General features: G+C 42.0%; 10 protein-coding genes and 2 non-coding genes across 15 annotated transcripts; 4 read left to right on the top strand and 8 right to left on the bottom strand.

Annotated features, from left to right (window-relative positions):
- Positions 1 to 3,992: 3,992 nt before the first annotated feature.
- LOC124116125 (angiotensin-converting enzyme-like) lies at positions 3,993 to 44,407 on the top strand. Its single transcript, XM_048381607.1, has 26 exons — positions 3,993 to 4,219; positions 6,650 to 6,808; positions 8,086 to 8,173; positions 9,285 to 9,428; positions 9,632 to 9,823; positions 10,861 to 10,958; positions 11,925 to 12,097; positions 13,871 to 13,995; positions 15,009 to 15,107; positions 15,973 to 16,117; positions 18,403 to 18,501; positions 21,336 to 21,458; positions 21,952 to 22,228; positions 26,732 to 26,980; positions 31,356 to 31,517; positions 31,928 to 32,015; positions 32,368 to 32,511; positions 32,987 to 33,178; positions 33,501 to 33,598; positions 33,764 to 33,936; positions 34,368 to 34,492; positions 37,319 to 37,417; positions 38,550 to 38,694; positions 39,882 to 39,980; positions 40,617 to 40,739; positions 43,659 to 44,407. The coding sequence occupies exons 1-26, from the start codon at positions 4,031 to 4,033 to the stop codon at positions 43,921 to 43,923; spliced, it is 3,873 nt and encodes a 1,290-aa protein (XP_048237564.1). The 5' UTR covers positions 3,993 to 4,030; the 3' UTR covers positions 43,924 to 44,407.
- A 10,794-nt stretch (positions 44,408 to 55,201) lies between these two features.
- On the bottom strand, positions 55,202 to 107,039 carry LOC124116126 (angiotensin-converting enzyme-like). Its single transcript, XM_048381606.1, has 26 exons — positions 106,818 to 107,039; positions 85,444 to 85,605; positions 84,272 to 84,359; positions 80,934 to 81,077; positions 79,738 to 79,929; positions 79,474 to 79,571; positions 79,047 to 79,219; positions 78,285 to 78,409; positions 77,000 to 77,098; positions 76,694 to 76,838; positions 75,818 to 75,916; positions 75,001 to 75,123; positions 74,521 to 74,773; positions 70,449 to 70,712; positions 65,107 to 65,268; positions 64,591 to 64,678; positions 63,941 to 64,084; positions 63,262 to 63,453; positions 62,843 to 62,937; positions 62,444 to 62,616; positions 61,825 to 61,949; positions 60,995 to 61,093; positions 58,008 to 58,152; positions 56,785 to 56,883; positions 56,355 to 56,477; positions 55,202 to 55,980 (listed from the first exon to the last, which is right to left on the bottom strand). Exons 1-26 carry the CDS (start codon positions 107,022 to 107,024, stop codon positions 55,716 to 55,718), a joined length of 3,882 nt encoding a protein of 1,293 aa, XP_048237563.1. The 5' UTR covers positions 107,025 to 107,039; the 3' UTR covers positions 55,202 to 55,715.
- A 13,732-nt stretch (positions 107,040 to 120,771) lies between these two features.
- On the bottom strand, positions 120,772 to 127,334 carry LOC124116105 (methylsterol monooxygenase 1-like). Its single transcript, XM_046477332.2, has 8 exons — positions 127,058 to 127,334; positions 126,516 to 126,593; positions 125,849 to 125,920; positions 125,553 to 125,629; positions 124,849 to 124,975; positions 124,658 to 124,706; positions 123,266 to 123,424; positions 120,772 to 122,735 (listed from the first exon to the last, which is right to left on the bottom strand). Exons 1-8 carry the CDS (start codon positions 127,202 to 127,204, stop codon positions 122,593 to 122,595), a joined length of 852 nt encoding a protein of 283 aa, XP_046333288.1. The 5' UTR covers positions 127,205 to 127,334; the 3' UTR covers positions 120,772 to 122,592.
- A 6,414-nt stretch (positions 127,335 to 133,748) lies between these two features.
- On the bottom strand, positions 133,749 to 139,194 carry LOC124116106 (translin-like). Its single transcript, XM_046477334.2, has 6 exons — positions 139,048 to 139,194; positions 138,047 to 138,140; positions 137,134 to 137,230; positions 136,010 to 136,125; positions 135,243 to 135,322; positions 133,749 to 134,355 (listed from the first exon to the last, which is right to left on the bottom strand). Exons 1-6 carry the CDS (start codon positions 139,120 to 139,122, stop codon positions 134,116 to 134,118), a joined length of 702 nt encoding a protein of 233 aa, XP_046333290.1. The 5' UTR covers positions 139,123 to 139,194; the 3' UTR covers positions 133,749 to 134,115.
- A 181-nt stretch (positions 139,195 to 139,375) lies between these two features.
- Positions 139,376 to 152,241, top strand: LOC124116108 (RING finger protein 32-like). Its single transcript, XM_046477337.2, has 9 exons — positions 139,376 to 139,461; positions 141,278 to 141,440; positions 142,020 to 142,103; positions 144,541 to 144,683; positions 145,571 to 145,603; positions 146,046 to 146,170; positions 147,672 to 147,780; positions 149,353 to 149,517; positions 149,855 to 152,241. Exons 1-9 carry the CDS (start codon positions 139,417 to 139,419, stop codon positions 150,272 to 150,274), a joined length of 1,287 nt encoding a protein of 428 aa, XP_046333293.2. The 5' UTR covers positions 139,376 to 139,416; the 3' UTR covers positions 150,275 to 152,241.
- LOC124116136 lies at positions 148,376 to 148,491 on the top strand. The gene has a single exon (XR_006858073.1). It is a non-coding gene; the product is annotated as a U5 spliceosomal RNA (small nuclear RNA).
- Positions 152,242 to 154,282: 2,041 nt separating the features above from the next.
- LOC124116110 lies at positions 154,283 to 169,990 on the bottom strand. Its single transcript, XM_046477338.2, has 6 exons — positions 169,835 to 169,990; positions 167,455 to 167,520; positions 166,847 to 167,070; positions 159,203 to 159,650; positions 157,975 to 158,065; positions 154,283 to 156,498 (listed from the first exon to the last, which is right to left on the bottom strand). Exons 1-6 carry the CDS (start codon positions 169,933 to 169,935, stop codon positions 156,394 to 156,396), a joined length of 1,035 nt encoding a protein of 344 aa, XP_046333294.2. The 5' UTR covers positions 169,936 to 169,990; the 3' UTR covers positions 154,283 to 156,393.
- LOC124116131 lies at positions 158,641 to 158,756 on the bottom strand. Its single transcript, XR_006858068.2, has one exon. It is a non-coding gene; the product is annotated as a U5 spliceosomal RNA (small nuclear RNA).
- A 1,221-nt stretch (positions 169,991 to 171,211) lies between the features above and the next one.
- LOC124116111 (separin-like) lies at positions 171,212 to 209,407 on the top strand. The gene is made up of 24 exons (XM_046477339.2): positions 171,212 to 171,379; positions 173,326 to 173,577; positions 174,186 to 175,140; positions 175,445 to 175,561; positions 180,823 to 180,965; positions 181,496 to 181,683; positions 182,210 to 182,317; positions 184,552 to 184,683; positions 184,970 to 185,099; positions 186,145 to 186,417; positions 192,626 to 192,859; positions 197,882 to 198,140; positions 198,604 to 198,760; positions 199,323 to 200,308; positions 201,366 to 201,594; positions 202,594 to 202,739; positions 203,062 to 203,186; positions 203,976 to 204,092; positions 204,287 to 204,451; positions 205,441 to 205,626; positions 206,267 to 206,487; positions 207,174 to 207,257; positions 207,862 to 208,026; positions 208,222 to 209,407. The coding sequence occupies exons 1-24, from the start codon at positions 171,311 to 171,313 to the stop codon at positions 208,424 to 208,426; spliced, it is 5,646 nt and encodes a 1,881-aa protein (XP_046333295.2). The 5' UTR covers positions 171,212 to 171,310; the 3' UTR covers positions 208,427 to 209,407.
- A 4,114-nt stretch (positions 209,408 to 213,521) lies between these two features.
- LOC124113104 (ataxin-7-like protein 3) lies at positions 213,522 to 225,074 on the bottom strand. The gene is made up of 12 exons (XM_048382025.1): positions 224,937 to 225,074; positions 223,233 to 223,348; positions 222,626 to 222,642; positions 221,985 to 222,153; positions 221,405 to 221,499; positions 221,063 to 221,143; positions 220,540 to 220,608; positions 220,344 to 220,369; positions 219,407 to 219,450; positions 218,475 to 218,543; positions 217,881 to 218,017; positions 213,522 to 216,961 (listed from the first exon to the last, which is right to left on the bottom strand). Exons 1-12 carry the CDS (start codon positions 224,982 to 224,984, stop codon positions 216,825 to 216,827), a joined length of 1,008 nt encoding a protein of 335 aa, XP_048237982.1. The 5' UTR covers positions 224,985 to 225,074; the 3' UTR covers positions 213,522 to 216,824.
- Positions 225,075 to 230,461: 5,387 nt separating this feature from the next.
- LOC124113181 (arylsulfatase B-like) lies at positions 230,462 to 254,810 on the bottom strand. 4 transcript variants are annotated; one of them, XM_046473456.2, is made up of 9 exons: positions 239,811 to 240,055; positions 239,548 to 239,674; positions 239,012 to 239,168; positions 237,111 to 237,223; positions 236,292 to 236,405; positions 235,400 to 235,522; positions 235,010 to 235,139; positions 233,633 to 233,786; positions 230,462 to 231,981 (listed from the first exon to the last, which is right to left on the bottom strand). In XM_046473456.2, exons 2-9 carry the CDS (start codon positions 239,638 to 239,640, stop codon positions 231,312 to 231,314), a joined length of 1,554 nt encoding a protein of 517 aa, XP_046329412.2. In that variant the 5' UTR covers positions 239,641 to 239,674; positions 239,811 to 240,055; the 3' UTR covers positions 230,462 to 231,311. The 4 variants fall into 4 exon arrangements, with proteins under 4 accessions (XP_046329412.2, XP_046329402.2, XP_048238382.1 ...); XM_046473446.2 differs by having other exon boundaries at positions 239,915 to 240,055; XM_048382425.1 differs by lacking the exons at positions 239,548 to 239,674; positions 239,811 to 240,055 and adding an exon at positions 253,830 to 254,071.
- Positions 254,811 to 254,944: 134 nt separating this feature from the next.
- On the bottom strand, positions 254,945 to 262,200 carry LOC124113136 (arylsulfatase B-like). Its single transcript, XM_048382424.1, has 8 exons — positions 261,987 to 262,200; positions 261,056 to 261,212; positions 260,108 to 260,220; positions 258,902 to 259,021; positions 258,313 to 258,435; positions 257,473 to 257,602; positions 256,589 to 256,742; positions 254,945 to 255,691 (listed from the first exon to the last, which is right to left on the bottom strand). The coding sequence occupies exons 1-8, from the start codon at positions 262,089 to 262,091 to the stop codon at positions 254,968 to 254,970; spliced, it is 1,626 nt and encodes a 541-aa protein (XP_048238381.1). The 5' UTR covers positions 262,092 to 262,200; the 3' UTR covers positions 254,945 to 254,967.
- Positions 262,201 to 263,523: the final 1,323 nt, after the last annotated feature.

The following is a 263,523-nucleotide window of genomic DNA, read 5'->3' as shown; positions in this document are numbered from 1 at the left end:
AAGCATAATCAGGTCGATTCGCTTATTCGAACCCACGATCATAGGTTTCTGGTACGCCTAAGGGACGCAACTCAGCACAGCGAAATGCTGCAAGTGAAGGAAACTCAAGTGCCTGTCATGATGTTAGATGCGTACCTGGCACAGGGCTGGTAATAAATCCAATTTATAATTTATAGATATTGAACACAAAACAGCATATATCACAACCCGACACACGAGATTGATTCCATACACCGTGAACCGAGATGAGTCAAGCTATACAAGACATTTGTACTTTACAGTGCTGTTATATTATGCCCTATACGAATGATGCTTTAGTATGCCCCCTGTTCCATTCTTCGATAGCGGTATGTCAGTATGTTTTTCATTTCTTTGAGTTCCGGGAAGATTCCGGGTTAGAATTGGTCTTCAGCAACGAACGCTTGTCGCAAGAGGCGACTAACGAGATCGGGTTGTCTTGCTCGCTGACTTGGTTGATGCATGTCATTGTATCCCAGTTGAGTAGATCAATGCTCATGATATCAATCACTGGATTGTCTGGTCCAGCCTCGTTATTTACAGACCGCCGTCACATAGCTGGAATATTGCTGAGTGCGGCGTTAAACAACAAACACAATTTGGACAATATTTTGAAATTCTACTAACGTTATCTGTCACGCTGTGTTAGAGGTAAGTGAGTGAGTATGGTTTTTACGCCACTTTTTGAGCACAAATGCTACCCATGTAGGTGATCGAACCGGGCCTTCAGCGCAACGAGCGAACGCACTTACCATTACGCCAAGGCACCTTAAAATTAGGAATGCAAATTATTGTCAATCCCCTTTGCAATTCTCAATTACAATTATTTAGATTTCTTTCTGTAGCAGCACCTAGTTGTCGGGGTGGTAACGGCACACAACAAATGGCTACAGGGTGTGAGCTGGTGGCTGTTTATTCTCTCAGAAGAGAAATGTGAAAGGTGAAAAACGCCCTAAAACCATGTATAAATAATATGACATACTGCACAAAAGACATAGATTGGTTGGTTGGTTGTTTCACGCCGCATTCAGCAATATTCAAGCTATATGACGGCGGTCTGTAAGTAAACGAGTCTGGACCAGACAATCCACTTGTTGATATCATGAGCATCGAGTCACGCAATTGGGATCGATGACATGCATCAACCAAGGCAGCGAGCCTGACCACCCGATCCCGTTAGTCGCCTCTTACGACAAGCATAGTCACCTTTTACGGCAAGCATGGGTTGTTGGAGACCTATTCAAAAGACATAGAACATTGACATTGTTATACATCATGGCCATAAATCTAATGGACATTCAATTACATGAACTTAAAATAGCGAGAAACCTATGTTACATGTGTAGTAAGTAACCTGTTCAAAACTATATTGACAATGATACAGTAACATTTATGCTTATGATGCCACAATCAATTTAAACTAAATATAAACCCTGTATACTGTCATAACATTAGGCAGGTACAATACTACGTGATGATTACAAAGATATATGACGTCAGCATATATACATTCATAAATAACACATAAACAACAGGGGCGGTCGGGTAGCCTAGTGGTTAAAGCGTTCACTCGTCACGCCGAAGACCCGGGTTCGATTCCCGACATGGGTACAATGTGTGAAGCCGTGATATTGCTGGAATATTGCTAAAAGCGGCGTAAAACCATACTCACTCACTCACTCATAAACAACACACACCAGATTGGTGAAACCCGTGCTGGGTTACCAAGTCTTCTAAGTTAGTGCCAGTTACATCTGCATTGACAAAGTATAAACTCATGCAGATACTATTTACACTATAACTTTCCACAACACATAAGTAAAATAGGTATTTAAAACAAGGATTTATCAATAATTTAAATAATGCACTTTAACACATATGCATACATTTAACATAATTATCGCAATAACCTTAATGTGATATAAAATTACTATGAGTTTATTTAGGGTTTAGTTTTACTTACTTAATGTTAAAGTTAAGATGATAATAGCCTAGGCTATTAACTATTTATCAATTAAAGAAACTGCTTTATAATATTTTATCAAATTAAATAAACATAACCAGAATACACTGAACTGTGAATTCAAAACACAACCTGAATAATAAACCTAGCACGTCTTATTGAAGAATTAGAAATACACAAATACATATAAAACATCACCAAGAAATATACTACAACTAACCTTCAAATCCATAAAATTAACACACATCCATTTTATCCATGAATATTATTCCAAACACAAGATCCATCCAAGAATATACACGAAAATGACTCTGATGCATATACTTCAAATGCAATCTGGCAACTGTCCCAGATCACAAGCGAACAAACGTATACCCGTGGTCAGCTGTGACTGACCCAGAGAACAATAGAGCAGTCTGAGCGCAGGGTGGGATATTAAGTGCTGTGAGTGAAAAGCATCAAGTGGCTTGGTTAATAATGGCTGGAAAAATAATGGACTGAATGAAACAGATAAGCTATGTTATTAATGTTTAAGCTGAAATACACTTATATGGCAAAAGTAAGACATAGTAAATAAACTGTGTACTTAATCCATATCTGAGTGAGTGAGTGAGTATGGTTTTACGCCGCTTTTAGCAATATTTCAGCAATATCACGGCGGGGGACACCAGAAATGGGCTTCACACATTGTACCCATGTCGGGAATCGAACCCGGGTCTTCGGCGTGACGAGCGAACGCTTTAACCACTAGGCTACCCGGCCGCCCCAATCCATATCTGAAATAGATGTGTATAAAACTAGGGCTAAAATAGAAATCAAAACTAACTTGTATGTACAAAGTATCACTGCCACATTTCAACAATTACTGACATTTCTATGAGTGAGTGAGTGAGTGAGTGAGACAGTGAGTGAGAGAGTGAGTGAGTGAGGTTTTACGCCGCTTTTAGCAATATTCCAGCAATATCACGGCGGGGGACACCAGAAATGGGCTTCACACATTGTACCCATGTCGGAAATCGAACCCGGGTCTTCGGCGTGACGAGCGAACGCTTTAACCACTTGGCTATCCGACCGCCCCACATGTCTATGAAATGAATAACACAATGTGTGTTTGTTTGTTAGTTGTTTAACGCCGCACTCAGCAACGCTCCAGCTATATAACGGCTGTATGTAAATATTCGAGTCTGGACCAGACAATCCAGTGATTGATATCATGAGCATCAATCCACGCATTTGGGATACGATGACATGCATCAATGAAGTCAACGATTCTGAGAAAATGTAGAAACATATTGGGTTTCCTGATGTCTATTATTGGAACGTCACATAAAATGTCAGGATTTCATGAACAGGTGATGACGTCATCTTTAATTATTTGCAACAATGCGTTCACATAACGTCAGGTTGCTATGGGCCTCTTTGCAGACAAAGAAAACAATGGAACAATTGTTATAATACTCAGTGGGAATTACTGAAAATAATTTCACATATATCTGAGCCTTTATAGATAATATATAGGGAATATTTGATTGTCTCGTGAAATATCATGTTTCTCTCATCGAGTTCGCTATGAAGAGTTGCGTCCCTTGGGCACGCCAGAAACCTATGATCGTGGGTTCGAATCCCGATTATGTTTCTAGGTTTGTCAGCACTATACCCGTGCTCGTGGGTTTCACCAAAGTGGTAAACCTCTAAAACCTGCATCACTTCGGGCTTTCCTTCCACATCAAGCTGACACGGCGTGATATAACTCGAATACTGTTTAAAGCGGCGTTAAACCCAACTCACTCACTCACGCATTATACGCAGCTATGTACCCTGGCAACAGCTGATCTACGCCAAAAAACCGCTTTCTTTCAAGGGTTTATTTATTTCCACGTGAACGTATATAATGTACCGGATGTATGCCCCTATAACTTACTACTGTCATACATTATATCAAGGATTGAGTAGGAACAGATTAACAGATTTATGAGAGTATTGTTCGAATGAGGATATGACACCTAGGTTGGTGAGGGGTGCGTCCATTTCAGAGAGTCATCTCACACCATGAGGTTGTGTATGTTTGTCGTGGTCTGCCTCCACGCCATGGCGCGGGGACAGAATATCACCGATGTAGCTCAGGCAGAAGCATTTCTTGAGGATTACAACATCAAAGTGTCAGAATCTCTGAATGCTAGGGTCAAAGCGTCTTGGACATATAATACCAACTTGACAGACGAAAACGCGGACAAAATGGTAAGAATTGCTTTGTTCGAATGACACAGCTAATATAAAGTAGGGCATCTCGGAGATATGACGACCGAGGTTGCAATATATAAGTGAATTCTTGTCATAAGACGTCATTTTAAAAAAAAGTGGGTATTGTATTATTCTCCAGATATATATAACTTCATTGGAGTGAAAAAAACGTCCTTGAATAGTTATATTTGATTTTTTTAATAAATATTTCCTTGAAAGACTTATATATTATGTGCTTCTAGGTTCATAACTTTTATTTCTATTTCACACCATTTAAAAAAAATGATGTTACAGATATAACGAAAGCTGTCCGTCCATGTACATTGTAAATGCGCGTCATGTGCATCTAAATATGAAATAGTGGTACAATTATGCCTGCTACATTATGAACGTGGAGATTGTGATCATATCCGTGTCCACAGAGAAGATTTCAACCCTAGGAATTCACCGGTGGCCCATACAGTGTATATCCAGTAATTTATACAGTAATAAATGTGCGTGTCAAAAACTTGTAAGGTATCCATTTATATCAAGATTAGCGCTACCTGACACAAACGACGACGCATTATAAGGGAGCCCAGATCCTCCCTCGAACCGTGATGCGTGTAATTATTACTGACGTCATCAACATGTTGTGTCTGCTTGTTTGATTGACGGGAACCTCTGACAAACACGTGGTTTCTTGAACACACTGCGGAGAACCTGGTGGTAGGAGCATATATTTAATTGCAATCTTGGTGGCAGTACCAAATATTCAGTTATGCTTGAGGCTGGTACGCGGGATTCGAGGGGATATTAAAGGGAATTCAGGACTCAGCAGTGTGCTACACAGGACGCAATTAAAATCGTATTTGGTAAGCAGAATCAACATTTAAAAAATAATGGGGTACGTAAAAACACCTTTAATATATTTTAGCTTTTTTAATTAACTTACTTCAAATCGCACACTTTTATGCGGTCATGAGATTTGTGTTAAGTAGTATTTGGGAGTCAGGGGTGGGGGTGACTCCGAGTAAAAAAACAGATGGTATTCAGGGGAGGGGGATTGACACCCCATGATCAGCTAATAGTAGATGAACTGATGAATGAAGAAAATGTTGTTGGTGGATTTATTATTAAGAATTGACTTTCACTTGTGTGTTTATCAAAGTTTGTACCTTTATAGAGTGAGGGCCAAACTGTATCACCTTATATCACTATTTTATAACTAATATATATAAGATGTACACACAATTCAGTACGTATGACTTCATTTCTACGCTGAAAACCATACATATTCATAGATTGATGTAGACTGTCACTGTCAGTCTTGGTACGGATCGAGTCGACAGTTTGGGAGTTCACTTCTTCGCTTTCTTCACTAGGACGGGTCGTAGCGAGGACGTTTGTAAACGGCCATTCCATTACACAATCTGACTTTTCTCAGCGTATGCTAAAATGCAGAGTTCAAGGTTCTCAATAAGCATAAACAACGCCTCTGCATTTATTGCTGCTGGGGACATCGGAGGGGGGTAGTAGGGAAGTAGTCAGTCAGTGTTTACCTCATTTCAAGAAAACAGTCTCGTGAAAGGACTATGAAAGTCAAATTGTGTCGTTAAGATTGGTTGGTTGGTTTGTTGTTTAACGCCGCACTCAGCAATATTCCAGCTATATGACGGCGGTCTGTAAATAATCGAGTCTGGACCAGACAATCCAGTGATTGATATCCCGATCATCGATCCACGCAATTGAGATGTATCAACCAAGTCAGCGAGCCTGACCACCCGATCCCGTTAGTCGCCTCTTACGAGAAGCCTAGTCGCCTTTTACGGCAAGCATGGGTTCCTGAAGACTTCTTCTACCCCGGATCTTCACGGGTCGTGTCGTAATGAACGCCAGTTTCGCGGTCTTGTGTCCGGCTCCCTCGACCAATGGAAAAGCCGCATATCGTGTAAACGTCACATAAAACAAGATATTTAGATGTTTAAATAGTAGATGTAACGATAGCTCCACAAAATAGTTGATGATAGGTTTGTTATCATAATATTATAGCCAAAGAAATCACATTTGACAGACTTATTACTATGAGTGATGCAGTGAATGAAATAATGACCGAAGCCACAATTGTTTATGAATTTAACGAGTGTTGTGAGAAACGAAATGGCAGCCACAGTTTGTTGTTTGTTTGTTGTTTAACGTCGCACTTAGCAATATTCCAGCTATATGACGGCGGTCTGTAAATAATCGAGTCTGGACCAGACAATCCAGTGATTAATATCATGAGCATCGATCCACGATTGTGATCGATGACACAGAACTAAAGACACACAAAGAGGATGTGAATGAACATACACGTTTTGTCCACATGGGACTGAATATGACACAATAAAGAACTGATTGACTGACTAACTCGTTTATTTGCAAAACTGATAATTAGATCGTGTTCAGATAGAGGAAAATCTCCGACATGCAGCGTTCGCGAAGGAAGCTGCAAAGAACGCCTCGCTATATGCCTGGCAGGATTTCGAAGACCCGATGAGAAGGGAATTCTTCAAGATCACAGACATTGGCACAGCGGCAATGGCGGACCAAACCAAACTTGAGAGGGTAGGTACAGCTATGAGACAAGTAACCGAAACGCCCATGTGATGCAAACACTGGTTTCTAGTTTACCGCCGCACTCAGACAAATTTCAACTATATATGATGGCTGTCTGTAGGTTGGTTGGTTGCTTTGTTGTTTAATGCCGCACTCAGCAATATTCCAGTTATATGACGGCGGTCTGTAAATAATCGAGTCTGGACCAGACAATCCAGTGATTAATATCATGAGCATCGATCGACGAAATTGGGATCGATGACATGCATCAACCAAGTCAGCGAGCCTGACCACCCGATCCCGTTAGTCGCCTTTTTCGACAAGCAGAGTCACCTTTTACGGCAAGCATGGGTTGCTGAAGACCTATTCTCCCCCGGAATCTTCACGGCGGTCTGTAAATAATCGAGTCTGCACCAGACAATCCAGTGATGGACATTATGGGCATTGAGTTACGCATTTGGGATGCGATGACATACACCAGCACAGTCCCGTACTGATCTACTCAAGTAACACTTTTCATCGTGAATTTTTATACAGGAACAAATATGTGGGCATTAGTTTAGAGTGAGTGGGTATAGTTGTACGCCGCTTTTAGCAATATTCCAGTAATATCACGGCGGAGGACACCAGAAATGGGCTTCACACATTGTACCAGGTGGGAATCGAACCCGGATCTTCGGCATTAGTTTAGCGCTGAGCGATGGATTATCGTGAAATGTAAGACATTTACTCGCAGAATAGCTGGCAATGCTTGTGTCACCGGTACCTCAGATGGACTTGGTGCCAAAGTTTGCATTATGGCCATTAACAATATATATTTATTGATAAACAACGATAACTCTCGATAAACAGCCCGCATGCACCAAACATGTATATAATGGGAAGGTGTTAATGATAACACGACTCTCATTGGTTCGACTGATCTGAAGCATACAACGGTATTAAAATGGGACAGTCTTTAAACCGGGGCCGGTCGGGCAGCCTAGTGGTTAAAGCATTCGCTCATCACGCCGAAGACCCGCGTTCGATTCCCGACATGGGTACAATGTGTGAAGCCCATTTCGGGTGTCCACCGCCGTGATATTGCTGGAATATTGCTAAAAGCGGCGTAAAACCATACTCACCCACTTACTCACTTTTAAACCGGGTTTGAACGCACAAGTACATAACGAAATAAAACCTTTCAGCTATGACCTGGACAAAGCACACACAATACTTACCTTGCAATATCACGACTTTGTTATTTTCGGGGTTATAAATTATGTGTTGTGTGTTTTTCCCATCAGCTGAACACCGTGTTATCGGAGCTGCAGAAGTTGTACAGCACGGGGAAGGGCTGTGTGACCTCGGACAGATGTCTGCCGCTCGATCCAGGTAGCGTTCGTCATTATCCCCCGGACCAGTGAAGATCCGGTTTGGAATAGGTCTTCAGCAACCTATGCTTGCCATAAAAGGCGACTATGCCTGTCGTAAGAGGGTGGTCTGGTTCGCTGACTTGGTTGCTGCATGTCATATTATCCCAATTGCGTGGATCGATGCTCATGATGTCAATCACTGCATTGTCTGGTCCAGACTCGATTATTTGCAGACCGCCGTCATATAGCTTGAATGTTGCTGAGTGTGGCGTTACACAACAAACAAACAAATAACAAACAAACATTATCTCCCGCGCTATTATTATAAATTGTTACACCTCTATTCAGAATCTTGCAATTCCATTGGTTAATCTGTATCACGTGACGAAACAATACATTACGATGTCGACCCCGAAATCATGTGACTGACTCAAATTTTGACTCGTCACGTGATCAGTATTGACCGGTCACTTGATGAATATTGACTCGTCTGCTAGAAAACAAGATGGCGTCTGGTGCGAACATTTCACGGTTCGCAACTAAGTTACTGTGAGGAAACAGAGGACGGTTTAAAGACTTCATAAACTTTAAAGTGAATTTCGGTATACTGACCTCGCCAAGAGTTATTATTTGTATAACGCTATACAGGATTGACATGGAAGAGATCAGGTCAGTGAGCCTATATCCAATATATCAGGTTATATAATTAAAACAAGTCAACCTAACATCATTAATCTTATACCATTATTATGTTGGTCCATGCCGAAGACCTGGGTTCGATTACCGACATGGGTACAATGTGTGAAGCCCAATTCTGGTGACCCCCGCCGTGATATTGCTGGAGTATTTCTAAAAGCGGCGTAAAACCATACTCACTCACTATAATCTTGGGCGGTCGGGCAGTCAAGTTATGTAGGCGTCCCCAGTCACGGCGAAGATCAGAGGTCGATTTCGTATATGGATACATAATGCTGTGCCAACTATTGGTCGCCCCGCCATGCTGTTGCTGCACATAGGTACTAGATAAATACACAGTAACGTCCTTATCTACGCCTGCTACAAGGTAGCCACACATGAGAGACATTACAGTATGGAAGGGATGTTTATTGTGACCGTCTCTTTGATTCCAGACCTGACTAACATCCTCGCCAATTCCCGCGATATAAAGGAGCTAGAGGGGGCGTGGAAGGGTTGGAGGGATGCCACTGGCAAGAAAATGAGGACGCTCTTCACTGAGTATGTCAACCTGCACAACGAAGCTATACAAGAAAGTGGTAAGTAATTGGGTAGATCGACGCTCAGGCTATCAATCACTGGATTGTCTAGTCCAGACGCGATTTTTCTACAGACCGTTATCAATTAGCTAAAATATTGCGGTGTGCGGCGTTAAACAACAAACAAATAACTATAATATATAAAATATGAAATATATTTATTATTAAGAACTTGTACTACGAAGCACCTTTTCTCTCTTAAGGTTACAGCGACACGGGAGAGTACTGGCGCTCTATGTATGAGTCGCAGGATTTCCGTACTGATGTTGCGGCGCTGTTTGAGCAGTTGCAGCCGCTGTACCAACAGATGCACGCGTACACACGCACTAAACTCATCGAGAAGTACGGCAAGGACAACTTCCCATCCACCGGCCACATCCCCGCACATCTTCTCGGTGAGGCTCTAACTCGTTTTCTTTAACAGACATGACTTCACCAGCAAATGATATATTCACCATTAGAAATTATAATAGCTAAATATGTCAAACTCGTAAGCCTGTTTCTGTGGCCGATACATCTTACACCAGCATCTTGTCTCCATGGTCATCCATATCATAAAACCCAAAGGTCCAGTGTCTCAACCCAGCCGCTGTCTGATAAACACCACGTGGCCAGATGTACTGATCCAGTAATTGTATAATTCGCACTCTTCTACGCGGGCAGGTGTATCCAGTCACTGTATTATCCGCACTTTTCTATGTGGGCAGGTGTACTGATCCAGTCGTTGTATAATCTATGCTCTTCTACGTGGGCAGGTGTACTGATCCAGTCGTTGTATAATCTACACTCTTCTACGTGGCCAGATGTACTAATCCAGTAATTGTATAATTCGCACTCTTCTATGTGGCCAGGTTTACTGATCCAGTCGTTGTATAATCTATGCTCTTCTACGCGGGCAGGTGTATCCAGTATTGTATAATCTACACTCTTCTACGTGGGCATGTGTATTCAGTCACTGTATAATCTACACTCTTCTACGCGGGCAGGTGAATCCAGTATTGTATAATCTACACTCTTATACGTGGGCAGGTGTATCCAGTATTTTATAATCTACACTCTTATACGTGGGCAGGTGTATCCAGTATTTTATAATCTACACTCTTCTACATGGGCAGGTGTACTGATCCAGTGATTGTATAATCTACACTCTTCTACGTGGGCATGTGTATTCAGTCACTGTATAATCTACACTCTTCTACGCGGGCAGGTGAATCCAGTATTGTATAATCTACACTCTTATACGTGGGCAGGTGTATCCAGTATTTTATAATCTACACTCTTATACGTGGGCAGGTGTATCCAGTATTTTATAATCTACACTCTTCTACATGGGCAGGTGTACTGATCCAGTGATTGTATTATCCACACTCTTCTACGTGGTCATGTGTCCTCCTGAAGTTACTGAACAATTATGAAAGTATTTCCTTCCCAGGTAATATGTGGGCTCAGCAATGGAACAACTTGTACTCCGATTTGGTGCCAATAAAAGGCAAACCAAGTGTTGACATCACCGAGGAACTGAAAAGACAGGTAAGACCGCTACGATATTAAAGAGAAGGAACTGGCATGGACTATGTATTGAAATAGAAACGTATTAACGGTTGTTTAGAGTTCTATAGCGAGATGGTAACAAGAAGTTATGACGCCTTAACTAACAGTAATTACACCATATTTTGCCATATTTCTTGAAATAGAACCATAGAGAAAGGTTGTTATTTAACTCAGTGAGATGATAACGCGAGGTTATTACGCCTGTTCTAACAGTAACTACACCAAACTGAACATCTGCTAAGGTGTAGTCAATCGTTGTATAAGCTATATGCCGCACTCAGCATACAGCTAAATACTGCGTTCTGTAAATAATCCAGTCTGGACCAGACAATCATGTGATTGAAATCATGCGCTCCGATCTATGCAATTCGGATACGATGACTACATCAAGCAAGTCAACAAGCGTGACCACCCCATCATGTCTTGCCTCTGTAGGCAAAATGACTGTAAGCAAAGTGCACTGTAGGCGATAGTAGACTCCACCCTTACAAACATGGCTTGCTGAAAAAAATTATATAATTGCCCGGATCTACACGGGGCTATTCACATTTAAGCCTCTAGCCTTAAGTTTTCCAAAATCTTACACATGTATGAGCTGACGATTTGTGGCTTATACGTAGTTTCCATGTTTTCTTAGGTGAACAGTTGACTTGCCTTTGCATGTGTTTGTGACGGGTGCCCCCGGTGGGGCAGGATACGCTCACCTTTTCGCGAACACCTGGTATCATTATTATTTGATAGTGATTCATAAACACATGCTTGTGATATAGTCGGAATTGCACAATCGACTCTGCTTTATGCAGAGATTTCTATTGGATATGGAAAGGCTTTTGTCACCTTTTTCAGATATAATGAAGTTTTACTCATATTTAGTTCTCATTCTGACACTGTCAGGCTTAAGTTTATATCTAAGGTACCATTTCTTTTCAAACATTATTTTTTCAGAACTTCACGGCTGTGAAAATGTTCGAAGTCTCCGATGCATTCTTCACCTCAATGGGAATGAAAGAGATGCCACAGTCGTTCTGGGAGAACTCCATGCTTGAGAAACCCACTGACGGGAGGGACGTGGTCTGCCACGCCTCGGCCTGGGACTTCTACGACACAGAAGACTTCAGGTACGTTTAAGTAGCGTACCTGTTTCACGAACATCTGAGGTCTTCAATGTAAATTGACTTGGCATTGATTCGTGACCTGTACTTGTCCGGACTAAGCTAGCCGAGACTGACATGAGTGCCATGTCACAGTTTAACATGGATACCTCAAGCACCACCTTGTTGTGACGATGCCAAGGAATCGAACCATCCACCTTCCGCCCTCCTGGCAGCCGCTCGTCCTCTACATCACGGAGGAAGTTCATACAGATTTGAATCTAGGACGTTTTTTAATTAATTTGTGCAATTTAAGAAACATTTTTTATGAAAATTGCGAAAAACCTCTTCATCACCGATTTTCAGCGGTCAATTAAATCATTTTTACCGCTATTTTGCCTTTTATGCCGAATAGAATCTGAGATGGGTTATACATCACGAGATGGGTTATACATCACGAGATGGGTTATACAACACGAGATGGGTTATACATCACGAGATGGGTTATACATCACGAGATGGGTTATACATCACGAGATGGGTTATACATCACGAGATGGGTTATGCATCAAGAGATGGGTTATGCATCACGAGATGGGTTATGCATCACGAGATGGGTTATGCATCACGAGATGGGTTCTACATCACGAGATGGGTTCTACATCACGAGATGGGTTATACATCACGAGATGGGTTATACATCACGAGATGGGTTATACATCACGAGATGGGTTATACATCATGCAATTCCTGCTCAAAGGTTGTTTGATCAAAGTTACAACATTCAAGGGACCCGTGAAGATCCGGGGTAGAATAAGTCTTCAGCAACCCATGCTTGCCGTAAAAGGCGACTATGCTTGTCGTAAGAGGCGACTAACGGGATCGGGTGGTCAGGCTCGCCAACTTGGTTGATACATGTCATCGATCCCAATTGCGTGGATCGATGCTCATGATATCAATCACTGGATTGTCTGGTTCAGACTCGATTATTTACAGACCGCCGTCATAAAGCTGGAATATTGCCGAGTGCGGCGTTAAAAAACAAACGCAACATTCAAGGCCTCACTTAAGCTTTCGGGGGTACGGGTGGCCCAGTCGTCTGAGGCGCCGCGATTCCCTGTGCTGAGTTGCGTCCCGTGGACACGCCAGAAACCTTTGATTTTGGGTTCGAATCCCGGTTCGCCCCGATTATGTTTCTAGGTTTGTCAGCACCATACCCTTGCTCGTTGGTTTCACCGAAGTGATAAACGTCTGAGACCTGCATCACTTCGGCCTTTCCTCCCACATTAAGCTGACAAGCCGCGATATAACCGGAATACTGTTAAAAGCGGCGTTAAACACAACTCACTCACTCACTCACTAAAGCTTTCAAACGTTTTATGGTAGACATGTGGAGGACATTCCAATTTTGGCGCATCAGTGTCAAAGATTATGTCCGATGCAATTCCCTACTTGTGCCATATGTTCCTGTGGTTTTTAAGTGAAAAATTGACTTGCCTTTGCATGTGTTTGTGACGGGTGCCACCAGTGGGGCATCCTGCGTCACCTTTTCTCGAACACCTGGTATCATCACTATGTGATAATGATTCATAAACACATGCTTTTGATAAAGTCGGAATCGTACAATGGACTCTGTTCTTGGCAGAGATTTCTTATTAATATGGAAATGGTTTTGTCACTCTTTTTTACGTCGAGTACAATCTCCAGTACAAGCACCTGTCTGTCCGCTAAAGAATGGGAGCTATGAATCACTAGTGAAGTCAAACATCATGTTACCACAGCTCCTTTCATCACTTTCAGAATAAAACAATGTACGGAGCCCACTCATAGCCAGATGGTTACTGTGCATCATGAGATGGGTCACGTGGAGTACTATCTCCAGTACAAGCACCAGCCTGTCCTCTTCAGAAGGGGCGCTAACCCCGGTAAGTCATCTATCCAATATCACAACTCCTTTCATCACTTTAAGAATCAAGCAGTGCACGGAACCGACTCATAACCAGATGGTCACCGTGCATCATGCGATGGGCCATGTGGAGTACTTCCTGCAATACAGTGATCAGCCAGTGCTTTTCCGCGGTGGAGCTAACCCGGGTATGTGACCTTGAAACAACGGCAGGATAGGAATAGAAAATAGTTTAACTAAAATAAAAATAGAATAGTGAGACCGCCTCATCTGTTTCATATTTAGATCTATGCATAAAGATTCAGAGTGACAAAACACTCTCCATAAGACTGTATAACAAGAGGGATGACATCAACTTTCCAATAGTCAACTTTCCCTTCATGTCGAGCAGTATTCCAGCAGCTCCAGCCTTTGGTGTTTACACTTCACAACTTTTGAGATACAATCGAGCATGCTCTTTCTACCAAGATGTCAAAGAGCGTCATACGACTCTTACTCAGAGGTTGTTTGATCAACTTTACAACATTCAAGGCTTTACAATTCAGCATTAAAGATTTCAAAAAGATTTATGGTAGACACGTGGAGGGCATTTCCAAGTTTGACGCATCAGTGACAAAAAGTGATGTCCGATGCAATTCCGTATTTCAGCTTGTACCGTATGTTACCGTGCTTTTCCAGATGAACAATTGACTTGCCTTTGCATGTGTTTGTGACGGGAGACATCGGTGGGGCAGGCTACACACACCTTTTCGCGAACACCTGCTATAATTAATATTTGATAGTATTTCATAAACACATGTTCATGATAAAGTCGGAACCGTACAATCGAGATTTATATTGGTTTTGTCAATTTAATTATCTAGGAAAGGGTGTGTGACCTGTCGTCATGTGTGTGTAGTGTAAGAGAAAGCCCCAGTTTTATGCTTACCAACATTCTACACACAGTGGGTGGAGACTTCCAACATGTGATTTGATTTAACACCAAAATATTTTTGCAATTGTTTCAAGTTAAATTTATTATGATTGGAACAGGTTTCCATGAAGGAATAGCCGATGTGGCATCTCTGTCCTTCCAGACACCTAAACACCTCCACGCCATTGGCTTTCTCCCCACCTTGGAAGAGGATGATGGTAAGGAAGATGGAAGTGTATTGATTATTGTGTTTGTTTGTTGTTTAACGCCGCACTCAGCAATCGAGTCTGGACCATACATTCCACTGATTGACATCATGTGCATCGATCCACGCATTTGGGATACGATACCATGCATCAACCAAGCCAGCAAACCTGACCACCCGATCTTGTTAGTCGCCTCTTAAGACAAGCTTAGTCGACATTAACGGCAAGCATGGGTTGCGGAAGACTTATTCTACCCCGGATCTCCACGGGTCTGTATTGATTAACGCCGCACTCAGCATCCCATAGTAAAGCTTTTAAAAAGTTTCATTTGACGCATCAGTGACAATAATGTCTGATTGAATTCCTTTATCGACTTGTGTCATATGTTCCTGGGTGCCGTTGTACGTAACGGCTCAGCGCTACGACTATCGTAAGTCTCTGTTTAGATATGGGAGTTACGATCACCTTAGCACTAAAATCGCTTTGTACAACGGCACCCAGGAACATATGTCCCTTTTCATGAGGTGAACAACGGACCTGCCTTTGCATGCGTTTGTGATGGGCGCTACCGGTGGGTCAGGATACGCTCTCCTTATCGCGATAGTGATTCATATACACATGCTTAGGCTATAGTTGGAAAACATAAACTCGAAGTATGGAATGGATTTTGTCGCTTTTAATTAAATAATATTGAATACATTAATACGGTCACATTATCAATCTAACAGTAACATAGCCTTTAGGTTAAAGAGTTCTCTCGTCACGCCGAAAGTGCATGTACAGATCGTGAAACTCATTTCTTATTGTTATGCGTCAAATGCGGCATACCCACCCACCCACTATGAAGCTATCAGCCGCTATGTGGTCCTGTTCGCAGAAACTGACATCAACTTCCTGTTCAACATGGCGCTGCAGAAGATCGCCTTCCTTCCGTTCGGCTACCTGATTGACCAGTGGAGATGGGATGTCTTCAGTGGCGCCACGAAACCAGAAGAATACAACGCCAAATGGTGGGATTTAAGGTGTGTTTCTATGAGCGCCGTAGAAAGGAAGTAACCCTTGTTTGTTTACCTGGGACAACACCGCATAGGATCCCGTTTTACACTTTGAAGCACTGCATGAAAACGTTGGTAAATGCTTTAACTGTTTGTTTGTTTGTTGTTTAATGTCGCACTCAGCAATATTCCAGCTATATGACGGCGGTCTGTAAATAATCGAGTCTTGACCAGACAATCCTGTCTTTGATATCATGCGCATCGATCCTCGCAGTTGGGATTTGATGACATGCATCAACCAAGTCAGCGACCCTGACAACCCGATCCCATTAGTCGCCTCTTACGAACGGGATTGGGTGTTGATGCTCATGATGTCAATCACTGGATTGTCTGACCCAGACTGACTTGACCTAACACCTGAAGACATGTCCATTTTTCTTTTGTATGGGATTCCAAAGTTGGATTGAAATCCATACAAAGAGATATTAATGCTGTGTACAGCAAATGTATCGTCTAGTCCTTGTCTAAAAGATTAACCATCATCCTTAATAAAATCAAGGAAGGACTTTATTTATTTTCACAAGCTCTTTCTACGAACATTTCAAAAAGCGTCTGTCGCTGTCCTAAGAATATAGGTTTGTCGGGTAGCATAGTGGTTAACGCGTTCGCTCGTCACGTCGAAAGCCCGGGTTTTATTCCCCACATTATGTGTGAAGCTTTCTTGTGTCCTATAATAGTGCAGGAATATTGTTAAAGGCGCCGTAAAACCGAACCCACTAACGAAACATAGTAGTTTTACTTACTTTTGTTTAACGCCGCTCTCAGCAATAGTCAAGTTATAACAGGCTGTAAATAGACAGACAATCACGTAATTGAAAACAGTAACAACGGCCGAGGTAGAAAATCCGACCCCTTCCAGTTTACTGTTTACTGTTGACACTAATCGTACATTTGGTGTACTTTAAGATCCTTGGCCTAACAAGGGTATTAACAACGATAATCTTTAATATGACTGCAATAGCAACCCTGCGTCATCTGATCATCATGAAGAATGAGTGAGTTAAGATTTTACATCGCATCGGCAGTATTGCAGCCATATCGCGTTGAGAACGATTAACAATTATTAAACACATGTCGGCAAAGGACAGTAAAACGGTAGGGACAATATCCCATTGTGAGTATAAAACACAAATCAGATCACATATGAAACCTTATTATTCATTATACACACTTATATCAATTTTATTTTTGTCTGTTGTTTTACGCCGCTCTCAGCAATATTCCAGCTATATGACGGCGGTCTGTAAATTAATCGAGTCTTGACCAGACAATCCAGTGATTGACATCATGAGCATCGATCCACGCAATTGGGATCGATGACATGTATCAACCAATTCAGCGAGCCTGACCACCCGATCCCGTTAGTCGCCTTTTACGACAAGCATAGTCGCCTTTTACGGCAAGTATGGGTTGCTGAAGACCTATTCTACCCCGGAATCTTCACGGGTCGCTTGCGTGAGTGAGTGAGTTGGATATAACTAATTAGGAACAGGGTAAAGACCACCTTATAGGGGATAATAGGGCCCTACAGTACCTCTGCTTCCTACATGATTCCCCAGAAGGATTTATGCCATCACTTCTGGTAACATTAGTAGCATGGATCACAAGCCATGAATGGAAATCAATGCATTAAAGCAGTAGTCTATATTATATACGTTGATCAAGAATAGACTGCGGCATGAGAACGCTGATTTTACACTGCTTCAGCCACCACCAACTCTCCGCCCAGTAGTACCACAATATGATAAATATCTCACGTATTTGGAAACACATCAATTATGCAAAATATATCCATGAATACTATTTCTCTCATAAAGCCAAGACGTAAAATATCACTGACCTCATTAAAAAGGTTCTTTGTTTTTTTTACGATTATAACTATCCCAGAATCGGAGGAACCGCATCTTTCAATAAATACCAAGTACGGCATCGTTGTAAACTGACCAATTCAAATCAAGTATGACAACCCAAGTAGGTGTAACCTATATAGCTGGCTTAATTGCATGTAATATATTTATACCTCCTTGCGTGTCCCACTTCTTGTTCATAAGATCTCGGATATCTATTTAATCCCAAGGCTAGTCACTGTGGTCAGCTGTGCACTCCAAACGCAGCAGACCAGACCGTGTTTGTGACGGGTGCCACCGGTTGGACTGGATACGCAAACCTCTGGTATCATCCCTACTTATTGGTGATTCATAAATATACAGTCTTAATCTTATCTCGAATTATTTGTTGTCTCATCTACGTAGATGCAGTCTGCAGGGAGTTTCACCACCCGTGAAGAGAACTGAAGAAGACTTTGACCCAGGAGCAAAGTACCACATACCAGGCAACGTGGCATATATTCGGTATAATTCAGTTAATCACAATGTGCACTGCCAGTGGTTGGTTGGTTTGCTGTTTAACGCCGCACTCAGCAATCTTCCAGCTATATGAAGCGGTCTGTAAATAGTCGTGTCCAGTGATTGATATGAGTATCAATCCAGCATTTGGGATCGATGACAAGCATCAACCAAGTCAGCGAGCCTGACCACCCGATCCCGTTAGTCGCCTCTTACGACAAGCATAGTCGCCTTTTACGGCAAGCATGGGTTGCCGAAGACCTATTCTACCTACTGCTAGTGATGAACACGTATCTTTGTACTGCCAGTGATGGACACGTATCTTTGTACTGCCAGTGATGGACACGTATCTTTGTACTGCCAGTGATGGACACGTATCTGTGTACTGCCAGTGATGGACACGTATCTTTGTACTGCCAGTGATGGACACGTATCTTTGTACTGCCAGTGATGGACACGTATCTCAGTGATGGACACGTATCTTTGTACTGCCAGTGATGGACACGTATCTTTGTACTGCCATTGATGGACACGTATCTTTGTACTGCCAGTGATGGACACGTATCTTTGTACTGCCAGTGATGGACACGTATCTTTGTACTGCCAGTGACTGACACGTATCTCAGTGATGGACACGTATCTTTGTACTGTCAGTGATGGACACATATCTTTGTACTGCCAGTGATGGACACGTATCTTTGTACTGCCATTGATGGACACGTATCTTTGTACTGCAAGTGATGGACACGTATCTTTGTACTGCCAGTGATGGACACGTATCTTTGTACTGCCAGTGATGGACACGTATCTTTGAACTGCCAGTGATGGACACGTATCTTTGTACTGCCAGTGATGGACACGTATCTTTGTACTGCCAGTGATGGACACGTATCTCAGTGATGGACACGTATCTTTGTACTGCCAGTGATGGACACGTATCTTTGTACTGCCAGTGATGGACACGTATCTCAGTGATGGACACATATCTTTGTACTGCCAGTGATGGACACGTATCTTTGTACTGCCAGTGATGGACATGTATCTTTGTACTGCCAGTGATGGACACGTATCTTTGTACTGCCAGTGATGGACACGTATCTTTGTACTGCCAGTGATGGACACGTATCTCAGTGATGGACACGTATCTTTGTACTGCCAGTGATGGACACGTATCTTTGTACTGCCAGTGATGGACACGTATCTCAGTGATGGACACGTATCTTTGTACTGCCAGTGATGGACATGTATCTTTGTACTGCCAGTGATGGACACGTATCTCAGTGATGGACACGTATCTTTGTACTGCCAGTGATGGACACGTATCTTTGTACTGCCAGTGATGGACAGGTATCTTTGTACTGCCAGTGATGGACACGTATCTCAGTGATGGACACGTATCTTTGTACTGCCAGTGATGGACACGTATCTTTGTACTGCCAGTGATGGACACGTATCTTTGTACTGCCAGTGATGGACACGTATCTTTGTACTGCCAGTGATGGACACGTATATTTGTACTGCCAGTGATCGACAAGTATCTTTGTACTGCCAGTGATCAACACGTATCTTTGTACTGCCAGTGATCAACACGTATCTTTGTGCTGCCAGTGATGGACACGTATCTTTGTACTGCCAGTGATCAACACGTATCTTTGTACTGCCAGTGATGGACACGTATCTTTGTACTGCCAGTGATGGACACGTATCTTTGTACTGCCAGTGATGGACACGTATCTTCGTACTGCCAGTGATGGACACGTATCTTTGTACTGCCAGTGATCGACAAGTATCTTTGTACTGCCAGTGATCAACACGTATCTTTGTACTGCCAGTGATGGACACGTATCTTTGTACAGCCAGTGATGGACACGTATCTTCGTACTGCCAGTGATGGACACGTATCTTTGTACTGCCAGTGATCGACAAGTATCTTTGTACTGCCAGTGATCAATACGTATCTTTGTACTGCCAGTGATGGACACATATCTTTGTACTGCCAGTGATGGACACGTATCTTTGTACTGCCAGTGATGGACACGTATCTTCGTACTGCCAGTGATGGACACGTATCTTTGTACTGCCAGTGATGGACACGTATCTTTGTACTGCCAGTGATGGACACGTATCTTTGTACTGCCAGTGATGGACACGTATCTTTGTACTGCCAGTGATGGACACGTATCTTTGTACTGCCAGTGATCGACACGTATCTTTGTACTGCCAGTGATCAACACGTATCTTTGTACTGCCAGTGATGGACACGTATCTTTGTACAGCCAGTGATGGACACGTATCTTCGTACTGCCAGTGATGGACACGTATCTTTGTACTGCCAGTGATGGACACGTATCTTTGTACTGCCAGTGATGGACACGTATCTTTGTACTGCCAGTGATGGACACGTATCTTTGTACTGCCAGTGATGGACACGTATCTTTGTACTGCCAGTGATGGACACGTATCTTTGTACTGCCAGTGATCAACACGTATCTTAAAGGAGAACTAGACTCAGGAGAACTGGAAATCCTAACAAGATTAAATCGAGGTCCTCGCATTACGTATCTGTTATGAAGTAGATCAAGCAAGTAGGTATTACCCTATTATTACACAAATACAATGTCCACGTGTCCCACATGGCCGCAACTACAACGTCTAGACCTAGATTCAAAATAGAGAGAACCCGCAGAGCACAACTCATGTCAAATGCTAAAAACCTTGATTTGAATGCCAATGTTTTTCTAATTTCACATCGTATTTTGTAAACATCCAATTATGTTAATAATGTTTTCTCTTTGTTATTCTTCATACAATTGTTTTCAGCGTAGTTTTACTTGTTACAGATACTTTGTGAGTTTCGTCATCCAGTTCCAGTTTCACAAGGTCTTGTGTGAGGAAGCCGGGCATACGGGGCCTCTACACAAGTGTGACATCTACAACTCTACAGAAGCCGGAGACTTATTCAGGTGGGAGACTGTACCTTTTGTTTGTTTGTTGTTTAACGCCGTACTCGGCAATATTCCCGTTTAGCATCATCGATACACGGGGAACACGTTATTGAACCAGATGATGAACCAGACCAGGTAGCTATTATGGAGATGGGGGGAACATTCGCAAAGGTAACGTTCCACGCATCTATATAATGAGTTACAACAAATAATATTATAAATTATTTTATGAGTGGTACAAAATCGTCAACAAAACCTCCTGAGTTGGATGCTGGTTGTTCAACGCTGCACTTGCACTGCTACCTTTCCGCTATATGACGGCGGGCTCTGTGTAACAAACCAAACCTTGATCAGACAAACCAGTGATTGATATTATGATAACGATCCACGTCGTCAATTAGCTTGAATGAGTCAGTTAAAATTTAACGTCGCATCGGCATTATTTCAACCATATAGCGACGAGACCAATGAGTGCGACGTTTAACAATAAACAAACGTATTGTCTTCACAGTGGCATGTTGGGGCTGGGATCCTCCAAGCCATGGCCAGAGGCTATGCAGAACATCACAGGCCAGAACAAGATGGACGCCCAGCCTCTGATTGATTACTTCCAGCCTCTCCTTGATTGGCTCAAAATCCAGAATGCCGGAGTCAACGTGGAATGGAGTGTCACTTGTCCGGAGTTTGTTGACGCTAAGGCATCTGCCACTTCAATTCATTTATCTGGATTCGTGTGCTTGTTTCTCTTGGTTGTAGCTGGGTGGCTGAACCGTCGAGGTGAATGGTTTTGAGTATGATGCAGTTGTGGACGTCCACATAATCCCTTTCTGTACCTTTGTTTGTAAATCTTGAGAGGAAACAGATACTGTCTCAGTACAACTGTATGACGGATTTACTAATAAACATATAAACTCTCTGTATGCCAAACATAAAGCGATGACATGATTGTGCAGAACATTACATCAAAGTATTCGATCAAACGGCAGCTGCAAATCAATCAATAAAATAACTTTCCAACTAGATTTTGTTTTTTCTCTCTTAAAGGCGACTAGAATGACTTTTTGCTTGTTGAGAAAACCTGAAACACGGAAATGAGAAAATATATACTTTCCTTTTTGCACACTAGCAAACATAACATTATAACAAATTGTTTGTTGTTTAACGACGCACTCCAGCTGTCGACTCAATAGCTTTTACATCATCTGCTCTTTGATGACTTTTGGAGAACACTAGCGCCTATATTTCAGATGTTTAACGCCGCGCGCATTGCTTGCTTGCTTGCTTGCTTGCTTGCTTGGTTTGTTGTTTAACGCCGCACTCAGCAATATTCCAACTATATGACGGCGGTCTTTAAATAATCGAGTCTGGACCAGACAATCCAGTGATTTATATCATGAGCATCAATCCGCGCAATTGGGATTGAGGCCATGCATCAACCAAGTCAGCGAGCCTGACCACCCGATCCCGTTAGTCTCCTTTTACGACAAGCATAGTCACCTTTTACGGCAAGCATTGGTTGCTGAAGATATGCATCAACCAAGTCAGCGAGCCTGACCACCCGATCCCGTTAGTCGCCTTTTACGACAAGCATAGTCACCTTTTACGGCAGGCATGGGTTGCTGAAGACCTATTCTATAGCTAGAATATTCCTGAGTGCGGCGACAACAAACAAACAACCATCCAGGCTTGCCGTAAGAGGCGACTAACGGGATCGGGCGGTCCGCCTCGGTGACTTGGTTGGTGCATGTCATCGTATCCCAATTGCGTAGATCGATGATCATGATGACGATCACAAGGAAAAATGTTTTCTATAACACTGAGCGCCAGCGCAGCATACCCAGGAAACCAGGCTGCTGTTTGACCTGCTCAGAAGATAACATGATGCCATCGCTATCATTAGATTTCGTTGATAAGAAGTATCACAACATGCATGTAGATCTCGGGGCATTTTTCTATCTGGCTTCTTAAAGCATTGGCTTTCTACATGGAGTCATCAATTCTTCGCTGTTGGTATTTGAAGCGTCCCCTAAATCTAAAGTTTTCCGCACAGATCTCGTTTGTTAAGTAAACAGTTTGATTGATTGTTTAACACCGTCACCAATATTCCAGCTGTATGATGGCGGTCTGTAAATAATCGCGTCTGAACCAGACAATCCAGTGTTTGATATCATGAGCATCGATCTACGCAATTGGAATACCCGATGTCGTTAGTCGCCTCTCACGACAAGCTGTAATATTGCTGAGTGCGGCGTCAAAGAACAACCTCACGTCAAGCATAGTTGTATACAGAATTATATATGTTCAAATTGTCTCTCTGAGTTATCTTATTAAATTCATGAGGGTTATGGTACCATTTTGGTTTCCAGTCCTTCACCCTTAAAGGAGCATTCAGAATAAAATGTTGACTTTGAACATGCCTTGTTTGTGTTTGTTTGTTTGTTGTTTAACGCCGCACTCAGCAATAACCCGATCCCGTTAGTCGCGTCTTACGACAAGCATAGTCGTCATTCATATGTACATAAGATACAATGCCCAAAGAGTCAGATTGTCACAGTAGCTTCGACATTTGTTGTTTGTTTGTTTGTTTGTTGTTTAATGCCGCACTCAGCAATATGTACTCGTTGTAATGTCTACTGAATCGCAAAGGAAACGTCACGTCATGAAAATAATTCAAGAAATTTGCTTTCCATGAAAATCAAACTTCATTTGCGTTTGCTTGTGCTATTTCTGATAAACGACACCCTAAAACGTGGATCAAACATTCTTGTATCGATATCAGCGCCATGCAAGACTTTCGAAGAATCAGAGAAACCACTCTTTGGGATGACTGTATGCCGTTGGTGACCCGGTGTCGTTGCTGTAATCTGTAGATGGTTCACACGGGGACATTAAAAGCATTGGCAACCATTCGTGCAGTCTGGCCAGCATGCAGCATGATTCTCTTGCGGTTCAGTGTAAGTGTACATTGTTGATGTATTTTTCATTCTCTAGGATAATCAGGTTTTGTGTTAGTTGAGGAATAAATGGAGGCCCTGATGTAATAAATGTTAAAAGCAGCCTAACCAGGAGATTCGAACAATACCAGGTCAATAAAAACATAGTTGACTTATAGATGTCAACTTCTTATATTTTTCCAAAGCAATGTTTCGGTACGCGCCGTATTGAAAAGATTTTGCTCGAAAATTGCCTAGAAAGAATAAAAAAGTTTGTTTCTTTTCGATCAAGCTTAGATGGTTTGTAGAACGTTAACAATGATCTCTAGATGATCATATATCTTTAAGTTCTATGTCATGTCCAGTTTTAAGAGGCTTTACGACTGAGGCCAGAATTGTCATTTTTGCATACTTTTCAAGCCTCCTCAATGAACAGAGGTCGCCATCTGTAGTGTTTGTTCTCGACCCACAGGGCTATAGCAGCAGCAAGGACAGGGGCTCTCACTGGGTCAAGTGCACTTTCAAGTCGTAACAATTCGCGAGAAATGTGAATACTTGTACTGCAATGGCGTTGCCAGTTCTATTTGCTTAAATGTTCATGTATGAAGGAATTTTTTAATTAATAATCTGTAAACGTAATGTATGCATTGTCAGATTCACAGGAGAAGCCCGTTTGGGAATCAGGGACCTGTCATGTTGCTATTCAGGGAGGGAGGGTCAGTGGTTCTCAATAGAATTTGCCGTCCCAATTAGTTGTGTACATACTCAGGTGTGACTTATTCATGCATTACAGTTCTATGGGGAGATATAGAGTATTTAGAATATGTAGTTTCTCACACTGAATAACTGCGCAGTTACGCCCACACGTCCACTAGTTTGTCACGTGGGCATGGCGGAATGACAACGGGAGGGATCAACGAGTTCTAATGATACGAATAGCGTGTGTGTGTGTGTGTGTGTGCGTGTGACGTGTTGTAAGGCGTAACTAATAACAGGATCGGGAGATACGAGACTCAGTGACTTGGTTGATGCATGTTCTCGTATCCAAATTGAGTAGATTGGTGTTCATGATGTCATTCACTTTACCGCCGTCATATAGCTAGAATATTCCTGAGTGCGGCGTTAAACAACAAGCAAACAAGCAAACAGGTGACAACTGTGACTATTCTAAGGTAGTTTCAGATATTGGAGTGACTTCCATTAAGATTAAAGCAGTCTTCCAAGGCGTTTACATAGCAAAGTAAGAAAGTGAGCCCTTGATATCACTTATACGAGTCAGTGGATTTAAATAACTGTTTTAAAGTTTGATGACATATGTTGAGTTCCTCAAATGTTGGGAATCAACTTCGGGTTTGTTGCGTAATGTGATTGAAAGATTGTTACGAGTCGCGTAAAAACCATACTCATTGACCAACTCTTTGGAATAGCGCAAAAATGTCTCCCCCAAACCATTGTACGATTCCGACTATATCATGAACGTGTGTTTATGAATCACTATCAAATGGCGATAATACAAGGTGTTCGCAACCCCTGAAGATCCGGGGTAGTATAGGTCTTCAGCAATCCATGCTTGCTGTAAAAGGCGAATATGCTCGTGGTCAGACTCGCTGGCTAGGTTGATGCATGTCATCTTATCCCAATTGCATGTATCAATGCCCAACGTCCATTATTTACAGACCGCCGTCGTATACCTGGAATATTGCTGAGTGCGGCGTTAAACAACAAACAAACAAAAACAAAAAAAATGTCATAGCACGGCGTGAGGCGTTGTTGCCATCAACCAGAGATCTCCCACAGCCAGAAACGATCATCTGCAGGACACGTAAAATCAAACTGACTCACTGGCTCTAATGAAATCAGAAGAGACCTTATGTCAGGTATATATTCAAACATATGCTTGGTTTGGTTGGTTGGTTTATTGTTTAAAGCCGGACACAGCAATATTCCAGATATATGACAGTGGTCTGTTAATAATCGAGTCTGGACCAGACAATCCAGTTATTGATATCATGAGCATCGATCCACGCTATTGGGATCGATGACATGCGTCAACCAAGTCAGCCAGCCTGACCACCCGATCCCGTTAGTCGCCTCTTACTGCAAGCATAGTCGCCTTTTACAGCAAGCATGGGTTGCTGTAGACCTATTCTACCCAGGATCTCACGGGCCGAAACATATGCTCTTCAGAGACCTTCAAGCGACACACAATACTAGGACCAAACATGATTGATAGAAGCAGCTAGGTGTGTGCGCACTGGCGTCACCTGCACGTGAACTACTTTCTGACCTCTGAAGAGCTTATGTTTGGAGGTCAGAAAGTAGTTCGTGTGCAGGTGACGCCAGTGCGCGCACACCCAGCTGCTTCTATCAATACCCGCTCAGTCTACCTGCGACCGTACACTCGGAGACATGCGTACACACCTCTGTCTTGCGCTATTTAGCGCCGTCACGGTGTTGTTGACCAGTGGTCAACTGATCACTGACCTGGATCAGGCAAGGCAGTTCTTGGACGAGCAGGATGCCGAGAGTGCCCGCGTGTATTACAAGTCATCGGTCACGGCATGGGACTATTACACGAACATCACAGACGAGAACTTAGATGCATTGGTAAGACCCGAATATATCTTGTGATCACATATATGTGAACTCAATTACATGTATCTATGATTATGATGTTGAAAAATATGACTTTTCGAAAAAATATTCTATAATTCAAAATTTCCAATTAAAATTATTTCATGATTTTGTTGCTTAAAAGTTTTGTCTTCTTATTTGAAGTCCCGATTGGATGAATAAAGAAATTCATAAGTGGAGCTTGAATGAGAGAGCGATTGTTTTACGACGCTTTCAGCAATTCGACCAGAATTACCACAAAGAACAACGGGAATGACCGTCATACATTGTGGCTATGTGGGGAATCGAGCCTTCACTCTTTCGTCTTACCCCAATGTTCTCAAGACGGCAAGTGACAAGCAGTCTTTTGTATGCACAAATCGAAGATCGATCAGTATTTAATTCGTTAAGCTACATATCATCCTAATTATTGTCAAATTTCAGTTTTCAAGGATATGGTACAAAACTTTTACTTTGGACTCTTGTTCGGGCACAGATTTGTTTTGAAATATCACTTTTATTTAGGAGATAACTTTTTATTTATCACCCCAAACTTGCTTCCACAGACGATATCGTTTGGGTGAGATCAAGCGATAGCACCGCCATGATGTTGTTGGAATATGTCTGAAAGAGGCGTAAAGTCATACTCACTCACTCACTCACTCTACTCACTCGCTGGCCGTGTCCCATATTTCAATTCTACCTAAGTCACAAAGAGGCTATGTGGGTACCTCTTATCCGAGTCATCACTGTTACATTTGAAAGAGAAAGGAAATTTGAATACCGGTCTTTACACGAGACTTTGTCAGAGGATATATTGATATTTACATGATGCTGACAGTGTCGGATACCGTGAATAGATCTGAACATGACGGTATTCATGTCGCACCGTCTGAGAGGATCTTTTCGTAAATACAGGGAACTTTGTGCCATTGAATGTATTGTTAATAGACTGTATGCGTGCGTGGGGTCATACTGGTCTCCACGGCCTTTTACTGCGAGGATTTGTCAACATTGTAGACTGCTCTAAAGCATACCTTACACGCCCGTTGTTAAGTGGACCATAACACATATTGCTGCTGCATAGGTCTCATGACTCGGATTTTTACCGTCCTTTACTTTTGAGAAACACTATTAGGGATACAAACGTCAAAACGAAAGCAATACCATGAACGTATTAACTATTCTATTAAATGTCTTATTCATGTTTGTTGTTTAACGCCGTACTCAGCAATATCCCAGCTATATGACGGCGGTATGTAAATAATCGAGTCTGGACCAGACAATACAGTGATTGACATGAGCATCGATCCACGCAATGGTTGGTTGGTTGGTTTGTTGTTTAACGCCGCACTCAGCAATATTCCAGCTATATGACGGCGGTATGTAAATAATCGAGTCTGGACCAGACAATACAGTGATTGACATGAGCATTCGATCCACGCAATGGTTGGTTGGTTGTTTTTTTGTTTAACGCCGTACTCAGCAATATTCCAGCTATATGACGGCGGTATGTAAATAATCGAGTCTGGACCATACAATACAGTGATTGACATGAGCATCGATCCACGCAATGGTTGGTTGGTTGTTTAACGCCGCACTCAGCAATATTCCAGCTATATGACGGCGGTATGAAAATAATCGAGTCTGGACCAGAAAATACAGTGATTGACATGAGCATCGATCCACGCAATTGTTGGTTGGTTGGTTTGTTGTTTAACGCAGCACTCAGCAATATTACAGCTATATGACGGCGGTCTGTAAATAATCGAGTCTGGATCAGACAATCCAGTTATTAATATCATTAGCATCGATCCACGCTATTGGGAACGATGACATGCATCAACCAAGTCAGCGAGCCTGACCACCCGATCCCGTTAGTCGCCTTTTACGACAAGCATAGTCGCCTCTTACGGCAAGCATGGGTTGCTGAAGACCTATTCTGGCCTGAAATCTTCACGGGTCTCCACGCAATGGGGATCGATGACAGGCATCAACCAAGTTAGCGTGCCTGACCACCCGATCACGTTAGTTGCCTTTTACGACAAGCATAGTCGCCTTTTACGGCAAGCATGGGTTGCTGAAGACCTATTCTACCCCGGACCTTCACGAGTCTGGGCACTGAGTTTGATATCAGATTACAATGGACATATTCGCTATCAATAATACTCACGCATGTCTAATATATTTCAAACGTCTTGAACTCTAGAGACATGTTGTATGGCAGACAAACATTCCCAATATCGTTTCATCACATTGGAATATATATAAATAATCCTGTAATTTGCATCCTTTTTAAACCCTATGGAAACAGTTGAACCATGGCCTTTTTATTTGCCATGAATGTCAAACCTGTGTAAAACGGATCGCATAAAATTCATTCTTTAGGAATACTTGGAAATAATTCAATTTATTAGCATACATTCCTAACATTTGGCATAGGTGATGTCCCCAATGGGCATAGAATCCAACAATTCCAAACCTTATCCCAAACATGAGGGCACACATGGAAATGTACTATTTCGTGCAGTGTCATATCCCAGACGTGTTCAGATTGTCGGAAAGTCTGGGCTCATTGCTTGCCAATGCAAAGGCATTTTGTGGTTCTTGTGCTCCTGGAGGCGAGCGTCGACGAATCGTGCACAGCGAACACGGGCGTTGTCCTAAAAGACAAAACGTCGACTCACACGCCTTGAAAATAAGACAACAAAGGTAAAAGGGTGTCAGTATATTGTCCCGACAGCACTGTCCAGTGACCCTTCCTTTCACAATATGTAATGGGGTTCGGTCAGTCATTGCGATGCCACCCTACACCATAGCCGAACCACCGCCAACTCTGTCATGAGGTCTTAGGTTGACATTGGCTTGACGTTCATTTCGACGTCCCCAGACACGACCACGCCTATCAAGGCAGTACAAAGTGAATCGGAACTATTCTTAAAAGATGGCAAGTGACCAGGGACGATTACACCAAGTTTCGATGTTGTGTACAACACTGAGGCCTGTTGGCAATATGACGACTTCTAGGGCGGCACAACACGTCGACATCGAGCATGGAGATGAGTGAGTGAGTGAGTGTACTAGAGTATCACAGATGTATAGTATGGAACCATAAAAAGATATCACGATAAATAACAATGCATTATAAAAAAGGGGCTAGGGATCGCCAGCAACTAAAGGTAGGCCACTATACTAGGAACCGTGGGGACTGACAATGGAGATGAGCTGCATTTCTAATTGCGTGACCCGTATCTCGTACTCTAGTAGCCTGATATGAGTTTGCAGCATTTTGATTCGCCGTTTGAGCTCGATTTCGTAGAGCCTGGTTTTGGATCAGTCGATCCTGTACTTGTCGTTGACCTGGGACGACCTGAACGGGCTGATCGTCAACATTTTGGGTTTATTGGTACCTGTTCCATAGTGTGGTAATCACAGACTGTGAAACGTTGAACGTATTGCCCACTGCAGGTCGACTGCTGCAAGATAACAAGACGATCAACGAGGTCGATAAGCCAATGAAGGCACAGTCAGCACCGGGTGTCTTCATGTTCAACCTGTAGTGTATTGTCATTGTGATTAGTGCTTTAGTAAATATTACGTCATGACTGACCGCATGTACTGCCGCCATGATATATGAATAATCCCATGTCTTCGTGGTTAATAGGTACGGGGTCGGTCGGGTAGCCTAGTGGTTAAAGCGTTCGCTCGTCACGCCGAAGACCCGGTTCGATTCGCGACATGGGTACAATGCGTGAAGCCCATTTGTGGTGTCCCCCGCCGTGATATTGCTGGAATATTGCTAAAAGTGGCGTAAAACCTCACTCACTCTCTAATAGATACGGAGATAATCCAAATATGACAACTAGGAAGACACCACACAACCAGGAATAATGCACAAATATAGACTATAAAAACTGTCGACAAAGGGGTCATGGATTACAGCCATAGCAATTTCTGATACTTTTTGGTGCGTGCAGTGCCAAAAACAGATGCTATATGGCAATGATATTGGTAACTCGTATAATTGTTTACGTTTCAATGGGAAACGGTAACTATTATTAAAATACAGATCTGTATGTGATTATTTTATGCACATACCGACTTGAAAGCAGAACAGACACAAGGGGTCTATCATATTCACTGAGTCGTAAACACCAACAGAAGTTAATAAACCCTAAAGGGATGAGACTGTTTATTCTAGCGTTCCTCATCCGTGAGCACCTTGTACGAAACGCGCTATTAACACGTTCAAGGGTAAGATACTTTTGAGTGGTAGTGTACTCCCCATGCATCACACACAATACGGAATAACACACACATGCACGCTTGTATAATGTATTGATGTACGTTATGTGTTCTATGCGTACAGGTCGAGTCCGATCTGATGGTGGCAGAGTTCACAAAGGAAAGTGGGAGGAACGCTTCCATGTTTGACTGGAAGAACTTTCAGGATGAAACCATGCGGAGACGATTTTCAATATTGGCCGACATCGGCACAGCTGCTATGCCTGACAAGACGAAGCTGAAACGGGTAAGAATCATCATATATCAGCCAGTGTGGTGTGGTGTGGTGTGGTGTGGGCTATGATGGGTAGGGATGGGGTGGGGTGGGATTGTGGATGGTCGTGTAAAGATATTACAACACTATAACTAAATCATTTTTCAACATTAATAACGTTAGAATACGCACTTGCGTGTTGCTTGTGTATCACACAATAAGCCCTCTTTTTTATAAGGTCTTAAAAGCTCTTAAAAGCTCTTAATACCTACTCCTGGAAATTTCAAGCAAGTACATTGTCAGTTAGGACATTCACAAATGCCAACTTATTGGTAAGTACCAGAGAAAACGTTCTTGAACTTCCATTTCTCTAAAAAGAAACAAATATTCCTCACATTGACGAATGATCAAACAGGCATTCCATGCTTCGAGATTGTTTTCAGCTGAACAACGTGCTGTATGAGATGGAGGAGATCTACAACACGGGCAAGGTGTGCGTGAAGGACGATGAGTGCCTCGACTTTGAACCGGGTATTTTATTCCATATATTCTTGTTATAACGATAGCGATAACAGATGCTCCGTTTGATAGGTAACTGTCATCATTTAACAGATTTATCATACAAATGAACCAAACCAATAAATAAACAAATTTGTTTTGATACTGGATACTCAATACATCGTGTGTACAACGAATAGATTGTCGTCTGGTTTTGTATAATAAACTTTACTTGTTTGCAGTTTTAATATTTGTATTATTCAAATAAACAAAACCGACAAAAACTCACAAACACATGCAAGTCATTTCACCTTAACAGATATGGGGACATATGGAACAAGTCAAAATCTAGAATTGCATCATTTTTGTTGCCCTTTGTTCGCAGGCTTGAGGCGTATTATGTCGTCATCCCGTAACTACGAGGAGTTAACCAAGGTTTGGAAAGGATGGCGAGACCAGACAGGGAAGAAGATGAAGAACCTTTTTGCCGAATTCGTTTCCCTCAGCAACGAGGCCATCAGAGCAAATGGTGAGATCTACCTGGCATACATGTATGGGCATACAGTAAGTGGATTGTTCCTGGGTGGTTTGAAGAAACTGCAATAAATATAATCCGTAAACACCATAACATGTTTTAGGCACAAGTGATGCCATCATTTGCATTTCCCAATGATGTTTTAAAACTCTTGGAATATAGTGAATGAGGTAGTTAGTGTTGAAAGCCGCTTTGAACAATATTTCCTAACTGTCAAAACGTGTAAACTTTTGGGTCCTAACAATCTAGGTCCTGAACCGCCCTTGCTTGATTGCAACGCGGTAAATATATTCCACCTTGAAAGAGGGAATTTCAAAGCAACAGAAGATGTAGAGGGACGTAGCTCTCCGCATCGAGATGTGGCGTCTTTGACAACAGGGTCCCCGTATACCTGTAGTGACCAGTTATGCTTACCACAATCATAACGGAGGACCGTCAGTCAAGCCATATGTCCTCATGATCTATTCAGGCTATGCAGACACTGGTGCCTGGTGGAGATCGTCGTATGAGACCGAGACCTTCAGGCAGGACATGGAACAGTTGTTCCTGCAGCTGGAGCCGCTCTACATACAGCTGCATGCCTACACCAGGAGGAAGCTGATGGAGGTGTATGGAGAGAGCGTCTTTCCCTCGGGGGGACATATTCCAGCGCACTTGCTTGGTAGGTATTTTGGCTCAACAGGTATGCACGTCATTAATGAAGAGGGAAAGTGTACCAATTGTCAGGGAGAGATATTACCGGTAATAACAGACCATGCTGAGAGACTAGCTGCCGCGGATGACTGGGAGTCCAAAAGGAAGGGTTGAGAATTACTTTTAGAATAATGTGATCATTTTCGCTTTGGAGAAGAAAGTATTATGTTGTATTTTTACTTCATTCTCATGGTGTTGATACATCTTCAATCTCAAACAGATTTGATAAACTTTCAGAAAAAGGTTAATGTGGAAAATGATATGTTTATCCCGATGATGCACTGTTTCAGGCAACATGTGGGCGCAGAGTTGGGGCAATCTACTCAACATTCTCCAGCCTTACAAAGACAAGCAGAGCGTGGATGTCACCCCTCAGATGAAGGCACAGGTTGGTTTCAAAAGTGCCGCAAAGTGTTTGATGAAATAGCGATAGGTAGAGCTGGAATATGTGTTGGATGAAATGTAAACGTGTGTGTGGTGTGGTGTGGTGTGGTGTGGTGTGTCGTGTAAAAAGTAATTTCACCAGAGAGTATTTGCTTAAATCCCTTTGCAGGGCTACACTCCACGCAGGATGTTCGAGACATCCGAGGAGTTCTTCACGTCGCTTGGTTTGGAGCCAATGTCACAACTATTCTGGAAGAATTCAATGATAGAGAAACCCAAAGATGGCCGTTCGGTCGACTGCCAAGCATCTGCCTGGGACTTCAGCAATGGCAGTGATTTCCGGTGGGTACGCCTGAACACTGACGGTTGTTCCGGGCTCAAGCGTGTAGTGAGCCCAAGAACGGTGTTGTGGATTATCAGTGTCAGATTACCTGTATGTTACCTGTATCTTACCTGTATGTTACCTGTATGTGAAACTGGTATTCTGTTGTATTGAATCGTAAGTGGTAAGGTAAGGTAAGATAGTTTTTTTATTTCCCGATTTGGAAATTTGGTTTACAGTTAAGAAAGAGACATGAAACTTAAATACAATAAATACAGGTTAACATGAACGAGTATACAACGACGATAACACTACGTATGAACATGGCATAACTGATCAATAAAAAGTTAAAGCTACCATGAATAAAAGTGTATTACGTCTTTGAAGTAAATGCCTGATTTAGCGAAAACAAGATTGCATGCCAGACATCTTTACCTACCATTTGCTCCAGAATACAGCAGTGTACGGACATCACCATGCAGGACCTGATCACCATTCACCATGAGATGGGGCACATCCAGTACTACCAGCAGTACATGCACCAGCCTGTCGTCTTCAGAGAAGGAGCTAACCCCGGTATGTTGGATTTGGTTTTGTTTGTTTGTTGTTTAACGCACTCAGTAATATTCCAGCTATAAGACGGTGGTCTGTATAATCGAGTCTGGACCAGACAATCCAGTGATTGATATCATGAGCATCGATCCACGCAAATGGGATCGATGATATGCATCAACCATGTCAGCGAGCCTGACCACCCGATCCGGCTAGTCGCCTCGTACCACAAACATAGTCGCTTTTTACGGCAATCATGGGTGCTGAAGACCCTTTCTCCCCCGGAATCTTCATTGGTCCGGTATGTTGGAAGGATCCTAAGGGCGACTAGGCTCAGGACAAACTTGCATTCGTTTGAAGCACCCAGAGGGCGACTAGGCTCAGGACAAACTTGCATTCGTTTGAAGCATCCAGAGGGCGACTAGGCTCAGGACAAACTTGCATTCGTTGGAAGCATCCAGAGGGCGACTAGGCTCAGGACAAACTTGCATTCGTTGGAAGCATCCAGAGGGCGACTAGGCTCAGGACAAACTTGCATTCGTTTGAAGCATCCAGAGGGCGACTAGGCTCAGGACAAACTTGCATTCGTTGGAAGCATCCAGAGGGCGACTAGGCTCAGGACAAACTTGCATTCGTTGGAAGCATCCAGAGGGCGACTAGGCTCAGGACAAACTTGCATTCGTTTGAAGCATCCAAAAGGGCGACTAGGCTCAGGACAAACTTGCATTCGTTTGAAGCATCCAGAGGGCGACTAGGCTCAGGACAAACTTGCATTCGTTTGAAGCATCCAGAGGGCGACTAGGCTCAGGACAAACTTGCATTCGTTTGAAGCATCCAGAGGGCGACTAGGCTCAGGACAAACTTGCATTCGTTTGAAGCATCCAGAGGGCGACTAGGCTCAGGACAAACTTGCATTCGTTTGAAGCATCCAGAGGGCGACTAGGCTCAGGACAAACTTGCATTCGTTTGAAGCATCCAAAAGGGCGACTAGGCTCAGGACAAACTTGCATTCGTTTGAAGCATCCAGAGGGCGACTAGGCTCAGGACAAACTTGCATTCGTTTGAAGCACCCAGAGGGCGACTAGGCTCAGGACAAACTTGCATTCGTTTGAAGCACCCAGAGGGCGACTAGGCTCAGGACAAACTTGCATTCGTTTGAAGCATCCAGAGGGCGACTAGGCTCAGGACAAACTTGCATTCGTTTGAAGCACCCAGAGGGCGACTAGGCTCAGGACAAACTTGCATTCGTTTGAAGCATCCAGAGGGCGACTAGGCTCAGGACAAACTTGCATTCGTTTGAAGCATCCAGAGGGCGACTAGGCTCAGGACAAACTTGCATTCGTTTGAAGCATCCAGAGGGCGACTAGGCTCAGGACAAACTTGCATTCGTTTGAAGCATCCAAAAGGGCGACTAGGCTCAGGACAAACTTGCATTCGTTTGAAGCATCCAGAGGGCGACTAGGCTCAGGACAAACTTGCATTCGTTTGAAGCACCCAGAGGGCGACTAGGCTCAGGACATACTTGCATTCGTTTGAAGCATCCAGAGGGCGACTAGGCTCAGGACAAACTTGCATTCGTTTGAAGCATCCAGAGGGCGACTAGGCTCAGGACAAACTTGCATTCGTTTGAAGCACCCAGAGGGCGACTAGGCTCAGGACAAACTTGCATTCGTTTGAAGCATCCAAAAGGGCGACTAGGCTCAGGACAAACTTGCATTCGTTTGAAGCATCCAGAGGGCGACTAGGCTCAGGACAAACTTGCATTCGTTTGAAGCACCCAGAGGGCGACTAGGCTCAGGACATACTTGCATTCGTTTGAAGCATCCAGAGGGCGACTAGGCTCAGGACAAACTTGCATTCGTTTGAAGCATCCAGAGGGCGACTAGGCTCAGGACAAACTTGCATTCGTTTGAAGCACCCAGAGGGCGACTAGGCTCAGGACAAACTTGCATTCGTTTGAAGCATCCAGAGGGCGACTAGGCTCAGGACAAACTTGCATTCGTTTGAAGCATCCAGAGGGCGACTAGGCTCAGGACAACTTGCATTAACAGCATATTCATTGACGTTATTCATACACCACGTTGTTTGTCCACTAAACAGAAACTTCCTGGCTTTAATCAATGTAACGGTTGATGCTTGTTACACAGAAACACTGTTTTATTACACTAAGTACAACATCTAGACCTAGACTGTGGAATTTAGTACCCCTGTAATAATGTACTTTCTTAATTAAGGAATCTTGGCCCTGTTCCACAAAGCGATCGTAGTGCTTGGAAAGTCGTAAGTCTATGTTAAAATAAGGGAGTTACGGTCTCCTTAGCACTCCGATATCTCTATGGAACGGACCCCAGAACAGACGTAGATAAGTGAGTAACTGAGTTGGGTTGGTCTACGCTGTTATATAACGGAACGTCGGTATGTGGGAGGACTGCCCAAGATGATGAGAGTTTTAGATGTCTCCTACTTTAGTGAAACCCACAAACACGGGTATGGTACATATTCGAGTCAAAACTCGAATTCGAACCCACGATCAGCGGATAAGAGAAGAGGCCCTGTCCGAATGATATGGTGAATAGTTGAACTCAAATAGATGGATGAGTTTTCCGTCAGAGCAAGCTCTATACAAGCTGATTTTGGAATATATAATTTTACATGCACAATTACCAGTGACTAAAGCTGAACGGTCGAATTTATATTTTTGTTGACAAGGCATTGGCAATAGTTTGTAGACGTTGGTCCAAAAATGTTTTTAAAAATGTATATGATACTTTTATCCATTTCTGTGTGTACATTTATTAAATTATGGAAAAGGCTGGTGCCAGAACCTTGAAGAAAGACGTACTGTTGTAGGCTTCCACGAGGCTATAGGAGACGTGCTAGCTCTGTCTGTGTCCACGCCCAAACACCTCCAGAAGCTTGGTCTCCTGACAGAAGTAGAGGAAGATGCAGGTACGTACTTCGCACTGAGTGATAAAATGAGTGTAGGTTGATCTGGCTTTAGCAAAACAGCCTGTGAACAAACCAGATAAACATGTGTTCAGAGAATCCATTGTGATTCTATCACCATTAGGCTTTATCGACGAGCAGGTCCTGGAGGTACCAGGAACTTTTTCAGTCCCAGAATCCCAAGGGGAAGGCAGACAACTTGATTTCAATAGGGATATATTTTCTTTTCTTTCGGCAGAAAAGTGTGTATTTTTTGCACCAAGACCCCCAAATACATTTGAACCGACAATACAATATATTGTCTAGAAGGTAATTTAGTGTTGTCATGTTTGTACAATTTAGTCGAACACTTGTCATACAACACTCCCAGTGGATGTCTCATAGATTTCTTGAAATATTTAACTTGTTTAATATGACAGCTACAAGTAGCTCATATATTTACAGAAATTTCACATACGGAGGTAAGTAAAGGAGTAAGTATATTCCCCGAAAGGTTATGTTCCTCACAATGAAGAAGTTGACATCCATAAATTCTCTTCCTTATGTGTATCACTTCTAAATGTCATTCAAAGACTAGAATTGTCACATGATTTCCAACAATTCTGAAATAATACATCTAGATTTTATGTGCAGATATTTCCTAGCCCCATACATAGTTTAAAGTATCAATAATATTTGACTAAATTGTACAAATACTGCAACACTAAATTAATTAACAGACTACTGTTTGCAACTCATTAGCCTAGTCACACATGGTTTATTTCAGCATTTAATTTTTCAACCACCCATGTCTCTAGGTGTAGTCGTGAGTGGTAGAGCGTCTGCCCGAGAGCTGAAGGTCGGGGGTTCGAACCCCGGCTGCGTCATATCAAAAGACGTTAAAAGGTGGTATTTGATCTGACTCGCGGCATTAAGGATCGGGTTGGAGTCAGTGTACTGTGTCTGAGTGGGGTATTCATGTTAAACTGAACCAGCACTAAACAATCGGCATTAGTCCGGACTAGCACACACACACACACACACACACACACACACACACACACACACGACGTGCAAGCCACGTCGCTATATAAGTGCAATAATATTGAACGCGCAACGTTAAACCCCATTTCACCTCACCCAACTACCGTTGCAGAGAGCGACATCAACTACATGTTGAGCATAGCCCTTGAACAGATCGCCTTCCTGCCGTTCGGCTATCTGATGGATCAGTGGCGATGGAGTGTGTTCAGTGGGGAGACGCCACAGCGACTGTACAATACCAAGTGGTGGGCCCTCAGGTAAGTCAGTACAAGAGATGTAGGTGAGAGACGCCACAGTTCTTCTACAAAACTAGTTGTGGTCCCTCGGGAAGACCAGACCTGAGATGCAGACTTTTAAATAACAAGTTAGCCTGATGTTGAATGTTATATGTTCACTGTCTAAGATTTAATTATTATACATTTGATGAAGAAGTCTTGCAGTCAATATACAACAAATCATGTTTATAAATTACCTATTACCTATTTTTCTCGGATAATTAGCTCACCTTACAGGAAGTAAGGGCGATTAAGTCATGGCCTGTGTTCTTCTGGCGCCTGGCGTCCCTTGTAAACATGTTCTCAGAAACCAGTAGACTAATGAAGCTGAAACTTCACATACCTCTTCCCACCCATAATAACACCCCAGTTTGTCCAAGCGGTTCGAATCCGATTTCAATATGGCCGCCAAGGCAGCCATATTGAAGAAAGCTATTTGTTCTAAATTTTATTTGGTATATGTGTGGGTAGTAGGGAAACTCAACACACAAGTTGATATTTTATATTTTGATCTTGATTTGACCATTGTACTTAAATTTAATGCTCTTAAAATCCCTCAAAATGCATTTTCTTTCACTGTAAACGTCTTCTTCTCAGAAACCACTTGACCTTTGAAACAGAAGTTTCGCATGCTTATTCCCACTATTCATGACACCTGAAAGAAAAAGGTTCAAGTCATGTTTTCAATATGGAAACAACGACAGCTGGATTGACATAAGGTTATCTATGGCTCCGCTGTTTAAGTTCAAAATGTTATTTAATGCTATTAAATTCGTTCACATTGCACTTTTCACTCTGCAATCTTCTCGTCTGGAGTTGCCGGACTTGGGAAGCTGATGTTTGACATCATATTTTGTTCAAATGATAAGGAGGTAAGTGTGCTTATTTGAAACTGGTGGAACTACTGTCTGGCATTGGAACGTAATACTCTCCTGAGAAAGTATGTGAACTGGTTTGTATTGCAACAATGTTATGCAACAATGATATATTCTGGCATTGTCAGAAATATTGTGAAGATTTGGTGACTTGTTCCAAACACTTGTCTCACTTATGCAGTGCCTTGGCACTATTTTTCCTTGTTTCTATTTGAGCAAATCTGTGCATGTATTGCACGTCCAGTGTCCTTCTTAATTATATATATTCTACAGACAGCGTGATACACCTTTCAGATGCCGATATCAAGGTATTTCTCCACCAGTAGAAAGGTCCGAGGACGATTTTGACCCTGGTGCCAAGTACCACATCCCCGCTAATGTACCATACATCAGGTACTTACATTCAAGATGTTCTTTCTGCCTGACATATACCATGGAAAACAAGTTAAAGAACATCCACAATTAATAGGGTGTGTTTTGCAATACACACCAGAAAGAAAAAATCGGTTGTTCTTCAACTTCTGTTAAGTACCATATATCAATGTAGCCTCGGATCAAGGCACTCATTCTGCCTGATATACTTAAGTGCCTCCGATACCAACACACATATTCCAGGATCCATCACGAGTTCGACCCGTGAAGATCCGGGGTAGAATAGGTCTTCAGCAACCCATGCTTGCCATAAAAGGCGACTAAGCTTGTCGTGAGAGGCGAGTAGCGGGATCGGGTGGTCAGGCTTGCTGACTTGATTGATGTTTGTCATCTATCCCAATTGCGTGGATCGATGCTCATGTCAATCACTGGATTGTCTGGTCCAGACTCGATTATAAGCAGACCGCCGTCAAATAGCTGGAATATTGCTGAGTGCGCCGTTAAACAAACAAACATCACGAGTTCAAACGGACAAAATGTCTCCTGACCTAGTCTGTCTGGCATGGAACGTCTTTGTCATAGAGGGATATACGTCTTCATACACAATAGTTCCTCATAATGTCGACCCAGGTACAGATGCCAGTCTTCATGCTTCAGATACTTCGTGAGTTTCGTACTCCAGTTCCAGTTCCACCAGGCGCTGTGCCAGGCAGCCAATCAGACCGGGCCGCTGCACAAGTGCGACATCTACCAGTCAAAGGAAGCTGGCAATCTCCTTAGGTATGATCGTTGAGTCGCCTCTTAACAGTCAAGCATAAGTTGCCAAGCCGTGCGGCTACGTTGACACGCCTTCAATCACGCCTTCCTAAAACATCAATGTAGACTTACATATTCTGTAGTTCCTGTGATGTCGTACACCCATATTTTGTAGTATTTAACTGTGCAATTATTAGGGCTGGGACGATTCACCGATACATCGATGTATCACAATACATTACAGTTCGATACGACTATCGATTCGTGGGTCTATGTATCGATACAAAACGATACACAGCTGATATACTACGAGTAACAAAACGTATTTGCCGCTGTTTACATCGTCCGTTTTGTTCCAACGCAGTCAGTAAAGAAAATCAAGCGATGATACAAGGACAAATATGATTGGTTGATTTTCGTAGTACGACCAATCAAATGACAGCCTTCAAACATGGCGACTGGCTTTCCGGCCAAGAAGCATCGAGTCCCCAGACACCGTAGGCCGGTTTACCGGCGAAGTCGTAGTCACGTCAAAATAGTATATATTTTTATGGACCTACCTGTAATATCATTCATTTATTAAATCTATCACATTTCATAATGTCTGAAATACATATTCCAATTCAATTTATCATTTTTTATCGATAAATTAAAAAAATATTCACTAATATTCCCGCGATGTTTTTGAAATACGGGTCCACATCGAACATGTCAAAGAGCAAAATAAAGACGTTTTAAACAAATCTTTAAATATATTATACAAAGTAATAAATGATATCAACAAAAATATATTACATCTAAGTTATTATTTCCATCTTTTCGTGCTATCGCGTGTAATGTAAGTCAAATGACATCTCGGCTTTCGTCGCCTTGAATTCTCGGCTCGGACACAATGTTTGATGATAAAATATATGCATGAAAAATCTTTGTCACAGCTCGTAACCTAGCACGATACGTTCACGAAGTTCCATATTTTTCATATATATCGTGATTTCCTGCTTAAAACGTTCAGAATAGCACGATTTAACAAAACATCTTTCGCGAACTTCTGAAATCAAACACGAGCTTGGTATCACAGCTGTAATTTGATTGGCTGCCTTAAGGTCACGTGCTCAAAATTGTCAAATCACGAAACTTGTAGCAGATTTCGGCAAGAAAGCGTCATTAGAAACCAATTTTAATCCAACGAAATCGCTTGTTATAACTACGGAAAAAAAACAGTCGATGTTACGAGAATGTAGATGAAGGAATAAGCTTTCCAGCGATGTGTCATATGCCATTCTTCGAAGAACGTTTTATTCATACGAAGCCTCGAAAAGGGGGGTATTTCTTCATGTTACTGAGCGGACAGCCGCTGTTATCGGGAAATGGGTGATGACAGAAACTATTCATAATTCTTTTTTTTAAATGATTTTCCAATAACGTAAACAATAAAAAAAACAGAAATAGGTAAGTGGATTTTATGAATTCTTATATTTGCCGAAAATCGTCAAGTTTTCCATTCCTTGTTCCTTAATCTGGATGTTAACAACGTGTTAGCTTACATTTTTTATTTACAACCAACTTAATTAAGTTGTAAATGCATTATTTTAAATAATGTGAAAAACATAACTTTCATATTTATAAACCATAGGATAAGACCTTTCAAATGGTGTATAACATGTAGTGGCAAATATATTTTACAAGCAGATATTTTCTTTTATAAATGTTGGCTTCATCTAACACACAAGAGTCTCTGGGAACTCCGTGTCCCAGCAGTAAACACTTCTGGTTGACTGTTGTTGAAAGAGTTAATGTTCAGACATCAGTTAAACATGTCTGACTTTGTGATTTACTAATTAGTGTGATGTTGATTATTCAAGTTCAGAGTTTCAGGCAATTTACCTTTCATTGATCATTGTGAGAAAATCACAAACCAGTGGTTGTTTTTACCAAATAGTTCTGCTGTTCAGATGACGTTTAGAGTGCATTTTTATTGCAGGAAATCCAGGTATTTAGTCAGGCTCCTAAACTCAGGTGTTTTGAGTCTTGCTATTGAGTGACATGTGCTGTGTTTGACACATGTTCTGAAGGAAAATTTGAGTTATTTGATGAGAACTATTTTACATTAAACTTTCATCATCTTCCACCAGCTTGTGACATTATTTTTTGTATCGTATCGTACGTATCGTATCGTGACCTCACTATCGTCCCAGCCCTAGTAATTATGCAGTCGTCAGACTGCAATAGTGACACATTTGTTTAAGGCGCCGCAGCGTCTGACATGCTTTGCAAAATCTGCGTACCTTAGGCGTGCCAGACCCCTATGCTCGTTGGTTCGAAACCCAGATTCGCTCTTGGTTTCTCGGCATCATTCGCGTGTTTGTGGTTATCACTCAAGTGGTGAATGTCCTGATTCACTTCGGGCTTTCCTCGAAGGGTGTTAAAAACACGTCACAGAGACGGCCTGTTGAGGTGTTTGCCCTTGTCATCCATCGGTAGGTGTCGGATTGCATGCGGGGCGGTCGGGTAGCCTAGTGGTTAAAGCGTTTGCTCGTCACGCCGAAGACCCCGGTTCGATTCCCGACATGGGTACAATGTGTGAAGCCCAATAGCCTTCCTCGCGTGTGTGTGCGTGTGTGTGGCGGTGTGTCGGTGTGTGTGTGTGTCGGTGTGTGTGTGTGTGTGTGTGTGTGTGTGTGTGTGTGTGTGTGTGTGTGTGTGTGTGTGTTCCCGAGGAGTCTGGATAACAAAATCCATAAATTCATATAATAAGCAACTATCCACGTCGTCAGGCTGCCTTAACACGTCATCAGCCAAGTCACCTCGCCTGATCACCCGATCCGTTAAGTAGCCTCCTACGTCCAGACAGGTTACCCCGCCGTCGGACAGACATAGGAGTGCTTGACGCCGCACGCAGGAATATACAAAAATATTAATAAGATTTATCACCTTTATTTTTAGTCGAGTTTTAGAGCTTGGTCAATCGCGACCGTGGCCGGAAGCCATGGAGATACTTACTGGACAAAGGAAGATGGACGCCAGACCGCTCATAGAGTACTTCCAGCCGCTCATTGATTGGCTGAAGGATCAGAATAAAGGTTACAAGACAGGTTGGGACCACAAGTGCCCGGATTCCATCCCGAAAACTGCCTCTGCAACCACAACCAGAGTCACATACGGTCTTCTGTTAGTTACCATAGTGACTGCTGTCCTGAGTTACATGTGAAACTTATAAGCATGTCCCGTTTATTCTTTCGAGTTTCTTTGAGATCAACCTGCCGTAGTTTTATTGCTGACTCAACAAAAAGAATATATTCTCTGAATCTAAGTCGACCCCCACTTTATTTCGAAAACAATCTATTGAGAGAACCACTGGGTAATCTAGTATAACTGAAGAAAAAATTGAAAGTGATGTAAAACTCAAACAATGTTCCCTGTGAGTTATATTTGATATTATAGAAGCGCACGCATTTGTATAATATAGCAATTTTGTAAAGTGAAACAATTGTGTTATTATTCTTGACGTTGAACAAAGGCTATGATATATTCCTACACAACCCTATACACACACAGCTAATGTGTCTACCCATACGCAGTTGTATATCTACAAGGTAAAACAAATAATCACATTCACAGTTATTTCAATATTTGGCAAATATAAAGACACACAACACAGGGCCCCATAACCTGAAAATAAAATTTCTATTTTGTAAGTTGGTTGGTTTGTTGTTCTACGCCGCACTCAGCAACATTCCAGCTATATGACGGTGGTCTGTAAATAATCGAGTCTGGACCGTACAATCCAGTGATTGATATCATGAACATCGGGACGCAATTGGGATCGATGACATGCTTCAACCAAGTCATCGAACCTGGCCACCCGATCCCGTTTGACGCGTCTTACGACAAGCATAGTCGCCTTTTACGGCAAGTATGGGTTGCTGAATACCCATTCTACGTCACGGGTATTAGGGCCTAATGCTATGCCTATCATGTTAATGATTGCACAGTTAATGAAGTAGTTTAAATGCTCACTGGTTCGTCCTGTTGTAGCGGCCCGGTCCTGAACTTCTGATAAATCTTGACTGTCTGAAGTATATCCCTCTTGAGGTTAATGGTTTATTTTGCATTGATCAGTTTCAGGGCAATGTTATTATTGCCTAAAACTATAATGATACTTATATATATCAGACAGCCTAAAAATCTCAAACAAATCCTTTGTCCAACAAAATACAAATACCGTCAGTGTAACAAAATGTCGCACACCTCGATGTGGAACTTGCCCAATAATACTTGAAGACTGCAAATTTAAATTTAGCTTAGATAAACTATTTACTGTTAAAAACAACATCGACATCAACATCTTTTAACATATGCAGAATGTGGTGAGCATTAAATTGGAGAAACCGTTACGCAACTCAGAGACCGCATGACTATACACAGACAGAAAATTCGAGATCCAAAGCAAGCACATTGATGAAAGCGGGGATGGCCATTTTGCTGTCTTTCAGTTTAATAAATTGTTTAACAATAATAAACATTTACAAATGGAAAAAGAACAGATGTTCATTAGGCTTTTGAAACCTAAACTTAATTCAAACGAATTATTGTCATTATCCCAGTGTAGTTCTACGTTTATTTGTGCTCTCAATTACACCACAATGTATACTCTGCACACACAAAAAGAAACGCAAAAGTATTAAAATCGTATATATTTGACAAAGTGTTGCCGACATTAATGCAAAAATAATACAAAAAAATGAATTGATCATTTCTGCATGGAGTCGGATTGATTAGGTTGGAAAAAATGAGTGAGTGAGTATGGTTTTACGCCGCCTTTAGCAATATTCCAGCCATATCACGGCGGGGGACACAACAAATGGGCTTCACACAATGTACCCATGTCGGGAATCGAACCCCGGTCTTGGGTGTGACGAGCGAACGCTTTAACCACTTGGCTACCGAAGTTGGTGAGAAGTGGAAAAAAAACCCCGCAAAAACACAGCCACGTGAGTGCCGAAACACATATGCAGTGCAACGTCACTTGTTGGGCGATCACAATCTCACAGCAAGTGAACAGCGAAAACATATCACGACTGACAGAAGCCCAACGCAACAACGCCATCGGGCGACTGCAAGTAGGAGAATCATCTTCAGCTGTAGCCAGGTCTTTCCACGTATCACCAAGCACCATAACAGGACCGTGGAACCGTTATCAGGCGCGTGACCTTCCAGATCCGGTCGACCACGTACCACTACTATAGCACAGGACAGATTCATACGGCTACGTCAGATTCTTCGGCCACAATATCCTTCCCACTATGCAACAAGCGAACGTCATTTTCCAACAAGACAACGCCCGACCTCACACGGCAAGACTGACAACAGCCTTTTTCGGGAATCACAACATCCAGGTCAATAGTGTAGGATGGTACCGGTGCCCCTAAGCCAGCAGGAGTTATCTGCCACTACCGGAAGTGAGTTCAGCCAAGATGGCGGCCGTCCCTCTCATCAATCCCTCTCATCCAAAACATTCTTAAAAACAACATAGGCCCAAGAAACCAAGCACTGGCCCGCAAAAACCCACTACTAACCCCCATATTTACAATTTAACAATGTACCTAAATGATTTGTTGGTTGGTCCGTTGGTTGGTTGTTTAACGCCGCACTCAGCAATATTCCAGCGATATGACGGCGGTCTGTAAATAATCGAGTTTGGACCAGACAATCCAGTGATTAATATCAGGAGCATATCTACCTAAATGAACACAAACTAAATAATTTAAGACAAAACACCAAACCTTCCAACATTTACACACCAAAACTCCAAACCCCTGAAATAGACACCACACTTGCCTCCACGCTAAACAAACAAACGGATCCAAACATCGCTAAAAACAATTCATTAGCATACATCTACGAGAAATGGCCAGATTGGTGCCCGATTTACACAGACGTATCCTCTGATCCGCCCTCAAAGCACACCGGCTTTGTCGTCCATATCTTTCAACCTCTAAAACAAACAAAATCTTACCGACTCCCCAATAATCAATCAATCTTTACGGCCGAACTCATGGGCATGGCCACAGCCCTTCAAAACCCACAAATAAATACCGACCAAGACATCCTCATCCTCACAGACTCACTCAGTGGACTCCAGGTCCTAAAAACCAAAAACACAGCCCCAAACTAATTAATCAAATACTAAAAAGCTCTAATGAACTAACTGCAGCAGGCAAACAGATAGAATTCGTTTGGATACTCGCACATGTAGGAATTTATGGTAATGAACATGCCGACCAAGCAGCTAAACTTTCACTAAAACTCCCAGAAATAAGCATAAATCAGACAATATCCAAATCAGAAATTAAAAGCGTAACAAAACAAAAAATCTCCAAAAAATGGCAAACAAAATACAAAAAATTAAACTGTCAGCTCAAAAAAATACTCACAAAACCCCTAACTAATGCCCCAAAAAATCGACAGGGCCATAACTAAATTACAAACAGGTCACACCAAACTAAACAGCAACCTTCAAACACTAAAAATACACGCAACAGGCACATGTCCACACTGCACTCAAAAAGAAACCGCAGAACATGCACTCATCCACTACCCACACAAGACACACAGAACAACACTCAAAAACACACTAAACTTAAACTCCGAGTTAACTCTAGAAAAAATCTTAAACCCACTAAATAACACATCCAACTTTAAAGCCCTAGGCAAATACCTAATTAAAACAGATCTTATCAACCGAATATAACCCCCAAATAATCAAAACTCACCCAACACTCACACCTCCCTCTCTCCTTTTAAATATCCAAATTAAAAACTCCTATATAAGCAACCTCCAAACCCCCCTCCTGGGTTGCACAAATCCCTTCCTTCATATTTTTTGACAAATACATTAAATGGCTTGGCGGGCCCGCGTGCGACATACGCTTGCAGTCGGAAAGCGCACGTAAAATCCCCAACCTCAGTCAGTCAGTCGGAATTGTTCAGTTTCACCTGTGAAATATTATCGAATCGATAATGGCAGAGACGAATAGCTGTACAGATTCTTGTGAGGGGGCCAGAATTCTGGTGACTGATAGTATTGACTCTTGTCTGCCCAGATCTGAAAGTACGGATTCTTGTGATTGTAGGCCACCGCACAGTAAGCCACTTAGCAGCTAAAATGTCCATTAAACTCCTAGAAATAAGTCTAAATCTGCCAATCTCAAAATCAGAAGTTAAAAGTATAACCAACGAAAACTTCACCAAAAATGGCAAATTAAATACCAAAACTCAAACTGCCAGCTCAAAAAAATACTTTAAAAAAACCTAACTAAACCTTAGAGCCCCCACCCCACCAAAAAAACACAGTGTCATAACTAAATTACAAACAGGATACACCAAACTAAACAGTCACCTTAAAATACTAAAACTATACGCTACAGGCATTCAACAAGAAACCCCGGTCCTTTTCAGGGCCACCCAACTCTCCCGAAAGAACACTTTGGTCATTGCCACACACAAACAAATCTACCCCAAAAGAACCCCACACCCACACCCACCCTACCCCGACGCCATCTTGGATGCGCACGCCCTCCCGGAACCGAAAGTACCGCCATCTTAGAGACACACGCCTTCCCGGAACCGGAAGTGCCACCTTCTTGGAGGCACACGCCTCCCCGGAACCGGAACTCACTTCCGGTAGAGGAAGATAACACCTGCTGGCTTAGGGGCACCGGTACCGTCCTGCACTACTCAGGTCATCCCGGTCTCCAGATTTAATCGTACATTTATGGGATGCACTGGATCAACGACTGCGAGCACGTCAGCAACAACCACGACCTCCAACAGTTGGCACAGGCACTGCAGGCAGAGTGGGTGAACATTCCACAGGCAACAATTTTAGATCAAGACCCTTCGGCTTTGTTTACCTTTCGGCTGAGTTGTTTAAACCTCTGGTGCTTTATTTCTTGATCTGCATACACCAGTCATCAACACTTTATTGGTGAAATGGCGAAAATTGAAGTGTTAATTCCAATATGCCAACATATATTCTTGGGCACCCTGAGCAGTTATTACAGAAGAGGTTCCTTGGTGAGCTGGAAAAATATATACCATATTTCTGGATGCGGCTCACTGCATTGAAGGGTGGGGTGAGAGTTTCCGCACTGATTATCAGCATCGGCACTTGGTAAGGGATATTCTTCCGAAAGCAAAAATTGTTGCTTAGACAGCAACGGCTACAAAAACAACACTAATACACATTGAAAAACATCTCAGGTTTTGTGCTAACTGTATCATGTGATCACTCAAACATGTTGACAAGCATAGTCGCCTTTTACGGCAAGCATGGATTGCTGAAGACCTACTTAATTAAACACAAGGAGCCAGTTGGCGACTGACATGAAAATACCAGTCGCAAAATACAAAACTAGATCGCCATGGCGACCGATTTAGTCGCAAATTTGAGGCCTGCGGTTCTTCCTTTAGGATCACACAAGGCTCCTATCCACTCTGCAGCATAATTCTAAGGTAAGGTATATCGGACGTTTACGTCAGACAGAAAGTAAGGACGTGTTTTCCAGGCCCTGTCAATAAATGTGAAACCCGTGAAGATCCGGTGTAGAATAGGTAGACGGCGGTCTGTAAATAATCGAGTCAGGACCAGAAAATCCAGTGATTGACATCATGAGCATCGCTCCGTGCATTTGGGTTGGTTGGTTGGTTTGTTGTTTAACGCCGCACTCAGCAATATTCCAGCTATATGACGGCGGTCTGTAAATAATCGAGTCTGAACCAGACAATCCAGTGATTGATATCATGAGCATCGATCCGCGCAATTGGGATCGATGACATGTATCAACCGAGTCAGCGAGCCTGACCACCCGATCCCGTTAGTCGCCTTTTACGGCAAGCATGGGTTGCATTTGGGATACGATGACATGCATCAACCAAATCAGCGAGCCTGACCACCCGATCCCGTTAGTCGCCTCTTACGACAAGCATAGTCGCCTTTTACGACAAGCATGGGTTGCTGAAGACCTATTCTCCCCGGATCTTCACGGGTCCATCACGATACTAAATACTAAGAAATGTTTGATCGACGATGGTCATGTCTACATGTGACACATTCAATACATTTGTGGTCAAAGTGAACAACAGTTTCGGTAAATGTAACAGTAACGATACATGAATACGAAATTGACGACAAGATTCTTTCAGTTCAATCCGAAAATTAAAGGCATGTGTTTAGTTTTGGTCAATTTGCATTCAACAGTTAGATCTATACCACCAGAGACCATACAATAGATGTTATTGTCTCTGATACCACACAATAATCAGGTTACATTTATAAAAGTTAAATTATTACAAAGATATTTAAACAAGAGTTTAGGAATGGGCCTAATTTGAAGCACCAGAAGTTGCACCAATATTTCTCAGCTTGACTACAATATATGATTATGGTTTTTTCCACACCAATCCTTAATCTGCTGCTACGTTTAATATCCGTTTCTTCAAGTCTGAGTATCTATTATCTCTCCAAACAATCCGTCTGTTTTGCTCAGTCCAGAGGTACATGTGTATTGGTGGCACTGCTTTCGAATCGACGAATTTCTGCAACATGGTGGCCGCACCATTTCCTAACTGCGATTGCCTGTGTTGTGTCAGGCATGGTTGACAAAAGCGGTGTGAACAGGCATGGTTGACAAAAGCGGTGTGAACAGACATATTCGCCTTCATCTGGTTCCACAATGAAATCTCCTGTGGCACTGATTCACTAATCCCAAGAATCGGCACTGTAATGTTATGTGGGTTAACTTGAATCACAGGTAACTCTTGTATCTATAGAAAATAGATTCACTGACTGCATGGGATCAATTAAGAATGAACTTTCTCTTTGTGTGAGTTCATTGGAGTATAATTAAATTTTCCTTGTGTTCATTGAAATTCCTGCATTCTGATTACCTGAATTGGTCACGTGTTTTTGTATTCATTTCCCAATGAATGTAATCCTAATATCACATGCGAGGGAATTCCCATTCTGCTCACGTGTATCGCAATGCACTGGACATTAAGCGAAATTCATGCATATTCCTTGTCCATACAACCCCTGAGACCGAAGGCCGAGAAGGAATGAAACAGCAAATGTGCAGACTCGCTCACCTGTTTTTGTCCCGCTCTCGGCGCCACAACTTTCATTTCTTCAGGTTTCATTCCTAACTAGCATTTTTCCAACTGGGTCTTCCCGTTCTCAGATGTTCTCTAATGTTCGATTCTGGCGGTAACTGACTATGTCATTTGAAACAGCTGCCTTCTTCCGGACATATTTGTTCCGGCTCGTTACAGTCTGACTTGCAGTTCTTCTCACCTCTTTCCTTGATTAACAGGTGCTATGAACTTTGTTATAACCCTACTCTCCGTTGATTGGCTACTGACTGTGTGGGCGTGTCAAGTTATGTGCATAAATTAAACAATCACCTGATTCATGTCACGCCACAGTATGTATACCTACACCGAGAATGTTTATCAATGTCGTCATTTTTGTCTGCTTTTATATAAACAACTGTTTTTGGTTAAACTATTATATGTTTTCGTTGTCGAATTTAATTATAAGCGGATTCATACAGTTTGCACATCGGTTTTTCGATTCATACCTCAATGAACCGAAAAAAATACACAGTCAATCTTTAAATGAACCTTCTTAGAGTGAGGGCCAAACTGTATGAACATCAGAGCTTGCGACGACGTTCAAACAATGTTTAGCCCTCACTCTATGAAGGTTCATACTCCAATGAACTCGCACAAAGTGAAAGTCAGTTCCTATAATTTTTTTATCACAATTTCTTACCTCAAAGGATGTAGGCCAAGTTCTAAAAACAATTTTATTTAATACGTGTGATTTTATGTTTACATTGACAGCCATACAACAACCAGCTATATCCGGAGAAAATGGTTCCTCAAAAAGAGAGGTGACATGAGCGTATGGATGCACAACTTGCTCTTCAGAAACATCTTACGCAGCACATATGTTCAAATTATATCCTCATTCGATGAGAAAAATCTGTAGAGAACCATCTCAGTAAGTCAGTCACAATGACAGCGCGTCCTAATACATTTACATGAAGTACAAGACGTCAAAATGGCCGACACGATAAACGTGACGGGAGAGATTTCCGAAGTTGTTAATGACCCTGTGGCGGTTACATGTGTTAGTCATCATTGATCAACTGGCCGATCATTGAAAGCTCAATAAAGATTCGTCAAACAGACACTAAGGTAAATTCATAGATTGCTGGAGACGGTCAGTGTCAGCCTAGACACGGATCGAGTCGATATTACGATAGTTTAGATGTGCATTTCTTCGTTTGTTCATTAGGATATTCGTGAACAATCATGCAGTCACGCTCTGTGACATTTCTCAATGTATACTGAAACGCTGAGACTAGGTTCTAAATGATCAGATAGAACGCTTATATGTTTTCGTGCTAGGGAATTCCCAGGGGTTTCCCCAGGTATGTCGAAGTAGTCCGTCAGTGTTGACGTCATTTCAAGAACACGGTCTCGTGAAAAACGTATGAACGTCAAATTGTGTCGTTCATACACCTATGAACACGCGGCATTTAGTACAGGGAGATAACTCTACATGGCATACAGATCTCAATATAGTGAAGCACTCATACAATCTGGCAGACTTGCCAAAAATCACCACAGGCACTGAATTTGTCAAAGTTTCTGTTGCACTTGCAAGGGCAGTCGCCTTCTTGTGGATTCGAGTCACCATTGTCATAATCGAAATTACCAAAAGCTCCCTGGTCATCTCGAACAACTCGCCGTTTATATTAGGCGTCACATGAAAATGTTTTGTTGATCATATTGAAGACAAGCGAACTTGACAGATGCTCTCATGAGGCGTGGTTGCTAGGAGATCGCGTGGTCAGAAAGGGGGGAAACAAAAGGTTTGAGAAAGTAATCCGCAGTGCAACCCAAAAGTACCATGTACAGGATGTGTTTTTTAAATAATAATATTCACGGAAACATTTCTTTTCTAAAAATGCAAATTGATTTATTAATTCACCCAAAGGTCGTTACCCTGATCACCTGGGTTGTTATCTGGAGGGACTCTTGTGATAACGCCGTGAATCAGGCTGTGTGTATTTCATTGTTGAAGACTGACCAGGAAGAATGTCGAGGCTTTGACATTATGACAGATGACCCGTGAAAGATTCCGGGGTAGAATAGGTCTTTAGCAACCCATACTTGCCGTAAAAGGTAACTTTGCTTGTCGTAAAAGGCGACTAACGGGATCGGGTGGTCAGGCTCGCTGACTTGGTTGATGCATGTCATCAATCCCAATTGCGTGGATCGATGCTCATAATGTCAATCACTGGATTGTCTGGTCTCGATTATTTACAGACCGCCGTCATATAGCTGTAATATTGCTGAGTGCGGCGTTAAACAACAAACTAACCAACCAAGAATATGTCTGTTCACTGCTTTTGTCAACCATGCGTGACACAACACAGGCAATCGCAGTTAGGAAATCGCGCGGCTACCATGTTGCAGAAGTTCGTCGATTCGAAAGCAGTGCTACCAATACTTCTGGACTGAGCTAAATAATTGTTTGGAGAGACCGTAGATACTCGGACTTGAAGAAACGGACATTAAACGTAGCAGCAGATGAAGGATTGGTGTGGACAAACGGGAAGTGATGCCAGATTGTGTTTTAATACTTGTGCGCGAAGTGTATCCATATCCACCAAACAAATATACACGGGACAAGTGCGGAGCTAATGATCAAACTCAGTTTTGTGGGTGAAGTTTATGTGAAAGGAAAGGAAATCCATAATTAAAATTGTCTTGGAATATGTGTATTGGAGTTTTCGTTTATCGTAAGCACAATTTTATCTAGATGGACCTAATGTAGATCAAAACATTTTATTAGTTTATTTCGTTACTTATTCATCAGTTGCTTATGTGCATTGTTATGTTGAAACGCGTGACATATTCATATATTGTAGTCAGGCTAAGAAACATTGGCTCAATTTCTGCTGTTAGATATCTGGATAGTCTCTTTCAGGAAATATTCTCAACGTCCATCCAAAAGAGAATAAGCGAGTGAAGTTATCACTGCTGTCAGTATTATACCAGCTATACCACCTTTCAAATAGGGACCGAACAATTCATACATGTGGATGTTGGGGGGGGGGGGGGGGGGGGGGGGGGGGGGGGGGTAGGGGTCGGGGGTCCTGGTATTTTGTCTTGAGATTAAATACCCCGTATGTTATCAGCTACAGCGGCATAACCAGATATGTTTTTAATTTAATCCTTTATAAGAAACATGCAGCAATGTAAGTTGTGACAGACAATTTCTTTTTGCAACAGTCTGAAGCATACTTATTTTTTTTCGAATATCAAATGGTCGGTCCCTTAAGACATGCAGCGCAGGTCTCTCATGGAGCTAATGACCATTCATCTTTCGTTCACAAACTTGTGTATGGGTGCGCACGGGTGAATCCATATACAAATTGGGAACGGAAAACAAGAGGTAGGGGGGCACGGGTGGCCCAGTCGTCTACGGCACCGCGATTCGCTGTGCAGAGTTGCGTCCCTTGGGCACGCCAGACACCTATGATTGTGGGTTCGAATCCTGGGGGTCCTGGTATTTTGTCTTGAGATTAAATACCCCGTATGTTATCAGCTACAGCGGCATAACCAGATATGTTTTTAATTTAATCCTTTATAAGAAACATGCAGCAATGTAAGTTGTGACAGACAATTTCTTTTTGCAACAGTCTGAAGCATACTTATTTTTTTTCGAATATCAAATGGTCGGTCCCTTAAGACATGCAGCGCAGGTCTCTCATGGAGCTAATGACCATTCATCTTTCGTTCACAAACTTGTGTATGGGTGCGCACGGGTGAATCCATATACAAATTGGGAACGGAAAACAAGAGGTAGGGGGGCACGGGTGGCCCAGTCGTCTACGGCACCGCGATTCGCTGTGCAGAGTTGCGTCCCTTGGGCACGCCAGACACCTATGATTGTGGGTTCGAATCCTGGTTCGCCCCGATTATGTGTCTAGGTTTGTTAGCACCCTACCTGTGCTCGTGGGTTTCACCTCAGTGGTAAACGTCTGAGACCTGCATCACTTCGGGCTTTCCTCCCACATTAAACTGACAGGCCGCGATAGAACTGGAATACTGTTAAAAGAAGCGTTAAATCCAACTCACTTGATCACTCACTGTTAACAGGACCAACCAGGGAGTATTTATACTACCTTACAAGCCGTGCAATCATTAATATCTTAGGCATGTTATAAGGGTTCGCCCGTACACAATAGAACGGAATATTTTGGTTATGTGTTCCTGTGTTATGTGTAATGTGTATTTGCCAAATATTGAAATAATTGCGAATATGGTTACTTGTCATGTCTATTCTTAATGTTGGGTCAGCATTAAAACTACAGCAGGTTGTTCGCAAAGAAACTCAAAGGCATCAGAAGAATATTTATAGTCATTTAATAGAATTATAACTTGACAGACATATGGACAGGTTTTAGACCACACCAGTGAACATCTAATTCCTGACAGAAGATACTTTATCAAAAAGTATTATATAGTACGACAGGACTTGAGAGAGTTGAGGCAGTAATTGCTTTCCATTGTGAAGCAACTAAAACATCAAGCATAAACGAACAGTTTTTAGATATAAAAATGGACCTATGACGTGACAGAGATGTATCCAGATTGCATATCCGTCAATGCTGATTCTTGTAAATACTCTAACCTGTGTGCGATTTTCAAACCACACTCGTGAGGATCTTATTCCCCCCAAAAATATGATGACGGGTCCGCCTTCATGCAAGAAGATAGATATATAAATAGAGTTATAAATCAAAGGCTTTCTAATATGACAGGACTTGGAATAAGTTGACGCAGTCATTGCTTCCCAATGTGAAACAACCAACACTCTACTTCTGCGGTAGCAGAACCATCTATATGATAATAGCCAGAGCTTCACATATAACTCAGGACAGCAGTGACTATGGTAACCAACAGAAGACCGTATGTGACTCTGATTGAGGTTGCAGAGGTAGGAATCGGGATGGAACCCGGGCACATGTGGTCCCAACCTGTCCTGTAACCTTTATTCTGATCTTTCAGCCAATCAGTGAGCGGCTGGAAGTACTCCATGAGCGGTCTGGCGTCCATCTTGTTTTGTCCAGTAAGTATCTGCATAGCTTCCGGCCACGGTCGAGATTTACCAAGCTCCAGGACACGACTGAAAATAAAGGTGATAACCTTAATAATATAAACGATTGGGGATCCGTTGTGATTTCGGGTTAGAATTGGTTCCATGCAACTTATGCTGGTCGTAAGAGGCTACTAATCGATCAGATGGCCAGTTTGGGTGTCAAGGTAGCCGCACGGCGTGGCAACATATGCTTGCTAAGAGGCTATGTATCGATGAGATTGCCAGTTTGGGCGACTTGATTGAAGGCGTGTCAAGGTAGCCGCACGGCGTGGCAACTCATGCTTGTTCAGAGGCTATGAATCGATCAGATGGCCAGTTTGGGCGACTTGATTGAAGGCGTGTCAACGTAGCCGCACGGCTTGGCAACTTATGCTTGTTAAGAGGCGACTCAACGATCATACCTAAGGAGTTTGCCAGCTTCCTTTGACTGGTAGATGTCGCACTTGTGTAGAGGCCCGGTCTGATTGGCTGCCTGGCACAGCGACTTGTGGAACTGGAACTGGATGACGAAACTCACGAAGTATCTGGAACATGAAGACTGGTATATGTACCTGGATCGACACTAATAGGAGGAACTATAACATGAATATACTGGAGCATAATACTTATGTGTATATTATTGTGCCCCGATTGGCATATACCCCTTTGGAAATGATGGTATATTATTTTACGGTGCTTATTTTGTACTTGAATGCCTTGAATCCCTGTATTAAAGCTGGGAAAAGAATATGTCATTGACACAGACTCGTGATGGATCCCAGAGTATGTGACTAGGAAGCAGAGGCTACATTGATGTATGTCACACAGAAAGAACATCTTGAATGTAAGTACCTGATGTATGGTACATTAGCGGGGATGTGGTACTTTGCGCCGGGGTCAAAATCGTTCTCGGACCTTTCTACTGGTGGAGAAATACCTTGGTATCGGCATCTGAAAGGTGTATGAAGCTACCTCTGAATAAACATACTTAAAAAAAAACATTGTACGTGCAACACATGTACAGATTTGCTCAGGTATAACTAGGAAATATAGTATGAAAAGGTTAGTATCAGCATTGCTTTTCTAATATTTTCAGCGTGAGTATAAATAAAGTTTATAAATAACAGGTAACTTAATCTTCACAATGTTTCTAAATCAGCTAGAATATATTTTCATAATATAAAATTGTTGGTTAAAAAGGAGTTGATTTTAATTTATTCAAAATTACAAGTCCTGAAACCTTATGAGGAGATTATTTCTTTGTGATGTCATACGATATTTCATAGAAGTTTTAAATATGCACGCCCAATGAGTTTAAGAAAATATTATGACAAAATTGAGCTTCTTCAGTCTGGCAATTTCGGGCGAGAAAGGTACACAGTAATTACATAGACTGAATGTTTGTTGTTTAACACCGCACTCAGCAATATTCCAGCTATAGGATGGCGGTGTGATTGACATCTTGCGCATCGATCCACGCAATTGGGATACGATGACATGCATCAACCAATCAGCGGCCCGACCACCCGATCCCGTCAGTCGCCTCTTACGACAAGCATAGTCGCCTTTTACGGGAAGCATGGGTTGCCAAATACCTATTCTACCCCGGATCTTTACGAGTCCACAGCGACTTACAATTACAGAGTCAAAATGCAATTTCATAGAATTTGAAAGCATTTCATGTTAGGATTTTGTGGTGAAATAGGTACTAATAGCTTTTTCAGTTCTGCTGCCGTGGTGGCCAGATTGAAAATGGGACACAAGCATGCGAAAATTCAGTTTTAGTGGTCAAGTGGTTTCTGGGGAAATGCCATTTATAGTGAAAGAAAATGCATTTTAAGAAAAGGAGAGTGAGTGAGTTTGGTTTAACGCCGCTTTTAACAGTATTCCAGTTATATCGCGGCGTGTCAGCTTAATGTAGGAGGAAAGCCCGAAGTGATGCAGGTCTCAGACGTTTACCACTTCGTTGAAACCCACGAGCACGGGTAGAAAGAACTTAAGAGCATTGTCACAGTACAATGGTCAAATCAAAGTCAACGTATACACTAATCCTCTAATCTCTAATCCTGACTTACCTGAGGGCCCACCACTTGGTGTTGTAGAGGCTTTGTGGCGTCTCCCCACTGAACACACTCCATCGCCACTGATCCATCAGGTAGCCGAACGGGAGGAAGGCGATCTTGTCTAGTGCCATGCTCAACATGTAGTTGATGTCGCTTTCTACAAAGGTGGTTGAAAAAATAGTTTATAGAATCAATAGTGGCAAGATTATGACCGACAGGACGAAAGTCTAGTAGTGTTTTTAAAACTTGGTCAACTAGTATTCATACTACACCCTTCAATACCCGTGAAGATCCGGAGTAGAGCAGGTCTTTAGCAACCCATGTTTGCTATACAAGGCGACTATGCTTGTCGTAAAATGCGACTAGAGGGATTGGGTCGTCAGGCTCGCTGACTTGGTTGATGCATGTCAGCGAATCCCTATTGCGTAGATCGATGTTCATGATGTCAATCGCTGGAATGTCTTTGCCAGACTCGATTAATTACAGACTGTCGTCATACCGCTGGAATATTGCTGAGTGCGACGTTAAACAACAAACAAACAAAACACCCCTTGAACTATGCATGTGGTGAGAAATACCTGTAGTCTGCAACCTCGGGGTATCGCGGTACTTGTTATGTACGCAAAACGGAACAAAATGCACTCACTAACCTTTATGATTACGTGTTCTCTATATCAGATGTCATTTATTTTATCAAACAATGCATATTTTACTGATAAAAGTTCATTATTTACATTAGTAGCTCCGAGTAAAAGCCGGGCCTCGCGCTGGGTTTGACAAGGGAGAGAACTCCATCGTACCCCGTTCCAGAGAAAAGTTGTCTATGGAGATCCGAATTGGACAAAAACAGGACACCAACCACTAATATAAGTATGATGATGCCAGACTTCAGTGATTTGTCCAGACAAGTGCAAAGACAACACAAGTAAAATTCTGAATGTGTTATCAGTAATAGGTATTCAGTGCATATTTACCGTGAAAGTAAGAAAAAAATATTTTTTAAAATCAACAACAAAATATCAGAAATGATAGATTTTTGTTTAAAAAATTGGATGACAATAATTTGTCACAAAAGTGGGGAAATGTTAAAAGTTAACAATAAGTATATAAAAAGCACTTCTAGTATGCCAAAAGTATGTATTTATCATTTGGCTACTAGTGAAGAACGGATTCCTAAGTATGGCATTATGGCCCTTATGATCTCCTAATATAAATTCTGGCCACAGAGCGGGAACAACTGTGCGGACTACGTAACTTCTGTTACCTCATTGGTCGCCATGAATATGCAGATGATCTAGTGCAGGTCGTTAGAGAAAGTTTTCTTGGGAAACTGAGGGTAATATCGTTGTCCACTGATAGATGAGGGGTCAGGCAATATTAAAAAGATGCCAAAAGTAAGTATCAACGCGTTAATATATCCTTACGTAAAGCAGACGGAGCCACCTTCCAAGGAAATTGAAATTGTTTACGGAACGAGCACTTCCTGGTTACCGATTTGCATTAATAGACAGCCGCAAAGAGGCGTGTCCCGCGTGAACTACCGGAAACCACAAATGCCGCGATACCATGAATGCCGCGGTACCACGAGGTCCGAGAATACATTTAATTTCAGTCTTCTGTATATAAAAGCTTCCTTTGTTTTGAATCGCTATTCCGCTAACACCGTCTATTGATTTAAAGAGCGACCTGTAACAGCAACCTAGGTCAGAGCAAGTATCGCACCTTGTCACCTGACACCCGGCTGTGTGATATGTGCTTGTCTTGTTAACACACCAGGGCCCTGTTCCACAAAGCGATCGTAGCGCTAAGATGATCGTAACTCCCATACTTATGGGCCCATAAGCTTATGACAGTCGTAGCGCTATGATCGCTTTGTGGACCGGGCCCTGCATACATACAAAAGAAATTCACAGCCTTTCAAATGACGCAAATACATATTGTGAGTATAATGTATGAATACTTTAAGTCACAAGTAAATGGGGTGTCCCATTTTTCTCAAATACAATTACTCTGAAGAGAACCACACATGTCCCAAAACGTTACGACTCTACCGTTGTTGGGATTATCAATGCTAAACGCCCTTGTACCACAAACCAACCAACAGGTTCAATACTTGTTTCTCTGGTTTGTTCACAGGGTGTGTTGGTAAGGCCGTGAAATACTCCGGCGTAAATCAACACACACTCACATCAACATAACACTCAGTGCGAAGCGCCTACCTGCATCTTCCTCTACCTCACATCAACATAACACTCGCTGCAAAGCGCCTACCTGCATCTTCCTCTACCTCACGTCAACATAACACTCGATGCAAAGTACCTTCCTGCATCTTCCTCTACCTCACATCAACATAACACTCGATGCAAAGTACCTTCCTGCATCTTCCTCTACCTCACATCAACATAACACTCGCTGCAAAGCGCCTACCTGCATCTTCCTCTACCTCACATCAACATAACACTCGCTGAAAAGCGCCTACCTGCATCTTCCTCTACCTCACATCAACATAACACTCGCTGAAAAGCGCCTTCCTGCATCTTCCTCTACCTCACATCAACATAACACTCGCTGCAAAGCGCCTACCTGCATCTTCCTCTACCTCACATCAACATAACACTCGCTGCAAAGAACCTACCTGCATCTTCCTCTACCTCACATCAACATAACACTCGCTGCAAAGCGCCTTCCTGCATCTTCCTCTACCTCACATCAACATAACACTCGCTGCAAAGCGCCTACCTGCATCTTCCTCTACCTCACATCAACATAACACTCGCTGCAAAGAACCTACCTGCATCTTCCTCTACCTCACATCAACATAACACTCGCTGCAAAGCGCCTACCTGCATCTTCCTCTACCTCACATCAACATAACACTCGCTGCAAAGCGCCTACCTGCATCTTCCTCTACCTCACATCAACATAACACTCGCTGCAAAGAACCTACCTGCATCTTCCTCTACCTCACATCAACATAACACTCGCTGCAAAGAACCTACCTGCATCTTCCTCCACATTTGTCAGCAGACCGAGCTTCTGTAGATGTTTAGGGGTGGCCACAGACAGAGCTAGCACGTCTCCCACAGCCTCGTGGAAGCCTACAACAGTAGCTCACCCTTCAAGGTTCTGGCACAAGCCTTGACCACAAATGGATAAATGTACAAACACATATGGAAAAAAATATACATTTTGTTCAAACTTTTGGTCCAACGTTAACAAACTATTCCTAATGCTTTGTCAACAAAAATACATATTCGATTTTGCAGCTTGAGTCAGTAAAAGTTATGCGTGTAAATATATGTATACCCAAATCAGCCTTGTACACCTTGCTCTGATGGAAAAACTGATCCATCTATTCGAATTTTACCTACATCTACTTCGGGGCAGAGTTTTTTCCCTCCTTCGTGTAAGGATCCGTTATCGTGTGTTCGAAAAGCAGTTTCGAATCAACCATTCCTGTGTTTGAGGTTTCACTGAAGTAGTAAGAACTAAAACTTCGATATCTTGGGCATCTCCCACATGCCGACGTTCCGGGATATAATCACATTGTAAAACCAACCCAACAGACAGTTACTCACTCATCTACGTCTGTTCTAGATTGAAAAAGTACCTCATTAAAGGGGTACTAAGCTCCACAGCCTAGGTCTAGATGGTGTACTTAGTGTAATTAGCCAATGTTTCTGTGTAATAAGCATTAATTGTTCCATCGATTAAAAAAACAGGCAAGTTTCAGTTAGTGGACAAAGCGATGTATGAACGACATGGATACAACCTGCTAGGGATGCACGTTGGCAAGAGCCTAGTGCCCCTCAGGGAGTGTCCAACATACCGGGGTTAGCTCCGCTTCTGAAGACGACAGGCTGGTGCATGTACTGCTGGTAGTACTGGATGTGCCCCATCTCATGGTGGACGGTGATCAGGTCCTCCATGGTCACGTCCGTACACTGTTTTATCCTGGAACAAATAGAAGGAAAAGATATCTGGTATTTCAATCTCGTTTCTCTTTAATAAGGCCACTATTTTCGGAAGTCATACACTTGTATCCATAAGTTGCTTCTCAATTTTGTATGAGCTTATTAGTCCTAAGTCATACAATTGTTTTCAGGTGAACAATTGCCTTGCCTTTGAATGTGTTTGTGTCGGGTGCCGCCAGTGGGGCAGGTATCATCACTATTTGATAGTGATTCACAAACACATGCTCATGATATATTTGGCAGAGAATTCTTATGAATGTGGAATTTGGTTTATTAGGCTTATATTTTAATCTTCTTCCTGTCAAATAAGGCCAGTATTTTAAAGAAGTCCTACATTTTTATTCATAAGTAGCTTTTCATTTTTTTATTGCTCAGTTATGCCTATTTAATTACTAGTGCTATCGTCGTTGAATACTTATTCATGAATCTGAAACTGATAATCCACTGCATACTTGTGCCTAAACTTGTACCCACCGGAAATCACTGCCATTGCTGAAGTCCCAGGCAGACGCGTGGCAGACGACCGAACGGCCATCTTTTGGTTTCTCTATCATTGAATTCTTCCAGAATAGTTGTGACATTGGCTCCATACCAAGCGACGTGAAGAACTCCTCGGATGTCTCGAACATCCTGCGTGGAGTGTAGCCCTGCAAACGGATTTAAACAAATACTCTCTGGTGAAATTACTTTTTACACGACACACACACCGCACCGCACCGCACCGCACCGCACCGCACCGCACCGCACCGCATCGCACAACACCACACCACACCACACCACACTTGGTACACAATTTATCTGACCAATATCATCGCCTTTCATCTCAGGGCATCGCAATTTCATCAAACACTTTGTGTCACTTTTGTAACCAACCTTAGCCTTCATCTGAGGGGTGACATCCACACTCTGCTTGTTGTAAGGCTGGAGAATGCTGAGTATATTGCCCCAAGTCTGCGCCCACATGTTGCCTGAAACAGTGCATCATTGGGATAAATATTTCATTTTCTTCATTAACCTTTTTCTGAAATTTTATCAAACCTGTTTGAGATGGATGAGTATCAACAACATGAGATTGAAATAAAAAAATACTTTCTTCTCTCAAGCAAAATTGATCACATATGTCCAAATTGATATGTTTATGTTGGGTTTTCATTGGGTTTTCAAGGGATAATCATCCATAGCAGCTGGTCTATCAATATGAGCTGTTAGTATCGGAATTATCTCTCCCTGACAATAGGTACACTTTTCCTCTTCATAAATGATGTGCACACTTGATGAGCCAAAATACCTACCAAGCAGGTGCGCTGGAATATGTCCCCCCGAGGGAAAGACGCTCTCTCCATACACCTCCATCAGCTTCCTCCTGGTGTAGGTGTGCAGCTGTATGTACAGCGGCTCCAGCTGCAAGAACAGCTGTTCCAAGTCCCCCCTGAAGGTCTCGGTCTCATACCATGATCTCCACCAGGCACCTGTGTCTGCATAGCCTGAATAGATCATGAAGACATGGCTTGACTGACGGTCCTCCGTTATGATTGTGGGTAAGCGTGAAACGTCACTATACGGATATGTAGCAGGCATACGGGGACCCTGTTGTCAAAGACGCCACATCTCGATATTTGAGAGCTACGTTCCTTGGACAATCCGAATTATTTTCTTTGGAACCCTTCAAGTGGGTCTTCATCCTTTGTTACTTTGAACATCCTTCTTTCAAGGTTGTACATATCGACCCTATTGCAATCAAAGAAGGACGGTATATGAACTTAATTGATAGGACCCAAATGCATACACTTTTCGACAGTACGGGGAATATAAACGGCGTTCAACACTTTCTTCCTCACACACTTCAAAGCTTATTATTTTGCCAAAACCATGTCATAGATTTTACGGATTTTGTTTATTCAAATTTATTCAATCCAATTAAGAACAATCCACTTACTGTATGCCCATATATGTATGCTAGGCGGAACTCACCATTTGCTCTGATGGCCTCGTTGCTGAGGGAAACAAATTCGGCAAAAAGGTTCTTCATCTTCTTCCCTGTCTGGTCTCGCCATCCTTTCCAAACCTTGGTTAACTCCTCGTAGTTACGGGATGACGACATCAGACGCGTCAAGCCTGCGAACAAAGGGTGACAATAAATGATATCCTATGGAATTCCCAAGTTGATTTGTATCATATGTCCCCATGTTATTGTAGGCGAACAGTTGACTTGCTTTCGCATGTGTTTGTGACGGGTGCCCTGTGGGGCATAATACGCCCACCTTTATGCGAACATCTGCAATCATCACTATTTAATGGTGAATCATAAGCAGATGCTTATCACATAGTCGGAATGGTGCAATGGACTCTGATTTTGGTACATCTGTCTATGGTTATGGTAATGTTTTGTCGCTTTTATTTATTGAAATAATCCAAATATTCAAACTGCAACTGAAATGTACGTTTCATATTGACGAAACCAGATGACCATCTCATCGTTGTACACGAGGTGGCTTGATTCCAGTATCAAAACTAATTCGTTGATTTATTGTTTTGAATCATTGTATGAAATCTGTTAAATGTTGAGAGTTAACTAGCATCCGATATGGCTATGACTGGAATACACGGAATTAACAGCTTACCCGGTTCAAGGTCGAGACATTCATCGTCCTTCATGCACACCTTGCCTTTGCTGTAGATCTCCTCCATCTCAGACAGAACATTCTTCAGCTGAAAACAACATAGAGGTATAGAATACCTGTATGCCAGCATCTGCCTGTCATTGAGAGGAATATATTTTTCTTCTAAAGGAATGGAAGTCCGAGAACGTTTTCTTTGATACTTTAACCAATAAGTTTGCATCTGTAAAATCTTAAATGATCGCTATATCCTTGCCAATCCGAGGAAGAGGTGTTCAAGCTTCCTTTCTTTTAAAATGGGGGCACATTGTGAGATCACAAAGACGTATACAAGTACGTTTTCTATGGGTGTTTGTTGAAAAAATGATTTCGTTACAGCTTTTGTAATATCTTTACTTTTAGAATACACATCCATCCCCAATCCCACCACACACCCGACCACACACCCCACCACACACCTGACCACACACCTGACCACACAACACCAAACTGCTCTGGCTGATATACGATGATTCTTACCCGTTTCAGTTTCGTCTTGTCAGGCATAGCAGCCGTGCCGATGTCGGCCAATATTGAAAATCGTCTCCGCATGGTTTCATTCTGAAAGTTCTTCCAGTCAAACATGGAAGCGTTCCTCCCACTGTCCTTTGTGAACTCTGCCACCATCAGATCGGAAGCGACCTGTACGGATAGAACACAACGTGCATCAATACATCATACAAGAGTGCGTGGTACATGCGGCGGCATAGAGAATGACGTTATTCCATATTGTTTGATGATGAGGGGAGCACTAACACTCAAAAGTATGCTAGCCCACAACGCGTTTCGTGAGAGCTTCTCGCGGGTGAGGAAAGCGAGGTGCTGTGTCAGTAGGAACGTGTTGTGTAAGGTAATGTCGACGTCAACGCTAGAGAATAGCAAGTCGATCGTCCGACGAAACGGATTCATAGAGGTGAACATTATGTGAATGGATCACGAAAAAATCAGTGATGACACCAGGTGTTCGTGTAAAGGGTAAGCAGGACCTCTATCGGTAGCAGCCGCCACTCATATAATTTTGGTAAATATATGTTTGTTGCCTGTGTGTTAAGGAGGTAAGGTGAAATTGGGTTTAACGTCGCGTCCAAGATTATTGCACTTATATAGCGCGCGTGCGTGCGTGCGTGCGTGCGTGCGTGTGTGTGTGTGTGTTTGTGTCGCTGATTGTACTAGTCTGGACTGATGCCGATTTATAGTGCTAGCTCACTAAGAAACCATGCCGCAGTTTAACATGAATACCCAACTCGGACACAGTATACTGACTCCCAGCCGTCCAGTCCTTGCTTTTGCCCGTCAATGCCGAGCTCCAGACAGGATAACAACAAATACCATCTCTTAACGCCTTTTGGAATGAAGCGGGAGGAAGCTCTACCACTAGACCACAGAAGCGGTCGCCTGTTACGGAACGCGTGGTGAAGCTACGTGGTGTAGTTATATGTGTTCTTAGAACGGTGCTGGGCGTTTTTCTCTATTGAATCAACTAGAAACTACAATACCTAACAAATGTATTTGTAAAATGCGATGTTTTTGTTTGTAGGATAAATGAGGCGTTTACAATATTACTGAGGATGTCGATGTTCATAGAGTTACTTTTATAACACGTTGAAAATACTCTACTATTCATGGTGCCCCTACTGTGATATAGATAGAATTATACTAAGGGCAGCGTCCACCATACTCAGCCACTCGCTACAAGTTATTGTCTTTAAAAGCCACATTGAAACAAATCTACTTTTCTCCCCATGCTTGTCGTAAGAGGCGACTAACGGGATCGGGTGGTCAGGCTCGCTGACTTGGTTAATGCATGTCATCGATCCCAATTGCACGGATCGATGCTAATGATATCAATCACTGGACTGTCTGGTTCCATATAGCTGGAATATTGCTAGGTGCGGCGTTAAACAAACAAACAAACAAAACAAATTCTCCCCACATATGGTTTCATCTCTGGATTCCAACTGTGTATGTATAATGATTAAGTTTTGTCAAATATTTTCGCATTGTCAATGAACTCCAGATTTGGTTTCACTTTATTCCAAGATTTTTTATTCTAAAAGATGAGAATAATTTAACATGCTGACATTGATACAAAATGTTATAGAGAAAATTAATTTTAACAATAACCCCTAAGTCTCGTTGGTTGGGAATGCGTGTGGTATGTACAAATCAACTGTCAAAAAAACATACCAAACGTCAGCGTTATCGTTGTCACACTTTCACCTCAGAAAGTGTTTACGGTTCAATGAATATGACAGACCCATTCGACTTTTCCTGCTGCTTGTATCAAGTCGGTATTGGCATAAAATAATAACTACACATCGGTATAAGCATAATAATTATCATCACGTTTCAACCAGAAACGTGATGTGTGAACAATGATACGCGTTATTAAATACTATATTAATGTAATAGCTATCTCTTGTGGCATTTGCACACACCGATCAGAAATTGCTATCACCGTTTTTCATAACCCTTATGTAGGTTAAGACCCGTGAAGATTCCGGGGTAGTATAGGTCTTCAGCAACCCGTGCTTGCCGTAAAAGGTGACTTTGCTTGTCGTAAAAGGCGACTGACGGGATTGGGTGGTCAGTATTCCTGTTATATCACGGCGTGTCAGCTTAATGTGGGAGGAAAGCCCGAAGTGATGCAGGTATGAGACGTTTACCACCTCGGTGAAACCCACGAGCACGGGTATGGTGCTGACAAACCTAGAAACATAATCGGGGCGAACCGGGATTCGAACCCACAATCAAAGGTTTCTGGCGTGCCCAAGGGACGCAACTCTGCACAGCGAATCGCGGCGCCTTAGACGACTGGGCCACCCGTGCCCCCCATATTATGAAAGATATACGCATTACGGTCAACGTCTATAATCAGGCAATATGTATATTGACTGAAAATGTCAGGCAATATGCATGCTGACCGATTCACTCAGGCAATGTACATATTGACTGTTATTTTCAGTCATAAACATATTACCTGATTAAAGACGTTGACTGTTACATATACACGTATAAGCCATGTGTATAAAACCTGGATACAGTTAAGGTATTTTAATGTATATATACGTGTCTGTTAGGCTTCATAATTTATGGAACCCGTGAAGATCCGGTCTTCAGCAACCCATGCTTGCCGTAAAAGGCGACTGTGCTTGTCGTAAGAGGCGACTAACGGGATTGGTCAGGCTCGCTGACTTGGTTGATGCATGTCATCGATCCCAATTGCGTGGATCGATGTTCATGATATCAATCACTGGGTTGTCTGGTCCAGAATCGATTATTTACAGACCGCCGTCATACAGCTGGAGTGCGGCGTAAAACAACAAACCAACCAACCAATCATAATTTATGGTCTGATGTGACCATCGAATAACCATTTCTTATTTGTTTCGTCCTTAGCCACCATCAGAAATGGGTCATTTTCTGTCATGACCAAACGAAATAGTCGCCAAGTCGCTCCTTATTCATGTAGAACTGCATTCATTGTATACACTTACAATGACAACAGGTGTTATGAAACGAGTAAATGTCTCACACACGACGCGCTTTCACTCACTGACAATTAAACAAACTGACAACTTGAGAATATATTACCATGATGTCATTGTACGATGCAGCCTGTATTCAGCACGTTTCTGTCGAGCCAAGGCGTCTTGTAATACACGTACAAGACATTGAATGGAATAGGAAATATTTTCATGTTTCACTTGACATGGGTCCCACCTGTTATTGCTTTCGTTTTGACGTTTGTATCCAGAATAGTGTTTCTCCAAAATCAAGGACGGTAAAATCAGAATATGAACAAAGGTAAGCTGAGTCACGTGCAAGTATCATTGTTCCAATGTTGACAAGACCCGTGAAGATCCGGGGTAGAATAGGTCTTGAGCAACCCATGCTTGCTGTAAAAGGCGACTATGCTTGTCGTAAGAGGCGACTAACGGGATTGGGTGGTCAGGCTCGCTGACTTGGTTGATACATGTCATCGTATCCAAATTGCGTGGATCGATGCTCATGATATCAATGACTGGATTGTCTGGTCCAGGCTCGATTATTTACAGACCGTCGTCATATATCTGGAATATTGCTGAGTGCGGCGTTGAACAACAAACAAACAAACTGTGTTGCCAAACATGATGAGTTATTTAGTCGCTTTAAAATTTAAGCTTAACGGATGTCCGTTGAAATTGTACCCGTTGGAGGTCCGAATTCGAAAAGGTTCCCTGCAAATTGCGCTGGTCGTGAGGGATAAGGGAGGGGGGGGGGTGTGATGTGTGGCCATGGCACGGACGTACCTGAGCACACACCCGATTCACTTAACAACGGGCTTGTAAACTATGCGTACGAGCAGTTTCCAATGTTGACCAGATCCTAAAGCCGTGGAGAACCAGTGTCACCGCACGCACACATACGTCCTAATGCCAATATATTCAATGAACATAGTGTCATGTAAACACGAAAATATCCACTTTCAGACGGTGTGAGCTGAATACCGGCATGTCCACTTCTTAACAGTATCCGATGTCAGTGTAAATATGTAAATATGAACATATTCTCTGACAACGTTTCGTGTAAAGTCGGGTATATCATAGCGGAGGGTATGTCGTGTAAACAACTGTCATCTCAAACATCATAACATGCCATGCAACACAAGAAGAAGGTGGCGATAGGCATGAATGTTTAGTTGCATTTACTGAGTGAAATTATTTTATAATGTATATTTACATTGAGACTACAAAACATGAATTATAATTCTCGATCGAAGATGTTTTTAAAATATATTGGGATAATCGGGTTTTTTTATTTATTAACGAGCTACCGTTTAGGATGTTACTGATTCTCGAACATACGAAATATGGGACACGGCCAGTGATTGAGGTCGTAGAGTGAGTGAGTGAGTATGACTTTACGCCTCTTTCAGACATAATTCAACAACATCATGGCGGTGCTATCGCTTTATCTCACCCAAACGATATCTTCTAGTTTGAGGTGATAATTAAATTTTTCTCCTAAATAAAAGTGACATTTCAAAACAAAACTGTGCTCAAAGCAGAGTCCAAAGTAAAAGTTATTATACAATATTATTGAAAACTGAAATTTGACAATAATAAGGATGACATGTAGTTTATCGAATCGATCTGTGGATACAATAGACTACTTGTCACTTGCCGTCTTGAGAATATTGGGGTAAGACGAAAGAGTGAATGTCAGGTTCGATTGCCCACATAGCCACAATGTATGACGGTCAGTCCTAGTGTTCTTGTTGTAATTTAGGTCGAATTGCTGAAAGTTAAAACAATAGTCGCTCTCTTAAGTAAGCTCTGCTTATGAGACCCGTGAAGATTCGGGGTAGAATAGGTCTTCAGCAATCCATGCTTGCCGTAAAAGGTGACTGTGCTTGTCGTAAGAGGCGACTAACGGGATCGGATGGTCAGGCTCGCTGACTTGGTTGATGCATGTCATCCATCCCAATTTCGTGGATCGATGTTGGTGATGTCAATTGTCTGGTCCAGACTCGATTATTTAGACAGCCGTTATATAGCTGGTATATTGGTGAGTGCGGCGTTAAACAACCAACCAACCAACCAACCAAATCTACTTATGAATTTAATCTTTATTCTTCAAATCGGGTGTTAAAATAACAAGACGTAACATTTTCACCGTAACGTGTTTACAGAGCATTAAATACAAGGAAGAATTTGAAATGGAAATTTTGAATAAAAAATATTTTTTCTTCAATATCATAAATATTAAAAACGTTCAGTGAACAATACATTAATACACCCTGAGTTTATATGTGATCAAAAGATATATTCGGGTCTTACCATGGCATTTCTGTTCTCGTCTGTGATGTTCGTGTAATACTCCCATGTCTTGACCGATGACTTGTAATACACGCGGGCACTCTCGGCATCCTGCTCGTTCAAGAACTGCCTTGCCTGATCCAGGTCAGTGATCAGTTGACCACTGGTCAAAAACACCGTGACGGCGCTAAACAGCGCGAGACAGAGGTGTGTACGCATGTCTCCGAGTGTGCCGTCGCAGGTAGACTGAGCGGGGATTGATAGAAGCAGGTAGGTGTGTGTACACTGGCGTCACCTGTAGGTAAACAAGCTCCAAACGACACACAATACCAGGACCAAACATGAACTACTTTCCTCTAAGTAGTATACGTTTGGAAGTATTCCTGACATAGGGTCTCTTCTGATTTCAGTCTAACCGGTGAGTCAATGTGGTTTTACGTGGTCTGTAGATAATCGTTTCTGCTATGGGAGATCACTGGTTGATGATTGATCAACACCTCACACCGTCGGCTGTAACAGTTTGTTGATCTATACTACTATATGTACTACCGACAGAAGACGAGGCATCTGATGAAATGATGGTGAAGGTGTAATGGATATTTATGGTTGTAAACTTAATTCAGGGCGTGTAGATCACTATCTGGTGTGTCCACAATGTTGGGCGAAACATGCACATCCAGATGGATACTGTTGAGTAACTTGCGTAGGGTGGCCCTTGATATTGGCCGCCATTCCGCCTAAAGAGCTGCCCTAAGCTAGGCCACGTTGGGGTGGTTATTGTTTCTCTGGCGTACACCTCCGCCCGAGAACATCCCACTGATGCTGTATTGGAGACGTGTCAAGGGAACACAGCGGGCAGTCCAATGTCCGTATGCCTACCGCCCGAGATCATCCCACAGATGCTCTATTGGAGACGTGTCAAGGGAACACAGCGGGCAGTCCAATGTCCGTATGCCTTCCGCCCGAGATCATCCCACTGATGCTGTATTGGAGACGTGTCAAGGGAACACAGCGGGCAGCCCAGTGTCCGCATGCCTACCGCCCGAGATCATCCCACAGATGCTCTATTGGAGACGTGTCAAGGGAACACAGCGGGCAGTCCAATGTCCGTACGCCTTCCGCCCGAGATCATCCCACAGTTGCTTTATTGGAGACGTGTCAATGGAACTTTGCGGGCAGTCCAATGTCCGTACGCCTTCCGCCGGGAGACCATCCAACAGATGCTCTATTGGAGACGTGTCAATGGAACTTTGCGGGCAGTCCAGTGTCCGTACGCCTTCCGCCCGAGACCATCCCACAGATGCTCTATTGGAGACGTGACAATGGAACTAAGCGGGCAGTCCAATGTCCGTACGCCTTCCGCCCGAGAACACCCCACAGATGCTCTATTGGAGACGTGTCAATGGAGCTTAGAGGGCAGTCCAATGTCCGTACGCCCTCCGCCCGAGAACATCCCACAGATGCTCTATTGCAGACGTGTCAATGAAGCTTAGAGGGCAGTCCAATGTCCGTATGCGTTCTCGTCGGAGATAATCGGCGACGACCTGGCATTGTCATCTTGCATTTCAAAATTTCAGCGAATGGAACGACAGGACGCAAACTTTTGTCAACATATCGCTGGACAGTCAAATGTCCATTCACAATAACCAAATCAGTTCTGTCATGTGTAAAACCGACCCACACCATGACACAACCGCCCCCATAACGATCATGGTCAATTGTTGCCCTGGCATACCGCTCGCCGCTACGTCGCCAACAATGTTTTCTGTCATCGGTGAATCGGAGGTAAAACCTTGATTCTTCTGTAAACATGGTGTAACGTCACTGGCGCACAGCCTGTCCCTGGTGATGATTAGCCCACCCCAATCTTTGCCGCCTATGGCAAGCTGTTAGGGCCACACCCTTCACAGGATGCCTTGCTTTCAGGCGAGCAGATTTTAATCTATTGCGTAGTGCAATTATGGTAACGGGATGATCTTGTCTAGGTGTCGATTGTCTAGGCCTGCCACCCCAAGGTCTCATCGCAACCTCACCCGTACTTGTCCCTTGTCGATAAAGTACACTTTTTGATTTGCCAAACACTTGGGATGTTTACATCCCCTCCTCTATCATACCCACTATTCGCCATTATATTTGTTTTTCTGGTACCGCCTCGGAGGCATTGTGTGTGTGCTTAGTACAATTGCACTAGCGATTGTGAGTTCCCTCATAAGCGCGAAGTTTGACTCCTGTGTGCACTTGCATCACGTGCTGTCCGTGCATAATGTGATTAGATGTTCAGATGCAACGTCACGGTAGTTTAAATGCACACCTCAACCATAGCTACATTCCAACCATTCATTCCCTTATTTTTTGTCGGTAGTATGTATACTTTTAAGCTGTAATGCATGCATCGACCACAAGCCTGATGCACAACTTACTAGGACTGTTGAGAACAATGACCTGTCCGTAATTCCCAAACATACTTCTTCCTATGAAACTGACAATGCATAAATGTTTGGAATTCGAACATTAAGCCACACGGCATTGATAACCGTATATACATCCTAACGTCTAGAATCTGTATCAGATAAAGTCTCCACAGTCTCTCGAATTGTTACGACTTGTGGGTGTGACCCAGTTAGAGCACACACACACACCCCACACAACCCCCATTCCCCCACACCCCCAACCCTTGCTGCAGCTTTATACATCTGTTTCCAGAGCAAACACTAGAAGTGGTGACCTATGTTCAACGAGCACGCTTGAAAAGTATTTAAAATTACTATTATGTTCTCAGTCTTAAAGTACGACGTTAACATTAGACATTAAATACAAGGTAAAAATATATCATCTGCTTCAGACCATTGCTCACGCTCTGGAAATACATTTTAGCTTGACACAAAAGAAACAAAGTGTATCTTGATATTTGCTTTAATTTGTTTTATACAAAAATACAAACGTACTACTGTACAGGAATAACATGGATGGACTACTATCCTGCATCCACACAACTGCATCAGCTCGAGAAAAGCCCATCTACATCACGAAGTCAGACACAACGCTACTTCTGCATATCCCAAAGAGGTGTAACGTGTTAATTAAGCGTGGAAATGAAACAGCTAAACATCGTTGTACATAATATTACATCATGGCGGATGCCATGTATAAAGACATCATTATGTTATCATTAAATTCACAGAAGAATGTAACATGTACTGGTAGCATGCAGCCGGACAATATGACGACCCAGCAACTATACACAGATCACATATACAACCACAGCATTGTTTTTAACCCGGGAAAACAAACTTTTGTGCGCATTTTAGAACGAGAGTAAAGTACCACACTGTTGGATGAGTTTATACGTAATTCTTTCATTACAATAACCAAAGACAAGACAGTGTACCGTGTGTCGAGCATGAAACCATATCACTCAAACTTCACATTCAGAAACTGAACAGAGTTGGAATAATGTTATTTAATCATGCTGGACGACTCTAACTGCGTAAAATGTTATTCCATGGCCGAAAATAGGACTGCTGTGAGTGTGGACTGTGTTGAATGGCTATTGAATAAAAGTTTCAAAGCAGTAGTGTATTTATTTTATGCGTTTGTGCACGAAAAGAAACTGAGCCCAAACAAAGTAGACGTGACACAATTCAGATGTCGACATATTTACATCTGCCCATCTGTATTGGGGCAACACGTGACCTTGAACAATATCTTTAAGTGTCACTTTAGAAGTTGTTGTAACAGTGAAGACAGAGGTCACTTACTTTATTTCGACTTCTTCTTTTTTTCAATGTGACGTTTCGAATAGGGAATACGAATAAAGAATTGTCAATACGATATGTGCCGAAACATTATTGAAGGAACAAAAAAGCTGAAATCTATTCAACTTTGGTTTCGCTGACCTGATTTGGCTGCGTTTAATAATCGTCACACGGGGGCCTCAATTTATTCCTCTGCTCACACAAAACTTGATTATGCAACAGTGTGGAAACTACAACGCCTATGTACAGTTATATTACAACGATCCTTTGAAAATGAGGGTACACACGAGGTAAGTATCGCCCGCCCTGTTATACACCAGACAACATTATGTAAGTCACAATGATGACAGAAGAAGAGTGGCCAGTAAAGCCATTAGTGATATGCTGACAGGGCTTGTGGAGCTGGGCACTGGTATCTTTTCTGGGCACATGTGCTTCCAGCCTGTCTCGTGCCCTTCGTTTTGAGTTTTCAGCCAATCAGTGAGCGGTTGAAAATACTCCATGAGCGGTCCGGCATCCATCTTGTCTTGACCGGTAATGATCTGCATCACTTCGGGCCATGGCCGAGATGAACCAAGCTCCAGCACTCGACTGAAAGGGAGATATATTTAAACGTGAGTTCCTGACCCGTGAATATTGTATGGGGTGAATGTTGGTAAGCAAGGAAACAAAGGAGAATGTAACTTGCTTTATTATCAGCCTGCCTGATGGCTGTTGGTGATAACGTTCGACACGCATACCTGAGGTATAAATGAACGCGGCGAAGGGTTTTGAAAGAGAAAGGAAATTATTGTCTAAATTCTTAGATGAATATCGACCTGAGGAGAGAGCCAGCTTCCCTTGACTGATAGATGTCGCACTTGTGCATCGGCCCTGTTTGATTGGCTGCCTGGCACAGCGCCTTGTGGAACTGGAACTGGATGACGAAACTCACGAAGTATCTGAAACAACATATGTAATTAGTGGGTGTACCTCGCCTATTGTACAGACAGAGACTTTACGCGTGTTGTTTCTGTATAATGAGCATAAGTGCGGTGTTTTATGCCTATTGCCTATGGGTGTGAGCGTCATGCACTTTACAAATTGTATAGTGAGTATAAAGGCAATGTACTTTACCAATTGTATAGTGAGTATAAAGGCAATGTACTTTACACATTGTAAAGTAAGTGTAAAGACAATGTACTTTACAAATTGTAAAGTGAGTATGAAGGCAATGTACTTTACAAATTGTAAAGTGAGTATAAGGCAATGTACTTTACATTTGAATAGTGATTACAAACGTCATGTACTTCAGGTATTGTATAGTGAGTATAAACGTCATGTACTTTACAAAAAGTATAGTGAGTGCGTTTGTTGGCTTTGAACAGTATTCCAGTTACATCACTTCAGCGAAATGCAGGAGGGAGGCTCGAAGTGATGCATGTCCACTTTGGTAAAACCCTCGACTACAAGCATGGTGCTGACAAACCTAAGAACATAACCAGGTCGAACAGGGACACAATCATGGGTGTCCAGCGTATCCAAGGGACGCAACTCGATTTGCGGTGCATTGGAGGACTGGGCCATCCGTTCAGCACAATTGTACAGTTGAATACGAATGGAGTACCTGGTGTATATAACACTGTTGTTTCTCACCTGATGTATGGTGTGTTGGCCGGAATGTGGTACTTAGCGCCGGGATCAAAGTCATCTTCGGATCTTTCTACCGGAGGAGATACACCCTGGTATCGGCATCTGAAAACAGGCATTGAGACATCAGCAGGGACTCGAGGTCACAGATGTGAAGCGATTCCAATGACTGGACCAGGTGTCTTTGTTGTCATATCTTTGACGACCGGTTGATTGTATTTTTAAAAGCCCCGCTACTTGGTCACACACCCAAGCTAACCTACCCCTCTGCAGATGGTCCACAGCCTGGTGGTGTTGACTACTAGTATATTTGGCGTCTCTAGCTTGTGTACTTCCGCTCGTCTCCCCTGTGGGCTCACAGCTTCCTACTGTAGAAGCTCTGAAGCGTCCAAACTCACCTCAGGACTTACCCGGGGGCCCCCTCTTGATGCTATAGACACGCTGCGTAGTCTCTACCCTGCATCGTTCCCCTAGCTCTCTGGCGTGTCATACCTGAACCCACCACTTGGTGTTGTAGAAACTTATGACTCACCTGGACAACCACACTTGGTGTTGTAGAAGCTCTGTAGCGTTTCTTACCTGTAACTTACCTCTCGACTTACGCTAGGGTCCAAAATTGGTGTTGTAGAGGCTCTGTGGCGTCTCTCACCTGCACCTCACCTCATGACTGACCTGAGGGCCCACCAGTTGGTGTTGTAGAGACTCTGTGGCGTCTCTCACCTGTGTATATTCCCCCGTCTTACCTGAGGGCCAAGGACATGTTGTTGAAGATCTGTTGCGTCCCTCACCTGCACCTCACCTCATGACTTACCTGAGGGCCAACCACTTGGTGTTGTAGAAGCTCTGTGGCGTCTCTCACCTGCACCTCACCTCATGACTTACCTGAGGGCCCACCACTTGGTGTTGTAGAAGCTCTGTGGCGTCTCCCCACTGAACACACTCCATCTCCATAAATCCATCAGATAGCCGAACGGGAGGAAGGCGATCTTGTCTAGGGCCATGCTCAACATGTAGTTGATGTCGCTCTCTGCAACGTTGTTGCAATGTTGATAAAGTCATAATATGCTACAAATATGTGGTAATTTTAACGGATGTTCTGCCGGTAAAGACATCTTTAAAAGAAATACTTTTTTAGGAAATACACGAGAAACAACTAAGTAAGTCCTCATCCAGAAATAAATAACATGCCTCGATCCTCTTCCACGTTAGACAAAAGGCCAATTGACTGTAAATGTTTTGGGGTTGCAACTGATAAGGCCATGACATCTCCCACTGCCTCGTGAAATCCTGCAAATCAAACACACATTTGCCTCCTTTTAATACTATAAAAATACTAATTACACTAGTTTTGAAAACGCATATGCATGTCTTAGAGGTCAACAAACTAAAAATGACAATTTCTTGACATTTGAATTTTTTTCTTTGGTTTTACCACAAGATATTACAGATTCGTAACATCATGCTAACAAGATTATGCACACTTCTGGGGATTGAACAGCATGGATCTACAGCATAAGTCTCTCCTAATCAATCCCATTTACGTGGATCGATGCTCATGATATCAAAAACTGGATTGTCTGGTCCAGATTCGATTATTTACAGACCGCCGTCATATAGCTGGACTATTGCTGAGTGTGGCGTTAAACAACAAACAAACAAACAAACAAACATTTCCAAATATTGCTTACACGTGATTATGTTCATTAGACACCATGCACATCCTATTAATATACAACAGAAGGATGGCCGTATTCAAATACTTTGATTTCAAAAGAACAATTTACTAAAAGTGTCCCGCCTTCAGGCAGGTCATTGTTGTCAAAAAGTGCACATTCCACATCTTTTACAGATCACCCATATTACGTTCTGGAGCTAATCTACAAACGTTAACAAACAAAGTATTATTATCGGACTGTACAGACTTCATCAGAAAGCATCATAAATGACTTATCCTTTAAGGAAATTACACGCTCTCTGCTAGTGTACGTTTGCTTTGAAACTTTATTACTCTAACACAGAAAACATTTTCAAAACTTGACACCCACGCATCGAAATTCCGTAGAATCTCTGTTAATGAGACTAATAAACAAATTATTATTGTATTACTGAAACTAATCAAAATATACTGCACTTACTCTACAATTAATATACTCTGCGTTTAATATAACCGGTTTTCATGTATTTTTCCTGGGATTTTGACTGGTGTTTTATGTGATGTTCACGCTATCATTGACCATCGGCGGAGCAGGATACTCTCACCTTTTCGCGAACACCTGGTATCATTATTATTTGATAGTGAATCATAAACACATAGTTGGACTCGTACAGTGAACTCTGCTTACGATTATGGAAAGGGTTTTGTCGTTTGCATTTATATATTGTTATTACATTTTATTCTGACAGTGTGCTGATGCTGCAATATTGCTTACACGGTGTATAACAAGAAGCATTCACTTCTATTACAAAGCGTTACCTGGATTAGCTCCCGCTCTGAACACAACAGGCTGGTGCATGTACTGGAGGAAGTACTCCACGTGTCCCATCTCGTGGTGGGTGGTGATCAGGTCCAGCATGGTGATGTCCGTGCACTGCTTCACCCTACACAATATTGCAACAGGGCTTCACTCTGTTCTCACACCTATTATCTTGAAGTGCATGTTTTGGTTTGGTTTGGTTTGGTTTGTTGTTTAACGCCGCACCCAGCAATATTCCAGCTATATGACGGCGGTCTGTAAATCATCGAGTCTGGACCACACAATCCAGTGACTGATATCATGAGCATCAATCCACGCATTTGGAATCGATGACATGCATCAACCAAGTCAGCGAGCCTGACCACCCGGTCCCGTTAGTCGCCTTTTACGACAAGCATAGTCGCCTTTTACGGCAAGCATGGGTTGCTGAAGACCTATTCTACCCCGGAATCTTCAGGAAGTGCATGTCTAGTATGTGCAGAACAATTAAAAAAAGCAATTCCGGTTGCCTAAAGGAAATTAAAACATGTCCTTTGATATCAACAGAAAGTATCTTCAAAGATTACTACAGAAGTAAACAGACACCAGGAATGATGCAAGCGATTATATCGACACCATAAGGGCGTCCCAAGCTAACATACAGAATTATAAGCACACACCGGTAGTCCACACAAGAGTTGTTCCAGGAGATTACGTATATTCTGACACCAGACGGAAGTCCGTACTAGTAGTGGTTTCATGGAAAATATATTTACACTCACCGGAAGTCCCGGCCATTGTAGAAATCCCAGGCAGACGCGTGGCAGACGACTGGGCGACCATCTTTAGGCTTCTCTATCATGGAGAGATCCCAGAATGGCTGTGGCATAGGCTTCATACCGAGTGATTGGAAGAAGTCGTCCGCGGTGTGAAACATCCTCAGTGCAGTATAGTTCTGAAACAATCCATGAGAAACAACATCCGTGATACGCAACTACGTTCAGACGCCCTATATATGCAACACAAGAGCTGGTGTAGCCTAATGGTTAAAGCGTTGGTTCGTCGCGTCGAATGTAAAAAAATGGATACAATGTGCGAAGGGTATAGTTCCCAAGTCATGATGTGGCTGGATTATTGCTGGAAACAGCGCAAAACACTACTCACTCGCTCCCTAAAATTCCTGACTTATCTCCCCTGTGGGTCCCTTACCTGTGCCTTCATCTGTGGGGTGACGTCAACGCTCTCCTTGTCCTTGAAGGGCTGGAGAATGTCGAGTAGGTTGCCCCACGACTGGGCCCACATGTTGCCTGGAAGACAGGACACCATTCTACTCAAAACGACAATGATAAGAAATTCTTTGTTGACGCCTACCCCGTAGATGGGCTTGAATATCCATATGTGTTTATTGTGGATCAAAAATTCCCTTGTCTGGTATATTTACGCCTTGGAATAAAATGATAGGGTGACACCTACCCAGTAGTTGGGCTGGAATGTGTCCTTCCTTGGGGAAGATCTGCTCTCCATACACCTCCTTCAGCTTCCTCCTGGTGTAGGCGTGCAGCTGTATGTACAGCGGCTCCAGCTGCAGGAACAGCCTTTCCACGTCCTGGGCGAAAGTGTCGCTCTCGTACCACGACTGCCAGTAGGCACCAGTATCGTTGTATCCTGTAATATACGACAGCTACGCGATTAATCGCTAGGAACAATGAATAACGAAGCGTGGTATTTCACGGTGAAACATTGTTCTATCATGACGTCATTTCTGGAGATTCGAACATGCGGTCGTATCTTGACATCGTAAATTGGACGACGTTATTTTTTAGAAGGGTAATGTCTAATGAGTTGTTCCCCGTAGATGTAGCTTGGCAACGCAGATAAACACAATGGCCAAAAGATCGCATCCCAGAGTGGGCGAGATATGATAATTTGTATTGGGAGAAAAGGTACAGATAATCGACGTGAAAATTGAAAGCTGATTGGGTAAATACCAAACTTAACACCCCTGTACATAAAAAAGTGTTGTCACTTTTTGACGAGTATCCAGTGAGTTATCATTATTCAAACACGTCCAAATATAAATTTAAAGCTTGTATATATTATTAAAACCCTTGAAGAGGCTGTATATAATGTCGAGATCTCATAAAAGAAATAAACGACTTGTGGTCGTTGGTTATTATGCAATAATGCGCCCCTCAGAACTTATTCTCCCTGCAGTGTTTTATTGCACGATAAAAAAACTCCCTCTCGTCGTATATTTCTGAAGTATAAATACACTTCGTGCGGTTATTCGCCACAAAATAACGTGGGGTTATTTTTCATTCAATTTTGAGTATAAAGCCGACAATAAGAGGTGTATAGGACACAGAACACGACTTCCTTCATGTCGTGTAATTTTGACATAAATAACTGAGAACATAAGTGAAGAAATGCTATCCTGGCCAATTAATTTGTCATTTGGATGATATCCACTATATCAAACACAACAAACATTCGAACTCACGATCCTCAAGCCATTCCAGTTGATATGGTAAATGAATTTAACTAATAATCCGGTATTAAAAAGTTATAATTATGAGACATGAATTATCAGAGGGGTCATCGAATTAGTTCGAGATATAGATGCATTCGTTACAAAAGAGTTCGAAATATTGAGGTTCGACTATATGTACCGTTTGCCCTGATGGCCTCGTTGCTTAGTACAACAAACTCAGCATACAGGTCCTTCATCTTGTTTCCCGTCTGTTCCCTCCATCCGCGCCAGGTCTTTGTCAGTTCCCAGTAGTCACGTGACGTAGCCATCAAGCGAGTGATTCCTGCAGAACGACATGACACATAATGTTATCTCCTTCCGGGGACAGATTACCCGTGTACCATCGAGTATCACGTCATTGCATGCTCCGTCTGACATAGTGCACTGCGTATATATGCCCTTTACCCTGTGTTGAGAAGTACACCCAACCTCTTGTAAATTGTGTGAGATCTATCGAGGGCTGGTGCAGTACAATTTGAGGTGACGTGAGATGAAATGGGGTTTAACGTCGAGTCCAAGATTATTGTACTTATAGCGACGTGCACCCACGTGTATGTGTGTGTGTGTGTGTGTGTGTGTGTGTGTGTGTGTGTGTGTGTGTGTGTGGCTTCTTGTACGAATCCGGACTATTGCCGATTTTATAGTGCCAGCCCACTGAGATACACCCCCCATGCTGCAAATAACATGAATCCCCAACTCAGACAAAGTATACTGACTCAGAGCAGACCAGTCCTTGTTTCAGCCCCTTAATGCCGAGCGAAACAACAAGTACCATCTTTTCTGAAATCAAACCCCGGACCTTTCGCTCGCCGGGCGGACGCTCCACCACTAGACCACGGAGGCGGTCCAGTACAGTCAGAGACTATGTGAACTTGATCCCAACATTATTGTGTGCAGTATGCCAACTTTCTCCATGGTATGTTGAATACCTCACAACAGAAGTTAAGCAGACTCGATGTTTTAATATATCTGTGGTTCATCTGTCATAGCTGTGGGTATTGCAACCACAACCTTCCAAATGTGTATGTTCTTTAAGTGTGTGTGTGTGAGTTTGGTTTTAACGCCGCTTTTAACATTATTCCAGTTATATCACGGCGTGTCAGCTTAACGTGGGGGCAAAGCCCGAAGTGATGTAGGTCTCAGACGTTTACAACTTCGGTGAAACCCACGAGCACGGGCATGGTGCTGACAAACCTAGAAACATAATCGCGGCGAACCGGGATTCGAACCCACAACCATAGGTTTCTGGCGTGTCCAAGGGACGCACGACGAATCGCAGCGCCTTAGACGACTGGGCCACCCGTACCCCCTTCTTTAAGTGTTATAGTGAGTATGTATGTAACATACCTGCTTCTTAGGTTAGTGTGTGTTAGCATACTTAACTCTGGGGTGTCGAGTGACCATGAAGCCGAATGACCCTTATTCTATAACGACATGCCTCTGCACTATAGCGTGTGCAGATATATAGCTTTAGTGTGTTCAGAATAGCCCACTTGTACCCTAGTATCGTATCGTATTATGTGTTAACCTGATGCCCATACTGTGCCCCGTAGGGATCTGGGTTAGAATATTGCTGGTCGTTAGAGACAAAATTGGATATGTGTGCCGTTGTACACCTTAGCGCTAAGGTCATACCTTAACACAGACCTACGTTGGTCGTAGTTCTAAGGTTATGTGTGCCGTTGTACATATCGATCTTAGCGCTAAGGTCATACCTTAACATAGACTTACGTTGGTCGTAGTTCTAATGTTATGTGTGCCGTTGTACAAATCGATCTTAGCGCTAAGGTCATACCTTAACATAGACTTACGTTGGTCGTAGTTCTAAGGTTATGTGTGCCGTTGTACAAATCGATCTTAGCGCTAAGGTCATACCTTAAAATAGACTTACGTTGGTCGTAGTTCTAATGTTATGTGTGCCGTTGTACAAATCGATCTTAGCGCTAAGGTCATACCTTAACATAGACATACGTTGGTCGTAGTTCTAAGGTTATGTGTGCCGTTGTACAAATCGATCTTAGCGCTAAGATCAGACCTTAACATAGACTTACGTTGGTCGTAGTTCTAAGGTTATGTGTGCCGTTGTACAAATCGATCTTAGCACTAAGAACATACCTTAACATAGACTTACGTTGGTCGTAGTTCTAAGGTTATGTGTGCCGTTGTACAAATCGATCTTAGGGCTAAGGTCATACCTTGACATAGACTTACGTTGGTCGTAGTTCTAATGTTATGTGTGCCGTTGTACAAATCGATATTAGCGCTAAGGTCATACCTTAACATAGACATACGTTGGTCGTAGTTCTAAGGTTATGTGTGCCGTTGTACAAATCGATCTTAGCGCTAAGGTCATACCTTAACATAGACTTACGTTGGTCGTAGTTCTAAGGTTATGTGTGCCGTTGTACAAATCGATCTTAGCGCTAAGGTCATACCTTAACATAGACATACGTTGGTCGTAGTTCTAAGGTTATCAGTGCCGTTGTACAAATCGATCTTAGCGCTAAGGTCATACCTTAACATAGACATACGTTGGTCGTAGTTCTAAGGTTATGTGTGCCGTTGTACAAATCGATCTTAGCGCTAAGGTCATACCTTAACATAGACATACGTTGGTCGTAGTTCTAAGGTTATGTGTGCCGTTGTACAAATCGATCTTAGCGCTAAGGTCATACCTTAACATAGACATACGTTGGTCGTAGTTCTAAGGGTATGTGTGCCGTTGTACAAATCGATCTTAGCGCTAAGGTCATACCTTAACATAGACATACGTTGGTCGTAGTTCTAAGGTTATGTGTGCCGTTGTACAAATCGATCTTAGCGCTAAGGTCATACCTTAACATAGACATACGTTGGTCGTAGTTCTAAGGTTATGTGTGCCGTTGTACAAATCGATCTTAGCGCTAAGGTCATACCTTAACATAGACATACGTTGGTCGTAGTTCTAAGGTTATCAGTGCCGTTGTACAAATCGATCTTAGCGCTAAGGTCATACCTTAACATAGACATACGTTGGTCGTAGTTCTAAGGTTATGTGTGCCGTTGTACAAATCGATCTTAGCGCTAAGGTCATACCTTAACATAGACTTACGTTGGTCGTAGTTCTAAGGTTATGTGTGCCGTTGTACAAATCGATCTTAGCGCTAAGGTCATACCTTAACATAGACCTACGTTGGTCGTAGTTCTAAGGTTATCAGTGCCGTTGTACAAATCGATCTTAGCGCTAAGGTCACACCTTAACATAGACTTACGTTGGTCGTAGTTCTAAGGTTATTTTGTACAACGGCAACCAGGCTGGTTGTTAGGCTCAGCGATTTGGTTGATTGCGCGTCCTCGTATCCCGATGGCGTGGATCGTTTCTCGCCATATCGATCACAGGATTGCCTGGTCCAGACTCGGTTATTTACAGGCCGTCGTCATATAGCTGGAATATTGCTAAGTCGGGCGTTAAACAAACAAACAAATAAACAAACAAACCTGGCTCCAGCTCGAGACACTGATCGTCCTTCACGCACACCTTGCCCGTGCTGTAGATCCCCTCCATCTCAGACAGCACGTTGTTCAGCTGAAAACAACGCCATTGTATTCCATTACTGCTGGCAATGTAGTGTACGTGGTCAACTCATATTACACTTCAGCGATGTTTCGATTAACACCGTTATCGAGGATGGTGCTAGCAAACCATAACACATATTCAAGACGAGACTGGGATTCGACCAGAGTATTCTTGCGGAACAAAAGGACGCAACTCTGGGCAGTTCTTTTGACTTTCCTGACACACCGACACACTGGGACACGATACCAGCATGGTATCGGTATTATGTATCGATTCAAAACGATACAAGAACATACTAGAGTGACATGTAATATGGCAAAGACAAAAAATACCATCTGCTGATTGTATGTGTGGGATCTGAAACCAACGTCTTTCAAAACGTTTTATGGTGGATATTTGGAGGACAGTTTCAAATTTGACTCATCAGTAGCAAAAATCATGTCCGATGCAATTCCCTATTTTGATTTGTACCATATGTTTCCGTGTCTTTTCAGATGAACAATTGACTTGCCTTTGCATGTATTAGTGACGGGTGCAACCGGTGCGACAGGATAGGCTCAACCTTTCGCGAACACCTGGTATCATTACACCTTGATAATAGACACATGCTCATGAATCGTACAATCGATTGAGATCTCTTTTCACTATGGCAAGTGTTTTGTCGCTTGTATTTTATGAATTGACTCAGTTCTGCTAAAAATATTTCAGTAAGGCTGCTATTCATTTCATGTGTTTCTTTAATATGTCAAGATGCGAGTGTTCATGTACGTATAAATATACGTACATGAACACTCGCATCTTGACATATTAAAGAGAGAGTATCGTGTCACAACGAAGTATCTTGTTACAGCTCCAGTTAAAACCCTACTTGTCACAGATGAAATATTCCATCTCAAGTATCATTTGGATCGTTGCTCAAAATATCAATCACTGGTTTGTCTGCTCCAGACTCGATTATATGGATACATATATAAATGAAAAATTGCTGACAGCGGAATTAAACAACAAAACAAACTGGTCTGTAACACTGGATAATTCGAAGATCACTATTACTTCGAGTTAACGGGGTTTCAGTGCATATAGTTCTCCTCACCCTCTCTAGTTTGGTCTCTTCCGGCATGGCGGCGGTGCCGATGTCTGCGATGCTAGCAAACATCCTCTGCAGAGTGGCGTTCTGGTAGTTCCACCATTCAAACATGGAGGCATTCTTAGCTGACTGTTTGGTAAACGCGGCCTCTTCGAGGTTGGTAGCCACCTGAAATTACAGATACAACACAGATTAAACCGAGTCGTGCTAAATAATCTGTCAATTAAAGTATTATTTCGGATGAGCTGTCTAGTTAATATGTCTCTCTATATTGAGCATGAACAATCCCAACTAATGCCCTGTAAGGATTGAGCTTCACACTTAGTTCATGATGACCCAAATAAGCATGGCAGTATTAATACGAATATCTACCGAAACAGATTCCATAGGACGTAAAAATCAAAATAGGCATGAAAATCATATTAATGGATCACTGAGAATAAGTGATGAGGCCTACCTTTAGAATACAGTACCACAAACCTTTCAAACACGTGATCATACCCTATGACGTAATTTGTAGTATTTTGTTGCCAGTCACACCGGCGAAACAATGCCCTGTGACGTCCTCACAGTGAGCTATCAATCTCTACACGCAATGTCATTGAATACGCCCTGTGGTGTTGAGAGTTTTGAGTATTTGTTTACAGCCTGCGGCTGCGCATTTTAGAGCAAGCGCTAGTTTACGAAAGCAAAGTGAGAAGTTGTGGTACTGTATTCTAAAGGTGCTCCAGTGATGACACCCGGTGTTGGATTTGGTTGGTTGGTTGGTTTGATGTTTAACGCCACACTCAGCAATATTCCAGCTATATGGCGGCGGTCTGTAAATAATCGAGTCTGGACCAGACAATCCAGTGATTAATATCATGAGCATCGATCCACGCAATTGGGACCGATGACATGCATTAACCAAGTCAGCGAGCCTGACCACACGATCCCGTTAGTCGCCTTTTACGACAAGCATGGGTTGCTGAAGACCTATTCTACCCCGGAATCTTCACGGGTCAACGGTGTTGGAGAAATGAGTAAGCATGCCCTGCTCTACCTGTAGCACCCGCCACACACACAATCTTCAGTACGTGTCAGCGATTAAGGAGGTGTGAACACTCCATGTAAAGGCCATGGTACGGGATAGCATCGCCCTCCTTGTTGACAAGCTACGTGTCGCATTTAGTAAATTCCTCTAAGTGTCTACCATAACATTTCTGGAATGATTTAATCGGTCTTTGAAGGTGAAACACGGGAAGAGCTCTGTGTGAGAGGATGTTAGACTATGCTGGTATCCCATGATGGAGGAAGTGCGTGGAGTGCTGAAGACCTGTTTCCCAACTGTCGTCCATCAAGAATACCAACATCTTTACATGACTCGCAAAACGTGTTTTAGTCAGCGGGAGCAATAATACATCACTGTTGTATAAGAACCTTCATCTCAGAATTGTTTAATGACAGAATTGCTTCATCAGTTTAGAGCGTGTGAGTGTGGTTTTACGCCGCTTTTAGCAATATTCCAGCAATATCACGACGGGGACACCGGAAATGGGCTTCACACATTGTACCCATGTGGGGAATCGAACCCGGGTCTTCGGCGTGACGAGCGAACGCTTTAACCACTAGGATACCCGACCGCTTCAACTGTTTGAAGTCCAGGTGGAGGTGGAAGCATAATAAAAGGAAATCTATAGTGCGCCCTAGGCAATGGTGTTGATACTGATACTCGGGTGGATTAAATGGTTATACGAATGCAAACTCTTCTTGCACCTTACAACCGCCTCCGTGGTCTAGTGGTAGAGCGTCCGCCCGGAGAGCGGAAGGTCCGGGGTTCGATCCCCGACCGCGTCATACCAAAAGACGTTAAAAGATGGTACTTGTTGTTACCCTGTCTGGCGCTCGGCATTAAGGGGCTAAAACAAGGACTGGTCGGCTCGGAGTCAGTATACTGTGTCTGAGTGGGGTATTCATGTTAAACTGCGGCATGGTATCTCAGTGAGCTAGCACTATAAATCGGCATCAGTCCGGACTAGTACAAGCAGCCACACACACACAATCTTGGACGCGACGTTAAACCCCATTTCACCTTACCTCACCTCTTAATTCACAGAGTACAGCATCATAGCTTGTATTACTAGAAATGCCTACAATTTGTTTACAAAACTATAACTGTGCTCTTTCAATGCACGTTATGTGCTGATATCCCCAAACTTCAGAGGGTAGATTAAGATAGGAGCGATCATTCCGTCGAACAAGAACGTATTTACATTGAGCTTATAACACTTAATAAACCTTAAAAGACTAAATGTGGCTTTCTTAGCTTGTTGTGATAAGTGTAGACATTCTTTCCCCAACTCGTGTAGGTGTGAACTGGACACCGATCAGCATTAAATTCGCTGTGGGATTCTAACTACGATATTAAAATACGGCCACACTGAGGGCAAGCCATACTTTCCTCGTGATAAGCCTACAACTTATAATATAGGCTGAGGGAATGTATACCTAACATGTTGTGTCGATATAAATGTGATATAACACAGGTAGAGGTTGGACGACGGCTGTGTAAACACGGGCACCCATTGACTCTCCTCAACAGCACCATCACGAGCTGGTCGCTCCTCCCGCTGTACAGACAGTACTTGTTGACACTGGAGTAACCACTCGTCCACGTGTATAACTTACATTCCCTCTTATCTCATGTGATAGATGAATAACGCTGCACGCTTGTAAAAGGTTTGACATGATCATTTAGCCGTTTCACCTACGTTTCATTCAGCGTCGTCTTAGGCTGACATGATAACATCGGTTAATTTACCAGTTTTATTATACAACAGTCTGACTTCCTGAGTTGTGTCTGACACAGTTGACATGTCTTTATTTACTTCATAGATCAGTATGCCAATGTCAGACACTGTAAGGCATGTCCTGTAACTTCAAAATGGCGAGATCAATATGTCGATGTCAGACACAGTGAGGGACGTCACGTAACTTCAAGATAGAGAGAGTAATATGTCGATGTAAGATGCTGTAAGGGACGTTGTGTAACTTCGAGATAGAGAAGTATCTCTGTGCATAACTGTAAAAGACGTCACGTAACTTTAAGATAGAGACATCAGTATGTCGATGTAAGACACTGTTGGATACGTCAAGTAACTTTAAGACATAGGGATCAGTATGTCGATGTAAGACACTGTTGGAGACGTCACGTAACTTTAAGACAGAGAGATCAGTATGTCGATGTCAGACACTGTAAGGGACGTCATGTAACTTTAAGACAGAGAGATCAGTATGTCGATGTAAGACGCTGTAAGGGACGTCACGTAACTTTAAGACAGAGAGATCAGTATGTCGATGTAAGACACTGTAAGGGACGTCACGTAACTTTAAGACAGAGAGATCAGTATGTCGATGTAAGACACTGTTGGAGACGTCACGTAACTTTAAGACAGAGAGATCAGTATGTCGATGTCAGACACTGTTGGAGACGTCAAGTAACTTTAAGACATAGGGATCAGTATGTCGATGTAAGGCACTGTAAGGGGCGTCGCGTAACTTTAAGACAGAGAGATCAGTATGTCGATGTAAGACACTGTAAGGGACGTCACGTAACTTTAAGACAGAGAGAACAGTGTGTCAATGTAAGACACTGATGGAGACGTCACGTAACTTTAAGACAGAGAGATCAGTATGTCGATGTAAGACACTGATGGAGACGTCACGTAACTTTAAGACAGAGAGATCAGTATGTCGATGTAAGACACTGATGGAGACGTCACGTAACTTTAAGACAGAGACATCAGTATGTCGATGTCAGACACTGTTGGAGACGTCACGTAACTTTAAGACAGAGAGATCAGTATGTCGATGTAAGACACTGTTGGAGACGTCACGTAACTTTAAGACAGAGAGATCAGTATGTCGATGTAAGACACTGTTGGAGACGTCACGTAACTTTAAGACAGAGAGATCAGTATGTCGATGTAAGACACTGTTGGAGACGTCACGTAACTTTAAGACAGAGAGATCAGTATGTCGATGTAAGACGCTGTAAGGGACGTCACGTAACTTTAAGACAGAGAGATCAGTATGTCGATGTAAGACGCTGTAAGGGAGTTCAACAAACATGCTTATAAAGGACATGACAACAGTCTGAGGTAGGCTTAGTTTGAATATACGCACGTGGGTATGTACTTTATGCTCATCTATGTGTTTGCATTATTTGCCATGTTTGCGAAAGTTGTTGACGCAGGCTGTCATTTTTACATTGAACATTCAGACACTTTATAGTTTCCATCAGAAAAAAGCATTTACGTAATGGAACACGCCATAGTTTAGAACTGCGGAGACATTGAGTTGTGTTGATATTTGCCAACAGGAACATTAAAGAGAGTTCATTGCATGCGTCATTAAATATACAAGTAAATTCCTTTCATCGTGCTTAATTTTTTGCTTTCCGCCGAGAAGAGAACCGTTTGCCACCGCGGGGTTCACAAGGAAATGAAATTGCTATTGATGCTGGGAATAACGTAAGGGAAAAAACTCTTCGCGACTTCGCACATCCACAGAAGTGCAGTGTAGAGGTAAAATATCTGCTTCGTTGCAACCTCCAGCGTCCGGTTGTGTCGCAACTCCGTCCCAACACCGCCAGGACACGTGTCCGGGAGTGTCATTACACCGTCCCCACACCACTTGGACCCGTGTCCGAAACCGTCCCTATCCTGTCCCAACACCGCCAGGACTAACGTCCGAAAGCGTCCCTACCCCGTCCCCTCACCACCAGGACAAACGTCCGAAAGCGTCCCTACCCCGTCCCCTCACCACCAGGACAAACGTCCGAGAGTGTCCCTTTCTCGTCCCCTCACCACCACGACTAACGTCCGAGAGTGTCTATCCCGTCCTCTCACCACCAGGACTAACGTCCAAGAATGTCTATCCCGTCCCCTCACCACCAGGACTAGCGTCAGAGAATGTCCCTACCTGTCCCCTCACCACCAGGACTAACGTCCGAGAGTGTCCCTACCCCGCCCCCTCACCACCAGGACTACCGTCCAAGAGCGTACCCACCCCGTCCCCTCACCACCACGACTAACGTCCGAGAGTGTCCCTACCCCGTCCCCTCACCACCAGGACTAAAGTCCGAGAGCGTCCCTACCCCGTCCCCTCACCACCACGACTAAAGTCCGAGAGTGTCCCTAACCCGTCCCCTCACCACCAGGACTACCGTCCGAGAGCGTCCCCACCCCGTCCCCACACCACCACGACTGAAGTCCGAGAGTGTCCCTAACCCGTCCCCTCACCACCAGGACTAAAGTCCGAGAGTGTCCCTACCCCGTCCCCTCACCACCAGGACTAAAGTCCGAGAGTGTCCCTACCCCGTCCCCTCACCACCAGGACTAAAGTCCGAGAGTGTCCCTTTCTCGTCCCCTCACCACCACGACTAACGTCCGAGAGTGTCCCTACTCCGTCCCCTCACCACCACGACTAATGTCCGAGAATGTTTATCCCGTCCCCTCACCACCAGGACTAGCGTCAGAGAGTGTCCCTTTCTCGTCCCCTCACCACCACGACTAACGTCCGAGAGTGTCTATCCCGTCCTCTCACCACCAGGACTAACGTCCAAGAATGTCTATCCCGTCCCCTCACCACCAGGACTAGCGTCAGAGAATGTCCCTACCCCGTCCCCTCACCACCAGGACTAAAGTCCGAGAGTGTCCCTACCCCGTCCCCTCACCACCAGGACTAAAGTCCGAGAGTGTCCCTACCCCGTCCCCACACCACCACGACTAACGTCCGAGAGTGTCCCTACCCCGTCCCCTCACCACCAGGACTAAAGTCCGAGAGTGTCCCTTTCTCGTCCCCTCACCACCACGACTAACGTCCGAGAGTGTCCCTACCCCGTCCCCTCACCACCAGGACTGACGTCCGAGAGTGTCCCTACCCCGTCCCCTCACCACCAGGACTAGCGTCAGAGAATGTCTACCCCGTCCCCTCACCACCAGGACTAAAGTCCGAGTGTGCCTACCCAATCCCCTCATCGCCAGGACGGGCGTCTCAGACTGCATAACGCAGTAGATTTCAGGAATGTTTCTTGTAACAACTAGAATATCAAAGAGGTTATCGCCCACACATCTCAATCGTAAAAGAAATTGTGAATGTATGACCTAGTTTGTTTCCGCAAGTAATGATCTTCGGAGAAACAGAAAATGTATATGAAGCATACCTGAAATATGTGAGACAGTACTAAAGGACGATTGCTGGCCTACAATAAGACCCACAAATGTCGGATATGTATCGTGGAATAGCTGGCAGGTTTGTTTGTAATAGATAATTGAACTGGAAATGCCAAACTAAAGGGTTGCGCTGCTGTCCCGAGTGGGCTGATAACGCCAGGCCATAAAGAGATATACCATAGTCTACACTGGGCCTTTCATGATATACCGACAATCTCCAAACATTCTTGTGGCTTGGTTTGTCAGAGGATGCAATAAATGTTGGTTGAATAGATTGATGCCGTGCCTAGAAGGACGAAATAACACGGTTGGGACAGTTACACTTAGTGCTGGGGGATTTTCAGGCCTCAGTTTAAGCTGCTGTGGACGTAATGTGCAACTCTTGGCACGTGTTTGCAGCATCAGATGCCAGTCATCTTTTGTTCCTTGACTTACTTAGGTCACAGCTCATTAGGTTTAAGGTTTTCCAAATACATTTTAAACTGCTTTAGGGTATATGTCTTCTAAAATCTTCGCCTGTGAAACTATCAGTCAAAATTATTCCTAACACTATACAAATGGTCTCTTTACATCCCACGACCCGTGTGGATCCGGGTGGAATAGGTCTTCAGAAACCCATGCTTGTCGTAAGAGGCGAATAACGGGATCGGGTGGTTAGGCTGAAACGTAGAGCCTGCGTGATATGTCAGTGACATAATGTCAAGTGGTACGGGTGCCACCCTGTAGAAACACGCTCAGTGACATAACGTCGAGGGGTATTGGTACCACCCTGTAGAAACACACTCACTGACATAACGTCAATGGTCGAGGGGTATAAGTACCACCCTGTAGAAACACGCTCAGTGACATAACGTCGAGGGGTATTGGCACCACCCTGTAGAAACACGCTCAGTGACAGAACGTCGAGGGATACGGGTACCACCCTGTAGAAACACGCTCAGTGACATAACGTCAAGGGGTACTGGTACCACCCTGTAGAAACACGCTCAGTGACATAACGTCAAGGGGTATTGGCACCACCCTGTAGAAACACGCTCAGTGACAGAACGTCGAGGGATACGGGTACCACCCTGTAGAAACACACTGAGTGACATAACGTCGAGGGGTATTGGTACCACCCTGTAGAAACACACTCAGTGACATAACGTCAAGGGGTACTGGTACCACCATGTAGAAACACACTCAGTGACATAACGTCAATGGGGTACTGGTACCACCCTGTAGAAACACGCTCAGTGACATAACGTCAAGGGGTACTGGTACCACCCTGTAGAAACACGCTCAGTGACATAACGTCAAGGGGTATTGGTACCACCCTGTAGAAACACGCTCAGTGACATAACGTCGAGAGGTATTGGTACCACCCTGTAGAAACAAGCTCAGTGACATAACGTCAAGGGGTACTGGTACCACCCTGTAGAAACACGCTCAGTGACATAACGTCAAGGGGTATTGGTACCACCCTGTAGAAACACGCTCAGTGACATAACGTCGAGGGGTACTGGTACCACCCTGTAGAAACACGCTCAGTGACATAACGTCGAGGGGTACTGGTACCACCCTGTAGAAACACGCTCAGTGACATAACGTCGAGGGGTACTGGAGCCACCCTGTAGAAACACGCTCAGTGACATAACGTCGAGGGGTACTGGTACCACCCTGTAGAAACACACTCAGTGACATAACGTCGAGGGGTAATGGTACCACCCTGTAGAAACACGCTCAGTGACATAACGTCAAGGGGTATTGGTACCACCCTGTAGAAACACGCTCAGTGACATAACGTCAAGGGGTATTGGTACCACCCTGTAGAAACACGCTCAGTGACAGAACGTCAAGGGGTATTGGTACCACCCTGTAGAAACACGCTCAGTGTCATAACGTCAAGGGGTACTGGTACCACCCTGTAGAAACACGCTCAGTGACATAACGTCGAGGGGTACTGGTACCACCCTGTAGAAACACACTCAGTGACATAACGTCGAGGGGTAATGGTACCACCCTGTAGAAACACGCTCAGTGACATAACGTCAAGGGGTATTGGTACCACCCTGTAGAAACACGCTCAGTGACATAACGTCAAGGGGTATTGGTACCACCCTGTAGAAACACGCTCAGTGACAGAACGTCAAGGGGTATTGGTACCACCCTGTAGAAACACGCTCAGTGACATAACGTCGAGGGGTAATGGTACCACCCTGTAGAAACACGCTCAGTGACATAACGTCAAGGGGTATTGGTACCACCCTGTAGAAACACGCTCAGTGACATAACGTCAAGGGGTATTGGTACCACCCTGTAGAAACACGCTCAGTGACAGAACGTCAAGGGGTATTGGTACCACCCTGTAGAAACACGCTCAGTGACATAACGTCAAGGGGTATTGGTACCACCCTGTAGAAACACGCTCAGTGACAGAACGTCAAGGGGTACTGGTACCACCCTGTAGAAACAAGCTCAGTGACATAACGTCGAGGGGTACTGGTACCACCCTGTAGAAACACACTCAGTGACATAACGTCGAGGGGTAATGGTACCACCCTGTAGAAACACGCTCAGTGACATAACGTCAAGGGGTATTGGTACCACCCTGTAGAAACACGCTCAGTGACATAACGTCAAGGGGTATTGGTACCACCCTGTAGAAACACGCTCAGTGACAGAACGTCAAGGGGTATTGGTACCACCCTGTAGAAACACGCTCAGTGACATAACGTCAAGGGGTACTGGTACCACCCTGTAGAAACACGCTCAGTGACATAACGTCAAGGGGTATTGGTACCACCCTGTAGAAACAAGCTCAGTGACATAACGTCAAGGGGTATTGGTACCACCCTGTAGAAACAAGCTCAGTGACATAACGTCGAGGGGTACTGGTACCACCCTGTAGAAACACGCTCAGTGACATAACGTCAAGGGGTACTGTATGTTTAACGCCGCACTCAGCAATATTCCAGACGGCGGTCTGTAAATAATCGTGCCTGGATCAGGCACACCACGAGAATTTTCTTACGTTACTTTACCTCTGACAAGACATTTATTTGTCTGAATCGAGAAAGATTTCTCAATTACGTCTTAAGTCCACATCTTGACATTACAACCATTAGGACTCGGCGTTGCTTCCACGCAAAGGGACCAGGCTACGGCAAGGATATAGCTCTACTTGTCCTATCCAGCGAGACGTATTTATAGTGCAGTCACCTGATTTTAGAGTTTAGAAGGTGAGCGGTTAAGATTTCTCCCCATAACTCGAATAATCGATAGTTACTTTCTCTATTCACCCCACACCCCTCAGCTCCATCACGGAGTCCGAGGCTAGACAGAAGACATCCTAAACAACATTAAAGTGATGAGGCTGTCTCAGTCACTCGGATCAATGGGAGTTTAATACAGTTCACTCACTTAGTTTAATATCTTACTGCGCAGCCCTTAGATTCACTTCGTCAAACCAACGCTGGGAGAAAACGTGTTAAAAATAAAGCTGTTAAATCAAAGTGTTCAGGTTAACTTTAGCTCAAAGTCTGACGTTGTGCCTCGGTATTTCTTTGATGAAAATGGTTCCTTGGCTACTTCTTTTAAGAAAGTAGATTTAACACACAGGTGTAAATCCGACTGTAAAAGGGGTATGGAGTGGGTGAGTGAGTGGCTGAGTGATCATGTAAATGAGAATATATTAATAACAGATATACCAATATATACTTAATTAAAGATGCAAATGCCTTGTACGGAATATCAGTGAGTGAGTGAGTGAGTGGCTGAGTGAGTGAGTGAGTGGCTGAGTGAGTGAGTGAGTGGCTGAGTGAGCATGTACATGAGAAAATATTATTAACAGATATACCTATATATACTTAATTAAAGATGCAAGTGACTTGTACGGAATATCAGTGAGTGAGTGAACGTGGAAATAAGTAAATAAAATTAACAGATGTACGAAAAGATGTTTTAGGAAACATTAAAATGAATTTACGGAGTTTGTGTGAGTGAGTCAATGTGTAGATAAGTAAATGAAATTAACATATATACAAAAAGATGTGTTAATGAAAAATGCAAGGAAGTTGTACGGATTATATGTGAGTGAGTGAATATGTAGATAAGTAAATTAAATTAACGGATGTACGAATAAATGTTTAATGAAACATGCAAATGAATTTACGGAGTATGTGCGAGTGAGCGTGTAAATGAGAAAAGTAAATTAACAGATATACGAATAAATATTCAATGAAACATGAAAATGCGTTGTAGTGGTAAGAATGGGTGAGTGTGTGACTGAATGAGCGTGTCAATAAGTAAATTATATCTACAGATATACGAATTGATGTTTTATGAAACATGAAAATGAACTGTACTGAGTATATGCGAGTGAGCGTGTGATAGAGAAAAGTAAATTAACAGATATACGAATAAATGTTTAACGAATATATGTCATATAAAACAAGAGAGTGGGTTGTACGAGGTATGAATAACTGAGTGAGTGAGTGAGTGAGTGAGTGAGTGAGTGAGTGAGTGAGTGAGTAAATATAATTAACAGATATACGAATAACGAAACATGCAAGTGACTTGTACGGAGTATGGTGGGATGAGTGAATGACTAAATAAGTAAATTAACAGATATACACATGGATGTTAAATGAGTTGAATTGAAAGAAATATGGACATATAAATACAATATACATACGAGTGAATTGTAAGGGGCGGGTGCGTGAGACGATCGGTGAATGAGCGGGCGAGCGTGAAATTAAAAAGATAGACAGACAGATAAAGGAGCAGATGTTTAAGGAAACACGCGAAAGACTTGTCCAGAAAGAAGTGAAGAAACAGGTGATCAACAAAGTGTGTAGGAAATGAAACAAATATGTAAACTAACATATAAAAAAGGTTTACTACAACATGAGAAAGTTGTAAGAGCGACCGTCAAAGAATGAGGAACATCGAGTCAGGAAATAGTGGACTAATTAGCTCGGTTGAGTGGAAGCTAGCGTCCACCACAGGAAGGACTACTCCAGATTGCAGTCCACCGCCCCCAGTAGAGTCACTTTCAGGGTAACTGGCGTCAGCTACCTACTGTATTTGTACGCCAGCTTTACTGTCATATTTGTACGCTGAGAAACTCATATGATATTGGACCGCAAGCTCTTACACCACACTGCTGCAAAGTGTCATATTTTAAGGTGCTAACAATACTGGCGCCTGGTGCTGGTCAGGCGCCGTCGTTGGTGGGAATGTGTTAATAAAATAAGAAATACAATTTATTATGGCCAGTAAATGTAACAAGAAATATCCTTATTTATACATTAAACACTGAAAAGGAATTGAAGGTGAAACGGGAACTACGACATCGTCGCTGACATGAAACCGCATCAAACAATATCGTGATTGGACAGGTACTTCATGTAACACATGTCGCCGATACTATTCATATTTATAACAGTATTAGTTGTCTCCTTTACCACTCATCACATGGGATGTATGGGATATGCGAAGATAGTTACAAATACTGAGATTAAGAAGGAGCTTCTAGAATAATAAGAAATAAATGTTACATGTGTGCAACTCGCGGCGGACACCTGCAACATTGATCTCGCTCTTCACTTACCATTCTCTGTTTGTTTGCATCCGTGATGTTTGTGGAATAATCCCAGTTTGCTGCAACATTGTTGAAGGCAATTATGCTGTATTGTGCATCGTGTTTCTTGAGGAACTCAATGGCTGCTTTTAAATCAGTTGTTTTTCTAGATCCCTCTGCAGGAGCCAACACAGTGGTCGCGTAGAGCAGTGCTAGAAGCGCGGTGTAGCGAGGCATTCTGCACGAGCTTCTCCGTAGAATGTCATTAGCTTATAGGTCGGGCGTGTTCCCGTCACCTCGGAGTACTTGGAGGGTTTATAAGCAAGAAAGGGCAAAACGATGGGCCGTAATTAATTCAATCAACGTTATCAATGAACATATACCATCCCAATGTAAGCGATAAACCTATACAAGTGCAAATCATTCATCATTTTAAAGGTACAGCAACCGTTTTAAGTGAATAATGTTAAATATCAACAAAATAATATTGAGTAAATTACAGACTTAGCGTCAAACTCAAAACGAGTTAGGTTGTTATTGTTATTTCTATAAAGATGGGCAGAAATTAGACAATTGACGCAACTTGACAGCCATTATAAATTACGGATTTTCTTCCGTGTGAATTATGTTCGTGGTCTCGGTAATTGAAAATGTTTTTAATAGCTACAATGAAATTTAATCGATATTTTAAATATCCATGATTTAATTCTGTCCAAATGTTGAAGGACTATGATGGAGCGTTGCGATGTAACAATGTCATTAAAAAATTATCCATATGGATTGTTAAACCAATAAAAAACCATATGTTTACAGCCAATCATCTGCAAGGAAAACGGTACTATCTTCTCCGTATTCATGGGTTAAGTGAAACTCGGCATGTTCATTCCCAATTGGGTAATACACATTGTATAACAGCACGTCTTTATCTCCCCAAACCAACTGATTATTCATAGAACGTAACTTTCGTCATAATTAGCATGGTGTAATATTCGATTGGGCGCTTAGTGCCGTCACGCGTTGAACCGCCAGTGCTTAGAGAATATTTCTGGTGTTGGGATAGAACACAGGTATTTCACGCACTGCAAACAAAATCTGATTTTTTAATATTAAAAAACACAGAAAGAAAATGGAAATAATTCGGGAAAACAATCTGCGTTTTTTAGGCAATAATGAGTCAATTAAATTTTTATTGAAAGCATCTCATTTACTGATTTAGTAATATGTGTTTTTTTATGCGTCAATATGATTAACCCTCTGGATCCGTGTAGGGTGAAGGAAGAAGGTGCACGTGTTTCTATATCCCATAAGACCTGACAACATGAGCAAAGAATTAAGAAATTGCATACACATTCTCGTCAGCTTGACAATTGCCATTGTACTACTACTGTAAGTGATGTTTAACCTTCCTTTCGGAGGTTACACGACATTAAAAAAATACAATCGAACCCGGGTGCCAGGTTAGTGCGGCCCTTGGCTTGCCGATGATCACTGCTGGGGACGTTTAAATAGACAGAAAAAGGGACATTACTCTAGACACATTGGACACATCAGGCAAATTGGACGTTTAAATTTGAGTGAGTGAGTGAGTATGGTTTTACGCCGCTTTTAGCAATATTCCCGCAATATCACAGCGGGGGACACCAGAAATGGGCTATACGCTTTAACAACTAGGTTACCTCTCTTATTTGAACGTTACCGTTCGGAATAACGTTGGTTCGCTGTTTCGAAAGTTACAAACCCATCAGTCGTGCCCGATATGTTTTACGTTATATATCAAGAGATTTATGTTTTTGTTTGCTTCTTGAATACAATGATTGCAGAATTTCATTGAATCATGCCAGAACGAACTTTATTCTCTACACGTCACATGATTCAATGCGTGGATGACTCGATGTGGTTTTAATTTAATGGTTTGTCAAATTAAGAGGTAGTTCTTAAGTCATTGTGTCTATCGGTGTTCAGCTGGGTGCACACACACACCGTGATATAACTGTAATACTGTTAAAAGCGGCGTTAAACTCGACTCATTCACTCACTCAGGTGGGTGCGAAGGACCCAGTCATCTATTGAAACGCAATTAGCTGTGAAGAGTTGCGCCCCTTAGACATGCCAGAAACCTATGATGCTGGGTTCAAATCCCAGATCCCCCCATGATTGTATCTTGGTTTACCAGCACCATACCCCTGCTCGTGGGTCTCCAAATTGCCTAGCATCCAAGACGTACATGACTTCGGGCTTTCCTCCCACACCACACTGGCACACAGTAATATAACTAACATACTGCTCAAAGCTGCTCAGTACCTACGAGCTTTTAAATATAGCCCGCGTGAGCTTCCCCTGTAAGCAAATAGTCCCCTCCGTGCATAGATTCAACCAACGACCTTCAGACAGGTTCGACCGGCTTTTAAACCCCACACAAACATCAATAACTGAAACGAAATAGTATAAACCCACTTTACGATAGCCACAACACTAAGAAGCGAGTACATACAAAAAGTGTGGCCTTTCTCAGAAGTGTATATCTGAGGCCGCCTGACATTTGGCGATACCCTCTAATCCTCCTCCGGTCGACCGCTCTACTTGGAGGGATGCATGGCGTGTGTAGTGCTCCCGGTAGGGTGGTGTATGAAGTAGAAGCGGGCTACAGTAGGGAGAAACGACTGGCATATTATATTCACTTTAAATATTTGTATCGGATGTTCTCTGATGTCATCTTACTAACCTCGCCATTCAAGCAATCACTCAGTGTGACAGAAACATCGATGTAACCCATCACTCGGAGGAGAATCAAATAATCAACGTCGCTCTGTCTAGCATCAGCCAGAGAACGTCGACCGGTAGTAGTAGAATCAACCTCAGTAGCGCTAGAAGTAGCTATAGTACGTTCATCAGTAGTACAGAAATCAGCTATAGAACGTACTTCGGATGTAATACTATAGAACGTACTTCAGCAGTACTAGAATCCGCTATGGAACGTACATCCTTAGTACAAAAATCAACTACTGAACGTACTTCAGTAGTACTAGAATCAGATATAGAACGTACCTCGGCAGTTCTAGAATCAGATATAGAACGTACCTCAGCAGTACTAGAATCAGATATAGGACGTACCTCTGTAGTACTAATATCAGACATAGAACGTACCTCCGTAGTGCTAGAATCATATATAGAACGTACCGCCGTAGTGCTAGAATCAGATACAGAACGTACCTCTGTAGTGCTAGAATCAGGCATAGAACGTACCTCCGTACTGCTAGAATTAGCTATAGAACGTTCCTCTGTAGTACTAGAATCAGGCATAGAACGTACCTCCGTACTGCTAGAATCAGCTATAGAACGAACCTCTGTAGTGCTAGAATCAGATATAGAACGTACCTCGGCAGTGCTAGAATCATATATAGAACGTACCTCCGTAGTGCTAGAATCATATATAGAACGTATCTCAGCAGTACTAGAATCAGATATAGAACGTACCTCGGCAGTACTAGAAACAGACATAAAACGTACCTCTGTAGTACTAGAATCAGACATAGAACGTACCTCTGTAGTACTAGAATCAGATATAGAACGTACCTCTGTAGTACTAATATCAGACATAGAACGTACCTCTGTAGTACTAGAATCAGACATAGAACGTACCTCTGTAGTACTAGAATCAGACATAGATTGTACCTCAGCAGTACTAGAATCAGATATAGAACGTCCCTCCGTAGTACTAGAATCAGATAAAGAACGTACCTCTGTAGTACTAGAATCAGATATAGAACGTACCTCCGTAGTACTAGAATCATATATAGAACGTACCTCCGTAGTGCTAGAATCAGATATAGAACGTATCTCAGCAGTACTAGAATCAGATATAGAACGTACCTCTGTAGTACTAGAATCAGATATAGAACCTACCTCCGTAGTGCTAGAATCAGATATAGAACGTACCTCCGTAGTGCTAGAATCAGATATAGAACCTACCTCTGTAGTGCTAGAATCAGATATAGAACGTACTTCTGTAGTACTAGAACCAGATATAGAACGTACCTCCGTAGTGCTAAAATCACATATAGAACGTACTTCTGTAGTACTAGAATCAGATATAGAACGTACCTCCGTAGTGCTAGAATCAGATATAGAACGTACCTGTGTAGTGCTAGAATCAGATACAGAACGTTCCTCTGTAGTACTAGAATCAGGCATAGAACGCACCTCCGTACTGCTAGAATCAGCAATAGAACGTACCTCTGTAGTGCTAGAATCAGACATAGAACGTACCTCGGCAGTGCTAGAATCAGATATAGAACGTACCTCTGTAGTACTAGAATCAGGCATAGAACGCACCTCCGTACTGCTAGAATCAGCTATAGAACGTTCCTCTGTAGTACTAAAATCAGACATAGAACGTACCTCCGTTCTGCTAAAATCAGATATAGAACCTACCTCCGTAGTGCTAGAATCAGCTATAGAACGTACCTCTGTAGTGCTAGAATCAGACATAGAACGTACCTCGGCAGTGCTAGAATCATATATAGAACGTACCTCTGTAGTGCTAGAATGAGATATAGAACGTACCTCGGCAGTGCTAGAATCATATATAGAACGTACCTCCGTAGTGCTAGAATCATATATAGAACGTACCTCCGTAGTGCTAGAATCAGATATAGAACATACCTCTGTAGTGCTAGAATCAGACATAGAACGTACCTCCGTTCTGCTAAAATCAGATATAGAAAGATTTCCTCTGTTGTGCTAGAATCAGATGTAGAACGTACCTCCGTAGTGCTAGAATCAGATATAGAACGTACCTCAGTAGTACTAAAATCAGACATAGAACGTACCTCCGTTCTGCTAAAATCAGATATAGAACGTACCTCTGTTGTGCTAGGATCAGATATAGAACGTACCTCTGTAGTACTAGAATCATATATAGAACGTACATCAGTAGTACTAAAATCAGACATAGAACGTACCTCCGTTCTGCTAAAATCAGATATAGAACGTACTTCCGTAGTGCTAGAATCAGATATAGAACGTACCTCGGCAGTACTAGAATCAGACATAGAACGTACCTCTGTAGTACTAGAATCAGATATAGAACGTACCTCTGTAGTACTAATATCAGACATAGAACGTACCTCTGTAGTACTAGAATCAGACATAGAACGTACCTCTGTAGTACTAGAATCAGACATAGATTGTACCTCAGCAGTACTAGAATCACATATAGAACGTACATCAGTAGTGCCAGAACCAGGTATAGAACGTACATCAGTAGTAGTAGAATCACATATAGAACGTACATCAGTAGTGCTAGAACCAGATATAGAACGTACTTCAGCAGTACTAGAATCAGATATAGAACGTACATCAGTAGTAGTAGAATCAGACCATCACGCAGTAGAACTAGCAGCCTAACCAGACCACCAGTCAGCTGTACGAGCGGTAGCTGAAAGGTTCTGAGCGTAACTGTGATGGAATGTGTCAATGACCGATGGACCGATCTGGGTTCTAATTATATTTCAACATAATCCCCTCCAATGCCCACACATCCTGGCTTCCCACTGGCTACTTCCTGGTGGTGCAAAATGTCATCCACATCAGAAATGACGTCATCATCATCTGCATAATACTTGCCAGACAGTTCTTTCTTCAAGGTAGGGAAGAAGCGGCAAAAGGAGGTTCAATGTATTCAAAGTCACAGTCATGCATTTCATCCATTAACAAGTGCATTGTCCTGTTGTACCAAACCTCTAATGAGTTTTCCGCGACGTTTAGACTTGATATTCTCACAGAGCTGCTTTAGCAGCTTTGCATGATAATCGACAATCATGGTCTGACCTTTCGGGAGGTAATCCACCAGAAGAATTCCTTTGGAAACCCAGAATCCCGAAACCATCACCTTGTCAGTGATGGATCAAACTTTGCCTTCTTCAGGGGAGAAGACTTGGTTCCACTGCTTTGGGTATTGTTTCGTCTCGATCTACAACTGGTTACAGATCGCAACACAAAATCAGCTCGGTCCGCTTCAAAACGATGGGAGATGAACCTAGGGCGTTTTCTTATAAGGATTCAGAAGCCTTGGAAACCAGCGTGCTGAAACCTTTGTCATGCTCAGTTCGTTCCTCAGAATGTTCTCAACTCTCGTATGACAGATGCCTACTGTATTGGTTGTGTGGCTGGAAGCGAGTCGTCGTTCGTCAATAATCACAGGACGTACGTTATCAGCATTGTGCTTATAGTGGTGGCAGTTGAAGGTCATCTGATCTTGGATCATCTTCGAGGCTCTCTCTCTCTCTCTCTCTCTCTCTCTCTCTCTCTCTCTCTCTCTCTCTCTCTCTCTCTCTCTCTCTCTCCTTCTTGAACACCTCTACCCACCTCTTAACAGTGGCAAAAGAAGGATCATCCTCGTTAGTCGACACCATGCCCGCATGGATGTGTGTTTTTTATTGGGTGATGACAGCGCGCAGCATACCAATCACCAACATGGAGAAATGAGCTGCCTGGTTGCGTATTTGGATCAAATGCAGGCTGTAAGCATGGAAAGTGGTGTACTGAATACACATATGAATAATGCAAACTGGTTAGGGTGTACTTTATATCCTTCGTAGTTTAACACCGAACTTTTCCGTCATCCTTCGTATATACTGTACATAATGGTAGACTTTGTGATGATGTCGTACATGGCATACTACGTGATTGTCTGTGTAATGTCATACCTTCATGAATGTTTGTGAAATGACATTCTTTGCTTTTGAATATAATGGCATACTTCGTTTATGATATCCATATAATGACACATCCTGTTCATGAATGTATGTATAATGAGTGAGTGAGTTAGTAAAAATTAAACGTCGCATCGGCATTATTTCAGCCACACAGCGACGTCTGTATGACATACGCGTGCCTGTGTGATATCATACCTTGTTAATACTCCGATGTGAATGTCTGTGTATTTATGAATATCGATATAATGTCTGGTGGTTCATGAATCTGTCTGATTCTATTTTTTAAAACGTGTTTGTATCGTTATCTGTCGTGCAGTTATCTTATTTTCGATCAAGAACGTTGATAGAACTTCATTTCGTTTATCCGACATACTCGTTAATCCGACATAATCATATGCAACCAACCATGTCGGATTAACGGGACTTGACTGTACCTCGTTCATGAAAATGTATAACGACATATATTGTTCATGGATATTCGTATAACGAACTATATTGTTCATGAATATGTGTATTACGGTATATATTGTTCATGAATATATGTATTACGACATAAATTGTTCATGAATATGTGTATTACGAGATACATTGTTCATGAATATGTGTATTAAGACATACATTGTTCATGAATATGTGTATTACGAGATACATTGTTCATGAATATGTGTATTACGGTATATATTGTTCATGAATATATGTATTACGACAAACATTGTTCATGAATATGTGTATTACGAGATACATTGTTCATGAATATGTGTATTACGACATACATTGTTCATGGATATGTGTATTAAGACACATATTGTTCATGAATATGTGTATTACGACAAACATTGTTCATGAAAATGTGTATTACGACAAACATTGTTCATGAAAATGTGTATTATGACACCCATTGTTCATGAAAATGTGTATTACGACATACATTGTTCATGGATATGTGTATTACGACATACATTGTTCATGGATATGTGTATTACGACAAAAATTGTTCATGAAAATGTGTATTACGACAAACATTGTTCATGAAAATGTGTATTATGACAAACATTGTTCATGAAAATGTGTATTACGACATACATTGTTCATGGGTATGTGTATTACGACATACATTGTTCATGAATATGTTTATTACGACATACATTGTTCATGAATATGTTTATTACGACATACCTTGTTACTGAATGTCCGTGTAACAATGCCATACCTGAAGCATGTTTATGAGTGTCTGAATAATCACACGAGACAATATATCATCCCGAGTAAACATTGCATTAGCATACAGGGCACGTACACAACAATGGACAGGGATTGTCATCACGTCGAAGCCATGTTGGGAAGACTATCGGCCTAATGCCTTGTCAAGACTCGATTTTTAACTGGCCGCCGTGGTATGGCAGGAGTACCGCTGTGTAGTGTCAGCAAATTGTGTGAGTGGCAGCTGCTACCGGTAGGGCAGGACATGCTTTCCATTTTCGCGAACACCTGGTGTCATCGCTGATTGTGATTTAAGTTTCACCAGTATATGCCTACTACGCCCAAAGGAATCTATTTCCGCGGATAATCGAGACAGATTATTCTCTGGCGTTAACGTAATATATTTACGCAAAATATAGATCCCATTTTCCTGAAATTCCTACTTTCGCGTGTTTCCTATCAGTGGTATTATAACGGTAGAAATGCTACGAGTAACCCACTATCAAGCTCGTAAACCCCACTTATGTAATAACTGAATGATGGCAATACGTTGGTTTACGAAGTGTGAGTTAAGGTTGAATAGTTTATCCCATGCATTACATCGCAAGATTACTAAAATATAATCATGTCTATAAAGTAGGTTCCAACCAACTCTTGAAAATATCTACCAGTGTGACAATTTGCATGTTTACATTTGTCCGCGTTCCTGGTCATGGGCGCGCGTGTTTGGTCGTGTTCATCTGCTCCTGTGACAGGACCCCGGGGCGAGTATATTCTGCTCCAGTGTATGTTATTTTGATTCACATTACTGTCCGTCAAAGGGGAAATGAGCATGACAGAAATGCTGCTGGTTTTTTATTTTACTTACACGAATTTATGATAGTTAAAATGAGTCGCCTTGATGGCTGTTTCCTCAGAGACTTAAAATGGGACGTTCTCTTGTACGTTGTCAGTATATGGTCGACGTTGTGAGTAGTTTCTGGAGCGAGGATGCCAATCCCGCCTTCCCCTGAATCCCGAATACCATTTATTTATTAACTCTGAATCTCATCCCTCACCCTTGAATCCCGAATCCCGAATACGACTTCACACAAATCTCAAAAATATTGAGACGTTAATTGCTGAAAAAATCTCGCCCCGCATACCACATTGCTGAGTCAAGAATACCCCCTGAATAGACCCCCGAATCCGGCGTACAGGGTTGGCAGCCTCTAGAGTGACACCAAGACACTTTCTCGGTACCATCTCGGTATCTGGGTATCATTTGCCGTTGGATAATATGCATTATAAAATTTGAGTAAGCTGACAAAAAAAGGTTGTGGTTAAATCGATTAGCACCCTTAACCATTTGTACACTCTGTGTAACGTCTACGTGTTGTTATACACATAGATACGAGACAAAGCCAAGATTAACATATATGTACACCCCCGTGTCAGAATAGTGGACCAATATCATAATTCAGTACCATTTACGATGCCTTTCTATAAGTATCCTTACAAGTTTAATACATTACTAATAGGTATGGTATAGATAATAGTTGCTCTAGGTGCCGTACAGTTACTTGTCATTATATATGTTGAGATCAATTTCATTTCCCAATTGTGCTGTGGATCTATAATCCCAGTTTAAGGACTATGAACCGAAATACCTTCAGTCAGGGTATAGTCTTACAACTTAAGTCTCACCATCGCTTTTCGGTTGTCTTCGGTGAGGTTGGTGTAGTATGTCCATGCTGTTTCCTCCGATGTGTAATACACCCGCTCACTCTCGGCGTTTTGACTCTCTAAGAACGCAACTGCACGTGCACGTTCCGAGGCGTTCTGCCCAGTTACTCCAGGGGTGCGCATGATGCCCACGCCTAGCAGCGCGAGACACAGGAGATGTGCGCGCATGTCTGTGTGAGATGCGACTGGCGTGAGAAGGGAGGCGTGTTGATATATAGAGGATTAGGCTTCCTTGTCAACGCCGAGGTCACAGGATGTACCGTCCCATCTCTCACTCACTCACGACATTTATCTGTGCCGCAAACGATACTGTGCTAATTACTTATTTATGACTAATCACATTCTTTACCTGGATATAGATGTCAAATAGTGAGGCATTATATACCTGTGTTGTTAGATATTGTCTCTATTAGGAATATTGTTAGATGTTGCCTCCGTTATGTATGTTCTTAAATGTCGTTGTATGTTCTGCATGTTGTTAAATGTTGTTGTCTCTGTTCTGTATGTTGTTAAACGTCGTTGTATGTTCTGCATGTTGTTAAATGTTGTTGTCTGTGTTCTGAATGTTGTTAAACGTCGTTGTATGTTCTGCATGTTGTTAAATGTTGTTGTCTCTGTTCTGTATGTTGTTAAACGTCGTTGTCTGTTCGGCATGTTGTTAAATGTTGTTGTCTGTGTTCTGAATGTTGTTAAACGTCGTTGTATGTTCTGCATGTTGTTAAATGTTGTTGTCTCTGTTCTGTATGTTGTTAAACGTCGTTGTATGTTCTGCATGTTGTTAAATGTTGTTGTCTGTGTTCTGAATGTTGTTAAACGTCGTTGTATGTTCTGCATGTTGTTAAATGTTGTTGTCTCTGTTCTGTATGTTGTTAAACGTCGTTGTCTGTTCGGCATGTTGTTAAATGTTGTTGTCTGTGTTCTGAATGTTGTTAAACGTCGTTGTATGTTCTGCATGTTGTTAAATGTTGTTGTCTCTGTTCTGTATGTTGTTAAACGTCGTTGTATGTTCTGCATGTTGTTAAATGTTGTTGTCTGTGTTCTGAATGTTGTTAAACGTCGTTGTATGTTCTGCATGTTGTTAAATGTTGTTGTCTCTGTTCTGTATGTTGTTAAACGTCGTTGTATGTTCTGCATGTTGTTAAATGTTGTTGTCTGTGTTCTGAATGTTGTTAAACGTCGTTGTATGTTCTGCATGTTGTTAAATGTTGTTGTCTCTGTTCTGTATGTTGTTAAACGTCGTTGTCTGTTCGGCATGTTGTTAAATGTTGTTGTCTCTGTTCTGTATGTTGTTAGATGTTGTTGTCTCTGTTCTGTATGTTTTTAAACGTCGTTGTGTGTTCTGCATGTTGTTAAATGTTGTTGTCTCTGTTCCCCATGTGGTTAAATGTTGTTGTCTCTGTTCTGTATGTTGTTAGATGTCGTTGTCTCTGTTCTGTATGTTGTTAAACGTCGTTGTGTGTTCTGCATGTTGTTAAATGTTGTTGTCTGTGTTCTGTATGTTGTTAAACGTCGTTGTGTGTTCTGCATGTTGTTAAATGTTGTTGTCTCTGTTCTGTATGTTGTTAAACGTCGTTGTGTGTTCTGCATGTTGTTAAATGTTGTTGTCTCTGTTCTGTATGTTGTTAGATGTTGTTGTCTCTGTTCTGAATGTTGTTAAACGTCGTTGTATGTTCTGCATGTTGTTAAATGTTGTTGTCTCTGTTCTGTATGTTGTTAAACGTCGTTGTGTGTTCTGCATGTTGTTAAATGTTGTTGTCTCTGTTCCCCATGTGGTTAAATGTTCTTGTCTCTGTTCTGTATGTTGTTAGATGTTGTTGTCTCTGTTCTGTATGTTGTTAAATGTTGTTGTCTCTGTTCTCCATGTGGTTAAATGTTGTTGTCTCTGTTCTGTATGTTGTTAAATGTTGTTGTCTCTGTTCTGTATGTTGTTAAACGTCGTTGTGTGTTCTGCATGTTGTTAAATGTTGTTGTCTCTGTTCCCCATGTGGTTAAATGTTGTTGTCTCTGTTCTGTATGTTGTTAGATGTTGTCTCTATTAGGAATATTGTTAGATGCTGCCTCCGTTATGAATGTTGTTTAATGTTGTCTGTTCTGCACGTTTTTAAATGTTCTTGTCTCTGTTCTGTATGTTGTTAAACGTCGTTGTATGTTCTGCATGTTGTTAAATGTTCTTGTCTGTGTTCTGAATGTTGTTAAACGTCGTTGTATGTTCTGCATGTTGTTAAATGTTCTTGTCTGTGTTCTGAATGTTGTTAAACGTCGTTGTGTGTTTTGCATGTTGTTTAATATTGTTGTGAACGTTACTAATGTTGTTAATGTTCCTGACACTGGAAGTATACTGTGAAGAGAACAACCTAAAGACACAAAATCACATTTCAAACTATATGGCTATACCAGTTTTAGCGTTATGATAGTGTAATAAAATAAAGAAATGCCCTTGTTTCAAGTTGAACGCCGTTGTTATCATGATAGACAGGAGGCGGTTTGCTTACATTGGATGCGGTGTATCGTCTTTATGAAGCTTAAAATTCCGCCTTGCATCTGATCTGAGGTGGGTGTTATAAGTGAATAACGTGACAGGTCACTGATGTCATGTTACTAATGAGCTGTAACCCAGATATCTACAGCTAGAGTTTCGTAATGTGTCCATCTATTCAGTGCCATAAGAAGGCATTGTCTTCAGATGATGGCAGACGTCGGAGAACATATGTCCGTGTGTTAAGGGTCCAATATTGTGTTTTGATATCGACTAATGTTGGGCTGTTTGTACTCTGACGCGGACCCGATATAACGACGTCCCCTTTAAAACAATGCGCTGGGACGGTCGGGTCGCCTAGTGGTTAAAACGCCGAAGACCCGGGTTCGATTCCCGACATGGGTACAATGTGTGAAGCCCATTACTGGTGTCTCCCGCCGTGATATTGCTGGAATATTGCTAAAAGCGGCGTAAAACCTCACTCACTCACTCACTCACTCACTCACTCACTCACTCACTCACTCACTCACTCACACAATGCGCACTGGCGTCTTCCAGCATCTGAAGGCAATGCCTACTTATGAAACTGAATAGCTAGAAATATTACGAAACACCATCTATATAAAGAAATTGTTTTGGGGCACATCTTTCTCAAACATGAGGAGGGCGTCAGAACATTTTTATGAATTGAAAACAAAAGTGATGCCGGGAAACACCTTGTGTATTTTCCCACCAAGAATACCAAGAAATAGAACGGGGAACACATTGTACTAGACCCTTTAAAACAATGTCAGTTGTCAAGTATTATATTTTATTAACAACAGTATGCTTTATACGAAAAAAAGTAGTTGGTTTTTTTTCTTTGATATTACAATAAAATTGACAAACCGCGCAGGATTTAAAGGCACGCGTCGATGCCGGAGAAACATTTCCATTTTTAGACTTAACTGCCAGGCAAAAGAAAGTATACACTTGAAAATACCTGCTTCATAATTACTGTGTCCTGTGAAATTCCTTTAGACGTCACGTGCACGTCACCTGTTGTGAGATACTCATTGATATGGTGTATGTAAGATCCTCTATGATACCCGTATCAAACACATCACCATCCAATAACCATTTCTTGTTTGTTTCATTTTTAGGCACCATCAAACATGGGCGTATGCTTCCTTTTCGCCGGCGGTTTAGTAAACAAAACTTGAATAACAGAATAGATGTACAGTAAAGTACGGTTATAACGAACTCAAAGGGACTGCTAATTTTTGTTCTTTATAACCGTAGTTCGTTATAAGCATATAAACAGCATAACTACAACAAATAGTCGGGACCAAAAAAGTAAGTTCGTTATATCCGTCAGTTCGTTATAAGCGTGTTCGTTATAACAGTAGTTTACTGTATATTGTGCGTCAACATAATTAGAAACAGAAAACATGGAACAAACAGGTCAACCACCACATACACTTCTACTTGATAGCACCGTAAGGGGCGACTAACGGGATCGGGTGGTCAGGCTCGCTGACTTGGTTGATGCATGTCATCGTATCCCAATTGCGTGGATCGATGCTCATTATGTCAGTCACTGGATTGTCTGGTCAAGACTCCACGATTTACAGACCGCCGCCATATAGCAGGAATAGTGCTGAGTGCGGCGTTAAACAACAAACAAACAAACAACTTGATAGCAACTTCTGGTCCCAAACCCATGCGCGTCAACCTTAAATAGAAAACACTACACACTGTATATCATGGAGGGCCGATTGATAACCCTGTGGTTAAAGCATTGCCTCGTCGCGCCCGGGTTCGAGTCCATGCATGCACTGAAGTATTCGAACCTAGAAAGCATGTGAAGGTTACGGATCTATCACATGCATGTGAAGGATCCGAACATGGAAAGCATAGAGAGGATATGCATCTGGCATGCACGTGGCTCGTGCATATCAAAGCAAGGAATATTTGATTTATATAGGCGATACCTTTAATATATGATATACTGAATATCCATAATAATACGACTGGTCTTCCAAGTGTCACAACCTACACCTGCCGTTTAATCCCCCCTGACATTGAGAAATGGATGCCAATGGGTACCTCTCCACTACAATCATTACATGACCAGGAAGGTGGGAGCCTGATTTGACGCGGACCTGCTGTTGGCGTGTTCACACGCCCTGTTTTGTATTCATTGTCGAAGGAGGTCGCAACCGATGTGACCTTTGTTTGGAGGAAGAGGAATAGTTGTGCTGTCTCACAGGACACGCCTACAGTACCGTGACGCGCACTTTTTTCAGAAATCCCTTTTTTAAGTGAAAGAAAAACCGATTTAAGCGGCTTTTTGCCGACTGAAGAACTGATCGACACCTTTGTATTGTGTTACGTCGCGTCTCTCTTATGAGTGGCGTTAGATGAGAGAGGTATTACGAGATAGTTATGTTTAGGATTATTATTATTTATCAATTGCATTTGAACAAAATCGAGACTTGTTTCCTGCTTAAGAAATCTTGTTGAAGAAATGTCCTGTTTCCTGCATATTGCATAGGTAGAATCTCTCAGCGGCTGCTGACTACTGCTGTCTGCACGTGCTCTTTGTGTGTGACATGGTCACGTGGCTGCATGATCTGCGTGTGGCATTGTTCGCTGTGTGCACGATCCATACGTGGTGCACTGTGTGGTGCACTGTGTGTTTCCCGCAATATCACTTGGGGGAACACCACGAATAGACTTCACAGGTCCTTCTCATGTTCGAACCTGAATTTCAGCATGAACTTCGTTAACTTTGTTGATCAACGCCGCATTCAGCAATATTCCAGCTACATGACGGCGGTCTGTAAATAATCGAGTCTGGACCAGATAATACAGTGATTGGCATTATGAGCATCGATCTATGCAATTGGGATACGATGACATCCATCAACCAAGACAACGAGACTGACTACCTGATCCCGTTAGTCGCTTCTTTCGACAAGCATGGGTTCCTAAAGACCAATCTAACCCAAGATCTTTACGGGACTATAATCGGTTCCAAAGCTATAATCGGTGAGCTACTCTTAGAATGTTCTGTTCAGAACAGAAGAGAACAAAAGATGTAAATAATTCCGAGGGAGAGGAAGGCCCGGGGGGAGGGGGGGGGGGGACATGTTTTTTGTGCGACAAAGGAGTTTTTTGTAGACGGGACTGAGCATGTTTGCCTGTAGATGTACGTAGCTAAGAATGCTTCACGATATGACATTTCTTTAAGACTACCACCATTGTATTTCAAAGGCTCGGGGTGATAGCGTGTTGACTTGACCACGTGCGGTCTTTTGAGGGTTTTCTTCAGGGACATGGTAAGCATATCAGGTAAAGGTTACATACTGCGAAAGACCAACATGTCAGCTGCATAACAACACTGACAGCAGTCAGTATCCGTGTCTTCGAATATGGCATTCGTGAGACTCAGGTGTGTATGTAGAACAACACTTGTAGAAACCGATGTACCTATCAATGTCGATTTGTTGCGACGATGCAGACATAATTATTCATGAAACAAGAATATATAACATTCGTGTCGAAAGGTGAGTGCGTGAGTGAGTATGGTTTTATGCCGCTTTTAGCAATATTCCATCAATATCACGGCGGGGGCACCACAAATGGGCTTTACACTTTGTGGGGAATCGAACCCGTGTCTTCGGCTTGACGAGCGAACGCTTTAACCACTAGGCTACCCAACCGCCCCCGTGTGGAAAGCTGTTAAATATAATGACTAAAAGTTTGTAATAAACATGTACCTCTCTCGCCGTTTTTCCCGTTGTTTTGTTTGTTTCTTATTTTCGGAGAGAGTTTATCGACTAACAATAGTATTCATGCTTGGTGTGAGTGAGTGAGTGAGTGAGTGAGTGAGTGAGTGATAAGGAAGGACACTAAGAAATGGCTTCACACACCGTAACCACATATAAAATCTAACCCAGGTCTTAAGCGTGATGAGTGAGTGAGTGGATGGAACATCTACAACACCGGGGTCCTTAAATAACCGACACGGGAACAGACAAACTAGTGGTTAATATTATGAGGAACGCAACATTGTCGGACACGATGAGACGCGGTATACCTGTTACCGAGCTGTCACCGAGCTAGGCCACTAAACAACAAACAAACAAACATAATCAATATCAACTAGGTATATGGGTGGTTGAACGTTGTGGCTATTGATATATAGGGTTCAGTATACCCTGTGGATTCCGGGGAAGTATGTAGGTCCCTAGAAATTTGTGATTGTCGTAAGAGGCAACTATGCTTGTCGTAAGATGTTGTCAATCACTGGATCATCTGGTCCAGACTCCATTATTTACAGACCGCCGTCATATATCTGGAATATTGCTGAGTGCGGCGTTAAACAACAAACAAAAACAAAACCTGTAAGGGCCAGCTATTGAGAACTAGGACCTAATGTAACCCGAGTCGGCGTGCATGACATGGGCACGCTGTAACCGCTCAGCTATTCCCCTGTCCGCTCGGATGAGTCTGTCCGTATAAAACCACGTCCTTCACAACAGAACCACGTGCCGTATCAGGTTTCTGCAACAGGTGGATTGATACAGATGACGTAAACATGAAAGAATAATCCTCGCACAATCTCGCGAGGCGATCAGAACACACGAAAGTGAGACTGGCGGTGGTTGTTATGCGGCCGACATGTTTTTTTTAATTTTGCTATCAACAATGTCTGTATTATCTTCCCTAACCAAATAGAACTAATTATTTTTGTTATCGGTGCTACATATATATTAGATTTTTAAACAGCGATGTGTTACCTTAAATATCACATGTATCTTCGAAGACAGTGGGGTTCATACCACAGCGTTGTCTGACTTGCATTAGGGAATGATACCGCTGTGACTGGCCCACTGTTCTCTTTCTGTTGGAGAAAGGTGTCTTTATCGCAGACAACAGACAAGCCTTGCGTTTTATTTGTAAAGCTATACTCTTAAGTTCTTAACTTGTCCCAGAGCCAGACTGATTAGAAAGGATTCCTGATCTTAGCAATTCTACTCTCATTGGAGAGGCTGAGTTAGTGAGTGCCGCTTTGAACAGTATTTTAGTTATATCACGGCGTGTCGGCTTGATGTGGGCGTGGGGAGCCCCATGATGGCGAAACCCACGAGCACGGAGATGGTGCCAACAAACCAAGAAATGTAATCAAGGTTATCCGGGATTCGAATCCACGATCATTTTTTATGGTTCGCCAAAGTGACGTGCTAATCGAATTGGGTCTCCTTTAATAGACGACTGAGCGACCCGTGGCCCGTACTTTTTCTGGAAGTAGAACGTGTACCGACAGCTGCGGAGTAGTAGTAGTAGTAGTAGTAGTAGTTTGTTTCTTTGTTGTTTAACGCCGCATTCAGCAATATTCCAGCTATGTGACGGCGGTCTGTAAATAATCGAGTCTGAACCAGACAATCCAGTGATTGACATGATGTGCATCGATCCACGCAATTGGGAGACAATGACGTGCATCAACCAAGTCAGCGAGCCTGACCACCCGATCCCGTTAGACGCCTCTTTACGACAAGCATAGTCGCCTTTTACGGCAAGCATGGGTTGTTGAAGACCTATTCTACCCCGGATCATAGTAGTAGTAGTAGTAGTAGTAATAGTAGTAGTAGTAGTAGTAGTAGTGGTAGCGGTAGCAGTAGCACGAGCAGTAGTAGCAGAAATATATGCTATTATGCGTAGTGCAGTAGCATGAAGTTTTGTTCTATTTATGACATAGGCTGTCTTCATGACTATTGTGTCGACCCCATGATATATTTATCTGAAACTTATGAAACATGTCCGTAAGATGTCAAGACCTTCTACGCCAATAACATTATTTTTGCACTGCATTGATTCGCACACCACAAAAATTGTCTTACGTTACTTTACCTCTGACAAGATATTTATTTGTCTGAATCTAGAAAGATTTCTCAATCACTTCCTTAAGTCCACATCGTTACACTACCACCATACGGTATCCGTGTTGCTCCCACGTTAAGTGGTGGTGTAACATTAGTGAGCTGGGTTAACGCGGTTTTAGCAATATGTCAGTAACGTCACGACGTTTATCACATGATGAATGCTTGAAGCGGGTGTCCGATGCTGACAAACAAACGATTATCATCAAGGCGAATCTGGGGTTCCAAACCATGATCAGTTAATCCTGGCACGGTAAGGGACATAACTCGTCCCTTATAGGCAGTAGTAGTATTTGACAAAAAGTAGTTTTTATTTTTTGTTTTATTCCAAAACGTGATAGTGCCCCCATGGTGTGCTGGGGTTTAGACAGGTCCACGGCGCCTTTGCTTGCCGATGACGTAAGACGTTGCTCATAATATTAATCATTGGGTTGTCTGGTCCAGAGTCGATTATCTACAGACCACCGTCACTTAGCTTGCATACTGCTGAATCGGAGTGCGTCACTAAACAACAAACAAACACAATCAATATCAACTAGGGATATGGGTGGTTGAACGTTGTGGCCATTGATATATAGGGTTTAGTATACACTGTGGATTCCGGGGAAGTATGTAGGTCCCCGGAAATTTGTGCTTGTCGTAAGAGGCAACTATGCTTGTCGTAAGAGGCGACTGAGTGGATCGGGTGGTCAGGCTCGCTGACTTTGTTGATGCATGTCATTGTATCCCAATTGCGTGGGTCGATGTTGATGATGTCAATCACTGGAACAATATTTACAGATTTCTGGTAGAAACGGTGAACTGTCGACAGACTGGTATTGCGATGCAACCTGACACAGACAGCCGGGATACCAAATATATCATATTCATACATAATAAGAAATATTCATAACCTTGCTGCATTTTTCATTTGATAGTCCCACGTAAAATTGAGGATGGTTCACAAAGACGGAACTACGGCCTGAACAAGTGATTGTTGCAGGACGTTTTATGTTGGCGAACATGTGGATGTTGATTAAAGATAAATCGTATTTCTACTGCTGTTTCTGGGCTCATACAGAGTTTGCAAGGCTATTTCCTGGTCGAATAAACAACATTGTTTCACTTTGATGATGTTTATCCTTTAATAACAATGACACTGTAAATATCAATCTGCTTCTTTGAAATATTCAATTTTCATATTATTTATATACTGTTTGTTGCGTAACGTCCATCTCAGCAATATTTCAGCTATATGATTGCGATCTGTACATAATACAGTCTGTACACACAATCCAGCGATTGATATTGCGAACGACGGTCCATGCCGTCGACACCATATCATCCAAGTCACCGAGCCTGACCACCCGATCCGTTAAGCCTCGTACGGCTAGCATAGGTTGCCCGAAATCAATTCGAACTCGCTGTCCCCACGTATTAGAAAAGTGCACCTGAAAATGTTTGGGAAACCATTTGAGGCAAAGGGATCCTGTATTCTGGCAATGTAAAACATCGGTATAGCCCTTAAACATAACCCTGTGAAAATCCGCGTTTGAATTTGCCTTCAGCAACCCATTCTGACTTGGTTGATGCACGTCATCGTATCCCAGTTGCGTAGATCATGCTTATGTCAATCGGATAACTGTTAATAAATCGCATTATTTATTAATAACAACTTTGTTTTCACCGTTTGTTTCAACTGTTTTACCGCCAGTATGATTATCACATATTCATTCTGGGATGATATATTCATACAGATAGCAAACACTCGTTGATGATACATTTGATAAACCTGTGACGAACGTCTTTCTGATCGAACAACTCTGGGATCATTTAACTATTCAAAGCGTATTTTCATTTCACTGTAAACCTCGACTTGCGAAATCTGTTTGTTTGTTTGTTTGTTTGTTGTTGTTGTTGTTTGTTGTTGTTGTTGTTAACGCTGCACTCAGCAATATTCCAGCCTTATAGCGGCAGTTGTAAATAATCTATTCTGGACCAGACAATCCAGTAATTGACAGTCACCAATAGTCCAGCTATATCACGAGGACTGTATAATTGAGTGTGGGTTAGGCAAACACGTGGTTGATTGCATAAGCAACGTCTCAGGCTATCTGTGTAATGTGACGCACAACCAGGAAAGTCAGAGAGACTGACAATCCGATCGCTATTTTAGTCGGCTCTTACCAGAAACATATTTACTGCGAACCTATTGTGGCCAGGGGCCAGGGAGTAACGATCTTAATCTGGATACGCTAATGTTCACGTTTTGGTAATTAACCTTTACATTGTACCAGAGACCATAAAATATGGTGTCTGATTGCACACAGAAACAGTGACTGTACCGTAGTTGTAGCTGCAGCCGTGCACGGCTGTTACGGTGGGGGAAGACAAGGCACGTGGAGACGAAACAAGAGAGTTGTACTGTAAGAGGAGCATGGATAATTCATACCGAAACTTCGAAGAGGTTGTAGGATCGGCCGAGGCGGTACTGGAAAGGGGTCGGAGAGAGTGCATGGATGCTGCAGGAAAAACTTGTAAAACCAGTTTTGATATAAACATGTCAACAACCTCTCCGATGTCAGGGTTTTTCATCATCAAGTGCGTCGTTTTGAGAAGGTTTCTTTTCACATTTGACATTTAAAAGATGTATTATTTAAGCCTAAAAGCAGTGTGGCATTCTGTGGTTACATACAGGTTGATAGGGGACAGATCGAGCATGTTTAACAGAGGGTAGAACACATTCCATTCTTACAACAATTACAGTGATGTAATGTAACCATGTACAGTTAACGCTGACCAGTTCTGCTTTACCTGGGGAAAGGGTAGATTTTACGACGCTTCTTTTAGTGTGCTTTTTGTGGCTTGTGCGTGGTCCTTGAACATGAATGATCGTCCATTAGCATTTGGACTGATTGTACGCAGATGTCGTTGTTTATTTGTTGTTCAAAACAGGAACTCGTTTCAGAATGCGCACTTTGAGTCAATATTGGTGCGTTTCAAATGAATCCAGAGTGGGTATTATTTTTTCTGATAGTGTTACTTACAACGAAATCGCCTCCTTGGTCAAATGCTAGCCTTGCTATAAGGCTGTACTGAAAGAAATGTCCATTGATGAGAAGTAATTCTATCCTCTTTATAGGCAAGTCTAGATATGTACACTCAAGTCTGTTATAGTGACAACTTGGTCTTATTGTTTACAAAATCTAGGAATTATTATTTAAACTAATAATTATTGCCTTAGAGGCGTGTGCAAGTCTAGTCAAATGCATGCACGTTGCTACTCGTATGTGGGTGCAATAATCCCATTTCACCTCACCTCATCTCACCTACACGTGCAACGACAATCTCATTTCATAATGTCAATCAATGGATTGTCTGGTCGAGACTCGATTATTTACAGACCGCCGTCATATGGCTGGAATATTGCTGAGTGCGGCGTTGAACAACAAACAAACCAACCAACCAACATTTCTAAACATTGGGCCATTTCCTCATCTGAGATATTCCCTGGCTGTGGTGCATGATAATCTCACACAGAATGTATATCCATGTGGGGATCCCGCGTTAGTGAAGGTCCCCAGCAACCTGTACAAGTACCTCGAAGTGGTACGTGGCGATTTAATCGATGGGGTGGTCAGACTTGGTGAATTGATTGATTCTGAGTCATCGTACGCCGACGACCTGAAACTTTGCTCATGATGTCAACCACTGGTTTGTCTGGTCCCGACTGGATTATTTACACTTTATTATGTAAGTTAGAATATTGCTGACATAACCATATACATACACACGTAAACAAGAGGTAACAAGGGTAACCTCATATTCAATAAGTACAAGGTACATATTTTAGAGAAAACACTAGTTGGACAATGATGATATAGAACAAATCATGGCTCAACCACTCTGGTTCAATCTTCATTTTGGAGAAAAAAAAATCTTATTTAGTATTGGTTTCAATATGGTGTTCATATTATAACAGATATTTGGATTGAAAATGGTATTTTAAATTTTGAAGATTCTAAGAGCAGATACAAAATAAAAGGAACAATTTTAGACTGTTAACTGTTAACTAAAATTCATAATGCTTGGGGAATTGTCATTACAAACAGATCATTTAAGTTAAGTCAACTAAGCATCAACAATAATTAGAGTATTAGAAAACTTGAATGGTATTTTCAACTTTCCTGTTAATTGGGAAAATGTACTAAGGACTGTCAGCAGCTGTATTTTCGATATGGATTTATCTATAGTGAGTGAGTGAGTGAGTGAGTTTGGTTTTACGCCGCTTTTAGCAATATTCCAGCAATATCACGGCGGGGGACACCAGAAATGGGCACACATTGTACCCATGTCGGGACTCGAACCCGGGCCTTCGGCGTGACGAGCAAACGCTTTAACCACTAGGCCACCCGACCGCCCCGATTTATCTATAGAACAATCTACAGAAAGAAAGAATTACTTCTGATGAACCTAGTTGATGATGATATTTGTACATTCTGTAAATGCTGTATGGGAGATTTACACATATTTATTATGAATGTGAACAAATCAACAGTAATCTAAATATTGAACTTGAATTCACAAAATATACTGTCGTGTTTGGATCTTGCACATGCAGTTAACCATATGCTGCTCTCAGCAAAAAGATAAATTTATAAAGTATTAATCAACGAAACCCGTTCTTATGATGTTCTTATTAAAAGTTTGAGTGATATTTGTCAAATTGAAAAATATTTTGCATACAAAACCAACAGAATCCAGTGTTATCACAAGAAATGGAAGCCACGGAGTTCTACCCTTGGCCTGTCCATAGTCATGAAGCGTTCATAAAATATGTTATACATGTATGAGTCAAATTGCTGTCCGCTTCAAACACTGTGTACGACCTTTCATCGATAGTGTTTTATTATGTCTTCGACCTTGATTGTAAATGTACTTGACCATTCTAGATATTTGTTAACATGTACGTGGAAATAGAATATAATTTATTTACAAATTTCACTGATTGACATGAGACATTCAAAAACCCTGGAGAGTATGACCTCATCTTGGTAGAGTCAATTGGCTTAATTCTGAGGTGAGTTGCTTCACTATCCTTTGCCGACTTCACCTAAACATGCAGCAGGCACACGCTTGGTACTGCCATGTTACCATGGCAATCAGTCATTTAGGAACTCCTGGAAGCTAATAATGATAGAACCGTTAAAGAATGCATGTTCTATAAAAAGTGTACAGATTTTTACCCAAATCGAGACATTTGTGGATCGGTCCTTCCTCATCACTTGTTCTTGTGCACTCTATCTTGGAGGCAGTTAATGTTTCTCCATGGAACGCTGCTTAAAAGAAACATTCTGTTCTCAGTGAAAGAAATTACTGGGCACAAATCAAGAACACATAGTCAATACTTCATTGGTTTTGTACAAACTACGTTCCTCAATCAGGGATAGGGTGTCTACAAAACCAGTGAAATATTGATGCTGCCATGTGAAACAAAAGCCTCCATGGGGGGTAACAGAAACAAAACAGAAACGACCATTTGAAATTGCTCTTTATTATCAACAAAGAGTGTATATACACATGATGAATAAATAGTAAACATGTACATTTATGAGTTATCACACAATCTGATGATGATTATGATGAAGATGACACGTATTCATTTGGTGGGACAAGATTCAAACTTCATAGTAGCATCAATAAATGTGGAATTAAACCTTCAACAGAAGTGTTCTCTGCCCATTCAAGATCATTTCTGTACTTCAAAGCAAGAAATGAATATTTTGAGGTAGCAAACATCACAATTTCTGAGATCCAACTTACATGTCAGTTAGGTCTTTGTCATGATGATTACATAGTCAGCGAAGTGTCCATATGAATGCTAAATAGTTTCAAGGACATATTTTGAATGATTTGTGAAACAAACACACGACCAAACACACAAATACTTCCGACATCCTTCTGATCATGACATTAGCCATGTCTCTCTGAGACTAGTCACAACCTACAATATACCTGTCGACTGGAGCTGATGACGCCACATCGACCAGATTGATCAATTAGGTAAGAATAACATTTCAAGTCTTAATTATAACAATTAATTAACTAACAACATATTCCTTGTTACATAGTGGGTGGGCCTGAACTATAATGTGCACCAAAACATTGCACCGGTTAAAAGCAAAGATGTCAATAAATATTGCTTCTCATCACCTTACCCAATTACTCTGCCAATCAAAGAATTAAAAGCCTGGATTCACCATTTGACTTTCACAAAGTGTATATATTTGAATAGAATATTTTAAATAAATCCTTCATCAGATCTTATCAGGTAAACAAAATCAAACAGAGGAACTTATTATTAAAGTAGGCCTTACAGCCCATTTTACACCCCACAACAAGTTAGCATCTTGCTTTAGGACAGAAATAAAAAAGATCTCAGGTGAATATTTTATTAAAAAATAAACAACTTCAGATTAGTTCCCAAAGTAAACAAGATTGTTCTGTTTATATGGAATACACCATTAAGGCTGATCTAGCCATTAACATGTTACATGTTGTGTGACCGACAGCACTGTGGATGCACGATAACACAAAACAATGTGATAGGTGATGAGCCTAACATCACTTCAAAGCCCTTTAGGCCACCTGCTTTTCCACACAAGGTGGGTCAAAATAAACATAAATAGCTATGTCAATCATTTATTTATTGATATGAAAGTCATTCTGCTGTGGAGTTAAAACTGCAGCTGGCTTCTCGAATCACTGACAGTGATGTAGACATGGAATTAATAAATAACAGTTTTTATTGTATAAGAGGATCTATATTACTACACATACTAAAAATAAATATTTTTATGTTTAATTTAATTCATTTCCAGCTGCTCTTCAGAGGGGGCCTTACCACCAAACAGTGTACTTTGTGTTTGTGTAAAATATTTTTTTATATGGTATATTTGGTTTAAATATACCACTAAACTCTTGACAGTGATATTTGTTATCATCTTATTGCTTTCCCTGCCTATTATTACATTACTCACTTAAATATGTAGATGTAGTCCTATGAAGTATCTCAGTATCCTTAAGTGTATATATGTGACATTCTGAAGGCACCAGTACTGGCCTGGCACTCCGATACAAATCCTGGTTCACATTCTATGACCAAGATACCTATTACCTCTTTAACAAAACCATCCTAACACAATCGCTTAAATATCTCATTTACTTATGATAGTTGTAGCAGTAAGATAGGTTTGTGGCAAGGATGAGCCAGGCTCAACTTCAGAGTGTTATTGTGGGCCTATGTATCAGCGGTGCCCTGTTGATTGGAGACCACACACAGTGCCTGGGACATCTACTGCACCTTCTTCTTGCCCTCGAGCTTGGCACAGTAGTCGTTGTACTGCGAGTCGGTGCCGAATATCTTGTCCCACCATGTAAACGTGGAGCCATAGTTACCGATGAAGTTCTTATGGTGGAAGTCGTGGAATTTGGCTCCTGGCAAAAAAGCAAGTAATTCAATGTGAGTATGTGATTGTTGCCTTGCAGCTATTCATGGACATTCACAATGTATTCTTTAATATATAAATCAGTGATGTGTGTTTGTTGTTTGATGCCACATTCAGCAATATTCCAGCTATATGGTGATAGTCTGGAAATAATCCAGTGTGGACCAGAGAAAACCAGTGATTGGCATTGTGAGCAATAATCCACACCGCTGGGGTATGAAGACACACAACCAGCCAAGTCACTGAGTCGAACCACCTGATTCATCATCGCTTTTTTTACTACCAGCAGTCTGTTCGTGGAAATTCTTAACCGGAATCCCCACAGGGTCATACAAGACTGTTAAGTCTTAAGTTTTTATGGCCAGCATTGGTCGCCAGGACCAACTCTAACCCAGAGTCCCAATGGCAGTAGAGATATGAATGCGTTGGTGATGAGTTTATTCTCTGTGTGTTGACCTCCAAATACTCACGATCTTCGAAGTGTTCTACTTTCTAAAAGAGACTACTGAGGTTGCTCACCTGCGTAGAAGGGGCAGAGGTGGAAGGGGTTAAGGTAGGGGAAGTAGTAGCCGCTGTGCACGTCGATGGTCTCCATCAGCCGCACCGTCACCCACGCCCACATCAGCATCATGTGGTTGGTGAAGGTCAGGATCCCAATGAAGAACCCAAATCCAAGAACTGAAATGTGATCATAAATCATAACTTCTATTCATTTCAAAATACTGCAATGGTTGAAATGCCAATATGTCCATGATGCAGAGTAGGTGAAGCAGAAACACACAGCATTTCATCAGTTATGTTAGGCTTCTCACTTTTACCTCTCTAAGTACAATACAAAGAAAGACAATTCTAAGAGTAGTGGGAAAGTTCTGTTCACCACTTTGTAAATAACTATTTGTTTTAGTTTCTTCATGCGAACAGCCAAAAACAAAAAAACTTAAAGTAGAAATAAAATATAATGACTAAATGGAGGCTGACTGTTTTATGATTAGGTGAAATGAAAAAAAAAATCATTAGATCCATCACAACTGTTTGTAAGAAGTGATGAATAATACATACTAAAAGTAAAATCTTCATAAAACCAATCAATTTTCTTTCCAAATCATTTCGCAATCATGATGACCTCAACAAATTTGTTTTTAATAATTAGAAGCAGAATCTGGAAGATGAATTTTTTTCTTTTCACTGCCTACATTGAACTTTAGTCCTGGTCTACCTGAGTCAAGGGAGTTAACTGACTATAATAGTCAAGTTTCCATCCATGCTGAAATATGCTGGAATTTTGGCGTTATACATTGGCTGGACTAACACGTCTGTGCATAGACCAATCAAAATCTTATAACAAAATTGACACCAGTCCGTAAACAAAATGGCAACTGCCGTGCAGATTTTGGTCGATCACATTTTTTGCGAAGTATGTGTACTGTCAGCTTGGTATCGACAGATATTTTCCAAATCTTTACATGTTTTCAATATCAAGGTGCTCATGATCTGATGCACTTTGCGAGGTGAGACCTGTTTTATTACAATTTAGATCTTGATTATCAATCAGATAGTCTTGACTGGGCGCCACCATTTTGTTTGAAGCAAATGCACGTGATATGGGATGTTGAATCCGATTGATCAATAGGAGCGACATAGAAGGGACATAACTCATAATAGCCACTGGTGGCGCGACGATCAAACCATGAACATCCAGCCTAGTCGGCAAGGGTGGAAACTGGGCCCACTTGCACAAAGCAATCTTAGTGCTAAGACTATTGTAAGCCTATGTTAAAGTATGGGAGTAATGATCATCATAGCGCTAAGATCGCTCTGTGCAAGTGGGCCCTGGACTTTTTTAGTCAGTTAACTCCCTTGCCTCGGGAAGATTACCATGGTCATCTACAAAGACTTCAGTTGTTTACTTACTGATTGTCTCCAGTGGATGTGCGTATTCAGCAGTCATTCCAAACGGGGTCTGTGGACCAAGGAAATTCTCATGATATTTATAAGAACTGTGGTGTCAGTCAGGCATACGGTAACACACTAACCAAGTTATTAATGGCATAATACCTGTACGTCCACTGTGTAGAAAGCATTATGTTAATTAACATTTTTACCTGGAAGTAGTGGTGGACCTTGTGGATGTACTTGTATACTCTCCTGTCATGGAGGGCCCAGTGGAGGAAGAAGTGCCAAGTGTCCTCAATGACAGCGCAGCCGAAACAACGCAGCGCCAGATTCCACCTGAAACAGTGTGTTGTCAACATGTAGTGAGGTACCACACATTGCTCTTTACCCATGGGGATTCCAGGTAAGATATAGGCCCCTCCCCTCCCACCAACCAATGCTTGTTGTACGTGGTAACAAAATGGATTTGTTTACAGATTGAGGCATTAAACAACACACAAACACTGCTGATTTTGTTTGTTTGTTTGTTTGTTTGTTTGTTTAAATGATCAAGTCTGGACCAGAAAAAACAGATTGGCATTATGAGTAATGATCCACACCACTGGGGTATGAAGAAACACAACCAATCTAGTCATTGAGCCTGTCGATTCGTTGTTGCTTTTTATGGCCAGCATAGCTTTGACAGGGTCACTCAAGACTGTTTAGTCATCAAAGGTTTGATGTCATACTAATTACTTCATTAATGACATTGTATTTCAAATACAGCTCTTCCTAGTCTAGTCTTGGGTACTTGCATACAATGCCACAAACATATCAGGCCCTCTGTTTTTCTCCTAGCAATGGATCTGCAGTCAACATGATTAAATCGACCAAAATAACTTTCTGTACTGTGACAAGTGTAAAGTCTACCTACCATGGAGGCATACTGTCCCAGTCATAAGGAATGTTGAAATATTCAGTGAAGAAATACGTCCCTGTCATCATTGGAAGCTGAAAGAGACAAGAACAGTACTACACAAGCTATTTTAAATCATTTTAAAGTTATTATACAAGAGACCAAGGATAATACATGAATTCTTAGACGAGTTTTGAAAAATCAGTATGACACAAGCATGAGTGTCAAAACTTCTTTATTACTAATTATTTCCTAATCCTTTTGTAATATGTCATTATATATATATATACAGGCAGAAGGCAGAGGACACTCACCTGTATACAGAAATGACTGAACATAATCAGCTTTAAACATGTCCACTGCTTATCAAACGTCTCTGGTTTGTCCTGTAAAGAGAACAGCAATCTTACGACACTGAGGTATTAGAGAAGAATACTGTGGTACAATGATCACTTCAATAACAAATGTATCATACACAGCATCTTGTTTGTTGTTCACACAACTCAGCAATATTGCATCTATAATATGTCTGGACGTCACAATCCAGTGATTGATATTGTGAGCAACAAACCACTTTTTACACCTTATTTGTGACCTATCACAAAAAAATATATATTGGGATCTTTAAAATATTTTCTCCTCTTCCTCGAGAACATGATAAAAGAAGTTACACTGACATACATAAGAGCTCCAAATGCATAACTGCTTCATGTTATGAGCCGCAGTGACTGAGTGAGTGAGTTGGGTTTAACACCGCTTTCAGCAGTATTCAGGTTATATAACAGCATGTCAGCTTAATGTGTGAGGAAAGCCCGAATAGATGCAGGTCTCAGACGTTTACCACCTAGGTGAAACCCACAAGCATGGGTCTGGTGCTGATAAACCAAGAAATGTAATTGTAAATGTAACCAGGGTTCAAACAGCATTGAGCCCTATATAGACATGATGGACTTGATACAGTGATCTATGGAAGACACCTACTGCCTGAATCTTGTATCTGTTCATGAAGGGAATAAACTGGAAGATAAATGCAGGAAGACACAGGCCAAAGTACACCACCTGAAAAATACAATCAATTTGAATGTTAACAAAAGAGCTATTAATGCTAACAGCCAAGAGCAACATTCAAGGCATAAACATACATCGATGAGACTTTATTTTTCTTCAAATACAAACCTAATATTAGCATAAAATTATGAAAGGTTGATCATGAATGGTAAATAAAGCTTAACAGAAGTTAAACAGACCTATATATTATATATATGTATTACAGTCTCAATTAAATATATCATTTCATATACTATCGAAAGTTATCAATATATATATCTGTTTCGGTATCAAATCTTGTGCAATAATTAACTTACCTCACATACATTTGCAATTGTTATAGATGATCGTTTATCTGATAACGAGACTGTGTGACATCAATAAACAGTTATGACATGGCCTGGGGTCATTAAATATGATTGATAAAGCCCACTCTCTCCACATCATGGTAATCAAATTGAAATTTAATTAATTACCTCGTGGACAATCAAAGATCCCCATGTTGCGATTTGAAACTTCGTGTAGTTGTCGATCATGTGCACCCATGCTGTTCTGAAGGGATCACGGAGAGGATTATTCGGCAAATAATCAAAATATTCGCTTCCCAAACTCTCGTTTAACATTTTGGAAGTGTAGTTGGTCGACTGAGATACCGTGTCAGTGTGTCGATTGCCAACACTCTCTGTAAACTGTCAATGAATTGTATAAGTGGTGAGTTCGTCTATATTTATAACAGTACTCAGCTGATCTAGCAGCAGACAGGTGCGTAAACGTAACGTGCTCTGTGATTAGCTTGTCGTTATGGCATGAATATACAACGCCCTCTCTGATTGGTTGCTTTCCGTGGTGCGATTTAATATCCGAGACTGCTGTTTGCAAACCCAAGAAGACTTTGTCAGGGGTGGCCTGCGTTTGTGTTATCGTGAATGTTTTACGTGATAAATGTCGGAGGCAGTATGGTGACTCTTCACGAATATTGAAACGGACATGTCAGGATTTCAGTAATGTTTTGACTTCACATCTAGAATTTGCAGTTGTGGAATATATCTTTCATCTTTTTTAAGACAAGGTAGAAATATGCGCACATTTCTCTAAATTTGAATGTTTGCAAACAAACACTCAAAAATTGTTCGAGTTAAATAACTTGCCAACCCCAAAATAAGAGCAATATCCACCAGTAACCGTACAAGTTAGTAAAATAAGTCGTTCATGCCATGTATTTGATTGTATATGATCATTATCATGTCTATATATAAAACACTGTTTCGGGTGATGATAAACAATAAAAGACGGTATAATTTCTCTGCATATATTAATTAATGACCTCGATTCTGCAATAATGTTTATTGGAAAGATCTCTTTATGAGTGATGATAAATAATATGTTCAACGTTTCCGGAAATCCAAGTCAAATATATTTTTATATCCTCGTGTAATCGGTTTTCGGACGCTTAAAGAAACATTCCTAATTTTCTCGCTAATCACACTAACAACTGTAAATCATCTCACTCACTTATAAAAGACAACTTCACTTAAAAAACAAGCCACCATCCGAGTATTTACAATGTCTGTATGACGCGACAGCACTATAGTTATAGCGGGAGTAATCGCGATAAACATGGCTGTCCGAAAACGTATGTCAAGAAACCTATAACCCGACAATATATCTGAAGCCAAAATATAATACTACGCATTGTCTTGAATCTGTGAAAGTAAGGACGCTCTGTTATTCTGATGTAAGTAACGTGAGGTATCACTCATATTGATAGGATAATGCTGACCAGAGAGCCACAGAAACTCACCTTTATTAAGTGGCGTAAAACCAATGTGCTAAAAAGGCTTTCTTGCCCTACAACTATGCTGTCCAATATTGGTTTTGGTAGAGTTTTCATTGATATTCTTCACGTTCTATGATCACAGCCTTCTCATACTTTGGGATATCATATCATCGAGGCAGTTATGGGATTTTTCGCAGTGAAAAAGCCATACACTGTTTTATTTTTTGTAAGCACATTTGACAAAAACACCCTTATAAACTCTTATACGGAGATAACGTGCCCCAAGCGATGTTTGACCATTAACCTTGCTTTTGTGTGTATGCATCCTACCTCGACGGAACGAATCGGTGCTGTCGCTCACTGGTATAGTTTGTTTGTTGTTTAACGTCGAACATGGCGGCGGTCTGTAAATAATTGAGTCTGGACCAGACAATCCAGTGATTATTATCATGAGCATCGATCCGCGCAATTGGGAAGCGATGACATGCATCAACCAAGTCAGCGAGCCTGACCACCAGATCCCGTTAGTCGCCTCTTACGACGCAAGAACTGCTCACGAAAAACAATATCATGATATACAAGGGTAAATTGAAAAGTGGGTGGCCTCATAGATATCTGCTTTGTGTTCTGTGAGGTTTTAACACGTGTGTGAAGAATGATCACCTCTTGGAAGACATAACACCAAGCTGCAGGCTTATAACCTCAACTATTTTTGTGAAGTGAACGCGCGAATCTGACGGGTGAGATTAACAGCCAAAATGCATAAAAGGGCATGTCACCTCTACATATACGAAGATTTGTCCACTCCTATTCAACTGTTAAGAAATGGCCTGCAGTAAGGGAGGCAGAAGGGGCATGTAAGATGACCGTATAGGCCAAGTCGAGGATGTTCACCGCATGATCATGGTTTGATGAAGCTTGATGGCTGACGTGTTTCAGTTCAGCATATCGCTGGCACTACTGGGGTCAATGTTGGTTCAGTGCATCTTAACTGACCAGTCCACAAGCAAGCTGTCCGCAAAGATGGGTTTCCAGAATGTTGACACCAGATCAGAAGCTGACACTACTGAACATATCGATGCATTTGGTCATGTACACTGAAACACTTTGAAAACGCATATAATTAATGTTTTGGTAATATTGGGCAAAATGGCCACAAAAAATCAAATTAAGTTCTTCTGGGTATTTAGGCTTGAGATCATCCAACACAACAATGTCGTCGTACGGGTTCGAATCTAATTTTATGTGTTTAGAGATGGACGTGAGCACAAAACGCATCTTTCTGATTTCGAGCTAAAGTTGATCGTGCGTTTTCAAAGTGTTTCAGCATAGGTGGATGCGGTAATCCTGGATGAAGCGTGGGTCCATCACACTGATCCAGTCGTCAGTTGGCAACGTCTTGGGTTCAATCTTCTGGGGCAGTAGTGAGTGAGTGAGTTGGGTTTAACGCCGCTTTTAACATTATGCCAGTTTTATCACGGCGTGTCAGCTTAATGTAGGAGGAAAGCCCGAAGTGATGCAGGTCTCAGACGTTTACCACTTCGCTGAAACCCACGAGTTATGGTGCTGACAAACCTAGAAACATAATCGGGGCGAACCGGGATTCGAACCCACAATCATAGGTTTCTAGCGTGCCCAAGGGACGCAACTCTGCACAGCGACACCCGTGCCCCCTCTTCTGGGACAGTAAGGGGATGACTTTGAAGAATTAGCTGCAACGAGATCAGACTATCAATGGACACTACTGTATCACAGACTACGTCAAGCTATCAAGGCAAAACGTCGAAGGAACATCCGGTCAGGTATGCTTCTGCTTCAAGACAATGCGTCTGTGCACACTTGAGGTGACAGTGGCTGCAGCTGCAGATCGGGACTGAATTATTTCCTCCTGCCCCTTATTCCCTCCTACTCAATTCACGCCTGCGCGGTACTTTTTACCACATTCGTCACCACTCGCCCCTTTCCGTAACCTGCAAGAAGGCTTGTCCCGGAATAACACGAGTTGGTCACGAATGTTTTCACCAGTAACGACGAGGCGATTAATGCTATCGAGGCTTTGGGTACCGCCATGTGGAGACTTTCATACGGTTGAGATACCAAAGCTGGAGCATCGCTAGACCAAGTGTCTTTAGGTCAAACTGGATTATACTGAAAATTAATATGTGAACAATCTTGATTCTAAAGGAATGTGTCGCCACGAACTTTCAATCTCATTAAAGTCAGTTCTTTTACTCAAGTGATATACCATCTTCCCAAGGCAAGGGAGTTAACAGACTATAAAAGTCCAGTTTTCACAAACTGGACTTGTTAAATACTATAGTCAGTCCACTCCCTTGCCTCTTGAAAATGGTGATATACCTCTGTCTGTCAAGATCTGACGAACCCCCCATAGCGGGTCGTGCCAGCTAACCCTGAGCGAAGTTTAACCGCCCAATCTATATTAAGGGTGAATGGGTTCTGGAGCTTATCAGCTTTCTAAAGTCGATTCGGCAAGTTCAATCTTAGCAAGAAAAACGCCAAAGAACACAAAGATACCTTCAATAGTACACCCTTTAGAGCGTAGATGCCATGTCGCGTTTAGAAACATGATATATAAAGTACCCACAATACTATAACGTGGCTTTATGTTTTTTGCATTCGGAAGTCCCCGATTATATTCGTTTTCGAGATACAGAAATCAGATATGCCTTGTCATAATGCTTCGCTCACTTGCACCGAGAATTGGCTGAGTAGATAGTAAACCTGAAACAACCACCTATATGGGGGGGGGGGGGGGGGGGGGGTGTTCAGATCTTCCCACAGCGAGGTATCATTATGGTGTACCTGATTTAATGGGATTGCGAACGTTTTTGTTCATCCTCGTATACACAAGACCCTGAGTTAATGGATGACACCTTCTTCCTTGATGAGCTCTTCGTTTCGGTATGCCAGCTCATTCAGGTTCACCATCAAGACAGGGATATACATAGGATAAGGGCAGTTTTAATAGCATTGCTGTGTTGGCTCTTCACGGGGAGCGTTACACACACGAGTAAACATGTATACTGTATACAAGTGTGTATAATGATCGCATGGTCTAAGTCGGTTCTTTCTCTCGGGCTACAAACAAACACGTACACTTGTATGCACATTGCGTGAGTGGCTGGTCAGCAGGACGTGTTTGCCCTTTGAGCAAAAACCTGGTGTCATAACTGATTGTCAGTGATCCATTCGCATAATTTTCACCATTATTTTGCCTTTTACGCCCAATGGAATCTGTTTCGGTAGATACTCGAGACTGATTATCTTCTGGCGTAGACGTTTTATATTTAAATAGTCTCCGATGACGTAGGGACATCGTGACCCGGACAACCATTTCAGCGGTCAAATGTGTGTTTGTTTTATAACGCTGCACTCAGCAATATTCCAGCTATGTGACCTGACAGTCCAGTGATTGACATCATGAGCATCTATCTACGCAATTGGGATTCAATTACAGTCATCAACCTGACCTCCCGATCCCCATAGTCGCGTCTTACGCCAAGCATGGGTTGCTTAGGAGCTATTCTAATCCGGATCTTCACGGGTCCACCTCTTACGCCAAGCATGGGTTGCTTAGGACCTATTCTAACCTGGATCTTCACGGTCCGCCTCTTACGGCAAGCATGAATTGCTTAGGACCTTTCTAACCCGGATCTTCACGAACCGCCCCTTACGGAAAGCATGGGTTGCTAAAGACCTATTCTAACCCGGATCTTCACGGTACGCCTCTTACGGCAAGCATGAATTGCTTAGGGCCTATTCTAACCCGGATCTTCACGAACCGCCTCTTACGGAAAGCATGGGTTGCTTAGGACCTATTCTAACCTGGATCTTCACGGTCCGCCTCTTACGGCAAGCATGAATTGCTTAGGACCTATTCTAACCCGGATCTTCACGAACCGCCTCTTACGGAAAGCATGGGTTGCTTAGGACCTATTCTAACCTGGATCTTCACGGTCCGCCTCTTACGGCAAGCATGAATTGCTTAGGACCTATTCTAACCCGGATCTTCACGAACCGCCTCTTACGGAAAGCATGGGTTGCTTAGGACCTATTCTAACCTGGATCTTCACGGTCCGCCTCTTACGGCAAGCATGAATTGCTTAGGACCTATTCTAACCTGGATCTTCACGGTCCGCCTCTTACGGCAAGCATGAATTGCTTAGGACCTTTCTAACCCGGATCTTCACGAACCGCCCCTTACGGAAAGCATGGGTTGCTAAAGACCTATTCTAACCCGGATCTTCACGGTACGCCTCTTACGGCAAGCATGAATTGCTTAGGGCCTATTCTAACCCGGATCTTCACGAACCGCCTCTTACGGAAAGCATGGGTTGCTTAGGACCTATTCTAACCCGGATCTTCATGGATATATACCGGAAACTATGGCAAATTAGTTTAGAACCTAGAACACCAGTAGTCAATATAATGTATGTCATGTACATGTGTAAGAACACTTCTGCACAGATTCATAAGTTGCATTGAGAATTATTAAACTCCTAATGTGGCGTTAATAATTATGCAATGCGTTAATGATAATAATAATTCTGTATAAATAGTTTATACAAGTTTATTTATCTTGTTCTCCAGAAACCATGCACTGTTTTTGCGCTGTTTTCGTAGAGAGATCGATTCAAATTCTCGACATGACATGGTTCCATAACAAATAACCATCTGCGCCTAAGCTGCTTATTTCTGTCTGTACACACTCCAGTCTGGACCCAGGAGAGAACATCTGCATTAAAGTTAATACCGATGTCGTATTGCGCAAATGCCTCCTACGTATTTGTTCTTGAACCATCCCTTGCGAATGCACGAAATCAGATCGAAAATAACCTCTTTTCATCGGCTTAAAACAGAAAAATTTCAGCCACATCACGGAGGTTTGCAAGGTGTTACCCAACGTCATGTCTGCTAAAGTGATCATCCGTCCAAAACTTCTAGTGTTTTAAACTAACTTTACGCATTTACAAGGGTCGGTGTTCGATTCTGTATTTGAATAATTACCACCAAAAGCACAACTATTTAACGTTTTTGAATTTTATTTATTTATCAGAGAAAGTCAAAAGCGTTGGTACTATGTGAGGTGAGATAAAATGGGGTTTGAGGTCACGTTAAAGATGATTCACTAATACCGCGTTGTGTGGTGCATGCTTGCCTGTTGGTGCAGGCTTTTGTTCTATCCGGACTAATGCCGATCTTATAGTACCAGCCCACTGAGATACCATGTTGCAGTTTGACATGGATATTATTGGGGCTATTTCTTTCAAAAAATAATTTGTAAAACAATAAAGTTTCTTTCATGTTTTGGGCATTTTCAGAAACAAAAAGTAAAGGAATCAGCTCGAACCAGATAAACAAGCACAGGGTCAAGAAATATTGTTTAATAATTAATTGATAATAGCTTCAATTCAGCTGTTAATCAACATAAACCAGCTGCAGTTGTATCATCTTGGAATAAGCTGCTGCTGAATCAATAAATTAGTCCTCACAAATGATCTGTTATGAACAGAGTGTCTTCTCACTGGAGTGAAGAACAATCTTGAACAAAAACGGAACTTCTGAAAAATGATTGTTGTGGTTAAGAAGCTCCCCATACTCAATAAAACATGTCTCAACAGCAAGGTGGTCTGTTCCGATGTACATGGCACTGGTTGTCACCCACAAAGCCTGAGAGACCTCAGGTCCCCTGAGTGACCCTGTCACAACATGGAGGGATCCGTCTCGTGCTGACCATCACTCAGAGGGTTTGTGGGTGGACTTCTGTTCCTGGGGCACAAGTCCTCGAATTGTCAAGTCATAAACTACTTCCTCAGACTTCTTCAAATCATATTTCAGGGCATCAAATCTTTTACGTAAACTGTCATTTTTCAAGTTCAAAAGTCTGAATCCTGAATCGAGTTCTCCCACAAATCGGGCGATTCTCACTGGCCTCCCATAATCCCCAGCAGTCACCGAGTTCACTGCTAGTCGAGACTGAAAGAAAGGAATCAATATGAGGATGTAAAATAGTTAACAGAGTGAGTGAGTGAATGTTGTTCAACACTGCAATCAGCAATATTCCAGCAGTGGTCCATAAGTAATTGAATCTGAACAGGCAATCTAAATGACTGAAGACATGAGCGACAATCAATGCCATTGGGGCACCCACCATCAGCCCACAGAGTCTGTTCAGCCCGATGCTCTGTAGTATATTTGATCCCCTGGATCCTTATGGTGCAATTTACAAAGCCGTTCCAATTGCATGAAATAATCCATTCAACCTTTGCAAATGAAACACCTCTCATATTACCAGTATACATAATTATGTTCACCATAGACAGAAAACATTATACAGAAAGAAACAAGAAAGAAGAAAGTTAAACTGGGTCATGACTATAGTCAATACTTTTGAGTAATCAAAACCAAATTTGGCCAAAATAAATTATGAATTTGGAAAATACTTTGGTCAATCAGAGGTTTCAAATCACAATAACTACCTCTTATTGAAACAACTGATTGATGGCTGCATCACCACAGAAGTACTCACAACAAATAAAACAGTACTTCTTTTTCTGTCATTGTTGATAGGCCAATTAAAAAAATGACTGATATGTTGGTTTGTTGGTTGTTTTTTTGTTTAACGCCGCACTCAGCAGTATTCCAGCTATAGGACGGCGGTCTGTAAATAATCGAGTCTGGACCAGACAATCCAGTGATTTATATCATGAACATTGATCCACCCGATCCCGTTAGTCGCCTCTTACGACAAGCATAGTCGCCTTTTACAGCAAGCATGGGTTGCTGAAGACCTATTCTACCCCGGATCTTCACCGGTCAACTGACATGTAGAATTATGGGTTCACGCCACTCCCTTGACTCACCAGTTCACTGGCCAGCTGTAACAAGCCCATGAGGTAGTCATCAAGGTCAATATGGAAACCCTCACCACGCTGCATTTTTACTGAAACAAAGTACCACAGTTGCCCTACACACAAATCTAATATCTTGACCTGTCAGTTTGTTTTCCTTGATTTATTCCACGTGCATATATTCAACTCTGTAATCAAATACAACATGGCAGAAAGTCAACAGTAACCAGTCCAAACTGGTGCAAGGAGGACATGGAATACTGGGTCCAGGATAAAATAAGCAGCTGTGAAGTTATTATTGTTGACATATTTTTTTCATAAGAATTAACTTCAATCTGTTTTTTAGCCTATGGAAATATAAATGTAAAAAACGGTGTGCAGATTTACGCAAAGTTTTTATTGACGAGGGCCCATGTTTATGCCTCCATAAAGACAAAAAATATTAAAGTCAATTCTAAGATAGATCCATGGTTGATTGGTTGGTTGGTTGTTTCTTATTTTACGCCATACTCAGCAATATTCCAGCTGTATGGCGGGTGTGTGTAAAAATAATTGAGTCTCAACCAGGCAATCCAGGGATTGACAGCATGAGCATCGATCCACACAATTGGGATATGATGACATGCATCAACCAAGTCAGAGAGCCAGACCACCCAATCCTGTTATTCGCCTCTTAAGACAAGCATGGTCGCCTTTTACTGCAAGCATGGGTTGCTGAACATCTATTCTACCTTGGGAAATAGATCCAGGACTTCTATTATGACAGTGACAAGACCCACCTCCCAACATGGCTGCGGAGTCCTCCCTGGAGATGAGAGCTTCCTTCTCCAGGTAGACAATGTACGCTGACAGCCCGGTCAGTCTCTGGCTCACAAACCTCCAGTGGTCATGAAATCTGAATCAGGCATAAAACTAATGCAATACTCCATCTCACATGTTTAGCAATCACAGTTTGTTTTTCATACCGTGATATTTTCAGAGATTGATTGTTTGAATTATTGATGCATTGCAGATGTTGGTATCTAACCCTTGCATGGACATGTCATATGTAGGCTACTATCACTAGACCTTCGGCCCTTGTTGTGATGAGCCGAACTCTAACCACCATGCTAACCAATCACCCCTCCGATTCTGAAGTATGACACTTTACAGATATTTATAGTAACTGTTAACTGACAGTGAATCCATTAACACAGCTGAAATCTTCTAATCTAAAGCAATATAAAGGCAATTGAGTTGGGTTTAACATCACTTTGAACAATATTCCTATTATATCACAGCATGTCAGCTTGATGTGGGAGGGACTAGAAACAAGACTGGGACGAAACGAGATTCGAAAATACGATCAATGTCATTAAATTCAGATCTGAGTTCTCACGACCGCTATACAAAGATCTGAGGATATGCCATTACAGGTCACGTTAAAACGACCTTTTATCCAACCAATCAGAGCGTTGCTTACCCTATCAGGAAAGTGACAGTCAGAATGTGTTTTCTAATCATGCAACCTTGAAAAGGTTCACACTGGGTATTTCAAATGACAGTTGCTGGATGTTAGACGAACATACATTATCAGCCATCTATTAGACATTCAAGGACGTTCTTTTATTCAGTTTTCAAAATTATAATCAAGAATTTTGTCAAAATATTTTTCACTGTATAGCCTGGAATGGAAGTCGCCAGTTTGAAACTACTGCAGAATAGCTTGGCTAATGTCAACTTCTTGTTAGTCATTTCACTGGTCGGTCGAAGTAAGCGAAAGTCTCTTCTAACATGACCTGTAATGGGGTGTCCTCAGATCTTTGTTTAGTGGTAGGGAGAACTAAGATCTGATTTGAATGAGATTGCCCCACAATCATAGATTTCTTGCTTCCCCAAGGGTTGCAACTCGTCACATTCTCACCTATAGTACTGATCTTGAGGCACCTTCTTGGACAGATTACTGAACTGTTCTCGAACTCGTTCAAACCGCTCCCTTGCCTTTTCACACAATGTTGGGACTACATGGCAACAGATAAATCCCAATCACTCACATTTCTAAATTACATTTTTGAAGCATGAACAAGGAGCAGTTTACAAATTAAGATTCAAATAAGTAAAATAAAAGACAAAAGGCATAATGAAATAAAGACAATAAAAAACAGGAAAATACATGAACTTATCACTTGTCTAAGACTTAAGTTCACAGCGGGGCTATTACAATACCATTTGTCCCAGTGACTTCAGGCATGGAAAGTAACTTAAAAACAAAAACAGAACAGGGATAGTGGGAATTATTTTCTGCTAGCCATGCAAAAGGTCACTTGTCTTAATAAAGTAAGAAGACTTTCAAATTTCTATCTTCAATGAGCCATAAATTACATTCAAATATTAGGACTCAATCAGAAAAAGTCACTACACTGACTTTGGGACGCAGTTTTCACTGCAAAAACAATTTACAACATGTGTCAAAAACTTTACAGGCCCAACATGTTAGTAGAATTAAAATTTATTTGCCCAACATAATTTCTACTAGCCTTGGGTCTACGGGCGTTAATTTCCATTTCTGGACTTGCAAGATCAGGACGTGAAAGGGCAATGTTCAACCGTCATCCTGTCTTGTTTATCACATGATCTCACCATCATGTGAAAGTCATATCATGGCACATTGGCACAAGTAATGTGATGCACAGAAACGTTGTTGACTTGCAGTTCTAGATTTGTTGTTCTAGTTTGCAGTATTGACATGATCATGATGATGAATGCAGCTGCATGGTACAGCATGTACAATGTACAGTGTACTATTTTATCAGTTATCTTCTGATCACAATACTCACTGCCTTTGATGCCATCTTGTTGATGGACAGACTGTAGTAAAGTTTGAATTTCTCTGGCAGTTTGTTCAATATCCTTCACTTGAGACCTGATGTCCTGAAAACATCATTTTCATACTCATTAATTGTAATGATCAATATCAGTAAGTACTTTTGTTTATTGTTGCAAACAACAGTTCCATAGCTATCATAAAGTCTAGTGAGTATGGTTTTACGCTGCTTTTAGCAATATTCCAGCAACATCCGAATGGGGGACACCAGAAATGGGCTTCAATATTTGCCGCCATGAGGGGAATCAAACCCAGATCTTCATATTTTTTGGCATGACAAGCGAACGCTTTAACAACTAGGCTACCACCCCATAAAGCCGATATTGCATGAACATGATGAAGATAAAAGAAGTTTCAAATGGCAGCTATGGTCGATATGCAAGCCAAATAAAACAAGTCATAGTCCTACATGCTATTCTCATTTTGGCAACCTATGGAGAATGTACAAACGTGGCGTATAAAATCGCTGTTATAAGTAATATAACTGCATGGAACAGCCTTCCATATATAGACATGAAATATACCAAAGGTGCATGTGTGTCTTAGTGTCAATTCATGCAATTAAATAGGACCCATATACTAAAACATTGTTGAACTATGGTCCTGAGACTTTCTGATGAAAATCATCTGAGAATGTTTGATGCGGAATAATAATTTATTCTTGTGGGAAAGATGAAATCAAAGTGTATACAATGGCATAAATGTGAGACGTTTTGTGTGTTTGTGTGAAATATATAAATTTGTGAACAGGAAATTAAAAAAGTTGCTGTGTATAATATCATGGAGTCAATAACATAAATGGTACCGTTTTGATACAACCCTAGGAATCGACAGTACGACTGACATCCAACTATGATATTCTGCAACTGTCCAAGACTGGCAAAAGCTACTATGAGCCAGATCAATTTGTCAGCTTTCTTAACAATGAAACAATTCATGCAATTTGTGTCATGCCTCTCGAATTTCTTGCTCTTCGTTTATGTAATCTTGAAAAGAAGAAAATATCTGAGAAGTGGCATCTTGTGTCATGATTCGCTTTTGCAACCCCGTGGATAATGTAACGACCGAAAGACGCCTTGAAAACCGGAAGTCAACAACATGTGCCCGCTCGCGAAGATGCAAACTTTTTTGTTTTGTTTTCGTCATCAGTTAATATTGTTCTTATTGACACAAAACCTATCAAGACAGTATATGTCATGTAAAGAGAAGGGATTAATTTTTATAATTACAATTTATATTTAGTTATATGAGGATATTGAGTGCCGTACTTTCAACTGTGACTTCCGGTACGATGCACACACCCGCATCACAACACCGCATATAATGGATCCAAAGTCATACAAAACGTCCAAGGATCGCCACACAAAGGTTTTACGATGCTCATGATAACACAAATTACAGTTAGTCAGTCTGACGCGTTTGCCATCGCCTATAAATATTAGACTAGATGCTGTGGTTGTCATAATTACCATGGAAACATGTTTAGCACTAGCAGACGCTAAAAGTTAGAATTAAACTTCCAGTGTCCACAAGGCCTAATGAACGGAAAATGAGGCAATACTTGGAGACAATATAAGCATAGAAAATATTCTCTCTTTATTTTCAGTTTTACAGACATTGTTTTTAGCTTTTTATAGATTCTAGGTGTAGTGGCCATAAAATGTCCGATTCCCGTGATGGGATTCGAACCACGACCATCTGATCAGAAGTCGGACGCCTTGTCCACATGACCAAAGAGGTAAACCCCTCATCTGTGGTATGACTCCACGCGCTGCTACATACTCCCCCGTCAACAGAAGACACGTCCCGGGCCGCATAGTTGGGTACTGTGACTTATTTTGCTCAAATTTAATATGAACGCGCTCAGTCCCATGTTGGGCACAAATGTAGCAGCCATAAAATTTCCGATTCCCGTGATTGATTCGAACCACAGACTTTCTGATCAGAAGTTGGACGCCTTGTCCATATGACCAAAGAGGTTAACCTGACAAGGTAAGGATGGCATCTGTGGGATGACTCCACACCCTGCTACATAGGCATTTTGAGACCTTTCACTGAAATCCATTCAGTCTTATTGTTTCCTGTTAGGCTAAAAATACAGATTTCTTTTCTTTCAATGTTCTAAATTACAACACATTCTCCAACAATAATGCAAACATCGCATAGATCTAGATGTACGTACATGTATTTAGAAACCAGATGTACATAATATGTGTATAAAAAGTTTCAATTTGCGCTTGCGACATGTTTGTAAACATAGTGCTGTTTAATTCTAAAGGAAGGCACTACATTCTCGTACCTGTGCCTGATTAGATATGTTTTAGATTGTTAAAATTAATTATATTTAGTATCTACTAGCTATTATATGACTTGTTGCACATATACAAAATGTATGTTAATTGTGCTAACATTCTCCCGGGACATCAATTTGTGGTGTGCCCGGTCCATTAGCTCGCTCACTGGGCTGTCATATAGATCTTTACCTACTTTGTCACAGCTATTAGGCATTCTCTCATCCCTCACGCTTAAAGTAGGACATGTTTTCACTGTATCTCATCACATTAGAGAATGATCACCTTGTCCTGTATTTCTTGTAGAAATAATAGCAAAATACAAAACAAGGTCTGAAGTTTTCACAAGGTTTATTACCAATGCAGAACAAGAAGTCAAACAGGACTATGACCTTATTTGGGTAGATCTCGTCAGTGGTAATGCATTGTCATTTATTATTGTGAAAAACTGATTGTGAAACCTTTAATGTAAGCAATGATTTTGTAGAATGTGAGTGGTATTATGATGACCTGAATCCTACTTCCCAATAAGAAGCTCTGGAAGCTCTGTTGCATCATTATACAACACTCAGTACACTTGTCACTCACTCAGTTACTTCCCCTTTCAGACCTGTGAAGATTCCGGGGTAGAATAGGTCTTCAGCAACCCATGCTTGCCGTAAAAGGTGACTATGCTTGTCGTAAAAGGCGACTAACGGGATCGGGTGGTCAGGCTTGCTGACTTGGTCGATGCATGTCATCGATCCCAATTGCGTGGTTCGATGCTCATGATATTAATCACTGGATTGTCTGGTCCAGACTCGATTATTTACAGACCGCCGTCATATAGCTGGAATATTGCTGAGTGCGGCGTTAAACAACAAACCAACCAACCAACCAACTTCCCCTTGCAGGGTGGCAGTGACAATCTGGCACTGACTGCTGTAGCACTACAAGATCACTGGTCACGGACGCTGTCACTAGGTGTAACCCACGGCCCCCGCAGTGTGGGGCTCGGTCCAGCAGCTAGGGCCAAGCAGAGGAAATGTGTCAGGCCTGTTATTGACACAGGGAGATGTAAGTCAGTCAAACATTTTAATCGGCATTTTGAAGTTGGTAGTACATGTCTGTATTCTTTATGCACAACATTTCAACTTTTGTATTCTTTCTGCACAACATTTCAACGTCTGTAGTCTTTATGCACAACAGATGTTTCAACCTTGTGCATAAGGTCTATAGGTGTTGCAGTGTAGTGAATAAAGACTACAGATGTTGCAATGTTGTGTATAAAGAATACAGATGCACAACATTGCATCATTTACAGTCTTTATGCACGGCATTGCAATGTTTGTATCCTTTATGCAAAACATTTAAGAATACAGAGCAAATGGGCACCTGCTAAAGGGTAGTTAGTAGTCTCTAAATTATGTCAATATATATAATAATATATATGTTAGATATATATGTGCTTGACAATTGTGTTTTAGAAAAATGTGTACTGTAACGTGTTTGCCTACATTTTCATTTTCCCCAGCTTTGCCCCTGGGATGCTTTAGTATGATATGCTGATGATGCTGATGCTACGTACATCACAAGCAGAGACGACACAAAGTGAATACATTTCTTACCTTTAACAAATGTTTAACTTTGTTTTAGTTAGGCAAAAAGCAAAGAAAGCTTCTAAACCAGAAGTGGAAGAAGAATATGTCTTAGATGCCAAACCTCCTCCACTGACCTTGGGTATGTGTCACAGTGTTGATGACCATGATGCTGTCTTCTAGGATATTTCAAAGCTTTATATCCAGACGTACAAAGCACTATGTTAATTTTTTGTTATAACATACTTATGTGTTCTTCCACAAATAACCCTATAATACTGCTGCTGATGCCTCATTCAGCCAATTTTTACACTCACTCACTCACTCACTCACTAACTCTCACTAACTCTCACTAACTCTCACTCACTCACTCACTCACTCACTCACTCACTCACTCACTCACTCACTCACTCACTCACTCACTCACTCACTCACGCACTCACTTCACTCACTCACAAATATTACCCTATTCGACGTACGCGCCCCGCTAACATTTTGGCTAGTGAACAATCCCAATTAGCACCCCTTCCGATTGATCAATGTACACAAGACTTATTTTTGTGTGTATAATACGCACTCATGTGTTATATGCACCCTTAATTATGGGCAGTTAAATTCTTGAAAAATATTGTTGTATATAAACATTTCAGGGTGTCAGCATAAACCACAAAGTTTATGATCTTATAACTGTTTTTTTTCACCAAAATAATATTCTAATAAGAGCACCCTATTTCTAATTTATGAGAGCGCCCTGGGCACTTATAAAGTCAAATACGGTAATGTTTTTTTTTGTAATGCAACACATGATACCGGGTTGATCAGTGTGTCTAGTCAATGTTTTGTTCTGCTTAAAGATCTTAGCTGTAAAGATGCAAGATCAAATTATCATTGTCTTTCTATGGCAAATTTGTTTTTGTTTTTTTATATTCTGATGGAGAAATGTTCTATTTTTTTATTGATTATAATATTTAACCCACCTATCTTCATTTACTATACGCATGCAACTAATTGTGATGTCGTCATGTTGTGTGTAGACAGTTTGTCCAAGATCCAGGAATATGTTCCCTTCCAAAAGCAAATGAAGTTGTGTGTAGGATAAAACATGTCCAAGAGTTTTATGATATTTAAAACCTGAATCTGCGTGATAAAACCAAGAAGTGTCATGGGGTTCCTTGACCCTCAGGAAACGGGCATAAAATATGTGTTGCTCGTACTTGAAAAAGACATTCTTAAAAAGCATTGTGATTTATCAGCGCCTCTGTAACCTAGTGGTACAGATACGAAGGTTGCATGTTTGATCCTCGGGAATATAAAGGAAACATTTGTCATTTGTTTTACATTTCATTACATTGTGTTCAAATGCAAAATAAATTTCTAGCAAGAAACTTTTCATATGTTACAATCTAAACGGAAGTTGTATTAATATAATACGCGGGATATTATAACACATTATACAGCAAATGTGCCTAGGATATCATATAAAATCCCAGGGATATAACATCATCCCTGATTATAAGATTTAACCCCACTCGAGAACAATAGCATGATGTCACTGGAAGTTTATAATTTCAGGGTGTTTCCTTCTTGTTTTAATGCATACAGTCACATTTTTATATGTAGAGTGTAGGGCTGCAACGAATACACTATAAGGCGAATACGATTCGTATCATGAATATAGGGTAACGAATATGAATATTAATTCACGAATACAATAACAAGTTAGCAGTTGATGTATTATTTGTCAATATTCAGCATGTTCAGTGAGGCAACAACAACAACATTAATTATTTGACATGGTTTGTTAATTTTTAATATATTATTAATATATTATTCATTTATATACTACACTTATCCAGGTACTAGTATCTGCTCAAATGCAACAACGACCAGTAACCACAATACTGTCAAATTAAATAGTAAAAGAAATCTATGCATAAAATATGTTCTTACGGGTATTTTTTTTATGTAAATGCATATGCTTGCATATTCATAAATATTTGATTCTAGTGGGCACGAATAACAAATTCAATTCATGAATAGATACGGTTCGATGCACCGAATACGTGAGTGAATCATAACAGCCCTAGTAGAGAGATATATTCTTATCCAGCGTTAGAAATTGGCACTAGTCCTTTCGTCCTTGCCAAACTGCCCAATAGTTAAGGTATCCTAAGGACTGGTAGAAATTTGCCCTTTTATAGGGATTTACAATATGATGCTCATATTTTAGTCACTGGATTGTTTGGTCCACATATGATTATGTAAAGACCACTGTCACGTCACTGAAATATTGCTGGGTGCTGTATTAAACAACAAATAAACAAACAAACATATACATTCAACCATTGGTTTACCAAGGCATCGTGGATGGTGGCTGTACTTTCTTTTGCAATCAACCTAGCTTATTGATGGAATATTGCTAACTGCATTGTAAAACAGCATACTCTCTCTCCAATGTTTGTTTCAACATCATGCCTAGATCATACTGATTAATACATATACATACACATGTCCATAAATATCTGCTACATATCTTGCAATGATATCTGTTTAACTCTTTATGGTCTGCCTGTCCTCAGCACAGAAGTTTGGCCTGGTGGATGCGCCGGACCAGCCACTGTCAGAAGCAGAGTGGAAGAATGTCAAGGAGAAATCTAACAAACGAGATGACTCTCACCAGCCCTGTGTTATCTGTAAAGAAGACTTTGGACTTCAGGAACAGGTGACTTTCACTCATCCTACCATCATGTAAACATTTTGTAATAACTTACACAGAAAATTAACAGATTTTGATCAAATTTGGCCTACTGATGATCCATAATGAAAGGCAGGTCAAATTCACTAAGAATCCATCTTCCCGAGGCAAGAGAGTTAACTGACTATAAAAGTCCAGTTTCCACTCTTGCAGAACTAGGCTGGTATTATGGAGTTACATTTTGGCTGGACTAACGAGTCTGTGCATAGTCCAATCAAAATTGCGCACCGAAATCAAAATCTGGTTTGTAAACTCTCGTGCAGATTTAGGTTGATTGCAGGATTTGCAAAGCATGTGCACCGCCAACTCGTTGTCAGCAGATATTTTCCAAATCTTTTCATGTTTTTAATCAAGGTGCATGTGATTTGATGCATTTCGCGATGTAAGACCCGTTTTATCACAATATAGATACTGATTATCGATCAGATCGTCCTGACTCGGCACCACCATTTTGAGTGAAGCAAACGCAAGTGATACGAGAGGTGGTATCTGATTGGTCCACCGTAGAGGCTTAGAAGGGACATAACTGGTGGCGCTACGATCGAGCCCAGTAATTCCAGCTTAGTTCGGCAAGGGTGGAAACTGGACTTTTAAAGTCAGTTAACTCTCTTGCCTCGGGAAGATGCTAAGAATCATGAGCACACGAAAATTGGCTTGGGACTAGTTTTCTGACAATAAACTCCACAAACCTTACTGTATTTTCATCCAGATTTGATCGATGATTCTTTATAAAACACATTGTCTTAAACAAGCCTGGGGTTGGTTTCAAAAGTAAAACTTCAACAAACATTGACCATAAGAAATTTGATTATTAAATTTATTTCAAATGTACGAGGTATCTATGTATTTTTCAGGTTCTGCTTTCCTGTACCCATGTATTTCACCGGGTGAGTCATTTATTTTGTTTATTCTTTGTATGCTTGTATGCCAATCTCATTGTATATCCACCTACCTGTGTAAATTCATCAATGTTTAACCCACCAGTGTCTATATCAGCAATGTTTATCATTCTTGTCACTGATCTTGAATTTTGTTCTGTTTTAACTTTTTGACAGTTCAGTATGAAAAAGTAAGTCATTTGTGGATCATTTGTTGCACATTGTGCCACAAGAACTGTCACCAGAATCACTAGAATTAAGCAAGGATTAACCACTTGGTGGCTACTGTTTTAACTTTTTGACAGTTCAGTATGAAAAAGTAAGTCATTTGTGGATCATTTGTTGCACATTGTGCCACAAGAACTGTCACCAGAATCACTAGAATTAAGCAAGGATTAACCACTTGGTGGCTACTGAGTTCAGGTAATATGTTCTGTTGTGAATGTTCCAGGCATGTCTACAAGCTTTTGAGAGGTTTACTGGGAAGAAGACATGTCCCATGTGTCGACGTGAACAGTATCAGACTAGACTTATACACGAGGGCGCCAAGCTTCACAGACTCACCTGCGTCACTAGGTGAGCTGATGCCAATCATTACCATTTGGGCAGAATCATTACAATAGTTTGAAACAAATTCTTCCAATACCATTATGTGAAATAGCGTATTCGACGTAGTTAGCCCCCCACTCTAATAAGCACCCATGGCGACATGGGCAGATACAGCTTTTTTTAAAAGGGGGGGTGCACAATTAAGATCTATTTATTGTCTTTGGTGGTAATTTATACAGAAATACAGATTTTTTTCGAAATAAAAAGGGGGGGTGCACACCCCCGCACCCCCCCTCTGTATCCGCCCATGGGCGATATTTGCTAATATATTGGCTAGTGAACAATACCAATTAGCACCCCTTCCGATTGATCAATGTACACAATACTTATTTATTAGCGTATAATACGTACTCGTATGTTATATGCACCCTTAATTATGGGCATTTAAATTCTGGAAAAATGTATCTCTCGTATATAAACATTTCAGGCTGTCAGCATAAACCATGAAATTTATCTTTCAACTCTGTCTTTATCACCAAAATAATATTCTAATAAGAGCCCCCTATTTCTAATTTTGAGAGCGCCCTGGGCGCTTATTACGTCGAATACGGTTTGTTACAAATTTTGTCAAAAGAAATTACAGGTTATTTGAATTAGTACATTTAGACCTCGCTTCAGGCTTTATTACATAATGAAGTGATGCGATGGTTTATAGATTTGGAAGAGTTTGGTTCGCACGTGGTTCCGTGTACAGCACACAAGTCACAAATCAGGTGAAGCTTATGAAGCAACGTTGGCTACAGAGTGTAGTTTATGGGTGACTATATTTGTCAACTTGACTCCAGAGAATTTCTAGGGCTTCTGTCCTGCCCCACACTAAAGCACGTGTTACATGTGGTGTCTCCATAGACAAGTGACTTTTTTCGGAATATACCTATGGTCACCCAGCAGTGAATGGGTACCCAGTAGGATGAGAATGTGATGTGACTGTTAACCTTCTAGCACCTCACAGGCAGCATGGGTTCAATACTCCCTGGGGAGTTGAGAATGAAATCTGGTGCACACTGATCCATTGAAAGAGCTAACTATAATCTTTGAGCTATGATTGTGGGAAGTCTATATCAAACATGTGGGTTCCAACAGTTACGCTTTGTGGAAGTACATGAGGCTAGTTAGTAAAAGGTTTTATCTGAATACCAGTCTCAGTCCTCCTCCAGCAGCTACCCCCCCCCTCCCCATTGGGATGTCAGAGAAGAGTAGGTCCCCGGCATCTCCTCTGCTTGTTGTAAGGGCCACCTGACAAGGATCTGGTGGTCAGGCTTAGTTCCTTGGCTGACTGTGTGTCTTCATGCCACAATGACATGGATCTGGTTTGTGTGGTCTAGACTTTATTTTGTACATTTTGTACAGCTTTCATTGATATATGCACACTGTTCAGTCACTCTCTTTTTTAAATGCCTTTAAAGGTTGAATTAAGTTTGATGTTCGGAGGTATGTTGTTGACCCATGTCTGTCATTTTGTGTTCAGGATTCAAGCAGCATGGCGCGGCTATGTTGTTCGATGTTGGTACCGTAAACTGAGGGAGACACATCCACCAACTGATCCCAAACTCAGAAAGAAATTCTTTGAGGACAAGGTACAAAGAATGACCTTTGATTTTGCTAAGTCTTCACTTGGACTTAGGCACCAGTACTTTACAACCTTGATGTGATATACTGTAAGATGTGGGTTACTGCATTTATTTCACTGAAACTAATCTAGATGGCGTTCAACTTAGAAATGTTTCACTGCAAACAAAAGTAGAAAATGATTTATGCATACATAAATGTTTAAGGGAAGATTTATGTCAAATGTGGGACATTGTATCTTCAAGTCAAGGATGCAGCCATAAAATCATTTCACTGAGTGAACTCCCTTGATTTTTGCCACGCTGTGCGCAGAAGTAGGTCACACTCTGGTGAGCATAAGCTGTTTGTTGTTGTCTGGCAGGGTTTAAACAAGAGGTCAAACAATGAGGTTATGCACCAAATTTGCTCTATCATAGTATGAATACATGAGACAATTATTTCACAACTGTCACATAACATCTGTCAATATGATCATTACAAACAGTTCAGGAGTTAATGTTAAATAGAATTAATTATCACAACTCATGATGATATGCAAATTCAGAAAATCTACTTACTGTAACAATTATTGCTATACATAATCTATAACATTGAAATTATTTGGCACTCTGGTTTCTCTTCACCTCGCATAAATCTTTCGCCTTTTACTAAAGATTTCCGTGGGGAGGAACAACTCAATGAGTCTATAGACTTATTTTTTAAACCCTACTTTGTAGGGTACACATACACCAATGAAAGAACAGAATGAACTGGGTTGGAAATAAATCCATCATGATGTCCCAAATAATAATCCCTCCGAAGGCAGGGATTTAGGTGAAATTCGGTTTTAAAGTCACATTCAAGATTATTGGGCTAATGAAATGAAATTGCATGTGTCTGCTTGTGCTAGTTTGGACTAATGCTGGTTACAGTGTGCTGACTCCCCTTAATGCGGAGCGCCAGCAGAGTCTCTGGTGCCATGCAGGGTAGCAACAAGAACCATCTTTTAACGTCATTTGGTATACTGCTGTTTTCTGTACCACAAATCTGTAAAATACACAAGAAAATTTGGACTATCATGTAAATTTAGTCTTAGTAGGGGGCGTTTATAAAGATTATTTACAGATTGGCCTTGAAGTTGATCATGGAACACTTATTGAAACAGAGCACTTAATATGGTGAATTCATAGTATTTATATTTGCCCAGTATATGGACCAACCCAAACAAGTTGATGCCAAATATAGTATAAAATATTACTATTATCAAAATATATTTTATCTGTATTTCAACCTGCGCATGCTGATTAGTTAGAAAAAAATAAACTTCAGCAAAGTGTGGCCTGTGAGTAGGTGCATGATCGCATAACCAGATTAGAATTAGATTGAGGCTGGGGTCTAGAGAATGACTTGACCAAATATTGATGATTTCAACTGAATTCAACCTGTCATTGAATTTGCAAACTCAACCCATGTATGTTAGTATGTAAGCTGTATATTAATCTCCATTTTTGCTCCTGTAGTAATTTAAGACAAGCTTATACATGTCTATTATTGTTTTTACAGAGGAATATTTTGTTGATTGTGCTACCCATGTTTTCTAGCTGCAGACAATCACAGACCGAATGGTGCGATCATGTGACTTTAATGTCGGGGACTTCCTGTCAGAGATTGACAGAAGTCTGAAAGCAAGTCGTGATGTGTTCCGAAACTTTGACGCAATGTTCACCCAGATCACAGAGGAGGAATGGGACAAGATACAACTAAAGGTACAACAGTCTGGATCTAAAAACACTGTCTATATCTTCAGCTATAGTCCATGTGGGATTGCTTCCCTCTACGACGCCACCAAAGAATTATGCAGGGTGTGAGATCCTATGTTGTGGTCATGACGTCCTATACGGTGCAGACAGAGTGGACATATGGATTTCAAATTCTTTATTCTTTCACTGCAACATTTAGGTATAGGTACTAGTACCCTTTGTCCAGACAGATATATGATATATTTCCACTCCTGAGGGTGACAATATCATAACTATTTCATTGCCAACTCCATACTAAATGCATTAATGGCCTTCACCATAGTTCATTTGTGTTTTTCCACAGGCTGTCGAGCGCGGTCATGGCGACTGCCCAATCTGCCTGACATCCCTCAAGACCAAAGGACTCACAACTGAGACTCAAGAAGCCAAGAACACAACGTCAAAAGGAAGAAAAACTCCCAGAAAAAAACAAAATCCATTACTAATACTTCAGAACTATCCATTGCCTAAATCAAAACCTGGAAATATCCAAGAAAGCCTGAGTATGAACAGTGTTGAGACTGGGACTTCTCCTCGAGTGACTGATCCTGAAGCAGGTCCTGGAGGTGACAGGAGTAGTCGGACCACGGTGTTGTTGTCCTGTTCCCACGTGTTCCATGAGACGTGTCTCGACATGCTAGAGCACCTGGCTATGGGGGAGATCAAGAGGACCTGTCCTGTGTGTCGCACTGCGTACCAGAAGAAAGTCATACATCTAGCATGACAATGGGGCAGACACCATGAACTGAATCCACAATTCACTTCTGACTAGTTGTCTATGTAACATCCGGGGAGACAACTACTGCTAGTCCTTACAACTTTCAGTAATCATTAGTAGTCTAAAACGTCACAGACTATTCATTGGCTGTGAAGAACTCGTGGTTGTGGGATCTGCACATGTACAAACCAGTCACTCCACACCATTTGTGTTAGGGAAAGGGGGGAGGTTTAAACCATCAGTGACAAAAGACCATCAACTTATGGAAGAATATTTTTAGCTGGATTATCTGAAAGTCGTAAGAACTAGGCTCTCCCTTGGTAACACGTTTGTCCCAGGACCCCCCAATAGTAGTCGCTAACAACAGGTATAGGGCGTTGGGAACCTCAAGGGGCGTGTTTCTTCCAGCGTCAGTACCTCAATGTATTGTCACTGTTTCCTGATTGTGACACCTGACAGAAATGAAATGTTCATATTTTAGGATCCCAGTCCTTGTAATAACCCAAATACAAATTGGAGATTATAGAGATTCCTTATGCATGTTACAGATCAAAATACATACTATGGAAGAAAAGCTCAACATGACCAGTCATGTGGAACAGTCATGTTGCAGTTCAGATCAAAACACTTCAGTAGATGAATACTCATAGGTACTGCATTTCTATATAGCTTATGACCAGTGCCAAAATATACTAGTATACAAGAAACAGATATTGTGGCCAAAGTGATGTTGACAGGCTGTAGACTTAGCATATCATGACAGTGAAAGTTGGAGACTGTTAGCAAGGGTTTGAAACTTGTGTTGTCATTAGTCCTTAGGATGATATAAGTTGTACTAGATTGTATTGTTTCTATTGATACATAACTATCATATATTTGGTTGAGACTGTACAACTAGTGCTGGTTTCTAACAATCAAGTCATGTGCAGTGTACACTCATAAGGCCACTTTATAGAACAGCCCAAGTGGAATGTGGCTTATGTATTGTTCCAAGAGTGTAGCGCCTTACGATTTTTGTGATTGCCAAAATATCACTTTTCTTCTTTTCCTTCATAGTGCAACAAGAAGTCAATATGTTTCTCTATGAATATGATCGTTAATGAAAATTAGCATGTTGGTTACATCTTGTGTGTACATTATTCCAGTTAGACTTGATACATTTTACAGTTGTGGTTTGGAAAATGACATTTTAGTCCATTATTGTGCCATTCCTGTGTGAGTTCTTTATTTAATGTCAGGTGTGTTTCACTATTGTCCGTGTGTCACTGTGTATTTTGAACTTTGGCTCATGTATGATCATCGACCTTCATATCACACTGGGGCGGTCAAGTAGCCTAGTGGTTAAAGCGTTTGCTCGTCACCCCAAAGACCCGGGTTCGATTCATGACATGGGTACAATGTGTGAAGCCTATTTCTGGTGTCCCCCGCCGTGATATTGCTGGAATATTGCTAACAGCGGCGTAAAATCATACTCACTCACTCATATCACACTACTCTCTGTTTCATGTATATCATAGTGTCTTTATATCTTCCAAGCTATACTGTCTTTACAAACAGATTCACTGTGTTCAAATGGGTAGTGAACTCTGTCTGTTTGTACATCTCAGTGCCATTACAAACTATTTGAGCTAAACACAAGTATACTGAGCACATGATTCATAAATGTTGACATTGAGTAAAGTAGGGAAGATGAGCTTTCTGCATGAATGGTCAATACTCTTGTTCTTGAGTTACTTGTGTATACTGAAATTATAAAGTGACTCTGACAAAATTGTGTTAGCCATCTTTCATTCTTTCCGGGACATGAACAACTAACAGGACATGAATTTAGGGAATATGAGAGTGGCTGCAAGAATATATGACCAGTGAGCACAGACGTTTTTGTTATATGAAAACTATGTGTCTGCCTTACAGTGGGTAGCAGTAGATGAATTGCTCCTTGTTTTGGTAACAAAGCATATGGTATAACTGCATTTCACAAAACTGTTCTGGACGATATCTTCCAAAATGCCTGTCAGAGTTAAAAATGGAGTGCCTGTTTCCTCTCATTACTCTACATGAAGGACATGAGTCATTATTGTGATAAACTTTGTTTATTATTATTCATTAACGCAATCACATATACAAAAGTATATTACAACTTTACACAATGTGAACATATTAAAGTTGTATTAAATATGTACTTTCATTACAGTTCTACATCAGTTACAATTGTCACTTGTAACAGCTGATAAAAAAGGATATCAACATGTTACACATCATATTCTACATGTAAATATGTAGTCTTACAATGAAATAGCTGATATGGCTTCTGAATGATGGGTGATGCATGGACACATTATTGACAGATACCTGCGCCAAGTTCTTCAAATTGATCGTATCAATTTGACCATCATCATAGCCAAGGATAGATATCATTGATAATATCCAACTAGTCCGCAACTCATTTCGGACTGTTACTTGGTGAGAAAACAACTAGTCCGTCCAGATTTTCACTAGTCTCGGACTAACAATCTCATGTAACTCAACATTCACTCAAAGAGGACCATGGTAAATGCATTTCCCGGCCAGGTTTCAAATTTGTAATTTATGCCATCTGTGAAACTGGGACTTTATCTGTAATTAGGTTATTTAGTGCTAGATTGATCTACATCATAAAACTGGGCAGAGAAATAAAGTGGGATTGGAAATACTTGAATCAAACTTGCTGGGACTGCCGATTGGCCTGAGAGTCAGGACTGGTACTCCTGATCTCACCAGGACTGATCACTGACAAGCAGGGAGATTCTAGCCTGTCTTCAGTCTCTGGTAACAGGCAACAAGAACTTCTGCAAGCCCTGGTACTTACTGATCTCACCAGGACCGATTCACTGACAAGCAGGGAGATTCTAGCCTGTCTTCAGTCTCTGGTAACAGGCAACAAGAACTTCAGCAAGCACTGGTACTCCTGATCTCACCAGGACCGATTCACTGACAAACAGGGAGATTCTAGCCTGTCTTCAGTCTCTGGTAACAGGCAACAAGAACTTTAGCAAGCCCTGGTACTTACTGATCTCACCAGGACCGATTCACTGACAAGCAGGGAGATTCTAGCCTGTCTTCAGTCTCTGGTAACAGGCAACAAGAACTTCAGCAAGCACTGGTACTCCTGATCTCACCAGGACCGATTCACTGACAAGCAGGGAGATTCTAGCCTGTCTTCAGTCTCTGGTAACAGGCAACAAGAACTTCAGCAAGCCCTGGTACTTACTGATCTCACCAGGACCGATTCACTGACAAGCAGGGAGATTCTAGCCTGTTTACAGGTAACAAGATCTGATCAGTCAGAAAACATGTCTTACTCGGATATTGTTGAGACGGTTGAAAAATTAAAAAGTACCTAAATCGGTCACCCATGCCTCAGTATCAGCAACACTGTCATACTTGTCATCAGTACTGACTCCAACAAAGTGTGAATATTGTTTTATGCCCCAGTGAGCAATATTCCATCTACATCATGGCAACAAGGCCGGGCCAGGCAAACCAGTGACTGAAGGCATCAGTGCCATAACCATTCAATCCTGATTAGTAAGTTCTTCCCTCAAGCAGGGGCAATGGGATCTGTTCTATACAAGAGTCCATGGTGTACAATCTAAAGACTCCGTAGAAACATGATGGTCCCTGGAGCTCTGTCGGCAAGATGTGGAAGAATGTTTCAAGACAAGATACTGTTCCTGTTTATCATTCTCTAACATAAAAACAAAAGCTGTTAGCTTATTGCATTAGGAGTATTAAGCTGATTCCACTGGAACATTCTGGAAAAATGAAATGCAGTCTATTGTTTATATTACAAAAAGAGAACCCATCTGAACAGCATAATGAACTTCACAACCGATGATCTGTGTCGGGCATTCCTCACACACCGCACTGTGCAGTTAAACTGCTTCATTGTCTCGCTATCAAATAAACACCATCATATGAATTCACAAAGTAAACAAACAATATATAACTAAAAACAAAAACAATACACCACAATGCTTGTAAAAACTATACTGTTTATTGATATGCTCCTTTATATCTTCAGTAAAGACTTGAGGTTATTTTTGAGTACTTAAGTACACTCACTCAAAGGACGGATATTTGATTACTATGCAAGATCAGGGGTCAGGACAGTCACTATGCTTATGCATCAATGTTCACCTCTCTGAATGGCAAGACATATATCTATGTCCGACTTCTGTGCACAAGGTTCAGGATGAATGACGAATTGTGATATGATAAAGTAACACAAAAAAACACAAACCATTCTTGACCACATTTGGACAAAAACACTGATGGACCTATTGAAAATAACCTTGACCTTCCCCATGTTGAAAGGCTTTAGAGTTATTATATCCTTCTCATAATAATTGATGTCAAGAACATACAAATCATGTTCATATTTCAAAGGACACGTTCACTCCGCGATTCTTTGTTTTCTATCAAGTAAACAAAAGTACTTTTGATAATATTGTTAAGCCTGTCTGTTGATATATCAACTGATTGAAGTATTTACAACACATCGGTCGTATGTACAAGCTACACCTTTACAAAGATCGATATCTGGTGTATTAAAGCTATTCTTGATTCACAGAGCCTTGACCCCTGCAGACTGAGCAAATTGGACGAAGAAATGAAAGCAACACACAAGTTGATATACTTCATAAATACTAAACACTATCACATTCTCACAAACAGGAAACTGAGAGATACTCAACATATACAATGCACAAAACTACAACTATGAACGTAATACACAAATCAAAGCAGCTACTAACTTCTTAAATAACAATGAATCAAATGCATTGTGTGCCATGTATGCAAATATATAACATCCTGCACTGACCAAAACAATTTCTTACCAAGTAAACAAACCTCTGAGAGTAACAAAATTATTTTCAGATCCATTTTTATTTGATGGATCCAAGCTAAAATCCACAAACCATTAAAGTGAAATGTTTTGCCAACTACATCCATATCATTGCAAATAAATTTAGTCTTAACATTCATTATAAACAGAATTATAACCACCATCATGTTCCTGTGGATAAATTAATAGACATGATAAAAATTTGACTTCATGATACTCCGACACATTTGCTTGATATTATCGTCTCCATGGTTTTCCTAGCTGTCAAAGTGTGTCAATTACCTTAGCACAAAATCGATTTTAAATGCAAACATGCAACCAATAATACTATAAATTAACATATTTCCTATTCAAAATGCTAGTTTTCATTTATTCATGTGTGTGACTAAAGTTCAAATCAAAGATAACAAATATTTAAGTTTTGAGATGAATTTTCCCAAATCTGATCAGAAATATGAATATTCTTCAAGGATTGTATGTGGGAGTTATACAGCATGATGTCATCTTTGGCCACCAAGGTTTCTAATTTACATGGAAGATCTAAGAAACTGAGACAGACAAATGTACATCTGAAGTTATTCAATGTCAGTAAGAGGCACTTTGGAATGGAAATATGACTACACCTTAAAATCAGTAATCAATGATGTTTTGAATTTTCAGAATAAAGTATTGTGTTAAAGTACTATCTCAGCACTCAGTTATGATAATCTCACCAGTGAGGGACGGGGGACGGTAGACTGTACTTGTACCATGGTAATCAGAGTCCATTACAATATTATTATTTTACAATTTAGCATTTAGGGATAGACCATTTGATATTCAGCGGGAGGAGTGTTTGAGTTAGGGGCTGGGATTTGAGAGAGAAAAAAAATCCAAATGATAATGGATAAACAATTAAGTGTTCACTGGGTAAGATAGATGTCGTCTCCTTTCAGAGTGAAGAAATTGTACGTCTTGAAGCAGTGACTGAAAGAAATATCCTGTCTCAAAAAATATACCAGGCCCCCTCCACAATATTAAATGGTCGGATACTCATATTAAGTGTAAAATCAGATGCCAGGATACAATTGGTTACCACCAATTCCTGTATGTTTGGGTCTCAAGTTGTCAACTATTATGTAAATTCTAAACGAGGCATTAAGTCTTCATGACCGTATCACACTTGATGCCTTGTAACAGTGTTGAACATGTTGAGGCTACTGTCCTGTATTTGGCAATGGTTGGTGTGCTGCGATCTTCACAATGCTTCCATCCGTGTTTTGACTGTGGAGTGTACGACCTCGAGGCTGTCCCTGTCTAGTTCTCGGACAAGTAACAGCACTGACTGCAGGATGTTAGCATTCTACAACACATCACCATAGAACATGATAGAATAAGGCTAACAATAAGAATTAAAACAACTTATACAATCACTAGGTAGGATGAAGTTTCTGTGTTTGACCAACAGCAACAACAAAGTGCTTTAATGTTTTGCAAGTTCATTAATGTCCTGGGCCCCGTTCCTCAAAGCGATCTTAGCACTAAGGTGATCGTAAGTCCCATACTTTGACATAGGCTTACGATCATCGTAGCGCTAAGATAGCTTTGAGGAATGGGGCCCTGCTGCACTCTGTTCAACCCTATGGGGATTATGGGTTAGAATTGGTCCCAGCAACCTATGCTGGTCATAAGAGGCAGCCAAATAGATCGGATGGTTAGACTCCGTGACATGGTTTATTGAGTGTCATCGTACCCAACAGCTTGGATCGTTGCTCACAATATGGATCACTGGGTTGTCTGATCAAAATTTGACTATTTGCAAGCTGTTATTATATAGCTGGAATATTGTTGAATGCGCCGTTAAACAACAAGCAAATCACTTTCGAGAATGCGCTGTTAATTAAACTCTGGCTTCCATTTGTCCATTGCTAATCACCACTAACAAGCTGTTGGCTTCCGTTGTTAAGTTTCCACCTTTGTTATCATATCACTGTTCAATTGATGACATTCAGCAATTGGGATATTTTAAGATTGTCTACACCATCCTAAAGAGGATGGAATGTTTCCGTTCTCCGGTATACCGGATATTGACCAGTAAAATACGACTGGGACAGCTTAATTAGAGGGCTGTCAGTCCCTGTGTCTGATTGATATATCCATTGAAAAATGCATATCGTATCATGTGAATCACTGCAAACATTAAATCACTAAGTCTAAAAATCTGGCGTGTCAATTTTCAGTGCCTTTCTGGCATTAAAACTCAAAAAGAAAAAAGAAATTGAAACCTATTCACAAAACATAAACGTTTGTCTAAATTATAGTGTACACACTATTTCACTCTTCCTTTTAATCATGACAGGTGCACCACAATTCGGAATGACGACGGACTGTTCTGACAGGTGTACAGTACTTCACATGACTACAATGTTGACATGTAGGACACATGCACTGTCAAGTCGGTAGCTTTGATGATGTCACACTTATCGTTATAACGCAATAAATCACCATCAATATGGCTGTTCGAAAACAGTTGTGGCAAATGTCTTCGATCTTTTATTAGTGATCACGGGACCTGTAAATTTTATCAAGGAAAGGGATATCCATTTGCTACCGGTCAACATGACCAACAGATAAAAATACCAAAGGAAACACTGGCCTAGGTGGCTTCACACAGGCAACAATAGTTTGCCAACTTGTGATTTTACTTGACAAATGTGTGTTGTTATTGTTGTTGTTGTTGTTGTTACTTCCTCTTCACTCTTCATTCATACACTATGTTTCAGCAGATGTACATAGAAATGACTGTAAATCTGACTAAACAAGGCTTCAGAAGACTTACTCTGGACTTAGTGAGACTTGTAGAGGATGACCTTGGTGTGACGATCTTAGCTTTGGGTAATGGCTTCAGGCCTAGCTGCTCCCGAATTCGACTGAAAAATAGGAAAAAGCATTCATGTACAATCCTGTATCTGTAGTGCATACACATGCATACACTGTTCTTACCCATCAAAAATTAAATACCTCATAAACTGCATTCATGTGCATAATAATGAAAACTATATGATTGAAAAAGTGTATTTTAGTTCCCATTCATGATCCGTACACCCTTTCAGCTCTATGAATTAAGCTGAAACTGGGGAAAAAAATGCTGAAAATAAAAATGTCTTCATAAACTGGCGTGTGCTGTAAAATACCAACTGCATGCTATCTTAAGTAAAGAAATATTGAAAACTTTCAACATTGCTGGGCTTATTCTATGATATAACTTGTAGAGATGATAGATCACTGGGAGGAGCTAATGCACACTAGATGACTGCAACAACTCTGTTGCTGGGCTGATGTGACGCTATTAAAAAGTTTGTGTACTGAACTCTAGGCCATAATTTGTTGTTGGATTACTACAACATATAGTTTAAAATTATGCCACTATACAAGACATTTGCAACTGTTTTCTTACTTCTAAATACTCAACTAGTTTGTTCTGTTCTTTCTTTGGTGTATGTATACCCTACAAAGTAGGGTTTAAAAAATAAGTCTATAGACTCATTGAGTTGTTCCTCCCCACGGAAATCTTTAGTAAAAGGCGAAAGATTTATGCGAGGTGAAGAGAAACCAGAGTGCCCAACAACTTCAATGTTATAGATTATGTATAACAATAATTGTGACAGTAAGTAGATTTTCTGAATTTGCATATCATCATGAGTTGTGATAATTAATTCTATTTAACATTAACTCCTGAACTGTTTGTAATGATCATATTGACAGATGTTATGTGACAAATGTGAAATAATTGTCTTATGTATTTATACTGCGATATAGCAAGTTTGGTGCATAACCTGATTGTTTGACCTCTTTTTTAAACCCTGCCAGACCATGACAAACATACACCTTTGTGTGCTTATGCTCACCAGTGTGTGACCTACTTCTGCGCACAGCGTGGCAAAAATCAAGGGAGTTAATCCAGTGAAATGATTTTATGGCTGCATCTATGACTTTAAGATACATGGTACGCATTTGATATAAATCTTTCCTCAAACATCAACTCAACAACAGATGTATTTACTTACTTCGTTTCCTCCCAGCTGAGTGTAACTGCCTCCTCCTTAGCCTTGTCTCTGGAGGATTCCACACACAGAGCATCCCCCTGTGCTGCTGCTGTGTTGACACTGTCTGGGGGGCAATCTGTCCCCGGAGGGTCCTGCTGTGCTGTGGCCACACTGTCGGGTGACATATCAGCCCCCTGGCCATCACCAGGCACTGTCTGTTGTGTTACTGTCTCCGCAGCAGCAACCTCAACTACATCTGCTGCATCTCCATGTCCATCACCATTCTCCAACTCGGAGTCAATATGCAGGATTTCAGTTGGTTTTGATGCAGGTTGGTTTACATCTCGTTGGTGTAGAGGTTGGTCTGACAGGAATGACTTGATCGGTTGTGTTGCAGGAGGTGTCAAAGGTAAGGCATGCAGATCATCTCCTTCATCCAATGCCTGGTTGATTTCATCTTCTGTCACAGCTAGATCAGAGAGATATGAACACAACATGTTAAACCAATGTATAAACATATGTTCAAGAGCAAAAAAGTAACATATTCACAAAATTGTATATAGACATTGGAGGGGAAAAAAGCCTTAAAACATCTTTTTTCTCAAATGTTTCATTGCACTTGCTTGTGTCTAAATCTTGTAACACGGTAATGAAATAAATAATATTTTCTCCATGTTCTTGATATATCGTTTAACACAGTGTCACATTGTGTTCCTGTAAAAGAGTTTTAGTACACAATTATAGTTCTTATAGTCCTTTGCTTGTAAGCTTATCGTCCTCAGCAATTCCCAGAAGAAATCGTAACTGTCAATTTATTCCTATTTGAATGAAGCCTTTTCTGTAAATTATAACGTCGGCTAAACTTATTATTTTCCATTATCTCATCAATTCGAGGGGTTAGTGCCAGAACACATTATCTTGTAAAATATTAAAATTGACTTTATGACTTTCAAAACATTGTATGACCATATATAATCCTACGCCAAAATATCTATGTACTACATTGTATATTTTAAAAGATATTCAACAAGACATAAACAACTTATCACCTAACTCTGTTCTCGTGTTGCGCCAGGATGTTCTATACTAAAATACTACATGCTGGTATACACAACATTAAAGTTTTCACTCAATTCTATTAAGCCAGAAAAACGTATCGAGAATTAACACATTCTAGCACTCTGATATAGGCTTAAGACTCCTTTAATTGGAGAGCCGTAACAACTGATAAGCATTTGAGATGTGCTGGCTTTTTGTGTTTACGATTAGAGATAAGCGCTCCCCCGCACCAGATGATGTTAACTGGTGCTAGCCTTCTATGGCCCAGGATGTTTATATCTGATTCCCGGGCTAAATTCCAGTCAGCTTATACTAATGGTCATTACTTGGTCCTGGCGTCGAAGATAAACCCCACTACACAAACGTCTTACAACGGAAATATCATAGTCCAAATTATTTTCATCAACATAAATACGTTTAAGGTAAGTAAAACTGTAAATTGAATTAAATTATCTGTTATTTTACTAATTTTTTAAAATTGATCTCTTATATTGTTATAAAGTTACGACGCAACAACACGTCTGATGATTTATATAACGGATTTTTATGTTTAAGTCATTATCAAATCAGTGTTCGTTAACTTTTAGTGTGTTCTTGGTTGTTTTCAGATAATCGCAGGGATTTTTTGATAATTTTGCTATAAAATAGTATGTAAATGACATGGGTGAGACTTGTGGTTTTAACATAAACATCTTTCATAAACACAAGTAAAGTTTACATAAGAGTAAATATATGATACATGAAGTTAGATTGTAAATTGAGAAATAATGTCACATACACAAATATTTCAAGACCAGTGCTATGTATTGTTTTCTTTTGTTTTTTGTTTTCTTTCTATAGGCATTGGAAAATGAGTGAGTTTGATTCTGACTTCGAAGATCAAGACATTTTGGAAGCTTGCAATATTATCGAGAACAATCAGATATTACACCTTATTGTGCCACAACCACCCACCAACATGGAACCGAATCCGCTACCAACCACTGACAACCCAGTTCCATTGACGGCAACCAACATGGAACCGAATCCGCTACCAACCACTGACAACCAAATTCCATTGACGGCAACCAACATGGAACCGAATCCGCTACCAACCACTGACAACCCAGTTCCATTGACGGCAACCAACATGGAACTGAATCCGCTACCAACCACTGACAACCAAATTCCATTGACGGCAACCAACATGGATGCTACTCAGCTACCAACCACTGACAACCCAGTTCCATTGACGGCAACCAACATGGATGCTAATCAGCTACCAACCACTGACAACCCAGTTCCATTGACGGCAACCAACATGGAACCGAATCCGCTACCAATCAGTGACAACGCAGATCCATTGACGGCAACCAACATGGATGCTAATCAGCTACCAACCACTGACAACCCAGTTCCATTGACGGCAACCAACATGGAACCGAATCCGCTACCAACCAGTGACAACGCAGAACCATTGACGGCAACCAACATGGATGCTAATCAGCTACCAACCACTGACAACGCAGATCCATTGCCGGCAACCAACATGGAACCGAATCCGCTATCAACCACTGACAACCCAGATCCATTGACGGCAACGAGCATGGATGCTAATCAGCTACCAACAACTGACAACACAGATCCATTGACGGCAACGAGCATGGAACCAAATCCGCAACCAACCACTGACAACCCAGATCCATTGGCGGCAACCAACATGGAAGCTAATCAGTTACCAACCACTGACAACCCAGATCCATTGGCGGCAACCAGCATGGAAGCGAATCAATTACCAACCACTGACAACCCAGATCCATTGGCGGCAACCAGCATGGAAGCTAATCAATTACCAACCACTGACAACGCAGATCCATTGACGGCAACCAACATGGAAACTGATCAGCTACCAACCACTGACGGCGCAGATCCATTGACGGCAACCAACATGGATGCTAATCAGGTACAAACTACTGACAACACAGATCCTTTGTCGGCAACGCATATGAAAGCCCCTCAAGACTACATAGAGCCACGGGGGAGTGAGGGAGGAAATGAAAATGAATTTGACAGCTCTGATGACGAACCTTTAATTTATTTGGGGAAATATAGACATACACATGTTGAAAGTAGCATCGAAACATCATCAGAAGAGTACCTTCCGAATGAAGAAGATTTATGCTCGTCTGACACCACTGAATCGGAAACAGAATTGACAATACCAAATCAGAAGAATATTGTTCATAGCAAATTTCATGAAAGGTCAAGTGGGGAATTGGAGGAAACTGTTGTTCTGAAGACATTACATGAAAGTCATACCAACTACATGTATGAATCTAAAATGAAAAAGTTTCACACGGAGAGATTAGAACAACTTCTGCATTGTAATGGATACAAGTTACTGAAGGTACCGGCTGATGGAAATTGCTTTTTTAAGGCTTCTGCACTTCAACTTAATGTGAGTGAATGTGAACTGAGGAAACAACTGTGTGATCATCTTGATGATAATATCATCACTTATTCCGATTTCTATGCTGAAGTGGAGGAAAACAACCTGGAAACATGGCAAAGTTATTCACTGGAAGTGGAACATCTTCGCAGGAATGGATATTTCACCAATAAGGTTGCTGATTTCCTGCCATTAGCACTTGCTAACTGGTCAGGTCGTGGTGTCCGTATTTTCTCCAGCAAGGCATCAACTCCTGTAATTAATGTCCAACCTACAATTCGTCAACAATGCACTGAGAGAAGAATAATCCTCGCATTTACATCCATAAAAGGTATTGAAGATCATTATGATGCATGCACACCACTGGCTAACCATTTGTCAAACACAATGATAGAAAATAACATCACAAAATCTTCTCAGTACTCAAGTACTCAACATGAAACAACAGAAGCATGTGCTTCTGGAGCTACCTGTCCTGGAACGTCCACATCAGCTGCAAGTTGTCTCCAGTCCATCAGCATCTCTGATGTTTCTTGTACTGCTGTAAATGAACGCAACCATGTAATGCCAGAAGACCCTGTGATCAGTTCAAATACTTCAAGTCCAGTTCCAGTATCTTCACAGCATGGTGCCGACACAGTGTCATCAGGTAATACAGCATCAACCCCAAACAAACAGAACCCATCTCGATCTGCAACTCCAAGAAAGTCGTCAGCCTTCCATACACCTCCTAGAAAGGTGCTGTTTAGAAAGAGACGTGCGACGCCCGAGACATGGTTAAAAAATCAAAGGAAACACCTGAGATTAGGTGGAATGGAATATGTGAACCAGCAAGGGAAGACCATGAAAGGAAAATCGGTTAAAGCAGTCGACTGCTCAAAATGTAGATATAAGTGCACCCAGAAGATCCCCGAAGAAGCTCGACACAGTATATTTAAAGCATTTAGAAGCTTGTCATCATATGAAAGGCAAAAGGATTTTGTTTGTTCCAACACTGATGAAAAGAAAACCCGTACATACCTGGATGACAGTGAAAGAAAGGTGGAAAAGAAACGCCAAGTCTATCGGGCATTTAATCTACAGTGGGAAGGAACAAGACATCTTGTTTGCAAGAAGTTTTTCATGAAGACTCTTGACATTGGGGAGTCATACATCAGCCATGCCTTACAGCACAAGAGCCAGGGAACCTTTGGGAGCACAGAACGTCGCGGTAGACATAAGCCACACAATAAAACTGCCAGTGATCGCTTGACAAAAGTAAGGGAACACATTGAGTCATTTCCTAAGATGGATGCCCACTACACAAGAAAAGATACAAACAGGCAATTTTTAGGACCAGAATTGAATATTAAAAAGATGTATGAACTTTATAAGGAAAGGTGTGCTGCAGACAACAAAGAACCAGTGTCCTCATCACTCTACAGAAACGTCTTCAATAAAGAATATAATTTTTCTTTCCATGTACCAAAGAAGGACCAGTGTTCGCTTTGTCAGCAATATTACAGAGAAAGAGACACTGGTTGCCTGACAGAACAATTAACAAAGGATTTCAATGAACACCAAGCCAGAAAAATCAGAGCTCGAGAGGCAAAGATTAAGGACAAAGCACTTGCCTTGACAGAATCCTCTGTCTTTGTTGGAACATTTGACCTTGAGGCAGTATTGTACACGCCATGTTCGCTAGTTAGCGAAATTTTCTATATGAGAAAACTGAATTGTTATAATTTCACAGTGCATGATGCTGTTCACAAGAGCGGTACATGTTTTCTGTGGTCAGAGGTTGATGCCCAGAGAGGTTCATGCGAAATTGCATCATGTTTACAAATACAGTTGAAAGCAATGCCTCCTAACATCAACCATGTTATCCTGTATTCAGATACATGCACAGGGCAGAATAGGAACCAATATGTTGCTGCTTCCCTACTTCATGCTGTCACTACCACTGACCACATTGATGTCATTGACCATAAATTCTTGGAGCCAGGACACACCCAAATGGAGTGCGATGCAATTCACTCCAGTATTGAATTCGCCAAAAAGAAGACAAGTATTTTTGTTCCCAGCCAGTGGGATACTGTTATCAGAATGGCAAGAAGGAAGGACCCCTATCTCGTTATTCCAATCAAACACACGGATGTAATGGACTTCAAGAAATTGGCACATCAAAGACTGAAAAATACTAAAGTGGACACGGATGGTGGTAGAGTTAACTGGCTAAATGTTCGCTGGCTGCGGTTTATGAAGACTAGCCCTGACAGCATTTACTTCAAAACTGAACACAATGATGAGCAGTTCAGAGAAATCAAGGTTACAGCAGGCAGTAGACGAGGTAGACCTCTGAACACAACCAACTCCCTTACTTGTAGATACACTGGGAAGCAAGAAATATCACATGCGAAGAAGAAAGACTTGTTATCTCTTTGTAGATCTGGTATTATTCCAAGCGAATATCATGAGTACTACAAAGCTCTCCCAACTGGTAACAGACCTGATTGTCTACCGGTACCAGATGCTATGGAGGAAGACTATGACACAGACATTGCATAATATGATGTGTGACTGTGGTGCTGTGTTCATTATCGCACTAATATAGCTATGTGTGCGTACGCGCGTACGCGCGTGCGTAAGTGCGTGTGATTGCACTAGTCCGGACTAATGCCAATATTATTGTACCAGCCCGCTGAGATACTATGCCGCAGTTAAACATGAATACCCGACTCAGATTTGTGGAAGTCTGACAGTGCTGAAATGCTGATCCTGGCTATATTATATCTGACAAGTTCCTGCATTACTTCCTTATTTATTTCCTTTTTAGTGAGCCACAACAATCGCGTGAATGTTCAAGCTAAGAATTCCATTTACTGTTAGGAACGTAAAATGATTGTAACCACATTAAAATGTCTTATGACAGGTAGGTTGGATATCCGAATACAATCTGAGATAACTGATCTTAAGAACTGCAGTATTTGTATGTTCATAAATTGACTTTGAATGAAGCTCAGCTGGAAAAAGTATTATATTTTTTGTGAATACTGCGAGTTATGTCACCATTTTGAAAATTGAACGTTGGGTACAGATCTGTCTATCTATTTATCTATCACTTTTTACATATTATATACTGGTTTATAGATAATAAGCTAAATATGTACCCACTGTTTTATAAAAGAATATATATTTACATAAACAAAGGTTTTAAAAGGATCTTCTATTCATCTATAATTTATAGAATAACGTTTCTCCGTTAACTTTGTGTGACACATTTCCACTCATTAGCATTACAGCCTAACATTAACTTAATTTTGCAGACTAATTAGCTTTTTAGTTTTGAAACAAACAATGCAATGTAAATGTAAATGTACAGCATTTAATAAAATGAACAATGTTTGGTAAAGGCAACACTGACATTACTTTAGTTCTTTTAGGCAATGCCAGATAATCGTTAAAGCTGGTAAGTGATTATAACCACGTGTTTGTAGCAAGCGATGCTTTAGAGTGTCAGCTTACACCAGGATAATGGTATCAGCCTGTGTGTCACGCAGACTCTGTGGTTGAGCCGTTACCAGCTGTCGGGAGATAAGCTGTTATTGCTATTAATTGGCTTGCTCATTGAGAAAGTTTCTGAAGCATAAACGTATGTCCTGTGTTTGGGGTAATTTGACGCAAGCAGGAATGTTATCATTTATCAGGGCCACAATGTATCACTTCTGTTTACAAGGATCTGGGCCTCACATTTCCCCTTTCCTGTATAATGTTTATGCTGCCAGATGGAGTTGCCTTTATTTACTTCGCTTTGGCTGAAAGTCTAGCTGAATTTCTTTGGGGAAGAGATATGCCAGAACATCGTATATATTTCAGGTTATCTTTATTACATGTTAATATCAATGTTATGTTGAAAAAACAAGATATACTGTTTGGCACACTTAATGACAATGGCTGGAAACAATATTGCTAATAAAACTTCAAGTGGTGCTTTTTAGCACCATTTCAAACTTTTGAAGTGGGATTTCTCACATCTAGGGAAAATGGAGATAAGTGGTTCTGGCACTAACCCCTCGAATTATTAGTCTTTTCACTTTCTATTTGTCGTAACAAAAATCTTCCATATTTTCCCATGGTACATTATTATCTCATCACAATATTAACTACATAATGTGTCTGTTTGCAGCAAAAATACCTACCCTTGTTATCAAGTTTCTGTAAGTTTGGCAGAGTTTTCAGAACAGTCATACGGTAGTTGTTTTCTGTCGCACATGGGTTCTCAGACAACCATAACATTCGCAGTTTAGGTAACTTCTTCAGATATTGGATATCTGTTAAACTCTTTACATTATTCTTTCTAATGTACAATTCTTGAAGGTTTGGGCAATGTGCAAAATCTCTTAATGTGTCGACTTCATTGACGCTGAAAAGTAAAGACACATTGTACAAAGATTATCACAGGTTGATTTTGGCTGGTGAAACAGATTTACAAGTAAAAGAGGAAAATATGATTATTCCTTACCTATCATTATGTAACATCTCATAAATCACATGACAAAGGATTTGCCTACTTCATAAAACTTGCCTCATTTTAACAACAAATTTTAACCCGACATAACTACAAGTGCCCCATTCCACAAAGCGATTTAAGTGCTACGGCTACCATGATCCCATGCTGAAGTATGGGAGTTACGATAACCTTAGCAACAAGGCAGATTTGTGGAACACAGCCCAGTACATGAACATCATAAAAGAGGCATAAGTATAAAAAACAAATATATGTATTCAAATCAGGAAAAAGATGTACCTTAAACTGCAGACTTCTAGACTTGGCATCTGTCGGACAATACTGACATCTTTGATACTAGAACCCCTACAACAGAATCAAAAGAATGTTAGTCACAGACACAGAGTGACACTAGTTTCAAACTGGCAACTTTGATTTCTGTCTACGCTTTGAAAATATTTTGACTAGGTTCTAGATTCAAAATCTGAAAACTGGACAAAAGTAAATTCTGGAATGTGTAATACTTGGCCGAGATTGTAGGAGGGGTTATGATGGTTATAGCTTAAGTGGCACCATGTGCAAACAGCAACAAACTGGTGAAAAAGGCACTCTATAACTTTACCCTAAATGTTAATCCGTTTTGGGGGTAATAAAATATAGTTGCTCAAAAAGTAATGACATCGCTTGAGATTGAGACAATTATCCTTAGGAGTTTCAACACTATTAGGGATATAAATAATCCCATGCTAATAGCAATTTCAATAGGGCATTCTTCTCTAATGGGAAACAATGCTCCAACTCTTAGTCAGCGCGGTTTTATAATCACTGTATGCCAATTAGCATCACAAACTGGATTCTGGACCAGCATGGGCCAACTGGAGGACCTCGTTGACAGCGAGGGGGAATCCCCTTGAATTCTCACATTTGATGGGATGATTCCTTCTGCCATAACCTTTCACCTTGCAATTCGTCAGTGTGTGTAAATGTGTATGTACAATATTGAATTTAGTATACAGCAAACACTTGTACATATTATTTTTCAAAAATGAAATTCTGTTCATGTACTCAAAACAGCAACGACCCTTATTTTTCAGGCAAACTGCATGTAATACAACAACTACTACTCCATGTTTCATGGTATTATCTACACCTGTGTATTTGTCGTCATTCACTTGATGCTCAATTAATGACTTTATTACAGGTATAATTAGTGGTGGAACCCCTCATAGTACATGTACCTGACAAAAACTAATTATTTAATCTAAGATTGGGTCATAAATCCCAAGTCTGATGTGGTGAATGTATTACATGTTGTGTAATATGCATGTGGCAGTTCATCACGATGGGCATGGGTAGTTGAGTTGCCAAAAACATTGATAAAAGGATTAACCGATAATATGCTGTTTGATTAATCACTGTTATCTTGCACAGTGGATTTGTCACAAGTAAGTGTTAATGTATGTAGGTTTACTAAAGTAGACCCATATCTGCATTGGTGCGCAGTGCTTATGTCAAAACAACATAATTTTTTCAAAGGATTAGCCGGTAATACTGATTCATTGCTCATTGTTATCCAACTCAGTGGATGGTTTCTAAAGAGCAACGTACATCATGAACATAGTTGTCATGTGTGCCATCTCAGCTGACCAATGAGACATGACACCTTTGTGAAACACCTGAAATAGACTTACGTGATCAGTTGAGAGATGAACATGGGTCAAAATATCCCTAAACGCTATATATATTCCAAAATATTAGATTGTTACAAAGACATGTGACATCGAACAAGTTTCTTTGTACAGCTTCAGATGTATGGGATATCTTACCCTCATGTAGATATTGTAAAATACATTCCTCGAACAAGCTAACTGCCTGATATTAAACATATAACTACTGTTGGTTGTAATTATGATATTTGTATCATATTTTCATTCATTTGTTACAGAGGAATGCGGGAGGACTCAAGGGCGACTGATTTAAATTGTTCCATATGTAAAAAATATTCGTCAATAGCAATCATTTATGCCAAAGTGCAATGCTTATGGATATTCAAAGACGTTATACGTCTTTGGGTTGTTATTATTTTAAATATACGTAGAAAAAGCTGCAACTAAAAAAAGAATATGTTATTTCTGATAATGTAAAATTATTGTCCACAATAAGCAAATTTTGAATCTGCGAAGAAAAAGCTGATATTTCAATACTTTCAAACTTTCCCATTAAGCTTCTTAACATTCATTAAACATGATCATTATTTTCAAATTCTCTGAAATCTTTCAACTGTCCTAACACATGGACCAATATGAAAACCCTGACATGCCTCGAAAGGAAAAACAGTGACCGGCAGTGTGAACATCTGTCAATATGTGTTTGCATGTTCGTATACAGGGTACAACTGTAAGTCAACCAAGCCAGGTCTAACCCTGAGATCAGCTAATGATTGTAGCCTACCCAGTTACTGTCCGTCCTTTCCATACAAAATTTCCATTGTGGCCTAACGATGGCCATTGTAGATTTCTGTGGTAGGCCAGTTGTATACGCCTTTAAAGAAGGGGTGAGCATGACTGACACAAGTTTGCCAATCTCAAGAGTCAAGACTCGGAGCCAGTGGCGCTGTCAGTGTCAGAGGGTTCGACTGAACGCATTCATAAATTACTTTTCGGAGCGACAGTCCACTTACCAACAGTTTAGTTTGCAGACACTTTCAAGATCTGTGGCTCGGGTTCTAGCTAGTACCAATGCTTCAGTCAGTTTCCCTGTGTATTTTTCCGTCAGTGCCATAATGGGTAATGAGAGACACTTCCCAAACTTGTCAAACGATAAACCGGAAGTTTACATTGTGTACCGCACCGATTTTCGGTCCGAGGCAACTGCAAATACTTAACAATATTAGCCTAATGTCTTCCTTTTATTTATGATGATATGATATAGAATATGTACTATTTAATCCATTCACAAAATAATAATTTCATTATTTTGCGTTCAAATGTATGTGTACGAAAAGATGTGTTTATCAAAAACCGGTGTAGTATTAAGAAAGTGACCCGTACAATATTGACACGTGTTGCATGAACGCCTCCATTGCCTCCCGATACGATGTCTGTTTCGTGAAATTATTGCACGAATAGCACACTTCTGAAAGAATGTTAAATGTGATTCATCTGCATCTCTACCGTTCGTGTTTCCACTGAAACAAGCTCTTCGGGCTCTCTTCCAACATAAACTTTGATGAAAAGTCGAGACACTGTTCGGGGCGGCGCTAAACATGCTAAATGCAACTCGCTCACTCACAAATTCCACTGAAGCGGAGCCACAAAACTTAGACTTTGAATGCTTGTGGGATGAACATAACTTTGTCATTTGTAAATCTCTGTGAGTGTAAAGTTTGGTCCATAGTGACCTACAGTGTGAAGGGTGGGTTGATGGTAAAAGTTGGAAGTTACAAAACTAAGATGTTATATTTTGTTGGTCATGCCATTGGGGTACAATATGCGATTTCGAGAGGAACGTAACATAAAAGGGTTTGGCAGGCAAAGATGTGACGTGGATTTAGAAATATCCTTGGGGCCACTGGTGGCCCAGTCGCCTAAGGCGCCGCGATTCGCTGTGCAGAGTTGCGTCCCTTGGGCACGCCAGAAACCTATGATTGTGGGTTCGAATCCCTGTTCGCCCCGATTATGTTTCTAGGTTTGTCAGCACCATACCCATGCTCGTGGGTTTCACCGAAGTGGTAAACGTCTGAGACCTGCATCACTTCGGGCTTTCCTCCCACATTAAGCTGACACGCCGTGATATAACTGGAATACTGTTAAAAGCGGCGTTCAACCCAACTCACTCACTAGAAATATCCTGAATCCAATCTAATCATTGCCTGATAAACTCTTGTATGTTAACCAACGGTGTACACTTGTGGTTCGTGTAACTCTTCCCTTATGAGATGAGACAAAATGTATCAGGTGGATATCATGTTGAATTAGAGTATCTAGTACGAACTAGGCCAGTGATAGGGGTATAGTTTTTCACCGGGGTTGTTTTCTGTTTACACCGGTCAAGCGCGGCCATTTTAAACCTTCATGGCGGTACTTCTTGTTCGGCGTTTGTATTATTGTTGACCTGCCGATGATTTCCTTTGATTTATGAGCCAAATTCCCCAAGGATGGCTGATAAATCGATATTAGAAAATATCAGCAAGAGGAATTTTGATGCAATACTTGGAGATACAAAGGTAATCTTGCCCGAACTCCATCCAAAGAAGATCTCTCATTCAGTAATCAGTCAATGGCCTATCCCTTCTAGATACACTAGAGCCGTCTGGCTATTTGATCACGATAGATTAACTACCCCGATCATAATGAGGCACAACACTATGGCAGTTTGAACGATGGTATCGATTTCAGTTTTGTGCACACTGATATTGGTTCTCTGATTGTATTGTTCCACAGGGGACCTATTTAGGCCCCTTGATCAGGAAAACCTCAGATTTGGATTATCAGGTCCACAGATGTCAAGGCTTACGTAAATTTCACTGCCGCACTCAAATTACTGGACGTTGGTCATATCTACCACTACTCTCTTGCATCATTACGATTTGCCATAGCCTTGGAACATAATCATCATGTAAGATCTTGTAGCCTAGCCTATATCTACAAAATATCTCAAAATTTTGTTTTCAGCAAATTTAGTTGCAATTTATTGCAATATGACATCAGTTTCAGCAAATTTAGTTTGCAATTTATTGCAATATGACATCAGAGGATCCAGATAAACCAAACAAATCATTACCTCGCGAGTGGGTCTGATCGTGATCATGTGCACCTCTTCAGTTAAAAATTTATGTTTTCAGGTATCACATCACCATGTTCTCATATATATATATACTAAAATGAATAAGAAATGTTATTATCAATTTGCTGTCTGCCAATGGACGCAAATCAATATTTGAAAATAAAATCTACATTTTAATTTGTTTATCTATAAAACAATTTACTATCATGACTATGGGTTTCGAGAAACATACCATGTATACACATGATACATGTACCTATTGCAGGTTATGCATGTTTGAAAATAGTGCTAAATGTGGTTGTAACATCATATCTTCAGGAAGAAAGGACAGTCGGCATGTCCTTTCTTATGTTAAAGCAAGATGCTTATCTGGTATAGTTTATCTATTTGGTAAAAACAATTTGCACATGATTTTGGAAAAAGATTCTCCCTTCTAATGAAACCAAGCAAAAGTAGGATATGTCATGTGTGAGATATAACTGGGTGTTGGCAATAACCAGTCTCATAACGACCCATCAGTGATAACTGGTAGCTAGCCAGTAACCATGTGTTGATAACTGGCATTTTTCTGTATTGCAGGGATTTATCCAGACCTTCTTAGGGGCCGATATTCTGCCCCGAGTCTACAGCAAATGTCAATAAACATTCTCAATTTGGGACAAAACATTTCCAAATTTATGTGACAATGTATTAATATAAGTAACTAATAACTAATTTTATGGCTTTGTAGAAATAACCTGTATTCATTTATAACAAGACCAATAAATATGAACAGTTTTAATGCTTCGTTTTAAATGCATTAATTGCAATCTCAAAGTTCTCTGAATTTAAGAAAATATGAACTTATTAAAGGCCTCGATGTACTGACTCGGATCCTTGGACATTCGGATCAACAGTCACCTAAGGGATGTACATTGACATGTCAACTCTCAGCTGGGATCAGCATCAATACCCTTTCCCTTTGGATCGATATCGACACATGAACTTTTCCCCAGGGTGTCATCAAAATCGACATGTGGGCCACTATTGATATAACAACCTCTTTTTACATGAAAGAGGGTCAGATTCAACATGGAGAAATTTGGCATCTTTTATTGTAGATATTTTTTGTTAAGCAACTATTGCCTGAGAATAATCAGCGGTAATGACATATTGTGGCATTCAAGATCAACTTTTGCATATTTCTTGAAGGGTTCTAAAATCTTTTAAAAAATGTGTTAATTTTTATGTGTGATTTGTTGATTGTGTACACATGATTGTATCCTTACTGTACGGATTACTGCTCATGATGTCACCCATGGCTTTCTGACATCCAGACTACGTCATGAACCAACATGTACCGGTAAACATGGTAAATCTATTTTGATGCCAACACTTGTGTTTTAGGAGTACCTGTCAAGTATACTGACTGTGAAGGGCAAAGCTAAAAATGGTGACTTGAAAGAGAAAGGAATGTTTGCAGTTAAATTTCTGCATTCTGCTGTTGCTGTTGTTGGAAATGATGTGCCTGAAGACCTCATCGCAGCAGTGCATGTTTGTTGTCAAGGATACCAGACTGCTAGGGACAACATTAAGTTACAAGATGAACTGACAGTACCCAAACTTGTGTACCATATCCTCAACAAGCTTGTGCAAGAGGTGAGCAAAAGAAAAAATATCTTACTTTGCTTGCAGAAGTCTATATTGTATTGTGTGGAATCACTGCTTTCAGTGTTATTCAGTGGCACTAACTGCAGGTCTGGACTAAACTTACGTTATTAACATTAACCACCAGTTTGAAACGAGCTGTTGAGTGGTTGGTTTGAATTATTGTCTATCATTGTTTGTTGTACCAGATACCTTGGCTACTGACTGATAAATGACTGTCATTGACCTATCAATAAAAAATTGAATTTGTTAAATAAATGTTTACAGCATAGTGCTCATAAACCCTTTTAAAACCTTGGCCGAATCTGTTGGGCATTATTCATTTTGCTTAAAATGCTGTTTCAGGTACTTTCTAATTTGCTTCTGTTCATGTGCTGAACAAAGTCTCACACTTTGCATAAGCTATCATTATCAGTATTTATATATATAAGTTATCATGATATTGTCTCAGTTACAATAAGAAAGTATATATATATTCAGATCAAATGTACCATTGTTTATGAATTATTGTTCTGTCATTTTTAATATAGTGATAATCATGATGATTATATGTTTACTTTCAAATTCAATGTTTATCAACCGGTTTGTTGAAATGACAGAGTCACATGGCTAACCTGCATCAACTTGGAGTGTTCCTGTACAGCTGCCTCCATGGTGTGACTACTGAGACACCTGGTGTTAAACCCATTGTGATGAACACCTACAGTCGTCTGTGGAACTCGTCCGTCAAACACGAAGCCAGCTGCAGCAATCCAGGCTCACTTCTCATCACCACCCAGTTGAGATTTCTAGCTATGAAATTCCTCTTTAAGAAGGAAGTAATTGAAGATTCAGATGTGGAAAAAATTGAGATCGCACTAGGCAGGTACATCCATTTAGCCAACAAATTGAAATTGAAAAAGTCTGCAATTCAAGCTGATTTGAGACAGGTTTTAAGTATATTTGTCACTATGTTAGAAAATGTTTTAACTTTTAACAAGGAAAAGTTTGGTTTGATTGTTATCAAGTCCGTGATTCGAGCTGTGAAATATCTCTCCCAAAATAAGTTGTTGGGAGACGTGCAGCACTTCCTGGAGGTGGTCAGTGAATCAGGGGCAGACAATCCCATGGCTGACATGGGTTTGATCAAAGTTGTTACCAGCATACTGACTGTGGTCAAACAGTTGGACACCTTGCTTCAAGAAGAATGCAGCAGCGATGCCCGTTTTGATGAAGTAGCTTCTGTGTTGATGTCAGGCAATGAGGGTTTGATGACAGTCACTGATGAAGATAAGGAAGATGGTGGTCATCAGTTAGTTGTCCTGGAGTTGTGTCAGGTGCTGATGATGCAGCTCAAGTCTGTACCCCTGACTGTCAATCTGTCTGTTAATCTGATGGAGGCAGGCAGGATGACCATGACCTTGTATCTACACTTCCTGGAGTCGGAATGGCGGCTGATTGGTGAAGCAGGAGCACCCTCGACTGGACTGAAACGAGATCAGATTGAGAGGAACATGCTGGATGCTTTCCATGTCAAGTTCCAGATGTTTTACAAGTTGTCACAAGCTGTTACTGGTAAGGATATTTGAGATTTGCTCCTGTATTGTATTTATTAGTTTTTTGACAGTAGATGAAGTTGAAACGTTTATTTCTTTGTTGTTTAACACTGCACTGAGCAATATTCTAGCTGTAAGACAGCAGTCTGTGGATAATTGATTCTGGACCAGACAATCTAGTGATTTACATTATGAGGAGGTCACAAATATGGGTCCTGAAGATCAATTCTGACATGGATCTTCACAGGTGAGGTTCAGACTAATTCTGTCGTGAAGGTCTGTGATGGAGATGAAAGGATAACTTGTGCGTGTGTTGTTTTCAGATGATGAAGAACTGGAGACGTTGTTGGATGAGTGTTTGGAAGCTGTTGGTCTCTATCTCAATGTGCTGGGAGTTGTGGAGTCAGACAAGACACACTTTGATGACAAATACTACTTTGGTATGTTGACACCATTCAAGAATACAATATTTCCAATTCTTTGGACAAAAGAATGAAAATGGTAGTGATTCATTACATGTCAGGTTCAAGATTAAATGTCATGCAAGGCCAGACTTAGAATAACAGATGTTCAGAGCCCAGTTTCACAAAGCAGTCAAGGGGCATCATTAGTTTGATGTACCGGCAAAAGGAGGAACGAAGTGTATACAACATATCACAAACCAGTGAAGTATTGATGATGTTCACGGAGCTACGGCTATCATTACTCCCATACTTTACAGATGTGTCTGTTGTGCTATGATTGGGTTGTGCAGGTAGGTCTAATTACATTAAGTAATACGTTACCACTGTTATACCGAGGCTGTTGTCCCCCACAACTGCTCTTATAGCGAAATTTTCCACAGAGATCTCAATCACCTCATGCAGCACGTGCGTAGCCACCTAGCTGCCATGTGACACCCTTCACTCTTGTCTCTTCGCTTGCCCTAGCAAGACGTGTATCCACTGCTCTACTTGTGTTCTACGGTTTTCCGCCTTCTGCCTATCCTTGGTTATATTTATTACTGTTTCTCAGTTCAAAGTAAACTGTAATTTACGGGGCGTTAGTTATACGGCGCTTAGAAAATTTTCCCACCTAAATTTTCTCGCCTTTTTTCGCTACTAATGGGGTGTGGCGTGGCCACCTTTAGTGGTATATCGTGGTTTTTTTTTGCATCACCTATTAATATATATATATATCTATTATATGTATTTTATGTGTCTGCTATTATCGTTTGTTTTTCTTCGGAAAATCTATTGAATATGTTTGGTGTGTGTGTGTTGTAACCATGTTTTGTTTTTGTTCAAAGAACAATGTCAGACATGGAAATGGATATTTTGTCCAGCACCCTTGCTACTCCTGTTAACAGGCGCTGCGGGGCCTGTCAGAAGTTTCTGTCTTCTCGGGATCCTCACGATCGTTGCCCGCGGTGCAGGGTCCCTTGCGAGGACACCCAGTGCACCCAGTGCGAGGGTCTGGGGCCGGAGGACTTTGCGCGATACAGGCGCTACGTGCGCTCTGCTATCATCCCTGAGGTTGCCGGTTTGTCCGGTCGGGCGCCCCTTGCGGGCACTACCTCCACAGCGGCGGATCCCTTGGCGGCCCTTGGACTGTCAGGGGATTCCGTCGCGGCTTTGCTATCTCAACTGGTGGACTCCAAACTGGCGGCCTTATCTCAGGATAAGGCCCTGGTTGTTCCGGCCCCGGCCCCTTCGGTGGCTGCGGGTTCGGACGCGGGGTCCACGGGTACGGCAGCGGCTCCCGTAGTCACCGGTCCTTCCCCCAAGCCGATACACCTGTTATCTGCTAAGGACTGTGTGGGCATGGTGTATGACCTCTTTGAGGACATGCCACGACCCCAGCCGGTACCCCGGGGAATCCACGGCTCTGTGGGTTCCTCCGAGGTTTTCGATGAGTTCGCCGACAAGGCTTTTCCTGCGTCAACTTTGTTGCGCGGGATCAAGCCGTCTTTGGAGAAAGCCTTCGCTGGACTCCCGTTACCTCCTCCGTCGTGGAGAAAGGGTTCGTTCCCGGTGCATGACCTGGCCTTCCCCGAGGCAGGTCCCACCGCGGAGGCCCATGTGGAGAGGTGTCCGTGCCCCACCTGCTGCTACAGTCACTCAAGCGACTTTACAGCAAATGGACACCCTCTCTTGGCACTCCATGCTCGCTATGTCACATGGCGACACCTACTTGGCGGCGGCTGCCATTCTGGTCGAAGGTTCCCCCACGGACCGAGACCAGCGCATTTATAACTGTTTGATCGGTTTGAATGCAACCACAGACGCCTGGGTGGTATTTCTTAACGGAGTGCCCCTCATGATGCTGCGGCTGGGAAGTCCAAGGGGTCAGCGTCTTCTTCCTTCGGGAAGAGGTCCCGCCCTGAGGGCCCCCGTAAGGGCAACATGCCGCCCTTTCGGGGGAAGAAGGGACACTGGGGGAAGCCTAAGCCGTCTCTGGACGGTAAGGGCTCCTCCAAATGACTCTCACTTGCAAGGTTCGTGTGCCAACAGCGCCAGCTTCGGTTGGCCCGTAGGCGAACCCGAGTCATTCAGCCATGGACAGTTGCGCCTGCTGCAGCCTGTCAGGCCTCCCTTTCCTTCCCCTGTCAGAGCCAGACTCCAGACTTACTAGGAGAATTGGGAGCAAGTGTTCGACGACCCGTGGGTGGTCAACACGATCCGGTTAGGCTATTGGCTAGATCTCAAAGTGGATCCGCTGCTCACCGTCGCCCCGTTGGAAGGTTTCTAATCGGAGGCCGATCTTCCCATCCTTGCCGATGCCATCGGCAGGTTGGTGGAGAAGAGGCCGGTACGTGAGTTAGCCCTACCAGAAATAACACCGGGGTTTTACTCCAGGATATTTCTCGTTCCCAAGGACAGTGCCGAACTCAGAATGATTCACAATCTGAAATCTTTCAACGAGTTTTACCTGCACAAGCTGCCCAAGTTCAGAATGTTGACCTTGGCGGACCTGAAAGCTCTGATCATGCCGGCCGACTGGCTCGCTTCAATCGACCTGAAGGATGCTTATCTGCATGTTCCGATTCACTCAAACCATCACAAGTATCTCAGGTGTGGGTTGTACTCCCATTCGGTCTTTCGTCCGCTCCCTGGCTGTTCACCCGGTTAACCACCCCAATAGTGGGGGTCCTCAACAGCTGGGTGTCAGGTACGTCGCGTACCTGGACTACTTGATTTCGTCAGCTCGATTTCACACTTCGGCTCTTGGAGCAATTGGGGTGGATTGTCAATCTCCCCAAGAGCGAGTTAACCCCCTCACAGAACTTGAAGTTCATCGGAGGTCGGTTTGACACGGTGACCCATCGCCTCTTTGTCCCCCCAGACCGGTGGCACAAGATTCAGGTGATGATTGCCTTAGTCTTAGCGGTGCCACAGACAGTTCAATTTTAGGAACAGCTGTTAGGGCTACTTGTGTCAGCCCAGTACTGCACCGATCGGGGTCGTCTCCAACTCCGCCCGCTGCAACGGTTTCTAATCCAGTTGTTAGCACAGGAGGAGAACAGTGCGTCTGTTGCCCTCCCAGATGGGCTCTGATCGCATCTGGAGTGGTGGACGGTCCTTTGCAACGTCTTATCAGGAGTCTCTATGCGGCCCTTCTGGGTCACGTCGAACCTGTATACAGACGCCTCTCTAGTGGGCTGGGGCGCCGATCTAGAGGGGGAGGGGAGCCCGGGGCTGTGGTGCGTAGACGAACTAGGTCTTCACATCAATTGCCTCGAGTTCAAGGCAGTGATCAACGCAGTCAATCACTGGAAGCATCGTCTCGTCGACACCTGGCTCATGCTGGCGACCGACAACACGACGGTAGTGTCCTATGTGAACAAACTGGGGGGAACCCACAGTCACTCGTTACTCGATCTCACGTTCGAGTTTTAAGCTCTGGTGGACAGTGTCCCGTGCCAGGTACGCGCCCGTCACATCCCAGGTGTGCGGAACGTACTGGCCGATGCTCTATCGAGGCCTCGGGATCCGAGCCTCACAGAGTGGATGCTGAACCCAGTGGTGTTTCAGTGGCTGTGCGAACGTTTGGGTCGTCCGATGGTCGACCTTAAGATCACTCAAAGAAATCTTACATCCTGCTGATACCGAGGACAGATCGCTGTGTCCGGTTAGGACCCTTAAGTATTATCTTAAGGCTTCGACTGAACGCAGACAAGGCCGTGACCGTCTGTTCATATCGTGTAACCCTAATCGGACTGCTGACATAACTCGCAACTCGATTGCCTTATGGCTTCGTTCTGTCATCAATCTGGCGTACCGGTCATGGGGGTTACCGGTTGCGGGGTCAAACCCACACGAGATTAGGGCGCTAGCGGCAACATTTGCCCTACACTCCGTATATCTGTTCACAGAATATTGCGGGGTTTTTACTGGCGTTCTGACTCGGTTTTTGCCAATCATTACCTCAGAAAGGTCTCTGATGAAGACGTGTGCTGATCGCTTGTACTGGAGGTTGTGCTGATCGCGGCGCAAGCGGTCATCTAAGGGGTGTGCCCAGTGCAATTCCGAACTCCTCAGGCTTCAGACCTTGCACGGTGGTCAATCTGGGTCTACTCTAACGTTACCACAGCCGTGGGTACGGGAGTGGGGGTCCCGCAAGCCATCGCGCTCATCCACAAGTTAGTGCGGCTTTCTGTATGTTTCTTTATTTTGATTTGACAATTATGTACTTAATTGTCTGTCGTGTATTGCAACCTTGTAATGCATGCTTTCAAATATTGAATTTAGGTCACGCGCCTATTACATACGCTTAAGTAAGCTTGTTCTTGGGATATACGGTCCGAATGAAATTAATTTCCCTTTTTTCGACTGTTTAACCTGATCTAAGATTTAGCTCACATGGATACTGTGTTCTCATCCGCTGCGGCGATGAAATATCTATCCAGTGGGGCTGTTTGGAGTCAACAATCGTTTGGCAATAAAGATTGAGCCTTACAATATGCGCTTGACAGTGCTTTGGTATCCCTATATGGTAACGCCAAGCTGGGAGCATGCGCATCGAGTGCTTCCGCCTTGTTGTATACTTCGGCTGGTCGGAAGGAACACAACAGTCAGGTTTCGGGTTGTAGGTGCTCCCCACCGCCTACTGTGGTAGTCAGCCTCGGTAAAACAGTGGTAACGTATTACTTAATGTTATTTGTAGAATTTTCCTATTCGGAATATTCTATAGGTAATACGTTACCACTGGGCTGCTGCCCGCCCGTCTGTCCCCGAGCACTTGCTCTCGCAAGAGACAAGAGTGAAGGGTGTCACATGGCAGCTAGGTGGCTACGCACGTGCTGCATGAGGTGATTGAGATCTCTGTGGAAGATTTCCCTATAAGAGCAGTTGTGGGGGACAACAGCCTCGGTATAACAGTGGTAACGTATTACTTATAGAATATTCCGAATAGGAAAATTCTACAAGATGCTGAGCCCCACAATGATTCTAGCCTGACTCAGGAATTTTCAAGATTAAGAATTCCCACAACACAAGGCCATATTACCAGATTACATCTTAAACAAAATCCAACTGAAAACTTGTCAGTGATAGTAACATTTGGATATTTTGTTTAAGACCACTCGAACATGTTATTTTAAAGTCAAAACCTCAACACAGTCTTTTGACCTTATTAGGATATGATTTATAGCCATATATATCAGACATGTTACTTGTAGACCACCACGACATATTTAGAAAACGCATTTCGTGGGTTGCAGGCTACCTGATGGTGAAGTTTGGTCACTTCTGCTACAACCGCAGTCTGGACAAGCAGGCCACAGAGTTCTACCGCAATACTTGCCAGCAGCTCACTGAGTGGTGCTTTTCTGACACTGAGAAGAAACAGGCTCGCATTGAAGAGGTTGATAAAGAACTTTGTAATCTAATTCAAATAGTTGATATGCATGATACATGCAGCAAACTAAATGTTGTCCACTCTGTCATGTGTGTCACTATTATATTCTATGAAGAAAACATCTAGACTTTCTATTGAGGACTAGAGGTTCTTCATGTAGCAAAAAGTTTGAGTTTTTGTACTCTGCATCTGTTGGTAGTAATTTTTCATGGATTTTGTCAGTTCACTTGTCATGTTTTTGATAATTGTTGTTGGTGTAAATTATACAAATAAGGGTATGCTTCTACAAAGAGATGTCCCTACTTCTGAAAGCAACCTATAGGTTCTAGGTGCTCCAGGACAAATATCTTCTTGCTTTTGTTGTGCATTAAATCTCAGGCGTTGCTTAGTTGTGCTAGATTGAATTTCATGAAGAATATTTTTGAAGAAATTATAAATAAGTGTTTTAGAGATTATGTAATTGTACATGATGGCAAGGCTATCAATGCAACCTTGCCAGACAGGGCCTGTGTTTACCCTTGATGTCCTACTTGTAGTCATCTCTGTGGAAGATCTACAATTGCCTGACAGAGTGTTACCGACGCCGTGGGATGTGGAAGCAAGCCATGGAAACCATAGCGATGTACCTACACATTGATGCCAGCCATGCGAACACTCTAGTGCAGCTGTGGGTGCGCATCAAGCGGGATGCTACCAGGGAGGGACAGCAAGACTTTGTGGAAAAGTAAGACTGGGCAGGGTAGCTTGCTCAAAAAGCCCCAGTACATTCAGTATAAGCGTTTGTAAATATATGTTGAGATATTATGGAGAATGGTTTTAGATTTTATCACTTAAATCATTCACACAAAACTGTTTTACCAGTTGCAGGGGACAGTGAGTTGACAGCAGTATGTGTTAATTGTTAAACCTGTGAGATGAAGAGTTTGAAGTGAGGTGGTGTAGATGGTTTTCTTAAGATGTAACCATGTCCGCCAGCCAAAATGTTAACGCATTCTGCGTGACACATTTTCCCCATTCAAACCTATTTATAATCTCTTGATGAGGTTTGCACTTTAGGTTGAATCTGCTCTACTTCTAGTAAGTTTGACTTTCAGCTTCATTGTCAGTAGAGTGATCCTTTCTAGCGCCTTGACAGTTCATAAGACCAAACAATGTGTGTAAAACAAGTGGTAATTTGCATTCATGACACAACTACTACTGTGTATAACTGTAAATATGATATATAGTATGTAATACCATGTTTGCCCCAGGACCATGAAGGATGTGTTTGACAGTGAGGGTGAGGAGAGACCTCAGACAGATGGGGACAAGGTCCTCTGTCTGCTGCAGTCAGAGCTGGAGGCCTTCAAGGGCATCAAGTAAGTAGATTACCCAATTCAGTTTCACTAACACAATTCTAAGTAAGGTATATGATAAGGGACAGATCAGGTATAAATTTGAGATTGTTGACATGTTTTGTTGCAAATGACAAACAAATTGTCATGTCATATGGTGTAATTCATCTTCCCAAGGCAATGGTGACCGTAAAAGTCAAGTTTCCACCCTTGCCGACCAAGGTTGGAGTTTCTGGGCTCGATCGTGGCGCCACCACTGGCTGTCAGTGTCAGTTGCACCAGAGTAATGTCCCTTGTATTAACCAATCAGATTCCACCCCTAATATCACTTGCATTTGCTTCCAATCAAATGGGGGGGCACGGGTGGCCCAGTCGTCTAAGGCGCCGCGATTCGCTGTGCAGAGCTGCGTCCCTTCTGCTCGCCAGAAACCTATGATTGTGGGTTCGAATCCCGGTTTGCCCCGATTATGTTTCTAGGTTTGTCAGCACCATACCCGTGTTCGTGGATTTCACCGAAGTGGTAAACGTCTGAGACCTGCATGACTTCGGCTTTCTTCCCACATTAAGCTGACATGCCGCGATATGACTAGAATATTGTTAAAAGCGGCGTTAAACTCAACTCACTCACTCACTCACTCACTCACTCACTCACTCACTCACTCACTCACTCCAATCAAATGGGGGCGCACAGTCAAGATGTGATCGATCGATAATCAAAATCTATGTTGTAATAAAACGAGTCTTATTTTGCGAAGTGCATCAGATCCCGTGAGGACCTTGATAAAAAATCCTGCAATTGACCGAAATCTGCATAACAGTTTACGAACTGGATGCCGATTTCACTACGTGATTTTGATTGGACTATGCATAGACTCGTAAGCCAACTCCATGATTCCAGTCTAGTTTGGCAAGGGTGGAAACTGCTTTTATAGTCAGTTAACTCCCTTGCTTTGGGAAGATAGGTGTAACTGTGAGTCCTTTGGATAGATTATATGAGTATGTGGGCAAGGGACCTTTATTGCTTGGAAGTAGAGGGTCAGTGTTTTGGTTTTTTTCCAGTGGTCAATGACCAAGGCCTCCTGGCAATCTGAAACACTACAATGTCATAAATAAAGGAACACACAGTATTTTCATAGTTAACTTATAGATTAACTATAGGCATATCAAAACAATCCAGTGTTCTTGACATTCTTTTGAGTAGTACCTTTGCATAACCTTGATTCATGAATATAAGGAGTGTGCACCTAAATCTGCAGTTTAATTTTTACGATTTTGTTTTGAATACTTATTGATCATTTAATTCATTAGCTTATTAGTAGTAATGTATTGGTATGTACGACATACAGGATGACAAGATTTGAGAAGGCTGATGCTTACCTTATCTTTTTTATTTGACATTTTGTGAACATAAAATTTGGTATTATATGTCTAGGGCTATTTAACTCACTGTAACATTTGGTTTTACTGTAATGACGTGTAATGCAGTGATTCGAAAGATTTTGTCTGCAAGACGTGGAGTGTGTGTTGATAAAAAATACTGCTGTGTGACGTGACTTAATTTACAAGATATCACGATAATTACTGCGAATTATGAATCAAGGTTATCCACAAATTAGGTAAATTGCTCTGTATATATAATTACAGTGAGAGGTTGCACTCTGTAATGCTATATGAGAGACACAGTTCTTTGCAAAGTGGGGGGTGGTCGGTTAGCACAGTGGTTAATGCGTTCGATCGTCACGCCGAAGACCCAGATTCAATTCCCAACATGGGTACAATGAGTGAAGCCCATTTCTGGTGTCCCCTGTCGTGATATTACTGGAATATTTCTAAAAGCAGCATAAAACCATACTCACTCACTCTCTTTGCAAAATGGAATCCCTTCTCAAAATGCTTTGTCAAGCAGGTTCAAATCCTGCATTTGCATGATCCTAGTCTGTCAGCGCCATACTCATGCTTATATATTGCACAAAAGTGTTCAACATCTGCTACCTGCATCACATTGGGTGTTCCTCCCACAACAAGCTGATATGCTGTGATGTAACTGAAATACTGCTGCAAAAGTCTGTGAATTTGCTGGTGACAAAATGACTTTGGGATCTTTGCATTATTTCATCAATTCTGTAATGTGACTTATTTTATTTGAAAAATATCAGCAGGACATTTTTCTTGACATTCAGACAGTGCCCTAGAAAATGAACTGATCTGAAATCCTGAAAGTGGTGTTACAAGAAGACTTATGAAATGTGTGTGTGCAGGAAGCGATGGAGCGAGGGAGAGGCTGTGGTGCTGAAAGACCTGGTATCAGTGGTGGGGGACTCCGGCACCAAGGCTGGCTACCTGCTGTCTCTTGCCCAGATCATGTGGGTCACAGGGATAGAGACACACAGGTGAGAAAGACACAGTAGCTAAGAATTTGCAAGAGACAAATGACAGTATGATTATGTTCTAGAAAATTTTCATGGTTTTATCTGTCAAAACAGCACATTTTTGTCATTTCATTACCAAGTTTGAAAAGAATCATTACATTTGAAGAGTATGAAAGAAATTAAAATCAGAATACATTTCCATGTTATCTATAGAAAGAACAGTCATTATTGTGCATATTTTCATTAGCTTAAACTATTTATTGTGCTCAAAACAATTTTATTATGTCATTTTGATCTTTAATTTCAGGTCTGCCAAAGAGTGTGTGAATGATGTTCTGGATTTGCTGTGCAAGACAACAAGTTCTGAAGGCTACCTAACCTTGGCTCAGGGATATTTGTGGCGCTTCATCATCACACGAGAGGATTTGTGTAAACAGGTTTGTTCTTGACCCCTTTTTAGGCTTCAGCTTTGTCTCAGATTCTGTGACGAGAAATGAGTGACTGAATGATACTGTTAACTACTTACTAGAGTCTTCAATATGTCAGATACTATTATGCACGGCCAACAAAGTGTAACAGGTATGGTCTGACACAATGTCAAGGCTAACCTACTGAATGAGTTACATCAATAACAACTGACAGTAAGTAGTACCTAGTGATGAGACATGCATTATATTTGCCACTAGGGACCTATTCTCGTGGGAAATTCTGGAGAATATGTAAAAAACAATAAACATTTAGCATGGTATGTTATATTAACACAGTAGTTAATTTATAATGGATCGTAATGGCGAACGCTAACTAACCTATTAAATATGTCATACACAAAATGTTTCTTGTTCTTTGTTCAACTTATATAATACATCAATAAGGATTGATTGATGCTGATTTTCTTTACCGAATTTGGTAAACAAAGTACCTGTCATTAGCAAGTCAAGGGCACTTGTTGAAGTGATATGGCTATTTATAGGTATTAAACATGTGGAATATCTGCTTTTCATCAGTTCCTGTTTTGGATTTGCATAATCAGTATGCATACAACCTAAGTTGGGTCAAGGGAATTCATCTAAACAAATGGGTTCTTTTCTAATCAATTTGGAATGGGGGTAAGGGTAATTCCACTTCAAAAACATTCCAGAAACTACCAGTATCATAAAAAAGTTAACATGTATTCTTATGAGGAGATTGACATACTGCAGCAAATCCTGTATTGGATCAAGCGATGTAATGTCATGCTTAGATTTGCATATGTAGACAGACGTTAGGGTGTGTGGATTAGGAGATTTACTGATACCGCCATAATAAAGTCATACTATAAAGTCATTAACATTTGTGAGAATCCACTGATTGTGTGACAGACAATGCAGAACGAAATTTTATGGAAATATGTTCAGTTGTATATTTTGGACAGATATTCATAACGAGATGTTTTGGATAGCATATTCAGAGCTCCATCTTATATGAAACTGTACTTGTGTTCAGTACCTGCTGCCGGCCGGGGAGAGCGAGCCTGATCCGGGTGATGAGGAGCCCTCGGCCAGGAAGGGGATGAAGGATGGGGTGAAGGAGGAGTTGGCGCCGGGCAAGGTGTACACACTGCAGCAGTGTGAGATGGATGTTGCCGACATGGACCAGGCTCTAACCCTGATGATGCAGGGCATAGAAGCAGGCATCTCCGATACGTCTCAGCTGGACTTGGCAGCACTAACACAAAACCTCATCATGGCAGCATCAATCTTCAGACTCTTGCGCAAGGTAATACATATTCAATAGCCACATTTGTATTTGTTTCAAAGTAATTATTTTTTAAAGAGTACTAATGTATTTGGTCTTCTTTAACAAATGCGTAATTTTCTATATTTTTAACTTATCCTGCATTATTATGTTTAAGGAGTAATGCAGGATAAGTATACAAATGTAAAAAATATTTAGATTTTACTAAATTTTTTACTTATCCTACATTACTCCTTAATTACATTAAGTAATACGTTACCACTGTTATACCGAGGCTGTTGTCTCCCACAACTGCTGCTATAGCGAAATCTACCACAGAGATCTCAATTACCTCATGCAGCACGTGCGTAGCCACCCAGCTGCCATGTGACACCCTTCACTCTTGTCTCCTTCGTCTGCTTAGCAAGACGTGTTTTCTCCTGCTGAAGCGTTCCTTGAAGATTTGGTGATATTTATTATAGTTTATTCTCTAATAAACTGTGCTTTTATGGGGCATTGCGGTAGCTACGCTTGGTTATAATTTTCCCGCCAAACGGAACATTTTTCCCGCCCTTTTTTCTATATACTTGCGGGGTTCGCGTATGCACGTTGTGTTTTACGTTTCCCCTGTTCTTGTATGTTTTGGGGGTTAACATAACTTATTTCTTTAATAAAAGTTATATGTGTATGTTATATGTTCACATTGCTCGTTTATTTTCTTGTGAAAATGTTCGTTTGTGAATCATTGTGGTGCGTGCGTTGTAACCATGTTTTGTTCTTTGTTTATAGCAAACAATCAATGTCTGACATGGATATGTCCCCAGTATCCACCCCCTCTACCCCTGCTCCTCGGAGTTATGGGGTGTGCAGAAAGTTTTTGTCGTCCCGGGATCCCCACGATCGTTGCCCGCGGTGCAGGGTTCCTTGCGGGGACACCCGGTGCATCCTGTGCGAAGGTCTGGGGCCTGCGGATTTTGAGCGGTACCGGCTGTACGTACAGTCCGTCTCCACCCCTGTGGTGGCCGGTTCGTCCGGTCGGGGTCCCCGTGCGGGTACCACCTCCTCGGCTGCGGCGGATCCCCTTGCGGCCCTTGGGCTGTCTGGGGATTCCGTCGCCGCATTGTTGTCGAAACTTGTGGATTCCAAGCTGGCGGCCTTATCGCAAGATAGGCCGCTGGCTGTTCCGTCCCCGGCCTCTTCGGTGGCCGCGGGGTCGGACGCGGGGTCCACCGGTAAAGCGGCGGATCTCTTGGCGGCCCGTGTGCTGTCCGGGGATTCCGTCGCTGCATTACTTGCATAACTTGTGGACTCCAAGCTGGCGGCCTTATCTCAGGATAGGCCGCTGGCTGTTCCGTCCCCGGCCACTTCGGTGGCCGCGGGGTCGGACGCGGGGTCCACCGGTACGGCGGCGGCTCCCGTGGTCACTCATTCCCCCGAACCGTTGCTCCCGCTATCGGTTTAGGACCGCGTGGCCATGGTTTATGACCTCTTTGAGGACATGCCCCGGCCGGTACCGCGGGGAATCCACGACTGTGGGTTCCTCCGAGGTATACGATGAGTCTTCCGACACGGCTTTCCCCGCATCAACCTTGCTGCGCGGTTTCAAGCCTTCCTTGGAGAACGCCTTCGCGGCGGCCTCCGGTCGGGGTCTCCCGTTGCCTCCGACGTCGTGGAGAAAGGGTTTATTCCCAGTACATGACCTTGCCTTTCCCGAGGCTGGTCCTACCGCGGAGGCCCATGTTGAGCGGTTGGGTGTCCGTGCCCCACCGGCTGCTACGGTAACGCAAGCTACCTTGCACCTGCTGGACGCCCTCGCTCGGCACTCCATGTCTCACGGAGACACTTACTTGGCTGCAGCGGCCCGTCTGGTCGAAGGTTCTCCCACGGACCGTGACCAGCGCATTTACAACTGCCTGCTCAGTTTAAATGCTTCCCTGGAGTACGTTGCCGAGGACTCTCGGCACACACTTGCTCTTGTTGGGTCCCTGCATAGGCGCCTGGGTGCCGCTCCTAACCGGAGCGCGCCCCAGGCTGCTGCGGCCGGTAGGTCTAAGGGGTCGGGTTCTTCTTCCTCTGGGAAGTAGCCCCGCCCTGAGGGCTCCGGTATGGGCAATCAGCTGCCCTTTCGCGGGAAGACGGGGAACTGGGGACTCGACGGACGGCAAGGCCCCTCCAGGTGACTCTCATTGGAGGGGTTCGTATGCCGACAGCGCCAACTTCGGTTGGCCCTTAGGCGAACCCGAGTCACTTGGCCCTGGACAGTTGCGCCTGTCGCAACCTGTCAGGGCCCCCTCTCCTTCCCCAGTGGGAGCCAGACTCCAGACTTACTGGGAGAATTGGGAACAAGTGTTCGACGACCCGTGGGTGGTCAACACGATTCGGTACGGCTATCGGCTTGATCTCAAAGCGAATCCGCCGCTCACCGTTGCCCCGTTGGCAGGTTTCGATTCGGAAACCGATCTTCCCATCCTCGCCGATGCCATCGGCAGGTTGGTGGAGAAGGGGCAGTACGGGAGTTAGCTCTACCAGAAATAACACCGGGGTTTTACTCCAGGATATTTCTCGTTCCCAAGTAGGACAGTGCCGAACTCAGAATGATTCACACGTCCGCTCCCTGGCTGTTCACCCGGTTAACCACCCCCATAGTGGGGTTCCTCCACAGGAGGGGTGTCAGGTACTTCGCGTACCTGGACGACTCGCTAGTAGCAAATCGAATGACGGACACCCTGTCACGCCATCTCGATTTCGCACGTTGGCTCTTGGAGCAATTTGGGTGGATTATCAATCTCCCCAAGAGCGAGTTAACCCCTTCTCAGAACTTGCTGTTCATCGGAGGTCGGTTCAACACGGTGTCCCATCGCCTCTTTGTCCCCCCAGACCGGTGGCACAAAATTCAGGCGATGATTGCCAAAGTCTTAGCGGTGCAACAGACTGTTCACTTTTGGGAACAGCTGTTAGGGCTACTTGTATCAGCCCAGGACTGCACCGCACGGGGTCGTCTCCAACTCCGCCCGCTGCAACGGTTTTTAATCCAGTTGTTAGCAACGGAGGTGAACAGTGCGACCGTCGCCCTCCCGGATCGGCTCCGACCGCATCTGGAGTGGTGGACGGTCCCTTACATTGTCTTATCAGGAGTCTCTATGCGGCCCTACCTGGCCACGTTGACCCTGTATACAGACGCCTCTCTAGTGGGCTGGGGCGCCCATCTAAAGGGGGAGGTGAGCTCGGGGCTGTGGTGCTTAGACGAACTAGGTCTTCACATCACTTGTCTCGAGTTCAAGGCAGTGATCAACGCAGTCAATCACTGGAAGCATCGTCTCGTCGACGCCCGGCTCATGCTGGCGACCGACAACACGACGGTAGTGTCCTATGTGAACAAACTGGGGGGAACCCACAGTCACTCGCTACTCGATCTCACGTTCGAGTTTTACGCTCTGGTGGACAGTGTCCCGTGCCAGATACGCGCCCGTCACATCCCAGGTGTGCGGAACGTACTGGCCGATGCTCTATCGAGGCCTCAGGATCCGAGCCCCACAGAGTGGATGCTGAACCCAGTAGTGTTTCAGTGGCTGTGCGAACGTTTGGGTCGTCCGATGGTCGACCTGTTCGCAACGCGGTTCAACAATCAACTCCCGTTGTTTGTATCACATGTCCCGGTCCCGAGGGCCATCGATCACGATGCTCTCGCGTTAGACTGGACGGGCTTGGTCGCTTATGCTTACCCGCCGACAGCGTTGATACCACACATTCTAAGCCGGCTCCGAGGAGTTCGCTGTCGAATGTTACTGATCGCGCCCATGTGGCCGAACAGATCGTGGTACCCCGACTTGCTGACCCAGGTCACGCAGTCGCCACTTCCACTGCCTGTGAGACCGGATCTCTTGATCCACCCTCACACCCGTCAGCTTCATCCAAACGCAGGGCAGTTCAATCTGCACGCGTGGATGTTGTCACCGAGCGTCTGAGGAGTAAAGTTTTTTCTCGACGGGCGTCTCGGGCATACGTTAGTATGCATCGTGATTCTACCCAGAAGGTGTATAATGCACGTTGGGTTATTTTCACGAAGTGGTGTTGTAAACATCACATTCATTCGCCAGATAAGGTATCTGTGCAGGATATTGCTCGTTTCATGTCTCACTTGCGAGAGACCCGGAAACTCTCCTGGGGTTCCATTGCCAACTATGTCTCGTCCGTTGCTACGGTACGGGACGTTGCTATGGGTACCAGTCTCTCCAAAGAGCCGGTGATACGGGGTATTATCAAGGGTTTCAAACAGCACGATCTTAAGAAGGGCCGCCTTCGGGCACCGGCCTGGGATCTTTCCCTAGTGTTGCAATCACTTACGGAAGCTCCGTATGAACCCTTGCATAGTGCTTCGTTCCGGCATGTGACTTGGAAAACAGCATTTCTCCTCTCCTTTGCCACGGCGGCACGTGTATCCGAAATTCATGCACTCGATGTCGCCAAGGTACGATTCGATAGGGGTGACGAAGGAGCGGTCCGCCTGGGCCTGCTCATGGGCTTCGTCGCCAAGAATCAGAGAGTCGGGCAAACGGAGAGAGAATTCACTGTAAGATCACTCAAAGAAATCTTACATCCTGCTGATACTGAGGACAGAGCGCTGTGTCCGGTTAGGGCCCTTAAGTATTATCTTAAGGCTTCGAATGAACGTAGACAAGGGCGTGACCGTCTGTTCATATCGTGTAACCCTAATCGCACGGTTGACATACCTCGCAACTCGATTGCGTTGTGGCTTCGTTCTGTCATCAATCTGGCGTACCGGTCTCGGGGGTTACCGGTAGCGGGGTCAAACCCGCACGAGATCAGGGCGCTAGCGGCAACATTTGCCCTACACTCGAATATCTCTGTTCGCAGAATATTACGAGGTTGTTACTGGCGTTCTGACTCGGTTTTTGCCAATCATTACCTCAAACAGGTCGCTGATGCCGTCGTGGAGAGTGTGCACCGTCTTGGCCCGCGGATCGCGGCGCAAGCGGGCACCTAAGGGGTGTGCCCAGCGCAATTCCGAACTCCTCAGGCGTCTGACCTTGCACGGTGGTCAATCTGGGTCTACTCCAATGTTCCCACTGCCGTGGGTACAGGAGTTGGGGTCCCGCAAACCAGCGCACTCACACCACAGGTGAGGGCGGCTTTTTGTGTGCTTTGTCCTTATTTGTATTTTGACAATTATGTCTTTAATTGTCTGTCGTGTATCCCAACCTTGTGATGCATGCTTACAAATACTGGAATTAGGTCACGCGCCTAATGCATACTTTAAGTAGGCTTGCTCTGGGATATACGGTCTGAATGAAATTAATTTCCCTCTTTTCGACTGTTTAACCTGATCTAAGATTAAGCTCACGCGGATACAGTGTTCTCATCCGCTGCGGCGATGAAATACCTATCCAGTGGGGCCGTTTGGAGTCACCAATCGTTTTGGCAATGACGATTGAGCCTTACGGTATGCGCTTGACAGTGCTTTGGTATTCCTATAGGGTAACGCCTAGCTAGGTGCATGCGCATCGAGTGCTTCCGCCTTGGTGTTTACTTCCGCTGGTCGGAAGGAACGCTAGCAGTCAGGATTCGGGTTGTAGGTGCTCCCCACCGCCTACTGTGGTAGTCAGCCTCGGTATAACAGTGGTAACGTATTACTTAATGTAATTTGTAGAATTTTCCTATTCGGAATATTCTATAGGTAATACGTTACCACTGGGCTGCTGCCCGCCCGTCCGTCCCCCGAGCACTTGCTCTCGCAGGAGACAAGAGTGAAGGGTGTCACATGGCAGCTGGGTGGCTACGCACGTGCTGCATGAGGTAATTGAGATCTCTGTGGTAGATTTCGCTATAGCAGCAGTTGTGGGAGACAACAGCCTCGGTACAACAGTGGTAACGTATTACTTATAGAATATTCCGAATAGGAAAATTCTACAAAACGTAGTAATGCAGGATAAGTATACAAATGTAAAAAATATTTAGATTTTACTAAGATTTGGTGAAAAAACAAATGGCTTGTCTTCCCCAGCTCTATGGAAATTATTAAAAGCTTTTTGTCTGCTATACGTAAAAGTTTCTTAACCGAAGCCTTTTTAGTCAGAGACGCCACTTCCAGACTGCTCTGTACATGCTGTATGAACTTATTTCAGCATTTCATTGATGACAAACATAGATTATATAATGTTACATACTAGTACTTCACTAATCATTTAGGAATCACCATTATATTGAACACTACCATGTGTTTTCCCCACAGCCTGTACAAGAGCTGCAGACCCTGTGTATGGCACTAAGTGTATGTCCCTCCGCTGATGTCGTCACTGCAGCCAGAGTCCGACAGGATATATCGCGGGTGTTGATGGAGAGTGGTCAGTACCACATGGCGGAGCTGTTGCTCCCTGCTGCTGACACAACTGGGGCGACTGAGGACTCCCATCAGAAGATTCTGCTGCAACTACTGAAGGAGAGAATACATCTTCTCACTCAGAAGGTAAACTTCAGATTTTTTACTTATCCTGCATTACTCCTTAATGCATTCACTGCTTACTTACGACAACTAGAAGGACAGCGCTGCGAAGGTCCTGGGTGAAGAAATAAAGTTGTTGTTCTCAAGTCCCAATCAGTGGCCTTCCGTCGCTGTCCTGTGACCTTGATGACACCTAAGGTCATCTTCACATCACTGCTTGTCGCAGCACAGCTAGGACGTGTCCAAGCGGAGCTCTCCTTTTGGATAAATTTTAGACCTTCAGTTTGTCTACAATCTTAAAAATTGATCTGCGATGGGTGATGTATTCTTTTCATATTACTTTCACCATGTTGTGTAGTTTTATGTGAATTAATTAGGTGTGAAAAGACTCTTGTCTTTTTTCCCGCCAAAATATTGTTGTTCGCCGCCATTTTGAATTGTGTTACAATCGTTTGCCTGCCAAGGTAGTCATATTGTTTACAATTCTCAGCTACGTATGTATAACATATTCTTATGTTCTTAAATACTACTAGCTTTGGCGTAACAGTGAGTTGCGTATACTCAAATTATTGTATACTTTTTCAACTCGTTAAAAATATGGTTGCCGATAAATTAATATCAAATCTACGGCTTTCTTCCAGTCCCGCTTCATCAACAATTCTTTTATTGCGTACCTATGTTTATGCGATTAAATAGTTTTTGTTGGTCTTTTTGGTTTTACATTGAGTTGCGTATATGAACTATTGTATACTCTTGCAACTCGTAGTTTTGCCGATAGATTATTGTTCAATTCTATGGCATTCTTCCAGTACCGCCTCATCAACAATGGCGTAATTGTGTAACTTATGATTGAGCGTGGTACTAATTGTCGTGAGAAAAATCTTACAAAGATTATCATCGACGTTGTTTGGTCTGTACGCAGATGTGCTCTCCAAACCCTAAATGAAAATATAAATACCCTTGGTTTACATTGAGCTGCGCATACAAAAATATTGTATACCCTTGCAACTCATAATTTTGCCGATAGATTAGTGTTCAAATTCTTCGGCACTCTTCCAGTATTGTCTCATCAACAAGGGTTTAATTGCGTAACATACCTTTGAGCATTGTACTAATTGTCGTGGAAAAAACCTTACAAAGATTATCATCCACGTTGGTTGGTTTGCGCGCAGATGTGCTCTCCAATCTCTAAATGTAAATAGCCTTGGTTTACATTGAATTGCGTATATAAAAATATTGTATACCCTTGCAATTCGTATTTTTGCTGATAGATTACTGTTCAATTCTACGGCATTCTTCCAGTACCATTTCTTCAATGGTTTAAATGCGTAACTTATGTTTGCGTGGTGTACATATTGTCGTGGAATAATCGCCCAAAGCTCTTTATCCACGGTCCTAGGCATGCACGTAGATGTGCTCGCCAAAATTCAAAATGTAATTTTTTGTAAATCTCTAATCCAACGAGTTTACTATATAAAAGCAGATTACTCACAATCATATTTTGCAGTTATTCCGTCGTGAGACGAAAGGAATGTCACTATCGCAGAATAGCAAATGACATGGTTCGGTCATTACCACCCAACCATTATTATCGGCAGGTATTTAAAGCCTGTGACTGTGAAGTACACCATCCACCGAAATCAACAATACCGGAGGATTTTGTGAGTATCGTAACTGCTCCTATTTTTTCAGCCGCCGGACACATCCAGATACATGTATGTTAATCTGTGACGTCGGCGACAGCACCAGCGTATCAAGATGCTATGATGGGGGTAGATTAGACGCAAGCCTTGATCCAGTCAATACTTTTGAGCTTTGTGTCTGATTTATCTGCGCCGAGCGCAGCACTTGACTACAACCCAAGCACTTCTATTACGCAAGCGACGCACGATCAGCTTAGCGCTGTTCCAACATATCCAGTATAGACCTGCGCCAAGCGCAGCGTCTGACTGCTACCCAAGCGCTCCTATTACGCAAGCGTCACACGATCAGCTTAGCGCTGTTCCATCATATCCAGCATAGACCTGCGCCGAGCGCAGCGTCTGACTGCTACCCAAGTGCTTCTATTACGCAAGCGTCACACGATCAGCTTAGCGCTGTTCCATCATATCCAGCATAGACCTGCGCCGAGCGCAGCGTCTGCGTACCAATCAAGGTCTCTACAATGACGTTAGCCCAAGGCTTACAGTGTACTCGGTTACGTAACCGGCACATGATCAGCTTAGCACATGTACCCGATTGGGAAGCAGACCATCTGGTGTCAGTAACGCCCTCCCCTGATAACAGGGTAAATAAGAGGGACACCACGAGGTCATTGGAGGAAGACTTCTCCAAAATTCACATTTGCTCCGTCATTTAAGCGACCAATATCGTCAATGTTTGCAGTGGATCAGAATCTATAAGAGGATAACCCTATCTGATTAGATCACTTCCAAACTATGGTGTTTTTCCTACAGCGTCAGTTTGACCACAGGAAAATTCATCTTGAGACCGTTCTGACGGAGATTACCGTTACACCCAAGACTTTATAGCGTTTCCAACTGAGATGCTGGTTTCAAGGGCAGTCTATTACGTCAACCTTGGTCATCTACTCCCCTGTTCAACAAACAGATCGCAGACATGCACGTCAAGTTCCCAAAAAGCTTGGAAAGTCCAAGCGGGCTTGCAAGTCAGGGAATTTTAAGCCTAGACGCGAGTTTCTCAGGGAAGACCAGCATTCCCTTACTGAGAAAGGAAGTGGCAGAGACAAGTCTCAAGGACGATTTCGTACTTATCGCACTATATCATGGTGTCCGTATACGGGTAGAGATAACCCCACCGTTGACCACAGTTTGATTGGGAAAATCCAACATAGACATACTGTTGGTAAGAAGAGCTGTAGAGTGGGTTCACAACCCAGTCTTTACACCGGGGTTTTATCCTCACACCTACCTGGTACTCATGAAGGACCCAGACAAGATGAGAATGATCCACAATCTCTGTGTTCAACGAACGTTTGATTCTTGATCAGTCTCGACTATCCATCCCAACCGTAGACTTTTCAGGTCCAGTTCATTGGGGTTCACTACCAATGGTAGTATTTCCCATTTGACATGTCAGTGACACTTATGGCTATTTACAGGAGTAATGAAGCCAATAACTATCTACACGTGACGAACACTTGGTTCGAGTCGTAGATGGAGGGCGATCTACTGTATCATCAACACATGTCAATAACTCGGATAGACAATCAACGAGGCGAAGTTGGGAGTATTCTCCTTCCTATTGACTTCAATTCATAGGAGACCTGTTCAAGACAGACCAGGATATCCTATCTGTACCGAGGGACAGATGGCACAAGTTTCTACTTCTTTTGTCATCTACTCTACACCAACCACACACACTTCGCCAGTGGCAAGTGTTGCTAGGGTTAATCACCTCGGCACAGGAGTTAACTAGCATGGGCCGCTTACAACTGCGACCAATTCAATTTTTTCCTGAACCCTTACATCAGGAGTCAGGATCCACTCAAGGCCATCACTCTACCGACTAAGCTAGAGCCTTGCCTCAATTTGTGGCGTTGAATGTCTGCGGAGTCTCTTTATTCGGGTTTTCCCCGAATACACACCTGTTTGTGGACGTACCCTTTCAGGGGTGGGGTCTTCACTTACAAGACCAGATAAGCTCAGGGCTATGGCCCGGCGCTCAATGGAAGTGGCACATAAACAACTTGGAGTTGGAAGCTTTAATTCTGCCTATATCACATTGGCAGAATCAACTACAGTTAGCCCGACTCGCTATATCCACAGACAACAGCACTGCGGTGTGGTGCCTGTGCAATCGGGGAAAAACACACTCCCACTCTCTACTTCTAAGGACATTCAGATTTGTTCCATCTAGTGGATCGGCTGTGACTAAAGTTCATAGTTCAGCACATCCCCGGATGTAGAAATATACTGGCCGATACTTTATCACATCCAGACAGGGTGGCTCCCACCGAGTGGAAATTTCTCACAGAAGCATTCCAGTTACTGCTTCAGGAATTCAGGAAACCAAACATTGACTTGTTTATTACTTGCCTAGGCCACCAACTCATGACGTATATCTCCCCGTTGCCGGATCCGCAGACTTGGGAGGTGGACGAGTTCAGTATCACTAGTTGTCGTAAGTAAGCAGTGAATGCATTAAGGAGTTATGCAGGATAAGTATACAAATGTAAAAAATATTTAGATTTTACTAAGATTCATGACATTATGTTCAGTGCCTGTAGTAATATCAGAATGGTGACCAAGTTACCCTGTGTTATGGGTTTCGGACACTTAAAGAACCGGTTATAGTTTTCTCTCTAATCACATGAACAAATGTAAAACATCTCTTTCTTAAGAACAAGCCATCATCTAAGTATTTACAATTTGTGTGTGATGCTATACCCCCTGTTATAGCGTGAGTAATCGCTATAAACATGGCCGTCCGAAAACCTATGATCTGACGATATATGATATGTATCATAAGTCATCCGTAACTGTGCCATTAACATGATAACATGGGCGTATGAAACTACTCATTACAGATCAGCTAACAATATATTACCAGGTTGAGTGGTGATGAGAAAGCTTTAGACTGAAATTAATGTACCACATTCCTTAACCTTAGTATCGGGGATCCATAAACCAAGCTTAAGAAAGAAATCTCTTTAGATATGTTGACTTGTGGTGGCCCTGTCATCCAAGGTGCTGCAATTCGCTGTGCAGAGTTGCATCCCTTAGGCACACCAAAAACCTGTGATTGTTGGTTTGAATCCCAGTTCGCCCTGATTATGTTTCTAGGTTTGTCAGCACCATACCCATGCTCATGGGTTTCACCAAAGTGGTAAACGTCTAAGACCTGCATAACTTTGGGCTTCCTCCCACGTCAAGCGGACACGCCGAATACTGTTAAAAGTGGCGATAAACCCAACTGACTCACTCACTCACTCACTCACTCATGTTCTACACTCATGTTTTGCCCACTTCTTAAAGACAACATTACAGTATAATTAGTATAAATATCATCTCTTTTCCTGTGTAGATGGAGCCAAGTTTGACCCGGATGCTGAGTGTGGTTGAGAGCCTAGTGAAGGCCAATAGCAAGAGCTGGATAGCGACCCTCACAGAGGGTGTGGCCAAGAGGCTGTTGTCCATGTTCCTCATCCAGCCAGTGCAGCCAGAGACCCATGTGGCAGAGTACGCTCTCTCCCTGGCCCAGGAGGCCGTCAAACTCCATACAGCGGTGGTCCACTTCCTGATGGGCAGAGACATGGAGTCTGTAGTCAGTCAGTCTGGAAAGGGTAAGACATTCGACATACCCCAGATTAACTTACAACAATATAAATAATAAGCTTTGTGAAGCAAAAATAAACTATACTTGTGTAATGTATTATAAACAGGAACTAGTATTTATTGGCTTGCAACATTTCCCTGTTAATTAACCATCTTTCACAGGAATGTAATATTGTGGCAGTGGATGCCTTTCATATATCATATATAATTATTGATGAGAAAATAACATGCCTTAGACAGCACTTAGTTGTCAAATGAGGTTGGGGCTGTTGGTAACATGGGCCTGTGCAGACATTGAGTCAATACAGGCAGTGTTTGTCATGTGAGGCCCATTCTTGTTTTTCTAAACATGCTCAAGGTACAGTATATGCATTACTGCCATATGATCTTACTGACTCATGCCTGAAGTGAGTCTTTGCTTTGATCAAGTAGTTTTATATGACATTATGTGTGGTCATGTGGGGTCTGCAGATCCTCATGTCCTGGACAAGTGGATGGTGGTCAGCGAACTCCTGGAGTCGATTCTTCATCTTTGTCATCTGTATCGACATGTTGGTGATGTCAAGGATGCCAGGGGATATCTCAGGGAGGGTCTCAAGATCTCCAAGCGTCTCTGTCTACCAAGATGGTAAATGATTCATTGTGTTGTGGCAGTATTGTCCTAAATTTCCTGAAAGTCAATAACATTAATGTTACACTTTATGTTTTACAACAGGATATACATCAATATCAATAATTAACATCAACTCTGTACAGAGTTGCGTCCCTTTGGCACACCAAAAACCTATGATTGTGGGTTCAAATCCCGATTTACCCTGATTATGTTTCTAGGTTTGTCACCTGTCCTCATTTATTAAGCTGACATGCTGTGTGATAACTGGAATACTGTTCAAACCGGCATTAAATGCAACTCACTTCCTCACTCACTATTTTGACATCATGCAATAATGTTAATATGTCAGGCTTTTGATAAAAAATTGGATAAGTATTTAAGCAGCCAGGCAGCGTAATGATAACTTTGAACTATTTAGTGACATATATATAGTGAGTATTTGCCAAGGGGACCAACTTCCTAATAAAGAATTAATTTTTTTAGGCATTCAATTATTTTCCTTCCTATTGCTCATGTTGCAAACATGTCCTAGTTTTTCTTTCAGTTATTAATAATTTCTTGTACATTTCCTATTTAGGACCACGGAATTTTTACTTGAACTTGGAAGAATTAACTCGATATCTAGCAATGAAAAGGAGTGTCTACGGCTACTGAAGGAGACGTCTATGATACTCCGACAGATCCCTGGTAAAGAGGAAGTCAGTGTGTTAGATCAAAAGCCACCAAAAAACACCATCAACAATAAAACTGCTACTGCTAAGAAACCTAGAGCAACTCGAGGCAAGAGTGCATCAGCAAACAGGAAGAATAAAGTGAAAGATGTGGAAGTTATTGATGATTGTTTTGGGTTTGAGAGTGTCCGAGATGCAGGAATTAAGAGACCCTCAGAGGGTGATGTCGCCTCCATTCTTGGTCCACTGAGTTCTCTGTCTTTGGATGTGGAGCTTCCTGCATCAGTACCCCACAACACTGACTGTTCCTGCTCCTTGTGCCAAGACATCATAGTGCAGGGACTCGACCTCCTCTATTCAGAAACTCTGGGCGAGTTCTATCAGTATTCCGGATCTCTTGAGAAAGGATGGGATGAACTCAAGAAGGTCGAATCCTCTAAGTCTGCTCTGGAAAGATTGACTGCTGATAACACAACTATTATGCACGAACAGTTAAAATCAGCAGAATTAGTCTCAACTTCTAACAAGAAGCCATCAGCTCAACTCCAACCAGTGCTATTGCCAAGTATAAGGCAACTCAGTATTGAAACCTACTGCCTCCTGGCTCAAACAGCTTTGAAGAAATGTGAGTCGGAGACTGCTGACTTCCTGTCTCAGTCTGCCCTGAAGATCATCAACTCGGACACCAGTAAGGACCTGCTGCAGCAGAGTTTCCTCAAGGCCCAGCTGCAGCTGGTGCAGATACAGGCTCGCCTCCAGGCCACGGGGGATGTGTTTGTAGCCAGTGACAAGGCACCGCCAGCCAAACCAGCACCAGCCAGAGGCCGGGCTCGCTCGACCAGACAGAAGAAATCAACTACTAGTAGGAGGGGCAAGTCAGATACAGAAGAAGGTAATAATGGCTGAATGTGCAAGTTAATTTTACTTTCCGTTTCCATCTAGTGACAAGACTAAGGGAATTTATCATTTATGCCACCTTTACCATTTACTTTCAATTTCTACTGTATTAAATGTGATATTGATGTTTTGTTATGATTTTTCATATATTTTCTCTTACTTACTAGTTTGTCATTACAAGTTGTCATGTCTAGTGTCCTGCGCCAGCCATGTTTAGAAGTTCATTTTAGGTTATAATCCTCAATGGTTGTTTACCATGAATATTTTACACCTCGAGACGTCATGTAGGTGTCATATGCATACAGGAGACTGTTTCCTGACGTTGAACTTGGAGCAATCTCATTGAAATCAGATCTCAGTTCTCGCTACCCCTAAACAAAGATCTGAGGACATCCCATTACAGGTCATGTCAGAACGACCTTTCATCTGACCAATCAGAGCAACGCTTATCAGATCACGAAAGTGACAGTTGGAATGTGATTTTTGATCGTGCAACCTCGAAAAAAACATACACAGGGTATTTATGTCTGTATTCATACAATCAAGACCATTTATTAGCCATTCCAGAATGTTCTTTTGTTCAGTTTGTAATTTTTTAATCACGTATATGTCAAAATATGTTACGAAGCGTAGTCGCCAGTTTGTAACTCGTGCAGTAAAGCTAAATTAAGGTGCCTTCTGATTGGCTATTGTCGACTTCTTGTTAGTCATTCCATTGGTCAGTCAAAATTCGCGAAAGGTCGGTCCGACGTGACCCGCAATGGGATGTCCTCAGATCTTTGTTTAGCGGTAGCGAGAACTAAGATCTGATTTTAATGAGATTGAACTTGGAGTTACTGAATAGATTCCCTAGATGTTTCACTAATGAAGAACCTTGAACAGCAGCAACTTACACTCATTTACAGTTTGATATGCACCAGATCAGGTTTTATGCTCCGCTTGTGAAGTTGAATCCTATACAGAAGAATAATAAGATATACGGTATGTTTATCTGATTATGAAAGTAAAGTGTTTGTTGTGTCAGACATTTCAGTGTTTTTGCTCTTATACAGATATTCCTGCTGCTGTAGACCACCAAGATGCCTCTGTGAAGGACTCCCTAACCTCTGCCTTCACCACCATCTCTCACTTCCCATCCAGCGATGTGTACGGACACTTGTGTCGCATGCTAGCCTGCCAACACCTCAACACAGAGGAACTGAAGACAGCATACTTCCTGAATGAGGCAGTTTCCATTACGTTCAGGCATCAAGCGCTTGCAAATACCAGTCGCAAAATTAGGTAATTTCTTTGTTATTGTAAACATGCCATTATACGTCTTTAATGGGGGTCTTCTGCATCCCTTTCTTAATGAATGCCACTTATGTATTGAGTGGGTAGTGATAATATGAATCGAAGACTTGAATGGTTGGTCACCAAGAGTGGTAACTGACAAATTCACCTGTCTGTGTATCCTTATTCCAAGGATAATTCTAGATTGGGGCCTTGTGCTTTTAGCCCCTAAATAGGAAAATAGGCCCACATTTTCAAATACAATGGGGCATTTTAACATTGTGCTGTATGGGCAAGTGTGGGTGTACCTCTGGAATACTTGAAGTTTTTACATTAAAGGGCCAATATCAGAAAAATCCTGGAGTGAACCCTGTTATACTCTGATAGTTTGAATAGTTGCTCACATTATTGACCATCAGTTAGTCTATTAGATTAGATTACAGGCTGTGATAGTTTTACTAAGATACTGGTAATGTACTGCGTGTCTGTCACTACTGGAAGATGGAGAACAAAACTCGGGGCACATTATTAGTTGTCCACCCGTCTCCAGGGAGACATAGGTAGATGTACCCTCTCTGTCAGTTAATGTTCTCTGACCCCAAAGCCCAAATAAACTAACACCCGAGGAACCAGTGGACAACAAATGTCATACCTCATAAATCATACCTCACGACTAATTATACAGCAGGTATGCATGCTTTGGTCTGAATCGGGAAGAATACCATAGCTTGGCATTTATCAACTTTGTTCATTTAGCAGATGACAGAAAATAAACTCAGAGTTATTCCCCCTAGATCTATTTCATTCCAAATTGTGGTTGGTATTTTGCAGATGTAATGCCATTAGTTCGCCAATTCAAGCTGGGAACATAAGAAATGTACCTTTCATGTTAGCAGGGTACATAAAATAATATAATGTGTCTCATCCAATCAGAATCTGACATCCATGTGTAAGTAAGGATAAGGGCATTAACTCTGGTATGTAGATACTGTGTGTCTGCCACTACAGGAAGGTGGAGAAGGAGCTGGCTACGTGTGAGGGGGAACTGGAGACACTGAGGGAGGACCTAGAGGACCTATGCCGAGTCCGGAGTCTGCTGGCCTTCAACAAGGAAGTGTCACACTTCCAGCAGATGATGCAGCATATACCCCCAGGTAGAGTTCTCTCCCTTGACCAGAGACACATGGTTGTCATGCTAATGAGTGCTGAGTATGTCATTCTTTGACCTGTCTGTAAATGTTGATAGGTTTAGAGCACCATTAGACATAACATGTACATGTTTGTGTTATCAGAAAATCTGAGGGCCCATTTACACCAGCTTCAACTTGTAGACTCTCAGACTTAATTCAAATTAATACCTGATTTGTAAACATAAAATATGTAAGAACTCAACACATTAGGTAGCAGATTTTCTATGCATGTGTTACCTGATGATGACCTTGAAGTACTTATGTTTTACTTGTTTGTCTACATCAGACTGGACAGTGTGTCAAATAACGCTGACAAAGTCAGCTGGTGATGCCAATCGACTACTGCTGACCAGACTCACCTGTCACACTGACCCAGTTACCGTTGAACTACCAGGCTTTGAGACTGTCCAGGTATGTCAGTGATCAGCTTGGTCATGTTGATCTTAAACTTTATCTTGTTTAGTTTGGTTTAGTTTTCCGTTTGTTCATTTCTTTTATCTCATTTTTATATTTAAAAAAAAAGAAGGATTTTTTTTAACTGGCTGCCATTCATCGGAATGTTGATGTAAATGTCACCATAATTGCATTTAAATGAAGTGAAATGAACTGTATTATGTCCATGGATATGAGAACTAAAAGGTTAGAAAAGACACACAAATTTGTTATGCACTCCTGATTACTTGGATTATTCTTTATTCCTCTTGGGAGCCATCATTGGTAGACAATGCTGGTTCTTGGCAAGGTGCAACAGGAAATCTGGGCATATGAATTTGAATATTGGGCAACTGAAATTCCATTCTCACTTGCCTTTGTCCAGTAAACTTTTTGGAAAACATGTTAGACACCCAGCAGGAAGATTGATTACTTAGATCACATGTCATCAGTCTCCAATGATGTGGAGTGTTGCTCATAATATCAACCACTGATTTGTCTGATCCAGATTCGATTATTACCAGGCCACTGATATATGAATGGCATAATACTCATTCCTTCAATTTATTCCAACAGCATGGATGTTTTATCACACCATCAATTTGCTGCTCCAGGCCCAAACCTGTGTGGCAGGCTACTTATGATAGCTGTGATGTTACTGATTCTGTTCACCCATTATTAGCTGTCTGTTCCATATCAGTAACATAATATACATCATGATATATTGTAAGATTCTTGATTCTCAGTGGTGTTTATTCCGTGTAACAGGGTCGGAGTATTCTACCTGAGTTCAAGGCAATAATACAGACAAGCAGCGAGAGCATGAAGCTGACGGACAAGAATCAGTGGTGGCAGACTCGCAGGGACCTCAATGATAGAGTACAGGTAGGCATCTGCTCACTGCTAACTACCGGTACACAGTGTACATTATGATATGCTTTCTTCCTATATCACCTGCTATATTATGCAGGTAACTTTTTCTATCTTAAGACAAGAACAAGAAGAAAGATCACTCATGATACATGTGCTAATGTTACTGCCATACAGTGAAATGCTACATGTCCTTAATTTGTTGCCAGTCTGTAGTTGACTTGATGGAGAAGTACTGGCTGGGAAAGTGGGTGTGTCTACTACAAGGTCAGCTGTCCTTGGGTCAAAGGTCAAAAGTCAATGAAATACTTACACAGCTCCAGAAGGACATCAAAAAGTCCTGCAAGATAGTAATAGAGCCACAAGTTCTAGAGGTATGTATAAAGGCTCATCACTATTGATGCTTGATGGGAAAAGTGCACTCATTGAAGTATATGCTGTGGAATCTGTTTAAGTCAAGATCTTTTTTTTTTGAAGGGTTAGACCAGTTAGACAGCTCTTCGTACTAGACACTTAACTTGTACATGTACATAAGTTCATTTTATATACGAGGCATGTCTATTTTGCATCAGATCACCTCTCTAGTCTAGTGGTAGACCGGAAGGTCCGAGGTTCAATCGTCGGACGCTTCATAACAAATGACGTTAAAAGATGTTACTTGTTGTTACCCTGTCTGGCGCTCGGCATTAAGGGGCTAAAACAAGGACTGGTTGGCTCGGAGTCTGTATACTGTGTCTATGTGGGGTATTCATGTTAAGCTGCGGCATGGTATCTCAGTGAGCTAGCACTCTAAATCGGCATCAGTCCGGACTAGTACAAGCAGGCAGGTACGCACGCATGCATGTGCATGCAAGTTGCTATGTAAGCGCAATAATCTTGGACACTTCACCTCACCTCACCTATTTTGCATCAGGGGGCATGGGTGGCCCAGTCGTCTAAGGAACCGCAATTTGCTGTGCAGAGTTGCATCCCTTGGGCACACCAGAAACCTTTGATTGTGGGTTTGAATCCCGGTTTGCGCCAATTATGTTTCTAGGTTTGTCAGCACCATACCCATGCTTGTGGGTTTCATGGAAGTGGTAAACATCTAAAACCTGCATCTCTTTGGGCTTTCCTCCCACATTAAGCTGATACGCCGCGATATAACCGGAATACTGTTAAAAGCGGCCTTAAACCCAACTCACTCACTATTTTGCATCATCAAGTACTTAAATGTTTAATATGAGTTGATCCCCTATAGCATCAAGCATGATTTAGCATGATTTGGTCATACACCGTCCAGTAGTTAATGGTGGCAAATGATGGTACATTTGAAAAGGCCATGGAAACACAATCTGACATAGCAGGATGTTGTATCTTGCAGCTGCTGCTGACGCTGTGTATCAGCCTCCCTGTAGACAACCACATCGACGTCGCCACCAAGCTTGTGAAGGTCAACAATGAGGCTGCCCACAAACTCACCACTGCTGTGTCCAAGTGTTGCGAAACTCTAGCCTCCAATATGGACTCTCATCCTTGCCGGCAGCCAGTCCTGTTAGTCCTAGATAAGGTAAATATCTATAGCAATCAGCAAGTCTTAAGCAATGTAGACATATATATGCAGTATCTTACATGTGAAGTATGTTTTCATTATGAGACTTCCGAAGCTACCCATCTTTGTGCTTCGGCTGTAGTAAGATACAAGAAATACTTAAACCTTGTAAACAAAATTCTAAATGTGCATTACGAAACATGAATCTCAGACTGTTGTATCATTTATAGGCTTATGGTATCGTGATCCATGCATCTTGGCTTGTAATGTAGTATGCACCCCTTTATTGTACTGTCTCAGCTGCACATTACCCAAAGATTCCCACATTCTGTGCCTAATCATGCAGGAGTATTGTCTTGAGAAATGTTTAAACTACGGTAATTGACTATGGCGACATGCTTCTATTAGCATCCCTTCACTCATGTAGATCCTAAGTGGCCAGTTTCTTAGTCACACACTGACTTCTTATCCAATGGAAATATGTTGCGACATTAAATTAAGCTTTTTCAAGAATATTTATTTTATCAAGATGCTATGATGGGTGTAATATAATAATACAGGTACAAATGCCATAATTTTCCCACCCTTTACCTCATGATACACTTTTATAAGTCCCATGTAAAATGGAAGATTTCCTAGTGTGTGCCTTTGTGTACAGGATGTCCAGCACCTGCCGTGGGAGAGCCTCCCCAGCCTCCGCAGCCACCCAGTCACCAGGATCCCGTCTCTCTACCACCTCCACACTCAGCTGTCAGCAGGCCACATGTCTCAGTCTCATGCCTGTGTCAGCGGAGTTGATATTCAGAATGCCTTCTACATACTCAACCCTGACAACGACCTCATGTCAACGCAGGAGTCCTTTGAGAACTTGTTCAGAGAGTAAGACATCTATTGTTTCCAAATCAGAATTTAAAAAAGGAAATTCTTCACAAAACTTTGCAATGAAGCATAGGTATTACTTTTGGCAATGTACTGTCTAGTTTTGTTATCTCCATTGAAACAAGTGGGATTTTGAATCAATTTAATGTGGAGGCTGTTTTTGAACCAGATCTATAAATCACCTAGTATTTCTTCAGAACAACTATCATTGATCTTTCAGCTTTGAGATCTACAAGTTGGAGTCACGTTGATCTAAGAAGTTTTTAAAAATATTTTCTTTGTGAACAGAGTTCAAAATTTAAGAAAAGTCAGGCTGCCATCAGGACCAACAGACTTTTGAAGATGCAGGCCCCAACTAAACTCTTCATACCCTCTTGTAAAAAACTGTAAATTTTCTGCAGGCCATAAGGACCCATACAAACTTGAAACTATGGGCCCGACATGAGATCTGCCTGCCATGGGCCTACGGACAGGCACTTATTTTGACCACTGTTTGTGAAGCTGACGTGGCAGCTTGTGCATACTTTGTTATGATTAGGGATGACCATCTTCCGTGGATCCGTGAATTTGTTAAATTCTGATGAACCCCCCCATAAAAACACCCCAATTATGGGCCATGCTCCATTGGAAAGAAGTTTCAACTGAAAAGGAAAATGTCCATTCTCATCCCTGTATGTTGATTGCAGACCCTCTGGATGGTCAGGACTTATCGGAGAGAAGCCTACCCCCAATCAGTTCAAGTCAGCATTAACTGATCATGACCTCTTCATGTAAGTCAGTTTTAAGTGGTTGTTTTGTATCTTGTATAGACTCTTCGTCTTGTCAAAAAAGGGTAGTATAGACTTATGGAAACTTAAATGTTAATTGTGATGTGATAAGAATTCCGACCAAAGTTAATAAAGTACTCTAACCCTTTGTATCTCCTTGTATGGCATGGATGAAAACCCGATTAATCGTATACAAACTGTTATAATGAATCATTTGATTCACTTTGAGGAGTACACATTAAGAACTTTCGTTTACTTTGTTGATCTTCATCGTACCACGGCAGTGTGGTTTGTCTGTCCCAGACTTGAATACTTACGGGACGAATACACCTCGAATATTAATGACAAACATTGACAAACAAGCAATTTAGGAGTGATACTATCCGAGTTCTTAAACAAGAGTCTGTGCCAAAAACATTTGTCTACTAGCCCAAACATGGCTTGTGTCATCATTTTCATTAAATTTTTGTGTTATCATGTGGACTATTATTAGCTGCGCTTCCAATATCAAACAGAATTTATTTGGCACAGGCTTCGAACTAGTGGCTAAAGTCGCAGCCTGTAACAATAGTTGGGGAGAGAATGCTGGAGCTGGTTTGTGTTTCAGCTACTGTGGTCACGGCAGTGGCTGCAAGTACTACTCCGGCTCTGACCTGCAGCAGCTGCGGTGTCGGGCGGTGGCGGTGCTGATGGGATGCAGCAGTGGTTACCTGCAGACCCGTGGAATCCTGGAGGCCACCGGCATGATCAACAACTACTTCCTGGCAGGATGGTGAGCAGCTGCAGCAACATCATACACTGTATTCTACATGGGAAATAATACCCACCTATTTGAGTACATCACGAATATGTTGTCTGTTCAAAATATTAGCGTTCCTTTGAAAAGAATATTCGAAAATTATCCTCCATTTATATGACGTAAAGGAAAATTGTGAAACACGTCTGACACATTTTCTGTCCATTTCAGCCCTACCATCATAGCCAACTTATGGGACGTGACGGATCGCGACATTGACAGGTTCCTGGGAGGCATGTTGACATCATGGATGTCATCGGAGGGGGAGGGCAGCTTACTGGAGGCTATTCCTGCAGCCCGGGATCAGTGCCGATTGCCGTTCCTCATAGGAGCAGCCCCAGTTGTGTATGGGTTCCCCGTCAGCTTCAGAAGATGATCTGTATCGACGCGGCCATTAACATGGCTCTGGAAAACTGAACACTAGCAGGCAATAGAGAAAGAAATTAATCGAGAAAGTACTAGTTCACATTGTGATATCTTAAGACCCTAAAAGTGTTCAACCCATTGCTTATAATTATTGGCATAGTTGCCCATGCTATAAGGCTATGGCTAATGTCAATACCTAATGTACTTTGACATTACTGTTAGTTATCTATGACAATGAATGTTAACTTGGTGTCTTGACACTGTCACCCTCATAGTCTTGGAGTTGAAGTAATAGTTCAGCAGTGTTCGAGATAAAGGGAGTCCTGGGATGCTAGAAGTTTGTCTCTGTGGTATTTGAATCTAGGGCCCTATTTAATCTTTAAGTTGGAACTTTGGGGTTAAATAGGCCCCTCGAGTTTCAGGTTTAACTTTTAACACTGCACATTGTTATTGTAGTTTGTACTGGGCTAATATTTATAGAACAGCAGTGCCTCATCAGTCAGATGAATCGTGGCTTCAGCATCCAGGACACCCACCTAATGTAGTGAATATGTAGAATTGTACGTATTGTTGAATTTCGAAAGTAATTTATAGGAGTATGACATGGAATATATTGTACAAGAGCTTGGCACTTTGCTTTGTGAATTAGGCTGGATTAGTTATCAGTCAGTATATGAGAATAGTAATTTATTCAATGCAGATTACAATTTACTTGCAGCATGATTAGTGGAATGAATGTACAGCATAATGTTGCTTCTTGTCAGTCACTATGGTGATATTGACCGATTGTCTTTTTACAAGTTTTAGTTTGATAATCATTGCTGTAGTTGTTACCAGTATTAGACAGGAGCTGATAAATAGTCTTCAAAGATAGTGGCAGACCAGCATGTACATGTATGCACTGCACTGTATCAGCTGGAGTATGTATCATCAGATATCAGTAACTTTTTATGTTTGTATTATTTCTTGAATAAACTTTGAATACATGTTAGTAAAGGAACTCTGTTGTGTGTGATTATTATCCCCCGGACATAATGCCAGTCTGTCTGTTCGTCCGTCCGTAATCATTTTCTTTTCCAGGGCAGAATTCGAAAACCATTCAGTGTAATTGATCGAAACTTGGCCAATCTATCAGTCACATACTGAAGTGGTGCCTGTTGATATTTTGCGATTTTCCGAATTTTTATTTTTTAAAAATTTTTATGGAAAGAAGTTGGACATAGACTCCATTGGGGATGGAGTTCGTTTCCAGGGCAGAATTCGAAAAACATACAGTATATTTGATAACAAGGTGTATCAGTCACATGCTAAAGTGGTGCCTTTTGCTGTTTTGTAATTTGTAAAAAAATTATATTTGCTATTTAGGAATGTTTCAAAATTTCATTTTTCCGTGTATCTAGACTTCGCTGAAATGGAGGTAGGTGTCGTTTCTGGAGCAGCACTAAAAAACTGTTCAACAGTGTTGAATCAAATTTGGGACATGTATTATTCAGGGGTTGAAGTGGTGCCTTTTGCTACTTAGGAATTTAGATTATTTTTTTCCTGTTTCCATGGCAAGAAGTTTGACTACATCTTTAAAACTAATAGGTATTCTTTGAAACTATGCACACATATGACCAGTTTGTCATCTGGTGCCTTTTGCTAGTTAGGGATTGTTAGAATTTATATTTTTCCGTTTCCCTGGCAACAAGTTTGACTTTGACTTCAAAGTTCCAAATCCCAAATCCATGGTATTGTTTTGATAGCTCAATAACTACTCTTGTATACTGACAGACAGATCAGATAGAAATTCTTCATCAAGTGGACTTAACAGGCAGATAATTTGTTCTTTCGAAATTTGTTGGGGCCGGGGGGATTTGTCATCTTCTGATGACTCTTGTTGGGAGTTGATAAGGAATCGTCAATAAAAGATTATGATTCATCAATTGAATATGAACATGGCTTTTCACTAGTAGTGGGATGATACACTGATGCATTGTTGACAGGAAGTATCGATTCTAACCTTATATGTTTGCTAACTCAACCGTAGAAACTAACAGTTTCAGTCCACTAGTCTTTATAATGATAACATGTAGCAAAACCCTTAAAAATGGCAAATTTCTACTTGTCCTCATGATACCTTAACTATTGGGCAGTTTGGCTAGGACTACAGGACTAGTGCCGATTTCTAACACTGTAACTGTTACACCAAACACTAATTATTAGTGAAAACGTAAATATTTTCATCCATTGTGTCATTCTTGACACTGCCAACTGATAATCGTCAGTGTGCCAGGTATTTAGCCATCCTGCCTATGAAAAAGATGGCTTACGCAATAGAATTGTGATAGGTATCGGATCATGATATGTATTGGGTCGCACAGTTGGTGTATCATCCCAGCCCTACTTTTTACCAATTTCAGCTTCTCTGGTGCCAATGTCTAGAGTGAATGGGACAGAAAGGTTCCCAGGTCCAGTGTCTGACGATCGGTACAGTAAGCATCAGGAGGTTACAGTGTGTGACCTTGCTCATTATGCGTCATTGTTCTGACATTTGTTTGACTGCAAATGAAAGTGGGGGCTTGTGCTGTTACAATGACAATAACCAGGTTGTCAGCCGCCAGACTAACAGCTTGATCATTTTCGAGGCCAGTGTTGGAGTGGACTCCACCTCCGCTTACAGGACCATTTGATTGCTGTCTCTCATCTCAGAAACTGCTACCAGCAGGCATCACAAACGGCAAGGACAATAGTGATCAGTGTCGGAGTGGACTGTGTCACCGCTTACAGGCTGCAGAACTAATCATCACCATGTGCAGACTGTAATCTGTAACTTTCCTGTAGGACCCCGTTTTTCATTTCACTAGTGGCAGTGGGGTAGCCTATTGGTCAAAGCATTTGCTCGTCACACCGAAAACCCGGGTTTTATTCCCAACATGGTACAATGTGTGAAGCCGATTTTTCTGGTGTCCCCCTGCCTTGACATTGCTGGAATATTGCTAAAAGCAGTGTAAAACCATAATCACTCATTTCACTGACTTGTTGGTTTACTGTGCACTAAACAGTGTCAAAGTCATCACTTCTAAATCACTTTATTTTGCCTTTCAGTATACTCCTCACATGAACAGCCTTTTTGTATTTACGATGTTTTGCTACAAATAGCCTTGACACAAACAAATAATAAATGGGTTCATGACATGCAGACCTAATTCATCTTAACTAATAAGTTATTAGTTATTTTACATAGATATTAGGTTTGATCTCGAGAGACCTTGACCTTTGACTGTTGTAAATCGACTCCTTGATTACATTACATGTAAAAACAGCAGCAGGCACATTCCCAGGCTATTCTGAATGCCACAAGACCTTCCCATCAGAATCGTATCATCAACCATTTTGACTTTACCAAATCAGGCGACAGCTGACCTCACCAACATCTATCTGTATTCATCTTTGATCCCTAACGTTATCTGATGTTGTGCTACACCACCTTCTTCTCTGAACACAAGTTAAAGCACTTACAGTTTAATAACATCAATTCCGGTTTGAAAACATGCTCATGCAGAAAAACTTCATAGAGAAATTCCCATGCCTCTAACCCTCTAATAACAAACTTTAACCAATCAATCAAGTTTATTTCATAATTCTGGCCACATGGCACAGTTATACGTACAGAAGGATAATAATTTACATAAATATAAAACTAAGAAACGTAGAACATTAACATCACGTGAGTTAAATAAATTTGCATAAATTAACATAATGCTGCCTTACATTAAGTTTGGAGAAAACAAATGCTCAATTCAGTCCTAAGCATTTGTGGCCTATTGACCTTCAGTCCCAGGCTGTCAGCTTTTCAGAAAATTTTAAATTAAAAGCATATGTGGTGTTAGATGTAAATAGTCTGCATAAAACTGTTCACATGTCTTTCAATGTGTGAATGACCTTGACACAGTATGTATAGAAGAAAGTGCATACGTATTATTTATCAATGAATATTTTTTTCATATAATTAATTTCATGTTTCACAAAAAGGTTTCTGGTGACCTTGACCTTCATCTGAGGTCATCAGATTCTTCTCACAATAAGACCCCACCCAACATGCCAAAGAGATCATCTACATCAAGTTTTGTCAAATTCCAATGACATGCATGTCAGTATCGCATAAACAAGCCTTTGGGGCCCTTAGTGACCTTGACCTTCAATGTCATCATATGACATGCAATAGGAAAATACTTTGATTTGTCATGAATTAATCCGAAATTACGGTAAATTTGAGCATGTTTCATAATGTTGTTTATATTGTCTTTTAAAAATATATTTAGAATAATACTTTAATATAATAACACTGGATTATCAAGGATGAGCTGGTCTTGGTTACTTCAATTTCTATAGAGAAACCTTGTTAATCCCATGGACCCGTTCCCAGGAAAAATCATCCAGATTTCTATATTTCCAGATTAACAAATCATAGGAATTGTTAAAACAGAACTTCCTATCATCCTACATCTGAAAAGTGGGGTTACCAGACTGACAAGGTTTCACTGTAAACAAGTTTTACACAGCTTACATCAGGGATGTATCTTGGAATCTGAAGGCAAATTAGGGGAATTCTTTTTTTATTTTGTTTCAAATTGGGACTTGGGATTTGTTTTTAATGTTGTTATTTTCCTAAATTCAGAGATATTTACATTGAATTTTAACCTTGCACTAAGGTTAAACTAAGCATCAACGCCTCTTCCTCTGTATTGGTCCTGTTATCAGTGAAATACACGTCACCTCCACAAAGACACAACATTAGTAATAAATATATTAGCATGATTTTGAAAATGTCTCATTTGTTTTTACCGACATTTGCAGACTTAGGGTTGAATATCAGCATCTTAGCAGGGTTCCATTCCACAAAGCGATCTTAGCACTGAGGTGATCGTACCTCTCATATCTAAATACAGACTTACGACACTCGTTGTGCTAAGGTGATTGTAACTCCCATACTAAAACAGACTTATGACAGTCGTAGCCAGTCACCGTTCTGTGGAACCGGTCCCTGGTCTAGATACATGCTTGTAAATGCATGTACAGCGTGCAGAGCTGATTTATTGCTTCACAAAAACTCACACACAGGCAACCATTAATTGTTTATTCATTTGTATATTCATACAGTTTCACATCTTGTACTGTACACAATAAATACATTATAAACAAAGTAACAAAGGAACAAGTTGTTCGCTTTAAGCACATTGCAAAATCAAGAAAGACAACTTTTCATACTTTAACATATGAGAACAGATCACTTAATCGTCATGTGATGAATTAGAAGTCCTGTTGGAAACTTTGACTCACTGGACGTGTAGCCCATGATCTGCTTGAACAGTGAACTGAACCACCAGTCAACAACAACAACTGACGCAGCACATCGTCTAGCAACATCATTCACAGAAACAAACACATTACAAGACAGCTGTGTAATTGTAGCGATGTACTACTCTCCTTTCACTATCCGACGTTCACTCGTCGTTGATATATTATCCTAAACAAATGTCACTAGTTGTGTCTCCCTGTTTCCATGAAGGATTATTCTTTAATTAACCCAGACTAGTTTACAAAGGATTATTCTTTAATTAACCCAGACTAGTTTACAAAGCATTGTGCAGAAATCAAAATGAAACTGAATTTATGTCATCTTAGTAGGCACGCTTGTTCTTGTAGTGAAAAATGTTGAGAAGAAAAGTACAAGAACGGTGGAAGTGAGGTTGGTTTAAGGCTAGTTGGAGCAGTATGTAAGTTATATCACGCATGTCAGCTTCATGTGGGAGGAAAACCCGATGATCATAGGTTTCTGACACACCTAAGGGATGCAACTCTGCACTGTGAATTGGGGCACCTTAGACGAATGGGCCACCTGTGCCCCCTTCAAGAAAGGAAGATGAGGCAACCAAGGGTTGGTGTGGTGTGGTGTGGTGTGGTGTGGTGTGTAAATAATTAAGTCTGCCTGACCACTCAGTCCATTTAGACACCTTATACGACCAGCAAAGGTTGCTGGAGGCTAATTCTAACCCAGGATCCCTATGGGGGCAAAAAAAATCAATCTGTTCCACAAAGTGTCCCACTCTGTAATCCCTTAACGTACAAGGTCATATTTTTCAATTCTCAATCATTCATGATTGATCATGATAGCAACAGCAAGAGGCCATTTAACCATTCAGATTAAAGCTCTCATTCACTACCAAATAGCCTGTCACCAATTCACTTTCATTTTGATGTTTAAAGCTCTTCCAAAACTACTGGATACCCAAACATATCCACCATGACACAGTATCTGAGAAAAAAACAATAATTATACAACCGAACTTCCTCTGCCAACCAACACTGAATATTTCGCAATTTACAAACCATAGTCAAGAGAAGCCATCTTGTAGCAACAGTCTCACCGGTTGTATGTACACGGTCTCTGCTCTATATACACATTTCTCCATGACACAATACCATACACTGGAGCAAGAACTCAAGGAAAGATCCTTTGTTGTTTTTGTTTATTTGTTGTTTAGCACCACACTCAGCGAGATGTCGGTGTCTTATTATTTAAATTGTTTAACACCAATTTCAGTAATATTCCAGCTACATGATGGCAACCTGTAAGCAATCCATTCTGATGAGCGACGACCCACGCCCTCACGGTACGTTGAGACTATAAACCAAGTCACCACCTGACCTGCCTGACCACCAAAGATACTAAAACCCTGTGTACAATAAGCACAGGTTGATTAATTCTGACCCAGAATCTGGACAGGGGACAAAGAGAGAAGGGAACCAAGCAGTCTGTGATTTATGATGACTCAGCAATAGGGATGTCATTTAGATTGAACTCAGTTCTTCATAATGCTGGGTCCTGTTCCACAAAGCAATCCGAGGTCCACCACTGTTGTATTGTTATAATCTTCAACAGACTTATTATCATCTTAGCGCTAAGATGACTCTAGAATGGGTTCCACAAAGCAATCCGAGGTCCACCACTGTTGTATTGTCATAATCTTCAACAGACTTATTATCATCATAGCGCTAAGATGACTCTGTAGAATGGGGCCCTCTGTCTTGTCCAAGAAGCTGATCTTAGCCCTATGGCCATAAGTCTGTGACAGAATCTATTGTTAATTTGGCACTGCTAAGAGATGCAAGCCTAAACAGTGAATCATGGTACCTCGCATGACTGGGCCACCCTCTCCCCAACCCCACAAGCTGGCAATACTGTAGTAAGTCACCAAAAACACACTAAACAAATAATTTCTCTTGAGAAGGAAAAACATGAGAAAAGAAGGACCTGTAGACCCAACCCCCGAGGTGGTTTGACAGAAGGGGCCAGGTCCTTCGGGCGTTGTTTTTGCATATTTACCTCATCAAATTTATGAAGTCTTTAAACTGTATCTGGTGTGTTATAGTAACTTAGCTGCGAACTGTAAAATGTTCATACCAGATGCCTTCTTGTTTTCTAGCACTAAAGTCAATATTCATCACGTGACAGGTCAATACTGATCATGTGACGAGTCAACATTCGAAGTCAGTGTCAGTCACATGATTTCGGGTTCTACATTGAAGTGTATTGTTTCATCACGTGATACGGGTTAACCGTTTGAATTGCAAGATTCTTAACAGAGGCATAACAATCTGATTTGGATTAAACAAGCTCTGAGGGTCTTTTTTTAGCTATGCCATGACTTACACCACCAAGTGCTATGAGGGAACAGGACCAGGTGAACAGTTTGGTATTAGATTAAGGAACAAGACCAGTGCATGCAACTCCACATTAAACTTTGGCACATCTGCACAGCCTATCTAATTCCTCACACTACTGAGAACAGCCATACAACACTGACATGACCCTGCCCTGAGATGTGAGACGATGTCACCGTGACGGGACACTGGTCAAGAATCGGGTTGACACCCAACCCTGTGGGGGACCACCACAGTATGTTCGCATGACACCCAACCCCGTGGGGGACCACCAGTCTGTCTGCATGACACCCAACCCCGTGGGGGACCACCACAGTCTGTCTGCATGACACCCAACCCCGTGGGGGACCACCACAGTATGTCCGCATAACACCCAACCCTGTGGGGGACCACCACAGTATGTCCGCATGACACCCAACCCCGTGGGGGACCACCACAGTCTGTCTGCATGACCCCCAACCCCGTGGGGGACCACCACAGTCTGTCTGCATGACCCCCAACCCCGTGGGGGACCACCACAGTATGTCTCCAGCTGCTTGCCAGTTGAAGCAGGCCTGTCCGCACCCGACTGGCTGATACACACTACACTGGTGACCAAGTTAACATATACCCATGACAGGGCCCAGCTGTTAACTCATCAGCCCTGAGAGAGTATTGTCATCTTCACATATGTATAGATGTATCTACCACTGCAGTCACACTCAGCTGAAGTCGTAGAGGTTGGCCGAGGAACTTGTGTTGCTTCCCCCATTATTGGCTGAAGATTTACCAGTTTTTCTCTTCTTATTTCCGCCTGACTTTGAAGAACTTTTCTGTGACCTTTTTCTGGACCCTGTACCTGTAAAAAACCATCACATAGTTAGTTTACTGAATGTGTGAGTGACGAGTCGTATGATGCTCTGCATTATTCCAGACATTTAATGCATGAATGGTGAGGTGAGGTGCAATGGGGTTTAACATCGCGTCCAAGATTATTGCACTTCTGTAGCGATGTGTATGCACACGTGTGTGCGTGGCTGCTTGTACTAGTCTGGAATGATGCCGATTTTATGGTGCTAGCTCACTGAGATACCATGCCGCAGTTTAACATGAATACCCCATTCAGACACAGTATACCTACTCTGAGCCGATCAGTCCTTTTTCTAGCACCCTAATGCCGAGCACAAAAGGATGGTAGAAACAAGTACCATCTTTCAATGTATTTTGGTATGGTGTGGTCAGGGATGGAACCCCGGACCTTCCGCTCTCCGGGCGGACGCTCTACCACTGTCTGAATGTGAGGAAGAGATGTGGCCAGGGATGGAACCCCGGACCTTCCACTCTCCGGGCGGACGCTCTACCACTGTCTGAATGTGAGGAAGAGATGTGGCCAGGGATGGAACCCCGGACCTTCCACTCTCCGGGCGGACGCTCTACCACTGTCTGAATGTGAGGAAGAGATGTGGCCAGGGATGGAACCCCGGACCTTCCACTCTCCGGGCGGACGCTCTACCACTGTCTGAATGTGAGGAAGAGATGTGGCCAGGGATGGAACCCCGGACCTTCCACTCTCCAGGCGGACGCTCTACCACTGTCTGAATGTGAGGAAGAGATGTGGCCAGGGATGGAACCCCGGACCTTCCACTCTCCGGGCGGACGCTCTACCACTGTCTGAATGTGAGGAAGAGATGTGGCCAGGGATGGAACCCCGGACCTTCCACTTTTCGGGCGGACGCTCTACCACTGTCTGAATGTGAGGAAGAGATGTGTCCACCTACTGTTGTTGGTGGAGGTGGAGTCAGCAGGGGAGGAGTTAGAGGAGGCCTCCCACTGCAGGGTTTCTCGCAGTGCCTGGTTCTCTGCATCGTCGATGCTGTCTATGTCGACGTGTACGTCCTCACCTTCAAGGGATGAACTGAAAAAAACCCATTGCATGTAGAAATGTTAACTGTGTGATGTTTCCATAATGTTCCATGACATCAGGGAAAGATAAAGCAGAATTTTATTTTTCTTACGTAAACATTTCATGTATTTGGTAATAACATAAATAATGCAATGGTAAAGTATCGATTTGCACCATTAAATATAGCACTCATACATTTTGCTTTCGAAGGTAACCAGATATTTGTGAGCTAATTTTTGGATTTTTTCACAAAATCATTTGCTTTCCACTGAGTGTATGTCTAATCATAAATAACCTGGACAGCGGAGATGACTCACTTCAGAAGATTCCACAAAATTCAAACGAAAGTGTTTCCAACTACCAACTCATGAATATGATGCTACGTTTGTGATAATGTCTGACACACCACTTATCTCACTATGAAATCGCATCATCCTCGGGTTAAATTGTTTTGTAAGAAGACACATACCCCTGCCGCAGTAGCAACTGTCGGACTTTACTCCTCTGGTCATCTGTGTGTTGAGGACATCGACTGGACCTGACAGGTAAACACAGACACATATGCATGTAGCAGGAGGAAATACAGACGTTATTCTACACTGTAGTGAGGCTACATACGCGACGTGTCACTGAACCATACATTTAGTTGATGGGAAGGATTTAACTGAAGACAGTAGTTTGATTTACCTCTGTATTCATTTATTTTTGTCCTTGAAGAAATATACTGTAGAAAGAGACCCCAAATTAAGTACTGTGAGTGAGTGAGTGAGTGAGTGAGTGAGTGAGTGAGTGAGTGAGTGAGTGAGTGAGTGAGTGAGTGAGTGAGTGAGTGAGTGAGTGAGTGAGTGGCTTCCCACAATGTACCCATGTCAGGAATCGAGCCCGGGTTTTCGGCGTGACGAGCGAACGCTTTAACCACTAGGCTACCCGACCGCCCCAACCACTAGGCTACCCGACCGCCCCGAGAGAGACTGAGAGGGGGAGAGAGAGAGAGAGAGGGGGAGAGAGAGAGAGGGGGAGAGAGAGAGTGAGTGAGTGAGTGAGTGGCTTCCCACAATGTACCCATGTCGGGAATCGAACCCGGGTCTTCGGCGTGACGAGCGAACGCTTTAACCACTAGGCTACCCGACCGCCCCGAGTGAGAGTGAGAGAGAGAGGGGGGGAGAGAGAGAGAGAGAGAGAGGGAGGGGAAGAGAGAGAGAGAGAGAGAGAGAGAGAGAGAGAGAAAGAGTGAGTGAGTGAGTGAGTGAGGGAGGGAGGGAGGGAGTGAGTGAGCCACCGATGCCCCCTTTTCAATTGACCCAGTAACAATGATATTGATAACCAATAAGTACATGCTATGCACTATCGTTATTATATAGAGTTAAGTAGTATATACACATGTATTGTTATAACACAAACCTTGTGCACATCTTCTTGGTGTGTTCTGAGATTACCCCGCACGTCTAGAAAGAAACAATGTCTACAATAGTCACCTATATACAGTTGACCAATACATCTTACTTCAAAGTTCTTTAATTAGTGTTATCTTCAAAAGCACATGACCAACCTGTAGTCAGCAACCTGCTGCTCCGGTCAGGGGAGATAACTTTGTTTCTACATATAGAAATACTAACCACTGGTTCAAAACCCCTTTGATTAACTGGTGTATATGCTAGTGTCATCAATGATATTTGCTGTTTCCGTCAAATTGTACTTAAAAACGAAATGTATTAACTTGTGAAACACATTGTTTTCATAAATAAGGGGATGACATATTCCCACATTCAGGTGCAATTCAGAAATGGAGTTTGGCCACTGATACCTCACCAATGGTTCACTGCCACTGGATACATTCAGTTCAGTGAAGAAAAAATAATGCTGTTCAGTATTTTTCAACATCCCAAATAATCAAAAGGCACAAGACTGATCTGTACAGCAAGTTTCATCGAAAAATATTCAATGGTCTTGGGGCTCTGCTCTGAAAACAAGCACTTCCCTTCTTTTCAGAGTAAGTCCAACTTGTCGTCATGATAACAAAAAATTTAAAAAACAAAAATCCCAAATCATCAAAAGGCACCAGATATGCATATCAAGTTTCAACAAGAAATATTCAATGGTTTCAGAAAACGGACAGCTGATCACTATATCCTGTCCGTTTTGAAAAACAGCAGGATAAATATATATGAAACCGAGCCTGACCAACCAATCCATTTGGTCGCCTATTAAGACCAGCATAGGTTGCTGGGAACCAATCTTACCCCAGAATCCCCACATGGTATCTCTACCCTGAAGTTACAGAGAGAAGAGAAGTCGGTAACGTGCAAGCATCTTATCAACAGCAACATTTTCAACTTACCAGTAAAAGAAGCGACTTTCTTTCCTCTGCAGAAAAAAAACATAACAATACACTATTATTTAACATTTCTCTGACAAACATGTACAAACACAGTACAACTGTTACAGAACTATAACAAATCACTTTACAAAGGTACAGTTAACTGTTTTGCACGTACAGTAAGGCATTATGGAGTAGTGATGTACAAAACCCTCACCTATTGTCATACTTTCATAGTTGAGTGAGTTAGATTCAGGTGTTCCGATGCTTTCCGTATTGGAGTCACCTGTAAAACACAAGGTCATGGTCAACATAGCCATGGAAGTGGGGACAGTTTTTTTAAAACGAGTGTCCATCTTGTGGCTTGTCAATTCGTGTTTGGTAATCATGCGATTTCGTTCAATTTACTCAGTGTTGTTGTGTGTTAACTTTGAGTAAGTCCTCTTCCACAAATACAACATCTTTAGTAGAATTCCATAGATTTATCTAGGCCTGCTCAGGGGCAGAGACTTCGTTCCCAAGTCTGCAGCTAATGGCGCCAACTTGGAATTAAGATTGTTTCTATTCATGTTAATCAATTTAATATAGTTATGGATAATATTATGGCTTTGTAGGGGTGGAAGATAACAGAACCAATAAAATCAGAGGCACTATTGTTTTGGATACGTTATAATACCTCTGTATCTAAGAAAATAAGGACTTTTGCACACAAAAAATATTTCTTTTTGCAATTTACCCACCTCCATTTTTCACCTTGCTGACCTGGGACTTATTTCTGCGAGGAGAGTTGACACTTTTTTCCTTTTTACTTGTTTTTTTTGCTGCAAACATGAACAGAAAAGTATTGAAGGTACACATTTTTCAAAGCTTATGATACATATTACATAGGAAATTATCATGATTATTGGCAAGTTACAACTTGCAACATACACAAAATAGCAAGTACACTTGCAAGTCTACCAATGACAAGGTTGGTTGGTTGTTTTACGCTGCACTCAGCAATATTCCAGCTATATGACGGCAGTCTGTAAACAATACCAATGACAAGGTAAAGGGTCTGGAATCATCCCAGCTTTTCTCACTTTTCTTGGCTGATTCTATGTATGTCCAGTCGTTGTCATTGTCGTCGTCTCCACTATCGTCACCGCTGTCTCGCTTGGTACTGTTGTTGGCAATACTGTAAGAAAAAGATCATTCAGTAAGTGAAAACAATCTGTATAAAACGTTCTCCCATCTACAGTCAAACTCTGTGTTGTCAAACTTAAGTTAGTCTCGAGGTAAAAGCTTTGTCCCTGCATATTCCTTGTTCGTTCATCATTTTCGGTTATGTCGAACCTCGGATAACTTGAAGTAATTACACAGGCCCCTTCAACAAACAAACAACAGAGATTGGCTGTATTTCTTTCTTTCACAGATCATCAGATGTCAACATCATATGACAGCATATTCCAGGTGAATAAGGTTGTCGTGATTCATTTTGTAGCAATATAATACTTAATGTACATGCATCACTCAGTTTAAAAGGTAACCTCACGCAAACTGTGGTGAAAATGCACCATAATCGTAGTCAAAGTCACATACTTAATGAGAAAATGAATCCAATCCCTGAGCCATTCTAAATTTTATTCTATTATCTACGTTCGTCTCACAGCGTCTCCTCACCGTCTACTTGCGATACGGGAACTGTTACGCCCCATCCCCATGCACTTCTCCAGATGGGGAGCGAAGCGAGACGCCGCCAGATGGCGCTGGCAGTTAGGACACACACACTCAAACTGCTTCTTTGTCGGCACCTGGCCAAACACATCCACTCCTGGACGATCAACAATTTCTGAACAGAAAAGAAAATGTTATGAACATTAATTAGAGAGCTCATACAACTAGATATAAGATGCATAGAGGATAAACATCTACAGCAATACTACACAGTGTAGTATGCAGTTGGGTCTATGGCCTTTCAAACTATAAATATTTGATCTTGAAATCATCTATCATAATCCTTAATTGAGTGAGTGAGTGAGTCAGTGAGTGAGTAAGGTTTTAGACCGCTTTTAGCAATATTCCAGCAATATCACGACGGGGTACACCAGAAAAGGGCTTCACACATTGTACCAATGTTGGGAATCGAACCCAGGTCTTCGGCGTGATGAGCGAAAGCTTTAACCACTAGGCTACCTGATCGCCCCTCATAATACTTAGAGGCACTAAGATAATGGTTCTAATAGTTAAGAACGGGTTGATGTTTTCTATCTTCATACATCTTTATTTAATATACACAGCAGAATTTTGCAAACATTACGTACCATGATCTTTATGTGCCCTGAAAAATAAGAATAAAAATATCAAATGTCTGATCTCATTATACACAATCTACAAGACTAAGATCACCATGTATCTTATATATGTCATAATAAACAAGAAATGGTTTACTTCAAAACTAATCAAATTCACCACACAGTAGAAATAATCTCAAGACATTTATTTCCTAGACACAAAAGCAAAGGGGCTTATTTCAAAACAGGCCATACCATAGTAGCTTATTCACAAGTATGGTATCTCATTGATAAAACTCAAACATTACAATGAAAGCATATGCCTGGCACTCTAAGCAAACCGACATTGCCTGAACAATTTATTGCACAGATCCAGTGCTGCAGTCAGGCAGCCCATATGCTCATATTATCTTTGTGACTTTTGCGACTATTAAGAGCATTATTAGAGTATCTTTCCAAGATGTAGCTCCAGAGACTTACAGTGCCTTTGCTACCTGCATGATTCCCAGCAGGATTTATGTCATCACTTTGGTCACAAGTGGTCATCTTCAATGCTAACCAATATTCAAAGATCAAACCATAGTCAAGTAGTTGAAACACTAGTTGAATTTTTCAGAGTGAAGTACAGTGTACATACTGGGGATCTGTGTCAGACAGGAATATGGTGCCCCTCTTGGTCGCCCGATGAACCTCGAAACACAGACCTAGTGTCACCTCGTCTATCAGATCCAGCATCACGTCATTCATGGCTGCCTAAACATACAGACAAAACAAATGTTATTATATTTAAAAATACACAGGATATATACTCTTAAAAACGACTTGTGCTAGGAACATTCTGCTTAATGCTCCTTCTTCAAAATTCACACTAGCCCATTAGCCTGACTACTAAATTGTGCTCAGGACAAGTAACAATCCGATGATGCTAGTCCTCATTGATGTGTAGCATTTGTGGGTTATAATAAACATTTTTGTCTTGTTCAAACAGGTCTAGCTACAAACACTCCAGATTAGTGCCATGTTTCCACTTGACCTGTGGACTTGACTTAAAAAAAGAATGTCTAAGGCTGATGCGCCGAGCAATCTATCAAGTATTACTGGCAGGCTTTAGGCCAGTGAAAATTTCAGGTTCTTAATAGCCAGACTATTATTATTATTATTAATCAGCAAATGCACAGAAAAATTATTAATTTTCCCTGTTGAAATGTGCATCCTAACAGTTTTAAAACTTCTGATATTAATGCTCATTTTTGTAATCATCTGTGACATCATCACATGGTTCACAGTGGATTGAAATGCATAAGATAAAGGGTTGCAGCTCAATCATTGTCAGGTTGAATTTTGTAGTTACATCCATGTCTCAGGAACCAATACCTAAACATTCTTTTTGTTAAATGCTATAGGCCTACACATACCCTCCATACTGAGATTAGTTTGTTGCATAACGCAGCACTCATTAACAATCCAGCTGTTTAATAACTGCCTGAAAAACATGGAGTCCCGACCAGACAATCCAGTGATTGATATCATGAACAACAATCAAAGCCATTAGGGTACAAAGACACACAATCAACCAAGTCACCGAGCCTGACCACCAGATAATCTCTCACAACCTGCATAGGTTGCTAGGAACCTATTATAACCCTGAATATTCTGTGGGGCTACACACTGGAAGTACTCCTGTCCTACCCATATATCTTCCAGCATAGCTAATAGTATCTTTATTAGTTCAACACCACCATTAAATGGTTAATGATGCTGCAGCATGGCTGCAAAGGGATGGATAGAGTATGGTCTTATTACGATGCTTTGGCAAAATTCGAGCACAATCACGTGAACATGAGTTTCGCGCATTGTACCTATGTGGGAATCACAGTGTCTTCCGCAAAACGAACACTAGACTACCCTAACGCCCCTGATTGAAATTAATATAACATCGGGTCGTTATTTCCCGTTGCGTTAAAACATCTATCTGTCAGTCTCCCTGTCTTCATCTACAAGGGGAGGAACAGGATGCGAAGAAGCTCATAGGAGCCGACTACTTGAACTGGTCTACGGTCTCCGGCTGGTCTATACTGGTAATGATAATGAGATACGCTACAATTGGTAGAGGATGGATAATTAAGCCAAAACTAAGACGCTTGATATTTCTTTCAAACCAAAAATTACAAAGTCCGATTGGTGCTTAATAATATTGTAGTCACAGCACTTGCGACGAATCTTGTTTGACAACAAACAGACAAACAATGCCGGTTGAGACTGACAGCGACTGCAGCACGGCGTGGAGCGTCTCACGCGGAGCGTACTGACGTAATGAGACCTTTTGCGACTATATTCCGACCTGTAACATTTCGTCTTCGTCTAGAAAGGGCAAATCGGCTTCGACCATCGCCTGACTTCGCAAAATGACCAAGCATCGGTGAACGTGCGAGACTGATAGGCGGAAGTTGTCAAAAAATGAAATGCGCGAATCGACGAATCAACTGCATTCTTCGAATAAGATTAGAGTAGCTTCCCCTTGGCCATTGATGGCGGGAAAATGAGTTTGGCGATTTAAATATGGAAACTTTTTAAAAATCCAATCCAGCAAATATGAAACTAGACATAGTCATTTATCAAGTGGGTGATTGGTCAGATAATGATGTTAATTCACGATTGTCCAAAACTGTATTACCCTATAGGGATATAATTCTCTACATTTCATATTTTGGAGACCTTTTTCTCAAGATCCTTTTATAGCATGCATGCCTATAGCTGGCAAATATAAGTACTAGTACAAGTATTAAGCCCCTCAAATTTGTGTATTCTAATTATTACTATTAGAAACAAATGTTTCAGCCTTATTACGACGGCCTGTAAATAACAGTCTGAACCAGACAATTCTGTGGTCGATATTGTGAACAAATGATGAATTTTAGCTATCGAATTTGTACTATTATTATTTCCCTTTTGCACACTAACCGCTCCATTGTTCTTGGCCGAGTGGCATGTCTGGCTAAACTAACGACACAGGGCCTTGAATAACAATTTACACACCATGCAGTAGTCTTTGTTACACGATGTGGGAATCCATTATATTCGTGAACAAACATGAATTATTGATAGCACAAATTGTTAGATATCAATAAATACATTTCAAATTTGTGATACCGTTTTTATAGATATTCGAATTTACGATACTACCACAGGTATTTATTGATATCTAAAAATCGAATTTATGAGGTAAGTATGTAAATGGTTGATGTTGGAATAATAAACTGAGGAGAATAAACTATACTTCTCAGTTGCTTAATCATATGTTTGATTTTCCATTGAAAATATCTCAAGTTAGCGATACCGTAAATCGTGAAATTATTACGTCTCCAAAAGAATGCGACCGCTGGCCCCCAGCCATAAATGCGTCTCAATATGAACATCCTCACCTTAATCCAACCTCACTCGCATTTTTCGCATTTAATTCACGCTCGCGTTAATTTCAAGATTTACAGTATTATATCCATGCAATGAACTGTACTGGCGTTTAGTCAGCACTCAAAGAATACTTCTACATGGTTTTATTTAAAAAAATATAATTTGATGTATTCTAGTAAATTGAAAAACTTGAAAAACAATCTTAGACATCTTATCTTTGAAAATCAATAAATTTATTTTTTTCGGCACAAATTTACAACATTTCAAACATAGTAGGGGTCATGTGGTTGCAAATTCATTTCTTACCCTAGTCTTCAATGAACCAATATACTTTTATAAGAGGTGTAACGATACGGTGGGGTCGCGATACGATACGTATCCCGATTCTATGGGTTCAATATTCATTTGAGTTGATATTTTTTCGTATTGAAGGTGAATCACAACCCTGAATCACTGGTTATTAAATTTCAGCAAACATAGATTGTATATTGTTGGGCAGAAATATATTGCTAGAGGGCACTGTGAATGTGTTGATATTTACGTCAAACCACGAACTACTCGAGAAACTGCGAAAGCTGGTGGTTGAACAGTTTCTGTTTTTACTCACACGTTACACACATATAAGTTGTAATGAAATGTTATCGTATGTATTGCGATACCGGGGTCGTAAATCGATGTATTTGTATCGAAATCATCGCATCGCGATACAATGCTGTAACGCCGTAACTATACTCTTAAAAAAAAGAACCGCACAGCCAGATTTGTGTGAGGTAGGAAAATACATTTACTCGAGGAACTATACAAGGTATTGAGCCAAAATGTTGTGGAGAGAACACTTGGGAATTGTAGTCATCTCAGTTATCGGTACATAGGAAAAATCCAAGGTGAAGGTCAGCTACTATCAATAACGCGTATGCCCCCCGTTGGAATCGATAGCGGCCTGACATCCTGGGGAATGGTAGCCCACTCGGCCTGCAACGCAAAAGCCACCTGTTACAACGTCTGGGGTTGTGATTGACGTCGGCGTAGCCGTCTATCCAATTCATCCCACAGGTGCACTATCGGGGTTCAAATCTGGGGAACTGGTGGGCCAGGGGAGAACATCAACGTTGTTGTTGTATAGACAGGCTCTTCATATCCGTGCTTCATATACGATCGAGCGTTGTCCTGCTGGAATACACCGTTGCAGTTGGCTGCAATTGGGAGGACGCGTGGTAGGAGGATTTCGTTGATGCATCGTTGAGCCGTAAGATTGCCCTGGATATGGACCAAACCTGTCTTGCCTGTTCCGCCCACATCATAACGCTACCCCCACCAAACCTGTCCACTTCCTGTATACGCAGTTCCCGGCGTAACGTTTTCCCAGACGTCTGTAGACCCGTGCGCTTACATCTTCTCGATGGAGGAGAAATCTTGATTCGTCGCTGAACCCGACATCACACCATCGCAGTTGAGGCCATAGCCAGTGTTGACGACACCAATGCAGTCGTTGTTGAAGATCTTGTCGACTCAATATGACGCGTCGAACAGGACGTCTTGCTCGTAGACCTGCTGCTCTTAAACGGTTTCGTACAGTCTGGTCGGAAATTCTGCGCAGTCCGGGTATATGGGATGCGGTTGAGGTGGCTGTGGTCGTGCTTTCACGTAGGTGGCGCAGTCGGATGTAGCGATCTTGGGCGGGGATGGTTACACTTGGTCGTCTCGACCTTGGCCGATCACGTGTTGACCCATGCTGTTGAAACCCGTCCCATATAGCATTGTGAGGTGAGGTGAGGTGAGGTGAAATTGGGTTTAACGTCGCGTCCAAGATTATTGCACTTATATAGCGACGTGCATGTACGAGTATGTGTTTGTGTGGCTGCTTGTTCTAGTCCGGACTAATGCCGATTTATAGTGCTAGCTCACTGAGATATCACGCCCCAGTTTAACATGAATACCCCACTCAGACACAGTATACTGACTCCGAGCCGACCAGTCCTTGTTTTAGCCCCTTAATGCCGAGCGCCAGACAGGGTAACAACAAGTACCATCTTTTAACGTCTTTTGGTATGACGCGGCCGGGGATCGAACCCCGGACCTTCCGCTCTCCGGGCGGACGCTCTACCACAGGACCACGGAGGCGGTCTATAGCATTGTGATGGTGCTGGGCGCTACATTGAAAACCCTGGCTACAGCTGATCGGGATTCCCCTGCCTGCAAGCGGCCTATGACGTTGTTTCTTTGCACTTCTGGTAATCTTGGCATGTTGTTGAACTATCACTGTTCGATTGACGCAGATGCCAGGCAATCAAAAACCCTGCACTTTAATACCGTTCATAGTGATGCTGCACGTGCAGTACGTGCAGCTCCATGACCCTTTTGTTTAATGCACTGAGTGCATTTTTCGGAATCGTACGTGTTTCCCAACTAATGGTTTGTATGTCCTTGATGTGATCATTTTGATCCGGGAAATTTTTCACTAACACTATAACACATCAAACCTCTTCATTTTGCACCTCTTGGTCCGCTAATTTTGCTTTTATGGCCAAAAATATCCGTATTGCGTTTCTTTTTTTAAGAGTATAATTTTAAAACAAAATTACCAAGTCACAATATTTTTACAAACCGTTGCAGGAATGAGTGATATACACAATCAAATTTACAGTTCTTTCAATTTTCAATCACATAAAAAACAACCTCGGTATACTTTCTTATAGCAAACTCGCTGAATGGAAGTAATCGATATAGAAGGGTAGGCCCTAAACAGACGTAGAAGGACAGCGAACCTTGTACAGAGGGAGGACGGTAGCAAGTCTAACTCTTACAGCTGTAGAACGGCACTGAGTCTTACCAATCTCATAAAATCAGATCTTAGTTCTCGCTATCGCTAAACAAAGATCTAAGGACATCCCATTACGGGTCACGTCAGAGCGACCTTTCATCCGACCAATCAAAGCGTCGCTTACCAGATCATGAAAGTGACAGTCGGAATGTATTTTCTAATCATGCAACCTCGAAAACATTAACACTGGGTATTCCGAACGACAGTTACGGTCCGTACGACTGATTCCGTCAAAATTATCGTCCATCTCCCGATTTCGTGGGATAAACATTTGAACGGAGGACGCGTTGCACAGTTCGTAGGAAGCACTGCCATACACTCTCAACCATATATTAGACATTCCGGAATGTTCGTTTGTTCATTTTTTTCAAAATATTAATCGAGAACTGTGTCAACATATTTTTCAAGCGTAGACAGAAATGGATGTCGCCAGGTTGAAACGATTGCCGTAAAGCTCGAGAAAGCTGCTTTCTAATTGGCTGATGTCCTTTCAGTCGTCGGTCAAAGTTCGCGAAAGGTCGTCCTGACGTGACCCGTAATGTGATGTCCTCAGATCTTCGTTTAGCGGCAGCGAGAACATAGATCTGCTTTTAATGAGATTGTGAGTCTTACAAATGTAGAACGACAGTATACCTTATCTGCTGTGCGGCGTTAGGCAACAAACTCATATTTTTTATGCAAATTGTGTGAACGATAGTGTGACAGCTGTAGAACGACAGTGCGCCTTACAGCTGTAGAACGACAATGCGCCTTACAACTGTAGAACGACAGTGCGCCTTACAACTGTAGAACGACAGTGCGCCTTACAGCTGTAGAACGACAGTGCGCCTTACAGCTGTAGAACGACAGTGAGCCTTACAACTGTATAGAACCGCAGTGAGCCTTACAGCTGTAGAACGACAGTGCGCCATACAGCTGTTGAACGACAGTGAGCCTTACAGCTGTAGAACGACAGTGCGCCTTACAGCTGTAGGACAGTGCGCCTTACAGCTTTAGAACCACAGTGAGCCTTACAGCTGTAGAACGACAGTGAGCCTTACAGCTGTAGAACGACAATGAGCCTTACGACTGTAGAACGACAGAGAGGCTTACAACTGTAGAACGACAGTGAGCCTTACAATGTAGAACGACAGTGAGCCTAACAGCTGTAGAACGACAGTGAGCCTTACAGCTGTAGAACGACAGTGAGCCTTACAGCTGTATACAAACACAGTGAGCCTTACAACTGTAGAAAGGCAGAGAGCCAGATATATGACGGCGGTCTGTAAATAATCGAGTCTGGACCAGACAATTCAGTGACTGATATCATGAGCATCGATCCACGCAACTGGGATACGATGACATGTATCAACCAGGTCAGCGAGCCTGACCACCCGATCCCATTAGTCGCCTCTTACAGCTGTAGAACGACAGTGAACCTGACAACTGAAGAACGACGCTGAGCCTAAAGGCTGTGCATTCCTTCCAAATGGGTCGCATCGGTGTTACTTGTCAGGTATGGTGGCCTCTTGGGAAATACATATGTATATGATATACGTATATGCATGTTGTGTTGGCATGAAGAACAATAAAAAAAATGTCATTGTCATATTTATTTTGTTTCGGGTGTAAGATACATCTTTGTATATATTGTAACATTCTTTTTTTTTTTACAACGTATAATAATAAAACATGTACATAACAGCTTTCAACATTACCCACAATGGCCAATGAGATTGTAGCAGTTGCGTTTCTTCAAAGTTCCTGAGGTACCAGATATGTTTACCATGGAGGTTTTAAATACACCGTAAACAAGGAGGATGAATATCTCTACTGGAGATGTCATTGTGTAATCCGACCTTGCAGCTTATCACATTATGTTGTTTATCATGACAAAGTCATGCATTTTTTAAACTATTCACTTGTCATGAATAAAACACTGCTGACAACCAAACCCTATCTTATTAACCTTTACACCCCTATTTGATAAATAGTGAGCTTATTCTTAACAATATTCGCCCGATCAGGATGACACCGTTCGGCATGCAGCCGACGGACACACCCGGCTCCCATATACACCTGTTTATCAAGAAAATAAGTCTGCAAGGAAACCAAATATCACAGACATTTAATGTCGTCCAGTCAATCAACATGAGTCACTATCATTACCTCGTGGTAAAAACATGTACACGCTGCCCTTGGATATTTCATTCTCGTGGGTGTAGAACTATGCCAAGAGTCTTCAGAATCTGATATCTCCCAGCGAAGTTTTTTGACAACTGGTCTTGTTCAAATTTTCAGTGATGAAAAGTTTAAGTGGATTTCAATTGCTGTCTCTAAAATTCCCTCAGTGCAACCAGTTCACATATAACTTTAGGTAGTTAAAAACTCATAAAAATAACAAATTAAAACAACGCTCCTTAAGAACTTCAGCAATTTTTAAAAACATATAGAATCATTTTTAAAAGATTAAATCTGTCGGAAACATGTGTCAAATATGGTGTGCTATAGCCACCACGTCCACGCACCCCCGTGAAGTCGGGGGTCAGAGTTAGGATCAGAGGGCTTGTTGGCGGGGGTAACCATGGTTTTCCTGTACACATCAAGTCTGGCCAGCAAAGCCTGAACCTTGTCTGGATTCGTTGAAGCAATGTTGTGGAATTCGCACGGGTCGCTGGGAATGTGGAACAAACATGGCGACACTTCCGGTTGACAGTTTGTCTCGGCATCCACGGGTTTCTTGCCGCACTTGACGTCCACTGGATGGTCGTTCTTGCTGAATATATTCACGAACTCACTTCCAGAAGGATGTTCGAAGTTTGTGTCTTCTCCTTCTGGTGGCGGGTACCAAGAATCATCTCGACCCCCTGAAATATCTCCCATAACAAGTTTATAGTCCCCAACTCTAATAGAAGAAAAGTTCTGTATAGGATCAATGTTATGCAATATTTCTTGCCTAACAGCTTCGCCATCGTTCGACAACATTTCCCACAGATTGTAGCCATCTTGGTTTCTGAGCTTGTTGACGTCACCTCCGGCCGCGTGGTAGAGTGTGGGCAGCCAATCAGTGATGTGCATCATGTTGTCCTGGACGTACCCGGATGTAGAGAGTAGAGGGCTGTAGATGAAGCCATTCCCCCGTACCCCGCCTTCCCACATCGTGTTCTTGCAGCCACTGGGGAAATAACAACAATATACTAGTGCGTCAGCACAGCAAAGTCAGCCATCAGATAAGTGACACAAATCGCGAATTACAAATTCGAGAAATGAATATTGATCGTCGTAGATTTAATGGAGTTCCGAAAGCGGGTTTTCAGCCTATATTCAAAGATACGCTCACTCACATACGCTTTCTATACAATACTCTAAAAACAAACAACCAAAGACAGTAATTCTCACCGATTCATTAAGTAGCTTACAAGCACTCCAAAATAAATGTACTAAAAACAGGGGTAAACTCATATGTAAAATCCTCGTTATGATTCAAACGATCCAAAAAGACCAAAACTCAACGATAGCAAAACACCTTAAACAAATAATGAAAAAACCTCAACACAAAGTCTCAACGTACCACCAAAACAAACAAACGGACAGGACTATAACTAGACTCCACAATGGTCACACAAACCTAAACAGCCATAAGCTCAAAATTAAAAAGCATCGGACAGGCCACTGCCTTCACTGTCCTATAGTGTATGTAATTTCCCAATGTAAACACTACACCATACAACGCAACAAACTCTTTAGTGAAATAGGTACACACATTACCACAATCCAACAACTCCTCACTAATTCCTCCAACTATTACCACCTAGGCAATTATCTAATCAAAACCAAATTAAACGGCAGGATCTAATGTCCTACTCATAAAAACAAACAAGCAAACGTAAATAGAAAAGTACACTTAACATAAATCCAGTCAGCTACTTTTAAGGCCCCTATTCCAAAATGACCCCATTATTATTGAGTAATCGCTTATATCCCATTCTAAACCTTCACCCCTGTCAAGGGAATTTTTTTGGGCATATTTTAAATTTGCAAATTAATATTTTTTAATCATTCCTTCGTTTCTAGGTATGCCCCGAGTGCGAAATCGGCAACACCGGAAGCGCTCTTTAAAGCTACAACATCCTCATCCTCATCAACGCTCACTCACAGAACAAGGTCACAAACAGTATCATTCCTGTATCTCATGCATATTCTCATGGCATAATGCTGGGTATGGTAGTCATTCAAACACCTTACTGTCTGTCAACTAAACTTTCATAATGTATACAAATAACACAACAGTTAATAAGACAAACACGGGGCCCCCTGTTCTCACATGATACTGATAACAACATCGACCTGGACTGGACAAAAATAATCTGCGACAGTGGAGCCAAATCCCCCATTAATTACATTCCTACTTGCAACATCTGGGTGAAGGGTGATACTATATTATTCCAAAATTAATTTGGATCAGCATAAGCTAGAAAAAAATATTCTTCCTACTTTCTTGTGAAATGTGGACGCACACACACTGACTGCATAAACTGTTGCTCACAAACTCGTGACCAGATATGATGCAGAATGTGCAGCAGATCTGCATATCACATAACTTCTGACGAATCCTGCAAGATGTCATTGTCATGAAGTGGTGTTTGGTGTTTTGATCAGGGTACCGTTGTACAAAACAACCTTAGCACTACGACTGTCGTAAGTCTATGTTAAGGTAGGGAGCTATGACACCTTAGCGCTCAGATCGCTTTGTACCCAGGACTACTTATCATGACTAGTCACAAAATAACTTGACCGGCAACACTAAGGAACGCCGTAATACACACCGAAGTGGCCAGTTGCAAGCGGCGTTGTTGTCGTAACCATTGGTGGGTCCGCCGTTGTCGGTCGTGAAGACGATGATGGAGTTGTTCAACATCCCTGTCTGCTGCAACGTTGCCGTGACGTTAGCAACAGCTTCATCCAGCGCCGATACCACGCCTGAAGCAACCACACAGCACATGTATATATACTATTAAATCGTTCTTTTTACTTTCAACAACTGGTTTATAGAAGGCCCAATAGACGTACACAATCTGATTATGACAATGACGAGAAAGCAGATTCTATTCAAACCCTGAAGTTGAGTAAGTTTGTTTTAACGCTGCTATGAACACATCTACCGGAGGTAAGGGAGTTAGATAACTGACTACAAAAGTCCAGTTTCTACCCTTACCGAACTAGGCTGGAGTTAGAGTATGGCTGGACTAACGAGTCTATGCATAGCCCAATCAAAATGGCGTAACGAACTACACATCCAGTTCGTAAACAACATGAATTTCAACGTGCAGATTTCAGTCGACTGCAAGATTTGCAAAGCATCTGTACTGTCAACTCGGGATCGAAAGATATTATCCAAATCTTTTTTATGTTATAAATCAAGGTGTCCACTTCGCGCGGTAAGACCCGTTTCATTACAATGTAGATCTTGATTATTGATCAGATCGTCTTGACAGGGCGCCACCATTTTGTTTGAAGCAAGTGCAAGTAATGTGAGAGGTGGAATCTGATTGGTCAATAGGAGGGACATATAAGGCACATAACTCTTAATACCCACTGGTGGCGCTATGGACTTAAATCAGATAAAGCGCTTGCCTACTATTAATAGTATTCCAGTTAGATCAAGGCGTGTCAGCTTAAGGATGCAGGTCTTGTACCACTGTCGTGAAACTCACGAGCACGGGTAAGTGGAGACAAACCTATCGGGACGAACCGGGATTCGAACGGTCGACCCACATCATAGGTTTCTGGTGCGCCAAAGGGACGCAACTCTGCACAACGTATTCCGCATGTAGACGACTGGGCTACCCGTGCCCGCCTGAAGTCGAGATATCACCACCGTGAAACAAGAGAAATCTCGAACCTGCTTCCTAGTCATGGCAATATTCTGATGACTGGCTTGGAATAGACCTGCTTTATTACAATACCTCAGTACAAATTTGGTTAAATCTTTTAGTACTGAACTAGTCCGTTTTATTGAATCGGTGATATGATTGATAACCTTTTACGATTTTAGTATATCGTGGTATAATTCTTTAACGACGCTTTCGTTGCTAAATATAGGTGAATACTTGATGACGTGTTATTTTTTAACCCACTGTTAACCACTGACGCTGATCCTATATTTTTACGGTTTGTGACCAAATATATGAGATATAATGTACCAGCAAACAGTTTCCTCTGCGTATCTTTGAAGTCTGGGAATCTGTCGACATATTTCTGTGGTGCTTGTATAGAATCTCCTCCAGGATTCCCAGCATGCACTGCTTGGAAGGCCAAATACAGGAACAGGGGCTGCGCATGTGACAGACAGGGAGTAGTGAAAAACAGACTGGTATATTGAACACACGGAGTTACACCCCCATAGTGTACCCGAATTCACGGTGAGCAGGACTGTACTGTACCAATATGAAGTAAAATACATTTAGAAAAGTATTTGTAAGTATCCTTTTCCCTATCATTATGAGGTGTATCCCCTTGTTTGGGACATCTCTACGATGTTGTGTAATAGTATTCCTTGATTCCATATGACTGCCATTCAACCAGGTTCCCACCTTTGACTGGTTATGCGCTCTTATGACGTCACTGGCCTCTGTCGCAAACAGTGTTGTGGAATACTGCTCATCATCCGTGCGCACCAAGTCCAGGTTCCGGCGGAAGTCCAACCCCCACATACCCTGAAACACAAAACCCGCCCCTTTCTCTACATTCGGACCAAACTTTCACTCTGTTTGCCACTACTGATACTTCATCGATAATACGAAACATGGTTAATGTTAGTGTTTTATAGGTACGTACCGATGGAATATTTTGTACAGAGCTATAGATAAGCAGCGTATTTGCGTAAAATACCCCCCAAAAATATTCAAAACCCAAATAATTTCAATTTACTTGCGTACTAAAACGCATGCATTAAATGAAAAACTCAAATGTATAAAAACAGCTCGCGTAAATACCCAATGAAGCTTTTTTCAGCAAGCGTACAAAGGACCTAATTTCCGAAACACAATTACGAGCTAATTTACTTTCCGAGTCAAGCCTATATATTTAGAACATTATTTCATTTTTTTAAATCTTGAAATGTTCACTAAGTTTTGGAAAACCCTAATAGAGTGAAGAATAGATGAGTGAAAAAATATTACCCAATGAAAAATGTAATAATCTAATTAAAATAGAAACCCTAGAGTAAAAACTCTATTGCTCAAAAAGTTATCTGGAGCCCTGTTTTGTATACAAAAGGCCATGGAAGCCTGAGATGGGTGAATGTTGTTTAACTCCGCAGTCATCACATTTTCCTCTAATGGCTGTTGTATGCAAATTAATAAGTATACCACTCAGTTTGATAAGGATCCAGTGATTGAAAGTATCCATGCCACTCAGGACTGACCACTCCATCCCCGTTTTATTCCACAGAAGATATAAAAAATGCAGTACGTCAGTACACACCGGCCCCTTGCTTGTGTGGTCGAAGTAGTCTTCCTTCCCGGTGTAGTAGCCAAAGTGGGAGTCGAACCCGCGCATAGTTGGAACGTGGTTCTTCGTGAAGAAGCCCAAGTGCCACTATAACATGAGTGTTAGGTAGTACGAGACTGTGTGAATACAAGGGCGACATGATTACATACTTGGTGAAAGTCATGTGGAGATCATGCTGTTGTTTATTGTTTAAACACCACACTCAGCAATATTCCAACTATGGGGGCAGTCTCTAAATAATCTTGTCTGGACCAGCCAAACCAGCGATTGGCATTATAAGCATCGATCAACCAAGTCATCGATCCGATCAGTTAGTCGCCTCTGACGACAAGCAGGGGTTACTGAAAACATATTCTAACCCCGATCTTGACGGCGGATACGATTTTCTGTGTATAGAAGATTCTCTGTGCATTCATCTCACTGAATCAGACAAAAATACAGACTGTATGGCATGTTGTTATGGCAACCTCTTTATAAAAATATTTCTATGCTGGCTTTTACACATGATCAAGATAGTACAGATGAACTTCAGAAAGGAACTTTCTAATACTAAACGAATAACTAAAAAAAAACTACAGGCTGCTGAACTTAATTACTAGGGGTGAGACAAGAATAGTTTAAGAATACTGAAAATAACAGATTGCTTTTGATAAATACTGTTCCACTTCACCAATAACAGGTTGAACAATCTTAAATTCACTGACCATCACCTTATTTTTGAAACCATGTTTTTGTCCTGACAGTACCGACCAATAGGACCACTGCCTTTGTGTCAGCCAGTATTTAGCTCACCTTACCGACGATGTGGGAAGCGTACCCCAGCTCATTGAGGTACTGCGGCATGATGGTCTCGTTCAGGGACAGGCCATACGGAGTGGACTCGCCTATCACGCCGTGTTGGAGACCTGCGGACACAAAACGTGAGAAGAGTAGTGCCATACATTGTACAAACGGGACTGGTATCCCAAGGATAATGCTGCCTGCACTTCTGTCTAAATATAACTGCATGAGTGGTGATATTAAAGACAACTGACCGTATTGTAGATCTTGGCTGAAATATTATTGATGCGACGTAAAATCTTTAACCAACTCAATCACGTCCATGCATGATCAGTGTGCACCGGTTCCAGAATAGCATACACTGCCCTGTTCCACAAAGGGATCATAGCGCTACTACTGTCGTAAACCTATGTTACAGTATGGGAGTTACGGTCGTCATAGCGCTATGATTGTTTTGTGGAACGGGGCCCTATTCTTCTTGGCAGTTTTAAAATCTTATACATTCTGAGACTGAGAATGTCCGGGTTAGAATTGGTCGTTAGCAACCAATGCCTGTCGTGAGAGGCGACTAACGGCATCGGGTGGTCAGATTCGCTGACTTGGTTGACCATGTTATAATATCCCCAAATTTTGTTCATGATGTCTGGTCGAGACTCGATTATTTACAGACCGCTGTCATACGGCTGGAATATTGCTGAGTGTGGCGTTAAACAACAAACAAACTAGCCAACCATATTGCTGGTGCAACCAAGAATGTTCACTCATTTTAATAGTCTGCAACACCTAACGTGTCCGGGTTAACTTCGGGTTACCAGGTTAGTCACGGTGGTCCGGCTCACCTGTGTGTACGGGGCGTCTGTCTGTGTGTATCAGGTGTCCGTCTCACCTGTGTCTATTGGGTGTGTGTATCACCTGTGTGTATCAGGTGTCCGTCTCACCTGTGTGTATCACCTGTGTGTATCAGGTGTCCGTCTCACCTGTGTGTATCAGGTGTCCGCCTCACCTGTGTGTATCAGGTGTCCGTCTCACCTGTGTGCATCACCTGTGTGTATGGGGTGTGTGTATCAGGCGTCCGTCTCACCTGTGTGTATGGGGTGTGTGTATCACCTGTGTGTATCAGGTGTCCGTCTCACCTGTGTGTATGGGGTGTCTGTACCACCTGTGTGTATCAGGTGTCCGTCTCACCTGTGTGTATGGGGTGTCTGTCTCACCTGTGTGTATCAGGTGTCCGTCTCACCTGTGTGTATGGGGTGTGTGTATCACCTGTGTGTATCAGGTGTCCGTCTCACCTGTGTGTATGGGGTGTCTGTCTCACCTGTGTGTATCAGGTGTCCGTCTCACCTGTGTGTATGGGGTGTGTGTATCACCTGTGTGTATCAGGTGTCCGTCTCACCTGTGTATATCAGGTGTCCGTCTCACCTGTGTGTATGGGGTGTGTGTATCACCTGTGTTTATCAGGTGTCCATCTCACCTGTGTGTGGGGTGTGTGTGTATCACCTGTGTGTATCAGGTGTCCGTCTCACCTGTGTGTACTGGGTGTCTGTATCACCAGTGTGTATGGGGTGTCTGTCTTACCTGGGTGTATGAGGTGTGTGTATCACCTGTGTATCAGAAGTCCGTCTCACCTGTGTGTATGGGGTGTGTGTATCACCTGTATGTATCAGGTGTCCATCTCACCTGTGTGTATGGGTGTGTGTATCACCTGTGTGTATCAGGTGTCCGTCTCACCTGTGTGTATAGGGTGTCTGTCTCACCTGTGTGTATCAGGTGTCCGTCTCACCTGTGTGTATAGGGTGTCTGTCTCACCTGTGTGTGGGGCACTCTCAGTAAAATACAGATTTGCATGGGGTGTCTGTCTCACCTGTGTGTATGGGGCGTCTGTATCACCTGTATGTGTGTGGTGTCTGTCTTACCTGTGTGTATTGGGTGTCTGCCGGTCATGAGTGCGCTTCTAGTCGGGGTACATATTGGAGACACGTAGTAGTTGTTGAGGAGGATGCCATTGTATGCAAGCTTGTCTAAATATGGCGTCCTGATCTTTGAACCATGGAATCCCACGTCACCCCAACCCTGGCAAAATTGAAAGTTATTCTGTGTTCAACAGTACATAACAAGAAGCTGTCTTCAATGACACGCCTACATGCAGATACACATGACAAACCACAGATGCTAAATTATTCAAGTCCTATATCCACTGACATAAATGACGCTAACATTAGTCAAAATATTTACCATTCTTTAGTCATTTATCTTCTTATTAAGATTTTGTTTTTAAAACAGAAATATAAGATTTACTTTGCTGTGGTACTTGTGTGAAATTGTTTGTATCTTCACAATCGTCATGTTATTGATAACCGAGGAATAACGTGAAAAAATCGATGAATCAGTGTTACATAAATTATTTTCCTTAAGTTAAACTTATCAACCTGTTGTTATTGATTATACTCACCAGATCGTCCGCTACAATGAAGATAATATTTGGGCGCTTCGCCTGTGACGTCACACACACGAGCAGAAGTACAGTTATCAAAGCTGGTTTCATTGTCCGGTTGACCGCGCACCAGAAGATTCGTTGACTACAATACAATATGATTAATGTCGTAACAAACAACGTCCTACGGTTACCTTGAGAAAAGTTGCTGAATACGACTGGAGTTTGATTAAGTCAACGAATAGCGTGACTAAATGTATCTAAAATTAGATCTTTTTTACCTCGTCACGTGACCAAGATACGCCCGCCAGCTGACAACGGTCCTTGAGCTACCAGGAAAGTGTACGTTGCTTCAGTGTACAGTGATAATATAGCGATAACTTACTTTATGCCGAGGTCAACCTCCAGTTATGTATGCAAGTCGGCTTCAACATATTCAGCCAAGAAGGCTGGCGATAAGATATAAACAATCTACTCGGCGCGCAGATAGCAATGCCGCGTTCTTGATGTTGATGCTACGATTCTGTTGACACAACAGTAAAGGGAAACAACTCTTCATCAGCACCATCTACAGCTGTTTAATGGGTAGAGTGGATGCTTCCAACATAAAGAATAACTTGCGTTCCAAACTACGTGTCTTATCAATATATTTCACATAACAAAACACTTTTTTCTTAACAGAACGTAACGTGTTCCAATTTTCAAACGTGTTTGAAGAGAACCACGAATCAAATAAAGGTGTGGGTTTTTAAAAAAAAAATACTCACGTGATTAAACATAAATATGTTTACAGACATCGATTTTGAATGATTTTGAATTTGCATGACCTCTACAGTATCGATGGAAAATTGGGGAGAGGATATGGATACTATGTATTACAAGTGTTTACGAAAACACATACATTTTCTTCTGCTTCAAGAGCATCAACTGGCAATCTGAATGTGGATTGTTGAATACATGACAGAATGCAACGATTAAGAAACATCTTTATTCACCATTAAACTTGTCTGCCGATAATATTTGGTATGCCGATCAACCCTTGTTCATCCGTCAGCCATGGGCCTCATGCACCGCCGTGAAGGGCGGGATTGGCCCGCGGGTCATTTGTTATTCGTACAGCACATTTGAGTTTCATCCGATTATCTGCTTCTTATCTATTACCTTTGTTGTCATTGTTAATCTGCTCCTTATCACAACATGTCGTGCATATATACCTCTCATCACTTGGTGACCCGTGAAGATCCGGGGTAGAATAGGCCTTCAGCAACCAATGCTTGCCGTAAAAGAATCGGGTGGTCAGGCTCGCTGACTTGGTTGATGCATGTCATCGATCCTAATTTCGTGGATTGATGCTCATGATATCAATCACTGGATTGTCTGGTCCAGACTGACGTCATATAGCTGAATTATTGCTGAGTGCGGCGTTAAACAAAAAACAAACAAACCAACCAACTCATCACTTGGTTGTTGTCACTCCAGCTTGATAATTGTGCAAGAATCTACATCGAAACGTCGCTATATGCAATAAACCAGGGCACCGTTGTAAAAACCGATCTTAGTCCTAAGGTGATCGTAACTCCCATACCTTAACATAAACTTACGACAGTCGTGGCGCTAATGTTGTTTTGTACAACGGCACCCAGAAGGTATCCATAAAGTATACGTTTTTCTTACTTAACATAAAGAACATTGTCATATGAAGCCGATCCGACATTCCCTTCCACCTTATACCCGGTCATCCGGCAATCGGGGCAGACCCACATAGACGCGTGAACTGTAAATATCGGTCTTGGTCGTGGATTCGCCACGTTGCCACACCGCTTTCGCTACAACGTTGTCACAACGTTTCTTTGTCGTTGCCACAAGGTAAAATTGTGTGGTTTTCTTAACGTTTCTACAGCGATATGGTGTAACCTTACCAAACACCTTTCCTGCAACTTTGCATTATAATACACTGTTATACATGATTGACATGTCTCTCATATTCTCATCACTTTTTGACAGGGCTGATATTTATATGAAGTTCGTGCTAATTCCATTTTAATATTGTTGATTTAATGATGTGGTTCTCTAAGCGGTCACTCTGTACTTTGGAAATGACGGCCATGAGGCACAGCTGTTGTTGACGTATGTTTCTAATATGTATATCCAGGGCTGGATTTTAATCACGATCTTACAATATGTTTTTGTTTACAAAAATGAAAGTGACCAGATGATACTGGCGGCTGTGATGCTACACGATGCTAAAGGTTATGTTACAATGAAACATTCCAAAACGTTGTGTGTTTTCTGGGGAAGGTTTGGCTCTTGCGAGGAGTAATGTCTGATCTTAAATCCAACCATGTGCTATTGATTTGTTTGTTTGTTGTTGTTTAACGCCGCACCCAGCAATATTCCAGTTATATGGAGGCGGTGTATAAATAATCGAGTCTGGACCAGACAATCCACTGATTGACATCATGAGCATCGATCTACTCAGTTTGGATACAATAACATGCATCGACGAAGTCAGCGAGCCTGACCACCCGTTCCCGTTAGTCACCTCTTAAGACAATCATAGTCGCCTATTACGGCAAGCATGGGTTCCGACAAATATCTACCATGTAATGTCAGAATGAAAGTTGAGTTAGGGTCTGTTCTTGTGCAATTGACGAACATATCCAGATTACATAAACATCTGTTCACCAAGAAACAAAGAATCCAAGAGTATCAAATATTACAGACATTTTAATGTCGCCAAGTCAAACAACATGTGTCATTATTATTACCCCGTGGTACAAACATGTACACACTGCCCTTGGTTATTTCACTCTCGTGGTGTAGAACTATGTCATGAGTCCTCCGAATTTTATATTACCCACGTCTCCCTGTGAAGGTTTCTGAAGACAAATGTCGTTCTTCAAACTTTCACTTACGAAAAGACTATTATTTGATGTCCTTATATTCAAAACAGTTATATATAACGCGAGAGAGTTAATAACGTTTAAAACCTCATAATAAATAACAACACACCTTAACAACTGCAGCAAAGTATAAAAATATATTTAACTTCAAAAGAGTCTTTTTTGATACATACACTCTATAAATTGTCTGAAGACGATTAAATCTGTCTGTAGTGTGCTATTGCCACCACGTCCATGCACCCCCGTGAAGTCGGGGGTCGGCGTTAGGATCGGAGGGCTTGTAGGCGGGAGGAACCATGGTTTTCCTGTACACATCAAGTCTGGCCAGCAAGGACTGAACCTTGTCTGGGTTCATTGAAGCAATGTTGTGGAATTCGCACGGGTCGCTGGGAATGTGGAACAAACATGGCGACACTTCCGGTTGACAGTTACTATCGGCATCCACGGGTTTCTTGCCGCACTTGACGTTTACTGGATGGTCGTTTGTATGGAATGTTTTCACGGACTCGCTCCCAGAGGTATGTTCAGTCTTTGTGTCTTTTCCTTCTGGTGGTGGATACCAAGAATCATCTTTACCCCCTGAAATATCTCCCATAACAAGTTTATACTCCCCAACTCTAAGAGATGAATAGTTCTGTATAGGATCAATGTTATGCAATATTTCATTCCTAACAGCTTCGCCATCGTTCGACAACATTTCCCACAGATTGTAGCCATCTTGGTTCCTGAGCTTGCTGACGTCACCTCCGGCCGCGTGGTAGAGTGTAGGCAGCCAATCAGTGATGTGCATCATGTTGTCCTGGACGTACCCGGATGTAGAGAGTAGAGGGCTGTAGATGAAGCCATTCCCCCGCACCCCGCCTTCCCACATCGTGCTCTTGCAGCCCCTGGGGACATATACAGCATACCGTCAGTACAAGTACAACACTGCAGGGTTTGCCAGCAGATCTGTGACGCAAATGGGGAATCGCAAAATCCAAAAAAGAATGTTGATCGTCGAATGAATTGTTTGATAGGCATTACTTAGAAGTTGACGGATGTCAAAGTAGACACAAGCTTCACAACGGTATAAGGATCTATACCGAAACGTCGCCTTAACAGTAAATAAAGTTGTTATCCATAAATTGTGTTTACTTTGTCAATGCTGATGGTCGAAAATACGACGCCGATTGTACACCAGATCTGCACATCACATAACTTCTGACGAAGGACAACTAATCATGATAAGTCACAATTCAAATGGACCGTCTTGATATACGCCACTGTTTCCTGAATTGGTTGCACAAAATTGATAATGATATGTTGGTATGTTAGAAAATATTCTCATAGGTTTCTTCACTGAATGTATACTGTAGAGGATTACTTCAGGTTAGGATTAGTAATGCAATTTCAATCATGATATTATGTCATTATAATACCTTCAGATTATTTCATTTGTTTCATATTAATCACAGAGAGTGTTTATGGAGATTATTTCAATTGTTTCATATTAAACATAGAGAGAATATATAGAGATAATATCTAACACTGGCATTGTTCATAGAATCCTTCATTCTGTTGGATATTACAACATGCACAACATTTAAATTTAGTTTGTATGATTAAATTGGGATTATTAAGTTTGTATTATTTTGAAATTGAGACTTGATAAAATGGTAATAAAGTGTGTAGACCTTATGCTTAGAAATAGGCTTTCAATCGTTTTTTCAATCATGCATCCTAGCATAGATGTGGTAACAATCCAGCAACAGCTGTCCATCACCGACGGGCCTGTTCTGGGCAGTGGAATGCCCTACTGCTAGGTTAAAAGAAAACCAGCCTGCTCACTTTTTAGAAAAAAATTTTTCCCCTGTTCCACATAGTAAGTCTAATCGGGGAACGCTGTTATACACACCGAAGTGGCCAGTTGCATGCGGCGTTGTGGTCGTAGCCATTGGTGGGTCCACCGTTGTCGGTGGTGAAGACGATGATGGAGTCGTTCAACATCCCCGCCTTCTGCAACGTCGCCGTGACGTTACCCACAGCTTCATCCAGCGCCGACACCATGCCTGAATCAATCACACAGTACATGTATATAAATTACCTTATTGAAGGCCAATAAGGAAAGAGATTACTACACGGGAGTCTGTCAGATACCATTTATCTCACAACGACTTGTTTCAAAGCGAGTTAGATACGATTTGAAATGAGTTGTAAGGAAAATGTTATATTACAGGCACGAGTGCAGTAACCTGTTTCTTACACACCTTAAACTGCACCAAATCTAGTCAATGCATGTTTGTCTATTCTCACGATCGCCAGGCGCATTAATACGTAACACAATGGCCATGGATGACGTCATCCGGCTTGCTGCTTGCTGTACACACATAGTGTTAAACTCCACCAATCTCATTAAAATCAGATCTAAGTTCTCGCTGCCGCTAAAAAAAGCTTTGTTTAGCGATAGCGAGAACTAAGATCTGATTTTAATGAGATTGACACTCCACAAAATATGTTCCAGGCAATATTTGTCATATTATGAAAATGCAAACTAGATAATAACAAAGAACATTTAACAAACGCTCTAAAACCTTACACCCTGAAACCATTAAGTTTCAACACAGACGTAGGTGAATACGACTGTAGCACGAGAAACTTATCTATGAATCACAACCAGGAAAGTAGTCCGTCATAATCTGACCTGAAGTCATCCTCATGGAGTAGTCAATTCGATCTCACACATATATTTCATATCAGTTATTTCAAAATTGTTTCTCGCCAACAGGTGTGTAAGAAGCGTGTTTTTATTGAGTTTAAAGAAGACTCAATGGACTTCCAATATCGGATTATGACAAGGACGAGAAAGCAAGTTATATAATTCAAAAACCGAATTTGGGATATCGCCAGAGTGAAGCAAGAGGAATTTCAAACCAGTTTTCTCGTTATGGCCATACTCTGACGTTGGTAGTCTATTGGCTAGGAAATAGCCCTGTTTTGTTACAATACGTCAATACAAATCTAATCAAATGTTTTAGCATTAGCGATGTTGACGTTTAATCCACTGTCACACTCTTGTCACCCACAGACAATGACGTCATATTTTTACGGTTTGGGGAGAAAAAAACAAAAAAAACATAACTAACCAGCAAACAGTTTCCTCGATGTATTTTTGAAGTGTTGGTATCTGTCGACATACTTCTGTGGTGCTGCAATAATATCTTCTCCGCCATAATTCCCTGCATGCACTGCTTGGAAGGCCAGATACAGGAACAGCGGCTGCGCGTGTGACAGACAGAGAGTATTTAAACTCCGACTGGTATACTTGAACACCCGGAGTTACACGCTCACGAATTAACTCACTGTAAGCGAAACTGTACTGTACAAATATAAAGAAATATTATTTTGAAAAGAAATAATAACGAAATAAACATTTTCACTACCTTAACGATGTTTATCAACCACCAAGAACATTCTTCTTTGTGACATGTTTACCACTATGTATTATTGCGTAAAGGTTTCCTTTTTAGTTTCCATAAAACCAGGTTCCCACCTTTGACTGATTATGCGCTCTTATGATGTCACTGGCCTCTGTCGCAAACAGTGTTGTGGAATACTGCTCATCATCAGTGCGCACCACGTCCAGGTTTCGGCGGAAGTCCAACCCCCACATATCCTGAAACACAAAACCCGTCCCTTTCTCTACATTCAGACCAAACTTTCACTTTGTTTGCCACAACAGATACTTAATCGATAATATTAAACAGACGAAACATAAGAGCACACCCAGGATGGCATGGTTATTGCTAGTATTGTATGCCAATCTCATTTAAATTCCATCTTAGTTATCGCTAAACAAAGATTTTGAGGACATCCCATTAAGGGTCACGTCAGAACGACCTTTCATTAAACCAATCAGAGCGTCGCTTACCAGATCATGGAAGTGACTGTCGGAATGTGTTTTCTAATCATGCAACCACGAAATATTTAACACAGGGTATTCCGAACGACAGTTACGGGTTTTATGATTATATCCATACAATCTAGGCCATCTGTAAGCCATTCCAGAGTGTTCTTCTGGTGAGTTTTAGTTTTTTTAATCGAGAATACGTCAAAATATGTTTCGAAGCGTAGTCGCCAGTTTGAAACTAGTGTCGTAAAGCTCGAGAAAGCTGCCTTCTGATTGGCTAATGTCGATTTCTTGTCAGTCCTTTCATTGGTCGGTCAAAATTCGCGAAAGGTCGTTCTGACGTGACCCGTAATGGGATGTCCTCAGATCTTTGTTTAGCGGTAGCGAAACTTAAGATCTGATTTTAATGAGATTGTATGCGTGTACTGATGGCTATAGAATGTTTTGTATATAAAAGGCCATGGAAGCCTAATAGATGGTGAATAAATGTTGTTTGACGCCGCAGTCAACACTATGACGGCTAATGCGGTGGTCTGCAAACAAATAATCAAATAATGGACAAGACAAACCAGTGACTGAAAGTATGAGCAACGATTCACACCACAGGTGCCCGGTGGCACAATCAACCAATCAAACATAGACATTTGTGTGCTATTTGTCTATTTTGTACACTAAAATTTCGACTAGCAGAAATATGAGTAGTTTTTGCACTTAAACTTTCGCTATGAGTACGAGTCGACAATGTATTCAGAAAACGACGATGTGCAATCAGCTTCCTGCTTAGGGACCAGTTCAAAAGTTCGATATCGGATAAAAAAACCTTTTTAAGTTTTGAGATTGGATATATTTAATGACAACTCCTAACAGGATATGAATAAAATAGGTTTTCCTAGCTTGGTTACAATATAAATCATTGAGAAATCAGGTAAGTTGATGTTGTCGGATGGAAATCATGCAGGGACATTAACACCCCACCCCCACCCATAAACTTAAGGAATATAGATATTTATCCCACATCGAATTTTTTAACTGCTCCTTTACCCGTAGTCAAGCCAGCGAATAGTTTAAGTGTGCAAAATCTACTCATATTTCTGTTAAAGTCCGTCGACTACAAAATCACGTGATAGCAATAAAAGAAAAAACTTTATTCGGTCATTACAGTATAACGGAACTGGTATTTTTGGTTAGGTCAATGAGTATTATTCGAAAATAACCAACTTTCGTCTCGTAATTGTGTATTTAATGGAAAATATTTGTGATAAACCGGGTGGCAGGCTGATGGTTGACGGACTAAAGTAGACAATTTAGTGTGTCAAATAGACAATACCATATACCATTGTATACATTTCTATGCTTTTGAACACACAATTTTCGATGGTCGCCCTGAATACAAGTATGTAGAAGCAAAAGACGCAGCAAGTCGGTACACACCCCCGGTCCCTGGCTTGTGTGGTCGAAGTAGTCTTCCTTCCCGGTGTAGTAGCCAAAGTGGGAGTCGAACCCGCGCATAGTTGGAACGTAGTCCTTTTTGAAGAAGCCCAAGTGCCACTATAACAGGCATTGCAGATTACTGTTATTAGTACTAGACTTGTATAAAAAGGTGTACATGATAACATACTCAGTGTAATTGTGGAGAGCGTGCTGTTGTTGTTTTTGATTGTTAAACACCGCACTCAGCAATATTCCAACTATACGACGGCAGTCTGTAACTATTCACGTCTGGACAAGACTATCCAGTGATTGAAATTATGAGCATCAATCAACGCAATTGGTAGACGATGAGATGCATCAACCAAGTCAGAGAGCCTGATTCCCAGATCCCGTTAGTCGCCTCTTAAGACCAATTCTAACCCGGATGTTCACGGGGATTCGATTACATCTCCCTGAATCACACAAAACAGACACGTAGAACATTTCTTGTTGTTACGGTAACACCTTGAAAAAAATATTTCTAAGTTATTTTTTATCAAGATGGCACGGCTCATCTCCAGACAAGGAACTTTCCATCTTGATAAACATACTAATTACTTTCTATTACATACTCCTACAACTTCCAACGTAAACTGACGGCCTAAAGAAACTTTACCATTGTTCACTCTAGTTACAAAAACACAATACTTAGATGCATGAAGTAAAATGTATTGAAAAGATAAAAATCTCAACGAAATCAACATCTAAAGTGACAGCCATACATTATCCGATACTGGCATGACAGTTGTCCGAATTGAGGTGAGGTAGTAAAAAAAAGCTTTCAACCTAAGGGACAAAGGGCACACACATCTAAAATCGCTCAAGTTCAATGACATGTCACATTAATAGTGTGTATGACCACCCCCTGCTCACAAGACACGCAAAAACTCTCCATCGCACAGAAGTCAGTCGTCTGATTACGTCACGTGGGATACGTCACCATTTTCTTGGGGGCCTGGATCAGTTCTTGTCGGTTGGCTGGAGGATGTGGTCGTTGACGAACATGACGATCAATGACCTTCCATGCGGTGTTCTATGGGGGACATGTCTGAGCGTGCAGGCCACGACAACATGTTGCCGTTGCTGGCTGCAAGGAAGTTCTGTACGATTTGGGCTGTAAGGTGCCGGGCGTTGGCAGCTGTTGTAGAAAGGGTAGGTCAGTTGGACGAAGAATGTCATCAATGTAACGCTGAGCTGACAAATGACCAGTGGTGTTCTCTCCTGCCAACAATTTCCTCCCCACACCATACCACCTCCCCACCACAATACGGCACGAACTCCTAAACGCAACATACCAACGTTCGTTCTCCCATTCGGCGGTAAACATGATGTCTTCCATCAGTTCTGAACAGACAGAACCGGCTTAGTGAAGACGACCCTTTGCCAGTCACGTCGCTGCCAACGACGTACAGTCCGGGCCCATCCCAATCTCTGACGACGATGTTGCGCTGTCAATAACTGTCCTCTGTAAGGTATGTGAGCTCTAAGTCACTGAGCCCTGAGGTGCATGGCCACTGTCTGTCGACTAACCATATGCCCTAAGACAATCGTCGCTGATGACGTCACTGTCAGGAATCGATTCTGAAAATGCAAATACGCAAGTATCTGTCTTCATTGGGAGTAGTTACCCTGGGTCTGGCTGTTCTTGGCCTGTCTGATGTCTGCCCGATCTGTCTGGTTGCATCAGGTTAGTTACAGCAACACGGGAGCAACCAAAAGTGGCATGAGTGGCTCCTATCTGTACCATACCAAGGGCCCGCTCGCGTTCTTCGGGTGTCAGTCGTGGCATTTCTGTGCTGGTTTTTCTATCAGTGGGATTGTCTGACATACGTCCGTGTCATATATGTACCCTTATTGTATGTGTATTTTTGGCTGCCCAAGAGGCACGTGTTTTTCACCTTTATCGCATTTCCTTTGCATATAAAAACAACGTGCCGTGGACGTGTATCAATTTCTGCATAATGCACTGTTGTGTTTGGACGATATGTTTTGCATTGATTTAGTTTGAACTTGTGTTTTTAATGTTTTGCAATTTCATTTTTAAAGTGGTTAAGTGTCTTTTGCCCGTCTGTCTATTGGGAGCGACTATCGAGATCATCTGCCACTTCTGTAACAATATTCACCGTCCTAAGGTGTAGAATACCTTGCACTTTTCGACATGATGACCAAGCTCGTCAGCTAAATGTTCTGAGTAATTAAACAGTAATTATTGCTACATGTTACACCAAGTCTGAATAACGAACCCGCTGCTGGTAAGGTATTAATTATTGAAGTACTGAACAGCTAAACAACTATTGAAATATTGTATATATGTAGGAAATCATGCTGCCATTTTCATGGAGATATACACATGTGTTTTTAGATCGACTTAACGTGGTACACACACCTGCTGACCTGCCCAGGGACAAGGAAAACAACAGTTTACGAATTTCACATATTGGCCTATATTAGATCATCCTAAAATATTAATCGTGTACATGTCACTCTAAGATAATATGACAAAAAGTGAGCAGGGCTCCCTCATACCCCCGACTTCGACTCAAGCATCCTACTAAAGAACAATTGTGAGAGTGGAGATATATTGATGCCTTAACGTTTCAGCCGGTTTCTATTAAAAAATGAAATGATATAATACAGTAATGGCATCATTCAAAGATGCGTCGTTCAAAATCTGAAAACCACCCAATATATTCTCTGAAAATCCGCTTATGGAAATCAGTGCACCTCTCCTATTGGTGTAAAACCTGTACCCCAAATTGGAAAAGTGTCCATGAATTAGGTTTCAAGTTATAAGTCGTACAAATGTTGAAGTAAAGAAAAGCCTAAGTTAAAAACATGCAAAGAAATAATATTTTTCAGAAAATACACATATCAAGATCAAACTTTGCACGACCTCTCCTATTAGTATAGAAAGTGTTCTTAAATTTGAAGAGAATTCATGTAGTAGTTCTCAAGTTATAGGTAAAAAAAATAGTGAAGTACAAAAACATTGTAAGTTCAAAAGATGTAACATTCATATTTTCTCTGAAAACCCGCATATCAAAATCAACCGCTTTACTGCATCTCTTCTATTAGTATGGAAACTGTTACCTAAATTTGAAAAGAATTCATGCAGTTGTTTTCGCACAAATGTTTAAGCAAAAGAATTCTAAGTAAAAAGAAATAAAAATAGCTATATTATTTATTTAAAAAATATTGAAATCAACCAAACACCAAACAGTACAACGATGGAATGAATGCAAGTACTGAAAAATGACTGCCTTGATCGGCTACTGTCCGAATTCACAAACTTAACAGATTGAAAAATCTTAAATTCACTGACCTTTCTCTTATGATAAATATAAACACAATTGGTCCTCACAGTACCCTGACCAATGGCACCACTGTCAGTGTTTAGCTCACCTTGCCGATCATGTGGGAAGCGTACCCCAGCTCATTGAGGTACTGCGGCATGATGGTCTCGTTCAGGGACAGGCCATAAGGAGCGGACTCCTTTATCACTCGGTGCTGGAGACCTGCGGACACAAAACGTGAAAAGAGTAGCGACATACATTGTACAGACGTAACTGGTAAACCTCATCTTCTCGAGGCAGTGGGGTGTTAACTGACTGTAAAAGTCCAGTTTCCACCCTTGCCGAGCTAGGCTGGATTTCTTGGCTCTATCGTAGCACCACCAGTGACTATTACGAGTTATGTCCCTTCTATGTCCCTCCTATTGACCAATCAGATTCCGGGGCGGTCGGGTAGCCTAGTGGTTAAAGCGTTCGCTCGCCACGCCGAAGACCCGGGTTCGATTCCCGACATGGGTACAATGTGTCTGGTGTCCCCCGCCGTGATATTGCTGGAATATTGCTAAAAGCGGCGTAAAACCATACTCACTCACTCACTCACTCACTCACTCACTCACTCACTCACTCACTCACTCACTCACTCACTCACTCACTCACTCACTCACTCACTCACTCACTCACTCACCCAATCAGATTCCACCTCTCATATCACTTGCATTTGTTTCAAAGAAAGTGGCGGCGTCCAGTCTGATCGATAATCAAGATCTGTATTGTAATGAAACGGATCTTACCTCCCGAAGTGTTTCAAATCACGTAATCACCTTGATTAAAAACATAAAAAGAATTGGAATATATCTGTCAACATATGATGAAACACATGCTCTGCAAATCTTGCAATCGGCCGAAATCTGCACGGCAGTTATGCGAACCGGATGTCGAATTTGTAAATCCACGATTTTGATTGGACTATGCATAGATTCGTTAGTCCAGTCAAAATGTAACTCCATAATTGCAGCTTAGTTCGTGATTAGCGCGCAAACGTCGAAGTTCCAGACAGCATACTGTTCTTCTTGGCAGCTCAATATCCTCCATTCTCCGAGGCCGATGGAAATGTTGCTTCCCTTATCTGCAATAACCCATGCCTAACTGGATCGGGTGGTCAGACTCGCTGATTGGTTGTTGCATATCATCGTGTCACAAATGCGATCGATGCTCATTATGTCAACCACTGATGTCTGGTCAAGACTCAGTTACCTACATAATGCCGCCATATAATTGAATATTGCCGAGTGTGGCGTTAAACAACAAACAGGTTATATTGCTTGAGCCACGTAGAATGTTCACTAACTTACTCTGAATATGTCTGTTTTATAAGTTTAATAAGTCCAGTGACGTACCTGGAACTGAGTGGCACAGTAAGCCGTAGATATTTCCCTTTTTATTTAGTGAAACCCACGAGCACGGCAATCTCAGTAAAATGCAGATCTGTATGGGGTGTCTGTCTCCCCTGTGTGAATGGGGCGTCTGTATCACCTGTGTGTATGGGGTGTCTGTCTCCCTTGTGTGGATGGTGTTTGTCTCACCTGTGTGCATGGAGCGTCTGTATCACCTGTGTGTGTGTGGTGTCCGTCTCACCTGTGTGTATGGTGTTTGTCTCACCTGTGTGTATGGGGCGTCTGTGTCACCTGTGTGTGTGTGGTGTCCGTCTCACCTGTGTGTATTGGGTGTCTGCCAGTCATGATGGCGCTTCTAGTCGGGGTACACAGTTGAGACACGTAGTAGTTATTGAGGAGGATGCCATTGTATGCAAGCTTGTCTAAATGTGGCGTGCTGATCTTTGAACCATGGAAGCTGACGTCACCCCAACCCTGACAATATTGAAAACGATACAGCACATAACAAGAAGGCGTCTTCAACGACTGAGGGGTGGACCATTTGATTTCTAGGGTGGAGCTTGGGGGTAGGGGGTGGAGAGAAAAAAAAACATCCTCCAAACAAAAGTTTCGGCCGCAATATGACCATCATCAACACACAATATTTCATGAGCAAAGCCATAATCTTTGACATCGAGACATGTGCATGACAATATGCCTGTAACACTTATTAATTAATATTAATTATTTCAAATCCTCCATTTCAAGATGCCATATCATGCAAGTCACTGTGACGTATCCTTGCACAAGATTATTGACCCAACTTGTCCGGCTGAGATAGGGCTGGTACAGTTTTTGACTGTGATGTGACATGCCCATTAAGTTTCCCTTACGAGGAACAAAACACAACATAAACATACTTGTATGGTCAATATGTGTATGGGTTGACACCTCTCAAAATGAAGAAGAAAAAAACATGACTGTACCCAAAAACAACCTGGACCCCCACCCAAATATCAAATGGTCTTCAAAGGCGTCTTCAGCGATACGCCTACATTCAGATACACATGACAGATCACAGATGCTAAATTATTCAAGTCCTATATCCACTGCAATAAAATGACGCTTACACTAGGCAACATATTCACCATTCATCAGTCAGTCATCTTCGTAAAAAGATTTTGTTTTTTTTAAAACAGAAATATAAGATTTACTTTGCTATGGTACGTGTGTGAAAATGTTTGTATTTTCACAATCGTCCTGTTATTGATCTCCGAGGCATAACGTGAAAAATCGATGACTCAGTGTTACATATATTCCTTCAGTTAGTCACGGCAGTGTAGACACTTACCAACCTGTTGTTATTGATTATACTCACCAGATCATCCGCTACAATGAAGATAATATTCGGGCGCTTCGCCTCTGACGTCACACACACAAGCAGCAGCACAGTTATCAAAGCAAGTTTCATTGTTCGGTTGACAGCGCACCAGCAGATACGTTGACTACAATACAATAACTCGTACCGTTTAGCCTATAACGAAAAATGTCGTACTGTTACTATGAGAAACGTTGCGAAGTATGACTTGAGTATGATCAAGTCATCGATGATAATCATTAGATTATCTAAACTAATATTTTTTTACCTCGTCACATGACCAAGATACGCCCACCAACTGACAACGACAAGATATAAACCATGTGCAATGCAAAGATAGCAATGCAGTATTCGTGTTGGTAATGATTGTGTTTAAATAACAATATTAGAAAACAACTGTTTCCCCTTACAACAAACTGACACCCTTTGTTGTCCTGTTTGCAGAGCTTGTGGGTCGACGTTTCGTCTTTCAGGACAACTCCCGTGTCCATCGCGCACGAATCGTCAACGCTCACAGGGAGACGCGTGCGTCAACGTCATAGGCCGCCGACCACGTTGGTTGAACTTGGCCAGGCGCTGCAAGAAGAGAGTAACAGGCCAGCTCCCTCAAATCGCCATTGGGATACTCGTACGCAACATACCTCGTCGAGTGAAAGAATGTTTGACAAATCATGGCGCTATTATGCACTTCTGATCCAAAAACGTCAACTTCGAAATTTCCAATCTCCCCCCTATCGTCCTTCAAGATCGTTGGCTAACTTCAATAACGGATTTAATGTGTTTCCAATTCGTTCATTGTTATCATACAAATATAACTAGAAACTAATATTTGTTACAGTTTTGGAAACTATAAGTATTTCCAAGTATCCCCTACTAGTTTTGAAGAGTATATAACAAAACATCATCTATATTTTTGGCTGGTAATGGTTATTGCAGAGGAACAGAATGTTGTCCAACCATTATAAGTTAGTTGTCATCGTTGAAAATTATTTTTTTAATGCCCAACAAACATGTCTGAAGTGACTCACAATTTCACATAAATGTGTTATGGTTGGGTTTTTTCAAATAGGGGGCACCTGAATATTGATTGCTGAATACATGACAGAAAACAACGATTAAGAAACATTTTTATTCACCATTAAACTTGTCTGCCGATAATAGTTGGTATGCTGATCAACCCTTGTTCATCCTTGAGCCATGGGCCCCATGCACCACCGTGAAGGGCGGGATTGGCCCGCGGGTCTATCGGCCTGTTGGAGGGCGGGACCATCGTTTTCCTATAGTCATCTATCCTGCGCAACATTGCTTGCACTTCCGCCGGATGTGACGCAGCAATGTTGTGGAACTCACACGGGTCGCTGGGAATGTGGAACAAGCAGGGAGCTACTTCTGGTTTACAGTTGAACTCAGCATCCGGCGGTTTAGGTCCGCATTTCACTTCAATAGGCTGACCGACGATGGCGATGTTGTCACTTAAGGGGTTGCCGCTGAGAGACCGTTTGATGTCGACAGCATCGGCTTCCGGTGGGGGATACCACGAGTCATATTTGCCGCCCGAGATATGTCCATTTACCAGCTTGAACTCGCCCACTCTGATAGCTGCAAAGTTTGCCGTTGGGTCGATGTTGTGTATAATCTCGCTTCTCACTGCCTGACCGTTGGTTGACAACATTTCCCACAAATTGAAACCGTCTGGTCTTTTGAGCTTGCTGACGTCACCTCCGGCCGCGTGATAGAGAGTGGGCAACCAATCAGTGATGTGCATCAAATTCTCCTGGACGTAACCGGATGTCAAGAGTAGAGGGCTGTAGATGAAGCTGTTTCCCCGCACTCCGCCCTCCCACATCGTGTTCTTGCAGCCCCTGGGGAAAAAAATAGTATAGGCGTATCGCTGCATTCGTACATTGAAATATTTAAAATGATACCATATAGCATGGTCGCCTTTGTCTAATGATCAACACCCCCATCATCTTCCATAGTCTGCTGACACTGTCACTGATTTCAGTAAACTGGAACATCCACTTTGTACTTCCCCCGCACATTAGCAATCCTATGATGGCACGCCGTTATGTGACTAAAAGCGGTATTAAACACAATCACAAGAAGAAAACAATCGTCGTTAAATCGATGCTTATATAATTAGCTTTCCATTGGTCGAGTCAAGCAGTTTTGATGTAAGGCCATACTGAAAATAACGTGCATATCGGGCCTGTGACGTTATTTCGCAATAAAGATATAACGATTTATTCTATTACCCCGGTCAGTCGCCCATTGTGGACTACATTTACATACTCAACTCCCTGGGGGTGAACAATTGAAGCTGCCTGTGAGACGCCTAAAGGTTAACATTCACGTTACCATCTCATATTACCGGGTACCCATTCACTGTTGAGTGAACAGAGGCATATTTTGAACAGTCATTTGCCGAAGGAGACACCACATGTGCTTTAGAAGTCCTAGAAACTCAAACTCAGTCACCCATCCAACTACACTCCGCGATCATTTCTTAACTGTACCTGATCTTGTGCACAGCACCACGTGACACCCCTTGAAGGAATTCAAACTAACGAGGTTTATGTAAGTTAAATCTAGGACCCATGAACATGTCTTTTCCGACACATTGACTCATCCAACGTTGAGTTATGCGGGAGTACTAGTTAGTTACTATACGTAAAGAACACACTGTGGCCATGAGGCTACAAGTCTTATATCCAGTTCTGACGTTCGAATTACGGAGGGTTCACGCTATTGTTTAATACCTGAGTGGCCAGTTGCAAGCAGCGTTCCTGTCGTAGCCGTTCGTGGGTCCGCCGTTGTCTGTTGTGAAGATAATGATGGAGTTGTTCAACATCCCCGTCTCCTGTAGTGTCTGGAAGACGCTGGCGACGGAGTCATCCAACGCCGAGGCCATTCCTGCAACATCATCATGTGTTAGACGGCATCATTGGCATCACCTCAAATAAACAGACCTCTGATCGTCCCCAATTCTCCCAATTAAGAAGAACCATAACTGTATTATACCAGGGATGATAATAGGGCTGGGACGGGTAACTCGGGTACCCGGGTCCGGCGGGTACTGAGTAGGTCCCGGGTACCCACATGACTACCCGGACCCGTAGTTAGTCACGTGATATATTGTCTAATGACTAAAATTATCTGGAACTCTATGATTACACTACAAGTCATTAATGTTCGCTTTTCCTTCAGACTATGCACCCATTCCGTCCGATATGGTTGAATAAAATATGGTTGAATAAGTCAACTTCAGTGTATGCATGACCAGATTGTAAAAACATGTATCTAAATACGTTTTGCAAGGGCTATGCTAAAAAAGTTACCAAACGGACATTTTGAGACATCTCCTGAGACCTACAGTGGGTACCCGGGTAGGGTAGGGTAATAGGGGGCGGGTACCCGGGTAGTAAATTTGGACTCGACCCAGCCCTAGATGATACTATCAGGGTGTCTCTATATTTACAGACATGCATACATAATATTTCTTTTATACAGACTCTCCGGCACCACCGAAAAGGTAAACGCCTATGACCTGCCTCAGTGCCAACTCCACTCATAAATTAATAGTTACGTTTAGCAGCGTAAAAACCAAAAGCACTCAATACAAAACGAAGTAGACAAAGATTACCGGCGAATGTCTTTCGGGGAACGTCTTTGATGTTAGGGAATCTTTGGACATATTTCTGAGGTGACTGGACTGGATCGCCATTGTAGTTCCCAGCATGCACTGCTTGGTGAGCCAGCCACAGGAACAGAGGCTACAGAGACAGGAACTGACGTCACTGATTGAATGGTGGAAAGTGAAGCAGGCGTTCTCTGACTAAATGGAGAAGTGTGAAGCAGACAATCTGTTAATGCAAGTAGACATTCTCTGACTGCTTATCGGAACGTGAAGAGGACATGTCTGATTTCAGGATAAAATGTGACACAGGCTTTTTGTCATTGCATGGCGTGATGTTAAGTTCGCACACGCTAATTACATGGCGTCACGTGAAGGAGACAGAAACTGAGTTCTTGAAACGCTGCTGCACATGTCTCAGTTACTTGATGTACACCTACAAACAACATTTTTAAAACCACATCATCATAGATGGTCCTTGCAAGGACCGCATGCAAATGTATGCAACCTTATTGGGCACTGTAACCAATCAGGACCTCAAAGTATGGCAACATAACAGTTATTTTACAAATTCGAAAAGATTACTTGAAAAATACAAATGATAACAAACCTTATAAAGCACGGGACTTGTTCAGATTAAACTGAATTGTCAGTTATACTATCTGATACTGTTTGAAAGCTCGATTATTTTGGAATTACACATGAAATTTTACCGGAATCCCAGGATAAGAGTGTATTGAGGATGCAACGTGATCAATACGTTTGATTGAGTTGGGGCACTTGAATACACCTCGCTATAACCACTGTTCAAAATATAGTATTTTACAAAACGTGTTCTACCCTTCTTACCTGTGATGCGTTGTGGAGTCTGAGAATCGTGGTTGCTTCCCGTGTGTACAGCTCCGTGGAGTACACCTCGCCATAGCCTCGTTCTATTGCCAGGTTCCGCCGGAAGTCATATCCCCAGTATCCCTACCAATGCATATTGTCGGACAATATGGTTGTCTTATATTAATTGTATAATGAACAACATATTTCTCTTTTTGGAAAAAGGTTTATGAAAATATAATTGTATGCATGTATAAAAACCTCTGGCATCACAAAAGATAAAACGAGAAAAACTCAAATATGTGGTTTACACCTGATTAATGAATAAGATTATTTTCGTAATCCCTTGTCAAAACACTATTTTGGGCTTTATTGGGATAATTAAACGAGGTTAAGAAAAGCATGTGAATGACATCTGTTGCTTGTGTGAATTATGAAATAGTGTTAGAAACTGACAGCGGTTTCCAGTATATACTGTTGCTGAGATACTGGAGGCTTTCGGAGCCAATAACTTCCAAATCATAAGACGCCCGTTTGGAGTATGATGGAATAATAGGCATGTCCCTATCAAACATCGAGCAGTATATATGAGATAAAATGTAGCTATTACCCCCCATCCGTCCTCGGCGGAGTGGTCGTAGTAGTCCTCGTGGCTGATGTAGAAGCCGAAGAAGGAGTCGAAACCTCTCCTCGTGGGGATGTGGTTCTCTGTGTAGTGACCCAGGTGCCACTAGACATGTTAGAGGACGTAAGACCTATACTTCTGGAGTTAGTGTGTGTGCCACTAGACATGTTAGAGGACGTAAGACCTATACTTCTGGAGTTAGTGTGTGTGCCACTAGACATGTTAGAGGACGTAAGACCTATACTTCTGGAGTTAGTGTGTATGCCACTAGACATGTTAGAGGACGTAAGACCTATACTTCTGGAGTTAGTGTGTGTGCCACTAGACATGTTAGAGGACGTAAGACCTATACTTCTGGAGTTAGTGTGTGTGCCACTAGACATGTTAGAGGACGTAAGACCTATACTTCTGGAGTTAGTGTGTGTGCCACTAGACATGTTAGAGGACGTAAGACCTATACTTCTGGAGTTAGTGTGTGTGTGTCTCTCGGTCCCCACGGTGATATAGGCAATAGCCAGTTATGAGTTGACGTTTATAATAATTAACCCCAAACCTGCTATAATGGTCAAAAGCCACAACACAAGTGTTGCTGAATACAGCGAGACCCGTAAGTCCGGTAACCCCATTAGTCTTGTAACCCCAATAGTGTGGATACCCCGTTAGTATTGTAGCCCCGTTAGTCTGGATACCCCTTTAGTCCAGTAACCCCGATAGTATGGATACCCCGCTAGACTGGATACCCCGTTAGTCTGGTAACCCCGATAGTATGGATAACCCGTTAGTCCCGTAACCCCGATAGTCCGGATACCCGTTAGTCTTGATACCATGTTATTCTCTATACCGTTAGTCCGGTAGCTCCGTTAGTCCGGAAACCCCGATAGTCCGGATACCCCGTTAGTCTTGATACCATGTTAGTCTGGATGCCGTTAGTCCGGTAGCTCCGTTAGTCCGGAAACCCCAATAGTCCGGTTACCCCATTAGTCTGGATACCATGTTAGTCTTGATACCCCGTTACTCCGATAACCCCGTGTTTAAAATGAATTTGACAAAGCGTGAAAAAGGCAAATATAGACCTCCAATCGTTTTCATGACCATCAAATGTACTGCAAAGACTAGTAGTATTCATATACATGTATAATAATCGTTATTTATATTTATCAAAGTGCAGTAGACAGCATACGTAGCCCATACCTTTCCCACTATGTGAGTGGCGTACCCGAGTTCCTTCAGATACTGCGGCATGATGGTCTCATTCAGGGACAGGCCATACGGAGTGGCACCCCCGATCACGCCGTGCTGCATGCCTGCGTGGGAGAATGTGTGGGTTAACGCAGCTTTGAACACCATAGTCCAGCTATATCACGTAATGTCAAGTTAATGTAGGAGAAAGGTCAAATCCATCCTCGGCTATCGTGTATCAAAATCCATCCTATTATAATTTATACAGTGGGCTCATTTGCACAATATCTTTGCTTTGATTTCGGTTGGAATTACATGGCGCTGAAAATACGTCTGTGCCCCTAACCTGTATGTATGGAGTGCTAAGTACTGACCCCCTCACCTGTGTGTAAAGGGCGCCTCCCGGTAATTACTGACCCCCTCACCTGTATGCATGGTAAGTACTGACCCCCTCACCTGTATGTATGGGATGTCTCCCTGTAATTACTGACCCCCTCACCTGTATGTATAGGGCGCCTCCCGGTAAGTACTGACCCCCTCACCTGTATGTATGGGGTGTCTCTCGGTAAGTTCTGACCCCCTCACCTGTATGTATAGGGCGCCTCCCGGTAAGTACTGACCCCCTCACCTGTATGTATGGGGTGTCTCTCGGTAAGTACTGACCCCCTCACCTGTATGTATGGGGTGTCTCTCGGTAAGTTCTGACCCCCTCACCTGTATGTATGGGGTGTCTCTCGGTAAGTACTGACCCCCTCACCTGTATGTATGGGGTGTCTCTCGGTAAGTACTGACCCCCTCACCTGTATGTATGGGGTGTCTCTCGGTAAGTACTGACCCCCTCACCTGTATGTATGGGGTGTCTCTCGGTAAGTTCTGACCCCCTCACCTGTATGTATGGGGTGTCTCTCGGTAAGTACTGACCCCCTCACCTGTATGTATGGTAAATACTGACCCCCTCACCTGTATGTATGGGGTGTCTCCCGGTAAGTATGGCTGTGCGGGTTGGGCTGCAGATGGGGGACACATAATAGTTGTTCAGGATGATGCCCTTGTACGCCAGGGAGTCAATGAACGGAGTTTTGATGTCTGAGCCATGGAAGCTGGCGTCATGCCATCCCTAGAAGCAACAACCAGAACAACATGTGGTTGACAGCGTGAGCAACGATTCAAGTCATTGGCTACAGTCACACCCACTCAGGCCACATCACGTTACACGACATCGGGTACAGTCCCGGTTCGCCCCAATTATGTTTCTAGGTTTGTCAGCACCCGTGCTCGTGGGTTTCACCGAAGTGGTAAACGTCTGAGACCTGCATCACTTTGGGCTTTCCGCCCACATTAAGCTGATAAAACTGGAATACTGTTAAAAGTGGCGTTAAACCCAACTCACTCACTCACTCACTCCAGAGATTGAAAAACTGTTTTAGTCCGCTAGTCCTTATTATGATAAACTATAGCAAAACCTTTCATAATGGCGAATTCTACTAGTCCTTATGATACCTAACTATTGGGCAGTTTGGCAAGGCCTACAGGACTAGTGCCAACTTCTAACGCCGTATTCTCATTAAGTTTACTCAAGATTACAACAAGCATGTCTTGTGATAACGTCATGTCGTTAAACCATGAGAGCTGACCTAGATGTCATATCCGATGGCCTAGTCCCTATTCATAATGAATCATAAATATTGTAGATAAAGTACAGGTTATCCCAAATCAACAGGCTGATGATAAACTCGCTACCAGGCAGACAACACACTACACACTCGGTTCAACAGACACGGTAGCCTAGTAGGTAAAGCGTCACGCCGCAGACCCGAGTTCGATTCATAATTCCTTGTGGTCTTCCTTGGGTGTTCCTGGACCCGTTTTAAAGCCCACACTTTCCACTTACCATGTCATCAGCGACGATGAAGATGATATGAGGACGGGTTGACTGTAGTGCTACACGCTGAATGGCCGTCAGCAGACACAGGGGCAGCATCTCAAACCACATCATAGTGTACGTGTGGTGTACGGTGTACTGTATGGTGTAGTGCACAAGGCTCCTGCGATCTAGACGCGGCCGGTCAGGAATTACTTAACGCTACACTCTGGCATGACCTTAGACTCATATCTTTCTAAATCTAGTCGTTATCTACATTAGAATTTACTCCACACTTATTCTGCATAAAAGAATCTGGCTGTCGTTCTTCAGAGAAACTTTAGCGCTACGACTGTCGTAAGTCTATGTTAAGGTATGGGAGTTAATATCACCTTAGTGCTAAGATCGCTTAGTACAAGGGCAGGTGGAATGTTTAAAAAACAAGATTTATTTCCGATAGCCATTTCTTAGGCAATGATGACATGGATAATAGAGCACCGTGATATACACTGTACGTGTTGGTTTAATGGTATACATAAGTTAAACAATATTGTGGGTTTTCTATTAGTATGTTCAGTGTGATCGCTGAATGGGTTAAGAACAGTTGAAATTGGCCAAGATGTAACATATGTAAGATCACTGATACAATAAGCTCTTTGAACAAAGATTGACCTGAGAAGGATTGAAGTATTGACTTATCTGTGTGGCGAGAGAGGGAAACAGTCGCCATGTATTAGGTAATGTAGACAATATCGATACTAGTAGTGCTATCTTCTATAAGACGCGGGTTACATGGAGGTCATTGAATGGACAAAGATATCAAGGAGACGATCACTGTAGAGGCTTTTACAAACTAAACTCGCTGTTCACAGAAGTGAACAAGGTAAATAGGAGTTTCGTTGAAACCTAGCATTCGTTTCATTAGCCAGGTGTGCAGAGTCTAGGGCATGCATGCATGTGGTTAGATATACTTTATTTCCTAAACAGTAATGATGTTTGTTTGTTTGTTGTTTAACGACAGCGCAATCAACAATGTTCCAGCTATATGACGGTGGTCTGTAAATAATCAAGTCTAGACCAGACAATCCAGTGATTGACACCATGAGCATCGATTTACGCAATTGGGATACAATGACATGCATCAACCAAGTCAGCAAGCCTGACCACCCGATCCCGTTAGTCGCCACTTACGACAAGCATAGTCACTTTTTTTACAGCTAGCGAGGGTTGCTGAAGATCTATTCTACCCCGGATCTTCACGGGTCACAAAACACACTGTATGGCCACCAATACTGAGTGGAATACAAAGCATATATAACCATCTGCATGTCCTATACATCAATACTGGGTAGGGTATAAAGTATGTCTAACCACCTGTATGCATGCCCTAAACACCAATACTGAGTGGAATACAAAGCATATATAACCACCTGTATGCATGCCCTAAACACCAATACTGAGTGGAATACAAAGCATATATAACCACCTGTATGCATGCCCTAAACACCAATACTGAATGGAATACAAAGCATATATAACCACCTGTATGCATGCCCTAAACACCAAT

Source organism: Haliotis rufescens, unplaced genomic scaffold, assembly GCF_023055435.1.
Source record: "Haliotis rufescens isolate VD_foot unplaced genomic scaffold, xgHalRufe1.0.p SCAF_4, whole genome shotgun sequence".
Classification (NCBI taxonomy): domain Eukaryota; kingdom Metazoa; phylum Mollusca; class Gastropoda; order Lepetellida; family Haliotidae; genus Haliotis; species Haliotis rufescens.
This window is presented reverse-complemented; position numbering and strand designations above follow the sequence as displayed.

Bases quoted from the DNA above. Each gene is read 5' to 3' on its own strand.
- LOC124116125 (XM_048381607.1), top strand. From the start codon at position 4,031: ATGAGGTTGTGTATGTTTGTCGTGGTCTGCCTCCACGCCATGGCGCGG. The intron at 21,459-21,951 runs GTGGGAGACTGT...TTGTCTTCACAG, and splicing joins GAAGCCGGAGACTTATTCAG to TGGCATGTTGGGGCTGGGAT. The intron at 39,981-40,616 runs GTACTTACATTC...TTCATGCTTCAG, and splicing joins GCTAATGTACCATACATCAG to ATACTTCGTGAGTTTCGTAC.
- LOC124116126 (XM_048381606.1), bottom strand. From the start codon at position 107,024: ATGCGCGCACATCTCCTGTGTCTCGCGCTGCTAGGCGTGGGCATCATG. The intron at 75,124-75,817 runs GTGAGAAACAAC...ATGTTGTTTCAG, and splicing joins GCCAACACACCATACATCAG to ATACTTCGTGAGTTTCGTCA. The intron at 64,085-64,590 runs GTAAGCTGTTAA...CTTTGTTCGCAG, and splicing joins ATGTCTCGACCTTGAACCGG to GCTTGACGCGTCTGATGTCG.
- LOC124116105 (XM_046477332.2), bottom strand. From the start codon at position 127,204: ATGTTAAACGAGAGTTTGGGAAGCGAATATTTTGATTATTTGCCGAAT. The intron at 126,594-127,057 runs GTAATTAATTAA...TGTATTTTTCAG, and splicing joins GATCTTTGATTGTCCACGAG to GTGGTGTACTTTGGCCTGTG. The intron at 123,425-124,657 runs GTAAGTAAACAA...ATCACATTTCAG, and splicing joins ACATCCACTGGAGACAATCA to TTCTTGGATTTGGGTTCTTC.
- LOC124116106 (XM_046477334.2), bottom strand. From the start codon at position 139,122: ATGACACAAGATGCCACTTCTCAGATATTTTCTTCTTTTCAAGATTAC. The intron at 137,231-138,046 runs GTGAGTATTGTG...GTTGCCATGTAG, and splicing joins ACAAGATGGCATCAAAGGCA to TCCCAACATTGTGTGAAAAG. The intron at 135,323-136,009 runs GTGGGTCTTGTC...ACTTTGTTTCAG, and splicing joins CTCCGCAGCCATGTTGGGAG to TAAAAATGCAGCGTGGTGAG.
- LOC124116108 (XM_046477337.2), top strand. From the start codon at position 139,417: ATGGATCCAAAGTCATACAAAACGTCCAAGGATCGCCACACAAAG. The intron at 144,684-145,570 runs GTGACTTTCACT...TGTATTTTTCAG, and splicing joins ACTTTGGACTTCAGGAACAG to GTTCTGCTTTCCTGTACCCA. The intron at 145,604-146,045 runs GTGAGTCATTTA...TGAATGTTCCAG, and splicing joins GTACCCATGTATTTCACCGG to GCATGTCTACAAGCTTTTGA.
- LOC124116110 (XM_046477338.2), bottom strand. From the start codon at position 169,935: ATGGCACTGACGGAAAAATACACAGGGAAACTGACTGAAGCATTGGTA. The intron at 159,651-166,846 runs GTAGGTATTTTT...TCTCTGATCTAG, and splicing joins ACAGAAACTTGATAACAAGG to CTGTGACAGAAGATGAAATC. The intron at 158,066-159,202 runs GTAAGTAAATAC...CCTATTTTTCAG, and splicing joins CTCAGCTGGGAGGAAACGAA to TCGAATTCGGGAGCAGCTAG.
- LOC124116111 (XM_046477339.2), top strand. From the start codon at position 171,311: ATGGCTGATAAATCGATATTAGAAAATATCAGCAAGAGGAATTTTGAT. The intron at 171,380-173,325 runs GTAATCTTGCCC...CTTGTGTTTTAG, and splicing joins CAATACTTGGAGATACAAAG to GAGTACCTGTCAAGTATACT. The intron at 180,966-181,495 runs GTTGATAAAGAA...TCCTACTTGTAG, and splicing joins AACAGGCTCGCATTGAAGAG to TCATCTCTGTGGAAGATCTA.
- LOC124113104 (XM_048382025.1), bottom strand. From the start codon at position 224,984: ATGGTCGAAGCCGATTTGCCCTTTCTAGACGAAGACGAAATGTTACAG. The intron at 218,544-219,406 runs GTTTGTGTTATA...TTTACCTGTCAG, and splicing joins ACCAAGAAGATGTGCACAAG to GTCCAGTCGATGTCCTCAAC. The intron at 218,018-218,474 runs GTATGTGTCTTC...GGTTTTTTTCAG, and splicing joins CAGTTGCTACTGCGGCAGGG to TTCATCCCTTGAAGGTGAGG.
- LOC124113181 (XM_046473404.2), bottom strand. From the start codon at position 253,922: ATGAAACTTGCTTTGATAACTGTGCTGCTGCTTGTGTGTGTGACGTCA. The intron at 244,481-245,554 runs GTTAGTTATGTT...TGATTGATTCAG, and splicing joins ATCGAGGAAACTGTTTGCTG to GCATGGTGTCGGCGCTGGAT. The intron at 243,320-244,326 runs GTGTGTATAACA...ATATGTCCCCAG, and splicing joins GCATGCAACTGGCCACTTCG to GGGCTGCAAGAGCACGATGT.
- LOC124113136 (XM_048382424.1), bottom strand. From the start codon at position 262,091: ATGATGTGGTTTGAGATGCTGCCCCTGTGTCTGCTGACGGCCATTCAG. The intron at 257,603-258,312 runs GTAAGAAGGGTA...CTGTCTCTGTAG, and splicing joins GACTCCACAACGCATCACAG to CCTCTGTTCCTGTGGCTGGC. The intron at 256,743-257,472 runs GTAATCTTTGTC...ATGATGTTGCAG, and splicing joins TCCCCGAAAGACATTCGCCG to GAATGGCCTCGGCGTTGGAT.